The 288,358-nt window shown below is 38.1% G+C and overlaps 12 protein-coding genes, 4 long non-coding RNA genes and 2 pseudogenes across 31 annotated transcripts in view; 9 read left to right on the top strand and 9 right to left on the bottom strand.

The window, feature by feature from the left end:
• Positions 1-3,560, top strand: part of LOC137717985 (putative receptor-like protein kinase At1g80640) — a 3,723-nt gene extending 163 nt beyond the window's left edge. Inside the window, exons 1-10 of the mRNA XM_068457514.2 lie at positions 1-338; positions 616-789; positions 922-1,172; positions 1,273-1,405; positions 1,494-1,557; positions 1,640-1,736; positions 1,879-1,981; positions 2,603-2,721; positions 2,805-2,894; positions 3,047-3,560. The exon at positions 1-338 is cut by the window's left edge and continues 163 nt beyond it. Of these exons, the coding sequence (XP_068313615.2) occupies positions 167-338; positions 616-789; positions 922-1,172; positions 1,273-1,405; positions 1,494-1,557; positions 1,640-1,736; positions 1,879-1,981; positions 2,603-2,721; positions 2,805-2,894; positions 3,047-3,214 (1,371 nt within the window). The 5' untranslated portion in view covers positions 1-166 and the 3' untranslated portion in view covers positions 3,215-3,560. The remainder of the gene's footprint in view (positions 339-615; positions 790-921; positions 1,173-1,272; positions 1,406-1,493; positions 1,558-1,639; positions 1,737-1,878; positions 1,982-2,602; positions 2,722-2,804; positions 2,895-3,046) is intronic.
• A 43,339-nt stretch (positions 3,561-46,899) lies between these two features.
• Positions 46,900-51,971, bottom strand: LOC137717700 (PHD finger protein EHD3). 3 transcript variants are annotated; one of them, XM_088698863.1, is made up of 8 exons: positions 51,705-51,928; positions 51,541-51,602; positions 51,045-51,349; positions 50,067-50,285; positions 49,598-49,930; positions 48,572-48,661; positions 48,380-48,424; positions 46,900-48,050 (listed from the first exon to the last, which is right to left on the bottom strand). In XM_088698863.1, exons 3-8 carry the CDS (start codon positions 51,282-51,284, stop codon positions 47,166-47,168), a joined length of 1,812 nt encoding a protein of 603 aa, XP_088554989.1. In that variant the 5' UTR covers positions 51,285-51,349; positions 51,541-51,602; positions 51,705-51,928; the 3' UTR covers positions 46,900-47,165. The 3 variants fall into 3 exon arrangements, with proteins under 3 accessions (XP_088554989.1, XP_068313248.2, XP_068313250.2); XM_068457147.2 differs by lacking the exon at positions 51,541-51,602 and having other exon boundaries at positions 51,705-51,971; XM_068457149.2 differs by lacking the exons at positions 51,045-51,349; positions 51,541-51,602; positions 51,705-51,928 and adding an exon at positions 50,373-50,528.
• A 20,134-nt stretch (positions 51,972-72,105) lies between these two features.
• LOC137718440 (uncharacterized) lies at positions 72,106-76,197 on the top strand. The gene is made up of 5 exons (XM_068457990.2): positions 72,106-72,310; positions 72,747-74,502; positions 74,707-74,932; positions 75,336-75,418; positions 75,806-76,197. Exons 2-5 carry the CDS (start codon positions 72,826-72,828, stop codon positions 75,884-75,886), a joined length of 2,067 nt encoding a protein of 688 aa, XP_068314091.2. The 5' UTR covers positions 72,106-72,310; positions 72,747-72,825; the 3' UTR covers positions 75,887-76,197.
• Positions 76,198-79,789: 3,592 nt separating this feature from the next.
• On the bottom strand, positions 79,790-81,027 carry LOC137718655 (uncharacterized). Of its 2 annotated transcripts, none has more exons than XR_011065906.2 (3): positions 80,860-81,027; positions 80,629-80,781; positions 79,790-80,041 (listed from the first exon to the last, which is right to left on the bottom strand). It is a non-coding gene; the product is annotated as an uncharacterized LOC137718655 (long non-coding RNA). The 2 variants fall into 2 exon arrangements; XR_015965692.1 differs by having other exon boundaries at positions 80,629-80,728; positions 80,860-81,020.
• Positions 81,028-81,200: 173 nt separating this feature from the next.
• On the bottom strand, positions 81,201-84,546 carry LOC148695093 (uncharacterized; annotated as a pseudogene).
• A 10,940-nt stretch (positions 84,547-95,486) lies between these two features.
• LOC137717918 (protein kinase STUNTED) lies at positions 95,487-99,729 on the bottom strand. Of its 2 annotated transcripts, none has more exons than XM_068457423.2 (10): positions 99,222-99,729; positions 99,047-99,144; positions 98,585-98,834; positions 97,583-98,305; positions 97,233-97,481; positions 96,944-97,107; positions 96,774-96,853; positions 96,468-96,615; positions 96,222-96,371; positions 95,487-96,115 (listed from the first exon to the last, which is right to left on the bottom strand). In XM_068457423.2, exons 1-10 carry the CDS (start codon positions 99,394-99,396, stop codon positions 95,873-95,875), a joined length of 2,280 nt encoding a protein of 759 aa, XP_068313524.2. In that variant the 5' UTR covers positions 99,397-99,729; the 3' UTR covers positions 95,487-95,872. The 2 variants fall into 2 exon arrangements, with proteins under 2 accessions (XP_068313524.2, XP_068313525.2); XM_068457424.2 differs by having other exon boundaries at positions 99,231-99,620.
• A 3,170-nt stretch (positions 99,730-102,899) lies between these two features.
• LOC148695092 (uncharacterized) lies at positions 102,900-104,702 on the top strand. The gene is made up of 4 exons (XR_015965689.1): positions 102,900-103,306; positions 103,400-103,676; positions 103,797-103,863; positions 104,518-104,702. It is a non-coding gene; the product is annotated as an uncharacterized LOC148695092 (long non-coding RNA).
• Positions 104,703-105,341: 639 nt separating this feature from the next.
• On the bottom strand, positions 105,342-105,965 carry LOC148695091 (uncharacterized). Its single transcript, XM_088698305.1, has one exon. It carries the CDS (start codon positions 105,963-105,965, stop codon positions 105,342-105,344), a length of 624 nt encoding a protein of 207 aa, XP_088554431.1.
• Positions 105,966-107,704: 1,739 nt separating this feature from the next.
• Positions 107,705-109,477, top strand: LOC148695090 (uncharacterized). Its single transcript, XR_015965743.1, has 2 exons — positions 107,705-109,037; positions 109,211-109,477. It is a non-coding gene; the product is annotated as an uncharacterized LOC148695090 (long non-coding RNA).
• Positions 109,478-118,414: 8,937 nt separating this feature from the next.
• LOC137717078 (uncharacterized) lies at positions 118,415-118,825 on the bottom strand. Its single transcript, XM_068456391.2, has one exon. The coding sequence runs from the start codon at positions 118,823-118,825 to the stop codon at positions 118,415-118,417; it is 411 nt and encodes a 136-aa protein (XP_068312492.2).
• A 3,198-nt stretch (positions 118,826-122,023) lies between these two features.
• LOC148695089 (uncharacterized) lies at positions 122,024-122,470 on the bottom strand. The gene has a single exon (XM_088698304.1). It carries the CDS (start codon positions 122,468-122,470, stop codon positions 122,024-122,026), a length of 447 nt encoding a protein of 148 aa, XP_088554430.1.
• Positions 122,471-134,337: 11,867 nt separating this feature from the next.
• Positions 134,338-138,167, top strand: LOC137716836 (DEAD-box ATP-dependent RNA helicase 32). The gene is made up of 8 exons (XM_088698203.1): positions 134,338-134,798; positions 134,914-135,195; positions 135,675-136,001; positions 136,166-136,357; positions 136,474-136,629; positions 136,730-137,127; positions 137,365-137,537; positions 137,615-138,167. Exons 1-8 carry the CDS (start codon positions 134,427-134,429, stop codon positions 137,965-137,967), a joined length of 2,253 nt encoding a protein of 750 aa, XP_088554329.1. The 5' UTR covers positions 134,338-134,426; the 3' UTR covers positions 137,968-138,167.
• A 786-nt stretch (positions 138,168-138,953) lies between these two features.
• LOC148695088 (histone deacetylase HDT1-like) lies at positions 138,954-140,090 on the top strand. The gene is made up of 3 exons (XM_088698177.1): positions 138,954-139,104; positions 139,463-139,533; positions 139,632-140,090. Exons 1-3 carry the CDS (start codon positions 139,068-139,070, stop codon positions 140,028-140,030), a joined length of 507 nt encoding a protein of 168 aa, XP_088554303.1. The 5' UTR covers positions 138,954-139,067; the 3' UTR covers positions 140,031-140,090.
• Positions 140,084-143,408, top strand: LOC148695087 (histone deacetylase HDT1-like). 3 transcript variants are annotated; one of them, XM_088698175.1, is made up of 10 exons: positions 140,084-140,214; positions 140,314-140,372; positions 140,486-140,555; positions 140,811-140,884; positions 141,104-141,152; positions 141,699-141,769; positions 141,895-142,100; positions 142,619-142,638; positions 142,734-142,813; positions 142,976-143,408. In XM_088698175.1, the coding sequence occupies exons 6-10, from the start codon at positions 141,710-141,712 to the stop codon at positions 143,138-143,140; spliced, it is 531 nt and encodes a 176-aa protein (XP_088554301.1). In that variant the 5' UTR covers positions 140,084-140,214; positions 140,314-140,372; positions 140,486-140,555; positions 140,811-140,884; positions 141,104-141,152; positions 141,699-141,709; the 3' UTR covers positions 143,141-143,408. The 3 variants fall into 3 exon arrangements, with proteins under 3 accessions (XP_088554301.1, XP_088554300.1, XP_088554302.1); XM_088698174.1 differs by having other exon boundaries at positions 140,467-140,555; XM_088698176.1 differs by lacking the exon at positions 141,104-141,152 and having other exon boundaries at positions 140,467-140,555.
• A 23,863-nt stretch (positions 143,409-167,271) lies between these two features.
• LOC148695086 (uncharacterized) lies at positions 167,272-169,338 on the top strand. Its single transcript, XR_015965199.1, has 2 exons — positions 167,272-167,398; positions 168,978-169,338. It is a non-coding gene; the product is annotated as an uncharacterized LOC148695086 (long non-coding RNA).
• A 383-nt stretch (positions 169,339-169,721) lies between these two features.
• Positions 169,722-183,879, bottom strand: LOC137717379 (histone-lysine N-methyltransferase ASHH2). Of its 10 annotated transcripts, XR_015965195.1 has the most exons (21): positions 183,602-183,879; positions 180,089-183,198; positions 179,735-179,942; positions 179,129-179,295; positions 178,878-178,954; positions 178,291-178,422; positions 178,097-178,213; positions 177,434-177,526; positions 177,216-177,293; positions 176,855-176,911; positions 175,322-176,060; positions 175,180-175,235; positions 174,801-174,880; positions 174,585-174,667; positions 174,397-174,476; positions 174,089-174,168; positions 173,568-173,613; positions 172,194-173,399; positions 172,003-172,089; positions 170,436-170,456; positions 169,722-169,821 (listed from the first exon to the last, which is right to left on the bottom strand). XR_015965195.1 is itself a non-coding variant. In XM_068456739.2 (19 exons), exons 2-18 carry the CDS (start codon positions 183,195-183,197, stop codon positions 172,212-172,214), a joined length of 6,390 nt encoding a protein of 2,129 aa, XP_068312840.2. In that variant the 5' UTR covers position 183,198; positions 183,602-183,879; the 3' UTR covers positions 171,930-172,089; positions 172,194-172,211. The 10 variants fall into 10 exon arrangements, 5 of the variants coding, with proteins under 5 accessions (XP_068312840.2, XP_088554532.1, XP_068312839.2 ...); XR_015965198.1 differs by lacking the exons at positions 169,722-169,821; positions 170,436-170,456 and adding an exon at positions 171,390-171,459; XR_015965194.1 differs by lacking the exons at positions 169,722-169,821; positions 170,436-170,456 and adding an exon at positions 171,614-171,879.
• A 10,695-nt stretch (positions 183,880-194,574) lies between these two features.
• Positions 194,575-196,484, top strand: LOC148695085 (uncharacterized; annotated as a pseudogene).
• A 27,862-nt stretch (positions 196,485-224,346) lies between these two features.
• PI (K-box region and MADS-box transcription factor family protein) lies at positions 224,347-227,509 on the bottom strand. The gene is made up of 7 exons (XM_068458121.2): positions 227,239-227,509; positions 227,004-227,070; positions 226,167-226,228; positions 225,948-226,047; positions 225,748-225,777; positions 225,593-225,637; positions 224,347-224,751 (listed from the first exon to the last, which is right to left on the bottom strand). The coding sequence occupies exons 1-7, from the start codon at positions 227,424-227,426 to the stop codon at positions 224,596-224,598; spliced, it is 648 nt and encodes a 215-aa protein (XP_068314222.2). The 5' UTR covers positions 227,427-227,509; the 3' UTR covers positions 224,347-224,595.
• Between the last annotated feature and the right edge of the window lie 60,849 nt (positions 227,510-288,358).

The following is a 288,358-nucleotide window of genomic DNA, read 5'->3' as shown; positions in this document are numbered from 1 at the left end:
CACACAGACAAGATAGACTCAGAATTCAAAATTCACAAGGAGAAGGAGAAGAAACAGAACAGAACCAACCATCCCTACTCTCTCTCTCCTCTCTTCCCTTGGAACAATTTCCATCTGCATGCGTTATTGAACGCAGTGAAGCAAAAGCAAAAGCACAACAACAACAATGAAGCTTCTTCTTCTTCTTCTTCTTCTTCAAGTTTTGCTTTTGCTGCTTGTACAGCCAACTCCCATTTGTGTTGGCGCCACACCGACTGACCCTTTTCTTTCCTCCATATCTGCTCCTCCCTCCTCGCACATTTCTCCAATTGCTTCATCAATGGCTACTTTCACTCCAGGTTCTCTCTCTAGACTCTTCATTTTTCATTTCTAGCAACTGGGTTTTTAACTGGGTCACGAGTTCTCCATTTTCGAATTTCGAATTTCAAAAAATCCCCACCAAAATTCGTGCATTTACTGCAATAATTGAGTTGAATTTCTCTGATTTTATCAATTTCTTGCTGAAATTACCCCTTTTTTTTTGCTGATGTGGGTGCAACATCTGTTTGCTTTAATGTGCTAAATTCTGCCCATTTGATCAAACTTCTCTCATCTGTATATTTCATGTGGTATCAGGAATTGAAGAAGGAAGTGAAAGGCATCAAATTGGTTCACATAAGATAATGCTAATTGCACTCATTGTTACCTGCACTGCACTTGGTGTAGTTCTTTTATCACTGTTGTGCTTGTGGATTTACCACAAAAAATTTCCACACAAATCCCCCAAGAAAAGTTATCAGAGCAACTCAGGTACTTCCAGTTTTACAAACACTTTTTTGGTCCCTAAATCTTGCTTCAATTTGTAGGTTTTAGTTTATTTGTGGATTGCTGGCTGAGATTTTGTGTTTTGTTTTGTTCTGTTTCTTTGGTTTGTATGCGAAGATGGCGAGAAGGGGCTTGCATTGGGTCCATTTGTGGGGAAATTCAATTCCACAAGGATGGTTTCTAAGAAAGGATCTGTTCCAGTAATTGAATATAAGGGACTGGAAAAAGGCACCAACGATTTTCGTGAAAGTAATATTATTGGTGAGGGTGGATTCGGATGTGTTTATAAAGCTCGGTTGGATAATAATTTGCTTGTTGCAGTCAAGAAACTAGACTGTGCAAGTGAGGATGCTGAGAGAGAATATGAGGTAACCCTTGTTTGACATTTTAGTTCAAGTCCAGAAACTAGATTTTTTGTTTATCTGGTGTACTTATTGAGTGTAATTGAATTACCATTTGGAATTGCAGAATGAGGTGGAGTTGTTGCATAAAATTCAGCATCCAAATATAATTACCTTTTTGGGTTGTAGTATTAATGGTGACTCAAGGTTCATTGTTTACGAACTGATGCATAACGGATCTGTGGAAAGTCAATTGCATGGTAAACAGTTATTTCATTCTTCGATTTTTTTAAATCTTAGAAACAAAGATAATCAAATGGTGCTGATATGTAAATCAAATTGTTGTAGGACACTCTCATGGTTCTGTATTAACATGGCCTATGCGAATGAAAATCGCTCTGGATGCAGCAAGGTGAGCTGGGTTTTCCCAGTTGTTGGATCTTCTTGTTCTTGATTCTTGCATATAAACTAACATATTGGCCGCTGTTGAACAGAGGGCTAGAATATCTACACGAGTACTGCAACCCTCCAGTGATCCATAGAGATCTGAAAACATCTAATATTCTTTTAGATGCCAACTTCAATGCCAAGGTAGGGTTATATGATTATTGCAGTGTGTCATCTTTCCTTGTAAAGTATTGAGTTTCCATTTAAAAATTGCTTCCATGCATTATTATCCTCTTGCATTTAAATTCACTGAAGCTTTTCTCTCTCTCATGGTGGCTGGTTTCAGCTTTCAGATTTTGGTCTTGCCGTGGCTGACAGGGCAAAAAACAGTAAGAATGTCAAGCTCTCTGGGACCTTGGGTTATGTTGCTCCAGAGTATCTTTTGGATGGTATGCCAACTAAACTTGTAATAATTGCAACATGTATTCTTTGAATCTTACTGATTGAATTTTAGTTTGCTTTTCGCTTAGCTAGGTGTAATCTAATTGTTCTTCGGACCCTTGACAACTGCATTGGCACTAAGTTTGATAGAGATATTAAATAATTTTTTTTAAATTATGCTATCTTGTGTCCATTGCTGCACATGTTCTGCCACTGGGGGCATATTCCATTTCTGGTTTGGAAGAGGAAATTCCGGACTTGTTTTACTCGAGCTCAATCGAAGTTAGGGTTGGGGAAAACATTTAGGTGGATTCAACATGAGAGAAGATAAAGGTAGTCGCTGGAGTTCAACTTTTGGATGACTTGTTGATTTTATGAAAAGTTTGGATTCGCGTTGAAGAAATGTTAGCTGGGTATAGCAAAGTTTTTGGGTTATAGATGGGGTTGATGTATGCATGTTAGAACTTAGAATCTCGCATTTAAACATTAACATTCACAACAGTGCACATAATCAGTTATGCAAGCTTTCCCGTTACCAGACTTCTCACAATTTAAACATCTCTAAACTTGCTTGTTTATCACTTCATGTTTCGGCAATGTCTAAGAAAACTGGTCGTTTTATTTTTCAGGTAAATTGACGGATAAGAGTGATGTCTATGCTTTTGGAGTTGTGCTTCTGGAGCTTCTACTGGGAAGAACGCCTGTTCAAAAACTGGCACCAACTCAGTGCCAATCTATAGTCACATGGGTATGCCTTTCTCTGAACTGCTCTCCATTAAATTAATTTACATTATTCCCACTAAAAACTCAAATGTTTCGAAATTAATACAGGCCATGCCTCAGCTCACTGACAGATCAAAGCTTCCAAACATTGTGGATCCTGTTATCAAAGATTCCATGGATTTGAAGCACTTATACCAGGTTTGTGAAATACAAAATCTAGTACGCTCGGTTCTATTAGCTCTGTGATAGACTCCTGCTTGACTCTGTATTGATTTCTTTGATAGACTGTTAGTACTATACTGAATGGACCCAATTCTTATAATTGATCAGTTGCAATGCGTTACATACAGGTTGCTGCTGTTGCTGTGTTATGTGTGCAACCGGAACCAAGTTACCGCCCTCTGATAACAGATGTTTTACATTCTCTTGTCCCTCTTGTTCCGGTGGAGCTTGGAGGGACACTAAGAGTTACCCAACCTGGACCTCCAGGAAGCGCCCCAGTTTCTCCTGGTCATTGATGCACAAGAAATGCTTCGTGATGCTTCTGCAACATTTCGGTTCCCACTGCTCTAATCACTGCTCCAAATGGCACTTTGATTTGCTTTTGCTCACAAATATTTTGCTGGGAGTTAATGCCTTCGGTTACTGCAGTGGAAGATAGTTGCCCCGGTGGAGTGAAAAATTCTCGGGATAATTTTTCACATCTGTAAATTGAATGAATTTGGTTTAAGATACTTGTGCATATGAGGCGTATTCGTCCAAGACGCTAGCTAATTTCATTTTTGACCCTTTTGTTTTCAGTGTAAGAAATCAGCTAATTTTCTGATGAAGTAAAATTGTTAAGGAAAGCATCAATTATTACCATCTTATGAGCATTGCCGTGAAAAAGTTTCTGGTACATGAATTAGATTCTAGCCACCGGACTAAAGGAAGTTGAGATTTCATTCACGTGTGGTGAAACTCTAAACCAGACGTATTTGGTGATGTGTAGCTTGTGTGGTTTTTGAACTTCACATGTATGTAAACATATTTTGACACCAATAAAGCAATTGAGGCTCATTTTAAAACCAATCGGCAATAAGAGTAACTAATTCCTTATAAGTAGCTTTTGTAAAAGACAACACCCTACATTCCCACACGCATTTGCGTAAGCCAAGATCCCACGCGCATTCTCACCTTTTCCTCTGACTCCCCCACCTCCCTAGTTTTTCCCTTCCCCAAACCACCATGGTTGTTGATTTGGATTTTCTTTTTATGCACTTAGATTTCGGTTATTTTTGTTCTAAGCATTTTGTGTCTCAGGTTGCCTTGAGTTTGATCTCAATTTCCTCTGAGTTTATCTCATAGCTTCTTTCTATGCCTTGTTCTTCCGGGTGGTGGCGACAAATTTGCGACAGTGGTGTAGCTGTTTTGCTGGAGGTGGTTGTTTTACATTTTCATGTCTAGGTTTTTCTGTTTGTTTGTTGTTGTGGGCTCCTCACTCTGGGCCCATTTTATTGTAATTTTCTTTTATAGAGTTCGGCTTTTGCTTGTTTATTTTGAACTCTCTCTTTTGAAATTGTCCTTACTTCATAGTAGTTTTCTTTTCCATAAAATTTACTTTGATTGACAAAGGAAAAAAAAAAAAAAAAAAAACTTGGACTACCTTATTGGTAATCCAAGAAATTTTTAACTTGGCAGGGGCAACTATTAAGTCTACACTTAAAAAACACGTTTATAATGTTTCTCGATGAATTTAATTTGAAACAAAACCCATCTGCGTTGCTTTTCCTAATTTCTCCCTTTTCTGTGATTGAAGGAAACGAAGCTTTCTTCATTTGCAATCCATGTATGTATTCCAACCAGACAACACTGCACCCGAGTCAAATGAAATTCATATAAGCTTTTTCACAAGGTTAAACTGATATATCCGAGGTTTTATGTTCGATTTTTCATTCCTCTAAACAGTAGCGTCCTATATGTGTCATGCTTAACGACTTGAATCAACTTTTTGACAAACTTAATGGTGATGGGGCAAAATAGGAGACTAAAAATGGGTCAAGGGACCATATCATTACTTCTAAGAAACAATATGGGATTCGATTGTACTTTCAGGGGCATTGTATCAATTAAACCTATAAAATTTTGGCTACAAAAATATTGTTAATGAGTGTTGATTTCCACACAAAATTTTCCCCCTTTTTGTACAACACAACTTTCTTTATTTTTGTTCTTATTCTACTTTGATCTAATCATTACAAAATGTGTACAAAGTCAAAGCATCCGACCAAGAACAGTAAGTAGTGAATTAAGCCCCCATAGTTCATGATCTCAGAATTGTTTCCGAGGACTAATAATATAGCAATCTTTTAGAGATTTGCAGAGGATTTGTATGCCCATAAATCAGTGAAAACGAAGATTTGCAGAGGATTTAAATGATCTTAAGGCAATGAAACCAAAGATTTCCAGTATTCTTCTTCTGTTCGTCTTTGGGGTTGACATGGACTTGAGCTATTCAAAAGAAAATCTTTGCAGGGAAACATATACTCCTTGTGAATTTATTGATTGGTTGCTCAGCAAAGCCTTGTCCTTGTACACCAGAGGCTAGTCACCTTCATGCTAGATTTTTTTTTGTAGACCTTACCGGAACATACTCAACGTTGTACTTTGTTGATTTATACAATTTTCAAACGATCCAATGATGAGCTAGAATTATGATAATGATTGGGCCTGAAATTTAGAATTTGGGCTGACAAGAAATAAATCAAGAAAGGAACGCTGTAATGCCAGCGATTCGATGGAGTCCTAATAGAACTCGAAGCTCGGAGATCTCCAGTGAGGTTTGAGGTGAAACTCGATAGTCCAGCCGTCGATCGAACTTGGATTTAGTTCCATTGAATTTTATGAGGGTTAGTTACATGTCTATAGCCGATTATGAACAAGAGTTGCGAAATCTGACAGAGTAGTGTCCATGATTTAGGGACAATGAACAAGAGAAGAAGAAACAATTTATTGCGGGACTTAACCGGTTAACCCTGACTTGTGCGCCTATGCTGTGGTGAATGATGAGGCAACTTATTAGTCTGCTTTCCGTATTGCTCAGAGAGTGGAACAGGTGAACAACAGAAAGAAAGAAAGAAAAACAAGCTTTGAAGGCAGTGGACGAGCGCCGGTTCTGAGAATTTGGGGGCCCTAGGCGAGTTTTCAAAGTGGGGCCTCTGACTCTCGACCCTTTGTACATTGACATGTGAAAAAAAAAAAATCACTAAATACATGAAAAGTCTATTTCTAATCAAATATCATTAAAAATTAATATATATAAAAAAAGAAAGATATACAAACATTACTCAAATATTACCTGTCTTGCGTTTTTAGATGCAAATGCACTTATTAAGTTTACATAATCTAATTTTTCAATCAATTCAAACCAAAACAAAAGTCCTTACCCAGTATGCCAAATTCCAATCATTTTCTATTGTTACAATGTTACTTATTACATTCAATAAATGAATGAATGATTGGATTACAGAGACAACATCTTACAGCTAGGGAAAATACTAGAGTGAAGAGGATTGTAATTTTCGTATATGTGCCTAGGCTGACGATGTGGATTTGAATAATTTATTATATATTATATAAACTAATTAATTTGAAAATTTTCAAAAAGGTGAGAGTTTTAGTCTTTTAAGTACATAATAAAAATATATATGGTGTGATCTTAAAATAGGGTAATAAAACCCCATAAAAATAAACATAAAGGTGATATTTAAGAGAGAAGCAAAAAAGTAAAAATAAGATGGTGGGGATTATTTGAAAAGAAGAAGATGTGCAGCTATAAAAAAAAAAAGATGGTGGGACCATCTTAAGTAAAATCATGCAATTAAAATGATGTTGGGAATTAGGTTGTCTTCTTTCTTGCGCAAGGTCGACCCTGCAACAAAAGATTTTCAGATTCCAGCGTTTACATATAAGCCCGCATAGCTCCCCTCTATCCCCGTCCAGACTTACCTAGCTCCGCCTAAAAATTGGGGGCCCTAGGCGGGCGCTTACTCCGACTACCCTTAGGGCTGGCTCTGTAGTGGACTTGGTAATAAGTTCAAGGAAGCTTTGTCCATTGGTGGCATGAAACAGAAAACTGCATTCAAGAGAGTAAAAGTCAATTGGAAATGTTTATTTCTCAGAAAGTGGATCAAGGAGTGGTTCTTCCAGGAAGGACCTTATTCCCTTGTGCATTACCTGTTTCACTTATCATGATGGTGAATGTAGGTCCCGATACAGATTATGTTTCAATTGTAGTTAGTAAGGCCATTAACAGAGGAATTGTCTTAATCCTAAGTAGAGTTTTGGGACGTCTTTTGGTATGACTCAACATGCAGATATTTTTATTACAAATTTGCCATATTACTTTACTTACTAGCCATATCAGCTGATTTATTTGTAGGGTCATTAGTTTTATCAGCCCAATCAGCCTATGTACCACCCACAGGCCCAGCCGACTTATCCCCAAGCATAATAGACTTCTCAGCAGGGACAAACTAGTAGTGCATCTTCAGGTAGTTGTGGCCAGGATAATAGACATGGTAGAGGAATTCAGAGTCAACGTACTCGTAGTGGTCGTATAGTGGTGAAGCCAACAGTCATGGAGGAGCAAATGAGGATCTCAATGTCATAAATGGTACGTTAAATGCTTTTGGTTATTTAGCCAGAGTATATATTGATCCTGAAGCTACCCATCCTTATATTTCTCCATAATTTGCACAAATGGCGAATACATATCCTACACCACTTGATCAAGAATTTGAGTTATCTATTTCTACTGGTGAAGTATTTATAATCCGTTGGGAATTTAAAAATTGCCCAATCTTTGTGGGTGCTAAACTTATGGAAACAGACATTCTTCCCCTTAATCCTGTTTGTGGGACCATGGTTTTTCAGGGCTGGAGTAAGGCTGATCCGAATGTAGTTACTTTAGAAGTTTGGTCATGGATTCGCCATCTTCAGGCAGAGCTGTATTAGATAGAGTAGCGGTGCCACCATTACTCTACTCCAGGCAGTAGGTGAAGTCCTAGAGACTTTGCTAGATGACCATACTTGTTCCAGAAGACAGGCAATCTGATATGGATATGAACTTAATCAGATTCTATAAGTCATAGAGTTTCTACAATTTAGGAATTGGCATGCGTCACAAGTAATCATAACTCCTAAGAGGATGCAATATCTACTCCTAGATACCTTCTAGGATTCTCCCGGCTTAGACGACGATTCTATCCTAAAAAGGTATTTCCCCAAGGTATAAATACACCCATCTAGGGTTCATTTATGGTAACGCAATGCCCACTGATTGACTCTAAAATCATTAACCGTCGGAGAACTTTTGGCCAGTATCCCTTGTCCGACTTAGCGATTGCTTACAGTTGTTTTATTGTTTTGCAGGTTGTTCGAGTTTGGGCTTAACCATCACTCACGGCGGTGCGCAAATTTGGTTCCAACAATTGGTGCTTCTATTGAGAGTGAACTTATATTCCTCCCAATAGCTTTGTCGCCTCCTAAGGCGATACCCACTAGGAGCATGATGGCATTGTCACCATAGATGAGATGTGGAAAAACGTCATGGAAATTTGTTTATCTTTAGAAGGTGTCTGGCGAAGCCCACTAACTAGAGAACCTACCAGACTTGCAAATATAAAGGCACGCGCCAAAGACCTTAAGGAAACTGTTTTCTGTTTCGAGGAATTGCCTACCCAAAGGATGGAAGTCATCGATCTGACATTCGAGGAGTCATCTCGACGCCCTATCCCCGAAAAACACCGTAGAAAATCTAGAAGGCTATCGGGTCTCCATCATGTTTGGTGATTGAGGGAGGAGTATCACTTGAGCTAAACTGTATATACATCGAGCAAGAATATCTAGAAAACACCCAAAAAGAAAGAAAGACGGCTTGCGAGAAACCAAGAATGGTGCCACTGTCAACAAGCCATGGACGATTGATTCTAACATTCTGATGTTTTACTGTCGAATATGGGGATTCTCGACAACATCAACTAGGGGAAGACAACCCTATACACCTTTAATGGGGCACTGGTGTGATATTTGGGAACAGTGAAGGTGGCGGTCCAAACAGAACCTTATAACTATCTAATGACTTTCCACGTAATGGATTGCTTGACTCCCCACAACGCCATCCTCGGCCGGAACTGGTTACATAAGATGAAGGTTTTTTCGTCCAGTTATTACCAGTTACTTGGCTCTTGGCAGAGTAAGAGAATTAAAAGAAGATCAATTAGCAGTGCGTTGCTGCGTTGTCGAAACATGAACATTATCAGAAAAGGTGAATGATAGGATTTTTACCACTTACAAAAGTAGGGATAAAAACACATGAAATACTTGCAAGAGTACAAGGTTGTCATAGTATAACAGCTCAAGCAAAGTCGTTTTCCACAAAGATTGAATGAATAACCCGTATTTATACTAATTCTTAGCTAATTATTTAGAACAAAGTTGTGAAAAGGATGATTTAGGAATTTAAAATAATAAAAACGAATTTAAATAAAAAACAATTAAAAAAATTAACTAGAAACCAATTTCAAGAAAATCGATTTGTAAAAGCCCTAGGGTTCAGCTGTCACCTTAACAATCCTATATAGTTCTTCTAAGTACTTATGAATTACCCATGCATATTTTGAAGGCTAGGTTTTCCTAATATATATCCTACTTGGAACCTCCAACATAGAACGTATATCTAACATACAACCCGTCCGGACGTTCGGATTAAATCTGAACATGAAAGACTCATTATGCTTTATGAAAACCCTTTGGAAAACCATGCAACCCTTAAGACGTGGTGTTCATCCTAAAATTACAATTATTAATCACAAGAAGCCAGCGCCAATTTCAGGGAACCTTCTGACCAAAATTGCATCAAATTACTTTTCTAAAGATCCTAATGGTGGCCAATCATCAAGACAATTAGATAGTTTAAAACAACGATTAATAATTCAAAACATGCATGCATAATATCATAAGTAAATTGAAAAGAAACTACATATTCTTGCTAAGGCTCAAAGCCTCGCCCTAGCAAAATAAATTAGTTACGAACAATCATAAAACAAAATATTATTGAGAATAAGGATAGAAAACACCTAGAAAATAACTTGAATCGTCAAAGGTTTGTGTGTCTCCGCCTCCCCTCTCCTATTTTAACCCTAATGGCTAAAAATCTTATTTAAACTACTACAAAATAAAACCCTAAAAGGTCTTAGAATATAACTAGGAAACATAATAAAATAATAAAACAGAAAATAAAAGGTTTCCTATTTGAACTAAAATTCAGATTTCTCAGAAAATCACAATTTTGACCGACCAAATCAACTCCGATTTGGTCCCAAAATGTCTCCTTTGAAAGCTGGAGACGTCCTCTACAAAACCTCAGAAGGAATCTTCTTCAAAATATGCCACCTTAACCTCCAAAATACCCAAAACGTCTAGACACATCAATCTGAGAAAGCTGGGCGCTGGGGCTTAATTTCATCACCACGGTCAAACGGCTTGGTAGAAAAATCTGAAATTTTGATACAATCATTTTGAAAGACTCACGAGCATCCTCCAATTGGAATCACTCCAAAATTAATCCGTTTGATCACTTTTTGCTCCAGAGGAAGTTGAATGTCCTACATTAAGAATGTAAATCAAAGTATCAAAATTCTACCTAAATAACAAATAAATTAATACTAAGAATAAGGTAAAATATATGGTAAAATATCGACTCATCACTGAACAAAGCTCTAACACCCGCATGGATGAATTAGCATAGTAATCACAATCAGGGAGTGAGCAGACTAGTTACAAAGAATTTGACCTAGATCTTGACCCTCAAGATGATGATACACTAGAGTGAAAGGTAGACGAAGACGCTGTAGACATTAGCCTTGATCTTGACAAACTAGAACGAAAAGCCAAGATTAGCTCAAAAATAACTGACCAAGAGAATGAACTGTCAACCAACTTCCTACAAGCTAACAAAGACGTTTTCGTGTGGTCAGCAGAGGACATGCTTGGAATGGATCCTTTTATGGTCTACCATTTTCTCCACCTGGACCCAATTGCCAGATCAGTTATCCAACGTAAGCAGAAACACGGAATAGAGCGCAATAAGATTATAAAGGTGGAGATAGCCAAACTAAAGGACGCCCAATTTATTGTAGAAGTCCACAACCCAAACTGGCCAGCGAAGGTTGTGCTAGTGCAAAAAGAAGAATGGAAAGTGGAGAGTATGCGTGGATTTGACCGACTTGAACAAAGCTTGCCTAAAGGATCTATACCTAATTCCATGGATCGACCTATTGGTAGACTTAACCGTGGGACACGAACTCTTAAGCTTTATGAATGCTTATGAATTAAGAATGCATGGGCAACACACCAGCGACTCGTCAACCGAATCTTTAAGGAGAAGATCAGAGACACAATGAAAGTTTACATGGATGACATGGTTGTTAAGAGTGAAGAGAAGAAGGACCATATAACACATCTCCAAGACTCGTTTGACCTGCTCCAAAAGTACAACATAAAGCTGAATCCAGAAAAGCGTACCTTCAAAGTATCATCATGTAAATTCTTGGGTTACATGGTTACTAAGTGTGGAATTGAGGCTATAGATCAAGGCCATCATAGAGATGAGATTGCCCAAAACCATGAAGGAAATATAAAGCCTAAAAGGGCAAGTAATAGCCCTCAACAGATTCTTTTCATGATTCATCGATAAGTGCAAACTGTTATTTACGGCAATAAAGAAGAGCAATGGTCTACTTTGGACAGATGAATGCAAAGAAGCCTTCATGAAGCTCAAAGAATAACCTTTCAAACTCCTGTTGCTATGCAAACCGGTTGACGGAGAAGACTTATACTTGTACTTGGTTGTATCTGACTGTGTGGTAAGTGCAGCTCTGATCCGAGAAGACTTGGGGGGAGCAGAAATCGGTATACTACATTTCAAAAGCTCTTCTCAAACCATAGATGAGATATCAAAAAATGGAAAACTCATCATGGCACTAGTAACAACAGCTAGAAAACTCTACATGATGGAGTATTCGCTGAGATCCATCTTGCATAGCCCCGACGCTTCGTCTAGAGTCACTAAATAGGCTATTGAACTAGGGTGACACGAGATAATATATCGACCCAGGACATTAATCAAGAGTCAAGTGCTAGCGAACTTTGTAGTTGAATTCACACCAGTATCTTGAAGTACCGCGGACAAAGTAAGTCCTCAAAACCTTCCAGAAAATCCCCATCTTTGGAAGCTTTACATAGATGGATCGTTTAACATACACCGGGCTGGAATAGGAATGGCACCTGCAAACACCAGAGGGATCTATACTCGAATAGGGTTTGAAACTTGGGTTTAAGGTAAGCAAAAATGAAGCAGAGTATGTGTTGGAAATGTGCCCTACACCTAATCATATGATGATACTTTATGAACATTTCACATGTTAAACTAAACTTGTTTAATATAAGGGCAAAGATTATTGTTTAAAGCCGTCTCATATAAATGTTAAACGCTTAAACAATAAGTCCAAGGATTATGTAATTAGGAGAATGTGATCTAAAGAAGTTAGATTCAAGAGACCATTCTCTTTCGTACACATAGCCTAAACGTTCCTGACCATAGGATTGCCAATTGGGCATTGACAATCTGTTAATATCAGTACAAGTTATGTCTTCTGTCCGGAAGAATGACTAGTCTCGAGTCATTTGTACGATTGACACAAAGACAAGTGTATAGGTGCTCAATAGAGAATGAGTCCACTGAATGTGATCAATCAATTTATATTAGTTATGTATTGTTTCCAAAACTTGATAAAGAAAAGTCAAAGGTTTTAGTTTCCATACTTGGTACCACAATCCCATAGATTGTCTTGATATGTACCTAAGTACCACAATCCCATAGATTAGCACAAAGATATGAACACTTTAAGTGCCATAATTCTTCACTTACAAATCATTTTATGAAGAAATAATAGTTGTTTTGAACAACCTTTAGTTAACACAACACTCTAGTTTCTTTCTTAAATGAACAAGGAACTTGAGAAGTAAGCACAAGGGCATGAACACTTTATGTGCCATGATTCTTCACTCACAAATTGTTGTATGAAGAAATGAGGGTTGTCTTGGACAACTCTTGAAAGTTTGTAATCTTGTTTAAAACAAGATAGTTGTTTGACAAAAATGGCCTATCAATATGGAGAATTATGATTTTGAATCATATGGACTAATGATGATTTTGAATCATTGAGGGTTGAAGTGTTAAACCACTTTACAAGATGGAAACTAGGATAGGACTTCACCTTTGTGTCCCTATCTAAATGGTTCACTAAGTTTATTGTAAACTACTTAGTGAACAACTACCACACGCTCTCCAAATCGTTTGATGTGTATAACACAATTGAAATAAGTTTCAAGAGAGACAGTGGGAGTTTAGGAACCATGACTATTGTAGTCATAGGAGAAGTTAAATGAAGAAGGCAAAATAACTCCAAGGGAACAAACTTTCTTTATGAAAGGATGGACATTGGAAGGGGTATTTGCAAGAAATGTCTTGCAAGTGTTAAGAACACGTATTTCGAAGGTGTTGCAAATTGTTCTTGAAATAGTTGAAAATAGTTGGTTCTTCTACCTGAATGTTTGATTCTATACTAGTAACTATGTTTGCAATGGTTGTAAAAGAATGACTAGTAAGAAGTAGAAGATTAGTGAAAGAAGAGAAAGTACTTCACATTCGGAACATGAATAAAGATATAGATCTTTGTGAAAGCAGTTAGTACTTGCTTCCTCATATGAACTACCAAAGAAATTGAAAACACAAAGATAAAAAACAAAGATTGTCTTTACATTCCAATTTGAATAAAGAACTTAATTCCATCACTGTAGTTTTAAGAGATGGATGGATCATTTTGTTTGACAAAACATTGTTCTTTACTAATGAATGATGGGATTATTGCAATCCAATTAGTTGTCTCTATGTCGTAGAGATGATGTGTTAATGTTAACTATTTAGAATATAACGATGGTTAAAACCTTAAAGGTTACAAAGGTAGTGACTAACCTTACTAAGTTGTTAAACCTTGAAAATGTAAATTACAAGTTGGCCATAGATGGATGTTATGGATGATTAGATCTGGGTCCGATGTCTTCTTGTTAAAATTTTATAAATATTCGATCTTTATTATTTTGGAAAGAAGAAAGAGTCACAAAGTTGTTGAGGTTAACTTACTTGGATGTTAATGGCATTTGTCCACAACATAATACTACTCATATTGTATGACATTCACCGAAGATCACTATTAGTTGGACTATCGTCTATTTCGAATAAATACAAGTTTGCATACTTTCTAAAAGGTTTCAAAGAATTCAAGAATGTAAGTTGTTGAGTAAGACGTCTAAAGTATTGATCTCCTTAGATTTGATAGAAGGAAAAAACACTAGGCATGTGATCTGATTTGGATATGGACCTAGTTAGATCCTATAAGTCTTGGAGTTCCTACAATCTAGGGATTGGCGTGCACCGCAAATAATCACGACTCTTAAGAGGGTGCAATATCTACTTGTAGATATTCTTTAGGATTCTCCTAGCTTAGAACAAGGATTTTATCCTAAATGGCCAGGGGAGAGAGACAGTTTTAAGATAGAATTCTTGTTCTAAGCTGAGAGAATCTGAGAGGATATCTAGTAAATAAATATTGCATCATCTTAGGAGTGTGATTACTTACGGCGCACAACTATCCCTATAGTGTAGGGACTCCAAGACTTATACAATTTGATTAGGTCTATATGCGGATTGAATCATGTGCCTTACGGAACAAGCATGATCATCTAGCAGAATCGCTTGGGGTCCGCCTAGTGCCTTGGAGCAGAATGATGGTGGCATCCTACTCTGTTTGATACAGCTCCGTCCGGAGCTAGTGTGTCCATGACCGACTGAGGTAACTTTATTAGGATCAGCCTTAATTTGACCTTGAAAAATGGTCCTACAAGTAAAAATGTGAACTTACATTCTTTGAGGAAACCTCTTGCTCTAAAATGCCAATCTTGACGTCTTAAAGATGTGGCAGTGTCACTTCGTTCAGGACCATCTCGACAAGAGCGGCGGGAATAGAATCCATCTCTAGTGAAAGAGCGGCGTGAAGTTTGTCCTCACCTTTGTCTTGTGGCAAGGCGGAACTTTTTGGTTCCACTTCATTTGTCGGTGAGTTCTTATTTGGCTGCATATTTGCCAAATCAACCTCACTTCCTTTTGAATTTGAGTGTAAGATTAGCTAGTACTGCAGAGAATGGAAGGAAATTAACAAAAGAGAAGAAATGACGGTTACCTTTTCCTCTAAAAAGATCAGTTGTGGTAAAGCAACGCCCAGTTCTATGGCAACAATTTTTTGTGGGGCGACCACCGTCTCCTCAACACTAATTGACTTAACGACCTTTTCGACCTCTACTATTGGATTCTCAGCAACTTGTTTTTCTTTTATTCAATAAGGGACTTGGCTGACTCTTGCAGGAGAAGTATGCTGAGTGCCCATGTTTTTCCTAAGGGTTGGGTACCAGGTTTTACCTTTTATTCGTCAATTTCTTCTACTATTTTGGGGTTGGAATTTGCTACTCAAAGGCTAGTGCTTGTTTCTTCTTCGACAAAGGGTCGAATTCCCTTGTCCACATTTAAGACCGGAGTTGGAATAACAACCGATGAACTGACAATTTTCTTTACTAGTATGAAGCCCTTTTTTCATAGCATCCATGTTCATCACTTCGACACTTTTCTTTTGGCAATCGCTTGGCTTGAAAACACGTTTAGAATTTATGTACAAAGGAAGCTTGAGATTAATAAGATGAACAAATTAACTTACCATTCTTATGTTGGAAATGTGCCTTAAAGGAAATCATAAAATGATACGTTAGGACATTTCACATGTTAAACTAAACTAGTTTAACGTAAGGGCGAAGATTATTGTTTAGACCCATCGCATTAAATGCTCTTCCATATATATATATATATATATATATATATATATATATATATATATATATATCCTAAACGTTCTTGATCATAAGATTGACAATTGGGCATAAATAATCTGAATAGATCAGTACATACTATGTCTTCTTTACATGGAGAGTGACTGGTCTCAAGTCATTGGTGTGAATAACACTAAGACAAGTATGCAGGTGCTCAATAGAGAATGAATCCACTGAATCCGATCAACCACAAGTTCTCATACTCATGTCACATGAGAACTTATAGTTGGGATAATGCAAAGTAGTTATTTGACTTGAGACATCATAATTGTCTTGTAGTTAGGTCCTTAGCCTTTGACTATGTTAAAGGCATTCCATTTGAGGATATCGACGACATAGTTGGGGTTAAGCTACTTAATTATGTGGGCATGTGAATATACAACAAGGGTCCTTAACCTTCAAACCGTTGAGAGAGAATACTCTATGATATGATTAAGAATCTTTGAATCTCTGGCCAATGTATGAATAAGATTTAGAAAGTTGTTCCAAATCACATTTAGGGTAATCATATAAACAAGAGAATCACATTTGATAGTAGACATAAAGTAACTATCAACCAAACAATGTGATCAATAGTATTGATTTAGGGAAAGGCCAATTGCATTATGCTACTCACTGTTTAATACAAAGTGGGCTAAGTGAGGCTCTTTTGATAGTGTTACTTTGAATTTTAGACTTGCATTTGTCTGAAGTTTTCAAAGTTTTATGCTTTGTTTGAAGTTGTTTGGGGGGGGGGGGGGGGGTTGTGTCAAAGGTTTCGATGGGCTTGTGTTGTAAAGATACGAGCCAAAACCTTCACATCCCCTATTTCTTAGTTAGTAAGGACTAGGCCCAAAGCATCCCGAAGGAAAAGTAAGTCCTATGGAATGCTTTGTTCTCCTTCCTGCAGCTCCTAGGTGTTTGGTCTGATGTTGTGTTTAATGCTTCCAACATAGATGAAGTGTTTCCTGTGGTGGTCAAATGCTTCAGACACCGTTGAAGTGTTTCCCTCAACGTTGATGAAGTGTTTCCTTAGATGCTACTAGAATGTTTCCCTCATCGTTGATGAAGTGTTTCCCTAGATGCTACTAGAGTGTTTCCCTCGGTGTTGATGAAATCTTTCCCTCGGCGCTGATGAGTGTTTCCTTAGTACCTGCCAAATGTTTCCTTAAGCGTTGATGGAATGTTTCCCTTGGCGTTGGTGAGTGTTTCTTTAAGCACTAATGGATGTTTGTTGCTCAGATTCTATCAGCTTTAAGAAGTATTTGTTAAATTAAAAAATACAGGGAACAATTAATCACAAGAAATTATGACTTGCACAAATGATGCATGGTGGGAAGCTAAAAGCCCACTAGTTTAGCATGAAGGAGAGGTTGTTCTTGGTTATATAGTTTTGAAGTAGCTAATCTAGGGTTGGTAATGGTTTGATGGTTTTGCAAGAGTTAGGGAGGCTTATTGGAAGGCTCAAGATGAAATCAAGGCTTATCCTTAAAGAACTAGGGTTTCTTGCACTTAGAGAAAGCTTGCTATATGTGGCGCATTCTTGCCCTTGTCGTTATTCCTCCCCACGCATGGTTATGTCCCCTTTACAGCGTATAGATGCCTTATATTTATGAAAGCAGGGATCCTTATAGTCTCCAGCTAGGGAATATTTTGGTTTCTTCTCCTTTTTCAAATCAGCTAAGTCTTCCCTTCATCTTTCTATGGCTGCAGCTATAGGTTTCCTTTGTGATATAACATTGTGGAGGTTAAGGGCCCCATAAAGCATGTTTGAGTACACTACCCAAAGTTTCTCCTTTCCTAGACCAAGTCTTACATCACCTTTCCTAGAAAAATCCCACAACACATTTCCTAGATCATTTCCCACATCATGACTTTATCTTTAGTAACGTTCCTCCTTTCTGTCTCTACTCTTTTTCCTGCATGAGCTTGGAAAGAAAAAATTATTTTCTATACAATAAGAGGGGTGCGTGGCTCTAGGTAAACATGTAATTTGGTTAGCACGGTTTTGGGTTTTGGTTGTTTCCCAAGTATTCTAGTTGGTTTGCAAGGGAAAAGGGTAAGGTTAAAGCTATTATCTCTCAAGCCTTCCCACGTGAAGCCAAAATCATGGGCTTGGACTTTTGGTGCCTCTAAGTAGCCTAAAAGTCTTCCACGATTCTAATTCGATGTAGGCCCAGTGAACTTCTGTAACCATCCACACCACGAACCACTAGGCAAGCCTCGGTAAGTGGCTTGGGTTCATTTAAGTGTGTTGCATGCTTGGCATGACTCGAATTAATGTATTAGTATTATAATACGGCTTAGCATGTTAAATATGCATGATTTTCATGGGCTCGGTGTCCAATAAGCTATTATTTTATAGGAAAACTAATGAAAAGAGCTTGAAAACTTTGAGTTTTAACGATAAGGACAAAATACAGGGTAAAGTGAATAGACCAGGATTGACATTTTAGTGTAAAAATGTGATTTTTCGTTAAAGTGAACAGTACTGGGAGCTTTTCTTTAAAGTTCCCTTATTTATTGGCATGGCATGATCATAAATTTTCATACTCTCCATTTCGTACTTTATGCATGGATTTAAGCTTGACTTGTGACACTTCTAGAACAATTAGGCCTTGAGACATGATTGGGAAAGTTCAAAAGTTTTTTTTTTGGTCCAACGATAGATTTGTTAGATTAGATGATAGATTAGGGAACCGATGAGATTCAAACCCATACCGTGGTGCAAGGGCAACACTCCTGTCTAGGGATGGCAACGAGGAGGATTGGGTTTGGATGTGCCATCCCTATACCTGAACTTGTTTATTTTTCCCAAACCTGAACCCGTAGAAACCCCGAACAGGTTTTTTCCATTACTGAACCCGTCGGGTGATAGATTTTTGATCGAGGAACGGTTTTTCCCATTATGATATTTATATATTTATTTGTATTATTAACTAAATGAAGAATATTAAAAAAATTGTATTAAATAAATTGCTGTTATTAATACAATTGATACAATGCATCTAATAAGTAATATTAAAAATTTATATTACTAAGAAAAGATTTACACTCTTGAAAATTATAAGCATATAATTCCTATTATTAATAATATAAAAGTAAATAATTAATTTCATATTCAATAATGCATGATTAACCCCCTTTCATATAATAAATATTTATATTTTTTTATTCATAGATGGAATGGTTCGATTTGGGGTATGGGTTTGGGGAAAATGCCCCAATAACCATAACCGAACCCGAAACAAAAAAATTTACCTAACGGTTACCCATAACCGTAAAATACCCGAAATTTTATGCCCGAAACCGAACCATTTGGATTGGTTACTTGCGGGATCGGATTTGACGGGTTAAATTGGCATCCCCACTCCTGTCCACTATTGTAGTAGAGGGCCACTTGCGAAAGTTCAAAAGTTTTGAATCAAAGCTAATGAGAATTCAATGGTGCTTATGAGAGAGATCAAATATTAGCCAAAATCATCAACATTTTAAATTCAATGCTTTAATTTGTTACCCAGTAGGTATGGTTATGGATAATCCCTGGTTAATTTGGGGTTATGGATTTGGTTAATTTTCGTGGCTCTGGGGACGGATATAACATTTCCGTCTCTAAACTGAATCGTTGTTATCCCTAGTTTGGTGGATCTCGATTGTGGATATGGGTGCCTATGCATCTTTCCTTCTTCTTCCTCCTGATAAATTTGAAAACACAAATCAATTTGATAACGCGTATCAATTTTAAAACCTAGATCAATTTTAATAAACTTCTGCGAATAAGAAAATCAACAAAGAGTGAGAGATAGGCAATGAGGAAAATAGCACAGAGTGAGACTCTCACTATGAGAGATTGAGACGCACGGAGTGGCGGAGATGCTCTGGACGAGCCAGAGTCACGGTCCACGGACGGCTGACAAAGTCACGGAGGACAAAGATTAATCGACTCAAAGTGAGAGGACTTAGGGGCAGGCGGCATTTTAGGTTTGTGATTGAGGAAGAATGAGTGACTCAAATCAGGATTCAAGAGAAGTGAGAGGATTCGAGTCGAGACTTGAGACTCCGAGAGGTGCCCTGATTGAGAAAGAATTCGATGTAACTGGCTAACTGCACTGGGGCAAACAACATACATTGGTTGGCTTTAACTAGTCATTGGGTGACACATATACAACAAATAATAAAATAATTAATTATTATCCTAGTTCGGTTTAGACCAGTTTTTGGTACTACAAAACTGGGATTAAAACCGGTTATAGCCACTTTGGTTCGATATTTTTTATTCGATTTTGACTTTGTTCAACAAGGTTTTTTATTTTATTTTATTTTATATAGTTTAACTCGGTACAACGGTTTTTATGCTCACCCCTGAATAGAAGTGCATACCATTGTTTACTCATTACGATTTTCAACTTTCGTTACCATCAAGCTGGTCTCTAGTTAATAGAAGGTTGGGACACATAAAAGGTTGCAAGGAAAGATTGTCACCCTTAACAACCATTTGGGGTCATGTCAGGCACTTTTAAAATCAAAGAGACTTGACCAACCCACACTAAAGAAGAGTATGAAACTCTGCATGGTCCAACATTTTAGTAGATAAGGTATTGGTTTTTCACTCATGCGTCTTAGATTCAAAACTCCTCCTTCCCTTAATTATTGTAATAGTTTCAAACTCTCTCCTTATTAATAATTTTTCTTTTTTTTAAAAAAAAAAAAACAAACAAAGAATACTTTTTCACCATTAAAGAACTCTCGTCTCCGCTGTTAGGATGTGGATGTGCAACCACAAGGCATTATGATCTAAGACCATCTCTAAAGGAGATGCTGAAAATGCCACCTATGCATACAACAGTAACAAATGATGTACCATTTACTCCAACCAAGATGTCAAAGCTGACAAGGAAAAGAAGATTAAGCTGATATGGACGAAGAGATGTCAAAATTGAAGCTACCTTCAAAAATGGTTTTTGCTATTTCCAAAGGTATTCCATTTCCCTTACCTTAAATGTTAGCATATTTAAGTACTGCTTTATTATTTTATTATTTTTAAACCAACAACAACCCAACTTTTATTATTTTTGTTAAAAAAAAACATAAATGAAGCAATAAATTTTGGTATATCAGGTGGAATGAAAATATTGCCAATAGGTCAAATTGACAAGTTAACCATCAAATTGAAATTTAATGATTTGAATTTGACGTCTCATTTGAAGATGCTCTAAGAGCAGAGCCCTTTAATTAAGCCCACATATCGAACCCTTTTTGGGTTAACATAAAACCTTTATGTACTAAATCAGCTAATGGATATGCTTTTGTTTACATATATACGATTTAGGGTTATCCTCTGGTAATTGCCTCCCTTTTTAAATTTGGTAGTGGGGGCAGATGAGAGTCTAGAGAGTACACAACAGATCGAGTAAGGCATGCAATCGTTGCAGTCTTAATTGTTTAGGAATATGATCATGTAAATTCAATTATATCTTGGGATATTTTTGTGAGATTCTATCATATCTTATACTTTAGATATTATCCTATTAAAGTTGTTATCTTATTGGGGTAATAAATTAACCTTCCGTACTACTATAATTAAAGGCACAATGGGGTGGGAAAAGACACTTCAAAGTTCACCCAATTCTCTCTGTGCTTGACGTACCCTCTCTCCATCTCTCTATAATTCTTTAGTTAGATAGGCCTACAACATATATCAACACGCTCTTGACGTTGTGCTAAAGACAATTTCTTCATCTTTCAGGGGAGTACTACGTTCTAATCATTATTTTTTATGATTAACTAATTGTTTTATTGAATTAATACAATGCTATGGATTCAATTTAATTTTTCTGTGTTGAACGTGATACAACGCATTAGAGATGAATCTTCTACAAGTTCAAAGGCTCAATTCCGTTTTTTGCTAATCAGGTTCTCCTAAAATTCATGTTTGATATTTTCAACAACCATGATGTATGAAAACATTCACTTTGATGCATGAACCTCCTACATTTATATTTACCTTCCTATATATATATTCATGCATATGAAATTTATAAAATTGCTATGTGAAATTTGTGAGTAAAAGGAAAACAAGAAAATATAAGCAAGAACTAGGGTTTTGTAAACCCTAAGTACTGAAAAGGATAAAAAAGAATACAGCTGAATTACGGCTTGAAGCCGCGCTGCCAAGATGCATCGAGCCGTGCTCTACAAGCCAAGCCATGCCAATGTCAACCCAAGATAGATCGAAACCCCTCAATCTCTCCGCCTCTATGATTTTCTAACAAGATCCCTCGATCTCCGATTTCCTAAGTTGTATATGGATGGATTTTCACATCACTCGATGACCTGCAATCATCTTCGTTGACAAATTTTTTGTCTTTGACGGATTTTGAGAGATTCCAGTAGAATCTCGTTTTTGGACCTCTCTGACGTCAAGATCGTTCTCTGTCGATCTTCTTGGGTTTTCGCTCACCTCATGCCCACCCCAACCTCTATTTGGCCTGAGATAGTTGCCGCCTGTGGTTGCGCCACCGTCTTCTCCAACGAAACACACACCTAATGCATGCTGTGTTATGAACTTAGGATTTAGTGATTGGCTTAATCACTATTAGAAGTTTAATATTGGATTTGTTAGGCTTATTCCTGTTATTTAGTGAATTGTGTTAAAAATACCAGCTAGTATTAAAGGTGTAAAGTCTATAAAACGAGTTGAGCTCCCTGAATTGTAACAGATCAGAATTTACACAAAAAGAAATATAATAAAAAACAATTCAAGAGCTCTGCTCTCTCTCTCTTCCTTCCTTCTTCATCTCTATCCTCTGAGTTACTTGCAGGTTGATTAAGGGGTTAGAGATTTGGATCGTATCAATGGTATCATTCTTCTTGAATCCTGGTTTCCTTCTTGTGCACACCCACCTGACCCGTCTTCCTGCCATGGATGCGTGTATCTCAGTTGCAATTGACTCCTTTCAAGCTTCGATGTGTGCTGTGGTCCGCGAAGCTATGGATTCTACACGCGACACTATTCACAAGGCTGTGAATCCTGTACTGTAGAGATCCGCCGTGAAATTGCTTTACTCCGCCGTGACTTGGCTCTTGGGGTCGAGGGAGATTCTGATCCGGCCTCGATGTGTTCCAAGGAAGCTGAATCAATCGAGGTAGGTTACCAAAAACTTCAAAAATTTGAGACGCACGACGGACACGGCAACCCACTGTGAATTCCGTCGACAATGCATGACCATTTCATTACACCGCTGCTCTCATCTTCACCGTTGTTGCGGGCAATAGCAACTTCGGCTGTCAAGCCACACTCGAAAGACTCCGCTATAGCTACAGTTTTGCTGCTGGAATCTAAGACAGAGATTCATGCTTCGACGATGACCCTTGCTCAGCGGCTACTCCATGAGCACTCGTTCTCCGATACTACGAAAACTGGACCTGAGGTAGTTCTTAATTTGAGTATCATTTCAGCAAATTCGGAGGCTAAATTCCATTCTCTTTTGAATGATAACTATAGTGCATACTTGAAAGATAAATTTGGATGAGTTAGTTGGTATCTTGTGGGTAAATTTGTGAGGAAAGAATTTTGTGCATGGAAACTGTTTGATGAAATTCCAAACTCAAGTTGCTATGCTATTCTCAATCGTGACATGTGATATTACAATGACATTCGGGATAAGGGTGAAGGCTCTAAATTCCGCAAAATGCAATTTAAGATTGCAGTGGCTCAAATAAAGCTGCTGAGGAACAAGAGGCAGGCGGTGGTGAAGCAAATGAGGCGTGACATTACCTTACTCCTACAATCTGGTCAAGGTGCCACTGCTCGAATCTGGGTTGAACATCTGTTTAGAGAACAGAAAAATTTAGCCGTCAATGAGTTCATTGAGCTCTTTTGTGAATTAGTAGTATCTAGACTTTCTATCGTCACAAAGCAAATGGAGCGTCCACTTAATTTCAAAGAGGGAATTGCTAGTTTAATCTTTGCCTCTTCTAGGTGTTATGAGATTTCTGAACTGATCACAGTAAGGAATATTTTTGAGGAAAAGTATGGTAAAGATTTTGTATTTGTAGCTGTCGATGTACGTCCCAACTGTGATGTGAATTGGCATGATGTGGTGTGAAAGAGGACATATGCAGTTTGTAGACTCAACATCAGCTACTGAAGTAGCTGCAAAATCTGCCAGTGATGCAATGGCTGCTACACAAGTTGATACATATTTGGCTAACACAGACTGTAATTAGGTAGCTCAATCATGTTCAAGTATCAATGGAATTTCTACTTCTGAGAAATTGCTTCATAAAAGAAATGAAATGTATGGAGTCAATAAACTCACTGAAAAACCATTATGTTGATTTATTGTTTATGTATGGGAAGCAGTGTTCTGAAAATCGGCCTAGGCGGCTGCCTAGGCGCTACAAGGTGGCCAGCCGCTCCGATTAGCCCATAATCGGGAGAAAAATCAGCAAGAGGATTAGGCGGGTGCGGAGGCGGCTTAGGCGATGCTTGGGCGGCCTAGGCGGGCGACTCGATGGCCTAGGCAGTCTGGGCATTTTAAACTTTTTGTTGTTGCAGAGAGCTGCGTTGTTCTATTTATACCTTTCTGCATTTCAAGAAGATGAAAGGAAGAAGAAGAAGATGAAGGGAAGAAGAGGATAGAAATGTGTTTCTCTCTCTTCCCACTCCTTCATGTGACAGACGTCCACTCCACTTTTTGTTTTATTTTATTTTTAAATTAATTACCTTCTAATCAATTGTCAAACATACAACATTGAATATTGGTGTGTCCCCACATCCCTTTTTGGTGCAGCGCAGCCCACCTTCCTTTTTACATACTACAAACCACAACGTTTACACCTTTACTTTTTTTTAAGTTCACTATATAATAAATAATCTTTAAAAAATATTTATTAAGTAATACATACTTATTATCATATGTACTTTCATCTTATACCATCTAGTTCATTAAAAAAAATAAAAAAATTCTACCTATTGGAGAGACATTGTTGGATACTCTTTTTGCATTTTATCATTATTTTATTATCTTATCCATGGATTTCATACAAGTATAAATTTTTGTCAGTGTCAATATGCACTTATTTACAAGATATACAATAAATTTATCTAAATCCGCCTAGGCGCCCGCCTAGACCCCGTCTAGACGCTAGGCGCTAGCCCGCCACCCGAGTAGTGCCTAGCGGTTTTTAGAACCTTGGTGGGAAGCCCTTCAAGACACTACCCTTACAATACTTGCATTTTGTGCCTTTGTATCTTTGCTTGTTGGAAGAAATCATATGGGGAAAACAACTTTTCTTAGGCACTTGGCTGATTCTCAGGACATCGATATTGTATCTCTCAAGAAAATAAAAGAACCCCTATTGAGTTTGATAGTTTCTTTACGATCGATACGTGAGGGCAGATTTCAATCTCTTGACCAGTTTCTGCCTCGTGAATATTGTATATCTCTTGCTGACAATATAGAAAGTCAAGTCAAGTTGAGGGAGGAAGGCTATTCTGAACTCTTTTTTGAACTGCATAAATTTGCGGATGTGATTTCCGAATTCAACAATATGGTTTCTGCAATTCCTTACACAGTCTGATGAATTTAAGCTTAAGTTCGATGAAGGGCGACAATGAGCAAGCTTTGGATTGTGAATTTGGGTGGCAGTGAGAGTCTAGCAAAAACTGAAGTTCAAGGGGACAACCTGAAGGAAGCTCAAAACATCAATAAATCTCTTTCAGCTCTTAGGGATATGATTTCAGCTTTGTTAAGAATTAAGGCTTTGAACTGGTTCGGTCATGTGGATGAAGAGAATGCCAAGGCCATATCCCTGTTTGAGAATGTAGTGGACCTTAGTGATGCTATTGAAGATGAAGTCAAGTGGGTAGAAGATCTGATTAGAAGAATAATTACTGGAAATATATTTGATCTTGGCTTTGCACAGCTTGCAGAAGAGTTCTCAAATGAGGGTATGTCCTTTTTAGTTAGTTGTCAAAACCTTGTCCTTCGACTTTGGGTTACAGATAATTTAGATGCGGCAATGGTTTTGTATGTACGATGTGCGTGCGGACATTCAGGTGCATTAGACCATGGAAGAATGGTGTACTCTACCTGCTCTATAAATTCACTTGAAAATGGAGCTGTGGTTGCTGAGATTTTGCGAAGGGGGTGAATTAGCAACAAAACAGTAAGGTGAATCATAGGCAATCAAGGCTTCGTTCTGTTATGAAGTTTTCTACAAAAGAACTTGCTTTTGATTAGCATTTTCTTATTGCACTACAAAGTGGAATTGATAAGCTTACGTGTGATGCATTGGCTAAAGCTGTCAAGCAGATACTTTATTTTCAGTACAAGGACGACAAGCGAAAGGCTGCTTTTAAGAATCTATTTTTCCGAAGGAACTACCATTGAAAGGTTTTCATGTTGAACAGAGGGCAGTGGTTGCAGTTGAATTGAAAACATACCTTTTAACAAGTGTGGCGCTGCAAGTTCTTATGCTTCGTAATTGGTGGTCTTATGTTTCCCCCTTATCTTCCACTATTGAGCCTTCAACCGCCTTGTTATTGAGGACATAGGAAGAACTAGTGCAGAAACTCTTCCCACAAATAGTATTGGCTTGGCTGATTTCTCACCTTCCTTCCAAGAACGACAAATTCACACTTCGTTTGCAAGACTCATTAGTTTAATTTCACTCCAAATAGTTCCAGATACCAAGTGCTAATCCTAGCCTCGAGGACAAGGTTGTTTTTCAAGGGAAGGGCCATGTTATGAACTTAGGATTTAGTGATTGGCTTAATCACTAGTAGGAGTTTAATATTGGATTTTTTAGGCTTATTCATGTTATTTAGTGAATTTTGTTAGAAATGCCAGCTGGCACTAAAGGTGTAAAGTCTATAAAAGGAGTTGAGCTCCTTGAATTGTAACAAATCAAAATTTACACAAAAAGAAATATAATAAAAAACAATTCAAGAGCTCTACTCTCTATCTCTCTCTTCTTTCCCTCTTCATCTCTATCCTCTGTGTTACTGGCAGGTTGATTAAGGGGTTAGTGATGTGTTATAAACTAGCACTTAAATTAAACCCTCTTGTTGACAATTGTAGTAAAGATGCAAGTAGGGATCGTTCTAGGCCGGGGATTAGGAGGGATTGCTAATCTATTCTAAACTGACTTAAAAACACAAAATTAAACTTAAAAACACTTAACTAGACTTATATAACTCAAAACAAACTAAAAAAAAACTCAAAAAAGCACAAAATAATCAAATAGACTCAAACTAGACTCTAAAGGGTGATTTAGACGAATTCTAACTTAACTTTGACTCAAAACACTTAAAAACACAAGTTTGGACAGATTCTAACTAATTTGACACAACAAAGTAAATGGGATTGGGTTTTTGATGAATTTAAAGTAAAAACAAGTAACTTAAAGACTTAAACAAGTTTGACACGAAATGGGGTGAATGGATGGGTGATAGACTAGCTAGAGGGTCCTTCACTACACATGTCACACTTGCACACAAATCGATTTCGAGTTGTTTTTCCAATAAACCATGAACCTCAACACCCCAGATTAACCATGAACAACACTAATTAGTCCTCAGATTTTCCTTAAGTCATTGAATTGGATGGGATACACATCGGCAACCAAATTACTCTTCAATAGTTCCCTACATGAATAGCATAATAGAGATACAATCAAAGATCATTAAGCTTTGTGAAAATCATAAGTATTGACAAGGCATTCGTAACTGATACTCCTGCTAGGAATTTACTTAATACGATTGTGACCAGCAACCTCCACTACTTGTGAATATAAGTTCATAACGATTAGGTGAAACTCCCTTATATTCTAGCATCAAATTCACGCATACAAACTAAAAGTGCACCCTCAATCAACATACAAGAATAAGTTATCAATCAAGCAGTTAAGTAAATTGCATTCATGATTTATGAAATCACAACTAGAATTAATCAATTCATATTGCAAATATAATCATGGTTTCAAAGTATCCTCTAGCTAAAACAATTTTAGCTCCTCATGTTCGCAATTAAAGAAAGAAAACTTAATTAAACATGGAAAACAAAAGATTGAATACACCTAGAAACGCTCCAACAATCAAATCTTGAATGGCAAGCACGTCCCAAGGTCCTCCTTCTTCTTCTTTGCTGCGGCACAAGGTGTGGGCGAAGGTTTGAGTGATGAATTGTATGAAGGAATGGCTGAAAGTATGAATTGTAGTGAATGGATCCCCCAAAGCCTGCGACAAGGGCCTTTATTTATAGGTTTAAGAAAAACAAGGCCTAATTTAATTTGGTAAACAGGTTTGATCCCAAATCCACAAGGAAAAGGAGAAATAAATGTTAGAATCCTAGGGATAAAGGGAAAGGATATGCGGCATTACCTAGGGAGAGAGGGAAAGTGACTTCCTTACACGGCAAGGAAAGGGAAAGGGAGGATTGGTGTGGCATCCCTCTTTGATTGGGATTAGGGCTTCTAGAACTTATATTTAAGTGTCCTAAATTAATTAGGAACCCCCCTTAACAACTGGAAATTAAGTAGGAAAATATTAGGATTGACTAAGTCAAAATAAGGTAGTTTGGCTCTTGTTTCCTTCTTTGTAGCCGATTCCTTGTCTTCCAAGTCTTGAATTAATTTCTTCCATTTCTTTAGCACATTCCTAGCCTCTCATGAACTTCAATTTCGTCCATCCACCTTGCTCTATGCATGTGCTATCCATTCCAAGCCCAAAACTACTCCAAAATGCACTTTCTTGCCTCTTAGCCCTTTAGACCTACAAACACACGAAAATAGCTTAAAATACTAAAATAACTAGGAGCTAACAACATAAATGCAAGAAAACAAGCTAACTAAGTCACATAAATATGCTTCTATCGGTTAGAGATTTAGATCGTATCATGCTGGGGCGCTCGACCTAAGCAAAGGCTTTTTGGGCTTTGTCTGCACTCAGCCCACACCACAACCCAATTGGGCTTCTCTCTTCCCAACCCATGTTTCCTGCTGCAAGCCTGAAGATTTCATGCCTCGCTAGGCTTCTCCCTACTCTTGGTCCATGTTCAGCTGTGAGCTTGCAACTTACTTTGTCCGCTGGGTTGTTTTTGCAACCTTGGTCCAAACCCACTAGCTTTTAGCCATTGCTGCAAGGCCCTGTTTGCATAGTAGCCAACAAAACCTTGTTGGGCTGCAATGTTTTTCAACCTAAGCCAACTTTTTGACCCATTAATGTTTCTAATTACACCCAACCATGATATGATGCTCACGACTAAGCCCAAAATTGGGCTTTATTTTTTAATCACTGGGCCCGAAGCCACTTAAAACTAATATGACCAGTATGTTATTATCTTACTTTCACAATCGACCCCTATTGGTCTCGATCTATTCAATTAATATAAGTGATGAACAATTTACTAATTTTACAAAAATCCAAAATTATTGGCCTGGAGTCTTTTTTTTGGCATTAACGATGCAATATTTTATTATTTTTCTTTAAACCTTGACATCCTTTAATAGTCCCGAAGCTACCCACACTTGAGTTCCTGAAGTAACCTAAATTTAGTACACTTTAGTTGTATATTGTATTATATGTTGTTACATATACCTCTTTTATGAATCGGAAGTTCATACTAAACTCGAAGTTGTAGTTTCAAATTTAGTGCCTTTAAAACTCGATGTTTTCATAAATCAATACACCTATGGAAACCCAAATTTTTTCATGCATACCATGTCATAGAAACCAAATGTTCTAACTTTGGTGCTTATGGATGTTCTATTTGCCATAACACCAATCACAGTCAAGTTCCCTAAATTTTGTGGATTGACGAACCATCACGAGTTCGATTTTTCCTATTTTGGAAATTCTGATAGGAACTACTTTATGTGGGTACAAAACATGAATCTCCCCTTGATATCAAGATACTGAGAAACTATTGAAGCCAAAAATGACAAGGAAGAGTTGTATAAGCTTCTGTCATGATCTTCATTCGAAGACGTATGCTCGTAACATTACAAACAGAAGTACCTCCCTAACGAGGATTCCATGGCTCTTTGGCTCGCTCCCACAAACCGTTGAATCATGAAGGATGATTGCCTGCATCAAACCATGATTGAAACCTTTTTATGTCCATGAATACGTACGATTCTGAAGTTTATAAAATTCGTTCAAATTTTTATTGGAAAATATATTTCTCATCCTTCAATGTTTCTAACTTGTTCCTAAAGCAGCAGTGTAGAATGCAAAAGTTTAGCAAATTATCAGATTTGATTACCACAAATGTGAGAGAAAGGTACCCCAGTAAGTTGGAAAGTACTAAATGGTATAGGCCCAGTTCGACTAGAGTCTATGAAATGGCCTAACCTAGATTGATTGGAGCCTACCGAATAGTATGCCTTGCTTCAACATGGATGTAATGAATAGATTCGTATGGTTCGACTGAAACTTTTCGAACCCAAGTCTGTCTTTCTTTCACCCACTTTAAGGTTTGTGTTTTACAACATATGGTAAAAGCAGGGCCTGCCAAAGGGTGACATCATAACCCGAAGAGTGATCTATGGCACATAAGACATAAAACTTCAAGAACAAGGGACATTATCCCTAAACCTTAACCCTGTAGAATCTACTTCTGTTTTGATGGAAGTGATCATTGATTATGCACTAGTTTGTGACCTTACCTGCTCATTTGGAATAGCAAAATTTTGAAATTGATGGCTTTATTGGCCGAATCCTCTTAGTAACTTTGGTTTACTTTGTGAATAATTTTCTACGTTCTTGGATTCAAGTTTGGTGTTTGTTTTAGTTTATGGATAATGTTATGATATTGTCATCGAATATGAGTTAACTGAATCATATTTCTTATACATGTGATCAAATTCAGTTAACATTTGATTAGGTACGGATGTGGGAAAGTTAGTAGTTTAGATGAATGCAATACCAAGCACACTAACTTTATACCTAAATCACATCTATAACAACATTTTCAAGTCTATCCAACCTGATTAAGAGTACTGACATGCTCCTCAGTGGATAAATGATGTTGAATTACCATTATAGAAACCTTATATTCTTTTCATTCCTGAAAAATGTCATTGAGTTTTAAGGATATTTGAGAGAACAATGATCATAAATGAAACTACTGAAGCAAATAGAGTGGAATATCTTTGCACATCTCAAAAATATGAAGCTCGAAGATATATTTTAAGACCAATGGGCTACCTCCTAACTAGGGAGATGCCATAGGTGGCCAGCTTAGAGCCTGGTGATTCGAGCAGTCTACTTGCTTTGGTATGACCATTTGGGACACTTAGGTCGAACAATGATGCCACATCGCATCTCCTTACCCGAAGTTAGGATCTTGTTTCTATAAGCACACTTTGCTAAGCATGCTCTTTAGGGAAATTGGATTTCCATATCATCTCTCGCAAAGATATGAAATGACCCTAGTGGGTTAAAGGGAATAATTGTGGACTAATCTAACCAAAATACAGACCATATTAATACTTATGGTTTTGGTTGATGTATTGACAAAATGGTCACATTGTTGCTAAATTTCTTGGCTGACTTAAGGGTTCAGTACTCTAATTATCCCCTAAGTTTGGAAGATTAGATAATGCAAAAGAATATATATGGAAGATGCTTTGATAAGTATTGCATGTCTTTGGGTTTGAAAATGAACATTAAATTCCCTATATCTACCTTAAAACAAACTCACAGAGCGATCATAAAACGCAATTTCATTGTCCCCTGGACCTTGGTGAATAAACTAAGCTTTCTGTTTCTGCCTAAGGCTATGTAATCTTTTATGCGCCTATGCTGGTCTTCCTTGAGGCCCATTGCCACCCAACCTATTTTGGCGTTACAATTGGTTACTGGGTACGACCTGATGTTTCATAGTTATCTGTTTTGGGTGTGCATTTTTTGTGCCAAGTTGCATCGCTGCAACGTACCTGTTTGGTGTTGGAAATGTGCCCTAAACCCAATCATATGATGATACTTTATGGACATTTCACATCTTAAACTAAACTAGTTTAATATAAGGGTAAATATTATTGTTTAAAGAAATCTCATATAATGTTATACGTTTAAACAATGAGTCCAAGCAATATGTAATTAGGAGAATGTGATCTAAAGAATTTAGATCCATAAGATCGTCTGTTTTCCTACACATATTCTAAACATTCATGATCATAGGATTGCCAATTGGGGGTTGACGGTCCATTAAGATCGCTACATGTTATGTCTTCTCTCCGGGAGAGTAACTGGTCTTGAGTCATTGGCGTGATTGACACCAAGATAAATGTGTAGATGCTTAATAAAGAATGAGTGCACTGAACGTGATTAACAAGGAGTTCTTATACCCATGTCACATGAGAGCTCATGGTTGGGATAATGCAAAGTAGTCATTTGACTTGAGGCATCGTAGTTATCTTGTGGTTAACTCCTTGATCTTTGATTGTGTCAAAGGCAGTCAATCAGAAGGTTTCCACGACATAGTTGGGTTAAGCTACTTAATTATGGAGGCAGGTGAATGATGTGATATAAACTAGCACACAAATTAAACCCTCTTTTTGATAGTTGTAGTATGTGAAAGTAGGGATTGTTCTAGGCTGGGGATTATGAAGGATTGCTAATCTACTCAAATTAGACTCAATTACACTTAACTAGACTCTTATGACTTAAGACTGACTCAAACTACTCAAAACTACACAAAACAAACAAATTGACTCGAAACAATGTGTATGGACAAATTCTAACTTATATTGACTTAGAACACTAAAAAGAAACCAATTTGAACAAATTCTAACTAAAAGACACGAAATATAAAGGGGGAAGTGGTTTTTGATGAATTTAAAGTAAAAGCAAACAAATTTACAGACTTTAAACAAATTTGGACAAAATTGGGTGTTTTACTGGGTGAATGGCTAGCTAGAGGGTTCATCTCCACACATGACACATATGCTTACAAATTGATTTCTAGTTATTATTCCTATAAACCATGAACGACAATGCCCCAAGTTTACCGTGAGCTGCACAAATTAACCATCAGATTTTCCTAAATTCTTTGAATTGGACTCAGCGACGTAATCAAATTATTCTTATCAAGTTCCCTATATGAACTGCATGATAGAGATACATATAAAAGATCATTAAGTTCTATGAAAATCAGAAGCATTGACAAGGCATTCGTAACTATGAACTGCATGATAAGATACATATAAAAGATCATTTAGTTCCTCATGTTCGCACTTAAACAAAGATAACTTAAATTAAACATTGAAAACAAAAGATAGAATACACCTAGAAACGTTCCAGCAAACCAAGCTTGAATGGCAGGGCAAGGCTCCAAGGGTTTCCTTTCCTTTCTCCTTGCAAGGCTGCGGCACTAGAGAGATTTCTATGTATGATGGATGTGTGGTGCGAATTGTGGTGAGAGATGGATGATCCATAATTGCTGCAGCACAATGTATTTATAGGGAGAAGGGAAGGCATGGCAAAGGGCTAAGAAGGAGGGGAATTAGGACTCCAAATCAACAAGGAAAAAGGATACTTCTCATTCAGATTCCAGGGAGGAAAATGAATGGTCCTTGCAGTAGGAAACATAGCTTCTAGAAGGGGTGGATGCAGCACCCTTTTAGGGATAGGGCTTGGCTTCTAGAAACCTGATTTGTAGGTATCCTAATATCATTTAGATGTCCTCCTGGCAGCTGGAGTTAAGGTAGATTAGGATAAGGTTAGGATAAGATAACGTAAAATAAGGTCAATTTGGATAATGTTCCTTCCTTTTAGCTGATTCCTTATCTTCTTTGATCTTGAATTAATTTCTTAAACTCTTGAGCACATTCCTAGCCTCTTTTGATCTTCAAAAACTTCCATCCACCTTGCTCCATGCATGTGCCATCCATTCCAAGCCCAAAACTGCTCTAAAATGCTCCAAATTGCATTTTCTTGGCAACTTTGTCATTTAAACTTGAAAACACACAAAAATAGTTTAAAACACTCTAATAAGTAGAAATTAACTAAGTAAATGCAAGGAAATAGGCTAACAAAGTTGCATAAATATGCTCGTATCGGTGAATGCGCAACAAAGGATATATAACCTTCAAACCGTTCGGAGAGAATTACTCTATTTTATGACTAAGAATCTCTGACCAAAATATGAATGAGATTTAGGAAGTTGTTCCAAATTGCATACAAGGTAATCATATAAGTAAGAAAATCACATTGGATAGTAAACATGAATAAACTATCAAACCAAACAATGCGATCAAGATGAAGTAAAAGAAAAACTCAATAAGGGATTAAATATACTACAAATCAAGTATAAAACCGTTCTTTTATTGATTCCGAGATCTTTGAGGGGTACAATGGAAATGCAAAAGCAGTATATACAAGGGAGAATTTGTTAAAGTATGTGTTGGGTGATATTCCCCATGGTCTAGGAAGGGAGGAGTGGCTCCAAGCTTTACCTCAAGCCTTGGTTGCTGGGTTTTTGAAGATTGATAAGGATTTTCAGAGCAGAGGTACGGAATTTGCAACTTGCTTAGTGTTTGATTTTCTTTCTGTCTTTTCTCATATTTTTCAGGACAAACGTACTAATTCTTTCTACTCTTATTGTTGTCGCTAGGTGAAACTTGTGGAACAATAGCTACCTTTGTAATAGTTGATGGATAGACTGTGATAGTTGTATCAGTAGGAGACTCCCGTTGTATCTTAGATGCTCAGGGTGGTGATGTTTCCACCTTAACTGTTGATCATAGACTTGAAGAAAATGTGAAGGAGTATGTATCTACTAAAAATCAATAACATTCATCACTTTTTATAGTTCTCTGGATTTGCTAATTGAATATATGCTTTGTAATTTTATAGGATTGGTCCTCTTCATTGTTGGTCAGGGGGTTATGCCATTCTAGGTCAATTGGAGACATGGATGTTGGGGAGTTTATAATTCCACTAACAGATGTGAAACAAGTCAATGTATCTTTCTCTCCGTGGAACTTAAATTTTTAATTTGGATCTATTCAATTCAATGCCAAGAATTGTTTAACATGAAAGGTAACATTCTTTTATTGTCTTAAAAGCTACCAAATGCTGGTGGACATTATTTTTATTAAAAGCATTTTTTCTCACCAATGAATCTATGAAAAAGTTCAATAAAAAAGTCTGTTATTTCCCATTATTATTATTTTTTGTCTCATCGTCTCATTGAACACATCAAATCCTAAAAACATTTATGCTATTCAGAAATACAGAACATCATAATAAAATATAATGTTGCTGTAAACTGTGATTAATTTTTTTCTTGCTTTGTTTATTCTAATAAAGGTGTATGTTCAATCTGGGGTTACTGGTGATTGGTTGTGCAAGCTCTTGGAGTTGTGTTCGTTGCTTTGGTGTTCAACGTTCTAAAGGCTTCTCTTGCTTATCAGTTAGTCTTTTATGCAATTTTTCAATTATTGTTATTGTTGCCTATTGTCAAAATGACACATGTTTAAGCTGAAGGTTCTAAATAGTGGGCGTTAGCAGGCTTTCCGGACACCAATTAAAGGATGGGCTGTTAGAGCATGAGATTTTATACCTTTGGAGCACCAGTCTGCAAGTACATAAGAGTAATTAGAAGGACAAAAACTCTAGATCATGCCTTAGAGAACTATTATATATTTGACATGGATTGCTTGCAAACGATGAAGGGGCTTCATGGAAGAGAGGTATTGCCACTCTAGCTGTATTAAATGATATGGTTTTACAAGTACAGTTTGAAGTCTCTCTGTGTTCGATAAAAGATTTTCATGTATAACTTTCACAACCTGATGCATCACCATATGCAAATTGAATCTCCTACTTGGTTCGTGTTTGATATTTTATTTGTCTTCATTGGTTTAGACTTGGGCCAAGCGGCAATGATGTACATATAAGGCATATTCTGAAATCACAAGAAGATATTAGGATCACGAATAAATCAAATCAATATAAAATAGAGATTGACGAATTATATTAAACTTATCTGTAGAATACGGAACACATGGTTATGACGATGAAGCCATTGATCCTTGCGTTCTACTTCCAGTACCTCTCAATGAACTCTACTATTGAAATAGGTTTTTAGTTTTCATGAGTTTCAGTTGGTATGGAAGCAGGGACTGCTTCTTGGTTTTATAGCTAGGGGTTTCAACCAATTCCTTCCTATTATCGGAAAGGATATCAACCCAAATCATGTCAAATCAATTAGAGTCCCATCATGATTCTCATTCCTTGTATTTACTTAATAAAGGTCCTTAATCGATAGCATGTAATTAGGACTCCAATATCTTTATTTCCTTAAGGCATCGAAAGTCCTAGAGATTTCATTAACTTGTATGCCAAGTCAACTAATCTCTCAATCATTCTCAGCATAATTCATTGCCATTCACAAAATGGTTTTACATTCTCCCACTTGAATGTCAATGAGAATACCTCAACGAGATAAATATATATGGTGATCACTTGAGTCCACTAAGGTATGCAATCATACCTTTCAAGTAACTTGTCACTTTGAGACTAAATGCAGAACAAAATAAAACAAGGCACACATTGAACAGTTCCTTGCACTCCATGATTACATGCATACTTAACTCACAACACTATTTTACTAACAAAGTTATGATATCAAGAACTAATAGTCAAAACATTAGCTCACAATAGGCGAACTAAAAATATGAAAATATATTTCAATACAAAAGTAGTTCACAAAAGAACTCAACAACGTTGGTAACAAAATTCCTTTCACTAGTAGGAAAAACTATTTGCATGACCAGACTTTATGCAACGAAAGCAAACTCATCGTGCTAAATAGGTTAGCGCGACAAATATACAATTTCATTGCGCAACTTCATCATAAATAATGTAATGGGACAAAAAGCTTGTGCGACGCAATATTTCGTCGTGTAAAATGACTTTGCGCGACAAAAAAAAGAAACGGTTTGTCGATCAAAGGTTCGCAAACAAATGCATGAATGCTTGTATTTTGGTGCCAAAAACCGATACAGCGTGTGTCACTTTGCGCGACAAATATTTCGTTGCGCAAAGGTTCACACATTTACTAGACTACTAGTTGTTTAGTCAAAGTGTTGAATGGGGTATTTACTCCATGGTTTTGTGCGACAAAAGTTTCGTCATGCAAAGAAGCCAGAATTCCTTTAAATGGATTGTTTTGCTCAGTCTCCCTCGATTAATACGAACGAGGGAGGGGATGATGACGTGTCTGAACCAATGGACAGTGAAGCTTTCGAACAATATGAAAAACTGTTAAAAAGTGCAAACCAAGAATTATACCGAGATGTGAAGACTATTCGGTGCTCACTGCCATTGTGGAGTTGATGCATGACAAAATAAAGTATCGAATTTCCAACCAGTTCTTAGACCATTTTTTGGGGGTTATCAAGAGAATGCTGCCAAAGGACAATAGTTTGCCGAAAGATCATAAAAGTGCTCAAAAGGTGTTGAATGGTCTAGAATTGGGTTATGAAAAAATTCACGCTTGCAAAAATAATTGTATATTGTTCTATAAGGAGAACAAAGCATTGGACAAATGCTCGTTATGTAACGAGTCGAGCTTCAAAGCAGAATAGACCGACGAAGATTCCACAGAAAGTTATGTGTTATTTGTGACTAAAGCCGAGTTGAAACAATTGTATATGTCGATGCATACTACAAGTGACATGAGATGGCATAAAGAAAGTCAGGTGGATGATGACGTGATGAGGCATCCTGCAGATGGAGAGGCATGGAAAGATTTCGATCGGATGTACCCTCTTTTGCATCTGAGACTTGTAACGTTTCACAAATTAAAATGAAACCCTATAAGAGAATCCAAACTCAAATTTATGTTTTAGCTCTAAAACAAAGTCGATTAAAATAAACACTTAATTTAGATATCTCAATAACATCATTGTTCAACAAAAATTTAATCAATTTAGAATCCAAAGCAAATTAAGGCAAAACATTGGCACATTTACCTATTTCATTCTTGATTCTATAAAATACATCATGGATGTAATTGAGTTGTGGATGAGTCGAACCAACTGCAAATTGCATGAGGGTTACATCTTTGGGCATAAACAAATCATGTGAAGAAAATACTTGCATTGCTAGCCAAAACAGAAAATACACAAAATACATATAGTTTTAATAGCCTTGGCCAGATGAATATATGTTAGAAGTACTTTATGATTTGCTATAATACTAATTTATAGTTGGTGAGTGATTTCCTGAAATTCCTTTTAGGACAAAAGTATTTACCATACAAATTAGAATTCTGATTTTTCAAAAACAATCATTTAGAACAGTATTAAATAATTCGTTTTGTTGGATATTTAATGATTCTCAAAAGATTAAATCAGACACGAGTATGTCATTATTAACATTGAACAATAGAGTTCTTGAAAGAGGAAACATGATTATTCAGTTATTCGATAAAGACCAAAATGATCAATTAGTAAACTGATAACTGATGAATAAATTATATTTCTTGTAAGTGCACGAATTGATATGATAGTATAGCAAGCAAATACGAGTGTCATACCCACATAGATTTGTAAAGTCACCTAATTAAGTCCAATTAAGCAGTACCCACAAGAATAAAGATAATGAAAACAACTAAACTATGAAATTCAAATAATTAACCAAAGAGAAGTTGATTCACAATCAAGTATTCTAAAGTACAGTAAATTAAAAAGAGAATTTGTGTAAATAATTTCTGAAAACAATAGTTGAAACACTAGGTATTCGATTTCACCATATCAATCCAATTCTATGTCATTAGATAACTTAGTAAGAACAATTCAATTCAGGTTCTAGGGGTTCGTTTTTTCTTTAATATGATTGTTCATAAGGTGTCCGAGTGTAACCAAGTACTTTTAATCATCAACTTAACCTTGCATCTAGTCTAAGCAAATAATAAAATATCCATTAAGTACAAGAAGAATAAGAAAAACCAAAAAGTGTCTTAGCATGGCGTCTGCATCAATAACAATTCATTCATCCAAAAGAGCTATCTCAAGGCTAAGCATATGGCTGTAGACATGTAAATTTCATTGCATACAAATGACGCAACACAAAGCTCCACGTAGCATATAACTCATCACAAATAGACAAGTCATCAATAACATGTGGCATAAATCAAGCAAAGGAAGAATAAAGCACCAAAACTCAGCAAAAGGGGGAAGAAATCCTTAAAATCAGCAAGAGGTCCAAACTCTCTCAAAACCGGAAAGAAAGCCAAGGCATCTTCACAAAATAAGCAAGAATTGAAGATTGCTCACAAATAGGCAACAAGGCCTATAAATTTTGGCTCTTAGAAGCCCTAATGAGGTTAAGTCTATAAAGTTGTCATTATAACTTTTTCCAAGTGAGTGACAAACTTGTAATAAGTCCACCATCAGACTCCCTTTCTTTATGGCCAGTCTCGTTAGATGTTATTGAGTTAATCCTCATTTTGTTTTAGTTGTCATACAACTTAAACTCAATGGGCATTGTGGACCAAAACCCATTTGGGCACCGAAATCATAATCTAACTAAAGCGCAATGTGAACCTTTCTTATGATTAAATAACTAATTAATTAATCTTAAGCATATATTATTAAACTATTTAATTGTTCTTACTCACCTTCGTTATATCCTTTAATAACTACCTTACACGATGTGCGATGTTCTTTTTAGCGAAGCAGTGGGCGATTAGAACTCTTACTAATCGATTTTGAATTAAAATTTACTTATAATTTTCCCTTTAGTGATTTTTCATCTTCAAGGCTTCCACAAACCATGAATGGCACCTAGAAGTATGTCATGACTATCCAAGCTATCAGATGAGGTTAGAAAACTTATTTAGTTTAAGATTACAACGCAATACAGCCCTTTTCTAAATAAGTACTTTTGATCACATTAGTTGGTTGATAGTTTATTCATATCTATCCAATGTGATTTGGGACCACTTTCTAAATCTCATTCATACCCTGGCCAGAGATTTTTAATCATATTACAGAGTATTCTCCCTAAACAGTTTAAAGGTTGGAGACCCCTTGTTATACATTCACATGACCACATGATTAAGTATCTTAACCCCAACTATGTCATGGACATCCTCAAATGGAATACCCTTAACATAGTCAAAGATGAAGGACCTAACCACAAGGTAACTATGAAGTCCCATGTCAAATGACTACTTTGTATTGTCCCAACTATGAGTTCTCATGTGACATGAGTATGAGAACTCATTATTGATCACGTTCAGTGGACTCACTTTCTATTGAGCACCCATATACTTTCCTTGGTGTCATTCACACCAATGACTAGAGACTAGTCACTCTCCATGTGGAGAAGACATAGTATGTGATCTATCAGTATTGCCAATACCCAATTCTTAATCCTATGATTAGGAATATTTAGGATATGTGGATGAAAGAGAAAGGTCTCATGATTCTAACTTCTTTAGATCACATTCTCTTAGTTAGATATCCCTTGGACTTACTGTTTAAGTGTATGACATTTAACGTGACAGCTATAAACAATAATTTTTTCCCTTAAAGTGAACTAGTTTAGTTTTAAAATGTCTGTAAAGTATCATCTTATGATTGGCTTTAAGGCACATTTTCAAAAATCTCCCACATGCACTAGAGCCAATCAACCATGTGTTCGGTGATAATACCTTTTCAGAACTCATTTCAAAGATAGCTGATTAATAGACCCAGACAGTGGATATCTATATGTTATCCATAGAAGCAACCTTGAGATTAATGACATCACCATTACACATGATTCTAAATCATTTGTGTTAGTCTCTTAATTGTGTTCAAATCTTGATAATACCTTGATTCCCTAGCTTGAGGTATCGTCCCATTAGTGTCGTAATGGAGAGTTAATAAATTCATGTTCCCATCCAAACAACTATGTTGTAATCTTCTTAATGACGATATATATTGCATTCATGATGGAACACACTAGAGTCATTACATTTAGTGTTTCTATCCAATTATTCCTTTAATCGTAGTAAAGAGATATCCAATGATGGTCATGATATTAGTTTCATAATCTAAATCATTTACGCTTCCATTCGTTACTTTGAATTTTCTTCATTCTTGAGGAATCTATCCTTTAGCATTTCTTAAATACCAATGAAATTGTTGGAACCAAATTCGTGCACTGTTGTTGATAGTGGAGGCACAAATCCAAGTAACCTATAAAACAACAAACAACCGTGAACAATAGCCTAAGACCGGGGCGGTGTGCCGGCCAAAGGCTATCCAACAGTCAAGTTGCTAAGCAAGTATGAGACTCAAGTGGTGTAAGAGAATTAGAATGCAATTGCGCTACAAGAGACAAACCCTAGACAGCTGTATTTATACCAGTCATGAAAGAGACCTTTTGTCATACCCCGGACTTGGGGTTGGTGAAAGAATAACCCTACGCCTGGTGCTCGAGTTAAAAATGTAAAAATAAAAACAAAAACAAACTTCTTTTATTCAATAAATCCGAAAAACCTTACAAGGTGTACAAAATAATAATAAAAACTTTTAAATTCCTCGTCTATTACAACCTCATCCTGTTTAGTACTTGTCTTATCAAATAACTCATCTATAAAATAAATTGATCAGGGGTGAGCAACAACCACTGCCACCCAGTGAGTAGAATATATAATATGCTATCAAGCTTGCTATTTTACCCACACTATAAAATATGATAATAATATCAAAGTTTAGCCACAAAATTCCATATCACACGTCCTTCGCATGTTTATCCTTCATAATATGTAGCTCACCACGTGACCCCTATATTGGCCATTATGCCCTAATGTCCCTGTGTGCCATATATTTATCCATCGGATAACCCAACACTAAGGTTCTCATGCTCTATGAACATCTCAAAGAATTCCACATAGAATGTATATATACATATCGAAAGTTTTTACATGAAATAAACATGCTTGACTTGAAGTAGATAGTGATTTATAAATAGATAAAACCCGCAATAGTTTATTTTCATTTATAAAAAAAAAAATAAGAAGTTTCGTTACACATTATGTGAACCAGTCACCTAGATTGATAGCTAGAATCCCGGCAAGACAAGTCTGCTAACAATCTGTACATATCGAACCCTCTACCCCTAAACTCGTCTTCTTTCTTTTTTTTTTTACCCCTCACTTTCTATTCTGTATATATAAATATATATACATATACATACATGCATATAATATATACATTCATTTGTATAATCTGGACTATGCATGCATTGCAGCCAACCTACGTTTCTAGTGGAGTTGAATAAATGAATGAATGGAAGTCCTTTTATAGTAGAAATGGACTTGAGGGCTAAGCAAAAATATTAATAGAATAAATGAATGGATAGATAAAAATATGGTTTGATCTCAAAGTTATGAGCCAACTAAGTAGAAGTTGATACCTACAAAACTAGTTGCTGCGTGTTGCAATTAAAATGAAACTATCCCATTAATTGACACCACTAAATATATGGAATAGATTTCAATTGCAGGTCTACAGCTTTCAAAATGCATGCATGAAAACCTAATGACTAAAAATTGTAAACAAATCACAAAAACACATACTTATAGGCCTATTTGACTGAAGAATTATAGAGAGATTGAGAAACAGGGTGCGGCAAGCATGGAGAGAATTTGGTGAATTCTAAGGTGTGTTTTCTCACCCCCATTGTGCCTTTATTTATAGTAGTAGAGATGGTTAATTCTTTACCCCAATAGGATTACAATTCTAATAGGATAATATCTAAAGATAAGACATGGTAGAATCTCATAAGGATTTCCTAAGATTTACACAATCACATTCCTAATGGATTGCAACGCTCCTCCTTAAGTGTGTAAATACTCAAGTAAATGGTGCATCAGGTCTTTAGTGGTGAAGTAACCTCAGTTGATCAAGTCGTCAGCAACAATGAGTGAATGCAACTCTCAAATCAACAGAATAATGCATAAAAGGTAAAACTCATGAAACCTCGCTATGGTAAAACCCAAGGTGGGATAAAAACTCATAGACTAAGAAGAAATGTGAGAAGTTGCATTTGGTCAAAACTATAATTCTTCTAGACTCAAGTAGCAAGCTTACAAGGGTATGACCTGCTTAGGATGGGTGTCTCGTTAAAACCTCGTTAAGTAGAAAAAAAACCCAATGGGAAAAATGCTCTTAATCATAGGGGAAAAGAGTACATTAAGATCAAGTAAGTATACTTCTGGATACTCCCCTAAGTTTGACAAAACTTCCAAATGAGAACTACAAGCATTGCATATGAATAATTAGGCATACCAATCCCTCGGACAAGATTCTGGAAGGTAGACTTCAACAGTGACATCGTGAAGAGGTCGACAAGGTTTTCTAGAATTGGATTGCTTGACTTCAATATCATGATGCTTTGTTGATGTAATGTAGAAGCAATATGTCTTGGCGTTGACTTTGTGGGATGTATCATGTCTTGGTCTAGTTGATACATATGGGATGGTCTTCATGGATCATCGTTAAGAATCAACAATGAATGGAAATAGCAGGTACTTCGAATATACTCAACAAAAGCTCTTAAGCATGTCTCATGTGTGGCATAGTGAGGGTGTGTCTTGGATCAATTCGAAGATTTTGCAACTAAGGTCTATATCATGGGCCTCTAAGATATTGTGATTTCCCTAAAGGTAAAGACAGAACCATTTGGGGATGTGCCTTGTGCGGGTTTGATAAGTAACCAGCATCAACATAATAAACAAGATAAGCATCATTCTGAGGATCGGGGGTCGGATCCGCTCAGGATGCACGAGGATAAGCCCAAATGTAGTACCTACAAGGTAGAGAACATATGTCTTTAATACCAATTTAATGGCTGAGTGTAGGCGCAGTGCTGCATCTTTACTAATAAATCAATAGTGAAAGAGATGTCTTATCTAAAGCAATGAACTAAGTACAACAAAGGGCAAAGTTAGACTTAGATATGGAACTTCAGATTCCATAGCCTCTTCAAGGGTCTCATTTGCATATAGCGTATGGAAGATCATAGGTATACTCAAAGGTAACACCTTTGGGGTATAGTTCAACTGGTAGACCAAAATACCCTTAAAACAACGCTTGAAATGCAGGTCAAGGCATAAACGAGTTTTTCAAGATCCTTCATCTCAAATTCTGTCTTCAGGCACGAGGCAATTTTCTCAAACCCTTCCAAAGTCTTAGTAAGATTCATGTCAACAATATAAATTTTAACTCTAACAATTTGGAATAACACTTCTTCCTTTAACGTGCAAGGGCATAATTTCATATCCCTGGTTGATCCAATAACCACTTAGACAGGTATACCACATCCCCCGGATTGCTTCAATCCTTAAAGTGAACGGCTGAAATGAGTTAAGAAAGTGGTCGTAGTTTGGAACTATTTAAGCCAATCTATGTAATCTTTCAGGAATTTACATGTAAATCTCCATATCAATATCCCCATGGAGAAACACTTTTATACCACAATCATAATGCTGCAATCAATCACAGGGCGTTTGAGAGAAACCTTGTGTTGTAAGGCGTTCATTACATCGCACTATTTCATTCATCTCATTATACTTCTTTTCCCACTTATAACACAACAGGGTTACCTTGGGCAATGTAGGAACAAAAAGTTCGAACATATTTTGGTAAGGAATTAACCCAGATTGTAATTTCAGTTGTCCAATCAATTCTACATTGTCACTAATAAATGAGAAACAGTTCGACATCATCACTTTTCATTTTTGTCGGTAGCTACCATATTAGTGAAAACATCATCGATGATAATCTCATTCCAATCTTCAAGTCTCGGGCCAAGAACTTCAAGTCTCGGGAGTAATCCGGATTAATCTCATGAGATGGAAATGATTGAGATAACGATCAAGTATGGATTTATTTTGTGTGATGTATCTTTTCTAGAGAAGTGAATCTTATGAACCGAGTGATATGTCGTGCTTCAAGCCAAGATAGATTGCTTGGCTATCAGCCAATGTACAAGACCATTCAACAAGGGCAACCAAACCATCCCTTAGAGGTAGCACATCATTCGGGGATGTTGACTCGACGTCCGTTAAGTACGTCTATCCTTGCAAGGATGTTTGCAACTGGTATATGATCTTGTCACTTTAGATAGTTCATAGGAATGCGTATGGAGAAACATTATGAAAGCTAGAATTCATTGCGCTTGCTTATCATACTTATGTAGTACAGGGATCCAATATCAGACATAATGGGCAACATTCACGCAAATTCATGCAGTTTTATAGGAATGTTGATGTTCTTATCTCCTCTAATGACCGGAAGACTATCTCATTGAACTAACAATCTGCAAATGAACGGTAAAAGATCTCTTGCAAGAGCTTTAAACAACTAGTGTAAGGGAGAATCGTAATCCACAAAGATTCACAACCTTCTCTATGAAGACCCATATTGGTACTTTGCGGTGGCACAACTTGACACAGAAAATGGACACTCAAAACGCACAAGTACAAAACGCAGGTTCGCACCCAGTAACCAATTGTAACGCCATAAATGGTTGGTCTCAATGCGGACTAACATAGTTGCATACAAGATTGCATAGCCCTAGGCAGAAACCAAAAGCTTGGTGCGTTCACCAAGGTTTTGCTCTGTGAGGCTATTTTAGGGTGAACATGGAGAATTGGTGTTCAATTTAAACCCAAAAACATGCAATACTTATTGAAACATCATCAATAAACTCTCCAGCATTATCTAGTCTTCCAGACTTTATGGGATAACTAGTATATGGGCACACATAAAATATGTGTGAACTTTTTTTATTTTTACTTTAAAAATGGAAGGAGAGAGAAAGAGAAAGAGAGTGAGAGACAATGTGAGAATGGGGAGAGAAGGGAGAATTCTTTATTTTTTTAATTAGAGATATGTTAAAACATCGTGTAGGAAATTCAATTTCCACAAGTAGAATTGGCTTAGTATTCTTTATTTTTTTAATTAGAGATATGTTAAAACATCGTGTAGGAAATTCAATTTCCACAAGTAGGATTGGCTTAGTATGCTTGTAGGCACAAGATCCTACTACGGGTGCATCATGGCATCAGTGTTTGACCTAAGTGTCTCAAATGGTCGTGCTAAAGCAAGTAAACCATTCGAATCATCCAGCTCTAAGCCAGCCATATGTGGCACGTCCAGTTGGGAAGCAACCCATCGGCCCGAAAACAAAGCTTCAGGCTCATTTTTGGAGGTGGTGCAAGATATTTCATTTTATTGTTCAAGATATTTCATTCTATTGTTCTCTCAAATATCCTAAGAACTCAATGACGTTTTACCCAAATAGGGAGATTATATCTCTATAATGGTAATTTAGTATTGCTCATACAACGAGGAGCATACCAATGCTCTTCATCAAGTTATATAGACCTGAAGTCGTTGCTAGAGATGTGATTTAGATATAAAGTTAGTGTTCCCAACGTCGCATTTATCTAGACAACTAACTTTTCCACATTCATACCTAATCACGTGTTAATTGAATTTAGTCACATGTATACGAGAAGCATAGTTCAATTAACTCATATTCGAGGACAATATCACTAACATATCCAGAAACTAAAACAAACACCGACTTGAATCCAAGAACATAAAAAATTGTTCACAAGGTAAACCAAAGTTACTAAGGAGATTCGGCCAACAAGGCCATCCATATAAAAAAAAATATCAATTTTAAGAATATTATGATTACAAAGAATATTACAACCAACGATGAGTACAATCCAAAACTAAAAATTTGGTTCCAAAGGGCCGGCAGTAAACTTATAATATGGACACTTTTCAAGAAATAAAATACAATAAAATAGACTTCGAAATTATATAAAAGAGTAAATCTAAAACAAAAAAAAACAAAAAAACAAAAAAAAAAACCACACGTATTGTAGTAAGGATGAAGTACCAGTCCACGTCCACTAAACAGAATCTCAAAGAAGAACAGATTCGTGTACAAAGAAGCATTTCCAAAAGTTATATCAAGCTTCATGTACCAAAATATAAAACCACAAGAAAGACCCAATAAGAAACTTAAAATGTTCAAAAAGTGTTCCATTAGTTATCGAAATTTTATCAGCTTTCATCATTTTACAACATAAGCGCGAAAATTACTTTCTGATACCTTTCAAAACTAAGTACTTACAAAAGTAGAAACCACCAGTTTGTTCAATGTTGGCTGTTAAAATGATCATTTACCGAGTTGCTGTTTTCTTAAACTGCACTTTTAGCAACAAAGAAACTAAATTTACAGCCATTTTGGTATCTTGTCTTTCGCTGAGTTATCCAAAAATAAGCAGAATCTAACAGAATTTATAACCTACCAAAATATCGCCTCCAACGAAAACTAACAGACTTCGTAGCCTTGAGATAGACCTACAAAAATCAAAATCGTTACTCACAAAAACATGTCGTCCCCAGAAAATTGTCTCATTCTTTTTTACTCTTCATAACCTCTTCATCATCTAGAGTATTGACGGCGCAGAGAAGCACCTCCATACCCCCTCTACCTTGTTCTGATTCCCTGTCATCGCATTTTTCTTTCCTTGATCCTTCATCTTTCTCTCTCTCTGTCTTTTCTTTCTTATCATAAGCCTTTCTTGCCTTGCGTATGGCCTTAATTCCTGCATCACATTTTCTGCAAAACCATTTTCCAGCAGGAATAGAGGTCCGTGGTGGTTCCATGCAATAGAGGTGGTACGCATGATCACAGCCATCACAAAGCACAATCATATCATAATCCTTATCAGTGAGACAACTTCTGCATAGACAAGAATAGCAGTACCATCGGGGACCGTACGATCTTGACTGGTTAGTTGTCAGACACCTCATATGGTAGTATTTCTTGGGGCAGTATGGATGACCACATATCCTCAACCTCTCACCGTTTTTTACCGCAAGTCCACAAGTCTTGCAAATTTCTTTGATTTCTTCTGATAGTTGGATTCCATCATCTGCACTCAATTTTGAATTTTGACCTGTCTCATTGACTGTTTCTTCGTCTGTAGCAACACTTTCACCTCCAACTCCATCAACTAGAGTCTTGGCCACATTCAACTTCTTACAGACGACACAGTTCTCATGGGATGATCCAAGACCACTTGCAGGGCACCTAGCACAATACCAACTTGGAGGAATCTGTTTGACAGCAGGCTCAATGCAAGAGATATGGTACATCTCCTCACACGAATCACATACTAAACAATCCTTCCCATTTGCACAGCATCCGCAGCACCTGCAAGTGCATACACTGTGCACACAACAATCCTCTGTTTGCTTCAGTTTAGTGTGAAAGTCGGATCCCAAGGGGTAGAACTGTTTTAAAGTGACAAAAGTTAGAATACTCCTAAAAACTAGGCTGATCAATACCTTAAAAAACAAAAATCATAATCATAATAACTGAGATGCATTTAGCCAGACACCAAAGTACATTGACAATGACAATGCCTTTAGCCAGACATGTCGTACCCAGAAAATTGTTTTCAGAATTCTTTCATTGTCAGGTGACGCATCTCATCACAATAATTAGACAAATCACTTTTTTTTTTCTGGTGAACGACAAATCACATGAAACTTGAAAGAAGCCAAATTCCTACAAGTGACAAGTAAGCAAGAGGAAAATAGGCAATAGAAAACTCTTGTACCTCATTTTTTCCATATTTCATTGTATTGTGGACTAAACCTCCCACCTGAGATGACAGATAAAATAATTTGTGAGATCAGCCTTACAACACCAGAGAGTGAATATACAATAAGTTATTTCTAGAATTAATAGATTTCTATAAACTAAATCTTCAGGTATATGGACTAGACATCTCTCAACTGAATCACAAAACCTGTTCATTGTAAGAAGCCCTTGACACATCCGAGAGGTTTTTTGCAAGAGAAATCAAGTTGGTACCAATCACTTGAAGCTTTCTCCATACCTGCAGAACACTCAGATTTGGAATATGTAAATTGACACAAAAAAGAAGACGGAGTATGATAAGACAATTCAGACTTTAACATATAAATAGTGAAACAGGTGGGAGAGTTCCAAAGTGTATACCATTCACATGCATATAGAAAAAGAAAATCAGAATCATATATCATATCATCTATCAAGCATCAGACAGATGGTCATTCAAAAGGAAAGCAACCACAAGCGATCACTGTCTCCAGGTACCTGTGCCTCACCATGACACATACATTAGCCAACAAAATTTACGACCACCAAAACGTTGCAAGAAACGAAAAGCAGGGATATAAAGATTATAAGCCATACGCTATTTGGGAACATTAATATGCCAAGACTTTCCAAACTAATACCCAAACCTTTGCTTGTATGCATAGCTTTCTGGTACTTTACATTTACAGAATCTTTTTCACTCATAAATATTTCATGTGATGAGATCAATCATGCCTCCCAATCATTTTACTATCGAAATCACCTTTTAATGAATTGGAGCTAATGACTGTTTTCGCGAAGACGGATTATAAATCTGTATTTGTAGAGAGCAGTAAATCTCACTCCATAAACATGATACGCCTTACTAAAGCAGATTAACCAATTGACTGTGCGCTTTCAGCAGACATTGAATTCGGAGACATAATGTTTAAACAGGTTTCACCAACCAATACCTTCAACTCCAGCCAGTTAATGGAGAGCATTCTGAAAATACATCAATCACAACCATTCCCAAAATGATAACCATATGAAGTACCATTTCTTTTGAAATCATAACCACTCTGGGAATCATAATCATTAACGGACTTAACCATTTAATCTTGACACACCATATTATTACATTCAGACCATGATATTAAGCAAAAATTAAGCATTCATTATCATGACAGCTACAACATAAGACTATCCAACTTGCCTGTTGCATATCATTTGAGAAGAGCATAGGCGAGTGCTCATAATCTCCCCTTTTCATCCTTGAGTTTATAAGACTAAAGTCAAAAATGCTGTCATCCTTGATTCCTTGAAAATTTTCCAGCAGCAGTTTGCACAAAGAGGCAAACTTTTCTGAAACTAAAACATTATAAAAAGCATGCTGACACATCGCGGTAACTGTATGATGATTTGATTTATTTGAAGATCCATTAGATATAACACCAGAATGCCTGCTGGCGGCATTTTGAGATCTATTCAATATAGACCGTGTAAGAAAACAGTATCGGTGCCTATCCTCATTATGATGACCAGATTCCTGCAAAAACAATAAATATAACAGAAAATTTAAAAATCATGTTGTTTTGAAACTCGAAGGTATGAAAGGAATGACCATAAGCCTGTCAATCTACAATCATATGTAGAACACATGGACTCTTGGTTGCAGCACAAACCTTAATTCGTGTTGTGTGATCAACCTCTCGAAAATGCGCAATCGCTTCTCGGATGCACACTTGTACACCACCTTCATCATCACCTAGTGACTCATACATGTTCTCCAGTACGGAAGTTGTCCAGTGCCTATCTGAACGTGCATCTGAACTATTCATGCGAACATGGACTTGCTCACAAGAGATATTGTGTATATCTGTGCACACTGGTTCCTTTAGATGCTGCAGAAATCAAACATAGCGAATGAGGAAAACAAGGACCAAATAGTACAATTGGCTGGATTACAAGAGTGGTAACTGAAGACATACATATATCTGTGTGTACGTAAATCTTTTATTCCAGAACAATGTAGATTGCATCACATTTGTAGCTCATCATAGCTAAATTAGCCATATTGTAAAGTACCACAATGAGGTCTTCGTTATCCAGGGAAGAATGCTCATACATTGCTCCAATTTTTAATCACAGTTTCAAAGCTTCAAGTAAAATGATTACCCATAATAAAGCAAAAAAATTCAACTTGCAATCAATAAACTCTGTTTCACATTTATCCCTGAAAAATAAACATCTCTCATTTTCCTCCTACTAACAGTGCCCACTAAATAGCCTAATGAGCTCTCAAATACGTTAATGAGAAAAGTAATGATGGTTAAGTTAACTTGTTCATATCCCAACCTCTTTGTGATCCTCCCCAAGTCTTCATTGTTCTGAGTTAAAAAACTCATTGGGCGCTCAAAATTTATGAGCCTTGTTGTAAATTTTTCATAAGGATGCGATTCATAAGCTAATTCTTCTGTCTAAACTAAGTACAGCTTACCATTGCTCAAGTCGAATTCCGTTAAAACTCAACACAAAAAATTACAAGGGAGAAGGGAGATCAGCGAACACACTAGAATACTACAGCCCTGCTTTACAAAATTGTCGTATTAATAAAGAATATGGTTTTTGTCAACATGAAATACTAGAGCTAGAGGAAGCACCTGGTCTGCTAATTGACTCGATGATTCCACATCAGCTCCCCCATCATCCTGTGACCTGCTATCCCAACGGAACCTCGCCTGCCTCCGCCTTTTATAAGTTTGAACACCCTCACTTGCACCAGAGCTGCCTTTGGCAATGTCATTACAATTTCCAAATCCATTGGATTCACTCTTCAAGCATTCAACTTCTTTATTGGATTCCATACCATCGTCATTGCTGTTTCCTTCTTCGACTCCCATTGCAAATCAAACCCCTAATTTTATCACACTTCACAGCGTGAAAAATAGGGTTTCGCAGCACCCACCTACGTTACAAATTCCAATTTTTTCAGCAGTAGGAAAATTTCAGATACCCAAAAACTAAAAAGACCACAAGATATACACAACCAACCAGCCACAGTAAAATCCCCCATTGTTTAATAGCTAGCCAAGAAAATACGAAACTTCAAAGTCTTGCTTTTAATTTCTTTAGAAATAAATGTAAAACTCAACTAACCTAAACCAACCCAAATCTTGGAATCATCAGTAAAACGTAATATGTTGCTTACATCGAGCAAACTGAAAATTTAAAGTTCACAATAAACAAACAGAAAAAACAAATAACAAAATTCAGAACAAACTGAAAGGGCAAAAGAGAGAGTGAGAAGGAAGAAAGCTGACCTGAAAGAACAGTTTTCAAGCGCCCAAAAGAGAACCGGAACCCTAAAAATCTGAGGAGGAGGAGCGAGAGGTTTGTGACTTGTGGGAGACCTGGTTCATTATGATGAGACTGCTCTTACTCTTATCTGGGAATTTTCAACACTGATAAGCAGAGAGAGAGAGAGAGCTTGTGACTCGGACGTTTTTTTTTTTTCTTTTCTTGATTTTATTTGTACTAATCATTCATCTCTTTTTCTCTTGCTCATTTGATATTTGCTAAATTATTCTCGTGGTCTTGAGATGAGTAACTATCTGATTTTGAATTGAAACTTATGGTGCAAAAAACTTTTTTTTCTTATGACCATGTTATGAAGTTCGTCAGCAATGTTAATTTTTTTTTAACAAACGATAGTATTAAACAAAAAAAAAGGGTGGAGTTAGTGTCACAGTGAGTGACCATGTTATGAAGTCTGTCAGCAATGTTGATTAAAATTGTGATTTTCATTTTTCTTAAGTTAAGTTTAAATGTAAAATGTCCTTTTTAAACCTATTAATTTCGTCAACCAATTATAAATCAGCACCGAAAAAAACCAAACTTCCCCACCCCATCCTCTTCACTATCATCTCTTACGATCTCACCTTCATTACAAACATTAAGGGAGGGTTTACCCATAGACGCTTTTCCAGCTCTCGCAAGAATCGTATATAATGAATAATGAAACAATTCATATATGAACGTTTCGCAAAGGTAACAAGCGGTGCTAACCCAACCACCCAACTCAGCGGGGTCACCATGATAAAATACTACCCTCATGATTAGGCCATCTCCAACTGAGGGCTAGCCAGAGGGCTCGTTTTAGCCCTCTGGCCCTCCAAGATATTAATATTTTAATGAACAGTACAGGGCCATATTTGCCTCCATCTCCAACTAAGGGCCAAATGGCCAGAGTGCTCGTTTTAGCCCTGTCACAAAAAATTGTCTCCAACCGAGGGTCAAATGGCCATAGGGCCAAACATAATTTATTATTTAAAAACTACAACTTAAACGTTGTTTAAGTTTTATGTTGTTAAATGTTTTTTTTTATGTTGTATAATTTTTATGTTGGTTAATGTTATTAATATTGTTTAATGTTGTTTCATGTTACTTAATTTAATTTAATGTTGTATAATGCCTTAGAAGGTTATAGAAAAAAAATTGAATTAAAAAAAATATGAAACAAATTTTGTGAAATAGAAGTTATAGGAAAAAATGAAATTTAAAAAAAAAAATGAAACAAATTTGTAAAATTAAAGTTATAGGAAAAAATATAGAATTTAAAAAAAAATATATGAAAAATAGAAGTTATAGGAAAATTTTTGTAAATAAAAAATAATAATAAAACTGTTAAAAAAAATATTCAAAGAATTCCTGTCGGTTATAACCGACAGGAAATCCAACATAAGCAAAAAAAAAAATGGCCAGCCCTCTAGCCCTCTTCGATTCCGTGGGGCCCTTTCAAATTCCAGAGCCCTCGGTTGGAGACGATTTTCGGGCTATTTTCGGCCCTCTGACCTTCTAGACCCTTCGGTTGGAGATGGCCTTAGACCAAGTCCCTGAGATTTGATAAAAGAAAGGTGCATTAGGGGGGGAACGCAAGTGTCACTTCAAACTTAGGTCTTTTTTTATATATATGGTTCTTATAACTTTACTTTAATCTCATTTTATGCTAGTTGACATGTTTATGACATCATCTCTCCATCAACTTAAAATATTTTTACTATTTAAAAAATGACATGAGTGAAAGTAGGGCTAGAAAAAAAATCCCGAACCAAACCAAAAAAAAATCCTGATCCCAAACCAAAATTCTCGGAATTTTTGGGATGAAATGCTGAACCGATCCCAAAATTTTGGTATGAGATTCAGTATTGTCTACTCAATCTTTCAATAACCCATACTGAACTTAAAATAAATAATATATATTATTTATATATGTTTTATTCTACATTTAATTGTTGCTAACTACTAGTAACAATATAACTGGTGTGGTCTAAGGTAGTAACCATAGCCCTTTATCGCCACATTTGCCAGTATGAACCTCCTACAAATGTGTCAATTTCTTCAACACGAAATCAAAAAATTGTATTGTTAGTTTTTGAACATATTAGGTTTGTAACTTATATTTTTGCTTTTGGGTTTGTTACTTATTTTATTTTGGTTGCATGTTAATTTAACTTGGTATGAATGATTGCTATATGAATTTGTATGAAATTTGGGAATACCAAACCATCCTGAAATACCGAAAATATTTCGAGATTCCCAAAAATTGGGAATTGTGAAAACCCGTCCTTAATTTTACGTTTTTATTTATTTTAATCAAAGGAATTGACGAAAATGCCCTAGAGGCAAAGACTTTGACTTTCGTTAACCATCGTTTAGAGAAACGTATGACTTATTCCTTTAGCGTATTTACATAGTACTCGTTGGTACGAACACATAGGTGAAAGCCGTTTGCGAGTCCGGATTATAACGGTATAGTTACGAACGTTTGAAGTTGGTTATTTAAAATTAGTTAATTGGTTAAGGAGGACCAATTAGATAAAAGGTAGAAAAAGGGCAGCAGCCCAATCAAAACTCCCAGCTTTCCCGTGCAGACCACCACCGCAACCACCCAACTTCCAAGGCCGATTCCGGCCAACTCTGGTGGAATTTCTCAATGCCAGCACTGCCATCTTGAAGCTCTCATTCCCCTCTACAAAATACACCTAAGAACCACCTTGATTAACCTCTGTATGTCGCGGTTTAAGGCCACGAAAGTTGACGATTCTGACGATGTTCCAGCTACCCTTTTTGATTTTTTCGGTAAAGCGATGGCCGATGCCACCACTTGGGCTTTGTAGCCCATCATCCCAGGAGCAAAACCCAACCAACCTTGACCCCGTTGGACCACTGTAGACGACAAATCGACACTGGGAAGCTTTAGGCACCCGCCAGCTTCGTGGGCAAAATTGACCATCTTCCGTCCACTTTTGGACTTCGTGGTAGGTATGAAAGTTGTTCCTCTCTTTGAGATCTTCATTTCTGTGAAATTTGAGAATTTTTAGAAATAGTAGAATTTTCCGGCGAACCATGGTGGTCGGCCACCATGCGCGGCAGCGCGTGGGACAAGACTCCACCTAACCTTCCTAGGCTAATTTTGAAGCCCCGATTCCACATTTGACATCCGTTTAGTGAAATTATGATGTTTAATATAGTTTCATAGTTGACTACCTAGTTGGCCATTAAGAGGTCCTTGCATGAATTGACAATCCGACCGTTGGATTATCACGAAATTTTAATACATTATGGTATGTAATATTTGAGGATATTAGAAACTTACGGATTAGAAATCTGACTTGCGGATCTTCCCAAATTGGATTTGTAAGTTCATAAAATAAAACATTGACCGCCACTTGAATTGGCAATTGGCGGAGATCCAACCGTTGAATCGTAATGAAACTTTAGTATTATATTCTAGAAGTTTAATGTGTATCTTTAGAAGTTTTGGATCATAAATCAGAGATGCGGATCTTCCGGATTCAGTTACGTAGGTTTGCGGATCCTACCATTGATCTTTGACCGCAGGTTGACTTTTGGTCAATGGATCTCAAATCATTCTAGAACGCCATTGGGATGTATTTTATGTAAACTATAGGTCTATGGATAAGAGTTCTGAGACGTGACTGAATAATTGTTCTAGAGGATCGTTCGTGACGTCTCGATATTCGTGCTTAGGAGTTGTAGCGTTGACCTAAAGTGAGTGGGTCTTTTCCCTTCTATCGTGTGTGTATATATATATATATATATATATATATATATATATATATATATATATATATAAGATTGACATCTCCACAAACGTTTATAAACTGAATATTTCATATAATTTCTGTGAATGCTTTGGAAGACTAGTACGAACTACGAATGGATTGATCCATGTTTAGGATACGTAGGTAGTCTAACGAGACGTTAGATGCAGCCATATAATAAATGAGACTAAATAATTGAGACAATAGCCTTGTTTGGGGAATTGAGCAATGTAAGGGACATTGGTGGAAAATGTGAGATTTAACCTTATGATTTGGTGGTTAAATGTTGGTCATTAATCAATGTGTGAAGAATCAAGAAATTAAAGTAAGGAAACGTAAGTAATGATAGTTAATTAAACTAGTGTCTAGTTGGGCTTATCACCGATACTTATTCCTGAAAATAAATAGTTTGGAAGTGGGGCATTATAGATTATGAATTTCATGCCATGTTGTATATATACATTTGGAAACACTATGTTATGGTTGAGTATTAGATTGCATCATGACATATCCATATGTATATTATCTGCACATAATTATTGTGAATGCTTTGAAGTGCAAAGATGAACGCAGGACACACAGGTAAGTTCAGGTGAGTTTATGGTAATAGTTGAAACGATGGAGTTATGGCATGACTACATTTATGTTTTAGGCAACTCCGACCTTGTCGTACATGTTATATTAAATGCAGTTAGAGCTTATAAACCTGCACCCTCGTGTTAGTGCTTCCGCTTGTGGTTAGGGCACAGTCTTTCACATGTTGTTCACCTCCCGCACCTTGCGCTCACCTTGGATCCAATGTAGGTGCACAGTCATGTCGTATAGACCACAATAAGTGGTTCCGACTCGTAGATGACCCGCGATTATTCGCACAGTCTTCATGTGATTGTAGCACTTGAGCGTATTTACTTACACCCAATCCTGTCGTACAGACCACTTTAGGTGGTTCTGACTTGTGTGCAGGTATACTTATTGAGCTATTGGCTAGCATGTTGATGAGCTATTGGCTAGCATGTTATTGAGTTATTGGCTAGCATGTTGATGAGTTATTAGCTAGCATGTTATTGAGCTATTGGCTAGCATATTAATGAGCTATTGGTTAGCATGTTAATAAGCTACTGGCTAGCATGTTGATGAGCTATTGACTAGCATGTTATTCAGTTATTGGCTAACACGTTGATGAGCTATTGGCTAGCATGTCGATGAGGTATTGATTCAATCGTACAGGTCACGTAAGGTGACTCCGGCTAGCATGTTGATGAGTTATTGGTTCAGCCGTACGGGCCACAATAGGTGGATCCAGCTATTTATTTCACCTGGGTTACTTATTCTTGTTGAGATATTTGACACGGCATAGCTGTGAGACTGTCATTTTGGTTATGGTTTTGAGTTATAGTCACGCCTATTATTTTCTGGGAAATTATACAGGTGTTACAGCGAGGGGTTACTGCCTTTGGTAATGGAAATTGATTTGAAAAGTTTTGTTTCGCTCACTCACATTTTTTATTTTCGCACCCCTCCAGGTTCTAGTAGCAGAGTTCATATCAACGAGGATTTGTGGCACTTTTCAGTACAGATGTCTTCTTATGATGGTATAATCATTATCTTACCTTACTGTACTATACCTATGCTTTGTATCACACGTGAAATGGGTCAAGACCTGTTCATCGCGCACTCGTGTACTTAAGCACTTTTAGGTTTTAATTTATTCACATTTTATACACTATCACACTTTATGGCTTCGTCACCTTCTGATAGGAGCATATTCATGCGACTTAATTAGCTTGTGCTCGTGCATTTATGTTGTGTTTACTTAGTTATTTTAGTGTTTAAGGCCACTTTTGTGTATTTTCAGATTATAAGGCCAAAGTGTGCAAGAAGATGCAAATTGGAGTCTTTTGGAGCGAAAGAGGAATGAACGAGTTGAAGACTTGAAGAAACGATGAATTCCTACTCCAACGATGAATTCCTACCAAAACGAGAATTCCTACTCAAACAAGGTTTCCTACTTGAAGTAGGAAAGTTAACCCTAGGTTTCCCGTTTTGGTAACCTTTCCTAAACTTAAACGTCCGTATTTTCTAGCCACTTTGAAGGCCTTGTAGGCACTTTAGGACACAAAACTAAGGCCCTAGCCCAATTACACAACCTTGCCGTGCCTTAACCCTAATTCCCTTCCCTTGCCGTGCAAGGGGGCACTTTTGTCCAATGTTGTGCAATTAAACCCTATTTTCCTCTCCTAACCTAACCCTAGCCGCACCCTTTAATTATTCCCTTGTTAATTTCTGATTTTATTTCCTAAATTCTAGCAGCCTTTAGGTGAATTTTAGTTAATAAAAATAAAAGAGGGTTTGAATTTCTAAACCCTAGGGTTTCCACCATTTAGCCGCACCTTAGGGACCTATTATTATTTTTCTTTTCATATTTTTCAGGGACAAAAACCAAACAGCCGCAAGAAGCCATTCATTCATATTTTCATCAGCCATTCACCCTAATTCTCTCCAATAAGTCGTCACTCCCATTCTCTCCCAAAAACCGTGCATACCATTCACCTTATTTTCTCATCAGCCACATTCACATTTTAACCTAAGCCGTAGCCATTCACTCACTCTCTCCCATAAGCCGCAGCCACCATATTATTATTCTCTCCATTCTCCATTTAATCCGTGCATCCACCATCCATTCCAGCCCTTCCTACCACCTTGCCGCAGCCATCTCTACCATTCCAGCCACCTTCCACACCCCTTGCCGCACCACCAAACCACCCTAAACCCATCTATAACCCAGAAACTCACCCCAAATCATCCAAAACCATCTCTGCCGCAGCAAGGAGAAGAAGAAAGAGGAGCTTGGACGCGCAAAAATTCAAGTGGATTCGTTGTGCGTTCTAGGTGTAATCAATCCTTTGTTCTTTATGTTTAAATTCAATTTTATTTCTCTTTCTGTGAACATGAGAGGCTAAATCCCTAATTAGCTAGGGGGTGATTCGAAACTATGTTTATGCTTGTAATATGATTTGATTACCTTTGGTTGGAATTTCATGTATTGTGGATTCAATTTGTTTAACTGCTTGATTGATAACTTATTTGTGTATGTTTATTGAGAGTGCACGCTTAATTTTCATGCATGAATATGACGCTAGAATATAAGTGAATTTCACCTAATAGTTATGAACTTATATTCACAAGTAGTGGAGGTTGCTTATAAACAATCGCGTTAAATGAATTCTTGGCACTAGTTTCATGCTCATCATAGTAACGAATGCCTCGTCAACACTTATAGTTTTCATGATGCTTAATGATCTTTGATTGTATCTTTATTGTGCTTTTCACGTAAAGGACTTTTGGAGAATGTTTTGAATTGTGTATGCGCTAACCCATCCAATTCATTAACTTAAGGAGAACTTGACGGTTAATTTAAGCGGACCTAATTAACCCGGGGTGTTGAGTTTCATAATTCATCGAAAGACCAACCGAAAATCATCTTGTATGCAAGTGTGACATGTGTGGAGAAGAACCTTCTAGCTAGCATTCCATCCATATTTTCATCACATTCATATTTACATTCTGCCCTTAATTACAATCTGTGCATTTTATTTAATTTCGTCAAAAACTCAATCCCCCTTTACTTTAGTGTCCAATTTAGTTAGAAAGTGTCTTAGTTTGTGTTTTTAAGTGTTTTGATTCAAGTTATTACCCAAATTCGTCCAAATTCACCAAAGTGCTCAAAACTGCTCAGAAAGTGTTTTTAAGGCAGTTTTGAGTGTTTTGGTGCTGTTTTGAGTCTTTTGATTTGTTTTAGTGTTTTTATTGTTTAGTTTTGCATTCTTTGAGTCTAGTTTAGTGTTTTAACCTTTGTTTTACGTTTTTGAGTTAGTTTCCAAGTGATTTTGCAATCCCTCCTAATCCCCGGTTAAGAACGATCCCTACTTCTACTTATACTACAATTGTCACAAGAGGGTTTTAATTTGTGTGCTTATTTAGTTCGCATCAAATTTTTGGCGCCGTTGCCGGGGATTAGCAACTTTGCTAATCCCTTGGATTGTTACTTTCTATTTAATTTAGTTTTTGTTAAAGATTCTGACCTTGTTTTGTTTTCCTTGTTTTAGGTACTAGTGTATGACTCGGAGTTCTCAACCGATTCGTGAGCATATCTCGGACTTTGACAGCGATTTTGAGAGGACTTTGAGACGAAAGAGGAAGCAACACGAATCACATCCACCAAGCCTGGAATCTGACCTCGAAGAACAAGTCCTAGAAGAGGAGGAGGAATCCACGGCAAGGGTATTTGAAGAACCACAAGTCATGGCCGTGGACACCCGGACACTCAAGGAGCTTTCGGCCTCGGGATTGGATAATGCCGCACCGTTGTGTATCCAATATCCCCCACCTGCCGAAGGGAAGACCGATGAGTTTGAGTTGAAGTCAAGCTTGCTTCACCATATTCCGAAGCACCATGGGTTGTCCATGGAGGATCCGAACAAGCACCTGAAGGAATTTGAGGTGGTGTGCTCAAGCATGACTCCCATCAATGTCGATGGAAGTATTCTGAAGATGAAGGCTTTTCCATTCTCTTTAATGGACAAAGCCAAAGATTGGTTGTATGACTTAGCTCCCGGAACCGTCACATCTTGGGAGAGCATGAAGAGGGCATATCTGGAGAAGTTTTTCCCAACTTCTCGAATCATCCTTTTACGAAAAAGGATAAGTGGAATCCAACAAGAAGAAGGTGAGTCATTTCCTACGTATTATGAACGTTTTAAATCTCTTGTTGCTTCGTGTCCACATCATCAGATGAAGGAGGAGTTGCTTCTACAATACTTCTACGAGGGGCTCCTACCAATCGAACGTCAAATGCTCGATGCCTCAGCGGGTGGAGCATTGGTGGACAAGACACCTAGGGATGCCAAGGTCTTGATTGCTAACCGAGCGTTGAACGCTCAACAATACGAAGGAGTAGGCCAAAGAGGACCCCCACGGCAGCAAGTGCATGAGGTAAGTTCCACCCCCGATATTGATTCACAGTTAACTAATCTTACTTCTATTGTGTCTCAGATGGCCGAAGGCATGAGGATGCAAGGACCAATTGTATGTGGGGTGTGTTCGATCCAAGGACATGCTTCTGAGAAGTGCCCACAACTCATAGAAATGGTGGATGGGAAAGCGCCAACGCAATTGGATTTCAGGGCCAAAACCAACCAAGGAACGATCCGTACTCGAACACTTATAATCCAGGTTGGAGAGACCACCCGAACTTCAAATGGAGGGAGCCCCAACAACCACCACAACAAGGAGGCTTTAGGCAACAACCCCCGAGCTTCTACAACAAGCCATACGCACCCACACATGCTCCACAACAATCTGCCCCTAATGCTTCAGGTACGTCCCTAGACAATGATACACTTCTTAAGTTACTAACTAATTTGTCTTAGGGGCAAGAGAATCAAGCCAAAGCAATGCAAAATCAAGAAAAAAGGGTGGATCAATTGGAGAAGCAAATTAGGCAGATTGCAGATTTTGTGGGGAAGTTTCGTGAGCAAGGCCAACTCCCAAGCTCAACCATTCCAAACCCAAAGGGAGGGTTCGAAACGGCCAACGCAATTACCTTGAGAAGTGGCAAGGAAGTTGGAACTACCCTACAACCACCAAAATCAAGCCAAGAAGAGGATGAAAAGCTGTTGCAAGAGGAAGAAAGGAAGGGCAAAGCCACGGCAAGGGTGGAGCAACCTTTGCCGCAACCACTTCAAGCTCCTAGGCCGTCCAACAAATGCAAGGTAGGTCCAAACTCAATTGTTTCTAATGTGATTCCACCAAACGTGCCTTTTCCTAGCAGGTTTATGCAAACAAAGAATGAGGAGCAGAAGAAAGACATTCTGGAGACGTTTAGGAAGGTCCAAGTAAACATTCCTTTACTTGATGCCATAAAGCAAGTCCCGAGGTATGCAAAGTTTTTAAAAGAGTTATGCACAACTAGGAAAATAATTTCAAACAAAGAAGTTGTGAAAGTGAGTGAAAATGTATCAGCGGTTTTGCAACGAAAGTTGCCTCCAAAATGTAAGGATCCAGGGAGCTTTACTATCCCATGCACAATTGGAAACACTAGATTTAAACAATGCATGTTAGATTTAGGTGTTTCTATTAATGTCATGCCATATTCCATTTATGCATCTATGAACCTTGGTGAGTTAAAACAAGATGGTGTTATAATTCAATTGGCCGATCGTTCTAATGTTTATCCCAAGGGAGTCCTTGAGGATGTTTTAGTGCATGTCAATCATCTCATCTTTCCTGCAGATTTTTATGTCTTAGAAATGGAGGATTCGAGCGATGCTCCATCATTACCACTCTTGCTAGGCCGTCCGTTCATGAAAACGGCCCAAACCAAGATTGATGTGGCCAAAGGAGCACTAACAATGGAGTTTGGTGGTGATGTAATTAAATTCAATGTTTATGACTCTATTAAGAATCCTAACGATAATCATTCTTGTTTTGTCATAGATGTGCATAAGGACATAGGGCCGAAAGGATCCACACTTATCACGACGGATGTATCAAGAACCACCGTTGGAGAAGAACTTGGAGTGATTGCCCTACAACCACCCAATATGGCCGAAACTTCAAATGGGGACATTGTTGATAGGGCTGCTGATTTTGAGCCTTCATTACAATATGTTTGTAAGTCGCCAAGCCCAATTTCAATTCCCATTTCAACTAATAGGTTGTTACCTTCTTTGGTGCAGGTACCCAATCAAATTCAAGGTGGTGGGAGCATGTACATGGACTTTAGGAACCCAAATGCCAAAATCAGGGAGGATCACTACCCCCTCCCATTCATTGAGCCTTACTACGAGAGCTTTGTAGAACATGATGTGGAGGAGACAACCCACCATGTCGTGGGCCCTAAGTGAGGAATGAGCATACCATCGTCCGGCTGCAAGACGTTAAAGAAAGCGCTTCGTGGGCGGCAACCCATGCAATCACCAAGGAGAAGATGGAATCTACACACCATAACCAGATTTGCGTCCCTAACCTCTTCTCTTTGTTATTTACATTTTGCCATGTTTAGTGTGTTTAGTTGCTGTTTTTGTGTTTATTTTTGTTTGGTGTGAATTTAAGCTTGAAACATTGAGGACAATGTTTGATTTAAGTGTGGGGGGGTAACTAATGTTGTTGATGCAAATTCGTGGGATTTTATCACCCATAACTTCTAATGTTGTTTCCCACTGTTTTTAAGCTATTTTAGAGTATTTTAGTGTGTGTTGACTTAAAAATCCGAAAATCCCCTAAAAATTTGAAAAATTGTTTTGAAAAACCCAAAACGAGTTGTTTTTGTGTGTTTGTTTGTGTCGTAGGGTACCTTCCAACGCAATGATGAGGATTTGGTTTTTAATTGCATGATGGTTAAAGAAAGTTACAAGCATGGATGGACGTTTGATATACTCTTTGGTTTATGCTTGTTTGTAGTTATAGTTTACGAATTCACATGTAATCACAAAGAAAAAAAAATTAGTTTTTGTAACATGCTTGAAGGAATGAACTCAAACAAACGCTACATCCCTGTGAGACTTGAGCCTAAACGTTATTTGGAGAGTAATAATCTGTGCATCATTGTTTTCTAAAGTCGTTGCATGATCTCATTATTCATTGCTTGGTTACTACTTAGAAGGCGTTTCATCACTTAGTTCCAAATGCTAGAACTCATGCCCATTTCATTCAAAGCATGTCATTGATTTGCATAACACATATTCAAGATGAAGTTGTGTAGTGACCACCATCAAAGCCAAACAGCCATGTGCCCTTCACTCATTTTGTGTTTAAGTTTAACCCCATTGAGCCGTGTTAGCCCATGTTCTTTGTTAACCCACATTATCCTCACCTAGCCTAGAATAGGACCATCCTTACCCTTGTTCTTGAAGCATAGTAAGCAATGAATTCCTTTTGATTAATGTGTTGCAGAAAATAAGTGTGGGGGAAAGAGTATTTATGTGAGTTTATGTGCCATAGGCACGGCAAGAAAAAAAAAAAAGAAAAAAAAAAGAGAAAAAGAAAGAAAAAGAAGTGAAAAAGAGTTCCAAAGAATTGGTTGTTGAAGTAAGGGTCCAAAACAATGAATTAGGCCCTAAGAGTTGTTTGAATCTTCCCTATTTGTCTAAAAGTTGATTTCTGCATTCTAAGTGAATTCTAAGTCTCAATTTCATTACTTTGCTTGCTATTGCTTAAAGAACTTTTGTTTATCCCTATCTTTCCTTGTTAACCAATACCCCAAGCCCCGTTACAACCCTTGACTTCTATCTTGAGTGTTGCGCATTTCAATTCTGGAGTTTGAATTTGGTATGAGCATATGGTGTCACTGGTTCTCGCATCTAAGTAGTAGCATTCCATTCATGAGATCATATCTAAACACGTTTAATTACTCCAGAAATTGCTTTCTTTGTTATAACGTATGTGAGCACTAGTCTTTCATGTTTACATCACTTCTCACATATAACTAGTGTAGGGTGTGTAGTCAGAGAATCTGAGTGAAAATTGAGTGCATAACTAGTGAGGAATTAAGGGAATTCTCTAAGGCATGTTACTACATTCAAAATGTGTTTTAATTGATTAAATGCGAGCTAGTGAATGGTGACTATGATTAAGTATGTGCTTGAGGGGAAGGAAGACTAAAAGCTATGTGAGTAATGATCTTTGACATGTCATGTTTCATTGGAAATCCCTGAGGTAAATGTTGGAAGGTTTAGGTTATGTTTCGTTTGTTTTGTTTCGTCTTGTTTACTTTAATTGTTTTATTTTGCTCGAGGACTAGCAAAAGTTAAGTGTGGGGGAATTTGATAGGAGCATATTCATGCGACTTAATTAGCTTGTGCTCGTGCATTTATGTTGTGTTTACTTAGTTATTTTAGTGTTTAAGGCCACTTTTGTGTATTTTCATATTATAAGGCCAAAGTGTGCAAGAAGATGCAAATTGGAGTCTTTTGGAGCGAAAGAGGAATGAACGAGTTGAAGACTTGAAGAAACGATGAATTCCTACTCCAACGATGAATTCCTACCAAAACGAGAATTCCTACTCAAACAAGGTTTCCTACTTGAAGTAGGAAAGTTAACCCTAGGTTTCCCGTTTTGGTAACCTTTCCTAAACTTAAACGTCCGTATTTTCTAGCCACTTTGAAGGCCTTGTAGGCACTTTAGGACACAAAACTAAGGCCCTAGCCCAATTACACAACCTTGCCGTGCCTTAACCCTAATTCCCTTCCCTTGCCGTGCAAGGGGGCACTTTTGTCCAATGTTGTGCAATTAAACCCTATTTTCCTCTCCTAACCTAACCCTAGCCGCACCCTTTAATTATTCCCTTGTTAATTTCTGATTTTATTTCCTAAATTCTAGCAGCCTTTAGGTGAATTTTAGTTAATAAAAATAAAAGAGGGTTTGAATTTCTAAACCCTAGGGTTTCCACCATTTAGCCGCACCTTAGGGACCTATTATTATTTTTCTTTTCATATTTTTCAGGGACAAAAACCAAACAGCCGCAAGAAGCCATTCATTCATATTTTCATCAGCCATTCACCCTAATTCTCTCCAATAAGCCGTCACTCCCATTCTCTCCCAAAAACTGTGCATACCATTCACCTTATTTTCTCATCAGCCACATTCACATTTTAATCTAAGCCGTAGCCATTCACTCACTCTCTCCCATAAGCCGCAACCACCATATTATTATTCTCTCCATTCTCCATTTAATCCGTGCATCCACCATCCATTCCAGCCCTTCCTACCACCTTGCCGCAGCCATCTCTACCATTCCAGCCACCTTCCACACCCCTTGCCGCACCACCAAACCACCCTAAACCCATCTATAACCCAGAAACTCACCCCAAATCATCCAAAACCATCTCTGCCGCAGCAAGGAGAAGAAGAAAGAGGAGCTTGGACGCGCAGAAATTCAAGTGGATTCGTTGTGCGTTCTAGGTGTAATCAATCCTTTGTTCTTTATGTTTAAATTCAATTTTATTTCTCTTTCTGTGAACATGAGAGGCTAAATCCCTAATTAGCTAGGGGGTGATTCGAAACTATGTTTATGCTTGTAATATGATTTGATTACCTTTGGTTGGAATTTCATGTATTGTGGATTCAATTTGTTTAACTGCTTGATTGATAACTTATTTGTGTATGTTTATTGAGAGTGCACGCTTAATTTTCATGCATGAATATGACGCTAGAATATAAGTGAATTTCACCTAATAGTTATGAACTTATATTCACAAGTAGTGGAGGTTGCTTATACACAATCGCGTTAAATGAATTCTTGACACTAGTTTCATGCTCATCATAGTAACGAATGCCTCTTCAACACTTATAGTTTTATGATGCTTAATGATCTTTGATTGTATCTTTATTGTGCTTTTCACGTAAAGGACTTTTGGAGAATGTTTTGAATTGTGTATGTGCTAACCCATCCAATTCATTAACTTAAGGAGAACTTGACGGTTAATTTAAGCGGACCTAATTAACCCGGGGTGTTGAGTTTCATAATTCATCGAAAGACCAACCGAAAATCATCTTGTATGCAAGTGTGACATGTGTGGAGAAGAACCTTCTAGCTAGCATTCCATCCATATTTTCATCACATTCATATTTACATTCTGCCCTTAATTACAATCTGTGCATTTTATTTAATTTCGTCAAAAACTCAATCCCCCTTTACTTTAGTGTCCAATTTAGTTAGAAAGTGTCTTAGTTTGTGTTTTTAAGTGTTTTGATTCAAGTTATTACCCAAATTCGTCCAAATTCACCAAAGTGCTCAAAACTGCTCAGAAAGTGTTTTTAAGGCAGTTTTGAGTGTTTTGGTGCTGTTTTGAGTCTTTTGATTTGTTTTAGTGTTTTTATTGTTTAGTTTTGCATTCTTTGAGTCTAGTTTAGTGTTTTAACCTTTATTTTACGTTTTTGAGTTAGTTTCCAAGTGATTTTGCAATCCCTCCTAATCCCCGGTTAAGAACGATCCCTACTTCTACTTATACTACAATTGTCACAAGAGGGTTTTAATTTGTGTGCTTATTTAGTTCGCATCACCTTCCAGGTGTCGGCCAACACAACTCGATTCGGGGTCCTAGTGGACATTTGCGGTCGGGGTGTGTCAGGAATACTGAAATTTTGGTTTGGGATTGGTCTTTAAATTCCCATCCCAAAAATTTTTGGTTTGGAATTCGAGATCCCATACCGAACCACCCCTAAGTGAAAGCTGTCAAAATTAAAATGAATGTCTAAAACAATAATTTTAATGTGGCTATAACAATCTTTGTAGGTCGACGTTTGTTGGTTATTACAACGACTTGTTCCTTGTAACTTGTAAGAGCAACCTGCCCATAATTTGGAACTACTTATAATTCATAGAGTCATCAAGTAAAAAACAATTACTTTAGGTTTATTGACATTAAAGATTTTATTGTTGTAGTCCTATTAGATTAGGAATGTTATTGTGTAAATCCTAGTGTATTTATGGATATCTTTGAATATTCCCCTTAGTAGTTAACATTCTATTAGAGTTGTAATTCTATTAGGGTAAGGAATTAACCTTCCCTACTACTATAAATAAAGTCACAATGGGGTGGAATAGAACACACTTCACAATTACACATCTCCCTCTTCTTTCTCTATGTCACACCTCCTCTCTCTTTTTGGCCTCCATAATTGTTCAATAAATTATGTGATAACCCATCCCTAATTTTACGTTTTATAAATTTTAAAAGCATGAATTGATGAAAATGCCCTAGAGGCAAGGATTTTGACTTTTGTTGGCCATTGTTTAGAGAGATGTATGAGTCATTCTTTTGGAGTATTTGCTTAGTAATCATTGCTACGAACACATAGACGAAAGCCGTTTGCGAGTCCGGATTATAATGTTTCGAAAGTCTTTATTAAATAAAGGGTCTACCACACGTTCTTTCAAGGGTGTGAATCCTTCAAAACAATGGGTCTACCACACATATGGGGAGAGCAGATGATTGGCTAGCTGCCACGGTCTTCGGCACATTAGTGAGTTAGGGCAATCTGCTCAACATGCTCATGGTGTTCCATCATTCTGGGATAAGGGTTCGACATTTGTATGGCATATCGATCTTTGCAGTTATATTTGCATCTAGTGTAAGTGATCTTGTCACTTTCGCTAGATTGGTAAAAGCATCCGACAAGTTTTGAGTAATGCTCTGAAGATCTAGGGTTCTTCGCGATTCAGAATCAGACTGTGCGATATGGAAACCCAAATAAGACATTGCAGGAGTCATCCATGATAATTCACATCATTATTCTAGAACGGTGACGCTTTTATCTCCCCCTAACAGCTGGAAGACTATCTCATAAAATTGACAATATGCGTAACAAGCGATAAAGAGATCGCATGTCAAAGGTTCTAAGTAATAAATGATTGAAAAAGAACCATATCTGACATAGATTCTCATCCTTCTCAGAGGATCCATTTTTGTTCATAAGGGTGCATAATCAGCACATAGACCGCACAAACAAAGATGTGCAAATGGGAGACGGTCTAGTGGTATTCCTCTTCACTTGTAAGTGAGAGGTCTTAGTTTTGTTTCTCATCAAAGGCGAATTGGAACCACATTATTGCTAACTCATTGTGAGGCTTAGTCCACTGTCCTACTCCCTCATTGCAGATAATATCTTTGTTCAAAAAGAAAAAAAAAATTAAAAAAAAATTAAAAATACACATACGAGTACTTAGCAGTGACGTGCAGATTATATTATTTGTTATTTTGATACAATAATGTAGATTATGTTGCTTAGATGGTTGAAATTACAAGATGATGGATCCCATACAACAACCAAAATATATATAGTAGCACCAATTGGTAGAGGAAGAAGGATGAGGAGGCATAAGCAAAAACTTTTCTAATTTCAAACTTTTATGAGAACAAAAGCAATCAGATTTACATTAACATGTGTGTTTGTGAGCTACTGCACATCTTTGAGCATTTGAGTTAACTCCATAACCTCTTTAATTGCGAAGTTCAACTAAGGATTTAAGTTGACTTAGTAACCTCTTAGAGGGAGCGGCACCACCACCACTACAATGTTCCACCATGGGAACCATCGCGGTGGCCATCCACGGCGAGGTCCATGGCACTGCTACAACGGCCAGAGTCATGCCACCAAAGCAAGCCCAAGCCGTGCCATCCAAGGCTCATGGCACCAAGGCCATAACCAAAGCCATGTCATTCTAAGCCCTAGTTTCGCACCCACATGTGCCACACATCGAGCAGGCCATTCTCGTGGCCCAACCTGCTCCTACCAAGCAGCCTGCTCTTACTGAGCAGCCTGCTCTTTTGGCCAACTTGCTCTCGATGAGCAGTCTGCTCTTGTGGCCCAGCCTGCTCCCGTGGTCCAACCTGTTCCCACCGAGCAGCTTACTCCCGTGGCCCAGCCTGCTCCCGCATCCCAGTTTGCTCTTGTGACCTTCCAAGTAGCCCAAATCGGTCCAAGACTAGTTCACCGTCCCCGCTCCAAATTTCCAGACTGATGATTAAACTTGGAGCATTTTTACCATATTTTTCTACGGATTTGACATTTCCCAGCTCATATCTCGCACCCGGAGTCTACCACACTTCCACTGTTCAAGGAGAAACATTCCTTCCAAGCTCTTCCAATCTAAATGGCGAACAACATTTGTCCCGACAAGTCATAGAGCTGACAAACGCCCTATCACAACATACGACCTTGTTGAACCAGCTCTTGCAACGCACGAAGATGCAACATGTTCCAAAAGCGGTGTCCCAAAGAAGGACAAGGGCAAATGAAGAACCTCTCTAGCAGCGTCTTGACAAACAGCCACTTGACCTACCACGAATCTAGCATTTGGGCAGAGTACACTCCTGATTGGGTCCCCAAGATAACGTATACTTCCATCTTAACGTGTGAAGGAGCGTGCACTCTCGACCAAGCCCATGGATGAGCATACACTCACGGTTAGGATCACACTCCGATAATCAACATGAGCAGCCTTCCAAGCGAAATGTTTATTCGTGGCTAGGCCCACAATGAGCATCCTCCATATCACATCGGAGTAGGCAACATGAAGGGCGGAGATAAGCAGTTACTCAATCTGGCTCAAGTTTAACCAGCAGCCTGCGAAATCCCTTGCCTGCTAGGAATCCACCACATACACCGTTGTCGCGGCATAGACGAGCCGAGTACGTAGAAGAGCAACCTAGACCAGTAGGTCAAGACTAGGGCAGTCAAGAGCTCTACCACTCCCAATAAAGGCAAATTCAGGAAGAAGTAAAACATCTCCTGACCGAGCGATTACGCAATTTCCCCCGTAACGAAGCTATTGACAATGCGCTCCGATAAGACATGATCAACATGAGCGAGCCATCTTTCAATGACAAGATCGAGCAGACGGGACTACCTCATATAGATTGTTGGATATAAAGACTACTTATGTTCCGAGAAATGTAGCAGCTCAGCCTAATGGCACGCCGGGGGCAGACGAGTGCCAGAAGGACACACTAGCCCAACTACCAATAACCGGGGGTAGGCTAATGATTATTTCAATTGTCCCAGCAATCCAACTTTCTTCAATTACACTCACGACAATGATTTCCATGCTCTCCAGCGCAAGAGGATAAACTAATTGCTCTCCAATGCGAGAGGGTAAACTAATTCCCCGACACCCATATGGGTCTACTTTCCAGTGTGAGAGGATAAACTAATTGCTCTCCAGTGCGAGATGGTAAATCAATTCCCTGACATCCATATGGGTCTGCTCTCCAGTGCAAGATGATAAACTAATTGCTCTCCAGTGTGAGAGGGTAAACTAATTCCCCGACACCTATATGGGTTTGCACTTTAGTGCAAGAGGATAAACTAATTGTTCTCCAGTGCAAGAGGGTAAACTAATTCCCCGACACCCATATAGGTCTGCTTTCAGTGCGAGAGGATAAACTAATTGCTCTCTAGTGCGATAGGGTAAATTAATTCCCCGACACCCATATGGGTCTGCTTGTCAGTGCAAGAGGATAAACTAATTGCTTTCCAGTGCGAAAGGATAAACTAATTGCTCTCCAGTGCGAGAAGGTAAACTAAATCCCTAACACCTATTTGGGTAAGCTCTCTAGTGCGAGAAGGTCACATAGCTCAAAAGATCGAATGCTTGAATATCAACTAGGCAAATGGTTAAGGGCAGCAACCACTTTTGCACTTAACAGTTCACTCATCCAACACTTCATCTTCAACAGCTCCGATCTTGGCAGCTTTATCCTTGATTGTTCCATCTACGGCAGCTAAAAAATCAAACTCAAGCAGTTTCCTCATTTTTGGCAAGCAGCCCAGACATGGCAGCCCAAACCGTTGCCCATGCCACGCCACTTCCTCGGCCCATGCCAAGCCAATCCTTGGCTTCAATCAAGCCAAGCAGCATAAGCAATGGCCACTGCCACACCACCTCCTTGGCCCACGACAAGCCGACTCCTAGCCCCTGCCAGCCGACGTACCGCACCATCCCGACGGCTGCCCCGTGGCAGCACCTCCTAAGAAGAAGACAAGGAGAATTAAGTTTTCCTTACATCGGTGTGGCGCGGAGAAGACGAAGAAAGCAACGAAAGACGGTCCTTTGCACGAGCAAGTGTAGAAGATTACTAGGGGAGGGGGAACAAATGTCCTCTAAGCTTTCTCTTTCTTGTAGGGTAGAATAAATCGCTCTCCAAAGTTGATTTAACAACCCATTTAAGGTGGCCTTAAATAGGCTTTGAGAGAAATTTATTTCCCTTTCCTAGAAGGATCTAATTTCATATTAAAAAAGGAATCTACATCAAAATAGGAAGCAGTCCTAGAGCAAGATCTCTACACCTGTTGCCCTTTCCTACGAGCAGCCCAGCAGGTGTGGGGGCATTTGTGGAGCCAAAAATAATCAAGAGGCGACACATGAATTTTTAGGTGAAGAGGACAAAATTACCCTCGAGACACACCGGGTTTCCTACATGCAAGCAGTGGAGAATCATCCATCAACTGAGTCAAGGGTGCCCAAAATAGGTAACAAGTTCAAATTTATCTCATCCATCTTTACTCCATATCCTCTACGAGGAAATCATTCCATAACCTTCAAAACCTTCCTTATAAATTAAATTAATTAGGCTAATTAATGGATTAATTCCTAATTAATCCATTAATCACCCATTATACCAATTATCACCCATTACACACCAAAAATACCCCAAAGGGTCGGCCACCTTTTCTTCAAAAGGGACTAGCCATGCTCTATATATTGAACCCCATTTTTTTCTGTAAAAAGCTAGGTCTTCACTCTGGCTAAAATTCTCCAAAACTCCCTAACACTTTTCTCTTTAAATTCTAACTTTGGCATCGGAGGTTCTTCGGCCAAAGTCCCCCTCTCTAAATTCTAACTTTGGCATCGGAGGTTCTTTGGCCAAAGTCCCCCCTCTTCATCGTGGACGTGTGAGGCTTTTGGCTTTGACCTAAGGTGTTATTTGTTTTGTAGATGCAATTTTGTCTAAGACCAAAAGGAAGAAATTTGTATCCACACCCGCCATAACCGTTGCCCATCTCTACCCACCCTTTGCTCAGTATTGACTCTATTGAGTTTGTCTGTAATGTAGAAACCAAGTTGTTTTAGTAATAAATAAATGTTCTTTTTCTTTGGTTAAGTGGTCAGTTGTATAGTCAGTCCACAAGTTCAGGACACAAGTCTTTGGGATCTCGTCTGAGTTGTGTCTTCGGTTGTTAGGGTTCTCTGTATCTTCAGTCTTCGGTTCGAGCTCACCCTTGCAAACTCTTTCAACGAAGTAAAACCCAAATTTATTTACTCTTTTATTATTCTGCATTTTTTATTTTGAGGAATTATTCTGCCTATTTTACACTCTATCTTTATGCTTGTTTGAGTCTCACACATGTTGAATTTTTGTCATTTTTCTCACACAAAGTGTAAAAATTGGTTTTTCCTTTGTTTGGTTCCTCAGAAAACCCTAGAAAATTTGGAAAGCCCTAAACTTTACTGCTTATTTAAGGTTTCTATTTGTGGGGTTTTGCTATTGTTCAAAGAAAGTGTAGGAATTGGGATCTTTCGCTGGTTTTTCTTTTTCCTGCATTTTCTCGGAAGCCAAACAGGGGGTTTCTCTTCCATTGACGTTAAAGGATTGTAGGTTACAATGCATGTTCTGGTTTCTGCTTTATTGGTTTTGATTTTGTTTTGGTTTCTTCTTGGTTTTTCTGCGTTTTCAGAAAACAGAAGCTTGATAATGTAGAAGTAGTGTGAGAGACAAAAGAGGAGCTTTTGTGTTTGTGTGCTGGTTGTTGCTAAATGGCGCCGACTAAGTTGATAAGAAAGCTCAACAGTTTAAAGAAGGATTTTGAGGATGGTATGGGATCGGTGAGGTGCAGGAAGAGAGAGCGTGTGACCAAAAGGATATTTCAGCCCAATTCCTGCGGCAATGCCACAAAGAAAAGAAGAAAGTGCAGTATCCAAGTTGAAGGACTAGTACGGGATGAGGATTATGAGACATTCTTGATTTTTTTAGCTGACCATGGTAGTGATGTTGCTTATATTGACAATAAGTGGGTGGATGAACGGAATGATCGTTCTGATGTCAATGTCGTAAAATATGATGATGGCAATGAAAATGGTATGTGTGTTAGTGATGTTGGTGTCAACGTAAATGGTATGTCTGCAGATGATGTTGATGTCAATGCAAATGGTATGTCTGCGGATGATGTTGATGTCAATGCAAACGGTATGTCTTCGGGTGACGATGAAGTCAACGCAAATTGTATTTCTGTGGATGATGGTGATGTTAACGTAAATGGTAGGTCTGTGGATGATGGCAATGACAGCTTTGAGGTTAGGTCTTTAGATGATGGTCTTGCTGGCGATGGTGATGAGGATCCTGATTATAAGATACACTTGGCTAAATTGACGAAAGGTGTAAAGTCCTGCATAAACAATAGGTCTGTGGATGATGATGATGATGTCCACATAAACGGTAGGTATGCGGATGATGGTGATGACAACGTTCATTTTATGTCTTCGGATGATGGTATTGATGATGAGGATCCTCAATATAAGATATTCATGGAAAATTTGAGGCAAGATGGAAAGTCTTATGTACTGGAAGTTGTTGGAGATAATGGGAAATCAGAGCTGATCAAGTATGAAGAAGAAGATGAGATACTAGACGGGATGGATTTTGACACCCCTGAAACTTTGAAAAAATCTCAGGTGAAAGAGAAGCCTGAAATTCAAAAAACTTTGAGGAGGGGTACGAAGAGAGAACGGATACATTGCCTTAAAAATTCTGCTTTTCCTGTGAATCGAGAAGTGACTGAGAGCCCAAGAACTGTTAGGTATGATATGAGGAAAGAAAACAGGGCAATTCTGGAAGATTCTGTTCCCAAGAAAAAGAGTTTAGTGGTGAAGAAGAATGTAAAAGTGGTAGATCTGGGTCCTGTTTTCAATAGGACAGATGGGCGTTTTAATAAATTGCCTAGTTTAAGGGTTCTCTATACTCCAGAAACTTTCAAATATTCTCCAATGAAAAAGAAAACTGAACATAGAAAAACCCCGAGTTTTGTGATTACGGGAAATGAAAGGAGCTCGATAAAGAAGAAGAAGAAGAATGTAGATAAGAAAGCTGCAAATGGTAGCACAGAGGAGCACACTATTAAAACACCTCCTGTGGAGGCTGTTCAGTTTACCAAGCAAGGTTGTGCAAACGAGAAAGTTGCTAAAGGTAGTACAAAGGAGAGTCCTCTTAAAAGATCTTGCGTGGAGGGTCTTCGTTTTGCCAAGCAAGTATGCAACTGTGGATTAGAAGATGAAGACTATATAAAGTTTTTAAGTTGTTTACAATTTGTTGATGAGAAAATGCTATATTCACCTCCAAACGGGAGAACGGTGATACTTGGTAATGATGGACAGAGTTCTCCAGATGTTGAAATGAAAGTAGAACCATCTGATAAAATTTTTATATCATTTGCTGCTGTATGATCTTCCACCATTTCTGTTTTGGTTTGTTTTTTTCTATTTTATGTTGTTACATACGCACACAAACACACACACGCACACACCTAAGTTATGAGCATTTGTGCAAGTACACGTATGTATGTGTGTGAGTGAGTTTTATTGATTCATAGTATCTGAAATTTCTCTTTTGCTGGTTGTTGTCAATGCTTTGCAAATTAATAGGTGGATGCAGACAGTGGGCGGTGCGTTAAAACTCGTGATGCAAGTCATTCACAGTTTAGGAATGGGCTTATGAAGATTCTTAACAGGCCTTATGACTATGAAGAGTATAGAAGGCTCTTGAAAGAAGTGACTCACCGAAAGCCATTGGGGTACGACAGAAATCTGCGTAGTAGAACCTGTCCAATAGAGGAGGAACTCGGACCTTCATATCTAAAACAGCACATAGGTTGGTTTTCTTTATAATGAATGAGTAAATGAGCGTAGCATCAATTTACTGTTATTCGTCTTTCAACATTTTGTTTCCTGTTTGTCTGTATTGAATTTTAAAACAATATATAGATCAGTTAGGTTCTAAAATTTAAATGATCAATATGTTGAACGAAAGTAGGTTGAGATAATGTTTTTTAAGATTTGTGGCTGCTGTTTCCTCCATATTTAGGAAGTATTTGCATTTGTGACACTGCTTGTATACATGTTTGGACGGTTAGACGAACGGAAGCAGACATAGAGTGTATAATTTGTTCCTAGCCAAAAAGTACCAAGGATTTAGATCCTTTTCTTTATATTGTTTGTATCCTTTCAATTTGATTGAATTTTAGTTTTAATTAATTTGTTTTCAATTTTTGCAGTCCTGAAGAGAAAGATTAAGGCAGCTCGCGGTGACCGCCCCAGAGTTTTGAATCTCTTGCGGGGGTTTTTCTACTGGCTGAAGGTTAGTTGTTTTTAAGTTTTGTTGTATGTTTGTGCTTGATACTAGGGTTATCTTATTGCTAATTAACATTTAATAGAGCGATATACTGATTACAATTTTGTTGGGATTGATTACGGATTTTGTCCAGTTTTCTATACATATATTGAAGTAGACTTCTGTTTTAAGAATGGAGGGATTTCATTAGTACATTCGTGTGCTTGAAAGCACAGCGGTGAAAGCACACGTTGACATGTCTTTACCTTGTTGTTTCTGTGTTGGTGCATGACTTTTGCACTCGTTTCTTTGCATGTGAGGTCCAGTGTGGGGTGCATTGCATCCCAGCTGATGATTATTGGATTCCCGTCCAACGGTCTTCTGATTTGTGTTATTGTTGTATATGTTTGCTAGAATGTGGCCCAAGATGAAAGTTTCTGTCCATGGAACGACTCATCTTGTTTGAAAGTGCTTCCGCCATCTGATAAGACTTGAAGGCAACTGTGATAAGAAAAGGGGGCTTGTGGAGTAGTAAATACCAACCATATGTGAAGTTAAGGGCTCTGGCATCCATGTACTTTATTTCGCCATCTTATAGCAGCTTCCGTATGCAGTGCTGGATGTCCGAACCGATCAGACGGAGAGTGTACTCTGTCAATGGAGCTCCCCGATTCTGCACATAGAAATGTTAATATCTCAATAAGAAACAAGACCTTGAAAGCCAAGTTACAACTCTAATTGTAACGGAAACATGGTCTTTCTCTGCAGTTGAGGGCAATGAAAAAGAGGGATATGGTCCAACCTAATGTTTGTGATCGCATGTACAACTTATGGGCGCTTCTAAGGTGCGGACTGAAATTGGACGGAGGAGTTGAATCGAGTGTATCGGTAGAACGGGGTGTTTGAGTGTTTCTAAATTCTCGTAAAATTCGGTCCGCACCTTAGAAATGGCGATTGCAGGAGGTCCAAAACCTCACAGCAAGATTCCCCAATTGCTTTTTGATTGGTAAGGTTGGATTCAAGATAAACATGGACTAATAACCAAAATTGGCGAGCAAATACAGAGAAAAAAAAGAATTTAACTTGCTTTTCTAAGCTATGATATGTTTGCATGAATTAAAATTCGCACGTAAGGTTTGATATGTAAACCATTCAATTAATACCAGGCTAATAAAATCACACTCCTCGAGTTTTTGATGAAAAACATTGAGTTGTTATATCATATTTTCTCTTGTATTGTATTGTGTGTCTACTTCTGTGTTAACACAAATAAGAACACAAATAAGAACACAAGCACAAACACAATACAGACATAAATGAGTAAACCTACATGACCAATTATGGGCGGCCCCAATGGACATTGACCCATTTATTTGAGGAGATTTTTAGATTTGTCATAGAAGCCGTTATTGACACTTGGAAATCGTCATAAGAAAAAAATAAAAATACATCTAAAAGCGCGCTTGATAACTATTTAGGAGTTCCAATAACAATTTTAAGATTCAAGCAAAAGATCCAAAATAAATTCAGAGAACTCGGGTTCGGGGGAAAACTCTTAACAATGAAAACAAAAATGCAAAAATATTTCGAGCTTAATATTGTTTTTTATCTCGACATTATAGCAAATGTACAGTATACAATTTACAAGGGGAAAAATAAAAAAACTAAAAGAAACAAATAATCTCAATTCCCTAGCCAAGAAAAAAGTCCATAACAAAAGGGACAGCCACGGGTACATCTGAGGACGATGAATTGGCTAACGTAGCCCCGGGTTCCGGTAAGTACACCGGACTCTCGTGCATCTGCTCTTTTCTTTCGAGTTTTGTATCTGATAGGGAATTTACTACTCACGCAAACGGGCTGAAAACTCTTTTAATATTTGCAAGAATGACAAGGTTATTATAGTACAAACAGATCTCGCAATGTCGTTCTCTATAAGAATTATTAAATAATATGAAACAAACCAAATTCCAACTAATTATTGTAAAATAGAAATTTGAGATAATTGTTTTTTATGACCTAATTTAATAAAACGAATTTAATTAATAAAAATAAAACAATCTGCAATACTAAAGCTGAAAGAAAAGGAAAAGTTTTGGAGAAATCAAATTAAGAAAGCACTAGAGATCCACCATCACCTAGCAATCCTATGTATTTTTACCAATTACTTATGATCTACACATGCCACTTTGAAGGTTAGATTTTCCTAATTTATGCCTACTTGGACCCCCAATATAGAGCGTATATCAAACATGCAATCTGTCTGTGATATTCAGATCAAATCTAAACATGTATGACTTATTAGGCTTTATGAAAACCCTTTGAAAAACCATGCAACCCTTAAGATGTGGTGTTCATCTTAAGTGAACTTGCACATATTAATCATAAGAAGCCTTCTTCAATTTCAGGGACCGACCTCCCACCAAAATTGCATCAAATTACTTTTCTAAAGATCCTAATAATGATCAGGCATTAAGACAGTTAGATAGTTTTAATCACGGTGATTAATAATTCAAAGCAGACATGCAATCAATCATAAGCAACTAAATAAAAATTACATATTCATGCTAAGGCTCAAGGCTTCGCCCTAGCAAAAGGAATTAGTTACGCATATTCATAATTGAAATCATAGAAAATATTATTAAGAAAAGGAATGAAAACACCTTAAAAGTAGAAAATCTCCAAGAACCCTAGCAATTATCTCTGTCTCCAAAGTTGCATAAAAGAAAGCGTAGCCCCAAACTAGGGCCGGCTAAAATCTTAAATATCTCCCTAAAAGCCAGCTGCACAATCCCTGAGAACCAAGTCTCTTATTCCACTAGGAAGCTAACTAATAATAAAATATATTAAAACATAAAGTCCTAATTAAGTTAGGATAAACTGTACAGAAACTGTCCAGCCACGTTTTAGCCTCAAATCTCCTCCAAATCCGGCCCAAGATAATTTGTTTTAAAGATCAGGACGTTCTGAACACATCTCCAGAAGGCCACAAAATCATCCAAAGTCATCTTGGGCTCCAAAAATACAAGTCAAGCCCAAAACGTCACTATTCCAGCACAGCGCATTGCTCCTTTATTTTATCGTCAGAAAATAACCGCTTGGTAGAAAAATATGATATTTTGACACAATCAAGCCAAGTGATTCATGAACGTCCTCCAACTGGAATTACTCCAAAATTCGTCCATTTGACCATGTTTTGCTCCAGATGAAGTCGAAAGTCTTATTTTGAAAATACAATTCAAAGTATCAAAATTTTTCCCAAATATCAACCAAAATATGCTAAGAATAGGGTTAAATGTATAATATAAAATTAACTCATCAGCATCCTCCTATGCAAAGGAGGCAATACTCGCCCATTGCAGAAACAAACTTTGGGAAAATTAAAATTACTCGAACCACATTTACAACAGACTAATTACTGCACGACGTACCTCGTCGCATGCTGTTCCCTCTTGAGCTGCCACTGTCAGGACGCATTTGTCTTAAACCTATCCAGTAAACGTACCGGTTTAATCAGTTCATCAAGATCATCTAATTCTAATTCGGATGAATCGCTGTTACAATATGAAGCCTGCTCCCGTATTGGATCATTACTTTCTCCAGCCTCCTCCTTATCACTAACATCAATGGTGATGAAATCAGCTGACTCTATCAACAATTATGTCATTGCACTTCTCTGCACGGTGCTTTCCAGACACTGTTCTTGGGTCAAGAACATTGACATCCTTGGACACAAAGTAACGTCCCCTAGCATTTCTTTGTACCCTTGTTCGTCTCCTTTACTTTTCCTTTGTTCGGTTTCTGGGGTGCTGAAGCTTGCATTTGGGCCCTTGTAGGCAGGCTCCAGTTGATTCGAAGGATGGACAGACATAGCTATGCATCTTCCGACACTGTGAGGGAGATATATTTTACTTACTCCAAATTAGTGCGTCATTGTTTGAGAGGGGGTTATTAACTAGCAAAATGTTACCAGAAAGCACCTTGCCAACAGTAAGAACAGTCCAGCATTCTTTCAGGTACCGTTTGGTACGCAGACGGGACAGGACGGGATGGGACGGGACGGGACAGAACGAATGTTCTGTGTTATGTTTGCTATGCGCAGGACGGAATGGAACAGTTGTTCCGTTCTACGTTTGGTAAGTGCATGACAGCATGGAACCAAACGATTAAATGACCAACTTACCCCTGTTCCGTCTGTTGTTTGGTACAATGTTTATGTATAGAACGGAATGAGACCGTTTTATTTTATTTTATTTTTTTGAAGTTATTCATATTTGAACTCATATTACATATATGCTTAAACGTTTTAGGGTTTAAACATTCAGAACTTAAACAAAGAGAATGAAATCCCATAAAATTGACTTGAAATCCTCATCAACCAACAAAAATGGAAGCAAATTAACAAAGACCAGCATCATGCATCAGAAGTCCATTAAAATTCCACATTATCTAGACAATTTTGTTATTACAACCCCAGAACATCCAAACAAGCCACGAGGTTTTGGGAGGTAGTAGCAAACTTAATACAACGGTAACAAACTCGACTACGACTCCAGGTCCTCAGAACCCATGAATCTTGATCTAATCCTTCTTGACAATCTTGGCCTGAACGAGAAACTGCAGTACGGCCTTGCGCTGATCGCCTTGGAGCTGAATATGCAAAGCCGTCAAATGTATATTGTAAGATACATGTATATTACACAATATGCAAAGCCATCAAATGTATGCAAACCGATAACTAATTTATTTCTCGATATTTAACATTTCTAATCATTCGAGTGGATATCCAAATCATTATCACAACATATTAAGTACACTATCAGGTTCAAAAACATGGATCTATAACTCTCAGATAAATAGAAAACTATTAATCTTACCCAAACTTTCTGTACAAATTTTTCTCACTGTGATTATCATGTAGCATACAGAGAAGTAATTCAGTTACCATCATTAAAAATTTACTTGAAGAAACCAACCCAGAAAGAAGGAAAAAAAATAAAAAAAACTTCAAATGATGTAATGCAATCTATACATACAGCTCACCAAAAGAGCAACTCAGAACTTTCACTAAAATAGGAAAAAGCAAAAAAGCATAAAGTTTAATGGAATCGCTGCAATCTATCAATCCAAAGAACCCAAGTAGCAGATTGAAAGAAAAAGGGTTGTATGCTACAACTGAAGAGAGAGAGAGAGAGAGAGAGAGAGAGAGAGAGAGAGAGAGAGAGAGAGAGAGAGACTGTTCTTGTGCTCGATGAGGACGGTCCAAGTCTGAAACTTGACATCGATGGTGGCCATGGAGTCCAAGCTAAACTCATTTCGATAATATCTGGCAAGAATCTGAAACTTGCCCATCGCAGGGTCACCTATCAGTACCACCTTGAACACATAGTCTACCTCATGGTTTCAATTGAATCAGAAAATATTGTGAAAAAAAAAAAAGAGATTGGAATTGGATGCAGATATCAAACCTGGAGATGCAGAGATCGAACCTGGAGATGCAAAGCTTTGAGTTCACTCCGTGGGGAAGAGAAAAGAGAGGCTATGGGAGAGGATGAGGACAAATGTTGGAGAGATCTGTGAGAAACAAGGCAGCGGCAGAGAAGATGGAAAGATGATGATAGAATTTTAGGGTTTGTTTTGTGATTTGGGTGGTGTAAATATTGAAAAAGATGAGGGGCATTTTTGTCTTAAAATTTCATAATTTTGTGTTCTACGGATGTGGAACAAGTCGTTCCAAGGGGTGAAGGTGGAACGAAAATTCAGCCAAATTTCATCCCGTGGAACAGCGCGTTCCGTTGTTTTTCACGCACTAAACGTGAGACAAAATGCCTCGTCCCACTGCATTCCGTCCCGTCCCACGTACCAAACGGTACCTCAAGAATAACTTGCATGAAGATGAAATATAAATAGTGAAATAAAAAGAAAATGATAAAATGTCCAAGAAGATGTACAAAGTTCTGTTGTAGATCACGTGAAGTCTTGTCACATGGTAAACCTTATGGGACAATTTGCAGTTGCGATTGGAACATAAACCCTTCAGAAACTTTATGCAGACTGCAACTTTAGAGGGATCATGGATATAGGGACATTTTCCATCATCCTTAATGCACTTCCCAAATCTTGTAAAAAACTGACAGTAACCGCAGTCTGGCCGTGTGCAAGCTCAATCGAACTCTTTCACTAGCCAACATGCGAGTTCGCTTCTTCGAATTCCTAATAAGCTGATTACCATTGCCAATCCCTAGATATCTGCCAATCACCACCAATTGGCATTCACATTTGCTTGTATTAATTTCAAGAATTTATCGTTATGGCATAAACGATAGCAACTTACTCATCATTGCCAATCACTAATCTCTTTGGAACATAAGATCTCTTGGGATCTTTTTCTGGATTGAGCACAGCAGAGCTTAAGGATTCGCCATCTATACACAATACCCTCATTAATCAGCCTATAATATTCTTTTGGAATTGCAACATACGGGTATATGTAACTCAAACAGGAATAGAAACAACGGTGTTTAGTGTGTGCGCACATGCTCATAAACTATATAATTAACATTAAAAAAATATAACTAAAGCTCATGTTGAAAAGGACAGTTGATATGCACGGCAAATAAAGAGCAGCCCACCTGAAATCCTTTCAAGTGTTGGCCTTGAAGGATCCATTTTGTGCCGGACAGAACCAATGCGAAATATACATTTTCTTGCCATATCATCAGATCCTTAATAATCAACCAACATACTTTGCGGAAACTGATTTAACTTGCGCTTTACATATACAATATTCTTGGTATTTGGAGGTGCCAAATTCCCATTATGTAGTACAGTCTAGTTTTCCAACTTATTGAGGGGACCACTATGATTTTCCCAATTTTTGGAAGTTATCGATGAGTCCTTGACAATTGTTTGTGCATCTTTGGTGTCCAGAGAATTCATAGGATCTAACTTGGTTTCACCACTAAGAGGCTCAGACACTGGGGATGATGCACGAACCCCGAAAGAGATGGCCGTACAAGGAGAGAATTTGGGTGCAATAGGTAGTTAGGGTGTCGGCCTATCAAATGGAGCATTCGTTTCTCCCGTTCTCATGAGACTTGAAGGGTCTTTCAGATCTTGCACTCTTCTTCAACCCATCTATACCTAAAGAGTTCGACCGATAAATGGCTGAACTAAACCCATGTGAACTTTGCAGAGCAGCAACTGGAGGTTTTCTAACGAGGCTGTTACCTTTATGCACATAAGAATTACTTCGAAATTTTCCATTTCTTTGTGGCAACTGCCTTTGGGGTGGAACTATACTAGAGAAAGGCATACTTACAGGAAGAGGAGATGAAGATGGATTACCATTTCAATGCCAAGTCTGAGGCTTTGCAATATGAGTTGAAGGGGCAATCTTCATTGAGGTAGAAGAGACAAAATATGGACAACCATGCACAATCCCACTAGTAGCTGCTTGACCCAGTTAGTTCATCAAACTAGATTCCGTGCTTACAAGATTCAAACCATGAGTTGCCTTTTTGATATCTTGCAATGACAAAGCTACTGACTTCCCCATCATTGATTTGGCACCACCTGATAATGCATTTCGTGCAGATGCATTTGAACCACCTTTAACCACAGACTTCAAATCCAAGTTTTGGTCAACTTCACCAGCTTTTTCATCTGAAATTTTGATAACTGATGGACTACAAGGGAACAACTGCAAGTAAGGCACATCAATTGAAGTTTCTGGAGAACCCTTATCTGATATTGTATCACACACAAACTCCATTCCTTCATTATTAGAGTTATGAGTATATACTTCATTTTCGTTGGCGCATAGCAACAGACAATTTAATGCAACGGGCAATTTCTCCTTAACAGAGACATAATTTGATTCCATGTTTGTGCAGGATAATTTATTGCTTGAGTCTGGAAGCTGGACCTCTGAAGAAACGATGCATGGAGCAGTCTCGCCATGTTCATAACTTGTTCATCTGTTGTAAACGTATCAAAAATTTCTTCCCGGTTACTTTCTGTGTCCATAATGTCAAGCTGATGGCTACTTACAACCATAACTTGAGTACCGGCCTCTTTCTGTTCATTTCTCGATTGTGATGGGCAAAGGAAAGATGTATCCGGAACTGATTCTTCATAAATTGAACAGGATTCAACACCTTGGTGCTTAAAATTCAGACCATCATTAGTTAGGGCATGCCTAGCTGCTGCTACAGCTGCTAAATTATCCTCAAGTAATACAGTGTTTCCCTCTTGAGAAGGCATTAAATTAGCAGTAGCAGAGAGAAAATGTATGTTAGAAGCAGCAACTCGTCTTCTTGTGTTGTATCATCATTAGTCCAAGGTGCTTCTACATAAGGTGTACATTTATCTGCAGGTCCGTCAATGGTTTGAGATGTAGTCCTTACCAAATGAGAGGTGGATACTTTTCTCCTCTTTATATACTTCGGTGAAGTTTCATCAGGATCAGAGTTAACATCACTTCTAACTGATAACTTAGCCTCACAAATCCCAACTAGTGAGCTGTTCCCGCGCAGAACACTGACCCCATCATTATCAGGTTCTGAGCTAATATCTAAACTTTCAACACCAGAAACAGCAACTTCTGCACTAGCATCCTTCAGGGATAAACTTACTGTTGTATACACAGAATTTTCACGTGCAGAAATATTTCTAGGCTCTACATAAGTGTTGGAAGCCCTTGAAGAGTCTAACAGAGTCCTAAAATTTCTCTCGTTTTTAATCCTAAATTTAACACTCTTACTATCTCCAATTGAACTTGCAACCTTTGAAGATCTTTTGGTGCCACAAATAACAAATGGTCTAGAGGCACCATCTGGAGATGCTTGCCTTCCAATAAAATTGACATTCCCATCATTCGAAACAATAATATTCTCATCATAATTAGTACTAACTTTGTCAGAGTTCCAGGTGGTGCCTCTACCATAATCAGAGCAGACAGCAAAGGTCTCCCCCGAACTTGATAAACCAACAGTTATGCTGACTTCTGTTGAAGATATAGCCTTCGTAAGTTCTTCCACGAACCAATTTGTAGCGATGTTGGATGACAAGTTAATCCTAAGTTTGGGCATAAATGTAACAACCCAAAAATTAATTTGGAAGCTAACAGTAGTGGTAGGCCAAATATAAGTCATGGTTAATCTTTACGCTTTTAACCAAAATAAATTTCTTTCCTTGACAATTATTCACAAAATTAAATTTCGGTTATTTTATGGTTGCATCTAACCTTCTTGTTAGACTGCCTACGTACCCTCAAATGGGATCAAGCCATTCGTAATACACTATTCAATTAAATCGTTTCCGAAAATATTCAAGTAACAAATATATTCAATACTAGATTCAAACAATTGAATCACATCAAACATATACCAAAAATGAAATCATAATATCAAAATTAGCGTAAAAAGGCAGCATCGGCCCACTGGCCATGCGCCATCGTAAATTTCCTGCAACCGGAAACCTAATTTTCTGACGAACTCCAAAAATTTCCAAATTTTACAAGCATATAGAGCTAAGTGAGAAAAAAAAAATTTGTACCTGGGCCAAAGTCCAATTCGGCCGGGAAATACCTGAAATTTTCCTCTATCTATTAGAAACCCTATAAATGGGGTGTTCTCGATTCAACGCCAAAACGAACTCCGACTCCTCAACCAATGCATGGGACTTGTTCCTGAGGTTAAGGGGAGTCTATTAGTGGTGGTGGTCGACTGTACTACCTTAAGAAATGGCAAATCACCACCATGCACCCCACGAACTAGCTGGAGAGTTCATCATGAAACCAAGGCCAAATTGACTCTGGTTTTTGATGAAAATGGAAGAGAAGAGGTCGAGGATAACTTTTCAGGTGGTGCCTCAGTGCAATTCGCCAGAATTTGGCCAAAGAAAGCATCAGATTCCATGGTTTCTGTCGGGTTGGGTTGCAAAGGGAAACAGGTCGAGGGATCAGGTTCCCTCCTTCCCCTTATTTCCTTTTCTCCCCATTAGCCCACTCACTCTCTCCTTTCTTTCTTTTCTTCTCTCCTCTCTCCATCATAGCCACACACATGGCATCACAGATGGTTGCTCCAGCAAAGTTGGAGCCTTCTAGATAAGTGGTCAAATGACCATGTTGCCCTTGCCTTTATTCGTTTATATCTCCTTCGTTATTACTCCGTTTCGTGAACATTTTTATCCTACAAACTTGTAGGATCGCCCTTTATCCAAATATGCCAAGAAATACTATGAAGCATATAAGGATAAAATCGTCCTCGTATAAATATGTTTAGCCAACTAGGGGCATTTTCGTCTTTTCACTTATCAAACAAATATACGCCTTAAATATAAATACGTCGTAACTCTGATTACAACTATAGAATATTTAATAATAAAATCTAGGAACGGAATTTCACATTTTCCCCATTTGAATTTTATAATTAAAGTACATATTTAAAAATAATCTGGGTATTACAATAAAGGCACCAGTTTTTATATTCTGGTGACCCAGCCTATGTGGTCTTTGGTCCAATCTTGGACCACCAACAATTTTCAACCCCTGATTCTTTTAGGCATTATTTATTGGGTTTTATTAATTTTTTACCCATTTTCTTTGTTGGCCCGCAATCCAACAACAACCCATTTCTTAGGCCTTGAAGACGTACATGCATTTATCTATTTCATATTTCTTCATATATATTGTGTTTTCTTGTAGGAACTGAACCTGAAGTTCATAAAAATTCGAACCCACAGTTTTCGAATAAAGAACCAGGAAAACCCGACACCAAAGGTGCCACAACCTGCTCCCGATGCCTTGAACTTCAAAAACAAAGGCAAAGCACTTGACACCATGAATGCGAATATGAGTTATTGTTGTGGTTCAAATGACCATTGATCCCGTGTATGTCGAGCTCCTGCCAATGTCGTAGCTGAGTATCATTCTTGTCACCAGAAGTTTGAATCAAACTTTGCTCAAGTGGTGGAACCTAAAACTATAAAGATGGTGGTTTCTGACTTTTATGAAGCAACTGCTCCGATGGAAGAATAGATTCTTAGACATTGGACCACATGTTGGCTGAATTCCCTATGTGGCCGAACCCCCTACGATTTTTGTTTAAGTTTTGAACAATTTCCTTTATATTTAATTTGTTGGTGTCTATTTTTATGGATTATTTTCTTGAACAATACTGAATGCATGAATTTTTTTCAATTTCCTTATACTTGTGATCAATTCAATTAATTTATTTCTAGGTATGCTTAGTGGGGAAGTTAGTATTTTGGAAGATAGTGCACCCACGCACACCATTGTGCATGATTGCATCTATTTTACTAATTTCATACCTAAAATATCCCCTCTAACAACCCTTTAAGGCTCTCCTAACCTGATTGAGGGGTATGGTGTTGCCCGACTAATGTTGTCCAATGGTATTATCTTGACCATTAAAGAGGCTTTTTATTCTCCACGTTCTGGAAGAGCGTTGTTGAGTTTTCTAGATATTAGAGTGAACGAATATCAAACTAAAACCTTTGTAGAAAATGGAGTTGAGTTTCTTTGCATTACTTCCTATGAATATGGCTAGAAACGTACTCTAGAGAAGATAGAGTGTCTCCCGATTGGATTGTACACTACAACCATCCGTTCTATAGGGAGCCATTATGTGGTCAGACCTATCTTGGGGCTTGCAATCAAACTTTGGTTTGGCATGATCGATTGGGACATCTTGAATATAGCATGATGTGCCGTATCCTCAAAGTTCCACATGGGCATCTCCTTATTAAAGGATTAGGCTACATTCCCAAGGATTTCTTATGTCAAACTTGTTCACTAGGTAAGTTAATTATAAAACCATTGCAAACAAGATTCTCATGGATCCTCAATTCTTCAAAGAATTCAGGGAGACATTTGTTGTCTGGTCAACTTCCTTGTGGAATATTTTGATACTTTATTGTATTGGTTGATTCTTCTACACATTGGTCACATGTGTCTCTTGTCCACAAGAAATGATGCATTATCTTAACTCCTAGCTTAAATTATTAAGGTAAGGGCTCACCACCCTAATTATCCATTCAAGTCGATTTAATTGGATAATGCTAGAGAATTCACATCGAAAGCCTTCGATGACTATTGCATGTCCATCGGAATTGAAGTAGAAAATCTTGTATCCCATGTTTATACCCAGAACAGCCTGATATAAACGTTTGTTAATTACTTCAATTAATCACTTGGACTTTGGTCATGTGAACCAAACTTTCGATTCCTACCTGGGCCATGTAATACTTCCCGCAACGATGTTGGTCCGCCGGAGGCCCTTTCACGACCTAACCTCATACTGCTTTTCAATTGGTAATTGGATATGAGCCCGACATCTCACGTCTGCACGACTTTGGTTGTGCAATCTATGTGTCGATTGCGCTTCTTTATGTACAAAAATGGGTCCTAACAAAGGATAGAAATCTATGTCAGATATAATTATCCTTAATCATTCGTTACTTAGAACTTTTGACAGATGATCTTTTTACCGCTCGTTTCGCAGATTATCACTTTTATGAGACAGTCTTCCTGCCATTAAGGGGAGATAAGAATGTCACCGTTTCGAAAGAACAATGTGAATTATTGTGTATGACTCCCACTATGTCTCATTTAGATCTTTGGATAGCATAATCTGAAATTGAAGTGCTAAGAATCCTAGGTCTTTAGAGCGTTGCTCAAAGCTTGTTGGATACTTTTTCCGATCTAGTGAAAGTGACAAGATCATATATACCAGCTGTAAATATGCCAGCAAAGATCGACGTACCGTACGAGCATTGAACTCGTGTCCCATAAGGATTGGACGCCATAGGCGCGTTGAGCAAATTACACCACCTCATGGAGTTCCCAACACTCTAGCGGCTAGCCAATCATCCGCTCCCACCTAGAAGCGTGGTAGACCACTTGGTTGAGAGGATTTACACCCTTGAAAGAGGAAATCCATGGCACAAGCTAGTGAAATTAGAGTGAATTTGACCATCGCTTACTCATCCTATTTGATACATAAGCAAATTCTAGATTATGGAAGTGTCCTGGAAGAGAATAATCCACCTCCCAAAAATCGAGAGATTTTGGTCCACTATGTTAGCTTGGATAATATTTGGGTAAGGAATGAGATGTTAATCAACAATGCATTAGCATATGCAATATTTATTGAAATTATGCAGAGTGATGACATTGACCCCCGTACTATTGATGAATGTTGACGTCAAACATATTCAGGGTAATTCTTATGCCTTCACATGTGAAGCATGTTGGTTACAAGTGGGTTTTCGTAAGAAAGCAAAATGAGAAGAATCACATTTTGAGATACAAGGCTCGTCTTTTTACTCAAGGATTTTCTCAACGCCTGGAATTGACTATGACAAAACTTATTCGCCAATTATGGATGCAATAACATTTCGCTACCTTGTCAGTTTGGTTATTTTCGAAAAGCTAGACATGCAAGTCATGGATGTGGTAACCACGTATCTTTACGGGGATTTTGATGCAGAAATCCACATTAAAGTTCCAGGAGGACTCCATTGACAGGATCAAATAGTTCTAGACTATGGAATACCCTCTTGATCAGATTGAGGTGTTCACTCTACGCAGTGGCGGATCCAGGATTTTAAACTCGGGGGTCCCAATAATAAAGGTTAAAAAATTTATAGACAAAAATAACATTGAAAAGTTAAATATAATACATTTCATTCAAAAATCATGTGCAAAACAACATTACAAGCTACAAAATCCTAATTCAAGCGTCCACGACGAGGTTTCATAGTCTGAAAATGTTCCATGATAGCTTCATTACCAATACATGAAAAAACATCTTTCTCAATGTAAACAACTAAGCTGTCACTCGACCATTGATCTCCTATTTTGTTGCGAAATGGACCCTTATTGATATTCATAGTGGAAAATGCCTTCTCCACTGAAGCAGTTGCAACCGGTAAAACCAAAGCCAACTGAACAAGCAAATATACATATGCAAATGTTCGATGCAACCCTTTCTCCACCATTTTCTTAGCAAGCTCATTAATTCCCCGCAATTGAGAAAAATCATTATCAGAACGCACAAAATGAATGTAAATATCAAGTTGATCTTGAAGTGCCGATCTATCTCGATCCGTGAGAATTGAAACAAGTGGAGGTATGATATTGGAGTAATGTAATTATAATATGGGATTGGGTGGGATTAGAAATTTAGGGTTTTGGGTGAAAATAAGAAAGATGGGGGAATTAGGGGGAAAAAGCAGTGGAACGGGGAAAGGAGAAGCGAAAGGGACTTTCGGGACGGGAAAGATGGCCCATGTGGGGCTAGACTTTCAAAAAGATTATGGAATCATGTTGCAAACAGTGGACCAATTGCAAACGTTTGTCTCATTGGTTTAAAAAATAAAAAATAAATAAATAAAATAACAAATTGGCCAAAACACTGCGTTTTGGACCAATTTTTTTAAATGCCCTGTTTTCTTTCTTCTCCCCTGTTGTCTTCTTCTCCGTTGCAAGCTGCAACTTGCTGCTGCTACAGCACAGACAATCTGCACAGGCCTCGTGTTCGAGTACGAGGGGTCCTCCGGAAAATTTCTAGCAGCATTTTAGAATCGCCGAGGGGTCCTGAGACCTCCCAGGTTCCTCTGTAGATCCGTCTCTGACTCTACGGGTTGAAGAAATCCAGATGGATGTGGTACAATCATTTGAGTGAGTATTTGACTAGTCAAGGATATGTGAACAACGAACTATGCCCTTGCATGTTCATTAAGAAGTCACATTCTGATTTTGCGATACTTGTAGTTTATATCGATGACATGAACCTCATCGTGACTTTGAAACACTTGAGAGAATCACTATGCACCTAAAGTCAAAATTTGAGATGACAGATCTAGGAAAAACTTGAAGTTGTCTAGGCTTGGAGATCGAGCACTATTTGAATGGTATTCTTCTTCATCAGATGAACTACACCCATAAGGTGTTGCATCATTTTAATGAAGATAAAGCAAAGCCTTTGAGAACTCTCATGATCGTCCGAACGCTAGACCCAAAACGAGATCTTTTCCGCCCTAAATAGGATGAGGAAAAGGTCTTGGAACCAGAAGTTCCTTACCTTAGTGCAATTGACGCATTATTGTACTTAGCTCACTGCACTAAATTGGACAGCTCATTCACTATGAATCTTTTAGCGAGATACAGCAATAAACCTACACGCATACACTAGACAGGTGTTAAAGACATCTTCCACTACCTCAAAGGTATGATGGATTTAGGTTTGTCTATCTCTATGAATTCTCAAGTGGATTGGTTGCCTTTCTTGGTTCTCGAATTCACCCCTTGTTGGTTATGCTGACTAGCATGTTCCCAGATTAGTGACGACAAGTCGACTTTCTCAACTTTGCCAAACCTGGTGTTGCATTTACTTGAGCATTTACACACTCAAGGGTGAGTATTATAAATATTTTGTAATTGTGATTCTGTAAATTCTAGTGATTCTTCCCCTATAAGATTGTAAGGCACTGACATATGGAGAATCACAACAATCCCTAAGCATTCTACCATTTGCCCATTCTCTCTACTATTGTCGCACCCTCTCTCTCTACCTCAGATAAAATAGATCACAACATGTTTTGAATTTTGATCGGCTTCTAAAGCAAGACATGTCTCACAATTCAGTTTATTTTTTAATTTTGTCAAACTTGAGAAACCTCAATTGTCAGTTCTATGGTTTATACACTAGATTTTTTCACTATTAATTTTTTTTTTTATCTGAAACAGAAGGTGCGGCAACAATAGAGAAAGTGGAGAAATTGTAGAATTCTTAGGGATTTTATGATTCTCCCTGTGTCAGTGCCTTTATTTATAGTAAATCAAGAGGAAAGGTATACCTTCTCCTCCAAGTAAATCCTATAGGGAAAGAATCACTAGAATAATGGACAATCTAGAATCCAAATCTAACTAGGATTTACACAATCACATATTTTCTCATATTCATAACATTGTTGAAATTATAAATTTTAAGGTTTAACAGTTTCAAAATCCAAACTATCTTATACTCTGGAGAAATACAAACTTTTTTTTTTTTTATCATTACTGTACCAATGTTTAAACTTTTTCAATTTTCTTAGCACTCTCCCCCAAAAACAACCCTAAAACATTTCCTTCCCTAATTTTTAGAATGTTTTTCTCTTTCCCCAACCCGTTATCGCTTTTGCTCTTTATTATGGGTTTTATTCTCGACTGCTATTACTCCGGACTAGTGTTTCTATGTTCTTTGAGTAGGTCTTAATTTATTCTGAGCTTATCTCAGGTCTAGAATTGATGCCTTTTTTCTTTTTCTAGAAATTATCATTGATCACGACCCTAGGTCTATAACTCACCTCATAGGGTGCCTCCTTAAAGGATCTTCTTCAGTAGCACATTTTTAAAGTGCTTTTTTCAAGTTTTTTTTCCTCACCAATCTACATTTACCCCCATTTTTCGTTCATTTATTTGGTCCTTCTTTTAGGTGGTGATGGTTGGTGTAGCTGGTTTAGTAGAGGTGGCTGCTTTCCCTTCCTAGATCTTTTTTTATTTTTTTTTATTTTTATGTGTTGCTCTTAGGGTCCTAATTCGGTGTAATTTCTATATGTGGGTTAGACTTTTTGCTTGGTTGTTTTGGACTCCCCATGTGGGTTGTCCTTACATTGTATTAACTTTTTCTTTTTAATGAAAATTGGAATCACTTTAATTGGGAGAAAAACAATAAAACTTTTGTATTTTTTGGGTAAGCAAACTTTTTATTGCACACCAAAAAAAAAAAAAAAAAAAACATACAAATACACAACCCACGAGCCCAAAGCTTACTTATAGACAACAAAAGGGCCTAACAACAAATTCGGCCCAAAAAGCAAAACAGAACATAGCAACTAGAAAATTCCACTACTTATGCCGCCAACATAGAAGTTCTGATCCACTTAAATCCTCACCCATAACCGAGCAACACCTCATCAAACGCAACATCCAAATCCGATAAGCTCCGCGAGCATAGCCATGAAGTAAGGATAGCCATCAACTAAGACATAGAAGTCAACTGTCAAGATGAAGTCCGTGGAAACCCACGAACAATAGTGCAGGAAAAGGCAAATAGCTAAGAGAAAGTGCTTGTATAAGCTCGCTCAGACAAAAAAAAAATTTAGCTATCTGGCCAATCTTGTAAAGTAAGTGAGTAATTAGAAAATGACAAACATAGATATTGAAATAATGTCACGTGATATAACTTTTCACTCGTATTTTTACATATTCCACATATTATACAATACTCTCACATTTGGTGCCTATAATTTATTGGACTTTTTTGTGTCAAACATAGATATTGAAACAATGTCATGTGATATAACTTTTCACTCGTATTTTTACATATTCCACATATTATACAATACTCTTACATTTGGTGCCTATAATTTGATTGGATTTTTTTGTGTAACTTTTTTTTTGTTTTTTTTTTTTTTTTTGTTTTGGGGGGTGGGGGAGGGAAGGTGAATTTAGCGTCACAATAGACTAGCAATAATGTGGTTCAAATTCGCCTTTGGCGAGAATCGAATCTAAGATCTCTCACTTACAAATTAAGAGAAATACCATTAGACCGTAGTACTAAGTGACTTCTGTGTCACATTTGGTGCCTATGATTTAACTTATTGCTAATAGTGTGAGGTGGTGGTGCAATTATTTGTCTAGGGAAATTCTCTCTATTTCAGCTAAGGAATAGCACTCTCATCAAGCATGTGGTACTCACAACCAAAGTGGACAACCATGGTACAACAACTAGTCCTTTTATTTCACCTTCATATCTTGTGGTGAAATTTATGGATGCTGTGGACATGACCAAAATGGGTTTTGAGGTGTCGGTGAGGTTCATGGGGAATTTTGGTCCACAGAAGTGGTGGCGGTGGTGGTGGTTGTGGGTTGTTGGGAGACCGCCATGACTTTACAGGCATAAGAAAGATCTAGCACCATGTGATTTGTGTTATTGGAAAAGAATCTAACAGCACAGTATGGTTCACTAACGTTTTTTACCAAGTTGGAGGGAGGATAATACTTCCATTTGCATTGCCCTTTTCTTTTGTTAGATTATGGACATTGTGGTTCACAAAGCTTGAAACCTATATTTAATTGTGTATGTATGTACTCAAAAGTAGAAATACTTAGGTGGTATCTCCATCGCATACCCCTTTCTCTTTATGTATCTTTTGTCTGATGAAAGCAACATAAGAGAGAATTTGATTTGTTATCGATTGTATGTGTCCATCTTTCTCATCACATGAATAACACATAATCAGAGATATGGAAAGACGGTTGTATTCATCTGGCCCAAGAATATCTTGAAACTTAGAAAAAGGGGGAATGCAACAATTTCATGTAAGCTAGAAATTTATATGTAAATTATGTATGTATGTACTCAAAAGTATAAAAACTTAGACCATCTCCATTCAAAAGAGCTAAATATAGTCTCGTCCATAATTATGTGCTTGCAAAATTATTTTTAAATGAACAGTGTTAGACCATACTCATAAATCATCTCAACCGAATGGGCTAAATATAGCCCTCTCAATAATTTATTAGTTTTAAGTTTATACATTCAATTTATTGGTTATTTTAGTTACACTACCTTTGGATGTTTTCAAATCTAGCTATTGAATTTGAATCAATCATTGCGATTGAGGAGCTGAACCCCAAAAAAAGGGCTAAAAGGAGGGCTACATTTGGCCAGCCTGGTGCCCCTTTGGCCAAATAATGGTTTGGTGGGCACCATAAAATTATAGTCCAACCATCGTTTGAAGATGAATTTTTGAGCAAATCAAACCAATTTTTGACTTTTGAACCTTTAGCCTTCTCTATTGGAGATGGTCTTAGGTACCCATTGCATACCCTTTCTTTCTAGAGTATTTATGATTTATAACCAAAATTGAGCCCCCAAATTCACAAATATCAGTTTTATAGAAAATTTCAAATATAGCAAAAAATTAACTTGAATAGACTTAAATATCTTGAAATGAAACACTCTCAAATCCCATGACATTGCAAAATAAATATTCTCTCCAATCTCCATACACCATGAAAGGCCATGGAAAGCAGCATGTATTTTCAGTTTCTGGTTTTTTTGCCATCTGGGTCCAATTTCTTAAGGGATGGTGGAATAAATCATGTTTAATGAAATTGTCCCCCAATAATAACCTGCATAGGAATCAGTAGTTCTGCAAATGTTTTTTTGGTAGCAAGAGGGGCAAAACAAAAGATTAAAAAAGACTTGCTGGACATATTGAAACCCTAATCTCATAACCACCAAACCCGGCCATTAGAGAAGAAAACAAAGATTAATGGATTATGTGTCACATCCCGGCCCGGGCAGGACCACTTCCCGGGCCCGACTCCACCGTAGCACGATATTGTCCGCTTTGGGCCCCCAGCACGCCCTCACGGTTTTGTTTCTGAGAACTCACACGAGAACTTCCCGATAGGTCACCCATCCTGGGAATGCTCTCGCGCGCTACTCGCTTAACTTCGGAGTTCCCATGGAACCCGAAGCCAGTGAGCTCCCAAAAGGCCTCGTGCTAGGTAGGGATTAGAATATACATTTAAGGATCACACCCTGGGCGATGTGGGATGTCACATTATGATATATCAATCACTACTGTGAAAAATGAAATCGTATTAGGGCTAGTGATCGAATTTCAGAGAAAGATGTGAGAATTTGCAAGTGTCCTCCATTAATTCGACAATGCCCGCAACTTGTTTACCAATCACCAAACTATGAATTCCAACCCAGAATATTTGAGAGTATGTCATTGTATTAAGGGCATTTAGATCATTTCAAGTGTAATTTTGGATATATTTAAAATATTTTATCAAAAATGATACTCATGAAATGAAGGGTAAAATTTTGGTTAAAAATGATAAATATAGTCATGTGAATCTTTTTCATTGATAATAGAAATGAAAAAAAGAGTATAACTTATCACGGATACACATAGTCATGTGTATCTTTTTCATCACATGTATAGTGATGTAATGAGAGACATTAATGAATACACGGTTGTAAACAATCGGCTCAAGCAACAGTTTTATGTAAATTTTTCTCCTTTAGCCGTATATTTAGACTTCTGCTCACTCAGAGGAAAAAAACATTCATCTTTGAACATTACAAGAGTCTCCCAACTCTTGGTCTAATTGAGACCAAGAAGTAAACTGAAAAGACACCAACAAGGAAAACCAGTCCAACAAATAAGGACTAGTTTTATGACCGTCAGGGAAGGAGGAGGGCACAAACACAAACAACCTCTCATCCTAAACCCATCTATAACAACTATAACCCAAACACTCACACAACATGTAAAAGCCATTGTTTTTACTTTTCCTTTTTTTTTTTTTTCTTGGTGAGGGATTAATATACAAATGAATCACACAAATGGAGAAGTGCAATTACTAGCATTGTGCTAGTGAATTCGTTAGTCGAAGCTCGATGAGCGGCTCCACCGCCCTTTCAGGTAGTCCTCTAAGGAGACAGTTTGCTCAATGCTGCTCATGGAGAGTGAGTCATCCTCCACATCAAGCAGTGCAAGGTTAAGGTGAGACTGCAGATTTGAATGTGGACATGTTTCATTTTCGAGCACATCAGATTCCTCCACAGCATGAACTTGCAGCCTTGCCCACTTAGTCACATCCGCGTCGCCTTGAAGGAGCTTCACAATCTGTGCTCAAAAGTACCCAGAGAATTTTGTCAATATTAATTCAGATATTTTCGTTGCATGCTATAAACTGATGAAAGATACTCAAGAGGGATCAGATCCAACTTACAAAGCTCATTTGGGGCCTAGCTCGTGGAGCATGCCTAATGCAAAGAGTGGCCGCTAAAACCATTCTCTCTATCGGGCCCTGGTCGTAGTTATTGCCCAAATGCGGATCTAAAAGTTGGGATACCTGCCCACCATTTAGAATTGGCTTGGCCTGTACAAGACGTTTCAATAATTCAACTTCTTTTAAGAGACAAACATCAAGAGGTACATGGAGTACTGCTAAACCTTATGGGCAAAGAGGACATACCCACATGACTAGGCTTTCGTGGCCTTTTGGATGGTCACTGCTTATAGGCTTTCTTCCTGAAAGAAGCTCGAGGAGTACAACACCAAATGCATACACGTCAATTTTGTCGTTTACTTTGCCATACATGAAGTATTCAGGAGCCAAGTAGCTGCAGAACAATGCAATATGTTATTAACTAATCAGTATATCGCAGTTTTCATGTTTTCTTAAGAAAGAACTAGATTTGAACTTTTTTTCATCTTTGTAGAAAAATGGAAGTCTACAGAGAGAAGATGAAAGGCAAAGCTGTGAAATGGAGTTACAAACCCAAAGGTGCCTGCAACATCGCTGCACGTTATATGCGAAGAGGAGGTTGACACCCATTTTGCCAGTCCAAAATCAGAGAGCTGAAGATACCTTGCCGAAATAGTATTAACGAACACTGAAAATTTGATAAACAAATGCATCTTTAGAAGCAAGAAACTGATCAGACGTACCTGCGGCTCAAAATCATCAGACAGTAGAATATTGGATGATTTGACATCCCTGTGGATTACAGATTGAGCACTGCCAGTGTGCAGATAGTCCAAGGCCTCAGCTACACCCACGGCCACCTTATATCTCTCATTCCATCCACATGCAAGCGGATCTTTCTTGGTTCCTGATTTGGAGAACATTGAAAAAAATTGTAAATTGAGCTAGAATTCAAACAGCAATTAAGGGCAAGTAAACAATTATTGCTCTTCATTGTAATATCTAAAAGCCAGAGAAATATGTAGTATATACCATGGAGATTCTCTTCAAGGCTTCCTCTTGATAAGAAATCGTAAACCAAGAGAAGATTATTATCCTCAAAACAGAACCCCAGAAGGGAAATAATGTTCTTGTGGTTTAAGGTAGTAATGATGTCTATCTCCAAAACAAACTCCTTCAATACACCTTCAGATGGTTTTAAGATTTTCACTGCCAGTTCCTTGCTGTCGGGAAGGCAGCCTCTATAAACTTGACTGCTACCGCCCCTCCCGATGATGTTGTCTGGGATTACAAAGGAAAATATATTTTTGAATAAACCAAATCAATAGAAATCAGGGAAAATGGATAGGATATTTGACATATGAACTTCTTGAACAACATACCGGCCAAGAAGTATGATGTAGCTGACTGAAGTTCCTGGTAGGTGAATAATCTGCATGTAGCCGAGTACTTTTCATGCAGGCCCTCCAATTCTTTAGGCAGGGCCTTCGAATTGTAGTCCGGTGAAGGTGGGGCAATCATTGCCTTGCCACCCACTGCAAAAATTGCGCCACTTTCTCCATTCAAACAGGAAGGTTGATCTGAATCACAACTATTTTTCCTTTCATCGAAATTGCTGGCAATTGAATGCTGTCTAATGGGCAACTGCATTGCCCACTGAACCATGGAGATCTTCCGGACCATAAACCTCTCAGGAATTTGTCGTTCTGGGAGTACGGCTCGTCGAAGCAGTGGCCAACCAGGTTTCACTTCAGGCAATTCTCTGATCAACATAGAAATTGAGCTCACTGCTAGTGCCTCTTCTTTTTGTACTGGCACTATAGCCATAGATTTATCTTCACTGTCATCAGAGAACTCTTCTGCAGACTGGTGACCAGAACTATCCACCGAGGGCCCTGAACAGACTGAGCATTTCTGTGTTGCAACAGACTCAGAACATTCCAAGAAAACTTTGGCTAAGCCCTGCTCCAATTTTTGACAATTAACCTGACAATATGTGTCCTTTAAGGTCACACTGTCACCGCCTTCATTTAGTACTTTGGAAGACTTATGCACTGATCGGTGAAATGCGCTGAGCAAACTGTTCCAGCGATGCTCTTCGCTTCCTGCAAACAAGTACTCAACTCAGAAGCCCACCCTAAACAAATTACAGACTAAAAAACCATTGAAAGAACCCAAAACTAGAAAAATCTAAGAGCAATTAGCTAAAATGATCCACTTTTGACATTTTGGTTGCTGAAATGATCAAAATTAACTACCGACAGCATATAAATCATATATCAAAGACGTATCGATCATATAACAGCAGCTGCAAAAAATGGATCATTTCGGCAACCAAATGCCAAAAGCGGATTATTTCAGCCAAAAGTCCAAAATCTAAATACCTTGGGGGTTACCGTAATTTGCTTGAGAGCATTCTCTGTTAAATACAACTTTCCCATTATTTACAGCAAGAACCCCACAATCCTTAGACAGTTTCTTGGCACAGTATTTGGCCACGGCAGTCGATGACCGGATTTTATGGTGGTTCTGAGCAGTTCCAACTATAACCTTACTTGCAGTATACGAATTCGCTTCCCGAACTAATATTTTCTTGATTGATGTTCCTCTGCAGATTTTGAGCTTGAGATCCACCTGTAAAAGTTTTCAACAAAAATCCCAACTCTTTAATTTTCTGGCACTGAAAAAAATGATCGACCCTCCAACTGGTTAGAACTCAAATTTTTCACTCTAAAGTCGCAACATTTTTCATTTTCTCAGGAAACAAACAGAGGGTATGACAAAATTATACAAAAGGACAACAAAATCTTAACGAAAACCACAACAAAAAATAGCGAGAAAGTAACCTGCTTCAAGTTGCAGAAACCATCATAGACTGCAAGAACAGAGTCAAACGCTTTGACAAGGGAGAGAAGCGACGACTTCCCATCTCGATCAACAATTTCTGCAATTACCCAATTCACCAAAACCAGTAAACTTCCACTCCACCCGACCAAAAGATTTCACCCAAATTTTACTCACCATTTTTACCGGGCACATGGAGGGCAATCACATGGTCACCAGGCTGAGCCACCTTAACCAGAGCCCACGTCAGCAGCTCCCTGCTCTTCGAGTCCAGCTTCACCCCCACCACAACCGAGCGGCCGCCGCAGCTCTTCACCTCTGCATGTCCTCCCCCACAGCCTTCTTGCCCCATTTTCAAGCAGTACAATGTGCGTTTGTCCAAACGGGGTCGTTTTGGTTCTCGGTCAGTTTCCGGCAGCTCTGTGGTTCCGTTGCCGGTGCTGGGAATTCATGGCAGGAGGGTTATAAAGGCTCGGGGAGAGGAGAGAGAGATGGGTTTGGTTGGTTTGCGTTGGCTTTCAGTTTCAGGGACGCAAAAGCAAAAGCAGAAGCACGCACAGAGCAGAGCAGAGCAGCAGAAGAAAGGGAAAGCGTAGCAAAGTTAAGAGAAGGGGGCGGACCTTGTTTTACCGCTAACTCAACTCACTCTGATCGAGCTGTTTTAACCATGTGCTAATTATTGTTTAATGGCTTTTTCGGCAAGTGATTAAGGTTTTGGTTATGGATGGCATGTGGGGTCTGTGGAGTTGGGCCCACCTTCAACTCACATGGACGTTAGAGCAAGCCCAACGTTGCTGGGTGCTCGGGGGACAGGCCAAAGAAAAGGGGCCCAAGGTTCTATGGACCGATTCCAGAGTTGGAGAACCCGAGTGGAGGTAGAGGCCCGAGCTCCGGGCCCGTGGAGAATTGCCAACCCGAGAGCCCAAGTGGATGTGACGCCAGCGCTGACGTCAGCCTGGCGTTAGGCCATTTTTAATTTTTTTTCTGTCAGGCGCGTGCGCCCCACTCGCACGTGGGTGCGCGTCGCCGACACAAAATCAGAAAAAAAAAACAGTGCTTTTTCAGTTACCGTTGGGAAGCCACGTGGCTTCCCACGGTCCGTTCGATCTCAACGGATCTTTAATTTGGATCGTTCGATCTCAACGGTCAAAAAAAAAAAAGTTTTATTTAATATCCACCGTTTGATCTGAGATCAACGGTGGATATTAATATGCTTTATAAATAAAAAAATAAAAGAAAAAATAGTTTTAAAATTAAGAAAAGTTACCGTTGTGACACGTGGCACAATCTGGAGTGTTGGAATTCAAATTTTTTTATATCCAACGACAGAGATTAATTAGTTGAATAAAAATTTTAAAAAAATTGTAAAAAATTCAAAAAAAAATTTGAAATTTTTTTTAAAAAAATTATTTTTACTTTTCTATAAATACCTTCTCATTATCATCTACCTTACATGTGACATCCCACATCGCCCAGGAGAGTGATCCTTAAATATATATTCCCATCCCTACCTAGCATAAGACCTTTTGGGAGCTCACTGGCTTCGGGTTCCATGGGAACTCCGAAGTTAAGCGAGTAGCGCACGAGCGCACGAGAGCATTCCCAGGATGGGTGACCCATCGGGAAGTTCTTGTGTGAGCTCCCAAAAACAAAACCGTGAGGGCGTGGTCGGAGCCCAAAGCGGACAATATCGTGCTACGGTGGTGGAGTGGGCCCGGGAAGTGGTCCCGCCCGGGCGGGGATGTGACAATTTGGTATCAGAGCCTAACCTTGGCCGTGGTGTGCCGACAAGGACGTCGGGCCCCAAAGGGGGGTGGATTGTGACATCCCACATCGCCCAGGGGAGCAATCCTTAAATATATATTCTCATCCCTACCTAGCACGAGGCCTTTTGGGAGCTCACTGGCTTCGGGTTTCGTAGGAACTCCGAAGTTAAGCGAGAAGGGGGCTTGAGCATTCCCAGGATGGGTGACCCATCGGGAAATTTTCGTGTGAGTTCCCAGAAACAAAACCGTGATGGCGTGGTCGGGGCCCAAAGCGGACAATATCGTGCTACGGTGGTGGAGCGGGGCCCGGGAAGCGATCCGCCCCGGGCCGGGATGTGACATTACACAACAATTTCATATTTTCTAACTACTTTCAATCACATTCTTTTCTTTGTCTCAAAGTTTCAATCCATTTTTTTTCAACAAAATGACTACTGGTGCAGGTACGAATTGGTCACTTCTTGAAGATGTTGCGTTGTGTATTAGCTAGGTTGAAGTTACTCATAGTTCACTTACGGGTAATGAGATGCAGTTGCGAGAAATGTGAAGTCTTATTCATACCAATTATCTTGAGAAAATTGGTGGGAAAAGACAAAGAATCGATGTCCAGTCGTTGGAAATTACTTAGCCAATCGTTTAGTACGTGGAAAGACGCCTTGGCACAAACTAGTAGTAATATTTGAAGTGGGGAAAATTACTCGGATCAGGTAACAATATTATTTATTTGATACCCAAATTTACAATTAAAATTATTTTGTATTATTTTATAAATAAAAAAATACTAATATTTTATTGCCTATTGCAAGGGCTATTGAAGTGTAATGGTGGAGATGCAAAGGCTATTGCCAGGGCTATTACTGTTCATTAAGGGCAGTTACTGTTCATAAGGTGGATTGAATAGTAAATAGCTTGGGGGGAGGGCTCCAACGTTGGAGTTGCTCTTATAGAGGAAAAGAAAATGTGTTTGATATGAGCCTCCTCCTCTTGTGGATAGGTTGATCTTTGAGGATGCTGTTGGGTTTCCTCATACCCGCTTTGTTAATAGTTTTTTCTTGGGTCTTTTGACCCTCAATTTTACCAAAAAAAATGAAAATGTCGTTTGCAAGTGACATTTACCAGTAGTAGAAATGAGTTATGCTATTGTGCTTAGGCGTAGGTTCAAACACAATTAACTTTCTAATTTAACCTTTAACCAGTAACCACTATAGTCTTTTCAAAAAAAAAAAAAATGTCATTTGGTTACTATTACTAAGTGTAAAAAAAAATTATCACCATTAATTTTTTGAATTTAATATCAAAGTAAGAAATAAAACATAATTTAGTTAAAACTCAATAAAAACTTTATTATTTGGCCATATATTATTCGCATATTTTTGTTTTGGCTTAATTAATGATAAATTTTAGTGTTATTTTAGTTCTGATCTCTAATCAACTAATTAATAGAATGAAACCTTGTTTCTTTAATATGGGTACATATTATATTAAATTTTTTTGGTGCAAATTAAAACTAAAAAGAATATTGGTACAAACTTATAAAATGGGTACAAATAAAAATAGAAACATATTGAAAATATAGAAAAAGATATACTTGGAAATGATTAAGAAGTTTTTCATTTTAAAATTAACATATAATGACAAGTAAATAATTTAATATTCAAATAATAAAGTGGACAAAAGACAAAGGACCTTAATCAAATGTGACGATCCGTCCCTAATTTTCCATATAATTTCCTTCTTGAGTATGTAAAATGACGATTATGCCCTTATTGGCAAAGTGGAACCTGACGTGGACATAGTTATTCGACTTTTAATTTATTTTCCCTATTATCATAATTAAATAGTACTCATTGTTACGAATGCGTGAGCATGAGTTAGGCCTAAGTCGGAATTGTGACGAAAAAGTTATGCTTAGTTAAGGTACGTTAACTACGGGTAGAATTGTACACGTGTGTGTTAATTATGTAGTGTTAGAACTACTGTTTTTTATAAGAAGACAGATTTCGTGTACCTTGAATTATACAAAAATCTTATCACTTTCTCCCTTTAAAAAAAAGGGGTCCCGTGACCTTATCTCACTACCAATCAATCACTCTCCTTATTTCTCTCACCCAATCAGACAACTTATCTCTCTTTCTCTACCTCTCTCTCTCTCTTGTCCAATCAAAAAACCTCTCTCTCTCATCTTCTCATTCTCTCATCTTTCACGCCTTGTCTCCTTTCTTTGCAATAACCATCCGTACAAACCAATCCTAAAATGGTGACGTTTTAAGCTTCCAACTCGGAGCTCCGACTTGGGCGTGAGTTCCTCGACGACTTCATGTTCGTGTTACAAGATTTTGGAAGATTTGGAAACATCCACACAACTCCTCGAGGTCTCTAGTTCAAGCTTAAAGGTTAGCCAACGTCGAAACACGCAGTTTCAAGGAGTTGAAAATAGGTCCGAGAGCTTCGAGCTAATTTCAGTCCATTTCCGTCCACTTTTTGGACTTCCAAAAGGTATAGACTTGTTCTATAAACTTCATTTCCATATAAAGTACATAAAAAATGGTTGAGAAATGAAGAAGATATGAAGTTTTAAAAATTTTCCAGAAATCTAGCGACTTTTTCCAGAATCCGGCGAACCAGATAGGGGAGGACAACCAGAGAAGAAGGAGAATATTCCGTTAAAGTTAACGGAATATTTTGACATTGTTAGGTAACGCCGTTAGACTTAACGAAATATTCAGTCAAATTTGATGGAATATTCCCTGGGAATTTACCAGCGCATGCAAGGGCATGGCCTGTGAGTGGGTGCGCATGTGGCCACAAGCTGGCGGCGCGTGAGGGCGCGTCCGGCCTTGTGGCGACTAGTGGTTGTCGTGTACGGGTCAGTGACATTGTGTAGAATGTTTTTGTATATTTAACCTTCGTTTGAGCAAACTATGGGTGATTTTCCCGGCCTTTTCGTGTATGTCCTAATTAATTAGTGTAGTTGTTTCTCATATAGGAGAGAATTACCCCGATGAGGTATGTGGACAAGCAAGGCAAGGAAGCTACGATCTGATTACATATCAGTGAGTAGGCATTTGTTTTTATATATTATATATAAAGTTTTATAGTTTCCACAATTGCTTTTGGATTGATTTTACACCTATCATGCCATCTTTTATTTAATTTTAAAAATTACCATCATTGTTGAGATTTATATATTGTCATGGCATTTTCATATACATTATACTTGCTCATCATGCATGCTTGCACCGGTGTAGTACCCGCCTCGTGCCAGGGCCTGGCTTCACGTATATGTTCACATCGCACTGCAAGCTTACCTTGGATCCATTGTAGGTGCTAGTCCTATCGTACATGTAGCAATAGGGAACTCCGACTCGTATGTGATGCGCCTAGCACCAGTCTTTACGTGATTGTAGTACTAGAACGTATATTATGATTACACCCAATCCTGGTCATGTCAGAATCCCTCTGCATCAACTTGTGTGTTAGCATAGATTGATGAGCATCTGATTTTCTTATGCTACAGTTGCGATATTATGGTTAGCTTATTTATGGAATTATTGTTGATTTGCATTTGATTTCATACTTATATGTAGTATGATTTTCTGGAAACTATAGATGTGTTTACGGCGAGGGGTTAGTATGTTCAGAAAAATAAATGTGTTTTATAAACCCTTGTTTTTGCCCACTCACTCTTCTGTTTTTTGCCCCTCCAGAACTTGGTTAGCTGAATTCTTTGTCGCGTACGAGGAATCTCTGGCAGTTCTGACATTTCCATAAATAAATGTAGGAGCTTATTTCTTGTTGTGTAATAAGTACCTTAACTAGATTTGACTGTTCTATTTATGTCGTACTGTCATCTATGCTATGAACACTTATGTTTTATGGGTCCTCCCCATTACTGCGCACTATCTACTTTAGATTAAATAAATGTTAGCTTTGGTTTAAATTTATCCATATTTTTATGCTTCACTTTCCTTTTTAATTACGTCACTTTCGGGTGTCGGCCAGCATGCCTCGACCCTGGTCGAGGTGTGTCATCAAAAATAAAAAATAACAAAGATTTGAATTAATGAGAAGTGAAAATGAGGGATGAGAACCTAATTTATCTTATATTTTAATAATTAGGTATAGGTCAATGATGAAGGCCGCATGACTGTCATTTTTTCAAAATAAAAGATATTATATACACTAAAGGGGTGGGAGGAATGGGCTAAGCCTCACAATAGGCTAGCAATAATGTGGTTTAAATTCGTATTTGACGAGAATCGAATCTAAGATCTCTCACTTACAAGTGAAGAAGAATATCATTAGACCGTAGTACTAAGTGGCCACATGGCTATCATTATATGTAGTTAAAACTTGATTCTTCTATCCTTCTCTCTCTATGAATGCCACATAAGCTTTAAGCTATTATAAATAATTAGAATTTAATTTTTAATGCTGGAACAACATCAACAAGAACACAATTGCTTATGCTAGAAAATCTTTTATTAGAGGCACAATAAAGTTTTTTTTTTTGGTCAAACGGTAGACTTTATTAAATACTAATAGAAACGTTTACATATTTCGTTAAAATATTAAATAAAAACTCCGGACCCAAAGCATCCCAACGGAAAGCACCTCCATGTGAGGCAACATATGAAGCCATAGCGTGAGTAGCGGCATTTCCTTCCTGCTTAACAAACACAAACCTCACCCTTCCTAATTGAGACACCAACAACCTAATATCATAAATAAAGCACTCCAAAGTACCATCAATCGCATATTCCCCATTAAGCATTCGAATGAGCATCCGAGACTCTGATTCAACCTCCACATCCTGACATCCCAACTCAATACACACCTGCACCGTAGCACGTATTGCAGCAGCTTCTGCCATTGCCGCTGTAGTGAAGATCAAGCCTCCCACACCTCCAGCCGCTTGCAGCATCCCAGCAAAATCCTGCAGTACCCACCCATAGCCACCTTTTCGAGTCGTCCCACACCAAGCCCCATCAAAATTGATCTTTAGCACTCCAAACGCTGGTCTCCTCCACCTAACCGGTTGACCCGCAAAGTTCACTGCGTTCCCAGTCTCATGTTCTCCAGTTTCTACCCTCTTACCCCCTTGACCAACTCGAAATTCAAGGATTTGCTTCCTGACCAAGTTAACCATCTCCATAGGATTAACAAGGACTCCGTTATTTTCGTTCAATTGACTCATTAAAAAACACTTGAATACTTCTTCCGTTGCTAATCCAGAAACGCTTTGGATTTTCACAAATGTTTTTGATTAAGGAGTAATGGTAGACAAGATAACATACGAAAAATTCCCATTCCCAAATTACATGTATAGACAGAGAAAATTTTCAAAATATTCGGTACTTAAACGGGTACTGTATGTGTTATAATACTAGTGGAGAGATACGAAAAAAAGATATCATTTTTTTGCTTATATTAGGACATGTAAAATACTGCTTGAATACCTTATACTTGAAAAAATCTCTCATGAATGAAGTTCATTATACTTCTGTGAAAAAGAAAAAAAAAAAAAACAAGTAGTCTAGTCTCTCTGGATGTGACTTAAATTCGTTGAACATGGGAATAATGTGTAGTGCATGGTTTACAGTAATAGTATCTGGCTATATTGGGTGTGTATGTGTAACATTGGCGGGAGCCACAAGCTCAAAGTTTTTGACCTATATATATACACAGACACAGTGAGGTGACGGTATTGGATGCACTACACCATCGTTATTCATTTATCTATATTCCTTTTGGTTTGATTTGTACGACCCGCGAATCCAGTATTGGATGCACTACACCATCGTTATTCATTTATCTATATTCCTTTTGGTTTGATTTGTACGACCCGCGAATCTGTCAAACCTTTTCTTTTTGTTAGGTACGACCATCAATCAGCTAGTCTAGCTTATCAAATTTGTAATCACTTTACTTGCATGGCTCATAATTAAAATTATTGATGAGGTATTATTTAATAGAAAAAATGTTTGAAAACTTTGAGTTTTAACGATAATGACAAAATAAAAAGTAAAGTGAATAGTACCAGGATTGACTTTTTAGTGTAAAAATGTGGTTTTTTATTAAAGTGAACAGTACCAGGAATTTTTCGTTAAAATTCTCTTATTTAATTTGTAATTTTTATTTATAAATTTAATTCTCTAGCATTACTCATTATTTAAATTTGAAAAACTTAGTTTGAAATTGTGATAGCGTTGTTTGTATTAAAAGTTAGAACATTAATATTAATTTACTTTATATAATACGTATGCTAAATTGATTTATAAGGGAATGAAATAGTTATATTAATAATGAGATAATAAATAATATTAGTGGCCATTGGCCAAACGGAACCATCACAAAGATCTAGGGTTCGTTTGTCAAGTGCTTCTAAAAGACTGAAAATACTTTTAGATAAAATGTTTTTAGAACCAAATCTTAGTTAAAAAATGCAAGTTAATTATAAAAAAAACATTTAAAGTACTTCTAGCAAGAAACACATAACTTGTGCTTTTAGCAGGAAGAACTTCAAGTGCTTTTAGAACCCAAAAACATTTATTCTAAAAACACTTTCAGATATATAAAAGCACTTACCAAATGAGTTAATAATCATATTATTTATTTATTTTTGAACAAACAAAATGTAGGCACAACCTTTGGTCAAGGAAGCATCTTAACTATTTTATGTTGGTCTCATTATTCTAATACGATTTAGGTTTGATGATGACGGTTACCATGCAAATGCGAAAGGTGTGGGCCGCTAGACCAACTATTTTATGTTGGCACAACCTTTAGTTATGAAATTGTGCGTTGCTAGTCCAACTAGTAATAATTGATAAACCAAGTTTGAATTCAATGGTTCCCGCCACAACATTCCCTGAAGATCGCAACCAAATCAGTAAACAGGAAGGCTGAGATAAACCTTATGTGTTGCAAGTGGTTTGATTTTAAATAGGTTATTTATCTTTTGTATTATCTGTAAATTATCCTTGGTTTGAAGAGTTTGTTCTGCACCCAAATACTACTTGTAATCTCTATAAAAACATCAAATGGAATATGCTCAAATCATTGAGCACACTTATCTTATATGGTATCATCCTCTCCACTGTCTCACGACATTTTTCCTTCTCAGTCCTCATGGCCTCTTCCGCTGCCACTCCTCTCCCTAATGTTTCTGCCTTCTTACCCTTGAAACTTGATCGTCACAATTATCCTTTGTGGCGCGCCCAGTTTGTCCCTTTACTTCGAAGTCGAAGCCTCATGCCCTTTGTCGACGGCACGTCGCAATGTCCACTGCCTTTTTTGATTGATGATGATGGTCACCTTACTGATGTCATCAATCCCCTTTTTGAACCCTGGATTCAGCAAGATCAGATGGTGCTTTCGTGGATCACCAGTTCCCTCTCTCCTCCTGTCATGCATGTTATTGTCAAGTGTGTTAGTGCTGCCGAAGCTTGGACAACCTTGCAGGAACGATATGCACCTTCCTCTCATAATCACGTTATTCAACTACGTGGTGAACTCCTCAACCTTCGTCGCGGGGACCTTAGCATTTCTGACTTTCTGGATAAAATTAATAATTTGGCTGACCAATTAGCTTTGTCTGGTGCTCCCATGTTTGATGCTAATTTGATTGCTACCATTCTGAACAACGTTGGCCCTTTGTATGAGAATATTGTGGCATTTATCCAAGCCCGTGAAACTCCCATTTCTTATGCAGCGTTGGAAGCACTGCTCCTCAATGCTGAAAGACGTCATCTCACATTTCCTTTGACTGAAGACACTTCTCTTCCTTCTATGACTGCCATGGTTGCCAACCGTGGACGCAGTGGTGGACGATCTGGTGGTGCCCGCGGTGGTGGACGCACTGGTTTTCTTCCTCGCCCTCATGGCAGTGCTGCGGGTCATTCTTAAGGTCGTGTAGGAGTCCTTGGTGTAGGCCCTTCTTCTGCAGACCGTCATCCTCTCCGGTGCCAAATCTACTACCGCAATGGCCATTCTGCCATCACTTGTTACAATCGCATGAATACCGCCTATGAAGGCCGTGTTCGCAATGCTTGCCTCACGGCTTTAGCTGCTCAGACTCCTCGTAGTGCCCTTACACCCACTGCTCCAACAACTTGGCTGCTCAATTCCGGTGCCAATGCCCACATAACCAACGATCCTGGCCAACTCACCAATGCACAGGTGTATACCAGCTTTGATCACGTCAATGGCGTTAATGGTGGTCTAGGTTTGAACATTTCTCACATAGGAACCTCCTACCTACACTCTCCCATTAAATCTTACACTCTTTCTAATACCTTATACTGTCCCAATGCTTCTTAAAATATCCTATCTATCAATCAATTTTCTTCTAACAATGATTGTTTCTTCTTCCTTCACCCACATTTTTTTCGTGTTCAGGATATCCGAACGGGGAAGATCCTTTTATCAGGCCGGAGTAACACTGGACTATAGCCATATGCAAGTTTCAATTCCAATAAAAGCCATTGATGATTGTGTCTGGCATTCAAGACTTGGTCATCCATCATCTTTTATTTTAAAGCATTTAGTGTCCACTAGTCAAATGCCTCTTACTAGGCAGTCTTTAACTTCTGTCTGTCATTTATGCCCTCTGGGCAAAAGTAGAAATTGCCTTTATCTAATTCTATATCGCATTTTCCTTTACAACTCATCCATTCCGATGTATGGACATCCCCAACTTTGTCAATTTCAGGATTTCGTTACTATGTTATTTTTATTGATGATTATTCTCGATATACTTGGCTATATCCTTTAAAATTAAAATCTGATGTGCTTCCCACTTTTGTCAAATTTAAAACTGAAATGGAGAACAAATTTCAACGTAAAATTCAAACTTTTCAAACGGATGGAGGAGGTGAATATATTAATAATCTTTTCAAAAATTACTTGGAAACACATGGTATTCATCATCAATATACTTGTCCTCACCATCCTGAACAAAATGGTATGGCAGAACGAAAACATCGTCATTTGGTTGAAACTGGACTTACTCTCCTTGCTCATGCATCCATGACTCAAAATTATTGGGCTGAGGCTTTTCATATAGCTAATTTTCTAATCAATCGCCTGCCAACCAAAGTTCTCAATCTCACTTCTCCATACACGAAATTATTTCAATGGGAACCATTGTATGAATTTCTCAAAGTTTTTGGGTGTGCATGCTTTCCATATTTACGTCCTTACATGTCTAATAAGCTTCAATTTCGTTCTAAGACATGCATATTTTTAGGTTACTCACTTCATCAACTCGGGTTTAGGTGTCTTGATCCATCAACGGGTCGTGTTTTTATGTCAAAAAATGTCATTTTTGATGAACAGTGTTTCCCATTTCAAGAAATGTCCAGTGTTACTCCACCTGCGTCTCCCATACCTAATAGTACTTCTACTGTACTTAGTCCTCTTGAATTATTTTTCCCATCTCCATCCTCATCACATCCGACCCCTACCCTACCCCACACCCAACTTTCTCTATCTCACATCTCCAATACACAACTCCCCACCTTTTCTGACTCACTTTCCTCTCCCAATGTCCTTTTATCTCCATCCTCACCTACACTACCCCAAGCCTTAACCCCTAGTTCATCTACCCTACCCCACACATTAACCCATAGTACATTTACCGTAACCCCTACCTTAACCCCTAGTCTATTTACCCTACCAGCTTTTCAATCCCCTATCCTCTCCACCACTTCACCCGTGTCCACTTCACAACCACTCCATACCATGGTCACCCGTGCCAGAGATGGCATCCATAAACCTAACCTAAGTATGCCCATACCTCCACCACTAACGTTTTGACTGAGCCCACTTGTTACACTCAGGCTCACAAATTTCAGGAATGGAGAACTGCAATGGCTGACGAGTTCAATGCCCTTGAATGTGCTGGCACCTGGTCATTGGTTCCATACCACCCTTCCATGAATGTCTTTCCCAACAAATGGGTTTTCAGAATCAAACGGAAACCGGGTAGTTCAGTTGACAGGTTCAAGGCTCGATTGGTTGCAAATGGTTTTCATCAACAACCTGGCCTAGATTATGGGGACATATTCAGTCCCGTGATTACTCATTCCACCATCCGTCTCATCATTGCTCTTTCAGTATAGTTTGCTTGGCCCATTCGACAACTGGACCTACAAAATGCTTTTCTCCATGGTTCTCTGTCTGATGAGGTCTATATGAAACAACCCACAGGTTTTGTGGATTCTCAATTTCCAACACATGTGTGTAAACTGAAACGCTCTCTATATGGTCTCAAGTAAGCCCTAAGGGTGTGGTTTCACTGTTTTTCCAACGACTTGGAACATCTTGAGTTTGTAACTTCTCAGGCGGATTCCTTTCTTTTTGTTTACTGTCATGGTTCAATTCGAATCTACTTACTAATTACTCATCATAGGCAATAATATTCAGCGCATTGATACTTTAATACGGGACATGGGTCCTGTTTTCTCCATGAAGGATCTTGGTCCTTTACATTATTTTTTAGGCATGGAGGTCCATCGGTCTAGTTATGGCATGCATTTATCTCAGTTTAAGTACATCATGGATCACCTGACATGCATAAATATGCTTGATTACAAACCAGTTTCCAACCCTGCCGTCAGTGGCAAACACCTTAGTCTTTATAATGGCAAACCATTGTCAGACATTACTGAATTTCGTAGTGTGGTCGATGCTCTTCCGTATCTCACGTTCATACGTTCGGATATTGCGTTCTTTGTTAATCAAGTTTGCCAGTTCATGCACAAACCTACCACTACACACTGGATTGCAGTCAAACGAATTCTTCGTTATTTGAAATCCACCCCTGACCATGGTCTCGTTTATAAACCTGGATCTCTAACTATTTCTGCCTTTGCCGATTCAGATTATGTTGGAGATCTGATGATCGCATTTCTACTGGTGGATATTGCATCTTCCTTGATTCTAACCTTGTCTCCTAGAGTTCCAAGAAACAAAGAGGTGTTTCTCGTTCCAGCACGGAGTCTGAATATCGTCAGCTTGCAATTACAGCCGCAACAATTTCATGGTTTCGCAAACTATTTAATGACCTTCATCTCCGCCTTTCTCCCCAAAAGATCTGGTGTGATAATATTTCTGCCATTTCCATGGCCTCCAATCCAGTCTTCTATGCACGGACCCGTCACGTAGAAGTGGACTTCAGGTAGGCTCCAATCCAGTTTTCCATTTCCATGGCCTCCAATCCAGTCTTCCATCTGCGAGAAGGTTACTTGCTGTGAACTTCAGGTGGGCTATGTTGCTACCCAAGATTAGGTTGCAGATTTTTTGACTAAAGGCATGTCTACTTATCGATTTAACTATCTTCTATCCAAGCTTCCTGTTCGCCGGCGACCGCTCAGCTTGCGGGGGTGTGATAAACCAAGTTTGAATTCAACGGTTCCTGCCACAACAATCCCTGAAGATCGCAACCAAATCAATAAACAGGAAGGCTGAGATAAACCTTATCTATTGCAAGTGTTTTGATTTTAAATAGGTTATTTATCTTTTGTATTATCTGTAAATTATCCTTGGTTTGAAGAGTTTGTTCTTCATCCAAATACTACTTGTAATCTCTATAAAAACATCAAATGGAATACGCTCAAATCATTGAGCACACTTATCTTATAATAATAAGGGCAGAGATAGAAAATTTACGGCCAGTGGGCTAGCTAAGAAGTATAAAAAAAGTTGATTTTTTAAAAAATGACTATATGTTAATCTTATAAGCAAAGCTCGTCTAATTATTTTATGTTCATCAACCTTTAATATGGCAAATATATACATAAATAAAAAAAACAGGTTAACACACTGCAAAACTTTTTTAAACAGATAAAAATCATGCATAAAATAATTCAAAAACTGAAACATGCAACGAGTTGCTTTTAAAAAGAATTAAAAGCACTATTAGAGTAAGTAATTATTGTCACGATTAACCATAAATGAATAGTATATGAAGTGTAAAAAATATTTTGTTAGGAAATAAATAGTATTTAGTTAATGAAGTAAATAAATAAATAAAAAATACATGGGCTAATAGTGAGATGAATATAAAAATAAGTGAAATATAGGGAATAATTGGTTTGTACCCACAAGGGCTATACCTAGACTATAGCCCAGAGTAGCCTTGTACTTGGCTCCACCCTTGAGTAATAATTCGTGAATTATATATCTCTATATTGGAAGAGCGTATGTACCGTGTGTGGAGTTCTAAATTGGTAAGGAGAAAATAAATAAATAAAGGCTCCAGAGCTAAAACAAGAAGATCAACCATGAATGATGACATTGTGTAATTCGGAGAAAACTAAGTGTTCATTTGTACAAGTCTTAATCTTCAAGTTTATAAGTATTTCTTTCCTCATTTATTATAGTTCACATTATTCTTGTACATTTTTGTAGTTATTTTTTTTTTTATAATGATTATTGTTGCACTTCTCTGGTGTATATTTCCATATTTTCTGTATATGCTCCAACATACCAACAACTCGTATACTCACTCAACAAAAATTGACCAATGATAATGAGTGATTACATATAGCTTTTCTTATTTTCTTATTGTTTTTGGAAACTTAAAAAAAATTACACAATAAGATCCTAGAAAAGTTACAGAACCAAACATGAATGATCATATATATTTCCTAATCTATAGAGGAAATGTTGGATGAAAGGGATTCGGAAAGTATGATACAACATTACAAAAACATGTAAAATGGACTTGCAAACGACACCTTCTAATGACAAGTTAGTTACTCCCTCTCATAATGCTCATATTGTGGATGCAAATTTCCGCCTTCTTTTCCTTGGACGAAAATGCACTTGCAAAACAATAACACCTAAGATCAAGGCTAAGAGCTTCATGTGCCCATGATGAATGGGAAGGCTTTGGCCGAAGAGTCTCCGATGCCAAAGTTACAATTTTAGAGAGAAAGTGTTTAGAGAATTTCTGGAAGAGATTTGACTTAGGTTTTTGGAGAAATATAGGGCTATATAAGGGTGTGACCGGCCCTATTTGGAGAAATAGGGACCAGCCACTTATGGTGGAATTCTTTCTCTAATTGCAAGATATATTATGTCAAATAATATCTTGCAATGAATTTGGTAACTAATCAATTAATTTGGTAATTAATCCCAATTTGAAAAGAATAATTGGGAGTTCCCTTGTGGGTGAGGATTTGATGAGGAGTGATGAGACGGTTTTGAATAAATACCATTTTGATCACCTTTGACCTCGATTGAGCCGTTATTGTCCGTTGCATGCACGTGGGAATCCCAGTGTGTCTCAAGGGTAATTTTGTCTTTTTCACCCATGAGTCCATGTGTCACCTCCATAATTTTCTTGATTATTTTTGGCTCCACAAATGTCCCCACACCTATTGGGCTGCTTGTAGGAAAGGGTAGCAAGTGTAAAGATCTTCTCTTGTTTTAGGAAACATAGGATTGTTTCCTATTTTGATGTAGAATCCCTCTTTAATTGGAAATTAGATCCTTCTAGGAAAGGGAAATAAATTACTTCTAAAGTCTATTTAAGTCCACCTTAAGCAGATGATTAAATCAACTTCAGAGAGCAATTCATTCTACCCTACAAGAGAAAGAAAGCTAGAGGATATTTATTCCCCTACCCCTGGCAGTCTTCTACACTTGCTTGTGCAAATGACCGTCTTCGTTGCTTTCTTCGTCTTCACACCGCACCAAGGTAAGAAAAAATTAATTTTTCTTTGTCTTCGTAATTTTTTGGGAGCCTTGGAGCTTGAAATTTGGCTCGACGGGGGTCAAGAAGGTGTGAAAAGGTGGCTGGAAAGCCACGACATGGCTTCTGTGGGTGGCTTGCTGTTGTCGGCTCAGTGCTGCGATGGCTAGCTGGGTTAGAAGCGGCTTGGCTTGGGCCAAGCTAATAGGGCGCTAAGGCGCTGGGCTGGACCTGGCATGGGCCAGGTTGACGATGAACTGGGCTGAGGTGGCGTGGGCCTCAGCCTTCTTTTCTTTTCCTTTTCTTTTTTTTTTTGCTTGGTTGGGGCCCGTGCTGGTATAGGAAGAAGGGAGGCTCAGGCCTCTTTCTTGGGTTGGATGGTTGGGCTTCGGCCTATGTGAAAAGTGAGAAAGGGAGGCGTGGGGGCACTAACCCCCCTCTAATTGAATTATGACGCGAGGCATGTCGGCCGAGAGAGAAAGGACCAGGCCGTGGGACTTAACGTGGTGACTGGGTTCCTGCGATCTGGGCTGTGGCTTAGGTTTTGGGCCATGGAGCCTGATGCGCCGATTGCTATCCTTATTATTATTATTTTTTTTATCCAGCCGTCTAACGAATTTTCCTCGTGTCTTCATAGAATTTCTTTGAGCATGTCTTCTTTAGGCCACAAGAATGATGATATTGTATCGCCGTTGTATCGTTAAGGCGGGTCTTTAAGTAAGGTGGGCTATTTCAAGGCTGTTCACTTCAAAATTAGTTATGCTGCGATCTTGCCATAGGCTTTTTGATCATTTGAGCAAAGTAGATCATGACTAGGCCAAGGAGACTTTGGAGATAAATGGAGAATGAGAGTCTGATTCTTCCCTTGAGTTGCGTGTTGCGACGATTTTCATCACCGGTAAGTAGACTGCTTAGTCTCTAGACTGCGTTGTACTTTTGTTGAGCTGCTTTCTGATTTACTGATTGTCCTCATTTACTAATGTAGATTTGAAATTTGGCTTAACTCCTAAGACTTCTCCAGATATGAAGAATGTTCATGTTGCACTAGGTATCCCTTTAGAGTACCTTGAGTGGCGTTGGCTGCGTAGCCCTCTTCGCCGGGAGAAAGGTGGGCTGCCCCCAAGAGAGGAGATAAAGAGAATCAAGGTAGAGGCATTCGCTCGTCTGATAGCCGTCGTGGTGCCTTTTGCGAATGAAGGTGGAAAAAGAGGTCTTCCCTACCTGCTTTAGAGATGCCGACTGAGAAAGATGAGGTTGTTTGTTGCTAATAAGCTTGTGATTGACTTGACTTCTTCTAAGGGGAAGTAAGATAAGGCAGCTAGATTTGAGCCAATGACGCTTGCTGTGCCAAAGGTGGCTAGTACGATTGCTGATAAACGTTCGTCGGGGGCTAAGTCTGGTTCACCTTTGGAGAGACTTGCCATTATGAAAAGCAATAAGGTAATTTATGCTGCTAGAGTGGTGCTAAAACCTACTCCCCTCATTTCTAAGAAGGCTGTTAAGATTTGTGCACTTTTGAAGCCAGATCTGCTTGAAGACATGGACACGTGTGCCAAGCTTATTGATGACATTAAAGGGGTTGTTTGCCCAAGTTTCTTTGCGAAGCATGTAACCGAATATAGGAGGACTGCTCTGCTTGCTATGATGCAGAAAACAGGGATTGTAGTAGCCAAGTCTATGTTCTTTGACTAAGAGGATACCAAGGCTACCAATGAGGTGGTAAGGACTGTGGCAGCCCAAGCTTATTCCTCGGCCGAAAAGATCAAAAGGTTGGAATCTAAGTTCGTCGCTGTGAAAGGGTCTAATATCTTTACCTCCACTTCTCTGCAGCTTAAGACCGTTTGCCAAGAGATCGTTGATTTAAAGACTACGCTTGACGTGATCCAAGTTAAATATGAAAGTGCAAATAAGGAGATTGGTTGTTACATACCTCAAATTAAAGATCTTGAGCGTGCCTTTTCTAAGTTTTGTTTAGCTGCTTATGCAAAGGATGAATAATTGATTGCCACTTATAATCAAGCGATCCACTTCAAGAAGGTCATTGATAGGCTTGAACCCCAAGTGTTGGAACTCCAAGGTTATCAGTTGAAGAGTGAAAAGGCTAGGCTTGAGGCTTCGCTTGTTCAGAGTGAAGCCGATTTCTACAAGCTGGGTTATGTTAATCATCTTTTTGGTAGACCGTTTGACTTTGAGTTTGATGGGAAAGACTTCGAGACCTTCTCTATTTCTTCGGAAGACTTGCTTGTCTTTACTTTTGAGGCTTCCATTGGTGAAGTAGTCAGAGAGGTTGGTGCCCAGGCTGGAGCAACTATGGGTGAAGCATCGGATGATGTCGCAGCTGAGTGTGTCGCGGTTACTGAATGTGTGGTGACTAAGTAGTCGTGGGATGTCCAAGCTGCTAAATACTAGTCTTCTAGGCAGCCTTCAGGATTTTATTTGTTTTCCTTGTTGCTTTTTACTTTGCTTGAACTCCTTCGACCTTTGCTAGTTGTTTACCAATTTTGCTAGAAAATTTAATAAACTTGCTTTCTTTATTTTTCTTTATCTTTGCTTCTTTTGTTCATGCCCAACCTTTGACCTTTAGGCAAGTAGCAGGCGTGCTACTTTTCTATAAACAAATAGGTCTGCGTAGCCTATGCAGCCATGGGTGTTGATGTAGAACTTTTGCAAAGTTGTTACCCATAGGGATGACAGCCGGATGCCTTACTTTTAGAAGCAGACGAGTCTACATGACCACTTGGCTTTCTTTAATCCTTTAAGCTATGTGGCCTGCATCACAATGTACTAAAGATTTTTGGGTTATGAAATTCGCTAACCTTTCGTATAAAAAGTACACGGTTGTATGGAATTTGGTAAGCAAAGGTTTAGGAGAACTCCTTGCTTTTTATGTAACCAATTTCGTGGGTTGTGTAACAAGTATCACAACACTCTAGGAATTAGTGTAAATCTTAAACGATCATTTCACGCTTTGGCAGAGGTGAAGCTTATCACCTACATAGCATGTCGGTAGTGGATAAAGCTTTGTATACGCACGTTAACTTGTTTAACTTTTCACAAAAATGTGTGGCTGTATAAGTTTAGCGTGACTTATTGCTCAAATGGCAAACCGTAGGTAGTCTTCTCGAAGCTGTAGGCTACTTTAGTGCACTCGGTAACAACTTTAGGGTTCCAAGGTAGTCGTCCATATGGCGTACTGCGTAATGTGCCTTATCCATCTATGAGGCCTAGTTCTCTACAGATTAAGCCAAGAGACCCAAAATCCTTCAGTTAGCTAAGCCTAAAAAAGACTATTATGGCTACTTCTAGGAATCCTGGTGCAAGCCATCGTGCACCTAGTTACACTAGGGCAGCCCGACTCATCCACATCTGGATATTCGGAGTGTAAGTTTATCCTCCCATATTGGAGACCAAACCCATATGGGTGTTGGGGAATTGGTTTACCCTCTCATACTGGAAAGCATGGTTGGTCCCCAATAGGGTGCAATTCGTGAGATATGTCCCTAAGAAGGGCGTGGTCTTCTTTTGAAGTGCATGAGTGATCAGTTCTTATAAGCATGTAGCCGAGCCAAGTTGTAAATTACTTCTGAATTCTTCATTGAAAAACGAACGAAACGAACGAAAACTTAGCTGTAAAGTAGGAACTACATAACAACTGGATAATCCTCGGCTTTATGAGGTGGTGCCCGTCTAGCATCTTAAGTCTTCTGGTTTTGATGCAGTGGGAGGTCACGTATGGTACTTCCTTAGATTGTAGTTGTTCCACTACTTTTCGATCTCTTAGTCGTTCATGGTGGTTAAGGTTTAACTATCTTTGCCGCCTACTATGCTAATTTTGTACGGACCTTCACAGATGAAATCCATCTTTTTGGAGCCTTTTCTGCGGGCAGTGATGAAGGCTTTTCTTAGGAATAGATCTTCGGGCTGAAACTGTTGGATCTTGGCCCTTTTGTTATTGCTGGAGATAAGCTGTTGCTGATAGGCTGTGACGGGGTGATGACCTTCTCGTGTTCTTTCTCTGCTAGATCTAGATTTGTGGCCATCTCATTTCCATTCTGCTCAATGCTTGGCAGTAGAGTGTTGATACTTGGCACAATGATATTGGGATGAATGAATTCTTCTGAACCAAATGCCAAAGAGAAAGGAGTCTCACCGGTTGCTCGTCGTTTGGTTGTGCGATACGTCCATAAACATCCAGGGAGTTCGTCTGCCCATTTTTCCTTCTTTTCGGAGAAGGATTTCTTAAGGCAGTCGAGAATTGTCTTGTTTGATGCTTTGGCCTGTCCGTTGCCTTGGGGATACCTCAGAGTGGACATGTGATGCTTGATGCCATATTTATGGAAGAACTTCGCCAAATCTTTGCCTACGAATTGCGGGCCATTGTCCGTGACGATGGATTGAGAGATGCCAAATCAACAAATGATGTTCCTCCATATGAAGTGCTTTATGTCTGTCTGTATTATGGTTGTCATGGGCTTTGCTTCCACCTACTTGGTGAGGTAGTCAATTGCCACGATCATTATGCCTCTGCCCCTAGTAGTGGACAACATTGGCCCCACCAAGTCGATTGCCTACTGCATGAATGGCCAATGACTCGTCTGTGGGTGTAATTCGTTGGCAGGTAGTGTTAGTACAGGCTTATAGCGTTGGCAGTTGTCATATTTTTGTACTAATTCCTTAGCACCTTGAGTCATAATAGGCCAGTAGTAGCCTGCTTTAAGAGTCTTCTATGTTAAAGATTGGCCTTCAGAGTGATTTCCACAGACATCTTTGTGGATTGAACTTAGAACCTTTAGGTTATCGAGAGGTGCTAGGCTCGGAGATGTGGTCTAGTGTAGGATCTTCGGACGAAAATGCCGTTCCACATGTAGTAGTGTGTTGCCTTTGTTTGGAGCTTTCTAGACTACAATTTTTCTATGAGGAGCGTGCCATTGACCAGGTAGTTTATAATGGAATCTTGCCAATTTGGAGTTATACTAACTTGTGACACCTTAGCTGCTGGCTCCACCTCTATGTTTGGCTTGTTTAGATATTTCACCAGAATAGAGCGTTTAAGTTGGTGGTCGACGGTGGAACCTAGGCCGGCTATCACGTCCGCGTAGAAATTTTCTGCCAGCGAAACTTGAATGAAGGTGTAAGTCTGAAAGGCCTTAAGTTGCTTTCGTACCTTTTTTAGGTATTACGCCATCTTTGGATGTTTTGCCGTGTACTCCCCAGTAGTTTGGCTGGTGATTAGCTAGGAATCAGAATGGATCGCAAGCTTTTTTATCGCCAAGTCTTTTGCCATTCAGAGGCCTGCTTGTAAGGCTTTGTACTCTACTTCGTTGTTGGATGACTTAAAGCCTAGAGTGATTGCCTGCTCGAGCATCGAACCATCTGGGGTGACGAGGACCACGCCTGCTCCCAAGCCCTTATAGTTGGATGTGTTGTCAACATGTAAATGCTAGAAGTCTCCAGAAGGTGGAGTAGGTGTGTCTGGGGTGTGTTCGGCTGCCTTCGGGGTGTCGTTGGGCTGCTCTGTTGCGTCACCTAAGCTAAGCGTGAATTCTGCTATAAAGTCTACCAAGGCTTGGGCCTTTATTTCCATGCGAGGTCGGACAACTAAGCTGTATTGGCCAAGTTCCAACGCCCATTTCATTACTCGTTAAGAAGTGTCCGAACCATGTAAGATTGATCATAGAGGATACTGAGTCATGACAATGACTGTATGAGTTGAAAATATGGTCTGAGCTTTTGAGCCACAACAACTAGAGCCAAAATTAATTTCTCGATCTTCGGATATCTAGTTTCCGCATCGAGAAGAGCTCTAGAAGTGTAGAATACAGGTAGTTGGACCCCCAACTTTTCTCATATGAGGGCAAAGGTCACGGCTACTTGTGAGACTACCAAGTAAATATATAAGTCATTTGCTACTTCCGGCTTGGATAGTAAGGGAGATGATGTGAGATACTTCTTCAGGTCTTGGAATGCTCTTTCACACTCATCATCCCATTTATCTCGTTGTGCCTTCTTGATAGCCTTGAAAAAAGGCTTGCATCGATCAGTAGATCACGAAAGAAAGCGGAGCGCGGCTGCTCGTCTGGTGAAGCTTTGTATCTCCTTTAAGGAAGTTGGAGATTTCATCTCTAGGATTGCTCGGATCTGCTTGGGATGTGCTTCGATTCCTCATTGGGTTACTAGGTACCCTAAGAATCTGCCTGAAGATACTCCAAATGTGCACTTGACGGGATTGAGCTTCATCTTGTACTTTCTAAAGATGTCGAAAGTTTTCGCCAAGTTGCCAACGTGTTCTGATCATTGCTTGCCCTTCACCATGATGTCATCGACGTAGACCTCCATGGTTACTCCAAATTTTTTCTTGAACATCATGTTTACCAGTCGTTGGTAAGTGACTCTCACGTTCTTGAGGCCAAAAGGCATGACCTTGTAGTAGTAGATGCTTCGCTCGATCATGAACCCGGTTTTCTCCTTGTCGGGCTCATGCATGGCTATTTGGTTGTAGCTAAAGTATGCATCTAAGAAATTGAGCAGCTGGTTCCCAGAAGTTGAATCTACTAGTAGATCAATTCGGGGAACTAGATAAGGATCTTTTGGGCATGCCTTGTTAAGGTTGGTGTAGTCTACGCAAACACTTCATTTACTCTTCTCTTTCTTCATTACTAGCACAACGTTGGCAAGCAATGCTAAGTGTGCTATCTCTTCTATGAATCCGGCCTCCAATAGCTTGTCGATTTCCACTTCGATGATCGCTACTTGTTCGGGTACGAAGTATCTTCGTTTTTGGATTACCGGTTTAGCAGTGGAATCGACGTGCAGCTTGTGGCAAGCGATCTTGGGGTTGATGCCAAGCATGTCAGAAGGTGACCACGCGAAGACGTCATAATTTTTCCTAAGGAAAACAGTGAGTTCCTCATTTTCCTTCGGGCTCAGACGTGGGCCGATTCTAGCAGTTTTCTCTGGCTACTTGGGATCAAGAATGATGTGTTCGACGTCCTCTTCGGGTTTCCACCCTATCTTATTTGCTGGCACATTGATTTGGACACCATATTCTTGATCCGTATGCTATGATTGCCATTTGGACCTCGGTAGCCTTTACAGGGATAAAGGTCTTTTTTTTGACTCCTTGAACTTGTTTCTCTAGATTTGTAGCATGTTCCTAGCTTCTTTTGACTTCAAATTCGTCCATCCACCTTGCTCCATATGCAAGCTATCCATTCCAAGCCCAAAACTGCTCTAAATAGCTCCAAATTGCACTTTCTTGCCAACTTTGTCATTTAAACCTACAAACACACGAAAATAGCTTAAATCATTATAATCAATAGAAACTAACTTACCAAATGCAAAGAAGCAAGCTAACAAAGTCGCATAAATATGCTCCTATCAAGTACTTGCACAGTGCATCGTCCAGATGTGACTTGGTTAGACTTGATTTCTCCTACTCCTCCTCCCGGGATGCAGAATCAAATTTTTTAATACTTGATGGAGGTTACGGAGTCCAGCTTTATCTGCCAAGGTCATCCTAGAATCCCGTTGTAGTGAGACGGGTCGCTTGCTATTGTGAACATTTTCTTTGAGACAACTGGCAGTGTTCTCACGTCAAGTGTGATGTTGTCGATGGCAGTCGAGGTGTGTCCGTTGAATCCGGTGAGTACCTCTGCTCGGTGTATAATTGTGTTTTCCAGACCCATCTTCTGAATTACTGAGAGCTGAAGTAGGTTGACCGCACATCCATTGTCAATCATCATCCTGTTGACTATGGCATGGGCCAGTTGGACAGATACTACTAATGCGTCATCATATGGGAAATCGACACCTTTAGCATCCTGCTCGGTGAAGCTAACAATAGGTCCAGGTTGGGTGTTGACTGCCCTGACTTGTGAGACTAGTAAAGCTTCCTGGATCATTCCTCTTCTTAGAGTTGTTGGTGGCCCCCAAGTGCTTGGATTATGTGAAGATGCCATTAATCTAAATCGTCTTAGCGGGTAGCTCTTCGTCGGCATTTGCATTCCTTTTAGGTTGCGTAGCTAGCTTGTCCAAGTATCTTTCATCTCTTCCACTTTGAACAGGTCATTCATGATTGTACACAAAGCAACAAGACCATAGGTGCGTACTACACAAAACACAAGGGCCTCTGGGATGAGCGTGATGCCTTATGTGTCATCCCATCCTGCACCTTTAACAAGGCACAGTTATTATGGGTCTTAATGAAACATATGCTGCTGTTTGAGCACAGATATTACTCATGGATCCATTGCCCACCGTTAACAAGGCACAGTCACTCATCCTGCAAGATGAAAAGCAATGCACCCTCTCATCTGGAAAATGAACCATACTTGATGCTATTGCCTTTATTGTTCGGGATAATACCCGAAATTCTGGGAGAAATTTCACACCAAAGAATCCTTATTTGAAGTGTGATCGATGTGATACAATTGGTCATACTTCAGAAGCATGTCGATCACATCTCAAATGTGATTTTTGGTGGTTGGAAAGGACACACGATCGATTATTGTCGCAAGCTCAAGAAGTCCAAAGAAAAAGGAGATGTTCAGGACTGACGTTCATTCTCTTCCAAAGCCAATCATGTTCAATCCAAGGAGGAAACACAACCACAGTCTAGTCCCATCAGTTTAACACCAGACCAATACCAAAACTTGTTAACCTTGCTTGGTAACAATAAATCGCCTTCTATGGCTAACTTGGTTGGTGGTTCATCTACCATCAGTAATCTCTCAGGTAAATCATTTTGTGGTATTGTACTTTGGAAAAATATAGCTTGGATTTTGGACTCTAGAGCAACAGATCATATTGTATGTTCAGCTAGCTTGTTCACCACTTATTCACCAGTGAAGGACCGAAGTGTGTGCCTTCCTAATGGCACAATAGCTCCTGTAACACATATGGGGAGCATTCAATTCTCCCATCATCTGACCTTACATGTTCTTTGTGTTCCCTTATTCCAATTGAACATGATCTCCATTAGCGCACTTGTAAATCATTCAGATTATATCGCTATATTTGCTAAGAATATCTGTGTATTACAAGACCAACGCTTGGGGATGATGATTGGGATGGGAACTAAGAGAGGGGGACTCTACTACCTCAATATCACAGAAGAGGTTATGTGTAATTCAGTTGGCACATTCAAGACTTGTCTTTCTTCTTCTCACCTTTGGCATCAACACCTTGGGCACCTTTCAAATAAAATTTTGAATTTAATTTCACATTATGTCAAGAACGTTGAATTTTGTGAGATTAATGATTGCTCAATTTGCCCTTTAGTCAAACATACTCGTTCTTCCTTTTCCACCGGTTCTATCAAAACTCATGCATCTTTTGAAATGATTCATGCTGATATTGGGGGTGGTTATCATGTTGTCACAAATAATGGGGCTCGGTACTTTCTCACAATAGTTGATGATTTCACTCAATGCACTTGGGTCTACTTAATGCACAAAAAATCTGAAACATTCAAATACCTAACCAGTTTCATTAATTTAGTGGAAACACAATTTTCTGCTAAGATCAAGGTGCTTCGCAGTGATAATGGTCTTGAGTTTACCATGGCCAAATATTATTCTGATAATGGCATTATCCACCAAACAAGTTGTGTTGCTAGCCTCTAACAAAATGGGGTAGCTGAGAGAAAGCATCGTCATCTTCTCAATGTTGCTAGAGCTCTTCTTTTTCTAGCACATTTACCAAAACAGCTTTGGGGAGATGCCATTTTAATGGCCACTTATCTCATTAACCGTACTCCTACTCCATTGCTACAAGGAAAAACATCATATAAACTCCTCTACCACAAACAACCAGCCTATGTTCACTTGAGGGTATTTGGTTGTTTATGTTTTGTATTCACTTATGACAAGCGTCTCACTAAATTCGATGCTCTTGCCTTACGATGTATTTTTCTTGGTTACCCTAATGCCCAAAAAAGATATCGTCTCTACGATCTCGATAAGGGTAAAACTTTTGTTTCTAGAGATGTTATTTTTTACGAGCACATTTTTCCTTATCCTCTTTCAACCATGGATTCATATATTGTTTTACCTATTACCTATGATACCATAACATACATTGATGATACGGTTCTCCCTGCTCCTCATTCGTCTCCATCCGACGACAATGGCCCAAAGTCTCCTCCTATTAAGGTAACACCACCATCGCCTCCTCCATCCATTGAAGCTCCAACACATCCTTCGCGATCTACACTAATTACACAGCCTCCAAGGTATCTTACAGACTATCATGTTGAAGTGTCCCTTTCCTCTCGTTCCCCCTCGTTATCAACCTCTGCTTTGGTTCGTACCACAAGTATTTCTTATCCTTTGTCAGATGTTATATCTTATGATCAACTATCACCTCAACATTGTGCTTTTACTGCCTCCATCTCGTTGAGAATAAGCCAAGCTCTTTTTCGCAGGCTATACAACACTCCAAATGGCGTCTTGCAATGCAACAAGAACTTACTGCTCTTGAAGCTAATGGAACTTGGTCTCTTCAACCTCTACCTCTTGGAAAGAAACTTGTCGGCTGCAAATGGGTGTATAAAATCAAATTTAATCCCGATGGCACGGTTGAACAATACAAGGCTCGATTAGTCGCCAACGGTTATAGTCAAATAGAGGGCCAAGATTATCGTGAAACATTTGCTCCTGTTGCTAAACTAGTCACTATGCGTATCTTACTTGTCGTTGCTGCTACTAAGAATTGGCATCTTCATCAGTTAGATGTCAATAACGTTTTCCTTTACGGTCTACAAGCTTCACAAATCACTATACGGTCTTAAGTAAGTCTCTCGACAATGGTTTTTGAAGCTTTCTGTGACACTCAAGCAAGCTAGGTATCAACAATCTAAAGTCGATTACTCATTATTTGTTCGTACCCAAGGTAGTACATTCACTGCCGTACTTGTTTATGTGGATGATATCATTTTAGCAGGAAACAATTTGAAGGATATTGAAGCAAGGAAGTTATTTTTGAAGCGGCATTTTAAATTAAAGGATCTTGGTCAACTAAAATACTTCATAGGCATTGAAGTGGCTAGATTAACCAGGGGCATTATACTTTCACAAAGGAAGTATACATTGGAGATTCTAGAGGATGCATCTTGTCTTGGTGCCAAACCAATGCCATTTCCCATGGAACAAAACCTGTCCCTTAGCAAAAATGATGGGAGTTTCATTGATGACCCATCATCATATGGAAGACTTGTTAGGCGTTTAATCTACCTAACCATTACAAGACCGGACTTAGCATATGTTGTGCATATCTTGAGCCAATTCATGGACAAGCCAAGGATACCACATCTGGAAGCAACTCATTGAGTTTTGCGTTACATTAAGCACTCGCCTAGTCAAGGTATATTTCTTTCAGCGACAAGCTCAATACGGTTGAATGCTTTTTGTGATGCATATTGGGCAAGGTGTCCAAACACTATATGTTCTACCACTGGATATTGTATATTTCTTGGGAAGTCATTAGTGTCTTGGAAAATTAAGAAACAACCAACAGTGTCACGATCTTCAGCAGAAGCAGAATATATGTCCATGGCTGCAACATGTTGTGAAATTACTTGGTTAAAATACATTTTGGCAAACTTAGGAATCAAGCATACACATCCCGTCAAATTGTATAATGACAGTCAAGCTGCCCTACACATTGCTTCAAATTCAGTTTTTCATGAGAGAACAAAGCATATAGAAATTGATTGTCATTTGGTTCGAGAGAAAATTCAAGAAGGCATGATCAAAACAGCACACATATCAACTTCACAACAGCCAGCTGATATTTTTACTAAAGCCTTGAGTTCTTCTCAATTTTCAACTTTACTCGGCAAGTTGGGAATCAATAACATACATTCCAACTTGAGGGGGATTGTTAAGAAAAGGGAGTAAGTCAGCTAAAGATTTAATATCCTAATCTCTGTGTATCATGCTTAATTGATAAACCGGTGAACAAAGAAGGTTTTAAGAGACATATGATAAACCTATGGCGCCCAAAAACGAATGTGGTGGTGGCTGATTTACCTTTGGATTCAATACCATGCAGGAACGTACCACCATGTTACGAGAATGACCATGGTTGTATAACAAGCACTATCTACTGGTTCTTGGAGAGGAGGATAATTTGGCATATCTTGCTACGATCCAGCTATATTTCCAAGAATTCTGGGTTTAGTCTAAGGGTCTACCTCTTTGCTATATGACACGTCCAATAAGGAAGTTCTTAGGGAACCTGTTGGGAAAATATGTTCTTATGGATCAAAGTAGAAAAGAGGAATAGTTTGGCAACATTCTGCGAGTTCGGGTACGAATGAATGTGAGGAAACCGTTACAACAATATGTGGCCATACAATTGGAAAACGCGTTGTTGAATATTGATGCTCGATATGAGAAATTACCGTTAACCTGTTTTCTTTGTGGTATGATGGATCATGTAGAGGACCAATGTGAGCGTTATGATGGCACACATGTGGATGCTAAGGCTAAACCTTTTGGCAGATGGTTCCAAAATAATGTGTTTGAGAAAGATTATAAATGCCCTGTAGAGAAACGGTTTGGGCTTGACTTTGATAGAGGTTGGGTGATGACTGCACCGCTGTCGGAGGACTTGGACGATCTTATGGATGAAGTTGCGGTAGAGCCTTTGATGCGAGGGGAAATTGGTCAAGCAAGGAACCAAATACTTGATCTTAATGAGATCCATAATGATCATGGTAATATCGTTGATAATAGGGCATTACTGCGATATCTGCAGAAAGAAATTACTATAACCCAACATGAATATATGGCATGTTAAATTGAAGGTTTTCAATATGAGGAAGGAAACCCATTAAAGCCTACATCGCCAGATCATATACCACTTTTGTTCGATTGGATTCCAAAGAGACGAGTTAGCTTCAAAAAGACTTTTCGATATGAGGAAGAGTAGGCTGTCAAGAAGGGTTATGGTGCTGCGGTAAAACAAGGGTGTAAGTTGGAATTCCAGGGGTCACCTATGTTTTTTGTCACGAAGAACATTAAGGCAACATGAATCCATGGCTAACTGGGCAAAAACCACGAAACGTTATATTCTTGGGAAGATTTCAGAAACAGAGGACAAGTAAAATTCATTATTTAGACAACCATTCACCAAGACAACTATAGCCCAACGGCATGAGTTGTATACTAGGTTGCACTCTTTACTGGCAGAAGAAGGAGCATTTTGGCATCAGTGGTCTAAGGAAACTTGGCTAAAGCTTGGTGATTAAAACACTAAGTTCTTTCATCAGACGGCAAATCGTAGACGAAGGAGAAACAGATTGCAGAGGTTGTTTGATAAAGCCGGGTTTGGCATGAAGATAAGATAGGTATGGAGAATGTTATTGTGAAGTATGTTATGAAGTTATTTGACTCTCAGGGTGAAACAAATGCGATGAAAAATTTGAAGGTTGTCAAGCCCAAGGTTTCGGTAGAAATGAACCAAGACCTTTTTCGGCAGTTTTCGAACGATGAAATTAAGTCTGCACTATTCCAAATGCATCTGACTAAGGCTCCAAGACCTGACAGTATGTCATTTGGTTTCTATCAGAAGCATTGGAAGATTGTAGGACAAGATGTCTGTGATGGAGTCAGGTATCTCCTTTCCTCAAGGCATGTGCTTCGAAGAATTAATTATACTCATGTCACGTTAATCCCGAAGAAACTTGATCCTACTTCAATGACTCAGCTCCAGCCGATTAGTCTTGTAATGTGATTTAGAAAATTTGTTCTAAGGTTCTCACTAATAGGTTGAACGTCATCCTACCGGCCATTGTCTCGCCCTCTCAAAGTGCCTTTATTCCAGGCCGATTAATCTCCGATAATTGTTTGGTAGCTTCAGAGATTGCTCATTATATGCATAGAAAGAACAATGGGTGGAATGTGGCGATGGCATTGAAGTTAGATATAAGTAAAGCGTATGATCGTGTAAAATGGAGTTTTCTGAAGCAAATGATGAGGAGGTTAGGGTTTGTTGAGGAATGGATTCATTGGATAATGATGTGTGTTACTACTGTATCTTATTCCTTCAAACTAAATAGGGAGACTGTGGATCATGTACAACCAAAACGTGGAATTCGTCAGGGCGATCTGTTGTCACCGTTTTTGTTTATTCTATATGCCAAGGGCTTATCTGTGATGTTTGAATCGTGGGAAGCATAAGGTCGAATTCAAGGTATACAAGTTTGTAATGGGGCCCCAAGTGTTCATCATCTTCTTTTTACGAATGACAGCTTTATATTTGCTAGGAGTTCTCTCCAAGAGTGTATACAGGTGAAAAAGTTGCTACGAACTTATGAACGGGTGTCTGGGCGTGCTGTGAACCTTGCTAAAAGTAGTGTGGCCTTTAGTAGAAATCTCACAGTTATAGATGCACAACTTCTTGCCAATTGTCTTGGGATGGAATGAGTGGAGTATCATGACTGTTATCTTGGCTTACCAATTTTTGTTGGCCGGTCCAAGAATGATACTTTTGCATATATTAAGAACGGTCTATGGAAGAAATTGAATGGCTGGCGTGGTTCCTTGTTAAGTAGTGCGGGTAAAGAAATCTTGATAAAAATGGTAGCTCAGGCAGTTCCATTGTATACGATGCAGACGTTCTTGTTACCTAAGTCTTTTTGTGAGGAGTTGAACCAAATGGTAGCCCAGTTTTGGCGGGGAAGGGAAGCAGGTGAACGTCAAATACATTGGGTGAAATGGCAAAAGTTGTGTAAACCAAAAAGTGATGGTGGTTTAGGATTTAAGGATTTATATGCTTTTAATCTGGCATTGCTTGCTAAGCAAGGGTGGAGACTAATTCAACATCCTACTTCTTTGGTGGATCGAATTTTTAAAGCTCGGTATTACCCTACAACAGATTTTCTGCAAGCTCTAGTCACATCTAATTCTTCTTATTGTTGGAGAAGTGTGGGGGCATCAAGCATAATTATTCAGAGAGGTGCTTGGTCGATGGTTGGAAATGGCTTACAAATACACATTTGGGGGGATAGTTGGTTGCCAAGGGAGAATTTTTACAAAGTTCTTAGTCTCAGACCATTGGGGGTGCACCCCTCTCTTACCATGAAATTATTGATGGTGTTTGATGGAATACAAATTTAATCCCTAGCTGGTTTATGGAGGATAAAGCAAGCTTGATTTTGTGTAACAACCCGTCCCTATTATTTTTACGTACTTTGGAATGAGGGCAATATGAACTTTTTACGGGTGAAAGATATTTGAGGAGTTTCTTTTGGGCCTTAAATGGTGAGCCAGATGGGACCCATTTTCTTTTTGGTCCCCCGGTCACCCTCATCCTTTGCCTGCCACGTGGCCTTCCTCTTTCTCTCTCACTCTCGGACCTCTCTCTCTCTACTTCTATCCCCTACTTTTCTCTTTTCTCTCATCTCACCCGCACTCTCTCTCTATGTTCTCCCCTTCCCAGCGACCCACACCCACACACCCATACAACCATCTCTTTTCCCTTAAGCACCTCACACAACACACAAGCAACAACTTAGGCATCAAGGGTGTTGGTGAAGGTTGAATCACGAAAATGATCGATGAGGTGGTTTCCAGAATTTTCAACAAGCCCGACAACTTCAAGCCAATTTTCGACTAACCTCAGCCATCATTTGTGAAACAAAAGGTAAAATCCTAATGTACACTCATTAAGCTTTATTTTTTAGGTAGATAGTATCCTAGGGTTGTGTATCAGAGTTGAACGGAGCTTGGGAAGCTTTAGCTTCCTTCTTAGAGAATCCGACCTGAAAACCATGTTAACCCGACCCGGTAGCCCTGAACCCAGACCCATTAAACCTAGGCCTTTGGGCCGTCCTAACTCAGGCATTCGACCCAATGAACCCAAGCCCAAACCCTAGAGAGCTCAACCCTTCTTCCCTAAGACTAAAACCCAAATAGAACCCCAGCTTTTGGGCCATGCAACTAGGCCCAGTTGTGAAGCCCAAACCTACTGAACTAAACCCTAAAACCCATTAAGCCCAAGCCCAGACCCAGACCCAGACCCAGACCCAGACCCAGACCCAGATTCGACCCAACCCAGCTGCGCCTGGGTGCCTACCTTGGCCGGCGCGAAGAGCACACATTTTTCAAAATTCAATCATTATGGTAGAGTTTTATTAATTGGACGATTTATGTGTTTAGGTGCGATTATTAGTGACATTTCCGTCCCTCCTATTTCGCATAGCTCTTCGACGACGGAGTATCTACGAGTCGACCCCTTCTAAAATGTATATTTTACTATTAGAAATGCATACATGAAAAACATGATTTAATGGTTATGTTTTATGAAACGTTTATGAGTAAATTGGATTTACGCTTTATGATATTCATGCTTTATTGATTTTGTGTTCTTCGTAGTATATATAATTGATGACTATTTACTACGAATATGTTTTATGATAGGATGTTTTATCCCCTACTTTTCTCTTTTCTCTCATCTCACCCGTGCTCTCTGTCTCTGTGCTCTCCCATTCCCAGCGACCCACACCCACACACCCATACACCCATCTCTCCTCCCCCGAGCACCTCGCACAACACACAAGCAATAACTTAGGCATCGAGGGGTGTTGGTGAAGGTTGAATCACGAAAATGACTCGATGAGGTGGTTTCCAGAATTTTCAACAAGCCCGACAACTTCAAGCCAATTTTTGACCAACCCCGGCCACCATTTATGAAACAAAAGGTAAAATCCTAATCTACGCTTGTTAAGCTTCATTTTGGTAGGTAGATAGTATTTTAGGGTTGTGTATCAAAGTTGAACGGAGCTTGGGAACCTCTAACTTCCTTCTTAGAGAATCCGGCCTGAAAACCAGGTTAACCCGACTCGGTAGCCCTGAACCCAGACCCATTGAACCTAGGCCTTTGGGCCGTGCTAGCTCAGGCGTTCAACCCAATGAACCCAAGCCCAAATCTAGAAAGCTCAGCCCTTCTTCCCTAAGCCTAAAACCCAAATAGAACCCCAGCTTTTGGGCCATGGAATTGGGCCCAGTTGTGAAGCCCAGACCCATTGAACTAAACCCGAAAACCCATTAAGCACAAGCTCAGACCCAGACCCGGATCTGACCTAACCCAGTTGCATCTGGGTGCCTACCTTGGCCGGCGTGAGGAGTACACGCACCCCCACCGGAGGTACTGTGCTCCACCACTGTCCACGGTAGCGCCAGTGACTTTTCCAGCTAACTTTTCGACGATCCGAAATGGCGCATGGCGGCGCGTGAGAGCCCATGTGGCGACACGTGAAGGTATCCCGTTGTGTTTTTATACGTTCTGAATCTGTTTATGACGTCCGTTTTTCAAAATTCAATCATTATGGTAGAGTTTTATTAATTGGACCATTTATGTGTTTAGATGCGATTATTAGCGACGTTTCCGTCCCTCCTATTTCGCATGGCTCTTCGACGACGGAGTATCTATGAGTCGACCCCTTCTAAAATGCATATTTACTATTAGAAATGCATACATGAAAAACATGATTTAATGGTTATGTTTTATGAAACGTTTATGAGTAAATTGGATTTACACTTTATGATATTCATGCTTTATCGATTTTACGTTCTTCGTAATATATATAATTGATGACTATATACTACAAATATGTTTTATGATATGATGTTCGAGCTACTGAGTTCTGTTGAGATATATGTACTTAAGTTCGGAAATATTATGTTCAATGATTTTTGTGCTTATCTAGTGGTCATTGTTCTGACTACAGGCGATGATACTTATATTGGCCTCGGCCGGGGGTTCTAGTGCCTACGGGCGGAATATACTTGTATTGGCTTCGGCCGGGCGTATGTTCTGCTTGTGGGCATATGTTTTGCCTACGGACAAATTGTCTGCCTACGAGCGCGTGAAGGAGAGCCTTTGGGCAATTTTGATACCATTACTAAGCACACTCCATATAATATATGTTTTATGAAGTTTTATGCTAAGGCTTTCGGAAAACCTATTACATATTATGCTAGATGAGTTTTTATAAACTTTGGGGGTTAGTAAGTTGTTGAATAATTATGTTAGTACTACTTATATATCAACTTGGTCTGCTCAAGTTTTGTTTTGCGCCCCCTTAAGACTTAGAATTGAGGTGTACAATTCCGGCATCAAGACACTCCGCATCGGCATCTTTGAGTCCTCTCGGTGGAGGACCCATTCCTTTGTTCATTCAATTTTATATTATTTCTTTTTAGTGTTCTAGATTAGTTGTATGCCTTGAACACGTTCCTCATTTGCATACTAATTATATTTAAATTTATAAGTCTTATTTATATTCATTGGTTCTCAGGCATATTAGTATGGCTTCATCACCTTTGGGTGTTGACCAGCATGTGCCTACCCTGGTGTTTGAAGGATATCAGGGTCCAACGTGTCATTTTGAGCATCCCTTTGAGTTTCTTTGTTCTGGTTGATTCCATGATTTGGAGTAAAGAACCCAAAGGTGTGTTCACAACTAAGAGTGTTTACTTTGTGGCAATAACGTGTCATGGTATTGGTGGGGATGAACTGAGGGGATTTGCATTAAATGAGAAGACCAAGTTTTTATGGAAAACATTGTGGCGTGCCAAGGTCCTGGGGAAAATTAAAACCTGTGTATGGCGTGGGTGTATGAACGCACTGCCATCTAAGGTGAATTTGAAAAATAAATGAGTTCTTACGGAGGACATTTGTGGGTTATGTGACAAAGAGGCGGAGATAGTTGAACATGCTTTATTACAATGCCCTCGATCTGCTGATATTTAGTATGGTAGTCTGCTGGGAATTTGTACGTTTAATAGGATTGATGAGGGCCTCGGTGGATGGTTGGTCAATATGGAAAAAATAATTACGAAAGACAGTTTTGAGTTGCTTCTCGTATTGGTTTAGAATATTTGGAAGGTCCACAACGAGTTTCTATGTAATGGTGTTGATGCATCCCCTTTGGATGTCCAACTTAAAACTCAAATGTGGCTGTCAGAATACAAAAAATGGAATGAGGTTCAACGGCATTCCGCAACGAAACGAGTTCAGAAATGGCATCACCCAGATTCTGGTTGGATAAAGTGTAACTTTGATGCTGCTTGGGATGAGAATGGTTCGTATGAAGGTATATGGATTATGGTACGAAACTCTGTGGGAGATTTCATGGCTGCAATGGTGGTATGGGAAACTAGGGTTTGATCGGTGATGCATGCAGAGGCTATTGCTACACTAGCAGCATCTGTGTTTTCTAGGCACTGGGGTACGGAACAGGTGCAGGTGGAAAGTGATGCTCTCATGGTGATAGCTGCAATTCAGAATGAAGAAACAGCATTCCATGGTTATTATGGCCATCTATTCACTGATATTCACTGATACACGACAGATTCTTTTTCCTTCGTGCTTCTTGGAAATTTCCACGGTTTGCCCCTAAACCCCTTGCAATTGAGAAATAGGCGAACCCAATTGGGATTTGGGGGATGCGGAGGCGGTCATCAGCGATGTGGAGGGTGGGTTCACGAAGCTTCAAAACTCACTTGCAATTTTTCCTTTTTTCTTTTTGATTTTTATTTTTTTTTGTCATGCTTATGTCGACATGGTGTTGGAATCTAAAGGGCTTTGCCTAAGTCGGTCAAAGACAGAATATATGGAGTGCAAGTTCAGTGCAAACGGAGGCTGAAATGAGTTAGGGGTGAGGATTGGAGATTATGAAGTACCAAAGAGCGACAGCTTTCGCTACCTAGGATCTATCTTGCAAAAGAACGGAGAGATGGATGGAGACCTTAAGCATAAAATACAAGTTGGCCCGGCCCAAATTTACGCTTCTATTCCCAATTATAAAAACCTACCCCTTACCTTGGAGACCTCTGCCGCTTCCCTCGCGCTCTCTCTTTTCATATTTCCACAGTCCGAGGTAGAAACACAACCAACGAAGCGACGATGAGAAAACTCAAATCAACGAAATCTCGCATCCAAAGTCAACACTCTGAGCTCCACGAAATCGAGCTTCTGAAATCGTGGATCGAATCCCAGCAACCCGAACGCGGCTCCAACCCCATGTCTCTCCCCGCTTTGCCCTCAGACGCCCGCGCTGGCCGCCTCGACTCCACACGATTTTCGCGCTACGCCGGTGCCACCAGGTTCGACCAGCTGCCCATTTCTAAGAAGACCAAGGACGCCTTGCGCCAATGCAACAAGTACGTCCAAATGAGCGATATTCAGAGGGCGTGTTTGCCCCACGCCTTATGCGGCAGAGATGTTCGCGGTGCTGCCAAGACTGGCTCCGGAAAGACTCTTGCTTTTGTTATTCCGGTAAGTCTATTGGGAGGCGTCGTCTTGTCGCGCGCGCTCCCGGGTGGGGGGGGGGGGGCGGGTGTTTCTTTTTTAAAACAATGTGATCACATAGTTGCCTCTGCCTTGTTTTCAGATTGTGGAAAAATTGTACAGAGGGAGATGGTGTCCTCAGGATGGGGTGGGCAGCATCGTAATCTCTCCGACGAGGGAAATAGCCAGTCAAACATTTGACGTGTTGAGATTGGTGGGGAGGCACCATAGTTTTAGTGCTGCCCTCCTAATTGGTGGTCGCCGTGGAAAAGATGTCCAAGTAGAGAAGGAGCTCGTAAATGAGTGCAACATATTGGTTTGCACGCCCGGCCGGCTTCTTCAGCACATGGATGAAACACCGCATTTTGACTGTTCACAGCTTCAGGTCGACTTTATCGTCTCCATCAGTAATATTGTATTGAACCTGCAGTTGCTTATTGTTTCTTAATTTCGTTTTTTCTTTAACTCGAACTTGATCTCACTTAACCTCGTGCAAGCCAAACCGTCAAGTTTGTAAACTTGAAACTCAAGGTATGGTGTTTTTATTTTTGGGTATCCATGACACTAGTATTTATCCATTGTGTGTATATACGTGGGACCCCATTCTTAAGAGGGATCCATTGTACGGGGCATTGCGACATTGAGGTTCAATTATAAAAACCATGTAGTTTTTAGATACCCTTTCAAGAGTCATCCTTACAAAAAAACCATCAAAATCCAAGGCCGTTTGACCACTTGATGATTCAAAGTTGAACGGTTCAGATTACCAAATAGCATTAGATGTCTGGGCTCACATGCAGTCCCCTTCGGTGAATAGTAGAAAGGCATCCCTGATTTGGTTGGACTTTCACGGCTGTGGAACAGGTTTTTGTCCTTGACGAGGTGGATAGTATGCTCAGCGATCCAAGTTTTAAGCAGACAATGAATGCAATCATTTCACAGCTACCAAAGCAAAGGCAAACCTTGCTCTTCTCGGCAACTCACCCAAAGGATGTTAAGGATCTTGCGGTTCTATGTTTGAAGGATCCAGAATTTCTGAGCGTGCATGAGAAGTCTGTGACAGCCACTCCTAATAAATTGCGGCAAACATTTGTCATCGTCCCTCTTCACCAAAAGTTAGACATGTTGTGGAGCTTCATAAAAAGAAATCTAAAATCCAGGATTCTAGTGTTTCTATCGACCAGAAAGCAAGTAAGTCAACCTTTGTTGCGTGATTTATGTTTTTTGAAATACATTTCTTAATGATTCGTTGAAGTACAGTTTTTTAAAACCCAAAGCGTATTTGCTGTCCATTTTTTTACGTGCTACCGATCCATGATTTACTAAGAATGATTGTCGAATTGGTGTTTTAATAGGTACAATTTGTATGTGAAGCATTTAAAATGCTTTCTCCTACAATAACCTGGATGGCTCTTTATGGTAAGTTGGATCAACGTAGAAGAATGGCAACCGTCTCAGAGTTTAGTAACCAACCTTCGGTACTTTTTTCGACTGATGTGGCTTCAAGAGGCCTTGATTTCAACCAGGGAGTTGACTGGGTTGTTCAGGTGAGTTTATGGCTGTTCCAGTAGTGACCCCTGCACATTTTTCTTCTACATTAGCTAGAAAAGGTAAAAGGACGCTCTGATGGATTGGTGATGTTGCATCCTTTTCACATGTATAGGTGGATTGTCCAGGAGATGTTGCATCTTACATACACAGAGTTGGTCGAACTGCTCGCTTTGATTCAGTAGGGAAATCACTTTTATTTCTGATGCCGTCTGAAGAAAAAATGCTTGAGAAATTACAAGCGGCAAACATACCTATACGGGAAATAAAGGTAAAGGGGTTATATGTTTTCTCCATTTTCCACATCTTTCTACTGTTGCTGCCATTGATATGTGGCCTACGCTGAATTCGCTGTTCCACTGATTTCTCAGCCTAACAAGAACGTAGGGCAATCAGTGTCTGGAAAGTTGGCAAATTTTATAGTCCAGTACCCAGGTCTACTGCATGCTCGGGCTCAAAGTGCCCTTAAAACGTATCTGAAGTCTGTTACCAAGAAGGACAAAGAGATTTTTGACGTTACGAAACTACCAATTGATGAGTTTTCTGCATCCATAGGTCTAGCATCGACCCCCAGAATACGTTTTTTAAGCAACAAAATCAAGTCCTCATCCAAGAAGGCGTCAGAACTATCTCCCGTTGTTGAACCAGAGCTTTTGGACAAGGACCATGAATTGGAGCTGCTTCCTAAAGAGGAGCTTGATCTTGGTGCTTCTAGTGACGAGGAAAGGGATAAAGATCCTCGTCCAACAAATGATACAGCGCATATTTCGTAAGTTTCTTGCATATTATGTTCTTATACTTGTTTGAACTCGGATGATTTGATAAGCTTGAGGGCAGTATGATAACATTTTTAGTATTTTGTTTTCAGTTTTCAAAGAGTGAACAAAAACTATAAACTAAAACCGTAATGGTTATCGAAGAAGATCTCGTCCAACTTTAGTATTTGTGAATGCATTACCATTGTCACACGACAAAACTTTGAACTCAATACTTATGCGACTTGCAGACCGCCTTGTACAGCGTCAACTCGGGTTTCGAAGAAGAAGAAGAAGTTAAAGATCAATATCCATAGACCAGTGGGAACTAGAGTTGTTTTTGATGAGGAAGGCAACACGCTACCACCACTAGCAAGGCTGGCTGATATCAGCAATGCCAGTGGTCTGCTCGATCAAATTCAAGGTATGCATTTTCGTGTCGGATCTTGTCTCTTCTAAAGAAAGTGGTCGCCCTGAAATTTCTCTCTCTTTTTAATGCAGACAAGAAAAACGAATATTATAAGAAGCTTAGGGAAGGTTTGAAGAAGGTGGACAAGGATGACAAGGTTGTGGACGGTCATCGCCGCCGTGAGAAGCGTTTGAAGGATAAGATTAGGTCGCAGAGAGGGGACACAGACGAGGAGCCGGAGGAGGAGGAGGAGGAGGATGTTTCAGATTCGGAAGGAGAGCCGTGTGCCGATCGACCCCACAAAAGGCCAAAGATATACTTTGGTAGTGATAGCGACGGGGAGATAAAAGAAAGAAAGGACAAACCGGGGTTCGTTGCTGACTCAATATCTTTGGAGGAACAAGAGGCTGTTGCTCTCAAATTGTTAAGTTCCATGCACTCGTAATTATGGGCAGAAGGATTTACATAGAATGAGTTCGTTGCCTTATGGCTTCCGATGTCTAGTAATAATACTCTCAAGTGAACTTGTTAGTGAATTGGGACTTGGGAATGCATTATTAAATACGGAAAGACACGTAGTGGTGAATCCATTTTATATAAGTTGCTCCAAATTTAGGATATTGTATTTAAATAGCTCTTGGGGTCGGTCCACGAAGTTGTTTATGCATTATCTTGTTTTTTTTTTTTTTTTTTCCCTTTTAATTCATTTAACCAAATAAAATTAGAAATAAAGTGGGGGACGTCATATGTGCATGAGAGGCTAAGAAGATATGCGAAAATTACCGTTTTTATTATTATTACTGGCCTCTTCACATGCGCCAATGCACAGGCGGAAAGCATTTTTCTCAGAAGAATTTTTTATGTATGTTGAAACGTCCTCGTGGTAATCTCTCCTTGCTAAGGCTCTTGTCGCTCAGGCTTCCCCTGATCAACAATATCTAGGGCTGGATGCATCTCGTCAACAACGTCTTCATCCATGCTTCCATGTTCTTATTCATTTTGATGCGAAGGAGCTAACCCGAGTAACTGCACCTTCTAATTGCTCTCGTCGTCGGAATCACCAAGTGTTTGATCTTCATAAAAGGACATATCACTGCTTTGGATGAATTTCGCAAGTTAAAAGCCAAACTCCTCATCTCCATGGTCGAGAAAGATACACGAAGTCCGCTCCTTGTTGCATTTTGCTTCATTCCAAGACAACCGAAAATTCTTAAATGTGTATTTGGTGGCCCGGACAAGATAGAATTTGATATTTCGGACTGATATTGGATCGGATAAATTGAACTTTTGGCATAAAAAAAAAATAAAAAAAAAAGGGAAAAAAAGGAAAAAGAGAAAAGAAAAGAAACTTAAGCTCAATGGCAGCCCAGCCCACCCTATTTGATTTCCCCTTCGACACCGCGTTCTCTGAAAACCGAAGCCCAAACTAGCAAACAAAACAAGAGGCCCTCTGATCTGAAACCTCATTTGCTCTCTCATTTGGCGCCCGCGATCTCTCGAAACTTTAGCTCCCAGTCCCTCACCGTCGTCACCGACGCTTGCTGAATGCTGATGGACAATGCAAATGGAATGGATTTTTGGGGTAAGCGTCGATTCAGTCGCCTCCTTCCACTCCCAGCATTGCATTTAGGTTTTCTCGCTGTTATGCGTTCGTTATGTGCTATTAAACATGCAATGCATTTTCCTTTTTGTTTTGTGTACTTTGCATTCCGTCACAGATAGTTTCGGAATTTGTTGGACGATTTTCGAGCTTTTGACTCTGATGATTTCCATTAGTGGATTGTTTTAGGGTTTTGGGGTTCCTAAACATCCATTTCCAAAGGACGATTTCTGAATGGAATCTTTGACCACTTTTTTTTTCTGATTCTTCGGAAAATTGTTGTTGGCATGCTTGTGCTCTGTGTAACAATTCCGGTTCGGTTGTTGGTTATGATTTGTAGGTGAAGCAGTGATCGGCGGAGAGCCTCTTGCAGTAGTGCCTAAGGAGGGTTTAGTCATACACTTGTCACGGGTTATTTTTCTTTTCTATTCTTTCAGACACTAATTTTGGTATGTGATCACGTAGATGAGATGCCTTGAAAAGGCTTATAATCGTTCATTGTTCTTCAGGTCTGTCTGGGAAAGGGAAATGGAGGTGACCAGGGTGCTATCTACGTTAAGGTAGGGGAGCAGAAAACTGTTTTGGGATATCTTTCATCTGAGAAGATGCTCCAGATGCCCCTTGATTTGGCTTTTGGAAAAGCGTTTGGGCTCTCTCACAACATGAAAAACAGGAGTGTGCACTTCTCTGGTTATCACACTTGCATTGGAGATAAATATCCTTTTTCCGACGACTATAGTGACAGTTTGGGCTTTCAACTTAGTCTCTGGTTGGGTTTCCAAATTTTAACATTTTCTGAGGTTTTTCATTTTGCAAGATTTCAAACGAGGTCCAATCAAAATAAAATCTATGCCTTGTATATTTTGCCTACCCCAAACGGTGCATTTTATGAATTTGTTTGTAGTTGACTGCTGTGTAAAAATTGTAGCATCAGCTTTTGTGTACTGATGCTTTGCATTGCATGGAATTTGATATATTGAATGCTGATTTGATGCTTTAGCATTCAAGAATATGGAAACATCAATTCTTTATCCTTTGCCACCTTGATTACTTGCTGTGTTCCTACCTTCGACTATGAGGACCATGATTCTGGTAAGCATGTGATATTTTCTATTTCTAATTTTTGCTTTCTGTGATTGTGTCATTCAACCTGAGATGATTGGCAAGTATGGGATATTTCCTTTTCTGCAGAAATTGAGGATGATGATTCAGCTATTCAGGATCAAGAGGAAATAAGTACTCTTAAGAAGGTAAATCCTTTTATTCATGCGGTTTTTGCAGTTTTACCTGCCTTTTGTGTAGATGTTTTCTGCTTCTTATATTTCTGTAAACTGTTGTTCATAGTTTGGTATTTATCTGGAAGGAATTTGAGAGTAGACAAAATGAATCAGCTTCGGATACCCTTGTCTGTGCTAAAAAGGCAAAGAAGATTGGTACTCTCTCTCTCTCTCTCTCTCTCTCTCTCTCTCACTTTCTTTCTCTCTCTGACGCCCACATATACACGCACACGGCTAAGCAGGCATTATTTCATTAAGGACTTTTTTTACTGAATGATGTGATGCATATCATCTATTGTGCCTGGTCTGGTATACGAAATAGCAGTTTTTATCGTATTTTCTAATTTTACATTGAAATGTTAAATTATGTTCTAGGTTGTATATGATTAAATATATGCAAATTTGTTACAGATGGAAGGTAAAAGATTAAGATTGAAGATGCAAGTGAAGATGATGAGGATGGTTCCAACGATGAATCTGATGAGGTAATGTTACTTGAATGGTTTCATAAGAATAGAGTTATTCAATTCGTTTACGGACCACATCTACGTAGCATTTTGTCTTCATCTTTGGAGCTACCTAATATTGATGCTTCTCATTTAGCTCATTGCTTATGAATGCATGCGTAAAATCATCTGGTACTGATATCATACTTTGAATGCATTTGCTTTACCATTTGGCGCCGTGCTCTCTCAAAACCTTAGCTCCCACACTCTCACCGTCGTTTGCTTGTGGATTCAGTGGTTTTTTGGGGTAAGCCTCCCTTTTTGGTTTGCCTTTATTTCCTCATTCATTTGCCTCCTCCCAGCGTTTAGGTTATCTTGCTGCTATGCTCTCTGTGCTATTAAACATGCATTTTCCTTTTTGTGATGGATGTTATGGCGCTGAGACTTATTTTGATTCAGTATGTTTGCCTCTTTACTTTGCATTCCGTCACAGATAGTTTATTCATTGTGCTTTCCCACGTTTGAAGTTGTGGCTGCAAAATAAGCTCGTATTCCTTTAATGCCTCTATCCAATGTTTGTATAATTTCTGCTTTGAAATTTGTTTTCTTGGCTGTGGTGATTTTTCATGAGTGGATTTTTTTTAGGGTTGTGGGGTTTGTATGACTTATTATTGGCTTCCTAAACTTGTATTTTCAAAGGATGATTTCTGAATTAAATCATTGATCACTGTTTGTATGAATTTTTAATTTTAGAAATGTATTTTAGAAAGCAGAATTTGGATTAGCCCTTCCTGTCGTATTGTTATTATGGTTGTGCTCTGTGTAACAATTCCGGATTGGTTGTTGATTTTAGCTGCAGAAGTGATGGTCGGAAAGCCTCTATCAGTAGTGCCTAAGAAGGACCATATTATATACTTGTCACAGGTTAGTGCATTGCTTTTCCTTTCCTAGTTTTCCACTTTAATTGTTTCTGATACTAATTCTGTATGCAATCCCTGTGTACATGAAACGCCTTGGAATTTACTTTTATTTTGTTGACTGCTCTAAAGGTCTGTCTGGGTGAGGCAGCGGGAGATGACCAGGGTGCTGTCTGTGTTGAGACTGGGGAGCAGAAGATTGTTTTGGGAAATCTTTCATCTGAGAAGATACCCCAGATGCCGGTTGATTTGGTTTTTAAGAATGAGTTTGTACTCGCTCACAACATTAAAAACAAGAGTGTACACTTCTCCGGCTATCAAATTTATGTGGGAGATGAATATCCTATCAATTTTTATTATCGGTGTTAAAATTCACACTGCTTTGTGGGTATTTTTTTTTATACATAGAATGTTTATTTGTTCTTTCGAAAAGAAAATAATAGTTAGGGCTGTCAGCTGGTCTCTGCCTATCCTTGAGTGGCGTCTCTAGATTTTATTTTCTTATAACATATTTCAATTTGCAAGATTTGAAAAGAGGTCCAACTACTATAAAAGATGCGGGAACAGGTTTCTGGTTTTCATTACTTTGTTGTTTACATATTTTGACTTCTTCTCCAAACATTTCTATGTCAATTTTATTCTTCAGATTTTATGAAGTTTGTGCGTGGTTGACCGTAGTTGCAAATGGTATTTAAATCTTACCACAGTTCTTGTTTAAGGTAGTGAAAGGTTTTGTGTTCTGAACTTCTGTAGTCTTGTATTGCCTGGAATCTGACATATATCGTACGATGGTTTGAATATTGAAACATCTGGTCGTTATACATTGCTTCCTTGACTTCTTCTTTTGTGTTCCTACTTCTGAATCAGAGAATCCTGGTCAGTAGGCTGTATTTTCCTTTTTCTGTTTTTTATTATTATGAAATGTATCATTCAACCTGGGATTCATTGATTACTGATTTTCTATTATGCAGAAAGTAATTCTGATGATATGTACGATTCTAGTGAGCGCGAAAATTCTGAATTTGCTGAGTACTTTCGTGATTTTCATAATGTAAGATTACTTAAATGGTTTCATAAGAATAGAGCTATTCATTTTGCCTTCATTTGTGGGCCGACCTAATAATGATGCATTTTGTTTTCCTGTTTGCGCTGTTGATGATTGCATTTGTGTATGCTTTTGGTACTGATTGCCAACGTTGAATTCATTTGGCAGCTTCGTGAAATCAGGAAGGAACGCAATATTCCTGGTAAGAATGATAAATCTTCTGATGATCATTTGAATAGATTTTGGCAATATGGTATTTTGAAGCGTGATCAATCTGCTGGGTCACACGATAGTTTTTTTATGGACGACGGGGATGAGGATGCTAATATGTAGAGATGTTATTTTCTTGAGAGTCTGCTGTGTTGTTTAACTCCTAGCTAGTGTATTTTCTCTAGTGAGTGTGTTGTTGAACTCCTAGCTAGTTTGTGTATGGCAAGGATGAGGATGCTAATACGTAGAGATGTTATAAGATGCCGTAAAGTTGCTTTAGTATATGGGTTCGGTTATGTCCTGTAGTGTAACAGATTTCTTTCCTCTTAATCGAACCATTTGCCAGTTGATAATTTGATGCCCTAAAGAGTGCTTAATTTTTGTCCTTGAATTTTTGCTTCTGCAAGTTCAAAATTTCATTAGAAAGAATAGAATTGATCAAGAGCAGCAAACAGGTCTGCATCATATATGGGGATCAAAAATCCATCTGTTGTTTAATGGTACAGCTGCCTTGGATTTTCTTCTTACATCTTGCTTTTGCTCTTCTTAATTTGTGCTTTACAAATTTCATGCCTTTTTTGTAAAACATTTGGAATTTCTGCGCTTCTTCCATCGACCGACGAAAAACCGTGTATGTTTGTGGTAACTCTTTAACTATAAAATATTTGAAGGGCTCGTTTGGAAATGCATTTAAAATGATTGAAAGTGCTTTTGGTGAAATATTTTTGGAACGAATCCTGAATAAAGATGCAAGTTAACCTTGCAACGTAAGTGATTAAAAATGTTTCCAATTGCACCTGAATTTGTGTTTGAATACAAGTACAATACCAACAGGGAACCATCTATGTTTTGCAGACATAGAATCACGATGTTGGCCCGGATAGGAATTAGTATGTCTCGTCTTTTGTTTGCACCCAAATTCGAATTCATCCTCATGTAAAGATGTATTAGATGAGAATGGACCTTTTGTTTTCTTGGATAAATATTTTAGATATGAACTTAGGAAATAAAATGTAAAAGGAAAATTGCGTTTTCTAAGGTGTGGACAGTGCGTGTGGATGGAATGTGGATTGTAGGATTAAATTTAAATGGTTGAAAGCGAATCCGTTAGAAATGGCTTACCTCATGCCAGTGTTACAACATCAAGTGAACTTTGGACGGTAGGATGCAGAGTGAGACCGACCTTGAGTTGCATGATGTTGTGTAAGGCACATTGAATTTAAGATGTTAAGTGAGATTGATATCAAAATCATATTACGGATAGATGATAAAGTAGACCTGAAACTGTGAACAGAAAAAATGTTCAGTTTCATTCATGTGCTGAAGAAGTTGACCAAGGGTGCAAACCAATATGTTGAGCTTATTTGTGGGCACATGCTCTTTTTTGGCGCCTTTTGGACCGCCGATTAGAAGACCATCACTAAAATCATGGTGCCTTCCAACCGAATTCAACACAAGAAAAGCCTAAACGGCTAATTCCCTTGTTAGAGATACTACGATGCCGCCCACACCATCCTCATGACACAATCTCTCTGTGTACAATTTTTCCAAAAGCTGATACGGAAAAGGTAACTAAACTCACAGCAACCTGAATAGTTTTGTTTTCTTTTTCACAATTTCAAACGTGCTAAATTTTCAATTAGAAGATTTGCTTCCATATGCACTCGAATTCAAATTCCATATTTAACTAAAGGCATAATATCTCTTGCGTAAAAAAATAAAAACCCTAAAAACATACTGGTATAACGAAAGCTAGATTCTTCCTGGATCCATCCTTTGAGCACCGCGAACATCAATTTCCCTCTGAATATAGGTCATTATATCATACTTGGATTGGCGTAAGGTGTCCTTAGTATTATTAGAGATGGGCAACTGCTAGAACCTAGTGGTGTAGGCGTATCGCGAAAAGAGGGTGGTGTTGCTGATGCGACCGACAGGTAAGTGTAAGGGGAAATCCGGAAGAGACGTGAGGTTGGAGATGCGTACGGGTTGGTGGGATTCGATCCACGATTTCAAAAGCTCGATTTCTTGGAGTTGATCTGAGAGTTTTTTTTGGATGCGATATTTCTTTGATTTAGGATTTCTCATTGTGGCTTGGTTGTGTTTCAACTTTGGATTGTGGATGAATTAGGGGAGACAGATTCTAGAGAGAGGGGCATGGTCTTAGAGAGAGCAAGTGAAGATAGAGATCAGGGTTTATGTTTGGTGAAGTTAAAGAGTAAAGTTTATGTTTAGGGAAATTGCTGGCTAAGTCGTTGGGTTTATATTTGGGAAAGATAATTTGGATGTTTATGTTTATCAAGGGACATGTTTTTGACACCAAAAAAAAAAAAAAAAATGACTAATGGAAATATTTGAAATTGTCTGTTTAAACTCTAATATTAGAAAGCCAAAGGTCAGTTTTGGTGTCTTAAGTCTTCACAAGAAAAAAGAAAGGGACTAAAAACCCCTCAAACCAAAAAAAAAAATGTAACTAATGCAATAAATTATGAAGAAATTTGAGAAGGGATGAAATTGTCCAAATAAAAAACAAAGTGACAGTATGTTAGTGAGTCAGGTGAAACCGAAATAAAAAAAAACATAGTTGATAGACGATAAAGTAAACCTGAAGCTATGAACAAAAAAATGTTCAGCTTCGGATACTCCATTGTTAACGCTCCCTTGGCCACATAAATCATGGTTTGGGCCGTTTTCATGAAAGGTCGTCCAAGTAAGATTGGCAATGGTGGAGAGTGGGTTGAATCTTCCATCTCAAGCACATAGAAATCGGCTGGAAAGATCAAATGGTTAACTTGGACCAAAACATCTTCCAAAAGTCCATTCAGATATGCATTAGAACAATCGGCTAATTGGATAATAACTCCATCATTTTTAAGTTCTCCTAGATTCATAGATGCATAAACAGAATATGGCATGACATTAATGGAAACACATAAATCTAGCATAGCATGTTCAAACCTTGTATGACCAATTACACAAGGGATAGTGAAACTACCTGGATCTTTGCATTTAGGTGGCAGCTTCCTTTGCAACATTGCAGAGACATTTTCACTTACATGCACCACTTCTTTCTCCCGAATTTGTTTCTTTGTTGTACAAAGCTTCTTCAAAAACTTAGCATACTTCGGAATTTGCTTTATCGCATCAAGGAGCGGGATACTGACTTGCACTTTCCTAAATGTCTCTAGAATGTCTTTTTCATTCTCTTCATTCCTAGATTGCATAAACCTGCCAGGGAAAGGCACACTTGGTGGAATAACATTAGAAGGAATTGAATTTGGACCTACCTTACCTAAATTGGATGGCGTAGGACCCTTAGAAGGTTACAACAAGGGTTGTTCTACCCTTGCTGTGGCTTTGGCATTTTCCTCCTCCTCGAGCTGTAGCTTTTCGTCCTCCTTTTGACTTGATTTGGACGTTTGTGGGTTGGTTCTAACCTCCTTGCCACTTCTCAAAGTGATGGCATTGGCGATTTCAAAACCTCCCTTTGGATTGATAATGGTTGAACTAGGCAGTTTACCTTGTTCCCTAAATTGTCCCATGAATTCCGCTACTTGCCCCATTTGCTTCTTTAATTCGTCTACCTCTTTAGCTTGATTTTGCACTCCCTGCGTCAAAGAGGTGAGTAATTGAATAACTTTGTCATTATCCAAAGACATACCTGAATTTGGTTGAACCGAATGTGGTTAAGGTTGCGTTGGTGCGAATGGCCTTTGAAAAATCCCAGGGGCTGGCTGTCAAAATCCTCCTTGTTGTTGAGTTTGTTGAGGCTCCCTCCACTTCATGTTTGGGTGATCTCTCTAGCCCGGATTGTAAGTGTTGACGTACGGATCATATTTTAGCTGATTTTGGCCTTGGTACCCCACGACATTGGCACTTTCCCATCCTCCATTCTCAATTAATTGAGGACATTGATCATTGAAATGTCCTTGCATAGTGCACACACCACAAACACTTACTCCTTGCACTTTGGATCCATCAAAAACCTGTGGCACAAGAACATTGAGATTAGCCAATTGAGATTAAATTTCGGAAATTGCAGTTACCTCATTAACTTAGTGTTGCTGTGGGGGGTCTCTTTGTCCAACTCCCTCATATTGTTGTGCATTCAAGACTCGATTGGCTATGAGGATCTTGGCAGCAACTGGGGTTTTGTCAACCAAAGCACTACATGCCGAAGCATCTAGCATTTGTCTTTTAATTGGAAGGAGTCCCTCGTAGAAATATTGAATTAGAAGCTCTTTTTTTATTTCTTGTTATGGGCATAATGCAACTAAAGTCTTGAAACGCTCATAATACGCTGGAAAGGATTCTCCTTGGCCTTGTTGAATTCCACTAATTCTCTTCCTCAAAAGAATGAATCTTAAAGTTGGGAAGAATTTCTCTAAGAATTCTTTCTTCATACTTTCCCAAAAAGTAACGGTTCCAGGTGCTAATTCAAAGAGCCAATCCTTAGCCTTTTCCAAAAGAGAGAATAGAAAAGCTTTCATCTTCAAAATATTGCCATCCACGTTGATTGGTGTCGTGCTCGAACATACCATTTCAAATTCCTTCAAATGCTTGTTTGGATCTTCCATGGACAGCCCATGGTATTTGGGAATGTGATGCAGCAAGCTTGACTTCAATTCAAACTCATCGGTCTTACCTTGAGCTGCCCTAGGGTATTGAATGCAAATAGGCACGGCATTGTCCAACCCCGAGGCTGAAAGTTCCTTGATTATTTGATTATCCACAGCCATGTCTTGTTCTTCATCTTCCTCTTCTTCTTCTTCAAATTCGGATTCAGAGCTAGAACTAGGGGGATTGGGTTTTGGTTGCTTCCTTTTCCTTCTCAAAGGTGATTCAAAATTGTTGTTAAACTCCAATATATTTGCACGAACAGGTTGAAAACGTCGAGTCATAAACTGGTACCTAAAACAAAGAACTTCTTCCAATTAAAAGACAAATGCTAGATGCTTCAGCATGTGGTACTTTGGTTGACAAAACCCCAGTTGCTGCCAAGATCTTCATAGCCAATTGAGCCTTGAATGTACAACAATATAAGGGAGTTGGACAAAGAGACCCCCCACGACAAACCCAAGTGAACGAAGTAAGTGCAATTTTCGAAATTCAATCTCAATTGGCTAATCTCACTATTCTTGTGTCACAGGTTGTTAATGGATCTAAAATGCAAAGAGCAAGTATTTATGGCGTGTGCACTATGCAAGGACATTCCAATGATCAATGTCCTCAATTGATAGAGAATGGAAGATGGGAAAGTGCTAACGTCATTGGGTATCAAGGCCAAAATCAGCAAAAATATGATCCATACGCCAACACTTACAATCCGAGCTGGAGAGATCACCCAAACATGAAGTGGAGGAAGCCTCAACAAACTCAACAACAAGGAGGATTTCGACAGCCACCCCCCGGGATATTTCAAAGGCCATTCGCACCAATGCAACCTCAACCACATTCGGCCCAACCAAATTCAGGTATGTCTTTGGATAATGATAAAGTTATTCAATTACTCACCTCTTTGACACAGGGAGTACAAAATCAAACCAAATAGATGCAAAATCAAGCTAAAAAGGTGGACAAATTGAAGAAACAAATGGGGCAAGTAGCGGAGATCATGGGACAATTTAGAGAACAACGCAAACTGCCTAGTTTAACTATTGTGAATCCAAGGGGAGGATTTGAAACCGCCAAGGCCATTATGTTAAGAAGTGGCAAGGAAATTGGAACCGACCCATAACCATCCCAATTAAGCCAAAATGAGGACGAGAAGCTACAGCTCGAGGAGGAGGAAAAGGACAAGGCCACGGCAAGGGTAGAACAAACCTTGTCGCAGCCACCTAGGGATCTTAAACCGTCTAACACAGGTAAGTTAGGTCCAAACTCAGTTAATCTAACCCTATTCCACCAAATGTGTCTTTCCCTCGCAAATTTATGCAATCTAAGAAAGAAGAGAGTGACAAGGACATTCTTGAGATGTTTAGAAAGGTGCGAGTCAATATCCTATTCATTGATGCAATCAAGCAAGTTCCAAAGTATGCTAAATTTTTGAAAGAGCTTAGCATAACAAGGAAAAAGATTTCGATCAAGGAAGTGGTACGGGTAAGTGAGAATGTTTCAGCGGTTTTACAAAGGAAATTGCCTCCTAAATGCAAAGATCCAGGTAGTTTCACAATCCCTTGTGTTATTGGCAATACTAAGCTTGAACATGCAATGCTAGATTTGGGTGCTTTCATTAATGTCATGCCATACTCTATCTATGCATCTATGAACCAAGGAAAACTTAAAAATGATAGTGTTATTATTCAATTAGCTGATCGTTCTAATGCATATCCGAAAGGAGTTTTGGAAGATGTTTTGGTGCAAGTTAACTACTCGATATTTCCAGCAAATTTTTGTGTGCTTGATATGGAAGATTCGGCCCATTCCACACCATTGCTGATCCTACTTGGGAGGCCTTTCATGAAAACAGCCCACACCAAGATAGATGTGTTTAAGAGGACGTTAACAATGGAATTTGATGGCGAGATTATTGATTTTAACATTTCTGAAGCTATAAGGTATCCTAAAGACGATCATTCTTTTTTTTCTATTGATGTATTCAATTCATTGGCGCATTAATACCTTAACGGCCTAAATGAGGATGCCCTTGAAACAACCATTACAAGAGGAATGAGACTTAAAGACCAAAGGACATAACCTATGCACATTCACGGCAAGAATGAGGATTCCCTTGCCGTGCCCAATTGTGAAGAAGTGGAGATGGTGGCTGCCCTTGAGTCCTTGCCATAAAATATTGGTAAGCCTCCAATCCCAATTCCAATTACCGTTTCTACTAATAAGTTGTTACCCTCAGTGATTCAGGCACCCTCCCCCGAGCTTATACCATTACCAAATCATTTCAAGTATGTCTTCTTGGGAGATAAAGAGACTTTGCCTGTCATAGTCTCTTCATCACTCATAGTATTGGAGGAGGAAAAACTAGTTCGGGTGTTGAAGGAGTACAAAACGGCCATTGGATAGACTTTAGCCGACATCAAGGGAATTAGTCCTACAACATGCATGCATCGCATACTTCTAGAGGATGGGGCTAAACCAACTCGAGAGGCTCAATGTCGACTTAACCCTCCAATAATGGAAGTTGTGAAAAAAGAGATTATCAAGCTCCTTGATTGTGGAGTGATTTATCCAATTTCGGATAGTCGTTGGGTTTCACCAGTTCAAGTTGTTCCAAACAAATCTGGAGTCACCGTGGTGAAGAATACAGAGAATGAACTTGTGCCCACTCGTATCCAAAAAGGGTGGAGAGTTTGCATTGACTATAGGAAGCTTAACGCCACCACAAGGAAATATCACTTCCCCTTATCGTTCATTGATCAAATGCTTGAAAGGTTAGTCGGTCATTCTTTTTATTGCTTTCTTGATGGTTATTCGGGATATAATCAGATTGTTATAGCTCCAGATGATCAAGAAAATACCACTTTTACTTGTCCATTTGGTACTTTTACTTATCGTCGAATGCCATTTGGTTTATGTAATGCACCAGCCACCTTTAAAAGATGCATGGTATGTATCTTTTCAGATTTTGTTGAGAAGATTATTGAAGTTTTCATGGATGATTTTAGTGTTTTTGGTGATTCGTTTGATGATTGTTTAACTAATCTCACATTAATCTTGAAACGATGCATTGAAACTAACCTTGTTTTAAATTGGGAAAAGTGTCACTTCATGGTAAAACAAGGCATAGTTTTAGGTCATATCGTTTTAGAGAAGGGAATTGAAGTTGATAAATCAAAAATAGATCTTGTACGCTACTTACCCTCTCCCACTTCGGTGAGGGAGGTTTGTTCTTTCCTTAGACATGCAGGATTCTATAGACGTTTTATCAAGGATTTCTCAAAGATCTCTACACCTCTATGCCGACTCCTACAAAAGGATGTGCCATTTGTGTTCGCTAAAGAATGTGAGAAGGTCTTCAATCACCTCAAGGAGATGATCAATTTGGCACCCATCATAGATCCAACAGATTGGAGTCTTCCTTTTGAGCTTATGTGTGATGCCTCAGATTACATGTTAGGGGCTGTTCTGGGACACAGGAAGGATAAATAGCTGCATTTCATCTACTACGTTTCCCGAACCTTGAATGATGCTCAATTAAACTACTCCACCACTGAAAAAAAACTACTTGCTGTTGTGTTTGCTTTAGATAAGTTTCGTTCTTATTTACTTGGAACTAAAGTTATCATTTATTATGATCATGCAGCTTTGAAGTATTTACTCACAAAGAAATAGGCCAAACGAAGGCTTATTCGTTGGATGCTTCTTCTCCAAGAGTTCGATATCGAGATCTGGGACAAGAAAGGAAGTGAAAACGTGGTGGCTGACTACTTAAGCCGTTTGGTACATGATGAGGAACCATTACCCATCCTAGAAGCATTCCCAGACGAGCAGCTGCTGTCCATTGAGGTAAGTGAGCCATGGTATGTCATTTTAGTGAATTATTTGGTGTCTAAACAAGTTCCAAGCACCCTAAACAAGCACCAACGTGATGAACTTAAAAAGGATGCACGGTTTTATTTGTGGGATGACCCGTACTTGTGGAAATATTGCCCTGATTAGATTCTTCGTAGGTGTGTGCATGAATTCGAGTTTAATTCAATTTTTGATTTTCTGTCACACTTATGCATATGGGGGTCATTTTGGCACTCAAAGAACAGCACTTAAAATGTTAGAATGTGGATTTTATTGGCCAACTATCTTTAAGGATGCTAGAACTTTTTGTATGACTTGTGATCGTTGTCAAAGAACGAGCAATATAAGTGCAAAAGATCAAATGTCGCAAACCCCTATCTTTTCTATTGAGATTTTTTATGTTTAGGGTATTGATTTCATGGGTCATTTTCCTTCATCTCATGGTTTCAATTATATTTTACTTACGGTTGATTATGTATCGAAATGGGTGGAAGCAAAAGCCACCCATACTAATGATTCCAAAGTGGTTGCAAATTTTGTCAAAACTAACATATTTGCCAGATTTGGAATACCAAGAGTACTTATAAGTGATAGGGGTTCCCATTTTACCATTAAGGCGCTACTCAAGAAGTATAACGTCACGCATAAGGTTTTAACACCTTATCATCCTCAAACAAGTGGCAAGCCGAGGTTTCTAATCAAGAAATCAAGAAAATTTTGGAGAAGACAGTTGGGCCAACTCGGAAGGATTGGAGCTTGCGTTTAAATGATGTATTGTGGGTGTATCACACAGCCTACAAAACACAAATTGGGATGTCTCCATTTTGGCTCATCTATGGGAAACCATGCCATCTTCCCATTGAATTGGAGCATAAAGCACATTGGGCAGTCAAAACGTTCAATATGGACATAGATGATTCATATTAGGAAGCTTCAATTGAATGAGCTTGAGGAGATTCGGAACGAGGCTTATGAGAACGCTCATATTTACAAGGAGAAAATAAAGGCATTTCATGACAAGATGATTCATATTAAGACGTTCTTTGTAAGGTAGAAAGTGTTGCTTTTCAACTCCCGCCTTCGATTATTTCCAGGTAAGTTGCGTTCTAAGTGGGTAGGTCTTTTTGTTGTTACTAATGTCTTTCCTTATGGTGCAGTCCAAATTCAAAGTTTAAAGACAGGACATGAATTCAAAGTGAATGGATATCGTTTAAAGCCTTACTATGAGTACTTTGAGGAGCATGTTGTGGAGGATGTACCCCTCTATGCCGTGGGCTTTAGTGAAGCTTGAATGGAGGTATCGTCCGGCTGGAAGACGTTAAAGCAAGCGCTTCTTGGGAGGCAACTCATGCATTCAAATAAAGAAGACCTAGGAATCTCCGACTCCACAACCAGATTTGTGTTCCTTAAACCTACTCTTTATTGCTTTTACTTTGCCATAATTGTCATGTTTGTTAGTTGCGTTGTTTGATTGTTTCGTGTGAGTCTATGTTTGAAACATTGAGGACAATGCTGGTTTAAGTGTGGGGCGGTAAATAGATGCTTTTCATGATTTATTTTCGAATTTTATCACCTATCACCTCTAAAAGTTGTTACTCACTGTTTTTAAGTGTTTTTATTGTGTTTTGAAGTGTTTTAATGTGTCCTATAACAGAAAATCCGAAATTTAAAAAAAAAAAATTCGACAAAGTTTTGAAAAAAACCCATAAAGAGTCGTTTTTTTATGTTTGTTTGTGTCTTAGGGTACCTTCCAACACAATGATGAGGATTTGGTTTTTAATTGCATGACAGTTAAAGAAAGTTACAAACATGGGTGGAAGTTTGATATGCTCTTTGGTTTATGCCTAGTTGTAGTTGTCATTTACGAATTCACATGTAATCACAAAGAGAAAAAAAATTAGTTTTTGTAACATGCTTGAAGGAAGAAACTCAAACTAACACTACAACCCTGAGAGACTTGAGCCTATACTTTATTATTTAGAGAGTTATTAATCTTGATTTTTTTTATTTCTAAAGTCGTTGCATGATCTCATTATTTCTTTCCTTGGTTGCTACTTAGAACGTGTTTTCATCATTATAGTTCCAAATACTAGAACTCATGCCCATTTCATCAAAAGCATAAAATTAAGTGCATAACATATAACAAGATGAAGTTGTTTAGTTAAACCAGAGCCAAAAAGCCTTATCCCTTGCATATGTATTGTAGGTTTAACCCCGTTGAGCCTTAGTTAGCCGATTTTCTTTGTTAGCCACATTATCCTTACCTAGTCTAGAATAGGACTATCCATACCCTTATTCTTAAAGAATAGTGGAGCATAACTTAGAGGGAATTCCTTTTGATCTACAATTTGCAGAAAAACAAGTGTGGGGGAAGGTTTTTCGTTGGAAATCTATGAGGTTGTATGTTTAGCATGCCAAAGAAAAAGAAAAGGGCACAAGGGAAAATAAAATAAATAAATAAAATAAAAAAAAATAACGTGGAAAAAGAAAAAAAAAAGAAAAAGAAAGGAAAAGAGTTGAGAAATAAGTAAGAATGAACTCACAAGTGTTGGTTGTTGAAGAAAGGGTCCAAAAGTTTGAATCTGGCCTTAAGTGTTGTGTGACTCTCCCATGGGTGTTTAAAGTTGATTTCTACATTCAAAAGTGAATTCTAAATGTTTATTTCATTACTTTGCTTACTATTGCTTTAAGAACCCTTGTTTATCCTTAACATTTCTTTGTTAGCCAATACCTTAGCCTGTTACAACCCTTAGACTTCTATCTTGATTGTTTTGTGTTTCAATATGTGGAGTTTGAAATTGGTACGAGCATATAGAATCCCTGGTTCTCGCTTCTAAGTAGTGACATTCTGTTCATGAGATCATATACATGTTGTATTAATAATTCCAGAAAGTGCCCTCTTTGTTATAACATATGTGAGTGCTAGTCTACATGTTTACATCAATCTTCTCGCATATACCTAGTGTAGGGAGTGTAGTTAGAAAATCTATGTGAAAATAGAGAGTATATCCGGTGAGGAATTGAGGGATTCTCTAAGGCATGTTACTACATTCAAAATGTTGTTTTAATTGATTAAATGCGAGCTAGTGAGTGGTGACTATGGTTAAGTATATGCTCGAGGGTAAGGATAGCTAAAATCTATGGGAGTAGTGATTTTTAACACGCCATGTTTCATTGGAAATCCCTGAGGCAATTGTTGGAAGGTTTAGGTTGTGTTTTGTTTTCTTTGTTTTGCTCGGGGACTTGCAAAAGCTAAGTGTGGGGGAATTTGATAGGAGCATAGTTATGCACCTTTATTAGCTTGTTTCTTTGCATTTAGTAAGTTAGTTTCTATTTATTAGAGTGTTTTAAGTTTTTTTCGTGTGTTTGTAGGTCCAAATGGCAAAGTTGGCAAGAAATGACAATTTGGAGCATTTTAGAGCAATTTTGGGCTTGGAATGGATAACATATGCATGGAGCAAGGTGGATGGACGTTTTTGAAGATCAAAAGAGGCTAGGAATGTGCTCAAGAGTTGAAGAAATTAATTCAAGATCAAAGAAGATAAGGAATCAGCTAAAAGGAAGAAACATTATCCAAAATCATACCTTATCTTATCCTAACCTTATTCTAAACTACCTTAATTCCAGCTGCAAGGAGGACATCTAAATGATATTAGGATACCTACAAATCAGGTTTCTAGAAGCCAAGCCCTATCCCTAAAAGGGTGCCACATCCACCCCTTTTAGAAGCTATGTTACCTGCTGCAAGGACCATTCCTTTTCCTCCCTGGAATTTGAATGAGAAGTTTCTTTTTCCTTGTTGATTTGGAGTCCTGATTCGCCTTTTTCTCTGCCCTTTGCCATGCCTTCCCTTCTCCCTATAAATACGTTGTGCTGCAGTAATCATAGATGATCCATCTCTCACCACAATTCGCACCACACATCCATCATACATAGAAATCTCTCTAGTGTCGCAGCCTTGCAAGGAGAAAGGAGAGGAGGCCCTTGGAGCCGTGCCCTGCCATTCAAGCTTGGATTGTTGGAACGTTCCTAGGTGTATTCTATCTTTTGTTTTCAATGTTTAATTTAAGTTATCTTTGTTTAAGTGCGGACAAGAAGAACTAAATTTGTTTTAGCTAAAGGTGGATTCAAAGCCATGAACATATATGTGATATGAATTGATTACATCCAGTTATTGTTTCATAAATCATGAATGTGATTTACTTATCTGTTTGATTGATAACTTATTCTTGTATGTTGATTAAGGATGCATACTTAGTTTGCATGCATGAATTTGATGCTAAAATATAAGGGAATTTCACCTAATCATTATGAACTTATATTTATAAGTAGTGGAAATCACTAGTCATGATTGTGTTAAGTAAATCCATGGCAGGAGTATCATGTAGTTCCTACTTACGAATGCCTTGTCAATGCTTATGATTTTCATAGAACTTAATGATCTTTGATATGTATCTCTATCATGCAATTCATATAGGGAACTTGATAAGAGTAATTTGATTGCGTCGCTGAGTCCAATTCAATGAAATTAGGAAAATCTGATAGTTAATTAGTGCAATTCATAATTAATTTGGGGCATTGTTGTTCATGGTTTATAGGAATAATAACTGGAAATTGAATTGTATGCATATGTGTCATGTGTGGAGATGAACCCTCTAGCTAGCCATTCACCCATTAAAACACCCAATTTCGTCCAAAGTTGTTTAGAGTCTTAAAATTTGTTTGCTTCTACTTTAAATTCGTCAAAAACCACTTCCCCCTTTATATTTCGTGTCTTTTAGTTAGAATCTATTCAAACTAGTTTCTTTTTAGTGCTTTGAGTCAACATAAGTTAGAATTCGTCCATATACATTGTTTGGAGTCAATTTGTTTGTTTTGTGTAGTTTTGAGTAGTTTGAGTCAGTCTTAAGTCATAAGAGTCTAGTTAAGTGTAATTGAGCCTAATTTGAGTAGATTAGCAGTCCCTCCTAATCCCTGGCCTAGAATGATCCCTACTTTCACATACTACAATTATCTAAAAAGGGTTTAATTTGTGTGCTAGTTTATATCACATCACTTCTTTGGGGGAGTTAAGTAACTCAAAAGAATGTAGAAACTACTCCTTTTACCGCCGAATCAGGAAGGAAGAAGTGGTTGTAGCTTTGAAAAAGATGAAGCATAGAAAAGCAATGGACGCAAATGATATACCGATTGAAGTGTGGAAAGTCTTGGGAGAGACAGGTATAGCATGGCTCACAGACCTTTTCAATAGGATTTTGAAAATGAAGAATATGCCAAATGAGTGGCGAAAGAGCACTTTGGTGCCTATTTACAAGAATAAGGGCGACGTACAAAATTGCATAACCTATAAGGGTATTAAGCTAATGAGTTATTGATGCGAGATTTATGCGCACACAAATTAAACCCTCTTTTTGACGATTTGTAGTATAAGTGCAAGTAGGGATCGTTCTAGACCGGGGATTAGGAGGGCTTGCTAAAACCTTCTAAATTGACTTAAAAACATAAAAACACAATATAAAACACTATTTAATGCTCGAAGAAAGCAAAACTAAAAATAAGAAAGATTAAGACTAAGACTTCAACGAAATAGGGGGGAATTGGATTTGGACGAATTTAAACTAAAATGGATAGATTGTAAAGAAAACAAATTGTAAATATGAAATTGACGGAAATGAATGGATGGTATGGCTAGCTAAGGGGTTCATCTCCATACATGTTACACTTGCATAATAAAATGATTTCCAATTGCATTTCAACAAACCATGAATTCTCAACACCCCGGGTTAATTAGGTCCGCTTAAATTAACCGTCAAGTTTTCCTTAAGTTAATGAATTGGATGATTGCATACGACAACCCAAAGCATTCCTCACAAGTTCCCTACATGAATTGCATAATAGAGAAACAAGCAAGAATCATTAAGCATCATGAAAACTATAAGTGTTGACGAGGCATTCGTTACTATGATTGCATGAAACTTATGCCAAGAATTTGTTTAACGCGATTGTTTATAAGCAACCTCCACTACTTGTGAATATAAGTTCATAACTATTATGTGAAACTCACTTATATTCTAGCGTCAAATTCATGCATGAAAATTAAGCGTTCATTCTTAATAAACATACATAAATAGGTTATCAATCAAACAGTTAAACAAATTGAATTCACAATTTATGAAACGTAATTAAAAGTAATCAAATCATATTACAAACATAAACATAATTTCGAATCACCCCCTAGCTAAAGGGGGGTTTAGTTCCTCATACAAAACAAAGAGAATTGAAATTAAACATTGAAATCAAAGAAACGCCTAAACATTCCAACAACTCAAATTTGAATTGTATGAACGTTTAGGCCCTCTTCTCTTCCTCTTTATTGTAGCATAAGGTCTAGGGATAATTGGTTTGGGGGATGGAAGTGTGGAATGGAAAAGATGGTTTTGGATTCTAAGGGAGACTCACGGCTAAGAGAGAAAGGGATGTGTTTGTGGTGTGTTGTGTATGAAATTGAGATGTCTTTGAATGAATGAATGCAAGGGTATTTATAGGAGTAGTGGAGGGAACATATGACTATGTCATTTGTAGGTGAAGTAGGTGGATGTTGTAGGTGAAGTAGGTGGATGTTGTAGGTGAAGTGGATGTTGTAGGTGAAGTAGGTGGATGTTGTAGGTGAAGTGGGTGGATGTTATGTTAAGTGATAAGTGATAAGTGATATGATATGTGGTTATGATATGATAAGTGGTTAAGTGGTGATGATAAGTGATAAGTGATTAAGTGATATGATATGTGGTGATGATAAGTGATAAGTGCATGTGGGTTAACTAATGAAGGAAATGCATGTGCAATGACAATGTGTTAGAATGGATGTGTGTTATGCATGGCATGATTGGGATTAGGAAAGGTTTAAATGTCCTAAAACTAAAGAGAACAAGGTTCCAACACTTTGGCTCCAAGCATAAGCTATCCGTCCTTAGCCCAAAAGTGCTCCAAAAGTCTCCAAAATGCATCTTTTTGCTCCTTTAGCCCTTTGGACCTACAAACACACGAAAATAGCTTAAAGTACTAAAATAACTAAAGAAACATAACGTAAATGTACGAGAACAAGCCATTTAAGTCGCATAAATATGCTCCTATCAGTTATACAATGAAGCTCTGGGAGAGAGTCATTGAGCATATATAGAGGCAAGAGACATGGGTTTCGGACAATCAATTCAGGTTCATGCTAGGGCGCTCAACCATGAAGGCAATCTATCTCTTACAAAGATTGATGGAAAGATATAGAGATAGGAAAAAAGATTTACACATGGTCTTTATAGATTTGGAAAAAGCGTATGATAGGGTCCCAAGAGACATTCTTCGGAGGATTTTAGAGAAGAAAGGAGTACGAGTAGTATATATCCAAGCTATAAAGGATATGTATGATGAAGTAAAGACTGTCGTAAGAACTCATGAAGGACAAACCGAAAGCTTCCCCATAACTGTAGGGTTACATCAAGGCTCATCCTTAAGTCCTTACCTTTTTGCATTGGTAATGGATGAGTTAACAGGACATATTCAAGATGATATTCCTTGGTGTATGCTTTTCGCAGACAATATAGTGTTGATAGATGAAACTCAGGAAGGGGTAAATGCGAAGCTTAACCTTTGGAGAGAAGTGTTGGAATCTAAAGGTCTTCGCCTAAGCCGATCAAAGACAGAATATATGGAGTGCAAGTTTAGTGCAAATGGTGGCCAAAATGAGTTAGAGGTGAGGATCAGAGATCAGGAATACCAAAGAGCGACCGTTTTCGCTACCTAGGATTTATCTTGCAAAAGAATAGAGAATTAGATGGAGACCTCAACCATAGAATACAAGCTGGATAGATGAAGTGGAAGGGTGCATCCGGCGTGTTGTGTGACCGTCGTATGCCACTGAAGCTTAAGGGAAAATTTTATAGGACGGCAATAAGGCAGGCAATGTTGTATGGCACAGAATGTTGGGCGGTGAAGCATCAACACATACATAAAATGGGTGTAGTGGAGATGAGGATGCTCCATTGGATGTGTGGGCACACGAGAAAGGATAAGATTAGGAATGAAGACATCTAAGGTCAAGTAGGAGTAGCCGAAATTGAAGGAAAAATGAGAGAAAATCGGTTACGATGATTTGGACATGTGCAAAGAAGACCTACTGACACTCCGGTTAAAAGATGCAACTACGGGACAGAGGTCCAGGGCCGAAAGGGTAGAGGAAGACCTAGGAAAACTTTGGAAGAGACTCTAAGAAAAGACTTAGAGTACTTGGATCCAACGGAAAACATGACATAGAACCGAGCGCAATGGCGTTCTAGGATTCATATAGTCGACCCCACTTAGTGGAAAAATGCTTTGTTGTTGTTGTTGTCATTAGTTTTTGTTTGCTTACCAGTAAAAGTACAATAGCACCACTGATGGTTGAATCAAATAATATGAAGTCATATAAATGACAAACTAAATGCAAAGGGTAGATGCTTAGCACACAAGCTAGAATTAGCATGCAGCATCACTAAGCACACTAGCTAGATGTAGCATCACTAAGCACACAAGCTAGATGTAGCATCACTTAGCACACAAGCTAGAAGCAGCATCAATTAGCAAACAAGGTAGATGTAGAATTGGTTGTTAACGCACAATTAGATGCATAATTGTTTTTAACATAGAAGCTAGATGCAGATTCCTTTTTTCTTTTAGCATAACATATTTATGTGCAAAACCAATTTATAAACAAAAAGTAGAACCAGAATATGATAGGTTTTTGGGAAAGATGAAACCCATCAGTTCGCGGTATTGAATAAGGGAATATGGTTCACTTTAATGATTTTTTGTCGTGTAGTGGTTAACGTGACCGTTTATTAACAGCTATATATGAGGGGCATGGGCCGTAATTTAGTCGGTCCATTTATTTTTTAGTTAGGCTTGGGTTTCTGTTTGGGTTTTTTGTCCCTTCTTGAAATGTTTTAAAAGGTGTGGAATTGTGTGAAATATAGTATATATTTGTGTCTCAATAAGTAAGGCTCCCATAAAATTACATGTACGTGATGTTTAAAAAAAGCAACAAAATTTTGTCTTGTGAAATTACGTTACTGTCCTTAATTTTTTTTTGTTGTGATAGAAGACAAATATTTCTTTTTACTCTTTTTTAGTTGACAAAGAGGGTTTCATTAATGTAGTTTTAGATAATAACTTTGGTATATGTGAGAATCATAATCGCTTCTGATATTTGACAAAGTTAAGAGAGAGAGACAGACAGAAAATAATTGGACATTAGTATACTACCAATAATTAAAAATATAATATACGTAATATGTAGGATTTAATAAGCGCAACCAAATCTCTAATACATATATGGGTAATGCTAGGAAGACTATATTAAATAAACTTGTAAGATGTTAACTTTTTGGGTAAATTACACAAAACTACCTTAAAGTAGCAACACAATCTCATGCCTTATGTTTTAAACATTGCAATGTCATATCTCAACTTGTAAATTCGTTGTAATGTCATACCTCAGTTAATTAATCCGTTAAAATGACCATTAAGTGATGACGTGATAAATATAAAACTCATGTTTTTCTAACGTGGAAGACTATGTAGATAAAAAATTAAAATTTAAAAAAAAAAATTTATGCCAAAAAAAATTAAATAAAGAGAGTGGGACCCATCCCACCCCACCCCAACCAAACCTTCCTTCTCACCCCAGCACCTCCTCGTGCAGACCTCTACGCGAACCTTGGTAACCTGACCCGACGACAATTAGAGTCATGTGATTCACCACCTTCTCCCCCTCCATTTTCTAAACCACCAGAAAAAACCCGAAATCCCCATTAACCCAGCAAATCAGAGATCCAACCAAATCGACCCACAAAAACAAAACAAGAAAAAATCATACAAGAACGTCGAGATCGTCGTGAATGGGCGAGTCAAGGTCGTCGGAGAGACGGTTGAGGTTGCCAGCAGACTACCAGAGCATGACGGTGCCGGTGAACATAGACCAAAACGCGAGCAACAAAATCGCTGCCAAAGCCCAGAAATTGTACCAGCCTTTCCGGAGTATTAGACCCGACTCCGAGCTCCCTTTCTTCGCGCTGCAGGTGCCGTCGTTGTTGGAAGGCCGCGGTCATCCTTCATTACGGATTAATCCCACACATATTGAGTTTATCTAAATTAATCACACAAAATCTTGATTATTGTGTGGAGGTTTTTTCTTCTATGTTTGGAATTTGGATGTGAATCTTGTGCTTGCTGTGCACATTGTGAAAGTTAAGGATCCAATCGAGGCTTAGATCTGAAATTCGAACTTATAATTTGATGAAATAAGGTAGACATTTGAACTGGGTATGAAAAGAGGATTTTAGGAATATCAGTTTTTGGGTGGTGATCGGAGGACAACGGCGTTGTTGGGGCGTTGCGTCTTGGCTGCTGTTGCAGCGTGAAAGGGCGAAAGAGAGAATGTGGGAGGAAGGTGCAAGGGTAGAGGAAGAGAGAGAATTAGTGGTTTTTTTTTTCATATATATATCCACGTGGCCTAAATTTTATATCCACATCAGCAAAAATATGGGTCTTACATTTGTCACATCATCACTTAACAATTAATTTGATGGATTGACTAATAGAGGTATGATATTGCAACGAAATCGTAAATTGATGTATAACATTGCAATGTTTAAAATATAAGCTATAAGTTTGTAATGTAATTCAAAGTTGAGATAGAAATATGTAATTCACCCTAACTTTTTATATGAACAAAAGTTATAAAGAAAACCTCTATAAGGTTATCTCCAATGCACATAAAAACTTAACTTCAGATTTCAAATTTGACTCATTTTCTGTTCAATGCATCATAAAAGTTAGTCATATATGATTATAAAGTTAAGTGAAAAGACATATTTGATTTTTTAATTGACTGAAAGAGTTATATATTTGCCACTCAGTATTACGGTTTGATGGTATTTCTCTTTACTTGGAAGTGAAAGAACTTAGGTTTGAATCTCATGGATGGCGAATTCGATATCAAATTAGGCTGCCCATTGTGTGGCTTAGCCGAACCTCTCTCTTCCCTTAATATAAAAATATCAATGTACTAAAAAATAAAACACAAAAAATGACATGCATTAATTTTCTATGCTAGTTATATTTCTCATTGTACATTAAATAATAAGCAAAAATGTAAGGGCCTAGAGAGATTAAGAACCTCACTTTCTTATAAAAATCGTTTTCCTAAAACCTGAGGTAATGATACTTAAAACCTTACTGCTGCCGCGAAAACCATAACCCAACTTCTGCAAGTTGCCATGCATGAAACCGCCGTACTATATTTTCACTCTGACGTTACCACTTGACTTTACGTTTCATGGCAATTGACCAATTACGTACGTATTGTATTGCGTTTGGCAGAGGAAAATAACTCACATGGAGTGGTTCACCATTGTTCATTGTCTAATAATACATTTTTATGTTTTATTAGATTGCGACGTCATATAATAGTTAACTTGTTTTATATAAATTGTTTTCATAGCACAAACCTATTTTTTACCCTTTTCCCCCTCCAACACGTCAATATTGGGAGTTATGAAAATGTTGGACACCAAGAAAATGTAATTGTTTTACTTGCTGTATGCCTTAAAAGAAGGCCTTTGCTATAGATTTAGATTTTTGCTTGTAAAACACTCTTGTCACACTGCCCACAAAACCCAAAAAATATGCATGCTTACTTAACAAATTAATTACCAAATCATTATCAATTTTTATTGTTATTTTTATAGAGTAAGACTTTTACGGCATAGTTTCGTGCTAATAATGCAATGTTATATATGCAAATTTTTATTCAAATGATAATATATGACGTTGCAATTGCTATATATTGTACCATGTAAATGGTTGTGCATTCTAATATCTCTGTAGTAAAAGAAGGAAGAAAAAACTCAGATTTTACTATATAGTTTTTTGGTTTCGCAATTAATTGTAATAATAATGTCACTCGGTACTATGGTCTGATGGTATTCTTCTTCACTTGTAAGTGAGAGGTCTTAGGTTCGAATCTTGTAGATGACGAATTTGATATCGAATTAGGTTGCCCATTATGTGACTTAACCGAACTCTCTCTTCTTTTAGTGTAAAATATATAGTTGTACTAAAAAAAATTGTAATAATAATTGGTTAGAGTTGTGATGTTCCGAATAACTTAATTAATTAGTTAATTAAGAGAGTTGAGCTTTACCAAAACGGCACCTTAACCAAAGGGAAGCCAATAGCGCAGCAACCCACTTATAATTTATCGCCCTTGATACAATATTCGACCGTAACATCTTTAACTACTTGAAAAGGGAAACGTAACTGTTCGGTTGGTAGGCTTATTTTCAATGACTATAGTATGAAGAATAAACTGAGTTATTTAAAGATAGTACATGTATGTAACGATAATAACTTAAGACCGCTCAATGCCTTGAGTGTTAGGTTAGGTATCTACAAACCTATGATTTAAATAAGAAAAAATAACTTTTGCAGAATTTAAAAACGACGCAACTTTAGACATAAGCACAAGATTAACGCCAATGAAAAAAAAATAGAGACCCATTTAGAAGGTACTTCTAGAAGAACCAAAAGTACTTATGAAGAGAAACACATGCAAGGTATTTCTCCGTAAAATCGCTTTAAGTGACTTTATTAATAAGCACATGATAGTGTTTCTACATATATCATTTTAGTGATAGCTTCTCTCCACAAGTGATTCTGGCTCAGAATCACTTCTACACAAAACCCTAATTAGTAAAAGTCACACATTTAGACCAATTATCCAGGCTCCAAACAATGAACCCATCAAGTCATGAGAAGCCATGTTGCCTTGTAGCCCATAGTCGGATCGGATCACGTAGAAGAAGCCATGCATGTTGCTTGTCGTCTAGATTGTGATAAAATGTAATGTGACGGGCATTTATTTGGATTTGATTTTAGAATACTTTCGATTGGAAATTTTGTTTACAAGCCTTTTGTTTGTAGTGTTTGTTCTGGTTTGGGTCGCAGTCATAGCCACATGCACAAGTAAAGTAACAAATAAATATTTAATGAGATAAATTCGTTTAGTGACGTAACATGGACATATATTACTTGTCACATAATATAGTATATCAATGTGGTACAAAAATATGGTCTCCATGTCACTCAGTACTACGGTCTATTGATATTCCTCTTTAATTATAAGTGAGAGGTTTTAAGTTTGATTCTCGCCAAAGGCGAATTTGAACTACATTATTATTGCAAACCTATTGTAAAACTTAATCCACTCTCCCACCCTCTTGGTATAGATAATATTGTTTATTAAAAGAAAAATATGATCTCCATAATATTATCTTATTCAAGAAATGAAGATATATGGTGTCAATTCATTTGGTTGGAAGAATGGATTTAGACATGGGAGGTGAGTGACGGTGACGTTAGAAATTTTGTGACAAGGATTTAGTTAGTTAAGGGTCACTTTTATTTATATATCCTCTCAAATCTATTGTTGGGCACCCACGAGTAGGTACATGACATTTCTCTTTCCATGCACGTGAAATTTAGAAGTTCATATATGGAGGATATAACAAAAGAAGAAGAAGAAGAAGAAGAAGAAGAAGAAGAAGAATAATAATAATAATAATAATAATAATAATAATAATAATAATAATAATAATAATAATAATAATAATAATAATAATAATAAGGGAAAATTCGCATTTTTCAATTTATCATATAAACTAAAATTTTAAGTAATTTGTCATACAAATTTTTTTAAATCATTAATTTGTCATATTTCTCTAACTCCGTTAAGTTTTCCATCCAATACAAGTCATGTGCGAGGCACATGACTTGTATTGGATGGAAAATTTAATAGATTTAGGGTAAAATGACAAATTAATGATTTTGTAAAGTTTGTATAACAAATGGCTTAAAATTTTAGTTTATATGACAAATTGAAAAATATGAACAAGTTCATTTGTCATTTCAAAAAAAATTCCTAATAATAATAATAATGGAGAACTGTTATTTGCACTCTAAAAATCTCATTTGGTACTCCTCACAAGTGTATTTTTTTTCTACATATAAAAAGTTTAGAGTGCAAAATAAAAATTTTTGAGTGCCTATAAAAATTTTCTAATAATAAAGTAAAAGAAATTGAACGTAAGAGAAGACATGCTTTGATTTTGGGTAGAAACGTGAAGCCCAAAGAAGATTTAAACTAATTGTGGACATTTAAAGGACACCTTACCTTAATATAAATATTTGAACTAAAGATTCCGTTCTCTTGGTCACATGATAACCAGAGATACATTGTCCGTCACGGTTGAATTTGTAATCAAGATGGAGATTAAAAATTGAAAAACATATTTTTTTATTCTCCACCCTCTATATCAAGTTCAAGAGTGAATGACTGTGTATTCTTTGGTCTGGTCAAGAGAATACTTTTGTTGAACTAAATATAACACTCTAAAAAGATCACTTGCGCCACTTATATTATGGTCTGACGGTATTCCTATTCATTTATAAGTGAAAGGTCTTAGGTTTGATTCATACCAAAAGAGAATTTGAACCACATTATTTCTATCTCATTGTAAGATTTAGCTCGCTCCCCCATTACCTAGTGTCGATTATAGCATTTGTTAAAAATAAAATAAAAAAATCATTCGCACGTCTCATTAAGAAAATGCAAGATGGCATTGTGGGAGTTCCAATAACATCTCCATTTTCTAGTGCGAAAAAAAGTTCTAAACTAATTATGGGCCCAGATGAGCTGAAATCTTGATATGTGCAAATTGGGCCCAATTAAGAACGACCCATGGCCCATAATTGAAGAGGCATGTTAGGCACTCCAGCACACAAAAGGAAGAGAAGAGACTAAACAAAAACTAAAGAGCCGCTGTAGGACACAAAAAATTTGTCCGATTCGCAGTAAAAACGAATTTGAATCATATTATTATTAGAAAAAAAAAATTGTATGTGTATTATTAATAGGGTTATTATACAAAATGGTCTCTGAGATTTGTATGATCAATAGAAATTGTCCCTAAAATTGAAAATCAATAGAAACATTCCCTGAGATTGTCCACCATCCATGATTTTGGTCCTTCCGTTAAAAATGATTTTGGACAATTTTCAAAACTTTGTAACTCAATTGTTTCTTAACCAAATTCGACCCATAATATATCAAAATGAAGATAGGAAAGTGTAGAATAAGATTATACCTATTTGAAAGCACAATGGTTGCCATAGATGGCCGAAAAATAGCCTGAAAGGTGACTGGTCCGCTGGAAAACTGGAAAACTCGCCGGAAATTGGGTAAACTTTAAACGTTCATTATTTATTCAATACTTAACGAAATCGAGTGATTCAAAAATGAAAATAATACTTCTTGACGAGATGAAGAGAATGGTACCTTTTTTTAAGGCTAACTCGCCGTGTTTGGTCGGACAACAGCTCGAAAGTGGCTAACTTTTTCCTGCCAAAGCACGGCGATTTAGCAGTAAAGAAAGATACCATTCTCTTTGTCTCATCAAGAAGTATGATTTTCGTTTTTGAATCACTCGATTTCGTTGAGTATCATCCAGACAGCACGAGTACGTATATGTATCTCGCTATACTCGAGCGAGTAAGACACCAAATAGTTGGGTTCCACTTTCGAACGAATTAGAACGTCTGGAAGCATAGATTACAGTACCTCCCACTCCCAGTTGTGATTGTTCCCTTTTACTCTCACAGCTTTCTAGTAATAATAAAAAATAAAAAAAATAAAAAAAACCCTTTTCAGTTCTTTATCATCTGGAGAGTGGAGAGTGAGAGTTTCTTCTTCTTCTTCCTACAAACTCCTCAAATTCCCCAACCCAAATAGTCTTTTAATTTCCATTAAATCTTCTGCTTTTCTGGGTAAGTTCTGAATCATTGTCTTTTACTGTCAGTTTAATGTTTTTGTTGCTAATGTTATATGAGATTGTTGTTGTTTTTTTTGTTGACAATTTTTTTTGAGTGGGGCGAAAGAAAAGAGTTAAAATATGTTATGAACTTATGAGTTTAACTGTATTTATAGAATTCTAATTGAGGTCGGTGTTTAAAATATCGGTAGTGGTATAAATATCGATGTGTAAATTTGTAAAATAGCTTTGCTTTTGATGAAATTAATGAAAATTTAAAATAAAACTTCAGGGATTATTGGTAAATATAAGAGTTTCTTCAATATTTATCAGAAATTTGATGATATCGGTTGATTTTAGCCTAAACGTTTTCCCGATATGAGGTGAAGTTTAGACTTCACCCTCATTTTCATATGTTCTCTGAATTTTTTGAATACTTCCAAGGAATATCAAACATCGAAAAAATTTTAAACACTGGTTTTTAGTTTAACTGTATTTTTAGAATTTTTTATCGGTGTCTTATTTTCCAGTTAGTTTTTTTTTTTAATTAAATTTTCGAGAATTTTTAGTTTCGTGAAGTGTATAGTTTTCTCCATTGGGTTTTTAGAGAGATTCAAATTTGAATTTTGGGAAGTTTGAAGTTTGAATTTTGAGTTGTTATGGACATGGTCTGGTTGGAATCTGAATTCCTGGTGTTTTTTTTTTTCAATGCTTGCTGTTGTTGAATTCAAATAATATGTTTTGTCTTTTGAATTGATTAAAGTGGTGAAACTTTATGTACTTGAATTGGGTTGTTTCGTTCGCGTAGCCAGAATTTTAAAAGGGGAAACTTGAAATATGTCCAATTTTATAACCTAATATTAGGATTAGTCCAATTTTTATTTATTTTTTACTTAACTCCAATGACTAGGATTCCATGTCAGCAATTTTTCTGATTAGGTTGATTTTTTGACATTGTTATTACTATTTTACCCTCCTATAACTTTTGCACGTTCTTCATATATTTCCCATGTTTTAAATTTTTATCAGCATTCAAATTCATTGTTCATTAGTTTCCTTCATCTTTCTCCCCAATTTCTTGATAACAATTTTTAAATTTGAATTTCTTATCAATCTATTTTTAAGGAAGGCTTAATCACCTTTAGCTTTCTATACAAATTAGATGTGTTTTATACGTGCAGATTTTTTCAGGAGACCTATTCTCTAGGTACAATTTAATGATCGTGTGTTTTCCTTCGTGGTTTGGCGATACTCAACCTTCTCCGTCTATCAAAGGACTAAAACACAACAAATTGAATGCCATTTAATTTTCAAGTCAATTATGTTATAATTGTTTTCTTCTTTATTGTTGTTTGCTGTGCGAATTTTTACATGAAGACTTTATCCTAATCCCCCTAATCCCTTTCTATCATCTCTCATTGATATGCTTCTTTCTCTTTTTATTCAAAAAAACCAATGCACCGAAGGTGTTTGATGTTATACCTCTTCAAAAATTGTACTCTTTAATTCCCGTAATCCATATAGTCATGACTTTCATAGTCATATCTTTGGAAGAATGTATAAGGTTTGTGGGGTTGTAATCCTGGATTTGACAGACGAGATAGATTTAACATGGTAATGGTGTGCGACTTGTACGAGCAAGGGCCTGACATGAAATTTCCCACCTTATGCATATCCTGCATCACACTATATCCTGGACATAGGATGTAGTAGATATTGAAAACAATGAACAATCTATGAGTCAGGAGTTTGTGATAGAACCCCCATTGACAAAGAGGCCCCCAGGTAGACCAAAAGTTAAAAGACTAAAATCTATTGGGGAAGAAGCACGCCCCAACAAGTGCAGTAGGTGTGGTGATGCTTACATCTTCGTTGCCATTTGAATTTTTATTTTATTTATTTTATTTTTATTTTTTTATCAATGTAATAAAATGATGCCTTCAACTTTTTAGTTTACTCATATTCTTCTTTTTTCCATTATCTACGTACATGTCATATGGCTTATGCAATCTGTGAAGACTATATATTTATTTATTATGATATCATTACTAAACCTTCCAAATCAAACCTATATATGACAAGCAATCATAAGTTGTTAAACTACCTAACATGTAGGAAAATTACCAACAACCATTTTTTATAACAAGTATGTGGTAAAATTTAACCAACATATTTGTGTAGACATTCACAATTAGGTGTACATGTATATTACTTCAATATAGACACAATATTTGCTTCACATTTCTGGCAAACACCATCAATGATCAACTTCTTGTGGTTCACTTTGAACAACCTCCCGAACGGTGTACGATTCATTAACTCAAGATGCGCATTTGTCACACTAAATCTCATTTCTTTCATAACGCGACGAAACTTCAAAAGGTCAGACCTGTACTCCAGTTTTATCTTTTTTATTCTCTCCTTGCAAAACATCTTTGGCTACAAGTAATACAAAGTCTACTATAAGCATGATTATTCCAAAACATACTAAATAACACCCAAATGATAACATATCAAGCCAAACTACATATCATATTTATATAAGTAATGTTAAAAAGAGACTAATTTAACAATCTATACTAATTATCCTAAAGTAACTCTACAAGATAAACGACGTCTCAATTTAAACTACCAATTATTAAAGTTCCAAATACTAAAACACCAATTATTAAAGATGAACTATAGTACCTGTAATCTAGGTATCAAACACCACAAAAGTAAAAAGCCAAAGCAGCATACCAAAAAACTAGAGAAACGAATTGAACCAATCATCATCCCACATTTCACATGCATAAGCAGCACCCTGTTTTTTGTATCTGATCCAACTCAAACCCATTACTAATAATGTAATTATAAACCCTCTTAACCCTCGATTTCAAACTAGTACAAGCCTTCACTAATGCTTCGTAAACACTGGCCACCAATTCATACCTATCGTCAAATTCTAAAATCTCGAACAATTCAAGTGAAAAAAAGAAAAGATGAAATTTAGAGCAAAGATACAGTAGCACTTGTTATCAAATACTGCTATTGAAATCGAGGAAGTGTAATACCTGTTATCCAGGTAACGAACACTGCAAAAACAAAGCCCAAATCACCAAACCAAAAAATTAGAAAAACAAAACCACATGACCATGTATGAAATTGAAATCTTCTGAGAAGTTGCAATACCTGTTCTCCAGGTATACCAGGAAACCCGAATTAGATATTCGCCTATTCTGTTTTCATCATATACTGGGAGAAAATTTATAGCTTTCATATCTTCATACGGATTTAGAATTCAAAATTTAGATTCCGCTGGATACGCAAAGCAATTTGAAAGATAGGAGGATAAGGTTTTGAATAAAAAATGAGATTAATTTGGGTTGTAATTCATCTGCAAGAGACTTGATAAACCATTTAATGGCAATTGTTGTAATTTTGTTTGTAAATTATGTGCATTTTAATTGCTGATATGGATGATTGTTGTACTTATTAGCCCCCACTTATACTTATGTAATATTAGTGGATTCCATTCAAAACAAGCTTATAAAATTGGACCCATATTAAAATATCCCAATTTTTCAATAATGGGTCATAATATCAACCAATAACCCATGCTGGCTCTGCCACTGATTTCATTGGTTAGAATCAATGTCAAAATGAAATCCAAGCTTGGTTTGTTTGTAAATATCCGTAGTTGGAAAAATAAAAAAGCAATTTGCACAACTAATTTATCTGTCTGCTAAGAAAACTGGTGTCAAATATCATCTACTTACATCACGCATCGTTCAAAGTTTCGCTTTTGATTACGTTTTAACTAATCGAAAGGCGAAACAGAAGAGCTCGGTTCCTTAACGATGCAGTTATATCACCATCCTTTCTCATTGGACAGCCAAACAGTGAGGCTTGCTTTGGAGGAAAAAGGCATTGATTAGACACATCCTTCCATGTCAATTCTGTGACAGGCAAGAACATGGATGCTTCATTATTCAGGATGAATCCGAGCGCAAAACTTCCGGTTTTCCAGAACGGGCACCATATCATTTACAGCACCATCGAGATCATTCAGTACGTTACACACTTCACTAACACTCTCTGATCGATTTCAGAATTCACTTTAGATTTGTATCAAAAGAGCGACCAAAACATGGTAATGAACAGCGGTCAAGTATACTGCCCTCGACATTTTTCTCTTTTAATCTTCATGCCAACAACTAATCTCTATTTTATAAAAAAAAATAGAAATCTCTTCCCTTAAAAGGCTTTCTGTTATGTTATATATCGAGTGTTGTAAATCCTCAGCTAGTTTGACACCATTATTCGAATATGGCATAACAACCTTTTAAAATGGGCGACTCCAAATTTCAACCAAAACACAAGTTTTATACGCCCGTAACGGGCAATCGGAGTTGAGCAATAATTTGATATCGAACTTCCCTTAGAGTAACTTTGTCACACCGCCACCTTGGTGTTCAAGTTGCACGGAACTTCATCAACAGCCGGTAACACAATAAACTAAGCAGATAACTAATTCAAAATTTAAAACTAAAATTGAACATCATGGAGAACATTAATTAAGTCATTTCATTTCTCTTAAAACATATATCACTATGAGAATGTTAAATAAAAATTGCTTACCTCTTCGAGGGGTGAGTCGACAGATGAATATTCGCAAGAGCACTTCACCATACAGGAGCAATTTTTTCATGAACTTCGACTCCGAGACTTGAATATCGAATAAATATTTAGATTAAATAAACCCGAAAAACAGAGGAAAAAGAATTGGGGAACACGTTGAATTATAAGGCAAATAAGCTAAGCAGCCTCACCCTATGAAAGAATGTTGATTAATGGTGTTGTGGATGCTGATTGACATTGGCATAATATGAACTCCTATGCTCATTCGCTACATTTCCTACACCTATGCCGCCGTTTGTTCTACCTCCAGAGTTGTTTCCGTTGCACCCCAACCCATTCCTGTCGCCGAAAGATGGCGGTCCAAATTTTGTATTATTATTATTATTCCAGTACTTCTGCTGCTTAAAGTATCTCCTTCCCAAATCATTTGAGAATCCTCTCGGTCGCTTAGATGTATATTGGTTGTTTGCACATGGAATGCTATACTCTGCCTGATTGGCACCGGTTGTGCCAGGAATGCTTTCATTAGAGAGAGATGTTGCAGGAACGCACCTGTCATGTTTTCCTTCCGCAGGCTGACTAACTGCCACATGATTGACGGTATGAGAAGGTGAAGGGCCTTTCTTCTGACGGGGAAACGAGGGCAATGGTGGAAAAGGATGAAAAGGTATCCCAGGAGCAACAGTCCATGTCTCTACAGTTTCAGCTTGGAGTGTCCCATATTGCTGCATGACAGATACGGGAATTCCGTATGAGACGGGCAAGCGAGAAACAAATTTCTCCTGTGGATGCCCTACCGCTGGGGCAGCACACCTCAAAGGACAAAGTGATGATGAAGCAATAGATGAAATCGCAGGGGCATCAAACCCAGGAGGAATATCGTCAAGGTTTATCTCTGTTCCATCATTTTGCTGACAGTTACCATGCACACTGCTGGAACAAGTTCCATCTTCTCCACTCACCCTCTCCAGATGCAATGCCATTTCACCTATCCCAGGAGATGGACTAGGTGCTAACTGTCTACACAATCCAGACTCACTCTTCTGTTCTTTGTTCTGAAGTAAACTTGAATCTGGGTCTGCCTGTTGATCCCATCGGCTTTTACGCTTGCGAACTTTTGTCTCACTGGTAGGGCAACCACCCAAACAAGGTGCGGAAGAGACCTCCTGGACACCTGTACTCACAGAAGTTGTTGAGACCATTGATTGTTTGGCACTATCTATAGCTTCAGTAGACCTTCCACTTTGATCACGCCAATTATCATGTGATGCAGAAAATCTATTGCAGTTTGAACCTCTGTTAAATTCCATCTTGCTATCAATCCTGTCTACATAGCCATGTCTTCTGAAAGGTCTGGGAATCCACTTGTCTCGAAAATTCCGTGCTATTTGGTGGACCTGTAGAATCCTCAACTGATTCAGACTTGGAGGTTATATCCATTCGTCAATGTATTAAGCATCAACATGTGACAGAGAAGATCAAATGAAGCCCGCATAAGCAACTATTTCGATAAAAATGATAACAAACTAGATGATCAAGTAATCTAAGATTTTTCTAAAGTAGACCTGTCTGTCTTCGTGTTCCGTCAGTGACAGCATTGACTCCATAAAGCTGCAGAGAAACACAATTATCAGAAATAAGCAACATTACTAAGAGATAATATTTACTTGAATTAAGTTTGAGCACTGATATCAATTTGCAGGAAAAAAACTGAACAGCTGGAAGCATTCAACCGAGCCGAGTCTTCGGACCAAATATGTCACAAAGTTAAATGTTCCCAAAAATAGCACAGCAAGGAAACAAGATATAATCCACAGTAAACCTGCCTTGTACAAAGCAGATCCATCATTAAAAGTGATTTATGTAAAAATTAGGTTAAAGATTCCCCAACCATGTACTAACAATATCAGAAGTGCGTCCATACATAAACAACAAAGCAACTGGAAAACCTTTTCCAAATGATGCCATCAGTTCAATCCAAAACCAACTTCCAGTGTCAAACATGCCAACCCAACAAAGGAGAAAAAAAGAGCAAAGTGAATATACCAAATCAATAAACAAATTTAATGATGAAACAAATAATTACCTCTCCATTCCAGCACAGGGAGGACCTCCAGTAATATGATCCGATGTAAGTATCTGTTTCATAGCTAAATACTCTAGGACCTGCGAAAATAATATTAGTCAGCAGTATGCTGAATACCAAAATATTGATAAAGAATTGTTCTCTTTATCACATTTTTTCTTGAATCCCTGAAGGCACTCACAGAGAGAGAGAGAGAGAGAGCTAATACTTAAAACATGGGCAATTTTGCAGCTGGAGTTAAAAAAAAAAAAAGAAAAAAAAAAAGGAAAACAATACTATATAACTAAAACAGTTTTCAGTGCAAACACCTTCAGAAGCTTCCGGAGGATTGGTATCTTTTTGAAGTCTTCCCTGTATTTTTTCATTACATTGTGCAGCATTCTCAAACCTAAGAAAAAACAATATTCATCGATTTGAAGCAAATGGGGGCACAGTAAATTAATTCATTTGATACCGAAAAAAGGGGAACCCATGCGACAAAATAGAGGGTACGCACCATTTTTATTTATTACATCAATCAAAACCATCCGTGACTTTGTTTTCAAAAGCGCATCAAGGATCATAGAAAGATCTCGATTGCTGCAAAAGAGAAGAATGACTTTAATGGAGAACTGTTAACTAAACACTTCACCTCAATGACAGTAAATGAAGCTTGAAAAGTGGCTAATACTACAACATAGGCAACAATATGAAGTAAAAAATTTCAATATACCTCTGAATTACTTCCCCACTGCCACTATCACCTGATACTGCAGTAAGGATCAGAAGCTTCAAGTAGCCTTTAGTGGAATCCTGTAAGAAATACCATGCATATATAAACTACCAATATAAGAGACAAAGGAGAAAAAGCTGTCAAGGGTAAATGCTTCACAAAGGCATATGCTTCAAAATGACATTGAAAAGAAATTGGGATGCAGTGTGCTCAATAGCAGAGAGACCAACACACATGATTTGACTAATAAAGCCAAACAATGAAAGGTGTATTATGATAATATACAGGCACATAAATGCTCCAATAAATGCAGAATAGCATAATATATGACGAGGAATCCACAAAATGAAGCATATTAGCTTCCATAGCTACTACTTACTTTCCGTTTATTTATCCCTCCTTCGCCATCCAACAGCTCGTTAAGCTTCTCCTCAACTGCAACCATTTGCATCAAGCCTCAATCAATCAATGTATCCCTTACTTCTAACTTTAAAGAAAACAAGATGAAAAGAATCCCCAACCTGAACCTTCTGTTAATCGTTTGGGCTTGATAGATAGCACGTGAGATTTGGTGGCTGTCACTTGAATTTTGTTACCATTTGGGGTAATCTTCACTTTGCTTTTCTTCACAAAACTGGATGATTTGGAAGTTTTCACATTAGAACGCACTTTGGAAGGAACCTGTCCAGCTTCAATAGTACCAGACTCGGACTTCCTGTCACCATCAGATAATGATTTGCTAAGCACTTTTGTCGTAGTAGTCTCTAGTCTTTCAAAGGAGTTTGAGGATTTTTCTGTATTCTCCTTTTCTCCAAAAATTTCCTGCTCAATAACAGGCATGGGTATACTAGCTACATCTTCTGTTTGTTGGGAAGCCTCAACTGGTTGGACAGAAGATGGTAATTTCTGTCTTGAGTGCTTCAATTCCAATGGAGAGTGTATGTGATAAACAAGTGAATCAGATCGATTCACAGACTCCTCTTTTTGTGTGGTATACTCCAATTCCCCAATAGCAATTATTGAATCATCAATTACTTTATTTGCAGGCAACGTATTGTCAGACCTATCTTCAGATACAGCATCTTCTGGAATCATCACGGGCTCCATATATTCTTCATCTGAATCATCTTGAACAATGACTTCAGTATCAAGAAGATCACCACCTATGTAACCCCGACATACAGATGAACCACAATGACATTTTTTGGCAGCAGCTCCGAAAACCCTTACATAGTTGTAGTCAAATGTAACCTCTTCACCCTGAAATACAGTTATATGGGTCAATATATACAGAACGGCGATTATGAACACACGGCATTGAAAAAGAAAAAATATAGCTAAAAATTACAGCTTCAGAAGCAAATGCAGGGAAATAGGCTGCTAGTAATAACCCAAAAATTCAAGGCGATTTTTGTTTTCCTTATGGATTATTTTAATTTTAGATCCTTTTTCACTTGAATTATATCTACAGAACACTAGTAATTAGACACTTGCTAAAAGGATAACTAAATGATTTGGCAAAAGGCTACCATAAAATATAATCTTTCCAGACAACTAGATTTAGACTAAGGACAGAAATAAAATTGTCAATTGTGTAAGAGCAATTGGTGAGTCGACAAGGGTGCTGAAATAATAAATTCTCCAAGAAGTGACCAGTAAAAAGCTTTAACCCTAAAATTGCATACCACAGTGTAGATCTGGATTAATTTTCATGAATAGCATGCTTAAGAGTGGATATGATAAAGTCAAGTCCCTAAAATGTACAGCATATACACTACCCTGACCTAGGTCAACCTTCTATCTCCTACAGATTTCTAAACAGAAATGTCAGCAAATGCCGGTTCTATAGATGAATAAAATGCAACTTATAAGCAGCTGCCCTTAAGTCATGTTCAAATTAAATAGTATATAGTAAATAAACCGAAAACTCAAAACTGATTTTTCCAGCTCATAAAGGGTTGTAAGCCGTGTGAGTTACAGTTATGACTTATGGTGCAATTCAAGCATTCAAAACATTACGGGGACGAAAGTAATTCTGTAAGGTATAAGCATACCTTCTTTATATCTCTCAATGCAAATAGTCCTATACAAATCTCTCCATTCACCATCCACTGTTGAAAATAGAAATAAAAAAAAGTTTAGAAGGAAGAAACGAGTAAAAGTAAACTACCCACGAGCAGCTTCCCAAGGATTACACTTACGCAACCAGTACGTAAAATGAGGTCATGTAATACATTACAAAAGAAGGAAAACAAAAAATTGAAAGCCCAATTTCAGATATAACTTTCCAAGGTAATAGGATAACTGAAATGGTTACTTCCAAATCTCATGTCCATACCCCTGCCCCTAAACTTCAGTCTTTACCATAGCTTGTACATACACAAAATGAATGTAATTGCAGAAAAGTGACTTCACCTTTTCTGTGCGACAATTAGGATCACAACTATGGTTAATGAAACGCCCCAAATTTCCCTTTGCACATGCATCTATTACCTGAAATAAAAGAACACTCATGAATAGCAAAATAAAATGCAACATTTTAGCAAGTTAAACTTCCACGCTAACAGCAAGTTTGCTGATAAAAGATCAGAAGGAAAAGGTAGATGTGAGCATAAATCAGGAAAGATATAAACCTCACTGCCATTCAATGTCATGAAGTAGAAATGTCTGTGACCCTTCACAGCATACTGTTTTTGTCGTGCCTCATAAGCATTTGTATCAAGCACCTGCTTATTAAAGGATCTTAGAAACATATAATCATACATAACACAAGCATGCCAATATGCACAATCAAACACCAAAACCAACAATTAGAGCAGAAGAGCAAAGTTGAAAACACCGTGTAATGTTTTAATGCTTTAGCAATAATCAAATTTTACTTCTTTTTTGTTTGCATAACAATTACATAAGCCCTCACAGGAATCCGCCAATCCACTCATAGATCTGGACTAGAATTTGTTCTTCAAGATCAGCTCTCTCTGCTGAACTGAAGGAAGAAATAAGCTTTGTGCCTTATTCTATAATGTTGTTTTTGAGTTATCTCATAAATTGGTGAGTTTTCTTATACTCTAAAATCCTGCACAAGCAATGCATCAGTATACCACAGAAGAGTAATGGAAACAAAAACCTTGAGAGAGATTCAAGTGAGAGGCATAAACCAAAGCTGGGTAAAAACTAAAAACACAAACTTAGCTTTGATTACTGACCAAAATAGCTGAAATTTTAAATACCTATACTAGATTCACAACTGCATTAGCTAACCAAAGTTGAAAAGAGACTAAAGTTTGTCGATTTACCTCTCCAACATATTCAATAAGAAAATGCCCTTTAAATATATCCTCGAGCAACCTGAGCCCGAAACCCTTCTTTCCACTTCGAAACTTCTCTAGTTTGGCATATCGGCGTTTTTGGAACTGTAAACAGATACATTAACTAAAACATTTCATATATACAACAACACAAAATTTTCTATAATAAAAATAAAAAATACCTGCTGATTTGAACAAAGGTCTCTACATGGACAGGCTCCTCGAACACATTCAATATTAAGCATTCGATTCAGGCAATCATCTCCACAACCCAACTGGCCATCTGAAGGTGGTTTGCAATGGCAAACCATTATCTGAAAAATAATGAAACATAAACAAATTAGGAAAACCATGTACGCTGGTTTGAAAAGTCACAACATCATATTTTTACAGCAAAGGTTACTGATGAAGGCAGATTTATGATTAAGAGCCTTTGTAGACATTCATGCTTTTTTCAGATAACAGATGATAGGCTTTCAATATATAGGGTATGGTCAGCGGAATTCAAATATGATTTGGGGGCAGTGAGCCCCATGTCAGTTCCATATGATAGTTTCTATTCAACCAAGGCTTTGACCAGCAATGTATATGATACTTATCCAAGTGTGAGCCATTTCCCATATGAAATAAGTCCACTCGTTTAGTACTGTCACCAGGGAATTCAGAGGGTTACTCTTTTCCCCTCAAATATACTCAGATTGATTGCATGACAACAGACATAAAATACTAAATAATCAGGTTACGTAAAAACTTAAAGTCATGTATAAACCTCGTCAATATTCTGAGTTTTACGGCCACGGTGAAGGAACTGATTAGTTTTTATGCTTGCAACATTCTGTTGAGAAACTGCAAGGAATTGAAAGCAAGATAAGCATCAGAACTTTAATCCTCAGTATATGTAAATTTTGAATGTGTGTGAGCATGAACGCGCGTGTGTGAGAGAGAGAGAGACAGAGAGAGAGAGAGAGAGTATAAAAAGCTGAACCCAGTCTTATTCTATCACAAATAGATTGCACATGCCTGTTGGACGCCGACATTCCAATTCTTTGTACTTTGATCGGGTGCCGGATGCATTTTCATCACCTGAGGCATCTGATATATCCAACTCTGCGTTAATCTCAGAATTTGACTTCTCTTGAGGGATTGAGCAATCAGCAAAGGCTTCATCCTTGTTATCTTTACAGGTCCTTCAAGTTGAAATCAAACATTAATAAAATGAGGATAATATTAGATTTGAAGTCCATGGAATAATCTTAACAGCAGTAATATTTGCCATGCCATGCATACCCCATATAATATATTAGAGACTATAACTATACTAGGAACAAACCACACATTTCTCTACATTAATTATAAGTTGACAAAATTTAACTACGTCAAGGCATAAAGTAAGGACAGAAAATAAATCAATAAGCATTGCAATCAACAAAAATGATCATAATGGGTCAAATACCCCTTTATTTATAAGTAAACCACTGCCACTTAGCCTAATATATTAAACCATTGTTATAAATACAACATCAAAAGGCTAAATTCTAATGATCCTGCACAAACATTGGAAAACAATAACGAAATATATATCCTTAAACGGCTTCTACATGATTAAATGAAAAATGCATGGCTTACCATGTGCACTTTTGTTCATCTATAACATCTGCAAGTTCAGCTGGTATACGCCTCCATTTATGACAATCATCACAGAGCACCCAAGCATTACGAGGTGGTAAATAATGCTTATCTAAGTCAACAGGTACCATGTCCAAGTTAGGAACACCTATGCATTCAGCATCATTAACAGAGTCGGTTTTCCTATTGTTGTCCGCTAAGTGATCTCCTACACCATACATGCATGTAAAATCAGCTCAAGCGTGTATATATTTAACAAAAAAACAAAAAAAAAAAGTGGTATGATGAAGAGGATGACATGGTAATATATAGAAGACATGCTTAAACATTTTGTTAACATTAACAAACAAGTACCTGATTCTAGGAGACTTTCCACTTTGCATGAAACCTGATCCCCATCAGCCTTCATCATGACTTTCTTCTTGTTAGCAGACTTTTTCCTGTTTTCCGTCAGTCTATGAGCATTACCCTTCTTGCTTGCTGAGTCACAGCCTCTGGACCTGCCCTTGGGAGGCTTCAGTCCCTTAGATTTTGAGGATTGTGATTTTGGTAATCCTAAGCCCACATCAAGATCATCTGCACCCAGTTCCACTCTAAGAACATCTCTAGAAATTCCATGGTCAATTTCTCCTGACAAGCGCAGTGCTTCCAAAGATGATTCCTTATCACTTGATGAGTTGCTTGAAGCATTTGCACAGGTGTATGAAGTGAGTATCTCACTAGGGGAAAAATCCTGACTTTGCCTGCAACCATCTTGTTCTGATTGCATTTCTTTATTCATGCTTGCTGAATACAGTTTATCACCTTCCCAAACACAATTTTTCGCATGAGGGACTTTATGCTTCTTATTTCCTCTCTTAAAGTCTCCAGAAGCAGCGAAAACATTGTCAGAAGTTAAAACATTACCATGAGAATCTTCTTGCGGTCTTGCCTCAACATCTGCATCTGGAACCATATTGATAATTTCCGAATCAGGTGAAGTTCCAGGATCTGTAAAGCTAGTCCCAACTGATCCTCCTGAAGATACAGCAACTGAATGAGATGGAACCCCACGAAAATTATCAATAACATCTTCAGCTGAATTCTCTGTGAGAACAACACTCTCCAAGTCCTTATTAGCCAGATTAACATCCATAACAGGAGCATCCAGATAAGTTCTATCCTCCCCAACAGTTGCATTTCTCCAATTACCCTCATTGCCATTCCCTTTTTTAACAGAATTTGCTGATGCTGAGGTATCAACAACCTCAGATACTGTGATGTAGAGAGAACTTTTACAGACATCTTTCCCCACTTTAACCTTCAAGCGAACACGATTAGTTGAAGCACGGCTTGTACCCCTAGACCCTTGTGAATTTCCACCAGCACCACTCTGATTCCGTTGTCCACTCCTTCGTTTCTGTGATCCTTGATTCTTACCTTGACTGACCTCAAGCCTGTTACTCTCTTCAAAAGATTGTGTTACACTCCCTAATAGTCCCCATACAGAAGAACGAGCTGGTTTGGAAAGGCAGCTTCTCTTCCTTCCAGCAGCCTTGAAGACAGTGTCAAGGCTTCCAAGTGGTTGCAAATCTTTAGATGTGCTTCTGCCTTTCCTTGGGGCCCTTTTTGTCCGAGTCTTGCGACTTCGGCCACTCCTTCGAGAAGACAATGCTACAATGTCAGGACATTTGGTTTTAGCAAAACAACCAACTTTGACATTATCATTTCCTTCATGGTATTTCTCTCCAGAACGGTCAAATGAAATGCTAGAATCAACATTACCAGGGGAATCATTCTTATCTGGCACATCCACACTCTCAGAAGAGCCATTGTTGACAGTATCAAAAGATTGAAACAATTTCAGAGAAACAGACTTCTCATGAATACTGTAGGGGGATAGTCCACAAGAACATTCCTTCAGATTGGAGACCTTTTCCTCCATTAGTGATATCTGGGTGCCAATTTCAAACTTCATGTTGGTTGTAGCATCACTTTTCTGTTCCAAAAATTCTGTTACCCTTTCAGAAGACGCAAAATCAATAACCTTATCGTTCCTCAGGCCATTCTCTTGAGTGCAAACACTCGGTGAATCTGACACATGTGAACCTTCAAAGGCCCCCTGGCAACCCTCTGGAGGCAATATTTCATTAATATTGCTTTTCATAACAACCACCATATCAGTAGAGAGCCTACTGACACTTTTATCGGCAATCCCTAAGGTTTGACATGACTGCATAGAAACAGAGTTCTCAACAACGCAGTTGGAAGCTATTTCGGAGGGACCTTCCTTAGAATAGTGGACATCAACTTTTACAGAAGATATTTGCATGGGAATTACAGCCTCTACATCTGTCATTACATCACTGTTTTTTTCCAGAATGTCTATAGACCTTTCTACCAAGGAACCGTCAATAATTTTATCACTACTCTGATCATTCTGTTGGGCACAACTACCCAGTAAATCAGGCATATGTAAATCTTCCAAGGCCCTCTCAAAACCTTGCGAAGGAAATATTTGAGTGCATGTATCAACATTACTTGTCATCTCAACAACCTCTGTAGTTCTTTCAGTAGAGAGGCTGCTCAGACCACTAACACCACTATCGTCCATCTGCTCATTCTTACAGTCACAATTAGGCACTAAATCACATGCAAATGATACTTCTGAATGCATTTCAACATCTCGTGCAGGTGATGTCCTGTTGCACAAATCAGCTTCTATCCCACTGGAAACAACACTCTCCTTATACGCAGCTTCCAAAGAGGGACCAGCTAAGATGTTGAAACCCTTCTCTTCTTTATGGGGACTACTGCAAGCCTCCATTTCTGCTGGTTCTGAGGGAATTTCAACACCATGCAAAGGAGATACTGGTTCACAGATATCATTCTTTATCTCAAGATAAATGTCACCTTTCTCTTCCGTAACTTCCATAACCTCTTTAGAATAAAGAGAACTAAAACTCTTATCATCTCTCTGCTCATCCTGTTGGACACCATCTCCTGATGAACCAGTCTGACATATGACTTCCAAAGGGATTTCACAGACCCCACCTAAAGCAGCAGATCCATCCTCAAGTTGAGGCCCACCTTCCTTCAAGCACGTCCAGTCACTTTCGCTATTGGAACCGTCAACATTACTCTGACTCTCAGTCGAGAAACACCTATTGAGCCTCCATTCTCCGCTCAACGTACTTTGCAATTCCAAATCACTGGCATTCTCACACTCACCCACCAAACCATCTCTATCAACCTTGCACGACTCTATAACCTCACCAGAGTTCACACAACCAACATTGTCATTCCTAGACAATCCCAGAGCCCCATCTGGTACACTGGCATGTTGAACATCTGAATAAAGTAAAGGCTCTAAGCAGGATGGCTGCTCAGGAACAGATTGCACCAAGATCTCTGAGCCCATCTGCTGCTCGGTGACATGCTCACACAAAAGACCCTCGACTAAAATCGAATTTCCACAAGCCATCCTATGTTAAACAAATTTACCCATTAACTCAAACATTATATAAACCACATATGATCAACCAAAAAAATAAAAAATTAAACCCCACAAAAAATTACCCCCTACCCAATACAATGCACCTGAAAATCAAACCCTAACTTTGCCTCCCATTCCCAATTAAAAAATTACATCAGCCAAAGAAGTCTGGGTCTGGGCACAGAGAGAACCCTAAAACCGCATTCCCTTGACTTCCTCTGCACAATCACAACCCCAAATCTCAATGGCAAAGTAATGCACACACTCAATACAAATGCTTAAACAAATCCACATATATACAAACAAACAAAAAAACCAACACACATTAATCCAAAAAATAAAAAATAAAAATTATAGAACAGTAAAAAAAAAAAAAAAGGATAAACACAAACCTCTGTAGGAAGAAGAGACTGATACACGGAAGAGGCCTATTTTCTTCAATTACAGCAAAAATTGGTTTTTATAATATTTTCTGAAATTTTTGTATCTTCGTTTTCGTCTGCGAGAGATATAGAGAGAGAAAGAGGAGAGAGAGAGGGGGGAGGGAGGGCGGTTGGTGGTGGAGTAATGGAATAAGAAAACGGTTTATAGGGGGAAAAGGGAAACTAGAGAAGGCGGCTCCGATCGAAGGACGGCCTTTTATCAATTCTGATGGACGATTTTGCCCCCCTGTACTACGACTTCATCCTGTGCGGCTTGTGGGGTAGGGGGTTACAGGATTTTCTGTAGGATCACTGTTCCTGCGAAAAGGGTACTTTCGCCCATTCATGGAAACCGAAAACTATTTCTCAATTACGAAATCTCTCTTCTTTTTATTCCTCCAAGGGTTTTCTTTTTTCCTTGGAAAAGAATCTTGGGATTGGAAATGGTGGTTTATGTAACGATTATCAATTATTGATATATGTATTTAGGTTTATATGTATAGTTACTTTGAATGATGGTTGAGGAAGTTATAAGAATATTGTGTTTGTCAATTTGTGTTATAAGGTTGGAAGAATTTTAAAATCAGTTGTTTATAGGGCGATTGTTAATCATTAGTACATAAACGGTCTTTAATTGTTTATGTGTGGAGATTTCACAAGCATTAACCGTTAATTTGAATGACCGTTAAGGAAGTTATAAGAATATTCTTTGCTTTCATGTGATTTTAGGTTAGTGGAATCTTAAAATCAATTTTATAGGCGATCATTAATAATCAATGCATGAAGGATCTTTAGCCATTTATGTGCTTAGATTTCACATAATTAACCATCAATTTGAATGATAGTTGATGTCACATCCCGGTTCGGGGGTGACCACTTCCCGGGCTCGCTCCACCACCGTAGCACGATATTGTCTGTTTTGGGCCCCGACCATGTCCTCATGGTTTTGTTTCTGGGAATTCACACGAGAACTTCCTGATAGGTCACCCATCCTGGGATTGCTCTAGCCCCTTTCTCGCTTAACTTCGAAGTTCCTACGGAACCCGAAGCTAGTGAGCTCCCAAAAGGCCTCGTGCTAGGTAGGGATGGAAATATACATATAAGGATCACTCCCCTGGGCGATGTGGGATGTCACAATCCACCCCCCTTAGGGGCCCGACGTCCTCGTCGGCACATTACAACCAGGGTTAGCCTCTGATACCAAATTGTCACATCCCGGCCCGGGGGGGACCACTTCCCGGGCCCGCTCCACCACCGTAGCACGATATTGTTCGCTTTGGGCCCTTACCACGCCCTCACAGTTTTGTTTCTGGGAACTCACACGAGAACTTCCCGATAGGTCACCCATTCTAGGATTGCTCTAGCCCCCTTCTCGCTTAACTTCGGAGTTCCTACGGAACCCGAAACCAGTGAGCTCTCAAAAGGCCTCGTGCTAGGTAGGGATGGAAATATACATATAAGGATCACTCCCCTGGGCGATGTGGGATGTCACAGTTGAAGTCGTTATAAGTGTTACATTCCGTTGCAAAAATAATTGTACTTTATTCCAAACACTGTGAAATCACGAAAGTGCCCTTGGTGGGCTATGTGGAAATCCTATGCGGACATATGAGTCCTTTTGACTTTTACGTGTCCTTATGAACACGTTAGCGCGAATGACACGTAAATCGGACGTGTAACAAACGCTTTATCCGCAACTTGTATCAAGACAGCAGTGCGTTATCAGTATTGCTAGCTGCTGATTGTGGTACTATTAGTTTACTTGTTGGACTTGTTTAACAAGCAAGAAAGTTGGCCCATTTATTTTTCTATTTTCTAATTAAGATTAATGCCTAATTCATTTATTGTTTGGGCTTGACCCAAACTCAAATACACACAGGGAAATGACTTATTCTTTTAGAGTAGTCTCGTAGTGCTCGCCCCTACGAATGTGTGGATGCAAGCAAAACAAAATTCAGAGTTACAAAGAAGATTTTATGAAATACAAATGTAAAGGCAATTTGGTAATTTCACAATTTGTTTGGAAATGTTTTATGTTGTGTCTCTGTGTCCCCCCATCTTTTTCCCTCACACTGCTTAACTCTTTCTCTCTCTCATTTCACTCATTTTCTCTCACTTTTTCCTTATTCTCCCCCACTCTCCCCCATCTCTTTGTCGTTCAACCTACCCTAAGATTAGACCAACGCCACCACCACCTTTCATCGGCTACCAACCACCAAAACATCATCACATTCACCATCACTATTCCATGAACTTAAACCTGAGTTTCGTTTAACGAAAATCCACGCCCAAGCACAAGCTTGAGGAAATCCGGTGAGATTCCGAGTTTATTTGGCCATTTTTCAGCCTCTCCAGCCACTTCTTTGACCTGGGTAAGTGAAAATCAAACTTTCGTTCATTTATCTTCGTTTTGATACAATTTTGAAGTAAATTGGTTAAGATTTGAAGCTAAACAAAGTGATTGAGTTTCCCGGCCATTTCTACGTTTCGGTGGATTTACAACCCTGAACCGCATCGACCTCACCCGACGACCAAGTACCAAGTTGACGACCCAACCTGTTTTCGAGTTTAGGTCAATGCCGAGCTCAAGCTTCACATGATTGTAGTACTACAACATAAATTATACACACAACTTGTTCATATAGTTATTTCTGCATGACTTGTGTGCTTACATGATCTGATAAGCAATGACTATTTGTTATCACTATTGTTTTTATTGTTCTGTACCCATGTCCTTTTATTACTACATTTGTTGGGTACTAAACATTATACATATGAATAGTAAATTATTTTGTGAAACTATACACGTTTTATAATGGAGGTTTACAACTTTTACAAAAAAACAACGGTTTTACAAAAGTTTGCTTTCCGACCCACTCACATTTTTGTCTCACCCCTCTAGGACTAGCGACGGTGTTCTTGTGGCGAACGAAGATTAGTGACAATTACTTTTCACCACTTCTGACAATGTAGGAAGTCTTTTTCTTTAATTGTATAAATATCCATCCTACCATGGATGAAAATAATTGTTATTTTATGCTACACTCATACTTATGCTCTGACACTATGTATTGTAATTTGGGTTCTAACTTGCACACTAAGTACTCTTACTTTAATTACTTTTTGTTTTTTTTGTTTTTATATAACTAATAATGAAAAATAATAATAAGACACATCGTACCTTGGTACATGCCACTTCTGTGATGTAGAACTCAACCTAGACCTTTTTTCCATCACCTTTGTATCTTTCAAGCTATAGGGTATGACTAAATAGGTAAAGTGGGTAAGGATTTATGTGGGTGATTGTCTCATCCAGTATTTTTAGAATTTGTGTTAATGTTACTATTTCAGTCCTTTTTTATTTTTTATCTAGAGCCTTTTAGCCATCCCATTTTTTATATTAGTTACGTACTTAATTGAGTGAGGATCCTCGCCAGATCCTCTTTGTGAGGATCTCGGGGATCCTCTGATCACATCCGTTCATTGTACATCGTGCGGCCAGTTTTTGTCAAGTACTATTTATATTCAATTTTAAATAAAAAAATTTACAATGAGTTCTGACCGCATGATGTACGATGAACGGATGTAATTGAATGATCCCCATAATACTCACAAAGAAAATCCAACAAGAATCCTCCTGGTACCTAATTATTTGTGACACTACGCATGCACACCTTTTGGTTAAGCCATGCATGCTTTCACTTCCTGGACACTAAAGAGTAATTAAGAACTAAGATCGCCATGACACCATGTCCTACACATTTGTATCATAATCTTGATAATGAAACACGTGTCATCGTCCAAGTCATTATAGTATACCTCTTCGACATTAGTTTGCCACCTCAAAAGCTTGGTATACTTGGTGGAAGTGTCATGTATATTATTTCCATGATTCAACACCTAGCCATTTCGTGTCAATTACTTATATGTGGATTGACACCTCCTACTTGCCAATCAGATGAACCAATCTTCCATATATATATATATATATATATATATATATATATATATATTTTATTATATTTTTACTTAGCCATTAAGATTTGTAGCCGCTATGGATTCCTATAAATAGGAGATCAACTCCATTTGTTTTTCGAGCAGAAGCTAGCATGCTTTGGAGAGAGAGAGAGAGAATGAGAGAGAGATACATACATACATATATATATATATATACCTGGCATTTGTGTTATGTTTCTTGTGTTCGTATCGTTTTCATGTCACATACCCTATAGCTTAACTGGCCATGTCGTGTAATACACGTTAAAGTAAACGGGTAATATGACCCGACCCGAAATCGACCCGTTAATATTATCAGGTAATATGATCCGACCTGCTACCCGTTATGTCACATCCTGGCCCGGGGCGGATCACTTCCCGGGCCCGCTCCACCACCGTAGCACGATATTGTCCGCTTTGGGCTTACCATTCCCTCACGGTTTTGTTTTTGAGAACTCACGAGCAACTTCCCAGTGGGTCACCCATCATGGGATTGCTCAAGCCCCCTTCTCGCTTAACTTCGGAGTTCCTACGGAACCCGAAGCCAGTGAGCTCCCAAAAGGCCTCGTGCTAGGTAGGGATGGGAATATACATATAAGGATCACTCCCCTAGGCGATGTGGGATGTCACATTCCACCCCCTTAGGGGCCCGACGTCCTCGTCGGCACACCACGGCCAGGGTTAGGCTCTGATACCAAATTGTCACATCCCGGCCCGGGGCGGATCACTTCCCGGGCCCGCTCCACCACCGTAGCACGATATTGTCCGCTTTGGGCTTACCATTCCCTCACGGTTTTGTTTTTGAGAACTCACGAGCAATGATAGGAGCATATTTAGGCGACTTACTTAGCTTGTTTTCGTGCATCTATGTTGTTAATTCATAATTGTTTTAGTAGTTTAAGCCATTTTCGTGTGTTTTTAGGTTCATATGGCTAAGGAAGCAAAAAGATGCATTTTGGAGCATTTTGGAGCAAAATTGGGTTTGGAATGGATAGCATATGCTTGGAGCCAAAGTGTTGGACGAATTTGAAAGCCTTGTATGCACTTTGGACATAAAACAAAGGGCCTAGCCCAATCAAACAATCATTTGAGCCATGCAAAACCTCTAGCCCAATCAACAACCCTTAGCCACATGCATTCACATGCATCACAACCCCAAAACCATCAAGAAACACCATTCACACACACATGCACTTACTCTTTCATCATTGCACCACCATTCACACACACATGCACTTAATCCTTCATCATTACACCACCTTCTCCATCTTTATTCCACATGCATTCATCATAATTCACCCTAGCTATCACCATTCACACACACATGCACTTACTCTTTCATCATTGCACCACCATTCACACACACATGCACTTACTCTTTCATCATTGCACCACCAATTCAACACATGCATTTCCACCTTCCTACTTCATCATTTCATACACATGCACTCTCAATCATAACAACCACATTCACTCTTAAACAATCACCCACATATTCTCCCATTCCCCCTATAAAAACCCATGCATTCATACACAAAAAAACACATCTCATTTTCATACACAACACACCACAAACACATCCAATCTTCCCTCATTGCCGTGAGCTACCATTCCCTTATAATCCAAACACACCACTCCTCATCCATTTCCATAATTCCCCAATCCATTCAACACACCAACAACATCCCTTAGACCTTGTGCTACGACGAAGAGGAAGATAAGAGGGCCTAAACGTTCATACAATTCAAGTTTGAGTTGTTGGAATGTTTAGGTGTTTCTTTGATTCTCTTTGTTTTGTACCATGAGGAACTTCCTCTCGGCTTCATTCCATTAGATACACTCTCCCATTTCTTAAAGGATTTCGACATCAGTTTTGCTTCAAGGGTTCCTTCTCTTTAATTCTATGTTCATTCATGTTGTATATTTTTATATCAAACATGCTGTAAACATGAAGTGTAACTAATCTCTCTCTAGGGATTCGATGTAGCCTTGCAAGATTGCCATGTAGTTAATTCAGAATTCTCATTTAATCTATCTATTTCTTGTTTCATTCTCCGATTTAATTATGACTTTGTGTGTTGATTTTAATGCTTGATCATCATTTGAATTAACCACAGGTTGTTTAGCCAAGATTAAAGCACACATCATGCATAATCTTGGTGGATATGTGAATGAATGAAGGGAATGTTTTGCAAACATCCTGCCGAGTGTTCCCTTTGGTTTTGTGAAAGTTTCTTGTGCGTGTCATGTTCTTGTTTAGGGACCAAAGTTGCACATCACAATTAGGTTCATGATTAGGGACATTTGATCAAGTCCACACATCATATGGCTGATCATATCTAAGTGAAACAAACCCAAGAAATAAGTAGAGGGATGAGTATAATCTGACTTAACAAGCATGGACTTGGCTTAGCAATGGTGAAATCGAATCTCTAGCTTCATCTCCATTTGTGCTATCTCTTTTCATTAGTTGTTGATTCATTTATTTGTGTCTACTTCATTTTCTTGTGCTTTCAAGTTACAACAACAAATCTGCCTAAATTGATTAGTTTTGTTTCTCTTATAGAGTTTTTGCAAAACAAGTAGTTGTTTAGGTCCAATTAGTCCCTGTGGTTTCGACACCCTTACTTGTGCCATTATACTAAAAATATTCTAGCACGAAGAAGGAAAACTTCAACACCATTTCATCAATTTCATATTTACATTCTGTCTAGTTTATTAACTTGTTTCGTTATTTCAATTTTTGTCAAACCTCAATCCTCCTTTTGCTTTAATGTTCAATTTAGTTAGAAATCAATTTAGTTTGTGTTTTTAAAGCATTTTGAGTCTTTTGGTTTGTCTTAATGTTTTAACGTTTAGTTTCGCATTCTTTGAGTCTAGTTTAGTGTCTTATATTGTTTTTACGTTTTTGAGTCAGTTTCCAAGTGATTAACAATCCCTCCTAATCCCCGGTCCAGAACGATCCCTACTTATACTTATACTACAATTGATAAAAAGAGGGTTTAATTTGTGTGCGTATAAATCACGCATTAAATTTTGGCGCCGTTGCCGGGGATTAGAAAATTTGCTAATCCCTTGGATTGTTTTATTTTCGTTTGATCTTTTTATTTTATTCCAGATTCTTAATCTTGTTTTGTTTCTTGTTTTAGGTACTAGTTTATGACTCGGAGTTTTCATCCGATTCGTGAACATATCCTGGAGTGATTGGGTTCTTCGTCCGGCTGCAAGACGTAAAAGAAAGCGCTACTTGGGAGGCAACCCAATGCACTGAATAAAGCAAAGCATGTTCATAATAAAAAAAAAAAAAAAAAAAAAAATATAGAATAAAAATAAACATGGCAAAAAGATGGAGCCTTCACAAAGGATGTTTACGTGAAGCCCCACTACGAGGCGTTGGAGCAGAAGGCGTCGGATCAGAAGGCGTCGGAGCAGAAGGCATCGAAGCAGGAGGCATCGAAGCAGGAGGCATCGAAGCGGGAGGCATCGGAGCTAGAGCATTCCAGGCCTCAATACTTGGCCAAACGCTGGATGACCCAGGAAAAAGGTGCCTCTGGAGATAAGCTGCAAGCCTTTGACGGTCACTGTGAATTCGACCCTCAGATTCTTGCAGCTCATCAAGCTTCCTCTTCATGCCCGACGAATAGTTATTTGCAAGCATATGCAAACTTCTATTCTCGTACTTAAGCTGCTGTATCTCTTGCTTAAGACTTTCCACCTCTGCCATCAATGATTCCACCTGACAGGAGCGGGCAAGTAGGCGTTGGCCCATGTTGGACACAGAGCTCGCACATTGAACACTAAGTGCGAGGGACTCTTGAACGGCCAACTCATCGGACCGTCCTGACAGCAGCCTACTATCTTTTGGAGTAAGGAGGTTCCTAGCTACTATTGTAGCTGTTGTGGCGTCCTGCATCACGGAGTCTTCACCTGTAAGAAGACCGTTAGAAGATAAAAAAGAAGGGCGCCATACATTACCTTGACGGGGCGCAACCGGATCGCTGCTGAGACTCAAATCTAAGGTAAGGTTCGATGAGTTTGCCATTTTTTTCAAAAGTGTTCAAAGAGAAGGGGTGGAGGGAGTAAATTTTCAAAGGGCCGGAGACGATTTTCAAAGAATGGGAGATCTTCAGAGTGTGTATGTTGGCGGTGATCGATAGCTCTATAAAAGCCAAGGCGACGCGTCCACCGATTCAAAGAGCCGGATTTTCCGACGTAAGTTAGGCGACGCTCCCTCGGCTTTTCAGAAAACGCGTTCAACTTTGTCAAAAGATTTCTGACAAAGCTGAAAACACGTGGAGGCCATCATCGCAACTACACATCTTTAGCCGACAAGCGCAAAGTCCGGCGACGCTTTCTCTGCTTTTCGGAAGACGCGTGCAGCTTTGTCAAAAGGAGCCGCATCCGCACTACTACGTGTCGTTCAGAAAGCAAAGGGGCGTTTGCTCAGAAATCGAAGGGGCGTCGTTCAGAAATCGAAGTGGCGCCTGCTATTTCAAAAAGCCAGATTTGCGGGATCAAAACGTTTGTCGACAATGGTAAAAGAACAGTACCACCACTTGATATTATCTCTATATATGTCGACCTTCGTCTTTTATGGCAAGGAAAACCTGAAGAAAATGCCCAACTCTCCCTCGCCTCTGAGGGCGCACTCCCAGCAAAGCCTTTCGAAATACTCAATTCTTTCTTCTTCCCCAAAGATGATACCAGATGCCTGGAGTACAGATGACCCAGGAGGAAACGGCGGATTGAAGTGTGCTGAGTCATTCACCGCTTCGTCAAAAGCAAAGGTATCTCATATCATCAAGGTCAAAAGCAAAGGTATCTCATATCATGCTCTTTCCCTGTCTGTTTCTTTGTCCTTGTTCTTACTCGCATGGCAAAGTAAAAGAAGCAATCAGCCGGCACTTGGAGTCAGTCTTCTGTTCTGGGGCTAACTGCCTGGAATCTATTCCTGATTGCTTACCTAGTGTTGCTCTCGAGTAGTCATCTTCAACGGTTGATACACTTCCAGAGAAGGGACCACTTCTGCAAAGGGGAGTAAGTAAGGCAAGTGAAAGTAGGGCATTGAAGCATGTAGAGACAAGCAATGCTGAGCTATCCTCTAACCCTCTTCAATACGAATTGGAGAGATTGAACAAAGGAACAGATAAAAGGAGGAAGCTTAGACCTTCGGGGGAGACCAAAAGATTCCTGCTGTCCAGTTCAAGAGTAGCACAAAGGAAAATCAACGAGTTGGAGAATATATTGTGATACTTGTGAAAGATGAAATAACATTATTTGTGCATCACTCATGTTGATGTTGTGACGACCCGTCCCTAATTACCCATGTAATTTTCTCCCAGAGTGTGCAAATAGACATTTATGCGCTTGTGGGAAAAGTGCCACGGACGTGGTTATTTGGCTTGAATTTGTTTGTCTTGTTATCGTAATTCATCAGTACTCGTTGTTATGATCACGTTAGCGAGAATTAGACCCGAATCGGATCTATAACGAAAAAGTTACGCATAGTTAAAGTACGTTAACAACGGGTATAGTTGTACACACGCATGTTAATTTATCACTGTTGGAAACACTGTTTTTGATAAGGTGATGGATTTTTGTGTACGACTTACTGTACAAAATCTAAAAACCTTATTGTTTTTCTTCTTTAAAATTGACCCGTGTACCATTCCCTTGACCAATCAGTTCATTTTCTCAATTTTCTCACCCAATCAGATTTTCTTTCTTTTCCACCAATCATATCACTCTTTCTCCTCTCTACCCAATCAGAAAGCTGTCTCTCTCTCACATTCTCCTTCTCTCACTCCCTCGTCCGTGACTCTCTCCCCTCTGCAACACACACACACACACACCATAATCAAAACTTGTAGATCGAACCCAAAAACACCACCATCACACTCATCTCAAACCTACGAACCTAACCGTACAAGCTGACTCGAAAATGATCGAGTTTTGACTCGTCAACTCGGAAGCTCCGACTCGATGGGTTTTACTTCGACGTGTTTCCAGCCGTGTTGCACGATTTTGGGAGTCTTGGAAACTTGTAGGTGACTCCCTGAGGCCATTAGCCTAGTCTTGAAATGGAGCCGACGAGGAGACCTTCGGGTTTGAGACAATGAAAGTAAGGCCAAGAGTGTCGAGTGGATTTTGATCCACTTCTGTCCACCTTTTAGACTTTTAAGAGGTAAAATCTTATTCTCCTCTCCTCGGGCTTCAAATGCATATAATGTTCGTAAAAAATGGTTGAAAATTGAAGAAGTTATGGTGTTCTGAAAATTTTCCAGAAATCGGCGAGATTTCCCCAGTTTTCAAAGAACCAAACGGCGGAGGAAGACTGGAGAAGAAATGTAATATTTCATTAAAATTAACGAAATATTCCGTCAGATTCTGACGGAATATTCCCTGGAATCTGTTAGCTTTTGTTAGCGCGTGCCTGCTGTGGCCCGCGCATGTGGTCGTGTCTTGGTGGCGCATGAGGGCCACCGGCCGGTGTGTGCTTGACATGTATGGGTCCGCGACATCGAGTAGAACATTTTCATATATTTAAACCCTCTGTTTGAGCAAACTATGGGTGTTTTTCCTAGTGTCTTTGTGTATGTGTTAATTAATTAATTATTTTAGTTATTTTATATATAGGAGAAAATTATCCTGAAGAAGTACGAGGTCAAGTGAGGTAAGGAGGCTACGATCCGACCACGTATCAGTGAGTGGGCATTTGTTTGTATATATATGATATATAAAGTTTTATAGTTTCCACAAATGCTTTTGAATTGATTCATGCCTATTATGCCATGATTAAATAATGTTATAAGAAATGTTGTACTGTTGTGAAATGCTAAAATAATACTATGGGATGTGAAAGTAAGTTTATTATTATGTCAACTAGAATTATTGAATCGTTATGGCATGCTTATATTTATGTAGTCTGCTCATCATTGTTGCACCCGATGTTAGTGCTTGCCAGGGCCAGGGCTAGTCCTTGTATGTTCATATCCGCACCGCACATTCGCCTTGGATCCAAGTAGGTGCCTGTCATGTCATACAGGTTGTAATAGGCAACTCCGACACCTTGTCGTACAAGTTGCAATAGGTAACTCCGACTCGTATGTGACCGTGAATAGCGTCAGTCTTCACGTGATTGTATCACTAGAGCGTATATTATAATTACACCCAGTCTTGTCGTACATGTTACATTAGGCAACTCCGACTTGTGTGCTAGCATAGATTGATGAGCATCAGTTCAGTTGTACATGTTGCATTAGGTGACTCCGACTTATGTGCTAGCATAGATCGATGAACATCTGATTTTATTATGCTGTTGTTGAGATATTGTGATTGGCATATTTCTGGAATTATTGTTGATTTGCATTTGAATTCATACTTATACGTAGTATGATTTTTTGGAAACTATACATGTTTTATAGCAAGGGGTTAGCATGTTAAGAAAATAAATGTGTTTTATAAACCTTTGTTTTTGCCCACTCACCCTTCTGTTTTTTGCCCCTCTAGGTCTTAGATAGCTGAACTCTCTGTGCCATACAAGGAATCTCTGTCAGTTCTGACATACCCTTAATAAATGTAGGAACTGATTCCGGTTGTGTATTAAGTACTTAACTAGTTTCAACTGCACACTCTTTTGTCATCTATGCTCTGAACATTTGTGTTTTATAGGTTCTTCCTGCTACTGCGCACACACTTTATTAGCTTAAATAAATCCTAGTTTCGATTTTAATTTATTCACATTTTTACATCACTTACATTTTGGTTACGTCACCTTCGGGTGACGGCCAGCATGCCTCGAGGTCTGGGTGTGTTAGTTTGGTATCAGAGCATAGGTTTTGGCAGTCCTGCATTCCTTATATGTGCTATAGGTCCTAATAATTTTTTATTTCTTATGTCATAACCATACCACCTCGTAGAGCGCCACCTGTTCTTTGTGAGACTAACTTTCCTGATTTTGGGCAACTCGGTGAGGTGATCACTAGCGCCATTCAGTCCACACTTTGTCTTCCCCAGAGGACTACCCTAGAGACAGTATCCCATCTTTAGATAAATAATTTTTTTGGCAATAAGGGACCTGAGAAACCGAGGTTTGGATCGACCATGTTGAGAAGACTTTCTAAGTTATGCAACGACAGGGGAATCTTCTAGATGAGAGATGAGTAGTGACAGCAACTTGGTTCTTTCGTCTGGGAGCTGGATCATGGTGGGCTTAGGAGTCACGCTCGTTGTTTGCTCAAGATGCCATGAATTGGGATGTTTTCAAGTGTCTATTTGAGGCTAGATTCATACATTCGGAGTACAAGGATCGAAAGAGAGAAGAATTCACAGAGTTGAAGCAAGGTAAAATGTCAGTCACAGAGTACCACCGAAAATTCATTGAGTTGTCCCGTTATTGTCCCGAGATCACTGGGAATCCTAGAGAGATGCTCCATTATTTTAAGAAGGGGACTAGTAAGCGACTACATTCTTTGGCAACTTCTACTCCATGCTCTACCTACCAAGAATTGTTTGAGGTTCTGTTTCGCATTAAAGATTCTGAGAATGCTCCTGATGATGACGATGATGAAGAGGGTAATAATAATGACCAGAGGAATAATAACAGGGGGCAGTCATCATTTGGTCCTCGAATGACTCAAATTTTCAAGAAAAGCCGTAATAGTTCTGGATTGTCGAGCAATGGTTCAAGTTCCAATACATCGTGAAGGGCGGCAATTCAACCGGCCGTTCACGTTTTCAGAATCAGAGGAACCTTAGCAATTCTGGTTCTTGACTCTGTTGTAGATGCAATAACCGTCATTTCGGTAAGTGTAAAAAGGGGAATAGTGGGTACCTACCAACAAACAGGTTAGGGTAGTGCTTTCCACTACCAAGACGATGTAGCCTAGTATCCAGGAGGAGTGTATTAATACCCGCTAAATGTTCCTTATTACCATGGTGGCTATCCGCAGTACCAGGGGTTATACGTCGTATCAGGGTGGCAGAGCGTAGTGGTATGCTGGAGGACAATACTAGAATGTTGATGTAGCTTTCAAGAGTGGCGGCTCGACTAGGCAAACTAATCAAACCAACCAAGGTCAAGGTAATCAGGGACACGACAACCAGGTAAATAGGGATCAAGGAGGCAGACAACAAATGATGCGAAATATATAAGCACACAAATTAAAACCCTCTTTTGACAATTGTAGTATATGTATAAGTAGGGATCGTTCTAAACCGGGGATTAGGAGGGATTGCTAAATCACTTGAAAACTGACTCAAAAACGTAAAACAAAGGTTAAAACACTAAACTAGACTCAAAGAATGCAAAACTAACCACTAAAACAAACCAAAAGACTCAAAACAGCAACAAAACACTCAAAACTGCCTTAAAAACACAATCTGGAAGGGAGGCTACGGATTGAAGGGAGAAGATGGAAGGGTGGCTGCGGCAGAGAGTGTTTGTGGCTGTAAGATGAAAAGAATGAATGAAAAAATGATCCTAGGGTGCGGCTAAGTGGTGTAATATATAGGGTTTCAGAAAATAAAACCCTAGCTTATTTTTATTAACTAAAATTAAGTCAAAGGCTGCTAGAATTAGGAAATTAAATCAGAAATTAAAAGGGAAGTGGCTGCAAGGTGCGGCTAGGGTTTAGTTTAGGAGAGGAGCATGTGTTTAATTGCATAACCTAGGACAAAATTGCTCCCCCTTGCACGGCAAGGGAAGGTGAGAAAGGGAAACCCACGACAAAGGGGTTTAAGGGGGCTAGGGCCTTTGTTTTGTGTCCTAAAGTGCCTACAAGGCCTTCAAAGTGGCTAGAAAATACGGACGTTTAAGATTAGGAAAGGTTACCAAAACGGGAAACCTAGGGTTAACTTTCCTACTTCAAGTAGGAATCCTTGTTGGAGTAGGAATTCATCGTTGGAGTAGGAATTCATCGTTTCTTCAAGTCTTCAACTCATTCATTCCTCTTTTGCTCCAAAAGACTCCAATTTGCATCTTTTTGCACACTTTGGCCTTATAATCTGAAAATACACAAAAGTGACTTTAAACACTAAAATAACTAAGGAAACACAACATAAATGCACGAGAACAAGCTAATTAAGTCACATGAATATGCTCCTATCAAATTCCCCCACACTTAGCTTTTGCTAGTCCTCGAGCAAAACAAAACAACTAAAGAAAACAAGACGAAACAAAATAATCAAAACATAACCTAAACCTTCCAACGTTTGCCTCAGGGATTTCCAATGAAACATGACATGTCAAAGATCATTACTCACATAGCTTTTAGTCTTCCTTCCCCTCGAGCACATACTTAATCACAGTCACCATTCACTAGTTCACATTTAATCAATTAAAACACATTTTGAATGTAGTAACATGCCTTAGAGAATTCCCTCAATTCCTCACTAGTTATGCACTCAATTTTCACTCAGATTTTCTGACTACACACCCTACAATAGTTATATGTGAGAAGATTGATGTAAACATGAACGACTAGTACTCACATACGTTATAACAAAGAGAGCAATTTCTGGAGTAATTAAACATGTTTAGATATGATCTCATGAATGGAATGCTACTACTTAGATGCGAGAACCAGTGACACCATATGCTCATACCAAATTCAAACTCCACAATTGAAATGCACAACACTCAAGATAGAAGTCAAGGGTTGTAACGGGGCTTGGGGTATTGGTTAACAAGGAAAGATAGGGATAAACAAAAGTTCTTTAAGCAATAGCAAGCAAAGTAATGAAATTGAGACTTAGAATTCACTTGGACTGCAGAAATCAACTTTTAGATATAAAGGGAAGATTCAACCAACTCTTAGGGCCTAATTCATTGTTTTGGACCCTTACTTCAACAAACAATACTTTTCAACTCTTTTTCATTTTTTTTTTCTCTTTTTTTTTCTCTTTTTTTTTTTTCTTTCTAGCCGTGCCTATGGCACATAAACTCACATCAATAATCCTTCCCCCGCACTTATTTTCTGCAACACATTAATCAAAAGGAATTCAGTCATGCTTACTATGCTTCAAGAACAAGGGTACGGATGGTCCTAATCTAGGCTAGGTGAGGATGATATGGGTTAACAAAGAACATGGGCTAACACGACTATTTGGCTTCGATGGTGGTCACTACACAACTTCATCTTGAATATGTGTTATGCAATTCAATAACATGCTTTGAATGAAATGGGCATGAGTTCTAGCATTTGGAACTAAGTGATGAAACGCCTTCTAAGTAGTAACCAAGCAAAGAATAATGAGATCATGCAACGACTTTAGAAAACAATGATGCACAGATTATTACTCTCCAAATAACGTTTAGGCTCAAGTCTCACAGGGATGTAGCGTTAGTTTGAGTTCATTCCTTCAAGCATGTTACAAAAACTAATTTTCCTTTGTGATTACATGTGAATTCGTAAACTATAACTACAACCAAGCATAAACCAAAGAGTATATCAAACGTCCAGCCATGTTTGTAACTTTCTTTAACCATCATGCAATTAAAAACCAAATCCTCATCATTGTGTTGGAAGGTAACCTACGACACAAACAAACACACAAAAACAACTCTTTTTGGGTTTTTTAAAACAATTTTTCAAATTTTTATGGGTTTTTCGGATTTTTAAGTCAACACACACTAAAACACTCTGAAATGGCTTAAAAACACTTAAAAAAAAGCTAAGAACAACATTGGAAGTTATGGGTGATAAAATCCCACGAATTTGCATCAACAACATTAGTTACCCCCCCCACACTTAAATCAAACATTGTCTTCAATGTTTCAAGCCTAAAATCACATCAAACAAAAGCAAACACACAAACAGCAACTAAACACACTAAACATGGCAGAATGTAAATAACAAAGAGAAGAGGTTAGGGACGCAAATCTGGTTATGGAGTGTAAATGCCATCCTCTCCTTAGTGATTGCATGGGTTGCCTTTCACGAAGCGCTTGCTTTAACGTCTTGCAGCCGGACGATGGTATGCTTATGCCCCATTGGAGCCCATGGCATGCAATGGGATCTCCTCCACAACATGCTCAACAAAGTTCTCGTAGTAGGGTTTCAACCTATGGCCATTCACCTTGAATTCTTGTCCAGTTTTCAAACTTTGTATTTGGACTGCACCATGCACAAAAACATTAGTGATAACAAATGGACCAACCCGCTTAGAACGTAACTTACCGGGGAATAACCGAAGACGGGAATTGAATAACAACACTTTCTGCCCGATTGAGAAGGTTTTGCCTCTAATCATCTTGTCATGGACGACCTTGGTCTTCTCTTTGTAAATCCGGGCATTCTCATACGCCTCATGCCTAATCTCTTCAAGCTCGCTCAATTGTAGCTTCCTATGGTTTCCAATTGTGTCCACATCCATATTGAAGGTCTTGACCGCCCAATGTGCCTTGTGTTCAAGCTCCACGGGTAGATGGCATGGCTTGCCATAGACTAGCCGAAATGGGGACATACCAATGGGTGTTTTGTAAGCCGTTCGATAGGCCCACAGTGCATCCTCCAAACGCAAGCTCCAATCTTTTCTATTCGGCCCAACGGTCTTTTCCAGGATTTGCTTTATTTCTCGATTTGAAACTTCGGCTTGGCCACTTGTTTGGGGGTGATAAGGTGTGGAAACCTTATGCATCACGTTATACTTCTTGAGCAACGCTGCAATGGTGCGGTTGCAAAAATGAGACCCACCATCGCTTATGAGCACTCGAGGCATCCCAAATCTAGAGAAAATGTTAGATTTTACAAAATCTGCAACAACTCTAGAATCGTTAGTTCGGGTGGCTTTAGCTTCCACCCACTTTGACACATAATCAACAGCAAGTAAAATGTAAGTAAAACCAAAAGACATAGGGAAAGGACCCATAAAATCAATACCCCAAACATCAAAGATTTCAACAACAAGGACTGGGGTTTGCGGCATTTGGTCTCTTTGGCCTAAACTTCCTATCTTTTGACATCGATCACATGTTAAGCAAAAAGCCCTAGCATCTCTAAACAATGTAGGCCAATAAAAACCACTTTCAAGAACCTTAAACGCTGTGCGTTGTGTGCCAAAGTGTCCACCACATGCATATGTATGGCAAAAACTCAAAATAGAATTAAACTCAGATTCGTGAACACAACAACGAACAATCTGATCCGGGCAGATTTTCCACAAATAAGGGTCGTCCCAAACATAAAAACGTGCATCCTTTTTTAGTTTATCACGTTGGGCCTTACTTAAGGTGTTATGAACTTGCTTAGACACCAAAAAATTGACTAAATCGGCATACCAAGGGTTACTTACCTCAACGGACAGAAGTTGTTCATCCAGAAACGTTTCTAAAATGGGAAGGTCCTCTTCTTCACGCACCATTCGACTTAGGTGGTCAGCCACCACGTTTTCACATCCCTTCTTGTCCTTAATTTCAATGTTGAATTCTTGAAGTAGGAGCATCCAACGGATAAGCCTTGGTTTGGCCTCCTTTTTGGTGAGAAGATACTTCAAGGCTGCGTGGTCAGTGAAAACAATTACTTTAGTACCAATTAGATATGATCTAAACTTATCTAACGCAAATACAACCGCCAAAAGTTCTTTTTCGGTTGTAGAATAATTCAATTAAGCATCATTTAAAGTGCGTGAAGCATAATAAATAACATGTGGCTGTTTGTTTTTCCTTTGGCCCAAAACAGCTCCAAGGGCATAATCCGATGCATCACACATTAACTCAAAAGGAATGGACCAATCTGGTGGAGTGATGATTGGTGCCGTGGTGAGAGCCTCCTTTAAGTGCTTGAATGCCGTGGAGCATGCATCATCAAACTCGAAAACCACCTCTTTTTGAAGCAATCGGCATAGTGGCTGCGCAATCTTGGAGAAATCCTTTATGAAACGCCTATAAAAACCTGCGTGACCAAGAAACGAACGAACCTCTCTAACCGAAGTTGGAGAGGGTAAGTGACGAACAAGGTCTACCTTAGATTTATCCACTTCAATGCCTTTTTCAGAAATAATATGTCCTAAAACAATACCTTGCTTAACCATGAAGTGACATTTTTCCCAATTAAGCACAAGATTTGTTTCAACACAACGTTTCAACATAATCAGAAAACACACTAAACACACTAAAGTCATCTATGAATATCTCAATAATTCTCTCAACATAATCAGAAAATATGCTAACCATACACCTTTGAAACGTGGCAGGAGCATTGCACAAACCGAATGGCATGCGTCGATATGCAAACGTTCCAAATGGACAAGTAAAAGTGGTATTTTCTTGATCATCCGGGGCAATAACAATTTGATTATAACCAGAATATCCATCAAGAAAACAATAAAATGAATGACTCGCTAACCTCTCGAGCATTTGATCTAGGAACAACAATAGGAAGTGGTCCTTCCTTGTGGTGGTGTTTATCTTCCTATAATCAATGCATACACGCCAACCGGTTATGATTCGGGTGGGCACAAGCTCATTCTCCGCATTCTCCACAACCGTAACTCCAGATTTCTTGGGAACACATTGGATAGGTGAAACCCAACGGCTATCGGAGATGGGGTAAATCACTCCACAATCAAGGAGTTTGATTATCTCCTTTTTCACCACTTCCATCATCGGAGGGTTGAGACGGCGTTGAGCCATCCTAGTTGGTTTGGCCCCCTCCTCAAGAAATATGTGATGCATACATGTGGCGGGACTAATACCTTTGATATCGGCCAAGGTCCAACCTAGGGCAGATTTGTACTCCTTCAAAACACGCACTAGTTTCTCTTCTTCTTGTGCTGTGAGTGATGAAGAAATAATGGCAGGTAAGGTCTCATCTTCCCCCAAGAAAATGTACTTGAAATGGCTAGGTAGTGGTTTGAGATCAAGGGTAGGTGCCTGAACTATGGATGGAAGCAACTTGTTAGTCGAAATGGGAATTGACTCAAAGTTAGAAGACTTACCCTCGTGCTTAGGCAATGACTCAAGGGCAGCAACCAACTCAATACATTCCTCACTAGGGTGCACGGCATGCAATGGAGTGTGTGTGCCGTGGCCTAGCAACAGTCCCCCTCCCTTGATTTTGAGTTCCATGCTCCTTGTAATGACGTTTTCAAGTGCATCAGCGTTCAAATCTTCAAGGTATCCCTGTGCTAAAGAGTCAATTATATCAATGGAGAAACATGAATGATCCTCACTAGGATACTTAATAGAATCAGAAAGACTAAAATTAACAACTTCCCCATCAAATTCCATGGACAAAGTTCCATTAAACACATCAATCTTCATCCGAGCCGTCTTCATGAATGGCCGTCCAAGGAGGATTGGCAACGAAGGGGCATGGTCAGATTCATCCATCTCGAGCACATAGAAGTCCGCCAGAAAGATTAAATGATTTACCTGCACTAACACATCTTCCAACACTCCCTTTGAATAGGCATTAGATCTATCGGCCAATTGTATGATCATACCATCATTTCTCAATACTCCTAGGTTCATAGATGCATAAATTGAATATGGCATGACATTTATAGAAGCACCTAGGTCTAGCATGGCAGATTCAAAACGAGTGTTACCTATGACATAAGGAATGGTAAAACTACCCGGATCTTTGCATTTAGGGGGTAGTTTGCATTGCAAGATGGCGGAGACATTTTCACCTACCTTTACCACCTCTTTGGTCGACATCCTCTTCCTAGTGGTGCAAAGCTCCTTTAAAAACTTGGCGTACCTCGGGACTTGCTTGATTGCATCCAAAAAGGGTATGTTGACTTGAACTTTCCGAAATGTCTCAAGGATGTCCTTCTCGGCTTCTTCTTTCTTTGTTTGCATGAACCTACTAGGAAAAGGCACATTCGAAGGAAAAACATTAGTAGGAACCGAATTTGACACATTCTTACCCTTTTTGGACAAATTGGACATTTTTGGATCACTAGAAGCTTGCGGCAAAGGTGTTTCCACCCTTGCCATGGGTTGGCTTGCCTCCTCCTCTTCAATTCTCAATTTTTCATCCTCGTTAGGACCTGATGGTGATGGTGTAGGACCTGCCCCGACTTCTTTTCCACTTCTCAAGGTGATTGCTTTGGCCGTTTCGAACCCTCTCTTTGGGTTTGGAATGGTAAAGCTTGGGAGCTTGCCTTGGTCTCGGAATTGCCCTACAAAATCTGCAATCTGCCCAATTTGTTTCTCCAATTGATCCACCATTTTTTCTTGATTTTGCATTGCTTTGGCTTGATTCTTTTGCCCCTGAGACAAATTAGTTAGTAACTTAAGAAGTGTATCATTTTCTAGGGGCGTACCTGAAGCATTTGGGGCAGATTGTTGCGGAGCATGTGTGGGTGTGTATGGCTTAGTGAAGAAACCCGGGGGTTGTTGTCTAAAGCCTCCTTGTTGTGGTGGTTGTTGGGGCTCCCTCCATTTGAAGTTTGGGTGGTCTCTCCAACCTGGATTATATGTGTTAGAATATGGATCGTTCCTTGGTTGGTTTTGGCCTTGAAATCCAATTGCATTTGCGCTTTCCCATCCACCATTTTCGATTAGTTGTGGGCACTTCTCAGAAGCATGTCCTTGGATAGAACACACTCCGCATACAATTGGTCCTTGCACCCTTATTCCTTCGGCCATCTGAGACACAATGGAAGTAAGATTAGCTAATTATGAATGAATGTCGGGTGTGGAACTTACCTCATGAACTTGCTGTCGTGGGGGTTCTCTTTGGCCTACTCCTTCGTATTGTTGAGCGTTCAACGCTCGATTAGCGATTAAAACCTTGGCAGCCATGGGTGTCTTGTCCACCAATGCTCCACCCGCCGAGGCATCGAGCATTTAACGTTCAATTGGTAGGAGCCCTTCGTAGAAGTATTGTAAAAGTAACTCCTCCTTCATCTGATGTTGTGGACAAGAAGCAACAAGTGATTTAAAACGTTCATAATATGTAGGAAAAGACTCACCTTCTTCTTGCTGAATTCCACTTATCCTTTTACGTAAAAGGATGATTCGAGAAGTTGGGAAAAACTTCTCCAGAAATGCCATCTTCATACTCTCCCATGATGTGACGGTTCCGGGAGCTAATTCATACAACCAATCTTTGGCTTTGTCCATTAAAGAGAATGGAAAAGCCTTCATCTTCAAAATACTTCCATCGACGTTGACGGGAGTCATGCTTGAACACACCACTTCGAATTCTTTCAGATGCTTGTTCGGATCCTCCATGGACAACCCATGGTATTTCGGAATATGGTGGAGCAAACTTGACTTCAACTCGAACTCTTTGGTCTTACCTTGGGCAGGCGGGGGATATTGGATACACAAAGATGTGGCATTATCTAATCCCGAAGCAGAAAGCTCCTTGAGTGTTCGGTTGTCCATGGCCATGCCTTGTTGTTCTTCAAAAACCCTTGCCGTGGCCTCTCTTTCCTCTTCTAGGACTTGTTCTTCAAGGTCAGGTTCCGGGCTTGGTGGATTTGATTCGTGTTGCTTCCTCTTTCATCTTAAAGTCCTCTTAAAATCGCTGTCAAAGTCCAAGATATGCTCACGAATCGGTTGAGAACTCCGAGTCATACACTAGTACCTAAAACAAGAAAAACAACACAAGGTCAGAAACTTTAACAAATTAAACTAAACAGAAAGTAACAATCCAAGGGATTAGCAAAGTTGCTAATCCCCGACAACGGCGCCAAAAATTTGATGCGAAATTATATAAGCACACAAATTAAAACCCTCTTTTGACAATTGTAGTATATGTATAAGTAGGGATCGTTCTAAACCGGGGATTAGGAGGGATTGCTAAATCACTTGAAAACTAACTCAAAAACGTAAAACAAAGGTTAAAACACTAAACTAAACTCAAAGAATGCAAAACAAACCACTAAAACAAACCAAAAGACTCAAAACAGCAACAAAACACTCAAAACTGCCTTAAAAACACAATCTGGGCAGTTTTGAACACCTAACCTAATTTGGACGAATTCGGGTTATAACTTGAATCAAAACACTTAGAAACAAAAACTAAGACACTTTCTAACTAAATTGAACACTAAAGTAAATGGGGGTTTAGTTTTGACAAAATTAAACAAAGAGCACAGATTGTAGATACGAATTTGGTGAAAATATGGATGGAATGCTAGCTAGAAGGTTCTTCTCCACACATGTCACACTTGCATACAAGATGATTTTCAGTTGGTCTTTTGATGAATCATGAAACTCAACACCCCAGGTTAATTAGGTTCGCTTAAATTAACCTTCAAGTTCTCCTTAAGTTAATGAATTGGATGGGACAGCGCATACACAATTCAAAACATTCTCCAAAAGTCCTTTACGTGAAAAGCACAATAAAGATACAATCAAAGATCATTAAGCAACATGAAAACTATAAGTGTTGACGAGGCATTCGTTACTATGATGAGCATGAAACTATTGCCAAGAATTCATTTAACGCGATCGTTTATAAGTGACCTCCACTACTTGTGAATATAAGTTTGTAACTATTAGGTGAAACTCACTTATATTCTAGCATCATATTCATGCGTGAAAACTAAGCGTGCACTCTCAATAAACATACACAAATAAGTTATCAATCAAGCAGTTAAACAAATTGAATCCACAACTCATGAAATTCCAACCGAAGGTAATCAAATTATATTGCAAGCATAAACATGGTTTTGAATCACCCCCTAGCTAACTAGGGATTTAGCCTCTCATGTTCACAGAAAGAGAAACACAATTGAAATTAAACATAGAGAGCAAAAGATTGATTACACCTAGAACGCCCAACGAATCCACTTTGAATTTCTGCACGTTTCAAGCTCCTCTTTCTTCTTCTCCTTGCTGCGGCAGAGAAGGTTTAGGGGGTTTTTGGATGTTATTTTGGGTTGGGAATAGATTTAGGGTGGTGAAGGGTTGCGGCAAGGGGTTGTGAAAGGTGTGTGGAGGGTTGAATGGTGGCTGGAATGGTTGGAATTGTTGCGGCAGAGAAGGTTTATGGCTGGAATGGATGGGAGGCTATGGATTGAAGGGAGAAGATGGAAGGGTGGCTGCGGCAGAGAGTGTTTGTGGCTGTAAGATGAAAAGAATGAATGAAAAAATGATCCTAGGGTGCGGCTAAGTGGTGTAATATATAGGGTTTCAGAAAATAAAACCCTAGCTTATTTTTATTAACTAAAATTAAATCAAAGGCTGCTAGAATTAGGAAATTAAATCAGAAATTAAAAGGGAAGTGGCTGCAAGGTGCGACTAGGGTTTAGTTTAGGAGAGGAGCATGTGTTTAATTGCATAACCTAGGACAAAATTGCCCCCCCTTGCACGGCAAGGGAAGGTGAGAAAGGGAAACCCATGGCAAATGGGTTTAAGGGGGCTAGGGCCTTTGTTTTGTGTCCTAAAGTGCCTACAAGGCCTTCAAAGTGGCTAGAAAATACGGACGTTTAAGATTAGGAAAGGTTACGAAAACGGGAAACCTAGGGTTAACTTTCCTACTTCAAGTAGGAATCCTTGTTGGGTTAACTTTCCTACTTCAAGTAGGAATCCTTGTTGGAGTAGGAATTCATCGTTGGAGTAGGAATTCATCGTTTCTTCAAGTCTTCAACTCATTCATTCCTCTTTTGCTCCAAAAGACTCCAATTTGCATCTTTTTGCGCACTTTGGCCTTATAATCTGAAAATACACAAAAGTGACTTTAAACACTAAAATAACTAAGGAAACACAACATAAATGCACGAGAACAAGCTAATTAAGTCGCATGAATATGCTCCTATCAACAAACGCAGGGTCGCCTCAACAACATCACTTTGCAAGATGCTCAGGGTAACCTTGACTTGATTATGGGTACATTGAATGTTCTTGGCCATCTTGCTAGAATTTTAATTGATTCAGGTGTTATTCATTCAGTCATTTCCCATATGTTCACTCAAAAGACTCAACTTCACCCCACTCGCCTCGATTATGATTTGGAGTTCTTGATACCTAGGGGTGAAACTTGTTATGTTAGTTGGGAATACTGAAGATGTCCCATCTGTATCGAGGATGTCATAATGCCAGCTAATCTTATTCCATTAGATATCGTTGATTTCGATGTTATCTTAGGTATGGATTGGTTAGATTGCAATCGTGCCATGTTGAATTGCTACCAGAAAATAGTTACTTTCCATTAACTGGGCATGCCTGTTGTAACTTTCGTCGGTGAACGTAATGGCCTGAAGCACGGAGTTATCTCAGCCATGAGGGCGAAGTGGATGTTGAGAAAGGGTTGTCAAAGCTACTTAGCTCATGTAGTGATGGCTGAAAATACTCTTGCTCTTGTGGAAGACGTTTAGGTAGTCAGACATTTTCCTGATGTTTTTCCCAATGATTTACCTAGCTTACCATCGAATCATGAAATGGAGTTCACCATCGACCTAATTCTAGGTACCGACCTTATTTCTTAAACTCCTTTTCGTATGGCTCCTACGGAGTTGAGGGAATTAAAAACCCAGTTGCAAGAACTTGTTGATAAGGGTTTTATTCAGCTAAGCACTTCCCCTTAGGGAGCTCCAGTCTATGTATAGATTGTGGACAGCTGAATCGAGTGACGATTAAAAACCATTATTCGTTGCCTCGTATTGTTGATCTTTTTTATGAGCTTTGTGGTGCTTATGTTTTCTCGAAAATCGATCTAAGGTCTGGCTATTATCAATTGAAGATCAGAAGTGATGATGTTCTGAAAACAGCCTTCTGAACTCGATATGGTAATTATGAGCTTCTCGTGATGCCATTCTGGGTTGACTAATGTTCTAGCAGCTTTTATGGAGGTATTCTATCTGTACCTTGAAAGGTTCATAATTGTTTTCATTGATGACATTCTGGTGTATTCTAAGAGTGAGGCTGACTATGTTAGACATTTACGTCTGGTTTGAAAAAGCTAAGGGAGAATCAATTGTACGCCAAATTTAGTAAATGCTAATTCTGGCTGGATCAGGTGTCCTTCTTGGGACACGTGATATCAGCTCAAGGTGTTCATGTGGATCCTTAGAAAGTAGCAGTAGTGGAGAATTGGGAGCAACCTCAGACAGTCACTGAAGTTCGGAGTTTTCTTGGTCTTGCGGGTTGCTATCGACACTTTATGAAAGATTTCTCAGTTATAGCCCTGCCTCTGACAAGGTTGACCAGGAAATGAGTTAATTTTGAATGAAATGATGAATGAAATCTTGAATTAGCAGCTATTATTTTCGCTTTGAAAATTTGGCGGCATTATCTTTATAGGGAAATGTGTGGAATCTTCATGTACCATAAAAGCCTCAAGTATATATTTACTTAGAAAGAACTTAATCTCCGGCAGCATAGATGGATGAAATTGATCAGCGATTATGACTGCACTATTGAATATCACCCTGGTCGTGCGAATACTGTAGCAGATGCCCTTAGTAGGAAATCTCACGGTCGACTCAATGCTCTTTATGCATGTCGTATTCCTCTTCTCACCGACCTAAGATCTACTGGAACCACTTTGGGAGTGGATCACCAGGGAGCTCTACTTGCCAACTTCAAGTTAGACCCGTTTTATTGAATCATGTTCTCGAGGCTTAGATGAATGACTTAGAATCCCAGGAGTTAAAGCAAGCGGTGTTGAATGGTAATAAAGGAGATCTTAGGATTCGAAGGCCTGATGGTATGCTCATTTAAGGCGATCAAATGTATGTACTGAATGTGGAAGAATTGAAGAAAGAAATACTCAATGAGGCGCATATTTTAGCTTATGCGATGCATACTGGAAGTACTAAAATGTACCATAATATCCAACCTTTTTACTACTGGCCAATAATGAAGAGAAAAATAATATAGTATGTGAGTCGTTGTTCGGTCTATCAGTAGGTCAAAACAGAAAGAAAGAAACCATTCGGGTTGCTACAACAACTTCCTATACCCCAGTGGAAATGGGAAGATATCACAATGGATTTCGTGTACAAGTTACCTCGTACACGTAATAGCTATGATGGTATCTAGATGATTGTAGATCGGCTTACCAAGTCAGTGCATTTTCTACCTGTTCGTGAAAACTACTCTTTGAGTCGGTTGATCGAACTTTTTGTCTCTTAAATTGTCAACTATCATGGTGTTCCCGTTAGTATTATTTTTGATTGGGACCCTCGATTTACTTCAAAATTTTGGGTAGCTTTTCAAGAAGCTCTGGGATCGAAATTACTTTATAGCACCGCCTATTCTCCTTAAACTGATGGGCAATCAAAGAGAGCTATTCAGACGTTGGAAGACATGCTGAGATCTTCAATCATGCAGTTCAGAGACGCATGGTACAAGCACTTACCTTTGATAGAATTCGCCTACAACAACAGCTTTCACTCCAGCATTGATATGTCACCATTTGAGGTGTTTTATAGGAAACTATGTCGTACACCATTGTGTTGGTTCGAGGTTGGTGAAAGAGTTTTGGTTGGTCCTGAAATCGTAGATGAGATGACACAGAACATTCAGGTGGTAAAAGCTAACCTGAAAGCAGCCCAAGATCGGCAAAATAGTACAGTAGACAGACATTTGACCGACAGAGTATATAAGGTTGGAGATTGGGTATTCTTAAAGCTATCGCCGCAGAAAGGTGTTGTACGATTCGGGAAGAAAGGAAAGCTAAGCCCTTGTTACATCGGGCTATACCAGATTATTAAGCGAATTGGTGAAGTTGCTTACCAACGGGATCTACCTCCAGAGTTGTCGAGAGTGTATAATTTGTTCCACGTGTCCATGCTACAGAGATATGTCTCTGATCTGTCACATGTGATTCCTCCTCAACCGTTAGAGATCAATCCAAATTTGACTTACTATGAGGGTCTAGTGACAATTCTTGATAGGAAAGACAAAGTTCTCAGGAACAAGATCGTTTGTATGGTGAAAGTCTTATGGAGAAATCACTTTGTTGAGGAAGCTACCTGGGAGATAGAGGAGCGTATGTAGGATCTTTATCCATGTCTATTTTTTAATTATGACATTTAGTAGTGCTGAAATTTCGGGGATGAAATTTTCTTAAGGGGGTGGATTGTGGTGACCCGTCCTTAGTTTCCCATGTAGTTTTCTTCTTGAGTGTGTAAATTGACATTTATGCCCTTGTGGGCAAAGTGCCATGGACGTGGTTATTCGGCTTTAATTTTTTTTTCTCGTTATCGCAATTAATTAGTACTCGTTGTTATGATCATGTAAGCGTGAATTAGACCCGAATTGGATCTGCAACGAAAAAGTTACGCACAGTTAAAGTACGTTAATAACGGGTAGAGTTGTACACACGTGTGTTAATTTATTAGTGTTGAAAACACTGTTTTTGATAAGGTGACGGATTTTTGTGTATGACTTACTTTACAAAATCTGGAAACCTTATCGTTTTTCTTATTTAAAATTGACCCGTGTACCCATTCCCCTTACCAATCAGCTCATTTCCTCAATTCCCTCACCAAATCAGATTTTCTTTCTTTTCCACCAATCAGATCACTCTTTCTCATCTCTACCCATTCAGAAAGTTGTCTCCCTCTCTCTCTCTCACCTTTTCTTTCTCTCTCTCTCCCTTGCCTGTGACTTTCTCCCCTCTGCAACACACACACCATCATCAAAACTTGTAGATTGAACCCAAAAACACCACCATCACACTCATCTCGAACCCACGAACCTAGCTGTACAAGTTGATTCGAAAATGATCCAGTTTTGACTCGTCAACTCGGAAGCTTCGATTCGGTAGGTTTTACTCTGACGTGTTTCCGGACGTGTTGCATGATTTTGGGAGTCTTGGAAACTTCTAGGTGACTCCTCGAGGCCATTAGCCTAGTCTTGAAGTGGAGTGGACGAGGAGACCCTTGAGTTTAAGACAACGAAAGTAAGGCCGAGAGTGTCGAGTGGATTTTGATCCACTTCCGTCCACCTTTTGGACTTTTAAGAGGTAAAATCTTATTCTCCTCGTCCCGAGCTTCAAATCCATATAAAGTTCGTTAAAAATGGTTGAAAAATGAAGAAGTTATGGTGTTTTGAAAGTTTTCCAGAAACCAACGAGATTTCCCTAGTTTCCGACGAACCAGACGACGGAGGAAAATTGGAGAAGAAGGGGAATATTCTAACGCCGTTAAACTTAACGGAATATTATGTTAGATTTTGACGGAATATTCCCTGAATCTGTTAGCTTTTGTCAGCGCGTCCTTGTCGTGGCTTGCGCGTGTGGCTGTGTCTTGGCGGCTCGTGACAGCATGTAAGGGCGCGTCCAGCCACCGGCCAGCGTATATTTAAACCCTTTGTTTGAGCAAACTATGGGGGTTTTTTTCTAGCCTCTTTGTGTATATGTTAATTAATTAATTATTTTAGTTATTTCACATATAGGAGAAAATTATCCTGAAAAAGTACGAGGTCAAGCAAGCTACGGAGGCTATGATCTAACCACGTATCAGTGAGTGGGCATTTGTTTTTATATATATGATATATAAAGTTTTACAGTTTCCACAAATGCTTTTGAATTAATTGATGCCTATTATGTCATGATTAATGATTAAATAATGTTATAAGAAATGTTGTACTGTTGTGAAATGCTAAAATAATACTACATGATGCGTAGGTAAGTTCATTATGATGACTAGAATTATTGAATTGTAATGGCATGCTTATATTTATGTAGTCTGCTCATCATTGCTACACTCGGTGTTAGTGTTCGCCCAGGGCCAGGGCCAGTCTTTCACATGTTTGTTCATATCCATATCGCGTGTTCGCCTTGGATCCAAGTAGGTACCAGTCATGTCGTACGGGTTGTAATAGGCAACTTCGACTCGCATGTGATCGCGAATAACGCCAGTCTTCACATGATTGTATCACTAGAGCGTATGTTATTATTACACTCAGTCATGTCGTACAGGTTGCATTAGGCAACTCTGACTTGTGTGCTAGCATAGATTGATGAGCATCTGTTCGGTCATACAAGTTGCATTAAGCGACTCCGACTTGTGTGCTAGCATAGATCGATGAGCATCTGATTTTATTATGCTGCTGTTGAGTTATTGTGATTAGCATGTTTCTGGAATTATTGTTGATTTACATTTGATTTCATACTTATACGTAGTATGATTTTCTGGAAACTATACATGTTTTACAGCGAGGGGTTAGTATATTCAAAAAATAAATGTGTTTTATAAACCTTTGTTTTTGCCCATTCATCCTTCTGTTTTTCGCCCCTCCAAGTCTTAGATAGCTGAACTCTCTGTGGCATACGAGGAATCTCCGACAGTTCTGACATACCCCTAATAAATGTAGGAACTGATTCCGGTTGTGTATTAAGTACTTAACTAGTTTCGATTGCACACTCTTTTGTCATCTATTCTCTGAACATTTTTGTTTTATGGGTTCTTCCCGCTACTGTGCACACTCTTTATTAGCTTAAATAAATCCTAGTTTTGGTTTTAATTTATTCACATTTTTACGTCACTTATACTTTTGGTTACGTCACTTTCGGGTGACGGCTAACATGCCTCGACTCCGGTCAGGGTGTGTCAGATGTGGTTGGAACTTTAGTGTTGAGATTGTTCTAGAAATGAGGGTAATTGGAAATGACCTTTTGTGTAGTTGAATCTAATTATTGTGAAACCAATTCCTAGGCGAGCCTGGTGTGCACATTAGAATAAGGTATTGGAGGGATAAATTGTCGATCTGGGTGATTTGGGCTGGAGATCAATGAATGGATAAGATGACTAGCATAAGGGGTTTATGAACTTGGGATAACTTATGGGGATTAGTTTGTATAATAGAATATTCGAACCACCGTTGCAGTGGTAAAATGCACGGTATGGGACGTGCAGGTTTGAATGTTTTATTATATATATATATATATATATATATATTAATAGGTATAGCAGAAGAGGTTGCATTGCATTCATGCATTGTTGTTATTAACAATGATTTAATATTTGATTATTGATGATGCCATGACACTTAATTTAATATTGTCAATTTACTATGGTAAGGTTATTTCCCTATTGAGCTGTTGAAGCTCATCCCTATATAGTTATGTAAGTTTATGAAATAAACATTCAAAAGGGTAGGCAAGATGAGATCGGATTAGATGTGTGAATAGAAAGTTATTCATCTATTTATTGTAGAATTGTAAAGAATTTTTTATTTGTTTAAGAATCATGAGATTTTTATAAGAGGAATTTATTTACCAGCCCATTTCAATTTTTATTTATTTATTTAGATTTTAACTCATGTTTCGGATTCGGGTCTAAGTTGTTCTACCTACTCCCAGTCAAGGCTGACAGTGATGAAAGAAAAGGCTAAGTGATTGGCTTCAATGGGGTTAATGAATCACATAAAAGGGTAAGGAAATATGCTTTTTAGTGGTGGAAAACATGCATAGCCTAACATTGCTTATCCAATGCACTGTTGTTAATGAGATCATAAAATTAAAGAAAGGAATTCAAATATTGTTTAAAAGTAGAAGCAAATAAACCCTCTCAACAAAAGAATAGGCTCAAGATCTCATAAGGATAGTCTCCACTATTTCTCAATATCATCCAAACATGGATACCTTGACCACCAAAATACTAAGACATGGCAATATGAATGGTTTGTTGGAGATATGCCTTGAAAGTCAATATTTGGAAGAAACCTTTCAGGACAATGTCTGAATGTATGATTAAGTCTGATACATCAAAAAGGGCAAAGTCACTTATTAGGACTATCTCAATGAACGATATGCATCCAAATAATGAGTCCATGGACAATGGATCGATGGAAGAAGTAATCTACAAATGTTAGACTATAGAGACCTTCTTCACATAACCATAATGTCCAAAAGGTTCTTGGTCATAGGATTGTCAGAGGGATGCTGAAAATCTGGATGGACTAGTGTTACTATGTGTGCATCAATTAGTGAAGGAAAAATTCTGTCCTAGTTAAGAACATGTGAGAATATTTGAACATACAAGCATACAAAAACTCTTAAAGTAGGCATGCATTCAAAACAATTCTTTGACCCAAAGAAATGCAAAGCCTAGTATACGGTGAATCTAAAGACTCTTTGTAAAAGAAAGAGGAAAGATTGAGCTTTTCTCACCCTTGAAGCTCGTCCTTGTTTCCACAAGGGATTCACCCAAGTGAAGGGCCTTCAAGTCACCTCCTTTGCTTCTTGGTTCTTTCCTTTCTTCTTGGCTCTTTGCCCCTTTGCTTCTTCTTTGCTCCTTGAGCATATGAGGAAAGATCTCCAAAAAGCATCAAAAGCTTGGTGCCTCTAAGTCTCCACACCAAAGATGTAGTGTGAAGAAAAGATGGATGACTTAGAGAGATTTTTTGTGCCAGTAAAAGTCAACAAAAAAAAAGTTTCTCTTCTTTGCCCCTAGTGAGAGAATAGCTATAAAGATGTTTTTATACCACCTCACAAGTGAGTGGCCAACTTACGATTAAGCCAAGTTCACCTTCTCTATAGTTTGGCCGGTTTTGGCTTTGTTTTTGGACTATTTTTCCGTTTAGTTTTAGTTGTCATACAACTTAAACTCAATGAGCTTTATGGACCAGAAACCCTTTTGGGCCCCCGTAAGCCAAAACTAACTTAAAAGCCCAATACGAACCTTTCGTATAATTAATTAATCTTGACCAAACTATTTAATTGCTTATCCATCTCATTTATATTTCTTCACATTCATCCTTAATCGATGTATTATCCATTGGGTTCCATTTAGCGAGATAGTGCGCGAATGTTACTCATAACGATCGATTGTAAATTGAAACAACATTTCCATTCTCCCTTTGATAAAGATTAGCGTTTGCTAATCTTCAGGGCTTCCACAAACCATGAGTGACACCTGGCGGTAATTCATGGCTACCGAAGCTAAGTAGAAGTGGTTGGAGAACCTATCCAGTTACAACTGCAATGCAATACGGTCATTCTCTAATACAATACTCTTTATCACATTATTTAAGTGATAGTTTGTTTCATGTCTACTATCCAATGTGATACTTCTTTATATGATTCAATTGAATAATAATTTAGAACATTCTTCTTAAGTCATATTTGTATGCTTTGGCCAAAGATTTCTAAATCATATCTCAGAGTATACTCCTTCCACCATGGAAGGTTAGAGATCCCTTGTTGTGCATTCACATGCCTACATGACTAGATAGCTTGACCCCAACAATGTCATGGACACTCTCAATGGAATGCCTTTGACATAGTCAAAGATCAAAGACCTACCCATCAGACAACTGTGATGCCTCAGGTCAAATGACTACTTTGCATATTGCAACTTATGAGCTCTTACATGACATGTATGTTCGAATTGTCTTTTGATCGTTGTTCAATGTACTCGATTACCTTTTTAAGCACCCGTGTGTTTGTCTCAGTGACTAATATTAAATGACTTGAGACTAGTCATACTCACGCTTGAGTCAACATAACACATACTAGCCTTAGTGGATTGTCAATGCCCAATTAGCAATCCTATGGCTAGGAACGTTTTAGGAATGAACATAAGAGAAAGGTCTCATTAATCTAACTTACTTAGATCACTTCTCTCTTAGAACAAATACATTCTTTGGATTCCCTTATTGCTTAAACACATGATACAAAAAATAGTGATTAGCAATAAACTTTGCCCTTCATTAAACAAATAATAGTTTAACATAATGAGTATTCCAAAAGTTATTACATCAAATGAGTGGCTTAGTGGGCATACTTACAACAATTGGAAGGATGGAAAGTCTCAAACGATTCATGTAAGGACACTAAGACAACATGTAGGTGCTCGTTAAGGGAATGAGTCCACTGGACATAATCAAACGAGAGTACTTGCATGGAGGACTGCTCACATGTCAAGTAAGTAACCTTACTAGTTGGAATAATGTAAGTAGTCATTTGACCTGAGATATCATAGTTGTCCAATGGTTAGGTCTTTGATCTTTAATTGTGTTAAAAGCATTCCGTTCAAGAGTGTCCACGATATTGTTAGGGTTACGCTACCTAATCATATAGACATGTGAATCTTCAACAAGGAATCTTTAATCCTCAATACGAGGGGAAGAATACTCTAAGATATGAATCGGGAGTCTTCAACCGAAGTATCGAGCATAATGATGGAAGGCATTCCTATATGGCTCAATAGAGTCATATAACATAGTATAATCACATTAGGGGTTTGACATAATGTATCCATACTCTAATAATGTGATTGAGGGTATTGATTTTGAGAAGGATCAAATTATATTGTAATTCAAATTGAATAGGTTCTTCGACCAAATTCTATGGTAGCTTGGGTAACCATAATATATGGTTAGATGTCACTCATGCCTTGTGGATCCTTCTAGATGATTAAATAAGTAAGTAGTCATCAAAGAAACAGGCGAATGAAAAGTAAGTTTTAATTCACTAAGTGATTGTACAAGTACTAATCAATTGGATTGATACCAATCATCTCACTGCCTCGCTAATTAGAACCTAAAACAATTGTACACCAATACACTTGTGTGATGAGATAACTAAAGGATGAAGAAATTAATTAATTGGATTAGTTAAGTGTTATGATTAACTAGAAAGTCTAGATAAATCATAGAAACGATGAGAGATAGTTTTGGGCATAAAGAAATGTTCGGGTTCTTTCGAACCCATTGAGCCCAAACCCATTGGGCTTTTATTCAAGCATAGGATGGTTTAAAATAATAAAAGCTCAAATCCCAAACTGACACTAAGAGGGCCGACTATTAGAGTGAGAAAAAAAAAGGGTGAAAGTCAATTTGTTGATTCGCTTGTCTCGCCTTTATGAAGGAGTTTTAGTGAAAAAGTTTCATTAGGGTTTCTGTGTGAGTCTTTCTAGCTTCAAAAAGAAAACAAATCTCTCTCTCTCTTTTATCACACAAGGCCGGCCACTGGTGCGAGATTTATGCGCACACAAATTAAACCCTCTTTTTCGTCAATTTGTAGTATAAGTGTAAGTAGGGATCGTTCTAGACCGGGGATTAGGAGGGATTGTTAATCACTTGAATTTGACTCAAAAACGTAAAATAACAATATAAAACACTAAACTAGACTCAAAGAATGTAAAACTAAACTTTAAAACACTAAGACAAACCAAAGACTCAAAATGCTTTTAAAAACACAAACTAAAATGATTTCTAACTAAATTGACATTAAAGTAAAGGGGGATTTAAGTTTATACGAAAATTGAAATAACGAAACAAGTTAAATAAACTAGACAGAATGTAAATATGAAATTGATGAAATGGAATGAATGGATGATAGAATAGCTAAGGGGGTCATCTCCACATATGTTACACTTGCATAATAAAAAGATTTCCAGTTGATCTTTCGATAAATTATGAAACTCATCACCCCGAGTTAATTAGGTCCGCTTAAATTAACCGTCAAGTTTTCCTTAAGTTAATGAATTGGATGGGTTAGCGCAACACAATTCACAACATTCTCCAAAAGTCCTTTACGTGAACAGCACAATAAAGATACAATCAAAGATCATTAAGCATTATGAAAACTATAAGTGTTGACGAGGCATTCGTTACTATGATGAGCATGAAACTCGTGCCAAGAATTCATTTAACGCGATTGTTTATAAGCAACCTCCACTACTTGTGAATATAAGTTCATAACGATTAGGTGAAAATCACTTATATTCTAGCGTCATATTCATGCATGAAAATTAAGCGCGCATTCTTAATAAACATACATAAATAAGTTATCAATCAAACGGTTAAACAAATTGAATCAACAACTTATGAAATGCAATTAGAAGTAATCAAATCAAAATGCAAGCATAAACATATATTTCGAATCACCCCCTAGCTAAAGGGGGTTTAGTTCCTCATAACTTTGAAATCAAAGAAACACCTAAACATTCCAACAACTCAAACTTGAATTGTATGAACGTTTAGGCACTCTTCTCTTCCATTACAAAACAAAGAAAATTGAATTTAAACATTGAAATCAAAGAAACACCTAAACATTCCAACAACTCAAACTTGAATTGTATGAACGTTTAGGCACTCTTCTCTTCTTCGTTATTATGGCACAAGGTCTAAGGGATGTTGTTGGTGTGTTGAATGGATTGGGGACTTATGGAAATGGATGAGGAAAGATAGAAAATGGAAAGAAACCCACGGCAAGGAAAGGAATTTCAGGATGTGAAGATGGTGTGTGTTTGTGTTGTGAATGAAAATGAGATGTTTTTTGAATGAATGAATGCAAGGGTATTTATAGGAGTAGTGGAGGGAACATATGACTATGTCATTTGTAGGTGAAGTAGGTGGATGTTGTAGGTGAAGTAGGTGGATGTTGTAGGTGATTATGAGTGATAAGTGATAAGTGTATGATATGTTAAGTGATAAGTGAATGATTATGATAAGTGATAAATGAATGTATGATATGATAAGTGGTGAATGATATGTGGTGAATGATAAGTGGTAGTGTTTAAGTATTTTAAAATAGGGAACAAAGCCCTTCCTTGCATGGCAAGGAAGGGAGACACAAGGAAACACACGACAATGTCCTAAGGTTGCTAGGAATGTTGTTTTTGTGTTCTAAAATGCGTAGGAATTTTCAATGATGCTCAAACATGAGGTCTTTTTAGGATTTAACTTTCCTACTTCAAGTCTTCAATTTCGTCCATCCTTTTGGCTCCAAGCATATGATATCCATTCCAATCTCTAATTTGCTCCAAAAGGCTCCAAAAGGCATCCTTTTGCATACTTTGCCCTTAGAACCTGAAAACACACAAAAGAAGCATAAAGAACTAAAATAACTAAAGAAACATAACGTAAATGTACGAGAACAAGCCATTTAAGTCGCATAAATATGCTCCTATCAGCCACCAAAGTGAGATTCTGACTAGTCATGTAATCTCCTTTTGGTCATCCACTTATCCATCTCACTACATTAATAGGTGTGGATCTTTAGAGGTCTTCTACACTTGGAGGCTTAAGGAGAACCAAGGAACTCTAAATCCTTACGATGGAGGAAGTAAGGAGGGAGGCTAGACTTAAGGAGTTCAAAGAACAAAGAGCTTGGAGGCAGTCCAACCTTGGTCTAAAGTCTAGATCAAAAGGTATAAAACTCAACCTTCTTGTTCTTCAATATTTTGTTTGATGCATAAAATTATGAACCTATGCTTCTTGTAGGGGATTTGCATGACTATAGCTTTGATAATAGGTGTTCATATGCTTCTGCTGCTTATGTATATAAATTTAGAATTGTATATGCATGCTAGTCACTAGAAATCCCATATAAATCTCTATATTTCCCTTCATGGTTAAGAGTATGATGCACACACTTTCTAGGCAACCTTTTATTAAATGAAGAATAATTTACCAAATCTATACATGTCCATTCATAAATTTAAGCAATAACCTTAACATCTTATGTTTCCAAGTTCTTATTATTTCAAACAACTCCTAACACCTAATCCTAAATTTTAGTTTCTAACTCCTCCCTTTAACACTAATACACAATTCACCACATAAAAGTGCATAAATAAAACATAGATGAAAAGATAGAAATTAGGTAAAAGATGTATATATGAAACAACCACAATGTTTCATAGACTCCAAATGTCCAAATTTTGTATGTAAGTTGATAAAGTTCTTATATGGACTTAAACAAGCTCCTATAGCTTGGAATTCCAAATTCAAAGGGATTTTACCTTCTTTTGGTTTCACCATCTCTCAATATAGCCCATATATTATCATCTTACTCTTGTATGTTGATGATATTATCTTAACTGGTTCTAACACCTTTAAAGTTCAGATGATTATTACAGCTTGATGAGTTGTTTGATTTGAAGGATATGGGCAAGTTGACATATTTTCTAGGTTTACAAATTCAATATAAGGAAGATGGAAGTCTGTTTATCAATCAGTCACAATATGCAAAGGATCTTATGATTAAGGCAGGAATGACTACTCATAATAGCTCCTACTCATTCTAAACCTCACACTCAATTCTTGGTTTCAGAAGGCAATCTCATGACTGATCCAACTTTGTACAGAAGTTTGGTAGGAGCATTGCAGTATTTGATTTTCACAAGACATGACAATGCTCATTCTTTTAATGTTGTATGTCAATATATGACTAGGCCTGCTGATGCTCATTTATTTCTTGTTAAAATGATCTTGAGATATGCCCAAGGTACTTTGGATTGTGGACATACATACACTCCATCATCTGAATATATTTCAGCATTTTCTAATGTTAATCGGGTACCAGATATCAATACTTGAAGGTCTATAACTGGCTATGTTGTGTTTGTTGGTGAGAACCTTGTGTCTTAGCAGTTAAAGAAGCATATTCTGTGTCTAAAAGTTCAACTGAAGCAGAGTAGAAGTCATTAGCACAATGTGCAATTGATGTTTATTGGATTAGGTCTATTCTATAGGATCTGAATGAGTTTCTTCATTCTCCTCCTTCTTAGCATTGTGACAATCTTTCTACATTGGCTTTGAGTTTAGTGTTCCATTCTCGAATAAAACATTTGGACACTGACTATCATTTTGTTAGAGAGCAAGTTCAAAAAAAGGATATTACAATGCACTATGTTTCTACAGTTTCTCAAGTGGCTGATATTCTTACTAAAGGATTGCACAATCCAATTTTCATCAAGCATTATGGCAATCTTAGACTTGGTTTCCCTAGCTGAGATTGAGAGGGAGTAATAACAGAATATAGTGTCATCAGTGGTCCATGTGTCATTAGTACAATGAGATGTAATTAGATAAGATAACCATTGTGTAATGAGATGGATTAGATAGAGTTGCCACTTAAGCTAGGCACTTATACCTTTTCCTTATATACTCGATTTTATTGTTTTGGAAACTTAATGAAAATATGTTGAAGCTCATTCTCTTTCTCTTCTTTCTTGGTCATCTTCTTCTCTCTGGCTTTCTTCCACTACAATCTTTTGTGGTCTTCTGATATCTTTGTACTCTTTCACAATATTATGATCTTTCTTCAATTTTGTTATGAAGGGAAAGTAATTTTTATGGAACGAGTTCATTATTATTGGTGTCTTGGGGAGAAAAACTTGCACATGTTAATGCATTATTGGACAAAAAAACATGAAGGGAAATTTTATTTAAACCCATGTAACTTATTTCTACACGAACTTACTCTTTGCACCCATTTGATTTTTAACTAAACTATTAATATCACTTTAAACCCAAATTTATTACTTATTATACCCATATAAACCCAATTAAATATGTAGATTTTTCTTTACACCCATTTGATTTTTAACTATCTTTACGCCATCTGGAAACGGACACTGAAAATTGGGGTGTGAATTCAGCCATGGCTGACAACAAGACTGACACTTCTATACACTTCTATACTGAAAATTGGGGTGTGAATTCAGCCATTGCAGGTAGTTATAGAAAAAAAGAAAAAAGGCGCAAAAGATGGAAAGGACAAGAGAGAAGGTGGTGGTAGTGGTAGTGGTGGTCGCGGTGGTGGTGGTGGATGAATTGCTGCATGTGAATCAGGAAGAAACATTGAATTGGAGCAGGAGCTACGCAGGGACTCCTCCTTCGATCAATCGATTTCAACATGGCTTCTAATATTAATTAAAAACCCTTTCTTTCTTTCTTTTTATTTTTTATTTTTTTATTTTATTTTTTATTTGTTGTTGAGCGAGTGATAGTCTGAAGCATTCATTATTCTTAGGGTCTCTGCCTTGACATGCCACTCAGAACGGACAGATAGAAAGAGAGAGACTTAACAAGAAGACAAATGGGGTTATGAGAAAGAGGAAGGAGATGAGTGAGCTTTTTTTGGTATTTTTCTACAGGGGGACTGGGACAGTTTTTGAGCTCATCGACACCCTCAGCAACTTTGGCTTCGAGATGAAATTAAAATGTTGTTGTAAATTGTGGGAGGATTTCAACATAGAAATCTGAGTGTATCTGGGTGTGTAATCTACACAAAAGTCCGGAAAGGGGAACTAGAAAAAAGGATTGTGGGACAAGAAGTTAGATTTGAACTGAAAGTTCCAACTTCTTTTTAACGTTTCGTGTTTGTTTTCCATCTTGTTTCTGGCTGCAACTTCCCTCACCAGAAACAATTACATTTCTTGTCTGTTCAACCGTACCCTTCCAAACTCCAAAGCATAATCCAGATCACCGATCCCCGATCCTCGATCCCCGCCATTAACATATATCAAATGGAACTACACACACACACACACACACACGCATATGTGATCAATTGGTTGCATGTAATCGAAGAAACATTAATCATGTTTATTGATATTTCCCCAATCTTGTAAATTATTAGTTGTTTTTCTTAAGAGAAAGTGCTGCCATCTGCATTTTTTTGTTAATATGTCATCTACACAATAAATGTTTGGGTTTATTGATAAATATGAGTTTTATTATTAATTTCATTTTGTACTTAATAGTAATTATACAATAGGGTAAAATAGAATATTAACATTTAAAATTTAAGTTGGTGTAGAAAGAGGTTAAATGGGTTTAAATAAAATTTTCCCCAAACATGAAGTGATGGTAAACCCATTACATGTAAGTCCTTCTCACGATTAAGGCTTCGTTTGAAATGTGTAAAGTATACACTTATACAATAAGTGTTGACTTTGGTTTTTAGTAGTCACATAAGCACATCTAGTTGAATTTGTGTTTTTAGTCAAGCATCTAATAAATTTGATAAAAGAAAATTCTAGCTTGAAAATGTAGTTTACACAATGCATCTTCTATTCGAAATTGGATTATAGCAGGGTATTCAATTGAGATTTTGAGAGATTTTACTTTTTTTTACAAATTCAGGGGTATTCAATCAGGATTTTAAGTGATTATCTGAAAATCTAGGTGTATTCAATCAGGATTTTAAAGGAGAGTTTATAATATTCCAGGTATATTCAATTAAAAATTAATTTTAAAGGATTATAAAAGGTTGGGGAATTCGAGGGAATTGGAGATATTTCGCAGTGTATTTTAAACATTATAAAATCTCACCTCTTTCTTGAAAATTCAAAGGATTTCACTCAAAATTTTATATAGAATCTCTAGAAATCAATTAAATAAACTCTATCAAAATCCATTAAAATCATAAAAATCTCAATTGAATACACATTTGAAGGCATATAAAAGTGAACTGAAGGAAATAGAAGGAGATAAAAAAGGTTCAAAATATTACCCTTTTTAGAGCCGATCATATAAGTCATGTTTGAAAGTGTTTAGAAATTTTCAAATAATAAAAGAAAATTCTAAAAAGTTTTAGTTCAAAAAGATTATGGCTCATTTAGAAGTGTTTATAAAATTATTGAAAGCATTTTTTATGAAAGTGTTTTTGAAACCAATTCTTAGTAAAAATGCAAGTGAATTTTGAAAAAACATTTAAAGTTAATCTTGCAAAAAACACATAAGTGGTGCTTCTTGCATGAAGCACTTGAAGTGTTTTTAGAACTCAAAAATAATTTCACCAAAAATACTTTCAATCATTTTAAAAGCACTTCCAAACGAGCCCTAAAAAGCACTTGACAATGCTTTTCATGAGAAGTACGAAAAACTTCCAAATGCTTTTCCACAAAGCACTTAATTTCCTAATGAAAATTTTGAGATGCTTTCTTACAAAAACACTTCCAACAAAATCACGGGTCTAACAAACAGAATGCTTTTTATAGAGGCATTTTCAAACTATAAACGCAGCAAGCAAGGTGTAGAATGTACTTTGCCAAAACATAAACACAAAGAAAGATTCTTATCTAGGGTTTGGAATAGAGAGATATGTATAGCCAAGCACATAAAGTTAGGTAAACACACACAAGTACAGGTTGCACTATAGCACACATAATAGTGATTTTCCCACAAACCAAGTTCATGAACGCTTTAATTATTAGAAGGTTCACAACTAAGCCTCATTACGAAGCTAATTCTATTACAAACCATTGGAAATCTGACATAAACTTAAGAACTCCTTGACAGATGAAAAGAGAGATAGAGTAGGAGAGATAATATAACTAGTTAGAAAGAGCATGCAAATGCAAGATATATCTAATTAGATTCTCTCCTGGAGATTTGGCTGAATAGGCTGCACGCGGAAGGCAAAAGGTATCTGCTGCTGGGTGTTGTTGTAGTTCCCCAGCTGCCTCTGATGATACCCATTGTCCATGTTTCTCACATTCTCATCTATTTTCATCTCCTGTTGTTTTTGCTGCAAATCATGCCCACAACATTAGCTTCTCCTATCCGGCAAATTTTTTTAGTATGCATATGAAACTTGTTGCAAGTATTTTACTTCTTTTTTTCTGTTTTGTTTTGTTTTCTTTTCTCAATATAAAAATAAAAAATGTATATATAATCAAATGACACAAAACTGGGTTATAGTATATATACATGTTTCAATATCACATAGTCATTGATGACCTTGAAAATCTGTAGTCACCAAATTGATTCAGGTTAACATTCGATCAATTCAGTTCATATATATCTTGATGATAAACCTAGCCTTCTAAAGTGTTTTTGACTTGAATTGAATTCTATTGCTAGATTAAAGAGTAATATTGTCAAATAGATCGCATTATACAATAATAAAGATGGACCGTATCCTACTTTCATAGGTGAGTTTCAACTTTATTAGTGAGATGCAGTCTACGTACATTTGCGATTCCAATAGTTTAAAAATAAAAGAAATAATAAATACATCATTTTTAGCCTCTCACACATCTCTACTAAATTTTTACTTGTTATTCTGTCTAATTTATTCAATCTAATAATAATAATAAAAAAAAAGAGTGAGAGACAAAAAAAAAAATAAAAAAAAGTTGAAAATCAGTTCCCTTACATTAATTAATTAAGCACACCGAGACTATTTATAAAATGATAGAAATAGTTTTATATTGATTAATATAAAACCCACTTGTTACACCAGTATAGCTTCTCAAAGTACGACATCTAAATTGTGAACACAAACTCAACATATATATGCATGTTGTGTATGCGTATGCATGTATGCCTTCACTTATCAGTTTGAAAAGATGCGTTTACTTATTTACCAGCTCATAAGTGAGGCGCTTATTCTCATCTTCCAGTGCCTTTCCCTGATCATTCAGCAAAGAAAAACTAATTAGGCAAAATATGATATCATGAATTCATGCAGATTTGTTTTAAAATTCGAATAAACTCAAGGTATTAATCAGACTCATCGTACATTGTCTCTCATCATGTCGACGAACTTGGACTGTGACAAAAAGGGAACAAAACTATTTAGTAATTAATTGAAAAATACAGCAAGATATCACACAACAAATTACCCTACAATTAAGTATATAACAACATATAACTATAAACATATATAATAAGTTTAATGTACACACTCTGTTTGAAGTATGAATAATGGAAGAAACTTGCCTGCTTGTCCCGGATACTTGTAAGGCCATTTTCAAGTGCTTCCTCTAAGGCCATCAGCTCTAAATGGTTCAATGATGTGATATCCTCTCCCTTCAGATGCCTGCAGCAACACACACACACACACACATGCATTTATATATGCTCTGTATATATATTATAAGGTATAAATTAATATGTTCTACCATAAGAGAGAGATGATGATAATTGAAATTAAACTACCTGAGCTCTACTTGCATGCTGTCATTGTCTTTCTTGACTCTATCCACTTCATTGCTGAGGTTCTGCCACAAGTTTATCATATTTGTTCCAAACCCTCAAAGTTAATTAAGCAAATTTATTATATATTAAGAAAACTTATAATTAAGGAAATGATTTCTGCACACCCATTTTTTCTCATACACACACCCCGTTTATTTTGTACTTTAAATCTAATAAAGCGAAGGAGAATCAAGTAATAGTTTTAAACATGGATGTGAAGAAAGAGAACTGGGCATTCAAAAATCATTTTCCTGTAATTATAATATCCAAATTTACTATTAAAGGGAATTTACAAACCAACTTAAAAGGGTCTAATTCATATGCAGATCTGTTAGCAGAAAAGTGCGTAAACCCACCTTTCTATGCCTTGTATCAATCAAGGGACCGAATGGTACATAGTGAGATTTTTATATATCAAGAAAAGACGTTTGTTTTATTTGCGTGCTTTAAACTAACATTCACAACTGAGGACTCATTTGTTTTAATTTCTTGCAAAGAAAAGGAAGTGAGAGAATAACATTTTATTACCGGATCTGTTAACATTCACATAGTTTCGTTTTTTTTTTTTTTTTTTTTTTCAATAAAGAAGGATAGAAAAACCATCGGAGAGCAAGAAAGAGAACTACCAGTACATCCTATTTGTAGATCTGTTCTTACAAATCACACTTCATGTTTCTTAACATATTTTTGGCAAAAACAAAAGAAAAAAAAATCATGTTAGACAAGCAAGTAACCAGCAGATCTTCCATGATAAATAAAATAAAAAATATATGAAAATATAGAGAGAATTTCTTAAACCTCATGCTTAGCATCCCACAACTTCTTCCCAGATTGGCCATGGTATTTATCCAAGATTTCTGTCAGCCTTCATCACACCAAAAATAAATTAAATTCATAAAATATATATGAACAAAAAGTACCCTTATTTGTTTTTTAATTTGAAACAGACCCAGTAAATTAGAATAAAAGAACTCAAAAAACCTAAACAATTTCTTTGAAAAGATCATAAAAAAAACACGAACTAGGTCATTACGTAGTTGAAGGGCTGCAGTATTCAACCATCTTCCCAGAGCTAGAATAAATGATAAGAGATACTTTAGCATCACATAAAACAGTGATCTCCTTTGCCTTCTTGATAATCCCATTCCTCCTCTTGGAGTAGGTCACCTGCCTGTTACTTGAGTTCTCAATCCTCTTGATCTCAATCTTACCCCTCCCCATATCTCTCAGTATTCTTGTTCTCTCTATTTTCTCCTTGCTTTGTGAAATGGTGAAGAGAGAGAGGGAGAGAGGAGGAGGTATATAGATATATAAAAGTGGAGAGAGAGAGAGAGAGAGAGAGAGAGAGAGAGAAAGAGAGAGACATCATCAGAAGAGCAATTGAAGGGCATTTCTATTTAGGGTTTGGAAGCTAAACAACTTTCATGCGCCACAGAAGCGAAGGGCTCGTTTATGGGTTGGCGACAAAGCCAAGCCAACTGCTTTTCCTTTTCTTTTTTCTTTTCTTGTCTGTTTAATTTTAATCTCTGATGATATGATTTATAATTGATTTGGCTTTTTTACTTTTATTACCCCTTGTTAACCACTGGTCTCTCTCTCTCCCTCTCTCTCTCTCTCTCCCTCTCTCTCTCTCTCTCTCTCTCTCTCACGCACACAAATTCTCAGCGACTGATTTTAACTCCAAGTCTTTTAGGGTTTCCTTAATATAGGCTTAATTAAGGGTGCCAAATGCGAAACCAAGACTCTAGGACTAGGCCATATGTGTGTTTGTATTAACTCATACGTAAATGTGTATTTTAGGTCTTGAAGTTTGTGATGGTCATGTCTAGGGTTCTAGTGATGGAGCTAAATATGGATAATAATCAAATCTTTAAATCTTAACCATCAAATCGATATAAGTATGTGTTTTTTCTCAGCAAGTAATACACTGGGTTTGTAGGTGGTAAAGTGAAGGAGCAAACTAGGAGACAAAGTAAGTTTTATGTGCCCTGAATACAAAGGAAGGAATTCTGAAACCTCAAAGTCAAAACAGTCAAGGTCATTAAACAAGACAACTGTGATTTCGTCTATCTTATCTTTGTGGCCTTGCTGTGTAGCAGTAGTCCCTATATCTATATAGCTGAATGGTTCTATGAAAAGGTTAGGAATTGTGATGTCTAAAACTGTTACATTTACTTGAGTAAATATTACGAAAGTCCAAATTATTTACTACTTAAATTTATTTTGGATTACTCATCACATTGTTTTGTGGAAGGGGACTCCAAATTTATCAATGATGCTGTTTTTGGTAAGGATAATGGTAGGGAGACCAAATTTCTAAACAAAATTTTGCAAACCAAATAATGTGGATGTTGATGATTGAGTTATTACTTAAGTGTTGATAATCGTACTTATTTCACCTTTTAGAGGCTCAAGATGGTAATTGAAGATATTAGAGTTGTGGAACATGCCCTCGGTCTTCATAATTGTTGTCTTGTGTCATATCTTTAGGTAGGCAAACTTTTGTTGCAGATGCAATTAGAAAATTTCAAAGATCTACTCTTGGAGCATATTATTGGTATATAATCTCAAAAATACTATTTGCCCAACGAAATTTTACCTGAAGAAATATAAATTTGGTTGGCCAAAATTGGTCAATGTTTAGGGTTTTTTCTGAAGCTTTAGGCAACCACAAATATTTGACGGGAAAACAACTTTTCGTTGGGCAAAGTTTTTGTGCCAAGGGGAAAAAAGGAGCGTTTTTTGACAACTTTTGCCCGATGAAAAAACAGTTTGTCAACGTAAGTGACTTTGTGCAACGAAATATATCATCAGGCAATGTTTACTGGTCGTTGGGCAATGTTTATTAATTTAATTTTCATGTTAAAAAAATTCTATAAAGACTTTGCCCGACGGAATGGGAAAACTATCATCTGGCAAAGGTTTATTTTATGACTTAGAGTTTAGGGTACATGATTTATAGTGCGTTGAGCAAAACGAATAATTTCGTTGGGCAAAGTGAAGGACATTTTTGGATATTCAATTCGATGGTTTTCGCAATTTGCGAAACTAGTTTCAATGATCGAACATTCAAACTTGTGTGAATTTAGTACGAGATCACATACACCATGCATCACCAAAAACAAACTTTCAGGGATTAGGTAATAGGGACGAAATCCTCTGACGGTTAGAAAAGTATTATCACAATTTAACGGTTATTTTAGCTTTTATTTTGATGATTTTGCAACTACACTCCTCGAACCTAGAAGAATACAATGAACGGTCATCAATTTAAAATATTTACACTAGTGGTTATCACAAAATCTTACGTTGCAAATAATAGAAGTATAAAACAAACTCCAAGTGTTTGTTGAATCTATTGTTTTGACGGTCTATAAAACTAATTTAAACAATCCAACCGTTAAACTTGTTTGTATATACTCTAAAATCGCATACGCTAAAATAAACAAAAACAAACTTTCGTAGGTTAGGTACTTAACTGGACAAAATCATTCGCCGGCTAGAAACGTATCATCACAATTTAACGATTATTTTAGCTCTGCATTTGATGATTTTTTGCAAGAGCACTAATTAAGAGTAACACCACACACTCAATTGACCTAATCATCAAATTTGATGATCTTTTAACCATTTGAAAATAAATTTAAAAAATTGGAAAATAGAATTTTTTGTGTTTAAGCGACGAAATTGAAATATTGGCCAACTTAACTTTTTCATTGGGCAACAGTTCTAAATTCGTTGTGCAAACTTTCAAATTTCCCCCACTTTTTTTTTTCTTCTGAAAAATCAAATTTCTCCCTAATTAAAAGGTTTGCCCGATGAAAACTTGTAACATTCATCAAACAAATGTTTTTTTCCCACCATTTTTTGGCAAAAAATTTAACTGTGAGACATTTCTATGCAACCTTTGCCCGATAAACCACTTTAGTTTACACAATGAATGTTTTAGGTCAAAATACACGTGGCACAGCTCTTGAGTGCTCTGCCAATTATCTAAGTCGTCAAAATAGTTGAACTTAGAGGTGAGGCTAAGTGCGCTTTGTTCCATCAACAACATTGGTCTGAGCAATGCAACATGGGTCAAACCACCATTAGTTAGACCAATGAGATCAGCAGTTGGTATTTGGCAGTTATGATATAAACGGGGACTGATAGGGTTTGAGTGGAGACTTGTTGGATATGATATTAGGGACCTATGTGCATGTTTTTCGATAGGAACCTATGAGGTGGAGGACCATATAATCTCATTAGGACTCCGACCTTAACCTTTAGAATCACGTGAAGAGCCAACAAAGCATGCATTAATGGTAAACCTTCCATTCCTAGCTCACACAGAAAACCAACGCTTGAAAGCCAGGAGACACATTACCAAAAGTAACTCATGTGGAAAACTGACCCGAGAAAGCAGCGCTCGGGAAGAAGGCGTAATGTAGTCTTCAACCCAGTCTTCACGTAAGCGGTTGCTTTTAGTTGTCTTACACCAAAAATGAGCGTTGTAGTTGAGTCAGGAGAAATGGGAAGGAAGACCAAGCCGAATTAGAGATTCCTTAGGAACCCTAAAAATGAGTCATTCACCTACAAAAAAGGGAGTCAAAAGCCATCAAAGGGGATCTAAGAACTCAACCTCTAATTGTTGGAAGTATGCCCACAAAGCCACTCATTTGATGTAATAGCTTTTGGAATACTTATTGTGTTAAACTATTATATGTTTAATGAAGGGCAAAGCTTATTGTTAATCATTATTTATTGTATTATGTGTTTAAGCAATAAGGGAATCCAAAGAATGTATTTAATCTAAGAAAGAAGTGATCTAAGTAAGTTAGATTAACGAGAGCTTTCTCTTATGTTCATTCCTAAAACGTTCCTAGCCATAGGATTGCCAATTGGGCATTGACAATCTGCTAAAGTTAGTATGTGTTATGTTAACTCAAGCTTGAGTATGACTAGTCTCAAGTCATTTACTGTTGGACAATGAGACAAACACATAGGTGCTCAAAATGGTAATCGAGTACACTGAACTACGATCAAAAGAGAGTTTGAACATACATGTCATGTAAGAACTCGTAAGTTGCAATATGCAAAGTAGCCCTTTAACCTGAGGCATCATAGATGTCTAATGGTTAGGTCTTTGATCTTTGATCATGTCAAATGCATTCCATTAAGAATGTCCACGACATTGTTGGGGTCAAGCTATCTAGTCATGTAAGCATATGAATGCACAACAAGGGGTTTCTAACCTTCCATGGTGGAGGGAGAATAATTCGAGATATGATTTAGGAGTCTTTGGCCAAAGCATATGAATATAACTTAGGAAGTTTGTTCCAAATCATATTCAATTGAATCATATAGAGAAGTATCACATTGGATAGTAGACATGAAACAAACTATCACTTAAACAATGCGATTAAGAGTATTGTATTAGAGAATGACCGTATTGCATTGTAATTGTAACTGGATAGGTTTTCCAACCACTTCTACTTAGCTTGGGTAGCCATGACATATTGTTAGGTGTCACTCATGGTTTGTAGAAGCCCTGAAGATTAGCAAACACTAATCTTCATCAAAGGGAGAATTGAAATGTAGTTTCAATTGACAATCGATCGTTAAGAGTAACAATTGCCCACTACCTCGCTAATTGGAACCTAGTGGATCGTACACCGAGTAAGGATGAAAGTGAAGAAATATAAATGAAATGGATAAGAAATTAAATGGTTTAATTGAGAATGGTCAAGATTAATTAATTAGTTAATTAATTATACGAAAGGTTCGTATTGGGCTTTCAAGGAGCAACGGAGAAGCAAAGAAGCGACCATCCAAGGAGCAAAGGAATTGACTTGAAGGCCTTCCACTTGGGTGAATCCCTTGTGTAAACAAGGATGAGCGTCAAGGGTAATGAAACTCAAACCCTCTCTTTTCTTTAATTTGTTAAAGAGTCTTTTGGTTCACCATTCACTAGGCTTTGAAAGTCATGGGTTTTAGAATTGTTTTTGAATGCATGCCTCGGTCTAGTGTATAGTGAATCCTTTTGGGTTTAGTGTTTTTGGTAGTTTGTGATTTAAATGTTGTAAATGTTACAAGCTTTGTTCTTGGTTTTTGTATATAAAGTTTGCTTGAAAATATAGCATCTCAAATGTTGGAGATGTAGTTCATTTAAACATGAATATTGGAACTAAAATTTGGTGCCATATATGTCGGGAAATTTGGCCAAATCTAAAGGGTGGATTGTGACATCCCACATCGCCCAGGGGTGCGATCCTTAAATGTATATTCCCATCCCTACCTAGCAAGAGGCCTTTTGGGAGCTCACTGGCTTCGGGTTCCGTAGAAACTCGGAAGTTAAGCGAGAAGGGGGCTAGAGCAATCCCATGATGGGTGACCCACTGGGAAGTTGCTCGTGAGTTCCCAAAAACAAAACTGTGAGGGAATGGTAAGCCCAAAGCGGACAATATTGTGCTACAGTGGTGGAACGGACCCGGGAAGTGATCCACCCCAGGTCAGGATGTGACATTTGGTATCAGAGCCTAACCCTGGCCGTGGTGTGCCGACGAGGACGTCGGGCCCCTAAGAGGGGTGGATTGTGACATCCCGCATCGCCCAGGGGTGCGATCCTTAAATGTATATTCCCATCCCTACCTAGCAAGAGGCCTTTTAGGAGGTCACTGGCTTCGGGTTCCGTAGGAACTCCGAACTTAAGCGAGATCACCCAGGGATGTGTGTAAACACGAAAAATTCTTGAAACAAGAAACAAGAATACCGTGTACAAAATATATTTTTGTGCTTAATGATTTTGGGGTTACAATCTCTTTGTAATTTGATCCTCTGATTCTATCTTCGTAGGGTGTAGGTTTGTGGATGGGCTGTTGATCCAAAGGGCCGTCGGGGCTTGATCTAAGGATGAATAGTTGATGAACGGATCTTCAAGGGGCGTTGGGCTTGATCTTGAAGAATGGGTGTATGAGTTTGTTGAGTTTGTTGATCCAAAGGGCCGTTGGGGCTTGATCTTAGGATGAACGGATGATGAATGATGAACACTTTCTTCAAGGGGCCGTCGGGGCTTGATCTTGAGTCGGTGGAAGTTCTTCAAAGGCCGTTGGGGCTTGACCTTGAGTCGGTGGAAGTTCTTCAAGGGCCGTTGGGGCTTGACCTTGAAGGAGGATTTGACGAAGAACGAAGAGTGTTTTCTTGATCCTTCGGGGTTTTCTTGAGAGCTTTAGAGTTTCAAGGCTTCAAGGTTTTGGTGTGATGTGAATTCCCTTCTTTTTTTCTTCCCTCCAAAATGAATGCCTTGGCTTCCTATTTATAGAATTCCAAAACTTGATTTTTGGATTTAAATAATCAGATGAAATAAATCATTTCTGCCAGGTGTTGACACGTGTCCTATTTGATGACTTTTCCAATTTATTTCGATTTTTCGTTGAGTCACACGCTACATGTAAAATTTATGTGACACGTGAGCGTTGAAATTTTAATTATTGGTCAACATTCATTTCACCGAAATTTTGATGTCTACAAATGCCCCTACTTCAAGGCGCGTCGTAGACCTGTGCTTGTCACGTGTAGAAGATGCGTTTTGAAGTCCCTTAATGTAGATGTCAATTCAAGGGCCGTCGGGGCTTGATCTTGAATTGGACTGGAAATTTCTTCAAGGGCCATCGAGGCTTGATCTTGAGTTCGACTGGAAGATTTTCTGGTTTCCTCCAATCGTTGATTTTCCACAGGCTTAATCTTAAACTGGGCTGGAGGATTCTTTTGGTTTCCCCCGAAGGTCTGAACTTAACTCCTTTTATCTGGAGTTGAACTTGATTCAAGGGTGGTGAACACTTGATTTTGAATCGGACTTGTGATTTCTTCAAGGGCCATTGAGGCTTGATCTTGAGTGAAAATAAGACCATGAGCGGTTTCAGGATTCAGACACATGGCAGGCAAGCACGAGGTGGAGGTGATGACCTGTTTCTTTGTTCAATCTGTCCAATTCATATTTGAAGAGGGTTAGAGGATAACTCAACATATGCAGTTGTTGCGTTTGCTGATGATCCACAAGATTGATGTTTCATTGTCACTCGTCTTAGCTCTTCTCCAAGCAGATGTGATCCCTTCTCTGGAAGTGTATCAACCGTTGAAGATGACTACTCGAGAGCAACGCTAGGTAAGCAACCAGGGAATAGACTCCAGGTGGTCGGTTCCAGATCGGAAGACTGACTCCAAGTGCCGGCTGATTGCTCTCTTTCTCTTTGCCATGCGAGTAATAACAAGGACAAAGGAAAAGACAGGGAAAAAGCATGATATGAGATACATTTGCTTTTGAAGAAGCAGCAAATGAATCAGCATATATATTTGTTGTGCTTGTCTCCACATGCTTCGATGTATCATTTTCACTTGCCTTACTTGCTCCCTTTGCAGAAGTGGTATTTCCTTGTGCAGGTTTAGCATCTTCTCTTGTAGTATTTGTCCTCTAATGCAGGAGTGGAATGCAAACCTTGCATTTGAATGGACCATCACTTCTTGGTGGTAGCGTAAGTTTGAGTGGAGGTTCCGACATATTGCTTTCTCTGTCCTTGTCTTGGCAGGTGAGAACAAGGGCAAAGGAAAAGACAGGGAAAAAGCATGATATGAGATACCTTTGCTTTCGCCCTTGATGATATGAGATACTTTTGCTTTTGAAGAAGCAGCGAATGAATCAGCACATATATTTGTTGTGCTTGTCTCCACATGCTTCGATCTACCGTTTCCTCCTGCCGCATCTGTACTCCAGGCATCTGGTATCTTCTTTGGGGAAGAAGAAAAAAATTGATTATTTCGAGAGGCTTTGTTGGGAGTGCGCCCTCAGAGGTGAGGAAGAATTGGGCATTTTTTTTGTAGGTCTGCCTTGCCATAAAAGATGAAGGTCGACATATATAGGGATTCCCCAATAGTAAGTGGTGGTACTGCTCCTTTACCATTGTCGACAAAAGTTTTGATCCAGCAAATCAGGCTTTTTGAAAAAGAGTGATGACTCTTCGATTTCTGAGCAAGCGTCTCTTCGATTTCTGAACAAACGCCTCTTTGATTTCTGAATGGCAAGTAGTAGTGTGGATGCGGCTTTGTCAGAGATCTTTTGACAAAGTTGCACGCGTTTTCTGAAAAGCAGAGAAAGCGTCGCCGAACTTTACGCAGGAAAATCCGGCTTTTTGAATCGGTGGTCGTGTCGCCTTTCCTTTTAATAGAGGTATTGATCACCTCCAACATGCACACTTTGAAGATTGCCCATTTGTGAAAATCGTCTCCGGCCCTTTGAGATTTAACTCCATCCACCCTTCTCTTTTAACACCTTTGAAAATGGCTAACCCATCGAACATTTGCTTAGATTTGAGTCTCAGTAGTGATCCGGTTACGCCGCGTCAGGCTAAGGTATGGTGCCTGTCTTTCTTATCTTCTAATGGTCCTCTTACAGGTGAAGATTCCATGATGACGGATGCAACAACAGCTACAATAGTAGCTAGGAACCTCCTCACTCCTAAAGATAGTAGGCTGCTTTCAGGACGGTCCGATGAGTTGGCCGTTCAAGAGTCCCTAGCTCTCAGCGTTCAGTGTGCGGGCTCTGTGTCCAACATGGGCCAACGCCTACTTGCTCGCTCCCGTCAAGTTGAATCGTTGATGGCAGAGGTGGAAAATCTCAAGCAAGAGATCAAACAGCTTAAGCACGAGAATAGAAGTTTGCACGTGCTTGCAAATAACTATTCGACGGGCATGAAGAGGAAGCTTGATGAGCTACAAGAATCTGAAGGTCGGATTCAAAGTGACCGTCAAAGGCTTGCGGCTTATCTCCAGAGGCACCTTTTTCCTGGGTCATCCAGCGTTCCACCAAGTATTGAGGCCTCGAATGATCTATCTTCGATGCCTCCCGCTTCGATGCCTCTTGCTCTGATGCCTCCCGCTTCGAGAGTTTTGCCAAGTAATGGGGCTTCACGTGAACATCCTTTGTGAAAGCTCCATCTTTTTTTTTTTTTTTTTGTACGCACTTGTAATTTCTCGGAGATTAATGGACATGCTTTATTTTATTCAGTGTATTGTGCTAAATACAAATAAAACATATATATCACCAAGATGTGTTATTTCCCTCTTTTCTTTTTTTTTTTTTTTATTTTTTTTTTATCAAACTTTTGCAAGTTTCTTCTTTGCAGTAATTATGTTGCCCTTTTTTTTTTTTTTTTTTTTTAATAATAAAACTTTTGCAAGTTTCTTTTTTGCAATAATTATGTGGCCCCTTTTTTTTTTTTTTTTTTTTTTTTTCTTTCAGACTTTTACGAATGGTGCCATGCACCACCCTCTTCTTATTTTCTTCTTTGCAATAATTATGTCGCCCTTTTTTTTTTTTTTTTTTTTCAATCATACTTGCTCTCGGTGCGCCTGGCACTGTGTGAGTTTCAAACTCTACAAAATTACAACTTGTACACACACACACACACAATTTGCTAATTTAAACAATTGGCAGCTGGTGCTGTCTTTGAAAGATGCTTCCCAACATCATCATTGCTTCCCTTTTATTTTATTTTATTTTTTTTATTTTCTTTTCTTTACTTTCGGTGGTGCTGAAGCTTTTATAATTGATATATATTATTATTTTCTTCGGTGCGTGCCCCACTCCTCACAAAATGATGGCCATCATCATTCTTTTTTTTTTTGACATTTGCTTTCCGCACGCCACCATCACTCCTACCACACCATCAGTGCTTTTAATATTTTGTTTCTGATTCCCCCTGCTGTGCATGGCCCCTCATTCATGTGCCTCTCTGGAGATCATTATATATATATGTATATATATATGTTATATTGGATAGCAGCAACTGCAACCATTGCACAGCCACTGCCTAAACGTGGTGGTGCTTTCTGGGTCTCAGATTGATCATCAGCTTGTGCCTACACCTGCGCCTGCTGCTCGTTGAACTGGGTGCTAGACCAGAAAGGGTGGTCGCGAGCATAGGTTTGAACTGCCAAGGCGAGTTGCTCTCCACTTCATCAACCTTTGCAGCTCTCTGTGCTATTTGTGGGAGTTCAATTGTTGTGGATGGGAAGGAGAGGAAGTAATCACTTAGCAAGTTTCTTTGCACAGCCTTTGCTCTGTAAGGTTTAATCCAGCTGAAGACGATTTTGATATGTACATATATATATATATATATATATATATTGATTTTGACATGCACTTATATATATATATTTGATTTGACATGCACATTTATATATATATATATATATAGGTGATTGTCTCATAGTTGTGCGTAAAATATGTAATGTGTGTACACCCACTGATGATTTCCTTGTTGTGATGATACGATTCTTTTTTTTTTTTTTTTTTTTTTGGGAAGACAGAGCATGATGCTAGGGCCCTCATGAAGTTTCCAAAGGTGTGGTAGCTGGTGACAGAGCGGGCAGGACTGTGGGTGTACATATGCTTTGTTGATTTTGGTGTGCTGCTTTTGTTGGTGTGCTGCTCAAGTTTTGTGGCTGATTTTGCTTTGTTGCGGTCATGGTATTTTTCAAATGTTTTAAGAGCAACACCATCACCATTCTCGCGAAGGAAAATGATTCGCAAGATAGGGGAACAACGCTGAAGATTTACGCCCCATTGACTGGCCTTAAGGCGCTTGCTCTTCCTACAAAAGACAACTCCATGCATATTAAGTCGTGGTCTTCTGAAGTATCTTGGAAGGTGGCAGACTTTGTTCGATCAAATACGGAGAAGGAGGCGTGCACACTGGGGATTCTTATCTTGAACCCTTCGCACCATGCTCGTGACAATCATCCGGCTTCGTTTAAGTTTCTCGGAGATCACATCCGCAACGGAGCTATGGCTTGGAATGATGTCTTGTCGACTACCGGAGAAGCTGTTTTTGCTGAGTCTTATTGGGAGTGGCTTGAAGATGTCTTGGGCCGATCTAAACATGTGCTTACTAGCATGGGCCTTTACCATGCCGTGTACGCATCTTTGTTTAGTTATGATCTCCATCATTTTGTCCTTCATGCGTTCTTCGAGCATTGGTGTTCAGCGACTAACACGCTTCATACAGCTCAAGGAGAGATGTCAATTTCACTTTAGGATCTCCACAAGATAGGGGGATTGCCAATCCAAGGTAAGTTTTATGACGAGGTCGTTCCTAGTGCGGAGGAACTTTCTCTCTGCAATAACCGAGGATTGCCTGCGAGTTGTCGCTGTTTATTTTGGGTATATCACAAGCTTTCCCAAGATGCTCGAGGTAAATCAGGCGTGAAGAATTCTTCATGGATCCGCTTCTGGTATTGGGAGGACATAAGGTACAAGAAGTCCTCGAAGAGAAGAAGTTGCAACAAAACCACTAAGCCAAAGGGAGACTCATATCCGTCTGGTGCCATTGGTTCAGCTAGGCGCTGTTCCCCTGCCGAGTTGAGAGCGTTTGAGGACCTTGGCATAGCATCAGAGCATGTGGAAGAATCTTACCTAGCTGCTTTCTTAGCTTGTTGGCTTTGTAAGTTTGTTTTTCCAATCGGCGACGTCAACTTTGTTCGTCCTGGGGTTTTCAAAGTTGCTAGCAAGATGGCTGCAGGTGAATCTTTTAGTCTTGCTATCCCGGTTTTGGCCAATATTTATAACGGCTTGAGTGTTGTTTCGAACTCGGCAAACACTGAAGATCGTGCTGCGGTTCTTCCTTACCATTATGTGTATGGTTGGTTGGGTGAGTACTTCGGTACTCATTTTTTTTCTTCAACTCTAAACAAGTCAGGGCCTTTGATGACGAAGTATTCTGGCGTGCTTTCTTCGAAGAGCCTCGATGATTCCCAGGCGCAAGCACTGTTTAGAAGCTGCGAAGGCTTGAAGATGGACTATCTGGCGAGAGTTGGCTCGGTGCGGCGAGGCATCATGGATGATTCGCATATTCGCTTCTCAGACTTATCTTACCTTATAAGTCTTCGCTCAGGGTATGTTTCTTTGGGCAAGAAGATCGATGCATTGTTCAGCCGTATAGTCCCCACCGTTTCAGCAGGCAATTTGGTTTTGTCTAACATGTGCCAGGCAAGCTGAAGGAAAAAAACCAATTAGACTCCTTGCAAGCCGTGTATATGCATTGGGAGTCTTGTACCCGTGCATGTACAAATGCTTCTGTCACCCTGCCGGCCAAAGACGAGTTCAAGAGTAGTCTAGTAACCCGTGCTTACGTAAGTTGGTGGTCAAAGGTATATTATGAGAATTTGGGGATGGGAAGTGGTACCAATTCTTCTCATTCACACCTTAATGTATTGAAGGAGGGGTGTTCTGTGGTTCCTACACAACTGATATCTTTTGATTGCGCGAGTGCTGCTACTTTGCAAGATAGACCAGTGGTTTTAGTCCCTCAATGCCCACGCTTGTCTTCTCAACATCTGGATGTATCTGAAGAGGAAGTTGATTCCCATGAAGATGGACTTGTTTTGCGGCAGGGTCAACAAGTTTTAAACAAGCGACGTCTTGAAGGCGCTCAGGCCGATAGCGATGTCAATTTTCATCATAAGAAGAAAGAAGTGTTTAGGCTCCCTCAACTCGATGGTAGTGTGTCGTTTGAGAAAGACGTATGCATCTTCTTCTCTCTTATGACTTCTTCTGCTTTCATTGTTCTAGTTTTTGTTTCTAACAGCTTTCTTTGTTTTCTTTAGGTTGGGCCTTCTTGTTCTTTTGACTTGGCAACCACATGTATTTATTCTTATACGGAGATGCTATTTGGAGGCGACCTACCTACATGCGAGGAGATTGGGGATCCACCTGGTACAGAGCTTATCCCAAGTTCGTCAAGTTTCCCAAGTTTGCCGTGTGTAGGTGGAGGCATGCCAGATCCCGTCATGCGTTCTATACCTTTGCCAGCTAGCTCTGAGATCTCTCTGAGAGGGCCAAACCTTAGTGGTACTGAGCAGCTTATTCATCGCATCAATCTTCGTGCGGCAATGGATATCAAGAGCCATATTGAGGGGAGAATTTCAAAATGCCCGTCAGAGGACCTTGCGTTGCTTAAGGAGGACTTGTCGAAACTTATTTCTGCAATCGACAATCTTAACATTGATTCTTCATCCTTGAAGATCAAGATTGCCGAACTTATGGCCGCCTCAACTGAGTATTCTTCCTTGCGTGTTATTTCCTCGAAGAAGTTGAGTCCAGATGTTAGAGCTCACCAACTTGCTGCAATAGACTTGTCACTAACCCAAGCCCGGTCTTCTCAGCAAGTTGATTCGGGAGATTATCAATCTACAGAGACTTCTTTAGCTTCCGTCCGGGTACGTCTAGATACGTTGATGCGAGAACAAGAACAGCTGGGCATCGAGGCATCAAAACTTGAAAGTGTTCTTAGGGAGCAAGGAGCTACACTTTCTCAATGCCAAGAGGAAATTTCACGCCTAGAACAAGAGAAAGACATGGCTATGGAGTTGCCCATCCTGTCTCTCACCGAGGTAGAGACTTTGAAGGCTTTGGAAGGCTTGCTTGAAGACCGCCTCCTTAGTGTTAGGGACATAGTTTTCGAGTAGTGTCATCTGCCCTTTTTCTTTTGTAATCAGACTTTTTCCTTTAAAGAAATAAAATGTTTGCATTCTTGAATTTGCTCTTTATTCTTCAAAGTGTTTTTTTTTTTTTTTTTTTTTTTTTTTTTTGATGTGACTGTACTTGAAGTTTCAAGTTGCCTACGTACCCTTGGTTGAAGAGGGATCAAGTCATGACGTAGTTCAAATGAGTGATGGTTTTGATGATGATTTTGCCGTACACAGTTTATGCTCTTGCGGGCCAGGAGCGTGGTGTGTTTGCTTTAGGGGTAGTAGCGCTTCAAAAATCTGCCGTTGATGGGGCCAATCTTCAACCCGTCTTCTGCCATGATTAAGTAGGCGCCATTGGTGTAGATCTCTTGTATTACGTAGGGTCCATCCTACTTTGATGTGAACTTGCTTTTTGTCTTATGAGTTGTAATGATAGGCCTACGCAATGCCAGCACGAGATCTCCGGCTTGGAAAGACCTTGGGCGGACTTTCTTGTTGAATGCCTTGGATAACCGTGCTTGGTAGCATTCCAAGTGTTGTTGAGCTTCGAGCCTTCTCTCATCCAGCGCTTCCAACTCCTGAAGGCGCAACTTTGCATTTTCTTCATCAGTCAAGCCTTCTTGTATAGCCATCCTTAGTGAGGGAATTTGACTTTCGAGCGGTAGAACAGCTTCTATGCCATATACGAGAGAATAAGGTGTAGCTTGGGTAGGAGTCCTATGTGTAGTCCTATATGCCCAAAGTGCTTCACTTATTCTTTCATGCCAGTCTCTCTTTGTTCGGCCGATTACCTTTTTCAGGAGGTTGCACAACGTCTTGTTGAATGCTTCCGCGAGGCCGTTGACCGGAGCATGATACATGGAAGACTTGTGCTGCTTGAACTTGTATTTGTCGCAAAGCTCGTCCACGAGTCGGTTGGAGAACTGATTTCCGTTGTCAGTGATAATGTAGCGAGGCACCCCATATCGGTGGATGATATGCTCCTTGATGAAACGAACAACAGTTTCCTTCTTTACTTCCCTTAAAGGTATGGCTTCAGCCCACTTGGAGAAGTAATCTGTTGCAGCTAGGATGTAAGCTTCCCCTGCAGATGACTTTGGCGTAATTGGTCCTACAACGTCCAATCCCCATGCGTCGAACGGCCATGAAGCAACGTAGGGTGTAATGGTTCAGGCGGTTGATGTATGAAGTTGGCGTGGAATTGGCAGGCTTGGCACCTTTTGGCGTGTTCCAGGCAGTCCTTCACCATGCTCGGCCAGTAGTAACCCATTCTTTTAAGCTGGAAATGTATCTTTGGTTCAGACTGATGTGCCCCACACACACCTTTTAAGCTCGATGCTAAAGTGTGTTGGCAGACCTTCTCCAGGTGTGAGGGTCTTTTCTACCTCAGTGGCGATTGCTTTGCCTTTTGAGGGCTTTTCTATTTCTACTTCAACCATGTGACAGGCCACAGTAGTGCACTGTTGGAAAAAGTCATTCGGGAAGTATTCATGCAAGGAAACGGGAATGCGTGGCTCCTGCTCCGTAGGTTCCCCAGCATATGTTGTCTTATCATGCTTTATGTTTCTTTTAGGCTTCGCATTGTTGCGGCTGTGGTGATTTCTTCTTTGTTCCACCTTTGGCTGTATGACTCGTGGTCTTGGTTTCATTGTCTTTTTGTAGGTTACCAATATCCATCCTTCTTCATCATCAGCATGTGCATCTTGGTCGCTTCTCTCCAGTGATGGTTGTGTAGGAGGTGCCGTGCAACTTGAGCATTCACGGGAATGGTCAAGTGTCTTTTGGAAATGTACAGGATTAAACGATCCAAACGCAATTGTAGTGGTATGCGTTGCGGCCGTGTCCTCAAGGTCGAGCTCAATTTGCCCTTGTTGTGCTAGCTTCATGATGAGTTCTTTAAGAACGAAGCACTTGCCAACAGGATGGCTCACAATACGATGGTACTTGCAGTACCTAGGATCGTTTGTGCGATTCATTTCTTCAGGACGCTTGCATTCGGGTAGCTCAATCACCTTTTTTTCCAGCAAGTCATCTAACATGGCAGCCATGTCAGAGTCAGGAAAAGGGTACGTTTTCTGTTCCAACTCTCTCAAGGTGCTCTTGTATCTGTCTTGGGTGCGAGAAGGCTCACTTGTCTTTAATTACTTCAAAAAATTAACATGCAAGTATTATTTGGTTCCTAGATCACATGCACGGTTCCACACAAATTTTTTTGTTGTTGTATAAATTACAATAATATAAATATAAGTTTGTAAACTTACCTTAAATATGGAACCCTTTGTGTAAAGGACAAATAGAATCTGAGTGGACCAACAATAAAATAATAATTACACAAATGTAACAAAATGTGATGAAAACATATAAAGTCTTTAATAATGAATTAAGAGACAATAAACACACATGTAAGTGACCAAACAAAAAATAGAAAAATTAAAAACTACATGCCATTTACTAAGTAATTAATTGACACAATTTAAAATATAATACCACCAAAAATTTGGAATAGATAATAACAAACATGCAAATTAAATAACAATAATGAATGAGAATAACTTACTATAGTTCAGTTTTTTTTAACTTGGGGGGAAATTGAGGTTGATAGATGTTGAGAATAACATGAGCATTATGTTTTGTTTTGGAGAGATATTGAGAATAAGGGACGGCATGGGACCATTTGATTTTATTTGTATATATAGAAATAGAACTACCTAACCATATATATAGAAATATGACTACAACTAATTAGTTAGGTGAGTGAACGTGGTGAGTAGTTCAAAAGTAGATACTTGAAAAGAAATTGTTAAAGATTTATTGTCATGTGCAAATTTGTTTCTTGCAAAAAGAATTCAAAACAAAACCATATATATAAATATTTTAGGATATTTTCACAAAAACATAAGTGATATGGTGGTCAAGGTGTTGAAGGAGTAAAATGGGAGGGGTTCGAATCCCCTTGGTGTTTTTTTAAATATAGAAATTTATCCTAGATAATAAATATTAGCTTGCAAGCCTTGCAAACATCTTAACGACCATATAAATATTACAGGCTGAATATGTAATCACAAACACATCTGTAGCGAGTTGGATAAGGCTCAAGTGCGTGGTTGGCAAAGGGAGGGGTTCAAATCCCTCTATGCGCAAGATTGAGACTTTTCATCATTTTTCAAGTATTTTTGGGTTTCATCTCGCAATATTATCAATAATATATATTGCCCAAATATATGCATTAAAATGCTGAAAATATCGCCCTCTAAAAAAAATGATATTATCGGCAAAATATCGATATTTAAATCACTGGATTTAAAGACCCTAAATCAATTAGTTTTACCAAACAATCAATTTGATTTCTGTTATGTTTTGTGGATATCGACATGCCTAATAACCCACATACCCTAATACTTGACAAAATGAGCCTTAGAGGCCAATGTTTTGTTTGGTACCGTCACATTGAGAATGTCTCAAAGGTGAATGGCAAAGCATATGTGCTCAAGCAATCCCCTCCTCAGGTACCTCGTATGAAACTAGCTTCAAAGAAGGAATGTAAAAGTTACACTAGATACTATGAGGATGACTTACAGGCCAAATGCTTAATCTTCACTTCATTTAGTGAGGAACTTAAGAAGCAACATAAGCTCATGGACACTTCACATGCCGTGGTTGAAAGTCTACAAAAGATGCATGACATAGAGACTAGTAATGTACGTTTCTCAAATGTTTGTGGTCTATTGAATTCCAAAATGACAAAGGGGACATTGATCCAAGAACATGGACAAAAAAAGGACAAGATCTTTAGAGACCTTGAGAGTTTAGGGACCCCTATTGATGGGAAATTGGCCCGAGACTTTTTCCTTGCATCTTTCTTGGATGATTTCACTCGGTTTATAAAGTGAATAGATTCGATCATTCTCATTCAAGATGATTGGCATGTGCTGTGAGTTTGAACAAAATTTCAAAAGAAACAGTGGGAGCGAGAATGCAATATTCGGGAAAAGGTTGCATAAGAAAAAGGCAAGATACTCCAAATGGACATGCTTTCATTGCGGAAATGATGATTGTTGAAAGAGGACATACAGGGTGCATCTTGCGAGCCTCGCAAACAGAACTGATGAAGGAACTATTTCTGTGATAGAGAGTGCTTTTACAGTTAGCTTTTTAGCCTAGATATTTGATTCAGGCGATAGTCAACGTATCTGCAATTCATTGCAGACATTGCTAAAAAGCAGGACACTGCGCAAGGGAGAGATGATTGTGCGAGTTGGGAACGGCACAAAGATCTCTGCAAAAGCTATAGGCATCTATCTTCTTGAACTACCAAACAGAGAAGTCTTAGAACTTAAAAGATTGCCTTTACTTTCCTTCATGCATAAAGAAATTAATCTCCATCTCTAAGCTTTTGAGAGATGGGCATTCAAGATTGTTCGACAATCTGAGTTGTACTTGATCATTGAACGGTCATGTTATCTCTTATGGTAGCATGATCGAAGGACTTTTTTATCTCAATATGAATGGTAATTTAAACTGTATTCCTAGTGAAGATACCTCAAAACCCAAAAAGTTGTGGGACAGTGTTAACAAAGTAACATTGTGGCACCTTAAACTTGGACATATAAACAAAGACAAGTTCTGGAAGATGTCCAGAAATAGATAATTTAAGACATTAGGTAATGACCTAATGCCTACATGGGAGTCTTGTCTAAAGGGTAAGATGTCTAAATTTCCATTCACTGGTAAAGGAGAGCGAGTCACGGAGTTACTAGGGTTAATCCACACTAATGTTTGTGGACCTATACCCACGATGTCACGAGAAGGCTTCTCCTACTTTATCGCATTCACCGATGATCACTCTCGGTTAGGCTATATGTATTTAATGATATACAAGTCTGAGTTCTTTGAAAAGTTCAAAGAATTTAAGAATGAAGTAAAGAAGCAAACTGGGAAACAAATTAAGATCCTAAGGTTAGATCGAGCGGGTGAGTATCTGAGTAACGAGTTCCTAGACTACCTCAAAAAGTGGAATTGTATCACAATGGACTCCACCTGGAACTCCTCAACTTAATGGAGTTTCAGAATGGAGGAACCGAACCTTGATGAACATGGTTCATTCTAAGATGAGCTTCACTGATTTACCTATATCCTTCTGGGAATATGCCCCTTTTACCGTTGTTTATATACTAAACAGAGTGTCGTCCAAATCTATTTCGAAAACGCCATATAAGATATGGAACAATAGAAAGAAAAGTCTTAATTATCTTAATATTTGGGGTTGCCCAGCATATGTTAAGAAACATGAAAGTAACAAGCTTGATGCGAGATCTGTAAAGTGTTATTTTGTGGGGTATCCTAGAGAAAGTTTGGGATACTATTTCTATTACCCTAACGACCAAAAAATCTTTGTCGCTAGAAATGCAACATTTTTGGAAGAAAAGTTCATTCTAGATGTTACAAATGAAAGGATAATAGAACTCATGGAAACCCTTGATGAACCACAAACTAGTACTCAACAGATAGACAACCCAATCCCTATGCCCCAAGCTCCACGTATATCTGAAAGGGTCAGCAAGCCACCTCAGAAGTATAGCATGGATGACAACTTTGGAGAATTGCATCTTCTAGGTGATAATAACACAAATGAGGGCCCTACGAGCTACATTGAAGCAATGTCAGACATTGACTCAAAGAAAAGGAAAGAAGCCATGAAATCTGAGATGGATTCCATGTATCAAAATCAAATATGGACTCTTGTAGACCCCCATATGGTATAGTACCAGTCAGGAACAAATGGGTCTTCAAAAGGAAGATAGACACTAATGGAAACATGGAAACTTACAAGGCAAGATTAGTTGCCAAGGGTTACAAATAAAGAGAAGAGATTGACTACAAAGAAACCTTTTCTCCTCTAGCCATAATTCAGTCCATTCGGATTTTACTTGCTATAGTTGCGTACCATGATTATGAGATATGGCAAATGGACGTGAAGACAACCTTTTTGAATGGCTACCTAAAGAAAGAGCTCTATATGACTTAACCTGAAGGCTTCGTGTCCAAGTCTGAAAAGACTAAGGTATGCAAGTTTCAGAGATCCATCTACGGACTTAAGCAAGCTTCTAGGAGCTGGAATATTCATTTTGACACTGAAATCAAATCGTTTGGTCACAATTATGTTTATCAAACGGTCATCAGGAGTGCATTAACATTCCTTATATTGTATACAGATGACATACTACTCTCCGAAAAATGATACTACAGCGCTTTCTACTGTAAAAGTGTGGTTGTCCAAAACCTTCCACATGAAAGATTTGGGAGATGCATCTTATGTACTTAGGATAAAGCTCTATTGTGATAGATCTAGAAAACTAATTGGATTATCCCAATCTATGTACATAGATAAGGTGCTAATTAAGTTCAACATGAAGGAATCTAAGAAAGGTTATCTTCTTGTAAGACATGGAATGCACCTTTCTAAATCCATAGGACCTAAGACTCCTAAAGAGGTACAGTAAATGAGTAAAATTCTTTATGCTTCTGCAATAGGAAGTCTCATGTATGCTATGATATGCACAAGGTCTAATATCGCATATATTGTGAGCATTATGATGTGAAAATTATGTTGACACACAAATTAAACCCTATTTGTGACAATTGTAGTAATGAAGTAAGTAGGGATCGTTCTAACCGGGGATTAACTAGGGGTGCTAATCTAATTTGAAATGATTCAAACAGAAACTAGAACTTAATTTGGACGAATTTGGAAGTGTTTATGACTCCAAATGCTTAAAAGAACACAAAATAAAACAAATACGAATGACTACGACTCAACAAAATATGGGGGGACTGTGGTTGGACGAATCTAAACTAAATGGGCAGATTGTAAAGAAAACAGATTTTAAGATAAAATTGTGATGAATCAATGGATGATGGAATAGCTAAGGGGTTCTTCTCCACACATGAAATATATGCAACGTAAATCAATTTCCAATTATCAATCCAATAAGTTATGAACCTCGACACTCCAAGTTAATTAGGTCCGCTTAAATTAACCTTCAGATTTCCCTAGAATCATTGAATTGGATGAATATGCATCGCAAACAAATTATTCCTAACAAATTCTCTATATGAACAGCATGATAAAGACATAAGTTAGAATCATTACGTTCCTTGGAAATCATAAGCATCGACAAGGCATTTGTAACTATGAAAAGCATGATACGCTTGCCAGGAATCTACTTAACATGATCGTGACTAGCAACCTTCACTACTTGTGAATATAAATTCATAACGATTAGGTGAAACAAACTTATATCCTAGCACCAAATTCAAGCATGCAAATTAAGCGTGCACTCTCAATCAACATACAAGAATAAGTTCTAAATCAAACGGTTAAGCAAAATGTATTCAAATCTTATGCAACGATAACTGGAAGTAATCAACTTATTTCACATATATAATCATGGTTTCGAATCACCCCCTAGCTAACTAGGGGGTTTAGCCTCTCATGTTCACAGAAAGAGAAATAAAATTGAATTTAAACATAACGAACAAAAGATTGATTACACCTAGAACGCACAATGAATCCACTTGAATTTCTGCGCGTCCAAGCTCCTCTTTCTCCTTTCCTTGCTGCGGCAGAGATGGTTTAGGGAATTTCTGGATGTTATTTTGGGTTGGGTGATGGAATGCACGGGTTTTTGGGAGAAAATTGGATGGGATCGGTGATGGTGGCTGCGTGAAACAATATGTAATTTTTGTGTGTGAAGGTGGCTACGGATTGAATGAATGGGAAGTGACGGCCTATTGAGAACTAGGGTGGATGATCCTAAGTAAAAAAATGGCTGAATGAAAAATAATTAAAAAAATAATAGTGAATAATGTGCGGCTGATAAGAATAATGGGATTATTAGGGTCAATGGCTAATTAGAATAATGGGCTATATGGTGGATGCGGCAAGAGTCCATCTTTTGTCTTTTAGGGTGAATGGTTAATAGTTTATTATGGTGAATGTGTGGAGTGACGGCTGTGGTTTGAATTGTTTATTAGGGTGAAATAAAAATATGGGGGGGGGGGGGGGCACGGCTTAGAAGAATAATTAGAAGGCTTAGGGTTTTGATGATGGATGGGAGATGGTTTATTAATATGAATGCATGCAATGAATTAGGTCGGCTAGGGTCCAAATAAAAGGTACGGCTGATATGTAATTAGGGTGATTAGGGTTAGGGTTTAAGTGAATGATATTTGACACAAATGCCCCCCCTTGCACGGCAAGGGAAGGAAAAGAAAGTGCAAAGGCACGGCTTGGGCTTTAAAGTGGGCTAGGGCCATAGTTTTATGTCCTAAAGTGCATACAAGGCCTTCAAAGTGGCTAGAAAATACGGACGTTTAAGTTTAGGAAAGGTTACCAAAACGGGAAACCTAGGGTTAACTTTCCTACTTCAAGTAGGAAACCTTGTTTGAGTAGGATTCCTCGTTTTGGTAAGAATTCATCGTTGGAGTAGGAATTCGTCGTTTCTTCAAATCTTCAACTCATTCATTCCTCTTTCGCTCCAAAAGACTCCAATTTGCATCTTCTTGCACACTTTGGCCTTATAATCTGAAAATACACAAAATTAGCCTTAAACACTAAAATAGCTAAGTAAACACAACATAAATGCACGAGAGCAAGCTAATTAAGCCGCATGAATATGCTCCTATCACATTACAAGTCGATATCAATCTAACCTAGGATCATAACATTGGGCAGCTGTTAACAATATCCTAAAGTATCTAAAAAACACTAAGGATATGTTCCTCGTATATGGAGGAGATTCAGAGTTGTAAGTGGAAGCCTATACAGATGCAAATTTTCAATCTAACATTGATGATAGAAATTCTAACTCCAAATTTGTATGCACTCTAAATGGTGAGGCAATCAGTTGGAAAAGCAAGAAACAAGATGTCATTGCTGATTCCACAATGATGTGAAATTAACTAACTCACAAATTAAACCCTATAATTATAGTATGTGTAAGTAGGGATCGTTCTAGGCCGGAGATTAGAATGGATGCTAATCTACACAATTTAAACTCTAAAACACTAAACTAGACTCAAAAATAGAAAACTAGACTCTTAAAAACTCAAAACAAGCTAAATAGACTCAAAACACACAAACTAAGTTAAATTGACTCAAAACAGGTACTAGAAAGTGATTTGGACGAAAATTAAACTAAAAAGACTCAAAATACTAAATGGGGACATATTCTAACTAATTTGACACAATAGAGTAAAGGGGATTGGTTTTTTGACGAATTTAAAGTAAAGACAAGTAGATTAAAGACTTAAACAAGTTTGGCACGAAATTGGGGGAACTTATGGGTGATTGGCTAGCTAGAGGGTTCATCTCCACACATGACACGTATGCATGCAAATCGATTTCCAGTTATTATTCCTATAAACCATGAATGACAATGCGCCAAATTAACCATGAACTGTGATGCGAAAATTAACTTAACACACAAATTAAACCCTCTTTTGACAATTGTAGTACATATATAAGTAGGGATCATTCTTAAACCGGGGATTAGGAGGGATTGCTAAACATTTTAAACGAACTCAAATAGATAAAACTAAGCTTTAAAACACTTAACTAAACTTAAAAGACTCAAAACAAGTTCACAAGACTCGAACTAAGCTAAAAACATTCAAAACTGCCTAAAAACACAAACTGGTCAGATTTCACTCTAAACACACATTTGGACGAATTTTGATTTTAACTTGACTCAAATCACATGAAAACACCATCTAAAACAGATTCTAACTAATTAGACACTCTAAAATAAATAGGGATTTGGTTTTGGACAAAAATAAAGTAAACAAAACAGAAATTAGAACCAGGCAGATTTGCACGAATTTGGTGGAAATAAATGGATGATGGGCTAGCTAGGAGGTCCTTCTCCACACATGACATACTTGCATACAACACAATCTCCAGTTGCCTTTTTCAATGAACCATGAACCTCAACACCCCAAGTTAATTAGGTACGCTAAAATTAACTCTCAGATTTTCCTTAGGTCATTGAATGGAATAGAATTAGGGCATTGCAATCAGATTATTCCTCAAAAGTTCTCTACATGAAAGCGCATAATAGAAAAACAATCAAAGATCATTAAATTCTATGAAAATCATAAGTGTTGACGAGGCGTTCGTAACTATGAAAGCGCATGATACTTATGCCAAGAATTTACTTAACATGATTGTGACTAACAACCTTTACTACTCATGACTATAAGTTCACAACGATTAGGTGAAGATCCCTTATATCTTAGCATCAGATTTATGCATGCAAATTAAGTGTGCACTCTCAACCCACATACATAAACAAGTTTTAATTCAAATAGATAAGTAAATTGAATTCACAATTCATGAAATCACAACTGGAAGTAATCAAATCATAATGCAAATATAGCCATGGTTTCGAAATTCCACCTAGCCAAAAGGGGATTAGTTCCTCATACTCACAAATCAAAGATTCTTGAATTTAAACATTGAAAAACACAAGAAAGATTACACCTAAAACGTTCCAGCAACTCCAAGTCGAATGACATGCACGTCTAAGGCTTCCCTCCTTCTTCCTTGCTGCGGCACAAGGTGTGGGTGGTGGTTTTGGGGTTATGAACGATGTATTCTTGCTTGGGATGATGAATGATGGCTGATTAGGGTGAAAGGGTGCGGCAGATTGTGTATGGAGGTGTGGGGATTTAATGGATGATGGAGAATGAAGGCTAGGGCTTGTGGCAAGGAATTTCTAAATAGCATAAAGGGTTCATCCGAATTTGTGGCTGAAAAGATGAATATATAGGTTCGGCCACCCTAGGGTTACACCTTATCATATTTTTAAGGATTAGGGCCCTAGGTTTCAGCACAATTGATTTAATCCACTTAGGAGAGGGTTTGGCCCAATCAATTTCAGAAAAGGATTTGTATAACCCAAATCCATAAGGGAAAAGGCCTAATAAATCAGAATTCATAAGGGAAAAGGCCTAGAGGGGTGCGGCAACAATTGGAGGGGAAGGAAAGTGGCTTGCAAGGTAAGGCAAGGCATTCTAGAAGGAAATAGGCGCCACCTTTGTAGGGTTTCTAGAAACAATATACTTTGTGGCTGATTTGGCCCTTCTAGAAGAGAATACTTCTAGAAATATACATTTAGGTCCCCTTGTAGCTAAGATTAAGGCATGATAAGGTTATGATGCGAGAATTATACGCACACAAATTAAACCCTCTTTTCGTCAAATTGTAGTATAGGTGCAAGTAGGGATCGTTCTGGACCGGGGATTAGGAGGGATTGTTAATCACTTGGATTTGACTCAAAAACGTAAAAACGTAATATAAAACACTAAACTAGACTCAAAGAATGTAAAACTAAACTTTAAAACACTAAAACAAACCAAAAGACTCAAACAGTACCCAAAGCACTCGAAACTGCCTTAAAAACACTTTCTGGGCAGTTTTGAGCACCTTGAGTACTTTGGACGAATTTGGGAAACAAAATGAAACAAAACACTTATAAACACAAACTAAATGTATTTCTAACTAATCTAACACTTTAAAATAAATGGGGGATTGGTTTTGGATGAATTTAAACTAAATGCACAGATTCTAATTAAAACAAATTATAAAAACGAAATTGATAAAATAGAATGATGAAAAACTAGTTAGAGGGTTCTTTATCCACACATGAACATAAGCATATAATTTGACTCCCAGTTATGACTTCAACAAACGATGAATGACAATGCTCCAAGTTAATTAGGTTCGCTTAACTATGGAATACGCATGTTAATCCAGCCTAGGGTTTACTAAACACAATCGTGACTAGCGATCTTTACTACTCATGAATATAAGTTCATAACGATTAGGTGAAATTCCCTTATATCCTAGCATCAAGTTTAGGCATGCAAATTAAGTGTCGACCCTCAACCCACATACATAAACAAGTTCTTAATCAAAACAGAAAAGTAAACCACATCTAAAGTTCATGAATTCATAACTGGAGTAAATCAAATCATAACCAACATATGTCCATGGCTTCAAATTCACCTCTAACTAAAAAGAAATTAGTTCCACATGTTTAACATAATTGAACAACAAGTTAAATTAAACATGAAAACAGAAACAAGAAAAGAAAGAACAAATTGATGGAAAGTTAGCTACGGGGTTCATCTCCACATATGTTATACTTGCATAATAAAAAGATTTCCAATTGCGTTTCAACAAATCATTAATTCTCAATGCTCCAAGTTAATTAGATCCGCTTAAATTAACTTTCAAATCTTCCTAACGTTATTGAATTGGATGATTGCATACGACAACCCAAAACATTCCCCACAAGTCCCCTACATGATTGCATAATAGAGATACAAGCAAGAATCATTACGCTCTATGAAAATTATAAGTGTTGACGAGGCATTCGTTACTATGGAATACGCATGAAACTTATGCCAAGAATTCGTTTAACGCGATTGTTTATAAGCAACCTCCACTACTTGTGAATATAAGTTCGTAACTATTAGGTGAAACTCACTTATATTCTAGCGTCATATTCATGCATGAAAATTAAGTGTGCACTCTCAATAAACATACATAAATAAGTTATCAATCAAACGGTTAAACGAATTGAATCCACAACTTATGAAACACAATTAGAAGTAATCAAATCAAAATGCAAGCATAAACATATATTTCGAATTACCCCCTAGCCAAGGGGGTTTTAGTTCCTCATGGTACAAAACAAAGAGAATCAAAGAAACACCTAAACATTCCAACAACTCAAACTTGAATTGTATGAACGTTTAGGCCCTCTTCTCTTCCATTCCTCATTCGTACAAAACAAAGAGTATTGAAATTAAACATTGAAATCAAAGAAACACCTATACATTCCAACAACTCAAACTTGAATTGTATGAACGTTTAGGCCCTCTTATCTTCCTCTTCGTTGTAGCACAAGGTCTAAGGATAGTTTGATGGTGTGAATGGTTTGGGGAGTGGTGGAGGAATGGAAGAGGAGTGGTGGAAATGGAAGGATGGTGTTTGGATTGTAAGGGAGAGCACGGCACAAGGGAGTTTGATGGTCTACATTCTGAAAATGGAAGAGTTTTGTGACTGAAATGTGTATGAATGAGTGTGTATATTGTGGCTGCAATGGATGCTTATTTATAGGTGAAGAAGAGGGAACATGACAGCTAGGTTATGATGATGAATGCATGTGCAAAGTTGGTTGAATGATTATGAGTGCATGTGGCTGAAATAGCATGTGGAATGGCTGAATGTGGTGCAATGATAATGTCTTGTGGCTGAATGGATTAAAGAATGGGAGTGCATGTGGGTGGAAATGCATGTGGGTTAAAGAGTGAATGCATGTGCAATGACAGCTAGGTTGAATTAATTAAAGGGATTGCATGTGCAAGGTTTTGGTGTGAATGATTGAATGTGCATGTGGCTGATTTATGAAGAGTGAATGCATATGGCTGCAAGGTGTGAATGATTATGGGTGCATGTGGCTGCAATGGATTAGGAATCCTTCAATTTCGTCCATTCCTTTTGCTCCAAACATAAGCTATCCATTCCAAGTCCAATTTTGCTCCAAAATGCTCCAAAATGCATCTTTTTGCTTCCTTAGCCATATGAACCTAAAAACACACGAAAATGGCTTAAACTACTAAAACAACTATGAATTAACAATATAAATGCACGAAAACAAGCTAAGTAAGTCGCCTAAATATGCTCCTATCAGGTTAGGATAGGATAAGATAAGATTGGATAAGGTTGGATAAGGTTAGATAAGGTTTTGGATACTGTTTCCTCTTTTGAGCTGATTCCTTATCCTCTTTGTCTTGACTTTAATTTCTTCATCTTCTTATTAGATTCCTAGCCTTTTGAACTCCAAATTCGTCCATCCATCTTGGCCCATACATGTGCTATTCATTTAGTGCCCAAAACTGCTCCAAAATGCACCAAAATGCACTTTCTTGCTACTTTAACCCTTTAGACCAACAAACACACGAAAATGACTTGAAATACTACATTAACTAAGAAATAACAACACAAATGCACAAGAACAAGCTAACTAAGTCGCATAAATATGCTCCTATCAAATTCCCCCTCACTTAGCTTTTGCTAGTCCTCGAGCAAAACAAACAAACAAAAGAAACAAAACATACAATCTAAACCTTCCAACGTTTTCCTCAGGGATTTCCAATGATACATAACATGTCAAAGATCACCACTCACATAGATTTAAGCAATCCTTACCCTCGAGCATACTTAATCATAGTCACCATTCACTAGCTCACGTTTAATCAATTAAAACAACATTTTGAATGTAGTAACATGCCTTAGAGAATTCCCTCAATTCCTCACCGGATATACTCTCTATTTTCACTCAGATTTTCTGACTACACTCCCTACACTAGGTATATGTGAGAAGATTGAGGTAAACATGTAGACGAGCCACTCACATATGTTTTAAACGAAGGAGGCACTTTCTGGAATTATTAATGCATGTATATGTATGATCTCATGAATGGAATGCCACTACTTAGACGCAAGAACTAGGGATACCATATGCCCAAACCAATTCTAAACTCCACATATTGAAACACATAACAATCAAGATCGAAGTCAAAGGGTTGTAACGGGGCAAAGGTATTGGCTAACAACGAAAGGTAAAGGATAAACAAACGTTCTTAAAGCAATAGTGAGCAAAGTAATGAAGTAGGCACTTAGAATTCACTTTAGAACAGAAAAATCAACTTTGAACACCCAAGGGGGACTCACACAAAACTTAGGGCCATATTCAAACTTTTTGGACCCTTTCTTCAACAACCAACACTTGTGAGTTCATTCTCACTTATTTTCAACTCCTTTTCTTTCTTTTCTTCTTCTTTTTCTTCTTTTTCACGTTTTTTTTTTTTCCCGTGCCTCTTTTAAGACTTTGGCACACACATACACACAAAAATCCCTTCCCCCACACTTGTTTTCTGCAATAATGTCACTCAAACGGAATTCCTTCTAAGTTGTGCTTCACTATACTTCAAGAACAAGGGTATGGAAAGTCTTATTCTAGGCTAGGTAAGGGTGATTTGGTTAAGAAAGAAAATAAGCTAAATAAGGCTGAAAGGGGCTAATCTTACAATACAAATGACAAGGGTGGATTTGGCTATTTGGCTATGGTGGTGACTACTAAACAACTTCATCTTGAATATGTGTTATGCAAATCAATGTCATGCTTTGAATGGAACGGGCATGAGTTCTAGTATTTGGATCTATAATGATGAAACACATTCTAAGTAGCAACCAAGCAAAGAATAATAAGATCATGCAATGACTTTAGAAAACAAGAATGCATACATTAATAACTCTCCAAATAAACGTTTAGGCTCAAGTCTCTCAGGGATGTAGCGTTTGTTTGGGTTCCTTCCTTCAAGCATTTACAAAAACTGATTTTATCCTTTGTGATTACATGTGAATTCGTAAACTATAACTATAACCAAGCATAAACCAAGGAGCATATCAAACTTCCATCCATGTTTGTAACTCTCTTTAACAGTCATGCATTAAAAACCAAATCCTCATCATTGTCTTGGAAGGTACCCTAAGACACAAACAAACACACAAAAATGACTCTTTTTGGCTTTTTCAAAACACATTTTTCAATTTTTTTCAAATTTTCGGATTTTTACTTCAAAACACACCAAAACAACTCAAAATGCACTAAAAACACTTAAAAACAGTGAGAAACAACATTAGAAGTGATAGGTGATAGAATCCCACGAAATTTGCATAAAAACACTTGTTTACCCCCCCAACACTTAAATCAAACATTGTCCTCAATGTTTCACACAAAGACTCACACAAAAGCAAACAAACACAAACAACTAAGCATGATAAAATAAAGCAATAAAGAGAAGGGTTTAGAAACACAAATCTGGGTTTGGAGTAGAAGTTCCATCTTCTCCTTGTTGAATGCATGGGTTGCCTCCCAAGAAGCGCTTGCTTTAATGTCTTCCAGCCGGACGAATATACCATGTTCAGCTTCACTAGTACCCACGACATGGAGGGGTACATCATCCACCACATGCTCCTCGAAATTCTCGTAGTAGGGCTTTAACCGATGGCCATTCACCTTGAATTCTTGTCCTGTTTTCAAGCTTTGAACTTGGACTACACCATAAGGAAAGACATTAGTGATAACAAACGGTCCAACCCACTTAGAACGCAACTTACCAGGAAACAAGCGAAGGCGGGAATTAAAGAGTAGCACTTTCTGCCCAATGGAGAATGATTTGCCTCGAATCATCTTATCGTGGAAGGCCTTTGTCTTCTCCTTGTAAATTCGAGTGTTTTCATAAGCCTCATGCCTAATCTCTTCAAGTTCATTCAATTGGAGCTTCCTATGAATTCTAGCGGCATCAAGGTCCATGTTGAATGTCTTGACAACCCAATGCACTTTGTGCTCCAATTCTACGGGAAGATGGCATGGTTTGCCATAGATGAGCCGAAATGAGGACATGACAAAGGGTGTTTTATATGTCGTGCGATATGCCCACAATGCATCCTCCAAACGTATGCTCCAATCCTTCCTTGTCGGCCCAACGGTCTTTTCTAGAATTTGCTTGATCTCCCTATTTGAAACCTCGGCTTGCCCATTAGTTTGGGGATGATAAGGTGTTGAAACCTTATGCGTAACGTTGTATTTCTTGAGCAAAGCCTCAATGGTTCGATTGCAAAAGTGAGAACCTCCATCACTTATGATTACTCGTGGCATTTCAAACCTTGCAAATAGGTTAGTTCTAATGAAATCTGCAACCACTCGAGAATCATTAGTTCGGGTGGCTTTTGCTTCCACCCATTTCGACACATAATCCACAACAAGTAAGATATAAAGGAAACCATGTGAGGAAGGAAAAGGACCCATAAAATCAATGCCCTAAACATCAAAAATTTCAACAGGAAGTATGACATTTTGCGGCATTTGATCATTTGCACTTATATTACCCATTCTTTGGCAACGATCACAAGACATACAAAAGGTTCTAGCATCCTTAAATAAAGTTGGCCAATAAAATCCACATTCTAAAACCTTAAGGGCTGTGCGTTGTGTCCCAAAGTGTCCCCCACATGCATAACTATGACAGAATGTTAAAATTGAATTGAATTCCATGTCATGCACACACTTACGTATAATCTGATCCGAGCAATATTTCCACAAGTATGGATCATCCCAAACATAAAATCTAGCATCTTTTTTCAATTTATCACGTTGGTTTCTGTTTAGAGTGTTTGGAACTTGTTTAGCCACCAAATAATTCACCAAATCAGCATACCAAGGCTCACTTACCTTAATGGACATCAATTGCTCATCAAGGGCTCCTCCTCATGTACCATACGGCTTAGGTGGTCAGCCACCACGTTTTCACTCCCCTTTTTGTCTCTAATTTCGATGTCAAACTCTTGAAGAAGCAACATCCATCGAATTAGCCTTAGTTTAGCTTCTTTCTTGGTGAACAAATACTTTAAAGCTGCATGATCAGTGAAAATAATAACCGTAGTACCAATTAAATATGAACAAAATTTATCTAAAGCAAAGACAATGGCAAGAAGTTCTTTTTCAGTGGTCGAATAGTTTAATTAAGCATCATTCAATGTCCGGGATGCGTATTAGATAACATGCGGCTTCTTGTCTTTTCTTTGGCCTAAAACAGCCCCTAATGCATAATCGGATGCATCACGCATGAGCTCAAACAGAAGGCTCCAATCAGGTGGAACAATGATGGGTGTCGTGATTAGCAAGTCCTAGAGGTGTTGGAAGGCTGCCGTGCACTCCTCATTTAAATCAAAAGTCACATCTTTTTGTAGGAGACGGCAAAAAGGTTGGGAAACCTTTGAGAAATCCTTGATGAATCTTCGATAAAAACCTGCATGTCCAAGGAAAGAACGAACCTCTCTAACCGAAGTATGAGAGGGTAAGTGGTGCACAAGGTCTATCTTTGATTTATCAACCTCAATACCTTTTTCAGAAATGATATGACCTAAAACTATGCCTTGTTTAACCATGAAATGACATTTTTCCCAATTTAGAACAAGGTTAGTTTCAATGCATCGTTTTAAAATAAAACTGAGATTATTCAAACAACCATCAAATGAATCACCAAAAACGCTGAAATCATCCATAAAAACTTCAATAATTTTCTCAACATAATTTGAAAATATGCTTATCATGCATCTTTGAAATGTGGCAAGTGCATTGCATAAACCAAATGGCATGCGACGATAACCAAATGTACCAAAGGCGCATGTGAACGTGGTTTTTTCTTGATCTTCCGGAGCTATCACAATTTGATTATAACCTAAATATCCATTAAGAAAACAATAAAAAGCATAACCCGCTAACCTTTCAAGCATTTGATCAATGAAGGGCAAAGGGAAATGATCCTTCCTTGTAGTGGCATTGAGCTTCCTATAGTCAATACAAACACTCAAACCTGTTTGGATTCGAGTAGGAACAAGCTCATTTTCGGTATTTGTCACCACAATTACTCCAAGTTTCTTTGGAACAGATTGAACCGGAGAAACCCAACGACTATTCGAAATTAGATAGATCATTCCACAATCCAATAGCTTGATTATCTCCTTTTTCACAACTTCCATCATTGGAGGGTTGAGTTGGCATTGAGCCTCTCGAGATGCTTTAGACCCCTCCTCCAAAAGTATACAATGCATGCACGTGGTAAGGCTTATTCCCTTGATGTCGGCCAAGGTCCAACCAATTGCTGTTTTGTACTCCTTTAACACTCTCCCTAACTTACCTTCTTCTTGTGCCGTGAGTGAGGAGGAGATAATGAAGGGCAAGGTCTCTTGGTCTCCCAAGAAAACATACTTCAAATAGCTTGGCAATGGTTTAAGTTCAAGATAAGGTGGCTGCACAACTGAAGGAAGGGGCTTTTTAGCGGAAATTGAAATTGAAATTGGGTCCAAAGACTTACCAGATTGTAGTGGCAATGACTCAAGGGTAGGCACTATCTCAATCATATCTACATTAGGGGGCAGAGCATGGTGTTCTCCATGCATGTCGTGGGTGGCCAATGTAGCTTGTCCATTATTTTTGTATTCCATTCCTCTTGTAATGACCAATTCAAGTGCGTCTTCATTCGATTGTTCAAAATGGTCCTGCGCCAAAGAATCAATTACATCAATAGAAAAACATGAATGATCATCACTAGGATACTTGATAGATTCAGAAAGATTGAAATTAATAACTTCCCCATCAAATTCCATTGTTAAAGTCCCATTAAACACATCAATCTTAGTGCGGGCAGTTTTCATGAATGGGCGTCCAAGGAGGATTGGCAACGAAGGGCAATGGTTTGATTCTTCCATTTCAAGCACGTAGAAATCCGCCAAAAAGATTAAATGATTGACCTGCACTAAAACATCTTCCAAAACACCCTTTGGATAAGCATTAGATCTATCGGCCAATTGAATAATCACACCATCATTTTTTAACTCATCGAGGTTCATAGATGCATAAATTGAGTAAGGCATGACATTAATAGATTCACCTAAGTCTAGCATGGCATGTTCAAAACGATTATTGCCAATAACACAAGGAATTGTAAAACTTCCCGGATCTTTGCATTTAGGGGGCAATTTACGTTGTAAGATGGCTGAGACATTTTCACTTACCTTGACAACCTCCTTGTTCGAAATTCTCTTCCTAGTAGTGCAAAGTTCTTTTAAAAACTTGGCATACCTTGGAACTTGCTTAATTGCATCCAAAAGTGGTATATTGACTTGTACTTTCCTGAATGTCTCCAAAATGTCCTTTTTAGCCTCATCTTTCTTGGATTGCATGAATCTATGAGGAAATGGTACATTTGGGGAATAACATTAGAAATAATCGAATTTGGAACCTACTTACCTTTGGAAGACGAATGGGATTGTTTGGGTGGCTGCGCATGGGTGGTGTTACCCTTGCCGTGGCTTGCTCTTGTTCCTCCTCCTCGGTTTGCAACTTTTTGTCCTCAGTTGGGGCCAATTTAGATGGTTGTGAGGCCGTTCCAACTTGTTTTCCACTCCGCAACATGATTGCTTTGGCAGAGTCAAATCCTCCTTTTGGGTTGACAACGGTTGAACTAGGCAAAATGCTTTGTTCTCTGAATTGGCTCATGAACTCCGCAATCTGCCCTACTTGCTTCTCTAATTCATCAGCCTTTTTGTCCCTATTTTGCATTCCCTGCGCCATAAAAGTTAGTAATTGAAAATTTTGATCATTATCTATGGACGAACCTGATTTGGATTGAGTAGGTTGTGCTTGGGGCTGTGTGGGTGCATACGGCCTTTGGTAGAATCCCGGAGGTTAATGCCTAAATGCCCTTTGTTGTTGGGGTTGTTGGGGCTCCCTCCATTTGAAAATTGGATGATTTTTCCACCCGGGATTGTATGTATTAGAGAAAGGATTACTCCTTGGTTGGTTTTGGCTCCTATAACCCACGGCATTGGCAGATTCCCACCCTCCGTTCTCGATCAATTGGGGGCACTTATCCGTGAGATGTCCATTCATTGAGCACACGCCACAAACAGCCACTCTTTTTACTTTTGGTATTTTAACCACCTGCAAAAGAAGAGAAGTAAGATTAGCCATTTGAGTTTGAAGTTCGGAAATAACACTTACCTCATTAATTTGTTGTTGCCGTGGTATGTCTCTTTGGCCAACACCTTCATATTGTTGAGCATTTAAAGCTCGGTTGGCAATGAAAGTCTTGGCAGCCATGCGTTTTGTCCACCAAAGCTCATCCCGCTAAGGCGTCTAGCATTTAGCATTCAATTGGTAGACGCCCTTTGTAGAAATATTGAAGAAGAAGCACCTCCTTTATTTGGTGTTGTGGACATGAAGCAACAAGGATTTTAAAACGTTCATAATAAGTTGGAAATGATTCACCTTGGTTTTGCTAAATGCCACTAATTCTTTTGCGTAAAAGAATGACTCGAGAAGTTAGGAAAAACTTCTCCAAAAATGCCCATTTCATACTCCCCCATGATGTGACAGTTCCATGGGCTAGTTCATACAACCAATTTTTAGCCTTTTCCAAGAGAGAAAAGGGAAAAGCCTTCATCTTCAAGATGCTCCCATCAACATTCACCGGGGTCATGCTTGAGCAAACAACCTCAAACTCCTTCAAGTGTTTATTAGGATCTTCCATGGACAACCCATGGAACTTAGGAATATGGTGCAGTAAGTTAGACTTTAATTCGAACTCGTTGATCTTGTCTGGGGCTACCCTTGGATATTGAATGCATAGAGGCATGGCATTGTCCAATCCCGAAGCGGAAAGCTCCTTCATTGTTTGATTGTCGGCTGCCATAGCTTGTTCTTCCTCAAAAATCTGAGCCGTGGCCTCCTCTTCCACTTGTACTTCGCCTTCTTCAAGATCTGGTGCAAGTTGAGGTGGTTGAGGCTCTTGTTGATTCCTCTTCCTTCTCAAAATTCACTCGAAATCGTTGTCAAAGTCTAAGATATTCTGACGAATCGGTTGAGAACTCCGAGTCATAAACTAGGACCTAAAAACAAGAACACAAAACAAGGTCAGCAACTAAATCGAAAACACATGAAAATAAACAAAAAGAAATAACAAGGGATTAGCAAAGTTGCTAATCCCCAGCAATGGTGCCAAAATTTGATGCGAAAATTAACTTAACACACAAATTAAACCCTCTTTTGACAATTGTAGTATATATATAAGTAGGGATCGTTCCTAAACCGGGGATTAGGAGGGATTGCTAAACACTTTAAACTGACTCAAATAGATAAAACTAAGCTTTAAAACACTTAACTAAACTTAAAAGACTCAAAACAAGTTCACAAGACTCAAACTAAGCTAAAAACATTCAAAACTGCCTAAAAACACAAACTGGGCAGATTTGACTCTAAACACAAATTTGGACGAATTTTGGTCTTAACTTGACTCAAATCACTTGAAAACACAATCTAAAACAGATTCTAACTAGTTAGACACTCTAAAATAAATGGGGATTTGGTTTTGGACGAAAATAAAGTAAACAAAACAGAAATTAGAACTAGGCAGATTTGCACGAATTTGGTGGAAATAAATGGATGATGGGCTAGCTAGGAGGTCCTTCTCCACACATGACATACTTGCATACAAAACAATCTCCAGTTGCCTTTTTCAATGAACCATGAACCTCAACACCCCAAGTTAATTAGGTACACTTAAATTAACTCTTAGATTTTCCTTAGGTCATTGAATGGAATGGAATTAGTGCATTGCAATCAAATTATTCCTCAAAAGTTCTCTACATGAAAGTGCATAATAGAAAAACAATCAAAGATCATTAAATTCTATGAAAATCATAAGTGTTGACGAGGCATTCGTAACTATGAAAGCGCATGATACTTATGCCAAGAATTTACTTAACATGATTGTGACTAACAACCTTTACTACTCATGAATATAAGTTCACAACGATTAGGTGAAGATCCCTTATATCAGATTTATGCATGCAAATTAAGTGTGCACTCTCAACCCACATACATAAACAAGTTTTAATTCAAATAGATAAGTAAATTGAATTCATAATTCATGAAATCACAACTGGAAGTAATCAAATCATAATGCAAATATAGCCATGGTTTTGAAATTCCTCCTAGCCAAAAGGGGATTAGTTCCTCATACTCATAAAGCAAAGATTCTTGAATTTAAACATTCAAAAACACAAGAAAGATTACACCTAAAACGTTCCAGCAACTCCATGTCGAATGGCATGCACGTCTAAGGCTTCCCTCCTTCTTCCTTGTTGCGGCACAAGGTGTGGGTGGTGGTTTTGGGGTTATGAACGATGTATTTTTGCTTGGGATGATGAATGATGGCTGATTAGGGTGAAAGGGTGCAGCAGATTGTGTATGGAGGTGTGGGGATTGAATGGATTATGGAGAATGGAGGTTAGGGCTTGTGGCAAGGAATTTCTGAATAGCATGAAGGGTTCATCCGAATTTGTGGCTGAAAAGATGAATATACGATAGAAGCATATTTAGGCGGCTTAGCTAGCTTATCTTGTGCATTTGTGCTATTATTTCCTAGTTAATGTCGTATTACAAATCATTTTCGTGTGTTTGTAGGTCCAAAGGGTTAAAGTACCAAGGAAGTGCATTTTGATGCATTTTGGAGCAGTTTTGGACACTATGTGGATAGCTTGCATATGGGCCAACATGGGTGGATGAATTTGGAGTTCAAGAGGCTAGAAATATGATGAGAAGAGGAAGGAACTAAGCTCAAGAAAAAGTGGATAAGGAAGTAGATCAAAAGAGGAAACCCTATCCAAAACCTTATCTAAAACCTTATCCAACATTATCCAAAACCTTATCTCATCCTATATTATGCTAACCTAATCTTGTTCCACCTTAATCCTAGCTGCAAGTGGACCTAAAAACCTAATTTCTAGAAGCCTTATATGGCCCTAAAAGGTGCCACACCCTTCCCCCTTTTATCTCTTCTAGAAAACCCAAAATCAACCACAAAACACCTAGTTTCTAGAAGGCCCAAATTTGGACGAATTTCCTAAACCTTTTTCCTTTTGGATTCTGATTTATTAGGCCTTATTCATTGTGGATTTGGGTTATATAAATCCTTTTATGAAACTAATTGGGCCAAACCCCCTCCTAAGTGGATTTAATCACCTATTGCCGAACCCTAAGGCCCTAATCCAATAAATCTGCTAAGTGTAACCCTAATCTAATTAACCCTAGGACTATATAAACATATTTTCAGCCACAAATTCGTACCACCCCTTATGCTATACAGAAAACACCTTGCCGCAACACCCTAGCCTTCATTCTCATCCTTCATCCACTTCATTGATAGGAGCATATTTATGCGACTTAAATGGCTTGTTCTCGTACATTTACGTTATGTTTCTTTAGTTATTTTAGTACTTTAAGCTATTTTCGTGTGTTTGTAGGTCCAAAGGGCTAAAGGAGCAAAAAGATGCATTTTGGAGACTTTTGGAGCACTTTTGGGCTAAGGACGGATAGCTTATGCTTGAAGCCAAAGTGTTGGACGAAATTGAAGACCTAATTGGAGCCAAAGTGTTGGAACCTTGTTCTCTTTAGTTTTAGGACATTTAAACCTTTCCTAATCCCAATCATGCCATGCATAACACACATCCATTCTAACACATTGTCATTGCACATGCATTTCCTTCATTAGTTAACCCACATGCACTTATCACTTATCATCACCACATATCATATCACTTAATCACTTATCACTTATCATCACCACTTAACCACTTATCATATCACTTATCACTTATCACTTAACATAACATCCACCCACTTCACCTACAACATCCACCTACTTCACCTACAACATCCACTTCACCTACAAATTCCACCTACTTCACCTACAACATCCACCTACTTCACCTACAAATGACATAGCCATATGTTCCCTCCACTACTCCTATAAATACCCTTGCATTCATTCATTCATGGACATCTCATTTTCATACACAACACACCACAAACACTTCCATTCCTTCTCTTTGCCGTGAGTCCCCTTAGAATCCAAAACCATCTTTTCCATTCCACACTTCCATCCCCCAAACCAATTATCCCTAGACCTTATGCTACAATAAAGAGGAAGAGAAGAGGGCCTAAACGTTCATACAATTCAAATTTGAGTTGTTGGAATGTTTAGGCGTTTCTTTGATTTCAATGTTTAATTTCAATTCTCTTTGTTTTGTATGAGGAACTAAACCCCCCTTTAGCTAGGGGGTGATTCGAAATTATGTTTATGTTTGTAATATGATTTGATTACTTTTAATTACGTTTCATAAATTGTGAATTCAATTTGTTTAACTGTTTGATTGATAACCTATTTATGTATGTTTATTAAGAATGAACGCTTAATTTTCATGCATGAATTTGACGCTAGAATATAAGTGAGTTTCACATAATAGTTATGAACTTATATTCACAAGTAGTGGAGGTTGCTTATAAACAATCGCGTTAAACAAATTCTTGGCATAAGTTTCATGCAATCATAGTAACGAATGCCTCGTCAACACTTATAGTTTTCATGATGCTTAATGATTCTTGCTTGTTTCTCTATTATGCAATTCATGTAGGGAACTTGTGAGGAATGCTTTGGGTTGTCGTATGCAATCATCCAATTCATTAACTTAAGGAAAACTTGACGGTTAATTTAAGCGGACCTAATTAACCCGGGGTGTTGAGAATTCATGGTTTGTTGAAATGCAATTGGAAATCATTTTATTATGCAAGTGTAACATGTATGGAGATGAACCCCTTAGCTAGCCATACCATCCATTCATTTCCGTCAATTTCATATTTACAATTTGTTTTCTTTACAATCTATCCATTTTAGTTTAAATTCGTCCAAATCCAATTCCCCCCTATTTCGTTGAAGTCTTAGTCTTAATCTTTCTTATTTTTAGTTTTGCTTTCTTCGAGCATTAAATAGTGTTTTATATTGTGTTTTTATGTTTTTAAGTCAATTTAGAAGGTTTTAGCAAGCCCTCCTAATCCCCGGTCTAGAACGATCCCTACTTGCACTTATACTACAAATCGTCAAAAAGAGGGTTTAATTTGTGTGCGCATAAATCTCGCATCATTCATACACCTCCATACACATCTGCCACAACCCTACCACCATAATCAACCATCCTCCATCCCTCTAAACAAGAAACACCATCCAAAACCCCCAAATCCACCACACATACCTTGTGCCACAGCAAGGAGGAGGAAGAAGAGCCAAGCCGTGCATCAAATCCATCCTGCAATTGCTGAAACGTTTAGGTGTAATCTTTCTTATGATTTCAATGTTTAAATTCAATAATTTCTGTTGTGCAAGCATGAGGAACTAATCCCCTTTTGGCTAGGGGGAATTTCGAAACCATGGTTATATTTGCTTGATGATTTGATTACTTTCAGTTGTGATTTCATGAATGATGAATTCAATTTACTTATCGGTTTTAATTAAAACTTGTTTATGTATATGAATTGAGAGTGCACACTTAATTTGCATGCATAAATATGATGCTAGGGTATAAGGAAACTTCACCTAATCGTTGGGAACTTATATTCATGAGTAGTTAAGATTGTTGGTCACAATTATGTTAAGTAAATTCTTGGCATAAGTATCATGTGCTTTCATAGTTACGAATGCCTCGTCAACACCTATGATTTCCATAGAACCTAATGATCCTTGATTGTCTTTCTATTATGCGCTTGCATTTAGAAAACTTTTAAGGAATAATTTGATTGCAATGCGCTAATTCCATTCAATTCAATGACCTAAGGGAAATCTGAGAGTTAATTTAAGCGTACCTAATTAACTTGGGGTGTTGAGGTTCATAATTCATTGAATAAGCAACTGAAGATTGTGTTGTACACAAGTATGCCATGTGTGGAGAAAAACCTCCTAGCCATCTCACCATCCATCTTATTCCATCAATTTCGTCCAAATCTGCCTAGTTTACATTATTGTTTTGTTTGTTTGATTTTCGTCCAAAACCAAATCCCCAATTGTCTTAGAGTGTCTAATTGGTTCAAATATGTTTTAGATTGTGTTTTTAAGAGTTTTGAGTCGAGTTAGAACCAATTTTCGTCCAAGTTTGTGTTTAGGCTCAAAACTGCCCAGTTTGTGTTTTTAGGCAGTTTTGAGTGTTTTTAGGTTATTTTGAGTCTTGTGAACTTGTTTTGAGTTTTTTTTAAGTGAGTTAAGTGTTTAAAGGTTAGTTTTATTTATTTGAGTCAGTTTAAAGTGTTTAGCAATCCCTCCTAATCCCCGGTGTAAGAACGATCCCTACTTATTTATATGCTACAATTGTCAAAAGAGGGTTAATTTGTGTGTTAAGTTAATTTTCACATCAATACATAGGTTCAGCCACCTTAGGGTCAATTAGATTAGGGTTACACCTTAACAGATTTTTAAGGATTAGGGCCCTAGGTTTCAGCACAATTGATTTAATCCACTTAGGAGAGGGTTTGGCCCAATCAATTTCTGAAAAGGATTTGTATAACCCAAATCCATAGGGGAAAAGGCCTAATAAATCATAATCTATAATGGAAAAGGCCTAGAGGGGTGCGGCAACAATTGGAGGGAAAGGAAAGTGGCTTGCAAGGCAAGGCAAGGCATTCTAGAAGGAAATAGGCGCCACCTTTGTAGGGTTTCTAGAAACAATATGCTTTGTGCTGATTTGGCCCTTCTAGAAGAGAATACTTCTAGAAATAGGTTCTAGAAATATACATTTAGGTCCCCTTGTAGCTAAGATTAAGGCATGATAAGGTTAGGATAGGATAAGATAAGATTGGATAAGGTTGAATAAGGTTAGATAAGGTTTTGGATAATGTTTCCTCTTTTGAGCTGATTCCTTACCCTCTTTGTCTTGACTTTAATTTCTTCATCTTCTTATCAGATTCCTAGCCTTTTGAACTCCAAATTCGCCCATCCATCTTGGCCCATACATGTGCTATCCATTTAGTGCCCAAAACTACTCCAAAATGCACTTTCTTGCTACTTTAACCCTTTGGACCTACAAACACATGAAAATGACTTGAAATACTACATTAACTAAGAAATAACAACACAAATGCACAAGAACAAGCTAACTAAGTTGCATAAATATGCTCCTATCAAACTGCACAAATTAACTCTCAGATTTTCCTAATTTCGTTGAATTGGATGGATAACGCATCGGTAACCAAATTATTCTTCAATAGTTCCCTACATGAACAACATAATAGAGATACAATCAAAGATCATTAAGCTTTGTGAGAATCATAAGCATTGACATGACATTCGTAACTATGAATTGCATGATACTCCTGCCATGGATTTACTTAACACGATTGTGACTAGCAACCTCTACTACTTGTAAATATAAGTTGATAATGATTAGGTGAAATTCCCTTATATTTTAGCATCAAATTCATTCATGCAAATTAAGTATGCATCCTTAATCAACATACAAGAATAAGTTATCAATCAAACAGATAAGTAAATCACATTCATGTTTTATGAAACAATAGCTGGAGGAAATCAATTCATATTACATATATGTTCATGGCTTTGAATCCACCTCTAGCTAAAGCGAGTTTAGTTCCTCATGTTAGCACTTAAACAGAGATAAATTAAATTAAACATTGAAAACGAATTATAGAATACACCTAAGAACGTTCCAGCACTCCAAGCTTGAATGACATGGCACAGCTCCAAGGGTCTCCTCTCCTTTCTCCTTGCAAAGCTGCGGCACAATGAGAGATTTTTGTGTATGATGGATGTGTGTTGTGAATTATGGTGAGAAATGGGTGGTGAATGAAGGTTGCCGGCATAATGTATTTATAAGGAGAAGGGAAGGCACGTCATAGGCTAAAAATGAGGGGAATTAGGACTCCAAATCAACAAAGAACAGGGGCACTTATCATTCAGATTCCAGGGAGGACAAGGAATGATCCTTGTGGCAAGAAACATGGCTTCTAGAAGAGGTGGTGCGGCATCGATTTAGGGATAGGGTTTTGGCTTCTAGAAACCTGATATTTAGGTATCCTAATGTCATTTAGATGTCCTCCTTGTAGCTAGAATTAAGGTAGCAAAGGATTAGGATAGGATAAGATAAGATAAGGTTGGATAAGGTTTGGATAAGATAAGGTAATTTGGATGATGTTTCCTTTTTCTTAGCTGATTCCTTATCTTCCTAGTCATTAATTTAATTCTTCCAGATGTTAATCACATTCCTAGCCTCTCTTGAACTTCAAATTCATCCATCCACCTTACTCCATGCATATGTTATCCATTCCAAGCCTCAAAATTCCTCAAAATTGCTCCAAATTGCACTTTCTTACCAACTTTGTCATTTGAACCTGAAAACACACGAAAATAGTCCAAAAACACTCTAATAAATAGAAATTAGCTATGTAAATGCAAGAAAACAAGCTAGCCAAGTCGCATAAGTATGCTTCTATCACACAATTGAGGCAAAATATTTCGCTGCAACTGAAGCTGGCAAAAAGGTGTTCTAGAGGAAGAAGTTCATTACTGAACTTAGTGTGGTTCCCACCATCGAATCACCAGTAACTTTGTACTATGATAACAATGGGGCGATAGCTCAAGCTAGAGAACCCAAAGCTCATCAAAAGAACAAACATTTTGACAAACGCTTCAACATCATTAGATGATATGCCACCGAAGGGAAACTCAATATTCTCAAGATTACATCAGCAGATAACATAACGGATCCACTAACCAAGCTAATGTCTCAGGTCCAACTTGACTGTCACATGGAAAAGATAGGCTTTAGATACATGGAAAGATAGATTTGAGTGCAAGTGGGAGATTGTTAGAAGTATACCCACAAAACCATTCATTTGATGTAATAGCTTTTGGAATACTTTTAATGCTAAACTCTTGTTAAGTTTAATGGAAGGGCATTTTTCATTGATAATCACTATTTAATGTATTATATGTTTAATCAATAACAAAAATCCAAGGAATGTTATCCACCTAAGAGGAAAGTGATATAAGTGTTAGATCAATGAGGCCTTTCTCTTATGTTCATTCCTAAACCATTCCTAACCATAGGTTTGTCATTTGGGCATTGACAATTTGCAAAGGTTAGTATGTGTTATGTCAACTCAAGTAGGAGTATGACTAGTCTCAAAGTCATTAGTGTTTGGACACAAAGGCAAACACATAGGTGCTCCAAAGGTTAATGAGTACACTGAACAATGATCAATCGAGAGTTCTGGCAAACCTGTCATGTAAGAACTCATTGGTTGCAATAATGCAAACTAGTCATTTGACCTGAGGCACCATAGTTGTCTAATGGTTAGGTCCTTGATCTTTAACTATGTCAAAGACATTCCATTGAGGGTGTCCATGGCATTGTTGGGGCTAAACTATGTAGTCATGTAGGCATGTGAATGCATAACGAGGGATCTCTAACCTTCCATGTTAGAAGGAGAATACTTTGAGATATGATTTAGAAGTCTTTGGCCAAACATATGAATATGACTTAGAAAGTGTGTTCCAAATCATATTCGATAGAATCATATAAAGAAGTATCACATTGGATAATAGATATGAAATAGACTATCAACCAAACAATGTGATCATAAGTATTGGATTAGAGAATGACCGTATTGCATTGTAGTTATAACTGAATAAGTTCTCCAACCACTTCTACTTAGCTTGGGTAGTCATGACATACAGTTAGGTGTCACTCCTGATTTGTGGAAGCCTTGAAGATTAACAATCACTAATCTTCATCATAGGGAGAATTGAAAGCAAGTTTCAATTCACAATCGATTAGTAAGAGTACGATCGCCCACTGCCTCACTAATTGGAACCTAATGAATCGTACACCGTGTAAGGATAAGTGTGAAGAAATATCAATGAGATGGATAAGCAATTAAATAGTTTAATTGATAACGGTCAAATATTAATTAATTAGTTAATTAATTGTACGAAAGGTTCATATTGGGCTTTAAGTTAGTTTCGTGTTTCGAGGCCCAAAAATGTTTTGGTCCATATAGCCCATTAAGCTTAAGATTGTGTGACAACTTAAACTAAATGGGGCAAACAGTCCATTGACTTTAGATGGCTGGCCAAACAAGGGAAAATTTTTTAATTTCCATCATGCCACTCAAATTTGAGTTGGTATGAAAGGGAAGTTATAACTCAAACCTTATTAGGGTTGTAAAGAAGGAAATTTGGAGGAACAACACTCTCCCTTTCCTCTCCTTATAACCGGCCACCTTAGAGAGATTTCACTAGCATCAAATCTCTCCTAGGTCATTCATCTCACCTTTACATCTCTATCCTTGGTGTGGTGAGTTAGAGGTTCCATTCTTTTGGAACTTGGAGAATCTTTTCACAAGAAGCAAAATAGCCAAATACATGGAGCATATGAAAAGGAATGAAGGCCCTCACATGGGTGATAAAGAAAACAAGGAAGAGCTTTAAGGGTATAAATACTCAAAACTTTCATCTTACCATTTGTGAAAAGAGTCTTGGTTCACCACTCACTAGGCCTTGAATTCATGGGACTTATATATGTTTTTGAGTTCATGCTTTACTTTTAATTGTTAATATATGCATGTGTTGCTCAAATAATCTCTATATAGTCAACATTTTTCCTTCATGTGACCCACGACATATGCAATTGGACGTCCACGTCTACATGCAGTTGATTTCCAAGACAGAAGTCATCATCCGCAATGTCACATCCTGACTCTGCCGTAGCACGATATTGTCCACTTTGGGCCACGCCCTCACGAATTTTTTTCTAGGCAAGAGAACCTCACTACGCAAAACGTGTCATGCTAGGAAGAGAGGGGCATGTACATATAAGGCCAGGGACCAACCCTCACCCCACCGATGTGGGATACTACAATCCACCCCCTTAGGGAGATCGATGTCCTCATCGGCACATCCGAACAGACGGTAAGTCTGGCTCTAACACCAAACTGTCCCATCCCGACTCCGTAGTAGCACGATATTGTCTGCTTTGGGCCACGCCCTCACGGATTTGTTTCTGGGCAAGAGAACCTCACTACCCAAAACACGTCATGCTAGGAAGAGAGAAGCATGTAGATATAAGGACAGGGACCAACCCTCACCCTGCCGATGTGGGATACTACACGCAACAACTGCCCCATGAAAGCCTTTATATAAAAGAATCTCGGCCTTGAGGTGAAGGAGGCGATGATGGCATCACTCTAGGTAAATATCTTCTTTCTTTTTAATTTAATATTTTTATTATATTTACTTATTTAGTGTATTTTTTGAATTAACACTTGTGTTTTTATTTATTTTAGGAAAACTTCGAGATTGACTTGGAAGAGTCGAGTATGTCGGACTATATAACCCGATTGTGGTCACCTCAGTTCAAGGAGCAGATGCACCAGTTGCACAACAACTACTAGACTTTTACATCTCGTGATGAAGCTCTGATCTATCCACATTTGGATTATGGCAAAGGATAGATGAGTGGCACTGATGCTATACTTACTTGACACTCAAATTAAACCCTCGTTTGACAATTGTAGTAGAATGGATAAGTGAGGGATCGTTCTAGACCGGGGATTAGGAGGGCTTGCTAAAACCTTCTAAATTGACTTAAAAACATAAAAACTAAATTAAAATACTCTTAACAAGACTACTATGACTCAGAAAGGCTTTGAAAAACTCAAATTGTCTAAAACAATGAAATTGACTCAAATAGAAGCTAGAACTTGATTTAGACGAATTTGCAATTGTTTATGACTCCACAAGCTTAAAGATACAAAAATAAGACAAATACGAATGATTAAGACTTAACAAAATAGGGGGGGGGAATTGTGGTTGGACGATATTAAATTAAAAAGACAGAATATAATTAAAGGCAAAATGTAAATATGAATGTGATAAAAAAAATATATGGATGATGGAATAGCCAAGGGGTTCTTCTCCACACATGTTACACTTGCAAACAAAATTGATTCTCAGTTGGTCTTTCGATAAGTTGTGAAACTCAATGCTCCAAGTTAATTAGATCCGCTTAGATTAACTTTCAGATTTCCCTAAATTTGTTGGATTGAATGGAATACGCATTACAACCAAATTATTCTTAATCAAAGTCCCTAACTATGGAATACGCATGATAGAGACATTCAACAAAGATCATTAAGTTCAACGGAAATCATAAACATCGATGAGGCATTCGTTACTATGGAATACGCATGAAACTTATGCCAAGAATTCGTTTAACGCGATTATAAGCAACCTCCACTACTTGTGAATATAAGTTCATAGCGATTAGGTGAAATTCACTTATATTCTAGCGTCATATTTATGCATGAAAATTAAGCTTGCAATCTCAATGAACATACATAAATAAGTTATCAATCAAACAGTTAAACGAATTGAATCCACAACTTATGAAATTCCAACCAAACGTAATCAATTCAAATTGCAAATATAAACATAGTTTCGAATCACCCCCTAGCTAAAGGGGGTTTAGTTCCTCATAACTTTGAAATCAAAGAAACACCTAAACATTCCAACAACTCAAACTGAATTGTATGAACGTTTAGGCACTCTTCTCTTCCATTACAAAACAAAGAAAATTGAATTTAAACATTGAAATCAAAGAAACACCTAAACATTCCAACAACTCAAACTTGAATTGTATGAACGTTTAGGCACTCTTCTCTTCTTCGTTGTTGTAGCACAAGGTCTAAGGTGAGCTTTGGGGATTATGTGAAGTGTTTTGGAGGGATGGGAAGTGGTTGGATAGTGGCTGCAATGAAGGAGAAAAACTGCACAGAAAATGGAAGGGGAATTGCGGCAATGGATGTGTATTTGTGTTGTGTGAAGTGTTGTGAATGGAAATATGAGATATGAATTGAATGGGGAGTGAATGAATGAATGCTAGGGTATTTATAGGGGTAGTGGAGGGAACATATGGCTGTTTGTTTAAGCATTTGTGTGGAGGAATGATGGAAAAACAGCTAGGACACATGTGAAAACTGGAATTGCACAAGGGAAGCAAAGGGAACCCACGGCAATTAGAGTTTGTTTGATGATGATGCATGTGATAGGTGGGAACAAAGGGGGAAACATGGCACAAGGGGGCTTGAATGAATGATTGAATGTGCATGTGGATTTAAAGAATGAGTGGTGGTGTAATGATGAAGTGAATGCATGTGGAATTAAAAGGAGGAAAGCTGAAATTGTGAAGGGAAGGCACGGCAATGTTTGGAATGTGGAGAAAAGGGTGCATGTGGTTGTAATGTTTGTTGGTTAAAGATGCATGTGGATGTATTATACAATGGGAAAGTATGTGATTGAATTAAAGGATGCAAAGTGAATGAATCATGAATCATTGTGGATGAAAGGTGGAAGTGCATGTGTTGATGACTAGGTTAGTGGGTGGAAATCTGAAAATGGCATATAGGAATGGGAGCTCACGGTTTGAATGTGTAAAGTGTGTGTGAATGCATGTGAAGATGCAATAAATAATGCATGTAGGGTTAGGAGATAATGAAGAATGAGTGGTGGAAATGATGAAGTAGGAAGGTGGAAATGCATGTGAGATGTTTGGAAAGGAATAAAGAATGAATGGTGGAAATGTGAGTGAATGATGTGCATGTGTGAGAATGCATGTGGAATTAAGAGGAGTATGGAAGTGAAATAAATGAATGATATGTTAAGTGATAAGTGAATGATATGTGGTGAGTGATAAGTGAATGGTTTGATAAGTGATAAATGAACTAGTTTAAAGGGCTAGGGTTTAAGTACATAGAATGGGCCTAAAATAGGTTGGTTTGTATGGCATAATGTGATTGTGGATTGGGCTAGAGTTTAAGTACATGAAATGGACCCAAATTGCTCCTCCTTGCATGGCAAGGAATGGTGTTTGTGTTAAGCCCATGGCAAGGTGTTATGTGATTGGGTTAGGGCCATTGTTTTGTGTCTTCAAGTGTATACAAGGCCTTCAAATTCGTCCATCCTCTTGGCTCCATGGATAAGCTATCCAATCCATGCCCAAAAATGCTCCAAATGGCCTCAAAATGCACTTTCATGCTCCCTAGGCCCTTAGAACCTGAAAACACACAAAAGAAGCATAAAGGACTAAAATAACGAGAGAAACATAACGTAAATGCACGAGAACAAGCCATTTAAGTCGCATGAATATGCTCCTATCAGGCACTGTCTCTACAGTCGTTGTCAAAGCTTGTAATCTTTAGAGATAGATGTCTTCCTGACTAAAGCAATTCGACATGAACTAAGAGAAAATAACTCACCGAGATTAATTTTTTTTTTTCATTTTTAAAATAATTGTACGAACATTTCAATTTAATGTAATTCAATAAAAACTTTTATATTGTGATATCTTTTAAGAATAGTATAATATAATTTAAATTAATTTAATATAAATTAAAGGCTCAAATATTAAACTGGTCCCTTTGTTTTAGTCATTGAGTCAATTTGGTCTTTGTGTTTTCAGTTTGGCCAATTTGGTCCTTATGTTTATCTCCATTAGTCGATTAATGACATTTCCATCTAATTTCTATAAATAAAAAATTATAAACTTATTTATAAAATTATTTATTTGATTTAAAATATTTAAAAATTAAATTAAATTAAAAATTAGAAGAAAAATTATTCTCTTCCCAACTCCCCGACCTCCTCCCTAAGATTACCCCATCTCTTGCTATGTCACAACCTCAATCATTTTTCAGATTTGAAGTTTTATCTCTTATATGTTTTATTTCTCATTAATTTGCATTTTTCTGTAAAGAAAAAGGGTAATTATATGTCATGTAATTTTTCTTATGAATTTTTTAAAAGAGATTAAATGAAATGTCCTTAATTGGCTAACAGAGACAAACACGAGGACTAAATTAGCCATATAGCTTTAACACAAGGACCATTTGTCATTTAAGCCTAAATTAAATATAATTAAAAATAATTAATGTAAGTTAAATATAATTTTATATTAGAAAAATAAAAAGTTTGCCCATCAAGCTTGTAGTTTGTGTTTTTTTTTTTATATACTATTTGCCTGCCAAAAATTTTGTCAAGCAAACATTTTTTTTAATACTTCTATAAATACTCCGTTGATCAATGAAAAATTATCGTCAGGTCAAGTTGGTTAACGTACTTTGCTCGACAAAATTGTCATCGGTAATATCGTCAAGCAAAACATTGTTTGCCCGGATAGATTTTGAAGGATTGGCCGCAAGCATAATTGATAAATTTCAAAACAAAGGCAAAATTGATAGGATTAAATACCATCCCCGCCTACCCCGAACACAAAACTCGAATATTGTTAGAGTATATTGGATGGCTATAGATTATGACGCTCATAAATAGAATAGAGAGTTGGTTAGTTAAAGTTGTTAGAGATAGCTAGTAATGTGGCTTCTCTATAGATAATATGTTGCAATTACTTACTTATTAAGAAAAGAAACAGAAATGACAACAAAAAAGTCCTTTGAGCTTCCATTCTTCTTCCTCAGTTTCTTTCTCTCTAACCTTTTCTCCATTGATATCGTGCTCTGTGTATAGCTTGACATGGTTGCACGTTCTTCTTCGATCCTTCGGTAGCTTCCGCTTCTCAAATTTCATGTTACTGATTCAAGATTTTCTTTGATCTCTTCGATTCTTGACGGTTCATGGTTCTTGATCCAAATTACAGGGTTTTAGCGACCGTCATCTTCTCTTCTCTGTTATATGGAAATTCATGCACATCACGTGTTTGTGTTATTGCTTCTTGCTTCTGTACTGTTCAATTTGATATCTACATTTATGGTCACTGCATCTTAACTTCATATTCTTCAATCTCCAATAACTGCTCTCATCTCTATTATTTCTACTTATGTGACTATTTAGCTTGATGATTCCAATTATGAATTGGCAATTTAAATGCAATTACTATTAGTAGGTCATGGAATTATGAGATTTGTTGATGGATCTAATCTTCGTCCTGCTCGTTTTATCACTCAATCTGGTGACTCAAGTATTGAGAATAGTAGTTCTAATTCATCTTCTCAAGTTGAGAATGATGCATATATTGTTAGGAAATTGCACAATCATGCTCTTATGTGGTTAATTACTACCATTTTATCACCTGTTATTATTTTATGTGCAATTGGTAGTACTAATGCTCATGATCTTTGAACTAGGCTTAAGAAGCAGTTCTCCACTATCTCGAAGGCCAGTATCATTCAAATGAAGTATACTCTTTAGACAATTAAAAAGGGTTCTGATATTGTCTCTCAGCACTTACAAAAAACCAAAGAAGCTAGGGATTATCTTTCAACTTCTGGAGTGTATTTTGCTGGTAAAGATATTGTAATCCTTGCCGTTAATGGATTACCTCATAAGTATAATACCTTCATGTGTGATTAGAGGTCGTGAAAGTGTTATTCCCTTAATGATTTTAGATCTCAGGTACTTGCTGAAGAGTTGATTGTTGAAAACAATGATACCTCTCCATTCATCTCTGCCATGATGGCAAATAACTTTGCACGATTTCCTAAAAGATCTAAGTTTTAGCCTCAGTCTTTTTCCAACAATTATGGATCATCTTCTGGCCAGTCTAATCTTGTTTCAGGAAGGTCTAAGCCTTTTAATCAGGCTAAGCAAAAAACCAAAGGTAAATTTAACCAAGGGTCAAGGTTTCCTAAGCAGTCTTACAATGTTCTTCCTACACCTAATTCAAGTGTCCTAAGGCATTCTCCATCTTCGTACTACGACAGTTCCTCATCCATTTCTTACTTACCAATAGTGCAATTCCTATGGATAAATTGCACCATTATGCTTCTCTAAACCTCTTAAGAGACAAGGTTGTCAAATTTGTAAGAAGTACAATCATACTACCTGGTTTTGTTTTTACAATGAAAAAGATCCTGCCTATATTGGTACACCACAGTCTCAACATTTTCATGCTCCTTATGCACCTTCTGCTCATATGTTAGGATATTATTATCCTTTACAATCATCCACTTTCTTAGCCATCATTGCAAGCTATGAACATTGTGGTTTCTCACCCATCTCAAGCTTCTTCATCACAGAATCATCCTCAATTCTAGCCTGCTGATTTAAGGGCAGTTAATAACATGACAGCTGAACTCAGCAATTCTCCCTGGGTATCTCCTTATGAAATTGATACCAGGCGGATTACCTTACAATAAAACCTTTTAAACCAACTGTACTGACTAGTCAAATGCACTAGTCAATTGAGTACAGATTGTTAGGTACCTATAAGCATATAAACCAAGCAAACTTATAATGCTAAAACAAGATAGTGTGATCTTCAGTTATGTTTACTTGGTTAAACCTTACAGTGTTTATCTTTAACAATGGTTATTTGGTGATAAAGGATGCTTTGTAAAGTATTAAACACAAGGAAGTTTTTGGCCTGGAAAACCCACATCTGGGTTAAAAAATCGAGGACTCTCCACTGAGTCTAATCCACTAGTGTAAACAAGGTTCTTACAAAGACCACACAATCTCAATTCCTAGATCCCTATCTATGGAGCAGCTTTACCTTTGTGCAACCTTGCCTTACACGAGATGGACTGCTTCGGTCTTCACGAAGTGGTAGTTCCTCCTTAGCTCATCACCTTGTGGCACCGAGATCAACACAATCAATGTTATGATGTTATGATATGCATTTGAAATCTGGATTCAAATGACCATTCAAATAGTTGCAGAAGAACCCAACATGAATCCAAAAAATAGGTCTATGAAGGATATGGAACTCAAGGTTTAGACCAAAAGCTTAATGCGAAACCATTAAAACAATACAACCCTAATATGCAATGATTGGGTGTTTATGCATGAGATGGTTTTGTGGCTAGGGTTTTGGTTTAGAAACTTGAAAGGTAGCTCTAGGCTAAATGCACTCTTCTTCTTGAATTGTGAATAACCTAGCCAAAAAAACAAATGAATCCTTGACAACCCTTTTAATGGGAGAGATGAATGTTTCAGACAAAGGGAACAAGGGGACACGTGTCACAAGCCAAATAACAGATCAAGGGTGAGAAATCCACACATGGGAAAAGGTGTCAAATGACCCATGTGGACTATCTTAATTTGCATGCCTGGACAGTTGGACAACAGATGAAATTTCTGACTAGACAACTGCACTAAACAAAAGGAATCTAGAAAAATAAGCTTGATATGCAAATGTCAAATGTATGATTCAAACCTTTTGTAGTGCAGAAGGCTAGTGCTTTGACAAGTTCAATCCCAGTAGAAATCCTAGATTGACAATGTATCCTAACTATAAATTACAAGCATGTGTGGTAACATTCATAATTTTTGACAAGGGAAGCCAAACATTAAACCTAGTACTTAACACCTTATCCTACATATGAGACAATTCAAACTGCAAATGGTAAAGGTGTGACTGTGTCTCATATTGGTACTAGTATTATTAAGCCTTTTGTGCTTCCAATCAAGTTGAATTCCATTTTATATGTTCCACAGTTATCTCGTAATTTGCTATCAGTACATAGAATATGTCTTGATTACAATTGTTGGCTCATCTTTGATGCCTATTATTTTTAAATTCAAGACAAAGCCACATGAAGGATCCTTTACAAGGCCCTCTGCAGTAATGGACTTTATCCTATTCCTTCCTTTACCAAATCATCTCATCACATCCCTCAGGCAACTACTTGCTTTAGACCTTTTTGTTCATTCAAATGTTTGGCATAGTCAGTTTGGACACCCTTCTAATTCTACCATTTCATTAATGATTAGAAATGCTAAAGTGTCATGTCCAAAAGATGTTGTACCATTGATGTGTCAAAGTTGTTTAGAAGACAAATTTACTAAACTGTCATTTCAGTCTAGTAACCATCATTTTACTATTCCTTTTGAAATTGTGCACAGTGACCTTTGGGGTCTAGTACCATGTAATTTCATTGATGGGTACAAATACTCTGTGACTTTAATGATGAGTGCACTAGATTTTGTTGGTTGCTTCCTCTCATTAATAGATTAGACTTATTTGCCTTATTTTTATCCTTTTGTGCATTTGTTAAGAATCGGTTCTCTACTTCTATTACAATTCTAGAAACTGTTGGGGAGAGGATGAATATATGAGCCATAATCATTTCTTAAAACACAAGGCATTGTTCATTAAATCATTTATACCCCTGAACAAAATGGATTAGCGGAGACATATAGTTGAAACCACAGTCACTTTGTTACAAACTGCCAAACTTCCATCACTTTTTGGGTATTTTGCTTGTCAAACTGTCGTCTACCTTATCAATAGGATGCCAACACATTTTGCAGAATAAATCTCCATTTGAGGTCTTGTGTGGTGTGTCTCCTAGCCTAACTCATCTCAAAATATTTGGATGTGTTTGTTTTCCCTTGTTAAAACCATATAATACATCCAAATTGCGAACAAAAACAGTGAAATGTGTTCTCCTTGGATATGCATCAAAATACAAAGGTTATATGTGTTTTGATGTGCTCAAGAATAGAGTATATATATCTAGGCATGTGGTATTCAATGAACTAGAATAAGGAATTGGTTGCCACAACACATCATCCTGCTATTTTACCTTCATCACATGCTATTTCATCCCCAATTCTAGTTCCAACACTTGAAAATGTTTTAGTTAACCCCACTTGTCAACCATTACAAGAAAATAGGGACATTTGTATACATGTAACCAATCATTTGCCACAGATTACACATGTTCCATCAATTGACTCTTCTTCTCAGTCTTCTACTAATACAATACCATCTAGCCCTACACAACTCCCATCAACATTCTCCCATTAAACAATCAGCCACACTTCCACATGCATTCCCTATTTAATCATTCACTCCCTAGCTGTCATTCCACATGCATTCCCTCTTTAATCATTCAGCCACATTCTCTCACATTCTCTCCCATTCTCTCCCTATAAAACCATGCAATCCCATCACCTATAGGTAACAACCACTCCCCATCCATTCATACACACTTCACACCATCACACAACCATTGCCGTGCATAACATTCCATTTTCCAGCATTTTCTCCTCCATTGCAGCCACTCCAACCACTCCCCATCCCTCCAAAACACTACCCTACCATCACACATCCATTCCTCCATACAAATACCACCCCAAAACCTATCCTTAGACCTTGTGCCGCAACAAAGAGGAGGAGAAGAGGGCCTAAACGTTCATACAATTCAAGTTTGAGTTGTTGGAATTTTTAGGTGTTTCCTTTCCTTGATTTCAATGGTTAAATTTACTTATCTTTGTCTTGTACGTATGAGGAACTAAACCCCCTAGTTAGCTAGGGGGTGATTCGAAATACATGTTTATGCTTGCGATATGATTTGATTACTTCTAATTGTGTTTCATAAGTTGTGAATTCAATTTACTTATCTATGTGAATTACATTGATTTGTGTGTGTTGGTTGAGAGTGCACGCCTAATTATCATGCATAAATTGGATGCTAGGATATAAGGAAATTTCACCTAATCGTTATGGAATTATATTCACAAGTAGTCAAGGTTGATGATCTCAATCGCGTTAAGTAAATTCTTGGCATAAGTTTCATGCAATCATAGTAACAAGTGCTTCGTCAATGCTTATGGTTTTCATAGAACTTAATGATTCTTGCTTGTATCTCTATTATGCAATCATGTAGGGGACTTGTGGGGAATGTTTTGGGTTGTCGTATGCAATCATCCAATTCAATAACGTTAGGAAAATCTAAGGGTTAATTAGTGCAATTCACGGTTAATCTGGGGCGTTGAGAATTCATGGTTTATTGAAAAGCAATTGGAAATCGTTTTATATGCAAGTATAACATGTGTGGAGATGAACCCCTTAGCTAGCTTCCCATCCATTCAATTTCATCACAATTTTGTCTTACAATCTGTTTTCTTTACAATCTGCCCATTTCGTTAAATTCGTCCAAACACAATCCCCCCATATTTTGTTGAGTCTTAGTCATTCAAATCTGTTTTATTTTGTGTCTTTAAGCATTTGGAGTCATAAACACTTTCAAATTCGTCCAAATCAAGTTCTAGTTTCTGTTTGAGTCAATTTGATTGTTTTAGGCAGTTTGAGTGTTTCAAATCTGTTTTGAGTCATAGTAGTCTTGTTAAGAGTCTTTAAGTTTAGTTTTTGTGTTTTTAAGTCAATTTATATTAGTTTTTGTGTTTTTAAGTCAATTTAGTTTAGTTAAGGGGTAAATTGAATGAAATTGATGAAATTGTGATGAAATTGAATTGAATGGATTGCCAAATAATATGTCTAGATATGGCTGGTTACAACAAGTAAGAAAAGTCAGAAATGATATATAAATAAATATATATAGGGTAAATTGCGGTTTGACCTTCTGAACTATTATTCCAGTTGAAATTGATCCCCTAAACTATTTTTTTGGTAAATTAACCCCCTGTACTGTTTAAAATCAGTCAATTTAACCCCTTGTCGTTAGATTGCATAATCAATTCCGTCAAATTCAAGGGGCAAATTAGTCATTTCATCATTAATTGTTACTTGTCAGCTATAACCACCAATAAAATTTTAACACATGGACACAAAATAATTCAAACAAGTCGACTCCTGAGAAAATATAAAGTTTAGCTAGTAATCTAAAACATGTCAAACTATGTATATGGAAAAATAAGTCAATGCATACGTAAAGAAATGTTTCTCTTGCAAATAACTGACGATTAAGTGAAATCAAATTCCTCTATCTAGCTAACAATACAACATGTCACATCCAAAACCTTAATGAAATACGAGACACAAGGCCGGCCTGAGGGTAGCCAAAGCAGGTGCCCGCTTAGGCCCCCAAATTTAAAATACAAAATATACATACACACACACGCGCAATTAAAAAATATCAAAAAAAAAAATTATAGGCAATAATATAATTTTCTACCAAAATAATTCACATTTTTTTCTTTTTCCCCACCCCCATGTAAAATGAAATTACTATCCTCTTCACTCTAGTATTTTCCCCATTCATCAAATGCAATCCCGGTAACCCAACCATTCACTCATTTGCTAACCTTAATGGGTAACTTGTACCAATAAACAATAGAAAAGCTTGGAATTTGACGTACTGGGTAGCGAGTCTAGCGACTTTTCTTTCGATCGAATTGGTCGGACTTGGTGGTGACTGACAGGCAAGCCTAGCGAGGCAATATCCTTCCCCACTTATATGTCAGGTCAATGCTTCTTTTTTTTTCCTGTAATTTAATTTGTAAACTTGTTTGTAAATTGAATTAGGATTTTCGAGTCCACGCTCCCTCTAGGGATGTAGGATTTGAAAGTTTTTGGAATTTAGAGATTCAATCTTTTAGGGGTTCCCGGATTCAATTTTAGGGTCTTACCGTTTTAGACATCAAATTCTGTAAAATATGCCTTGCCTTGTTGTTTGATTTGCTTTTGAAATATTGTTAAATTGGAACAGTATAAAAAACCCATGATTATCATTGTCAATGTGATGTGATATAAACTAGCACACAAATTAAACCCTTTTTAGATAGTTGTAGTATATGAAAGTAGGGATCGTTCTAGACTGGGGATTAGAAGGGATGCTAATCAACACAAACTAAACTTAAAAACACAAAACTAGACTCTAATGACTCAAAACTGACCAAACTAACTCAAAACAGGACAAAACAAACAAATTGACTCAAAACAGGAACTAAAGGATGATTTGGACGAATTGACTCAAAACAAATTGACTCAAATTGACTTATGTTGACTCAAAACACTAAAAGGAAACCGATTTGAACATATACTAACTAAAAGACACGAAATATAAAGGGGGAAGTGGTTTTTGACGAATTTAAAGTAAAAGCAAACAGATTTAAAGACTCTAAACAACTTTGGATGAAATTGGATGTTTTAATGGGTGAATGGCTAGCTAGAGGGTTCATCTCCACACATGACACATATGCATACAAATCGATTTTCAGTTATTATTCCAATAAACCATGAATGACAATGCCTCAAGTTAATCGTGAACTGCACAAATTAACTCTAAGATTTTCCTAAATTCATTGAATTGGACTCAACGACACAATCAAATTATTTTTATCAAGTTCCCTATATGAACTGCATAATAGAGATACATATCAAAGATCATTAAGTTCTATGAAAATCATAAGCATTGATATGACATTCGTAACTATGAACTGCATGATACTTCTGCCATGGATTTACTTCACACAATCATGACTAGTGACTTCCACTACTTAGAAATATAAGTTCATAACGATTAGGTGAAATTCCCTTATATTTTAGCATCAAATTCATGCATGCAAACTAAGTGTGCACCCTTAATCAACATACAAGAATAAGTTATCAATCAAACAGATAAGTAAATCTCATTCATGTTTTACGAAATAATAACTGAAGGAAATCGATTCATATCACATATATGTTCATGGCTTTGAATCCACCTCTAGCTAAAACGAGTTTAGTTCCTCATGTTCGCACTTAAACAAAGATAACTTAAATTAAACATTGAAAACAAAAGATAGAATACACCTAAGAACGTTCTAGCAATCCAAGCTTGAATGGCAGGCATAGCTCCAAGGGTCTCCTCTCCTTTCTCCTTGCAAGGCCACGACACTATAGAGATTTTTGTGTATGATGGATGTGTGGTGTGAATTATGGTGAGAGATGGGTCATTTATGATTGCTGTGGCACAAGGTATTTATAGGGAGAAGGGAAGGCACGACAAGGCTGAGAAGGAGGGGAATTAGGACTCCAAATCAACAAGGAAAAAAGACACTTCTCCTTCAAATTCCAGGGAGGAAAAGGAATGGTCCTTGCGGCAGGAAACATGGTTTCTAGAAGGGGTGGATGCGGCATAGATTTAGGGATAGCGCTTTGGCTTCTAGAAACCTGATTTGTAGGTATCCTAATGTCATTTGGATGCCCTCCTTGCAGATGGAATTAAGGTAGATTAGGATAAGGTTAGGATAAGATAAGATAAGATTTTGGATAATGTTTCGATAAGATAAGGTAGTTTGGATAATGTTTCCTTCTTCTTAGCTGATTCCTTATCTTCCAAGTCTTGAATTAATTTCTTCAACTCTTGAGCACATTCCTAGCCCCTTTTAATCTTCAAAAACGTCCATCCACCTTGCTCCATACTTATGTTATCCATTCCAAGCCCAAAACTGCTCTAAAATGCTCCAAATTCCCTTTTCTTGCCACTTTTACCATTTGAACCTACAAACACACGAAAATGGCTTAAAACACTCTAATAAATAGAAACTAACTCGCTAAATGCAAGGAAACAAGCTAACAAAGTCGCATAAATATGCTCCTATCACAATGCCATGATCCATTCACGGACTGAATGGGCTAGCTAATTTGTCAATTGAAAAAGAATTGGTTGAAAAATTAGATTATGTAAACTTATTTAGTACGTTTGGGTCTAAAACGCGAGACTGTACTATTCAAGTAATGTTTATATATCTTAAACGTGAAAACAAACTTTAAATATTGTTCGATTTTTTGTTTTCATTGCAGTGTCATTTCATATACATTTCTTTTATGTTCCTTTCATCATCTTTCTTTATTGCGACGACCCGTCCCTAATATTTCATGTAATTTCTCCCCGAGTGTGTAAATTGACATTTATGCCCTTGTTGGCAAAGTGACGTGAACGTGGTTATTCGGCTTTTAATTATTTTTCTCGTTATCATAATTAAATGGTACTCGTTGTTATGAACGCATGAGCTCGAGTTAGGCTCGAAACGGACTTGTAACAAAAAAAAGTTACATTTATTTAAAGCGCATTAACAACAAGTAGATTTGTACATGTGCTTATAAATTATTCAGTGTTGGAAACACTGTTTTAGATAGAAAGTTAGATTACGTTGGATTTCAAATTGTATGAATTTTATCTCTTTTTCTCCTTAAAAATGGGATCTGTGTTCCCTTTCTTCACACATTCACAAATTACAACCCCTAAAACCCTCACATTCACTTGTTTTTCCCTAAGTCCCTCCTCACCAATAAAATTCACCCTCACTCTCACTCAACCAATCATAAACACTGACTCTCACTTCTTTCCCCCAATCAGAACACACTCATTCTCTTTCTCTCATCTTCTTCTCATTTTCTCTCTATCATGTAACTCTCTCCTCTCTGTAATAACAAGGACCGTCGTCAAAAATCACAAATGGAGGTCACAAACTCCACCATTGTACTCATCTCAAACTCAAGAACCCAGCCGTACTAGCCGATGGTGAAATAACCAAGTTTTAACCCATCAACTCATAAGGTTCGACTCGGTGGGTTTTGCTCCGATGAGTTACAAGGTTTTAGGACATGGGGAAGCTTTTACACAATTCCCTAGGGTCCCTAAACTAAGCTTGGAGTCGAGTTGACGTCGAAACAAGCGAGTTCGAGGAGTCGAAGTTTAGGCCAAACCTTTTGAGGATTTTTTAGGCCATTTCCCGCCCATTTTTGGACTTTTGAAAGAAAAATCTTGTTCTCCTCGTCATGGGCTTCATTTCCATATAAAGATAATTGAAAATGGTTGAAAAATGAGCAAGTTATGCGATTTTGAAATTTTTCCTAGAAACCAGCGAAAATTTCCAGAAATCGGCGAACCAGACAGTGGCGGACGGCGAGGCTTACTGGAGAAGACGAAGAATATTATGTCAAAGTTGACGGAATATTCTAACGGTGTCAAGTAACACCGTTACTATTTAACAAAATATCCCGTCAATTATGACTGAATATTCCTAACGTCCGTCAGTCTCTGTCAGTCACTAACTTGCGCGTGGGGGGCGTGTGGCCATGGGCTAGCCGGTGCGTGAAGGTGCGTTCGGCCACCAGCCGGCGAGTGCTTGACATGTACAGGTCCATGACGTCGAGTAGAGTGTTTTCGTATATTTGAACCTTCTGTTTGAGCAAACTATAGGGGGGTTTCCTAGCTTTTAGTGTATGTGTTAATTAATTAATTATTATTAGTTGTTTCGCACATAGGGGAGACTTATCCTGAGGACGTATGAGGAAAGTAAGGCTAAGAAACTACAATCCATCGACGTATCAGTGAGTAGGCATTTGTTTTCGAGTGTGTGTGTGTGTGTGTGTGTGTGTGTATAAACTTTATAGTTTCCACAATTGTTTTTGAATTGATTTATGCATATCATGCTATGATTAAATAACATTATTAGAAATGTTGTACTATGGTGAAATGCTAAATAATCCTACAAGATGCGCAGGTAAGTTTATTGCCAGGTAAGTTTATTATGTTGACTAGAATTATTGAATTGTTATGGCATGCTTATATTCATATAGTTTTCTCATCATTGCTACACCCCGGTGTTAGTGCTCGCCCCAGGCCAGGGCTAGTCTTTCACGAATATGTTCACCTTCGCACCGCACGCTCGCCTTAGATCCAAGTAGGTGCCAGTCCTATCATACAGGTTGCATTAGGCAACTCGAACTCGTAGGTGACCGCGATTAGCGCCAGTCTTCATGTGATTGTAGCACTAGAGTGTATAATATGATTACACCCGGTCCTATCGTACAGGTCGCATTAGGCGACTCCAACTCAGGTGCTGGCATAGATTGATGAGCATCAGGGCCAGTCGTACAGGTCGCATTAGGTGACTGATGTGATAAATAATAGCACTCAAATTAAACCCTCTTTTTGACAATTGTAGTATAGATATAAGTAGGGATCGTTCTAGGTCGGGGATTAGGAGGGATTGCTAATCTAATGAAAACTAACTCAAAGATACAAAAATATGCTTAAAAACACTTAAACAAACTCAAAGACTCTTAACTAAACTTATATGACTCAAAACAACACAAAGCAATCAAAAACACTCAATTTAGACTCTAGGACTTAATTTGGACGAAAATAGAATTGGTTTTGACTCAAAAGACTCAAAAACACACTTTAGGACAGATTTGAAACAAGTAAGTAAAGGGGATTGGGTTTTGGACGAATTTAAGACAAAAATAAGTAACTAAAAGACTTAAATGCAATTTGGTTTCCAGTTGCTTTTCCAATAAACCATGAACCTCAACACCCCAGATTAACCATGACATCACTAATTAACCATCAGATTTT

This window comes from Pyrus communis, chromosome 8, assembly GCF_041283825.1.
Source record: "Pyrus communis isolate YQ-2024b chromosome 8, ASM4128382v1, whole genome shotgun sequence".
NCBI classification, from domain to species: domain Eukaryota; kingdom Viridiplantae; phylum Streptophyta; class Magnoliopsida; order Rosales; family Rosaceae; genus Pyrus; species Pyrus communis.
The sequence above is the reverse complement of the archived record's forward strand: the minus strand, read 5'-3'. Positions and strand labels throughout refer to the sequence as shown.

Bases quoted from the DNA above. Each gene is read 5' to 3' on its own strand.
- LOC137718440 (XM_068457990.2), top strand. From the start codon at position 72,826: ATGGCGCCGACTAAGTTGATAAGAAAGCTCAACAGTTTAAAGAAGGAT. The intron at 74,503-74,706 runs GTATGATCTTCC...GCAAATTAATAG, and splicing joins TTTTTATATCATTTGCTGCT to GTGGATGCAGACAGTGGGCG. The intron at 74,933-75,335 runs GTTGGTTTTCTT...CAATTTTTGCAG, and splicing joins ATATCTAAAACAGCACATAG to TCCTGAAGAGAAAGATTAAG.
- PI (XM_068458121.2), bottom strand. From the start codon at position 227,426: ATGGGGAGGGGTAAGATTGAGATCAAGAGGATTGAGAACTCAAGTAAC. The intron at 227,071-227,238 runs GTAATGACCTAG...GGTGTGATGAAG, and splicing joins TACTGCAGCCCTTCAACTAC to GCTGACAGAAATCTTGGATA. The intron at 226,229-227,003 runs GTTTAAGAAATT...AACTTGTGGCAG, and splicing joins TGTGGGATGCTAAGCATGAG to AACCTCAGCAATGAAGTGGA.
- LOC137717078 (XM_068456391.2), bottom strand. From the start codon at position 118,825: ATGTCCACTCTGAGGTATCCCCAAGGCAACGGACAGGCCAAAGCATCA.
- LOC137716836 (XM_088698203.1), top strand. From the start codon at position 134,427: ATGAGAAAACTCAAATCAACGAAATCTCGCATCCAAAGTCAACACTCT. The intron at 137,128-137,364 runs GTAAGTTTCTTG...TGCGACTTGCAG, and splicing joins AATGATACAGCGCATATTTC to ACCGCCTTGTACAGCGTCAA. The intron at 137,538-137,614 runs GTATGCATTTTC...TTTTTAATGCAG, and splicing joins TCTGCTCGATCAAATTCAAG to ACAAGAAAAACGAATATTAT.
- LOC137717700 (XM_068457147.2), bottom strand. From the start codon at position 51,284: ATGGGAGTCGAAGAAGGAAACAGCAATGACGATGGTATGGAATCCAAT. The intron at 50,286-51,044 runs GTGCTTCCTCTA...TGATTTCTGCAG, and splicing joins CGAGTCAATTAGCAGACCAG to CATCTAAAGGAACCAGTGTG. The intron at 48,051-48,379 runs GTACAAGAGTTT...ACTTTAAAACAG, and splicing joins TGAAATATGGAAAAAATGAG to TTCTACCCCTTGGGATCCGA.
- LOC148695088 (XM_088698177.1), top strand. From the start codon at position 139,068: ATGCTGATGGACAATGCAAATGGAATGGATTTTTGGG. The intron at 139,105-139,462 runs GTAAGCGTCGAT...TATGATTTGTAG, and splicing joins AAATGGAATGGATTTTTGGG to GTGAAGCAGTGATCGGCGGA. The intron at 139,534-139,631 runs GTTATTTTTCTT...ATTGTTCTTCAG, and splicing joins TAGTCATACACTTGTCACGG to GTCTGTCTGGGAAAGGGAAA.
- LOC148695089 (XM_088698304.1), bottom strand. From the start codon at position 122,470: ATGGCATCTTCACATAATCCAAGCACTTGGGGGCCACCAACAACTCTA.
- LOC148695087 (XM_088698175.1), top strand. From the start codon at position 141,710: ATGGTCGGAAAGCCTCTATCAGTAGTGCCTAAGAAGGACCATATTATA. The intron at 141,770-141,894 runs GTTAGTGCATTG...ACTGCTCTAAAG, and splicing joins ATATTATATACTTGTCACAG to GTCTGTCTGGGTGAGGCAGC. The intron at 142,814-142,975 runs GTAAGATTACTT...TTCATTTGGCAG, and splicing joins ACTTTCGTGATTTTCATAAT to CTTCGTGAAATCAGGAAGGA.
- LOC137717379 (XM_068456738.2), bottom strand. From the start codon at position 183,197: ATGGCTTGTGGAAATTCGATTTTAGTCGAGGGTCTTTTGTGTGAGCAT. The intron at 178,214-178,290 runs GTATTTTTTATT...ATCTGTTTACAG, and splicing joins ACCTTTGTTCAAATCAGCAG to TTCCAAAAACGCCGATATGC. The intron at 174,881-175,179 runs GTAAGTAGTAGC...TATTTCTTACAG, and splicing joins GAGGGATAAATAAACGGAAA to GATTCCACTAAAGGCTACTT.
- LOC148695091 (XM_088698305.1), bottom strand. From the start codon at position 105,965: ATGGAGATGGTTAACTTGGTCAGGAAGCAAATCCTTGAATTTCGAGTT.
- LOC137717918 (XM_068457423.2), bottom strand. From the start codon at position 99,396: ATGGGGCAAGAAGGCTGTGGGGGAGGACATGCAGAGGTGAAGAGCTGC. The intron at 97,108-97,232 runs GTATATACTACA...TCTCCAAATCAG, and splicing joins CCTTGAAGAGAATCTCCATG to GAACCAAGAAAGATCCGCTT. The intron at 96,616-96,773 runs GTTTGTAACTCC...ATTGTTCTGCAG, and splicing joins GATGTTGCAGGCACCTTTGG to CTACTTGGCTCCTGAATACT.